Below are 288,358 nucleotides of genomic sequence, written 5' to 3'. Positions count from 1 at the left end.
CTTCTCAGGGCAATAAAAGCTGAAAATCTTACTGAATAAAAAGTACGAATCTCCAAGAGCTTGAAGAGAAATCCAGATCAAAATTCTGAAAAGCCACTCTGGAGTTTGGGTGCCTAATTTGCACTGCTGTAGAGGCATGAACCGATGGTTTTGCATTTTAAAAATCCACACTTATTAGATAGAGACCTTAGTTATGCCCATTTAAAAATGTTTTTTACAAAGTAATGGGAATTCCTAATTATCCCAATCCTGTAGTGTGCATTGCTAGTACATAAAACTTAATGGGGAGGGAAGAGATGTATTTCTGGTGTATTTTATTTACTCCACTAGGTGAGATTTGCTATCCGTCTTACTTACAACTACTTTTGCCTTTGATTTTTCACTTAGATGCTGGTTTTCCTAATCCTTTTAATCATCTATTCTAAGACATGACTTTTTTTGCTAAGATCATTAATATATCATAAAAAGCAAAGGTATTTCCCCAGCCAAATTCATCCTGTTTTTCTAAGATGCATTCCAAAAATTACATATTTGCTCCTGGAAATATACATGTTAATTCAGCAACAATCTATTGTTATTAAACATCTATCAAAAAAATAATTGAATTACTTGTGCTTTCCTTTTTCCTTCAGTGAATATCTTAGAAAAAGCTGAAAGTTTTGTGTTTTTGACCCAAATATTCAAGTGAAATAAGTTTTCCAAGAGAAGAAATTGATAACAAAAATCAAAATTATTATTTTTTTTTTACAGAAAATACATCCATTTTCCACAATGAAACCAAATACCAAAATTGCAAGACCTTTTCTTGGCTTACAGATTCAGGTGTCTTTAAGCAACTCCTTGCCAAAACATTTTCTTCCCCATTTTTTTCCAAGAAACACTACCAGAGGTTTCTCTCTGTCCCTCTTGTACTTAGGTGCCTCTATGACACATGCACAGTTGACTTCACATCAACTCATCGACTGTATTTTTAACAAAATCTTTGAAGGAAAGAATTCAGCTGAATTCTTTGTGTCATAGTCCAAATTTCTGTATGGGTAATGCTTCTCCGTTGTTTATAATTAATGGCATTTCATTTTTTTTTTATCTATTCTGAGTGAAAGGTGGTTATCAAGACATAGTACAAGACATACACACTTTCTCTTCTATCCCAATATTAAATGTGCCCTTTGCCTTCATATGAAAAAGAACGGCAATTTCCCCCATGGTGTGACTGCAAAAGGAAGTCATGGTTTCCAGATGATACAAATTAAACATCAGTATAACTGCATGATGGCTCTAATTGGTTTTACAACTGTCCAAGTATGCCTCACCGCTTCCCACCCAATTTACTTTCCACCTCCCAGGATGGGAGTCTTTGACTAAGCCCCCAAGGAACGTTTCTTGTTGCTGTAAAATGTGCTGAGTGAGACAGGTCTTCCTCATTTTATTCTAATGGAAAATTCATCTCTGTCACAGGAATATCCTGCCATCAGTCTGCATCAAGAGCTCATGTTGAAATCAATGGGAGCTCCATATGCATTGTGCAGGTAGGATATCATCACCATCATTTATTAAACACTAATGCAGTCCAGGACTCAGACCATTAAGAGTCAGTCTATACGCAGTCAGTATAAAAACAGTGACTCTGGGAGTGGTGGTACTTTTTAAAATTCTCTATTTCTTTGCTTTGTTTCCACTATAATTAGCATGAGAATTGGCTGGATTTTTCCTTCAACACCAGTAAAATATTGAAACTATTTGGGCAGCCCAACTTAAAAACTGTAGCATAATAAGATGACTTCTAGAAGATGACCTGCATTAAAGACAGAGTCAAGTTAGTCCTGTGTTGATGTCTTTAACATGACAAATAGTGTGATAGGGATGAAAATTTTGTAATTTGTCTTGTATTTCTCATGAAGATCTTCCAGGACAATTAGAATAAATGAGAACCAAGGTTTATTTTATTACTCATAAAATGAATCCATCTCTCCATCTTGTACAAATTGCGATATTTTTTCTTTTGTTTCCTCCCAATTAAAAACAGTCTGTGAAGCTCCTGATTTGTTCTCAGCTTTCTGTGCTTGTCTTTGTCTGCCTTGGTGATCATAGAACTTGACTAGGGTGGATGGCAGCTCATGATGTGGAATCATTTCAAAGACTGTTTAGTCCAGAAATTAGCCTCCTAAAGCACCGAGATGATGTAGATTCTCAGTGCATTGCTTTTGATCCAGCTAAGTCTATGTATTCTTGTCCTTTTATTAATGAGGAAAAACAGACCTGAAGCCTTATTTTGTGCTATTGATCATATTTTGAACCACAAATCACTCCTTGTGCACAATCTTTCAGCTGCCTACTGTGAGGAATTCAGCAAGTACAGAGTGAATTTCTAATCAGCTGCGACTGTTCAGTGCTGCGGCTGGTAATTATGCTACCAGAGCCTGTATCTGCAAGTGTTATACATTTGTATTTGCTTCTTGCTGAGATCACACAGTTGGGAAAGCAATCATGCTCCATTACTCCTACTTTTGACTCTTGGCCCATATGGCTGCTTGCGGACAGTCTTTCAGTGCTTCATTTATAGCTAACATGGTTAATGACTCTTTGCTTTCTGCAAGTCTTCTGATCTGCTGAAATTTGCAGCTGTTCTTTGTTAGCAGAAGTGGTAAAAGCTTCTCCTATCTTACATAGCAGGATTCTGTTCTACCTAGTGATAACTGAACTAGCACTCTTTTCTGGGATGTAAGGAAGGGAAAGACTGGAGCAAGTGGTTGCCCTTTTACTACTAGCAATTTTGTCAGGGAATGGATTATATGAGAAGTTTCAGTTTGGCTTCAGGGAGTACCAGAGTCCTGGGATTGCTTTACTTAAGGTCACAAATGATTTATCACCAGCTGCTGATTCAAGTTAAATTACAGTACTCCTGCTGATGGATCTTTCTGCTGCTTTCGATACAGTAGATCTTGGAGCTCTTCTGAATCATTTGAAATAATTGCTCAGATCATGAAGCACTGTCCTGGATCAGTATCATGCAGAATTGATAGCGTATTATCAGGTTGTAACTTGGCAATTGTGGATCAAGTTCTGCCTCACTAGTCACACTGCTCCTCAGTATAATGTCCCATAGTTCTCTCTCTTTTTCATTTGTTACAGAAGTGGACAGAATTCTCTAGCTGTGTAATATTAATTTTCACCACGACACAAACACTACATAGATGTATTTGTCTTTTACAGTTCAGTTTCTTGCTGCAGTTTGGGCCATATCTGTTTGTTTTACCAAAGTATGATCTTGGATCCCCACAAATGGTTTGAAACTGAACTGAGATAAAATATAATTGATTATGCCATATCCTCTTTGTCTACTAGGTTGTTCTTTCTAGGCAATCAAAACTATCTATGCATATCTAACGTATGCATCTGGAGCTGGTCAGATCATTTCCATAACATTAAATCTCATCAAAATATGCTGCCTTTTCCAGAGCTGAAATTCTATTGTATGGAAAAACACATCTGTTTAGAAGAAGTTTTAATTAGTGACGGATTGAAGGCTCAAGACTATCAGTCTTATGGGAGAGACAGCCCAGTTTGAAAACCCAAGATTTTTGATCATAAACAAAAATCATTTCAGAATAGCACTTAAAAGGTTCTGGTTCTGTTCCCATGCCAACCAAAACCAATGATGACACCACAAGAGCTGCCACGAGGAGAATTACTGTCCTCTGAAAACAATGCTTGAAGAGTTGTACCTGCACCATCATATCAAGATCAGTGTGAGCTTCCTCAGCAGAGCATAGTATCCATGCCACCTGGGGCTCATGTGCTAAGGGCTGGAATAATGAGGAGCACTGTCATGATTATTGCCAGTTCACCACTGCTCCTTCACTGCCTAGGAAATGTAATTGACAGGAGCATGTGATCAGAGGTTCAAAAAAAAAAAAAAAAAAAAAAAAAAACAAAACAAAAACAAAAAACAAAACAAAAACACTTTCCAATCCTGAAAAAATTAGTAATTCCTAGCCATAGAAAAGATAAATATTCATTATCTAATATTTCTGAGAAGTTAGGGCCTGGAGGAAAACTGTATGATCAATCAGCATTTAGCAGTACTTACATATCTTAAATATGTTTTTGATATTCCAGGGAGATGAACTTGTTAATTAAGATTTCAAAACTTTCTGTAGCCCTTCTTTCAAATAAGACCTTACATTATTAAAATTCCATAAATACATACATAAATCAATAAGAAAATGAATCAAAATCTTCCCTAAGAAAACTTCCGGGTGAACAAGTGAGCATATAAGAATGCTCAGTTTCTATAAATGTCTACTGGTTGATTCAATTAAATCTCTACTGGTCTTTTACTCTTTGCCACCACAAAACTCTAGTACTTATTCTTAGAGGATTCTCTGTTTCCTAAAGGCAAGGACATACCTGGCAAAATTAACACATATTTCCTCTTCTGTCGCTCTTTCAGTGAACTTGGCTTGGTGAGCAAACTTTCATCCCTGTGGACCTAAGCACGGACCCTGTGAATCTGTGTGCTGGGACTGGGTAACACAGGATGCCAGGACTGTGTAGCAGTGCATTGCTTCAGGAGCTGTGTCTCTGTCTCTGAAAAATCAGCACCATCTGTTTGAAGAGGCCACTGAGATCTTCAGGTCAGGTTCTCACCTTCAAAAAGAAGAGCAATTCTGCTTCCCAGGGCTCTCGGTAAATTTATCTCGTTTGGAAATGGCAGAGAGAGCTTTTAGCAAGGCCACTTAAAGATCACCCATTGAACAACAAACCTACGTAGCATACAGGACTGGATGCAATTACAGTCTGAAGGGCAGAGCTGACCATTCCTCAGACCAGCTCATGCTGTTCAGGCACAAGAGGATACAAAGGTTCTTTTATCTCTCTGCTCTGGGTCACTTTCCTGTGGAAAACAAGGGCATAATGGGAGAAAGACTGGAAAACCCCACAATCACCACACTGTTCCTTCCCTAAACTGGTAGAAACCTGCAAGTTTTTGCTTTGTTGTAACAAATTGTAACATTGCTCAGTAACAGAATATCTGTTTATTGGACTAAATCACCTACATAATTGCTGTTTGGAGTGCGTCACACAATGTGCAGTAACAGGCTGCTTGGGCAAACAGCTGTCTGAATAATTTGGTAAGACTATAGAGGAATGGAAAAATATTTTATCTTTACGTATGCTGGGTACAATGCCACCCCCACAATGATGCTGACAGCTACAAAATATGCAGTCCTGTTCTTCATTACCCATGGTCTACCGGGTCAACTGGCACTGGAAAAATATTGCAGATGTCTCATAACTCAGTGCATTAATACCAGCAGCCAGCCACTAATCCCCAATTATCCTCATTGCTCAGCACCTGATCTTGAAAGGATTAGGAGTATGAAAAACAAACCAAAACAAATTGCACTAAAGTATTTAAATAAAACGATCAAGAAAATCATAAGACCATTAAAATATAGTAGGAAATAGCTCTAATGCATTTTTAAGAATTCTTGTGGTGATTTTATTCTTTATCTCAACTGTTGAATAGCCCAGAAAATCCTCATATTCTTCTTCCTGACAGTATACAAGATGCTGCAAAGTGAGTGCTTAGTTTTAGGTTGCTTAATAGCAATAACTCCCTTCTTGCAGATCTAGAAAACACTACCCACAGCTACTACGTTAAGAACCATAACAACTGTCAATAGTAGTAATGCACAAGCCTTACTTAATTAGCATTTGTATTTTGTTTTATAATAGCCTAAGTAAGCATAGCTTCAACAAACACAAATTGAATGGAGGAACAGCTGAATTAGGTTTATTCAGAATACTGGAATATTATAATAGCTATAATAATAGTCCAGAGCATTTTGAAAACTTTAATGTCTCTTACTTTTCTTATTCTGTTATTCTATATCAAGTTGAACATGCACACATGCATTTTCTGAAAGAAAAAAAAAAACCAAAACATTTTCATTCTGTGATGCTAATCAACCTGACATGAGAGGAATCTTGAAGAAATCTTTTTTATTGGTGGCAATTCCTCACTTACCAAGTAAAAATTGTGTATAGTCATTATATTTCCCCTTATACAAACAAGTACTTTTATTACATGATGGGGATTATGCATTTAATATCAAGATGCATGGGATTTGTTATCCCAAAAACTGCAAATACATCTGTATGATTGGAACTACTGAAGTGGAAGATTGCACAGATCTGTTGTTACTAAATGCTATCCTGAAGCTCATGTGTTGTGGCCTACAATACTACCTCAACTTCTAAACTGGTTCAGGTTAGTGAGCCTTTGTTTTTTCAGACTGAATAGATTTGAATGGCTGTTTTGACTGCAGACCACCTGAGTCACCTGTTGGCAGCAGAGAGACATAAGCATTTACTAACAAACGCGTGTAGCAGTGAATCGGTTGTAGATCTCGGGAACTTTCTAGCCAGCTGCCAAAGACAACATATCATGTAGTGACAGCCTCACATTTCAACAGGACGGGTGAAAACCTTAAAAAATTTCACCTCAGTTAACCACTGGCAGAAATATTATTTCACACCTTTAATATTTTCTTCCCTTATATTTTCTTCCCACATTCTAATCCATAGTTTTGCCCTTTGGTCTCTGAGATGATATCCTTGCTCACTGTCTGAGTTTGACTTGATAATACAGTTCAACTCTGCTATCGCAAGTACCGACTTAACTGCTATAGCTGAAGAATGCATTTTATTTTTACATCAAGTGGTCCTTTCTGACCTGTGCTTCACTGTTTGTTTCATTGCTTATTTATACAATCTACTGTTCTATTTTTATTATTACATTGCCTAAAACTACTGCAGATAGAGCAGACTTCTCTGTCATAACACCTGATCTTTGCATAATTTCCTACTGAAATATGTAGGTGGGATTTTCAGAAGCGTTTGACGGTGACAGTATTATAATTTGACAGGCATTGCAATTTGAAAAAATAATCTTCATATTGTAAATCTTAGCTATGTACATATAGTCAGGACTGATCAAATCTGTATTTTGTCTTTTATCTCACACTTCGATCCTTCAGTGAAGCACTCTGCTGATAATGACTTACTTATAAAAATGACTTTTTATACATTGCTCAAACACGTTTATAAAGGTTTCAAACATTATCATACACTTTGCACATGGGGAAAGGAGCTAGTGGCCATTGACTTAGTTGCGTGCTGCCAATGTAGGAGACTCTGGCTGTCGCCAGACTAGTACTTAAACAACTGTTGGCCTTCATTTGTTAAAATCCTTCACAGGATTTGGGTATGTAAAAAAAAAAAAAAAAAAAGGAATCATTGTGACTTACTCCAGTTTGAGCAAACACAACCACTGTACCTGTGGGGGCTTGGTGAGGGGAGTTATTTTCTGGAAGAAAAAATAATTGCAACACACAGGATGTCCACATAGGATGTATGAAATGATAAAACAAAACACATATAGATATTGACTTACATCATACCCACATGTGTTTCTCTGAGCAAAATAACCCTCCAACATGAGAGTTAACAAATCTCTGAGAAAAATTCTGGAAACAAACTAATCAAATTCACAGACTACTACTATGCAAGACTCACACTGAATCTTCCTTGTATGCACTCTTTGAACCTAATTGTTTTATAGTCTTGATACATATTCATTGTTTTGGGCATTTGGGATTGGAGTTCTGTTTTTCTTCTGGGTTTCTGATGTGTTTTGTTTTTTCTTGCTCTTTGGACAACAGCAGATTCCCACTGCAATTTCCTCTGTATCTGCTGATACAGAACTCACCCAACTATTCTTCCACAATTTGTTATTTTCTACAAAGTCACTTGCTGTGTAAAATGTCTGCCAGCATTTAAGCTCCACATCATTGTGTCAGTTTGCCTGACAATTGGATGTTTCAGTACCTCAGCTGACTCTTTTAACCCAACTTCCCCCATGACATTTTAGTTTCAATATTTTGGACTCCGATTGATCTAACACCAGAAATAACAGTACACTGATGATGTAGCTGGAGAAGGGGAAAATGTGCACGTCCTTCCACAGGAATGGGAAGAGGCTATTAGAAATGAAGTTGCTTAGAGATAAGTCCTTTTCAACCCAGCCATTCTACGATTCTATGATAAGTTGGGACACAGTGTTGGTGTCCATAAAGCCTCCAGTTTGTCCCCAGAATGCCCCTGTGGCACTCTGAAGGAAGCAGGATTTACCACTCTCAAAGCCCAACTGCATTGAGGGGAAATTATATCTTATGCCTCAACTCACACAGGTTTGTGGCAGCAATCTGCCCCCTGAGCAAAACAGCCAGGGTGAATTCATGGAGTGCAGCCAGGAAAACAGCACTGGCACTGGCAGAGATAGTACAGTGTCAACTGCTTCCCTCTCAGAGATTAGGGCCAGGGAAGATCACTTGATCTGAACTCCTGGGACCTCCTGCCTGTAATTAGCCTGATTTGCTGCTTTAACCTTTCTCCTTGCATATTCCCAACTAGAGAAGCTAATTAAGATCCTGAACATGTAAGTTTCAGATTGGCCTGCAATGCCTACAGCAGGTTCCCTGCACTCATCCAGCTCTGCAGACGCAGAGTAAGACACATGTGGAAAGACCCTCGTCCCAGCTTGGCAGGCCAGAGGCAGGGTCTCCTCTCTCCAGCCTCTTTAAACACCACAGAAGGAAGGTAAAGTAGCTGTGACTGGAGTGGACTGTTTAATTACACTGTGCTTGGCATCCTCCACTTACTCAAAATACGACATTTCTTTCAGGTATGTACATGGTCACATGAACCAAAGAGACAGAACTTATTGTTCCCTCCCCCCCCGCCTCTGTGGGTCCATATGGCTTGCTGAGATGAGAAATGTTAAGCATCACTGTCCTATACAGAGGGCATAGGAAAAATCCATCTGACATGGTTTTCCATCTTCTCCATGCTGCTTTAAAAAAATAATTACGAGGAAAGCATAAGATTTGAAACTAAGCAGCACTTTGCTCTATTCTCCTGGATAATTTTCCCCTTTGGGATCTTGACTTAAAGACCAAAGAACCACAGGGCTGGCACTGCTTTATGGTGATCCCAGTATCATAATAGTGCTAAAGGCTCAGAAATGAATAGCATATGCCTGGCTGGATCAGGCTGGCCGAATAGCTTTGAACATCAAACCACCTGACCCTTGACATGAGACAGGTTGATTTATTATACTGTTAGCCCTCTTGACAACATGCATTGTGGGCTTGGCACTGTCTGGTCATTTTTCAAGCTCTTTGCACATTACTGGCACCTATATCCTCTAACACATTACATCAGGCAGCTCAGCTACAGAATGCTAAAAGCTCCTCTCTTCCTCTTTCCCTCTCCCCCTACATTCCTTCCTCCTCCCTCTGTTTTCTCAAATAGTGAATGAATATGTGAACCTTAGGCAAGATAAGAGGTTAATGTTTTTATCACAGGAAAGAATAAATATACATGATGTAGATGAGGTCAAAAGGATGGAGTAGAGGGTGTTACACTATTAATGCATTTGCAATGATGCCTATTAAATGATGTCCAATTATTCAGAAAAGATATTCCTGATTCAGGGAACTTACAGCCCTATAAGAAGTCATATTTTTTATCTACCACAGAATAACCCAAGCCAGGGGACAATCCAAGAGCAGATCTATCAGTAAAGGAGTCACAGTATCCTCTAAATATCAAAGGGCTAAAAATTGCTACTGGTCTGTAGGGATAAAAAACTGCATTTCATCCATAGCCACTGCCACAAGTGTGGATCCCAAGGACAAAAAGGCTTACCTCTAAAGCCAGGAGGAATTGTTTATGGCTCTGGGACTACATGCAGCTTGTACATGTATCTTCAGTATTCATCATATGCATCACATCCATGTGCTACATCATAGTCATGACTAGCAAAGGAACTACTGAAGAATATCAGCTCACAGTTACGGCAGGAAATAAACTGTTGTGGCTGTTTGGACAACCATCATCTTCCAACTTATTTTCACATGACCAGACTGACTGCACACCACAACAGAGCTGTGCCCTGGGCAACCTCTGTTTAGATGAGGAACCAGTTCAGATGCCTTTGGCTTTTCTCACTATTGGAAGCAGACTGTTGGCACCAGCAAAAAGATTGAACACTGACACTGATAAAAATTCTGGCCAAGACTCCCTACAAAAAAGACAATAATCTCGGTGTAGTCTTGGTTGAGCATGAACTCTGTTCACAGAGTTTTTGTCAAAGAAGTGTTCTATAATAATAAGGCAATCTTCAGGCTCCCAGTAAGAGCAAAAAAGGAAACTTTTTGCTTCCAGCCTCAGTTCTTCCAGCACTGAGGCTGGAAATAGGGAATTGTATAGAAATAGATAAGCCCATTAAAACTCAATATAAAAGTGGCATCTGAAGGATAAAGTGCTCGTAAACAGCAATGGAAACTGTTACAAGACATCACAGTGAAAGAACAATACTCAGCAAAAAAATTTTAGAAGTCTTCTTACCCCACCTCTACACATGGATACGCAAAGAATGGTTTTAAAGGAAGCGTCCCACAGAAAATAGAAATTAAAATTATGGTGTTGGGGGGGAGGGGGAACTCATCTCTTTCCCAGCACAGAACTAGAAGGCCAGCTAGTAGTAACCAGTGATGACCACAATGTTAAGAAAAAAATTTAAAAAGACAGTAACAAACCAGTTAAATGATTGGTGTGTGTTATTGTCGATTATACATAAGATTTCCATTTTGCAGTGTTTCTTTGCAGAGTGGAATTTGTTTAAGAACAACTTCAAGGCTGAGTCAGCAGAGTATGCCTGAACAGACCAGCCCGGACTGAACTCATCCACATGTCCATAAAAATCTATGCTCTGCAAGCTGTAGCTTTGGCACCAAAAATGGTGTCAACTTTTGGAAAGATCTCAGAGAAACTGGAAACTGCAGATGACAATTTTCATGCTAGATAAAGCAGTTGCATCTAGAAGAAGGCATAGAATAAGATACAAATCTAATACAACAAGTAGGTGTAGATTTTAATTTTGTACTAAGAGTCATATCTCACAGATTGAAGTTCTTTGAAAGAGCAAAAATAGGTGGAGCAGATTGATAAAAAAGGATCTGAATTTATTCCTAAAGAACCAAATCTGCTACACATAAGAAGAGAAAGTCCTTGCATACATAAACTATTTTTGAAATGACAGGGTAAATGACCAAGAATAAAAGGCCAGTTACATACTGGAGGAATTTTACTAAGGTAGTCACCCAGGGAGCTATGATGGAGACTTCCAAAAGGTCTCCAGTCTTGAGCAAGTGGATCAGCTGAACTGCAATGTTGATAAATGCACAACCATAAGCATGGGAAAAACAAAAGTAATATACTGACGGCCTATATATTAACTATTGCTGCTCAAGAACATAACATAAGAACGGCCTTTGTGAGTAAGGCCTCATTACTCTGCCCAACTGAGGCCAATAGCGTAAGTTTAGAGAGAAGTATAAAAAAGGCAGTAAAAGCTCCTCAGTGAAGTCGTACATTTTACGAACACTTCATAAGGACAGTTCTCTGAAAAAAGATAGCTCAGTGGCCAGCAGTTGTCAGATGAAGAAACTATTATTAGGGAAGGGAATTAACTGAAAAGGTGTAGCAAACAAACGAGGAAACATCATTATACCATTGTGTTAATGCATGGTGTGCGGACATTTTGATCACTACACCCAGTACTTGTCATCTCCAAAAAGGCGGAACCTGTAACGGAAAGCTTACCAATAGGAATTCTTTCATCTGAGGACATTTTAAGTAAGATATGTCAGCTCGTAAGAGAGATGAGGAAGGAAAGATATAATAGAAATACATCAAAACAGATTTTCAAGCAGAACTGGGTTAAATAGAGGATGCATCTTCAAGAAGTTGCCCCCAACACTTCATTTTTTACTGCAGGACTTCAGAAAAGTGAAGAAAACTCCCAGTAGTTTGATATAATAAAAGGCTCATAGTGAAACAAAACATTTCATTAACATATATTTTAATGTTTTTTAATCAACAAAATCTCCATGACTCACTAAGGGTTCTGTCTGTCTGTTTGATTTGACAGTTCTTGCCCCATACGTCAACAGTTTCTCATAGTATTTCTAGCCTAGCAATGTACACAACAGTTTTTTTTTTTCATTATGGTTTGTTTTTTTTCCTTCCACAAAAGACAAGCGAAGTGCACTAACTAGAAAAAAAATATATTACCTGTTTTGCTTGAAACTTGGGCACTGTTCTTGGATTTGGAGATTCCTAGCGTGAATCAAGCCAGGTGAACCACAGGACATCAGCTAAGGCATGGCAAGGGAGCCAATAAGTCCATCATTTATGCAACATAAGAATCACTATATGCCTAAAAGAGCTGAAGTGAAATTACTTGCTGAATTCCATATGAAGTATCCACTTTCAGTGTTTAGAAATCAAGAACTGACTCTGTACATGAACTTTTAAACAAACTTAATTCTGCATTTTCAATTCCGCTGTTTCATAAAGAAAATAAACTATTTGTCTAATCTACAATTCTGAGGATAAAGTGCATTTGCACTTGATGGAAGAAATAATAGCATCAAAAGTTATACAGAAATAATAAAATACAGAAAACAAGGTGAACAGACAAGATAAAAATCATAGATGTGTTTTCATAAATGAATAAATGCTCAAACCTTTATCATTTAGGGCTAAATTTACAGAGGAAGAGATTCAGTCTTGGGAGAAGGCGGTTGTTCGGAAGGAATATGTAAGTGTCTTAACCCCTTTCCATAAAGAAAAAGCTTTTGATTAATGGCATTACCTGCAATTTAGAAAGCAAAGAAAGTTCAATTTTGTCTGGATTGAGCACTGTCAAAATGCTGTAATACTTTGCAAAACCTATGATTTAGCCATCATAAATATATTCTAGTCCATTGGCCCCATCCTTCTGAAAGAGCTCTTTACATCAAACCATTGATTTCCACTATTTCATCCCTTCTCACATATTGCTCTGGTCATTCTGTGTTGCTGAGTCACAGGCCACTTTTGCATTCTGTTCCCTCGTTTGCCCTTCAGCTTCTCTCTTTCACGTTTTCCCAAGGATATTTCTCACTTTCATGGATACTGCTAATTCTGACACCTAGCTGTTTTAACCTGGAGTTTTTGCTCTGTACATTTCCTTCTCTCTAGTTCCCTGTCTCTGTTAAGATTTTTGTTCTTCTTTCTTACAGGTCTGTCCAAACTATATTATTCCTTCACTTCCTAGTGAGACTCAACCCCAATCTATGAATGGTGCTTAGACCTGTTCCGCCCTTATTATTCCCGTCAGCCCAAGCAGAACATTAGTAGCTTTTCCTCATATAAATACCTACATAACTTCTTTCCGCTAAAAATCTACTTCCTAAAACTTTATTGCGATTCTTAGCCCTTGTTGATGCAATAGATCTCAGCCCACAGTACATATGCACGTGGATCTTCTGGGCAATGATGGTTTTGAAAACCTGTTATATGACTTCAGACTCCATACTACCCAGACATATACCTATGTTCTCTCAAGCTCTTGCTGACACCTTCCCTCAGAGTATGCAGATTTCTGCCACTGTGAACATAAGCAACAACTTTAGAACTACATGAAAGTATTGCTAAAATCTATGTTGTTCTCTATCGTTGTCATGAGAGTTGTTACACTTCAAAGCATAAGCACTCCGGGATAGAACTTACTAGTAGTAGTAGCAATTGTAATAGTGGTCATAGTAGCAGTAATAGCAATAGTACTACTACTACTAGTAGTAATATTATTAATAATAACAGCACAGAGAGAGAGTTTAAAAGAACTCTACTCATTTACACCATCTTATCTCTGGTAGTCCACTCTTGAAAATGTTTCCCTAATTTTGTCTGGTTTTAGCTTTGTACAGTACATGTTTAAACACACCTAGCTTACATTTTCATTTTTGTTAACTAAACTAATTTCTTCTGGATGTGATTTGTTGTGAATCCTGTATTTTCTATGTGACAGATTTTGTCTGAGTGCTTGTACAGAGCCCATTTCTTCAGCAAGATATTTTCTTTTCCGTTTTTCTAGAGGGCACCATCTTAATTTACTGAGAAGAGGGAGGATATTGGGAAAGTGAAAAAGGAAATATCTACTTGTAACTGTGCTATGAAATAAGGAGTTTCTGAAATATCTTTATAACCCAGCTGTTCTCCCCAAAAACAAATACTCAGAAAAGAATTAGCTAAAGTAAAATGTAGCATTATCGCAATGGAGCAAGAGAAAATGTTTATGTATTTTAATATTTTTTTCAATGTAAATTTAGTATTAAATATATGTATTTCTAAATCACTGACATACTGAAAGTGTAAAGTCCTGGGGGAGGAAGAGAACATATAAACAAAGAACTTTTTGTTACTTCAAAACGAGATGTGTTTAGAATCAATCCTTTTAAACAGTGTAATGTAGTCATGAAAACACATATGGAAAGGTTTGATTCATGTCTGATCACTGTGTGAGTGAAAATAAATGTAAACAACACTGTGTATCTTATTTTTGTTCCCCAAAAGCTATAGATAATATTAATACAAAGGCGCTCCTTGCTCCAAACTTATAATGCTTTTTCAAAATGATAAAGACTTGTGTTGACCAAAGAGTTTGACTTTTCATTAACAAATTGCCAACTGAAGGTAATTTCCATATTTGTAAACGTGCTCCACATGTATTTGCAGCTACAGTCTATTATTTTCTTTCACATTTCCACTGGCAGTGGCTACTTGAGGAGTGAAAACAGAAAAACACAGTAATAATCAAGTGCAGATGAGCCCAGAATGGTAGCTTTGAACACCAGCTATTATTGATTAAATTATGTATTTGTTAACATTCTAGCAAAGCTATACAGTAGGGATGGTCCCCATCTCTCTGTAGGTCTGTATAGAAACTCAGGTGTAGGAGATAGAAGATCACTGTGGTTCACCAAGGAAAGATCAACAAATCTAGAGGGATTACAGGACACAAAGGAAAGCATACCCAGGCCATCTTTTAGATAGAGACACTCTGCTCCTTGAAGCTGTTTCTTTATAACAATAATTATGAAAAAAAAATATTAGAGTCAACACTTCGGAAATCCAGAAACTCTGAAGTTCCATCAGATAATCATCTATGCCAATCATGCTTAGCATGTGAACAGCAATTGCTATAAACTGCAATAAATTGAACCAAATGTTTTAAGAACTGACCCATAAAGTATTTCCTATAGTCAATTTTCTTATTGATTTCTCACACTATATAAAATCTTTCTCTCCCCACTCTATTCAACTTTATTCTTTTTAAAGAAATCTCTACTTTTTGTAAAAACATTAGTCAAAATTGCAAATGGTCAGACTGAGTATCAAGACAATATTTCTCTAAATCACCAACAAAGGAATAGATAGGAAAGTAATGATGATCGGAATGGAACAAATTACTCTTCAAAACAATTACAATATTCTGACTTTCAAGCACAGAACAGGCACTCATCTTACCATATGGATTTCAGTATCACGTGGGAAATCGTTCTTGCAACTGGCAGATGAAAGGATTCCTGGGAACTCTGTCAAGTTGGTCAGAAACCAGTCAACAGAGATTTGACTTCATCTGCATGTTCTTGCGTGTTCATTTGTAAGGGACGTTACCAAGCTAAGGAGAGACAACTCACAGAGTTTATTAAGAGTACATTTATCTAATTTGACAGGTCCTATGTAGTATCTCCATTAGCTACTTCTGGAGGGGATAAAAGGAGGACAGTTGTCATGAAATTCACTGATTAAACAAAGACAATAATCACCATCAAAACAGAAGAGTTCAAGGTGTGAAGGATGATTGTGGAATAAAAAAAGCAGAACAAAACTTAGAAGACTAATACTTTTTGTATGTATAACTATATACTAATAATATAATATATACTTGTAGTAATACTAATAACTTTGTGGGTGTGTTGCCATTAGCCTATCAGCTGGCTGCAGTGAAAGAAGAGAACAGTGGTATGCTAACTAACCACAGAAATATAAACAATCAGACAGTGCACCTCTTTCATCCACCTCTGTAGATACGCAGTGTCTAAAGCCCAATACCCACATCCCTTCTCATCCCACACTCCTGAAAGCTGTAAAATGACTGTGGAAGCCCAGAATAAGTGCATAGAGACCCCACGCAGGTACTGCAGCGCACTGCATGGCATTCTGTGGAGACAGAAAGAGACACAGAATTTGAACACTCTCATCCAAATTAAATCTAAAATGAAAACTACCCTTCCCTGTCTAGTGCTGTAATTATAAACCTACTGCTCATAGAGGAAGCATCTGAAAAGCATCTTTGTAGGTATCTGTTCTCATGCAAGGACTGTGACCTGTGAATAGCAGCACGATCTGCAGATGTGATGGGGACAGTTTGTCCTGTGTTTTGCTGCACTCCACCTCTCACAGAATCTCAGATGTTGTATGACATGCACGTATACAAGCAGACTCTGTGTTGAACACTGCCTCAGGCAGTACATACTCCCAGCATCCACCTCAGTAGGACTGCAATACAGGTATCCAAGTAATCATCAGGAATTGTGAGCTCAGGAAGAATTATCACCTCCAATTCAATTCTATCAAAGGCAGAGGTAAGCTGGCAGCATGGAGGCGTACTCAGAGATCTCTAGATCTCTCCCTGCAATGTACTTCACACTGCGATATCCAATTCTCCAGAATAAACTCCTCATTATCAGAAACAACAGAGATTGATGCTTTCTTCTAAGGATGACAAACAAGTTTTGAACTTATTAAGATGTTGAAAAGAATGAGGATGGCAGAATTTGGGGATACTTGATGTTGGGATATTATGTGTTTCTATAACACTGGAGAGAGACTTTCCTTATAAAGTGTGGAAGAGCTCATTTACTCTGCTTACAGGACACACACGAAACCAAAATCCATCCTTTATCACATTAGATGGTATTTATTTGACTGATGAACTGATAACCAAAATCATTTTAAAAATCTATAATTTCTAGTTTGTCTGAAATGGGAAATTTAGAACTCATGAATCATTTGCTAATACAACATTCTCTTGCTGCCATTGTACAGAAATGGCATATGTTCCACGAAAAAAAAGCGAGCACCAGTGTAGCAGTGTCTGCAAAGTAGGTGCAAAAGATACAAATCAAACAAGTATAAAAGAGATTGTTCTTGTGAGGAAAACTGTTGTTCAAGGATTTCATTTCTACTCTAGAATTTGCAAGAGGATGAGATTCATCAGCAGCTAAAGAGAATTCTGGTCTTTCTTTCCAAAAATGCATATTTTGAGGCAAAGATGCAGGAAAAATGCTATTCACTGAAAATAGGAAAAAAAAAAAAAACACCAGAAGAAAATGTTCTCAAATGGAAAACATTTTTTTGATATCTCAGAAGTACTTCAGAAATGCAGTCCTTGTAGTGAAAATATTGTTCTAATTATTCGGTAGTGGGGTGCAATCATTCAAAACAACTTCTAAATGTATATTTTATTCCCATTCAGCACCAGTAATAGAGCAGATGATTAGATTAGTCTGGATTTTAAAACAGATAAATACTAAACACATTACTGATGAGATGTCTGTCTTAGATAGGGGGATTTTTACTGTTTTTAAATAGATTATATGGTTTGACAGTCTCAGCTGTCACTCAAAATTCTAGACTGGGAGTGGCAGTGGAATTTTAATTTATTTCAGATCTATGCCATCGCTATCCCTATTGGAATAAATGCAAGTCAGAAACACAATAAGAAAAACAAGAAGTGCTAGCAGACTAATTTGCAATACAGCAAGGAAGATACAGAAGAATGATATTTACTATAAACTTCGATGTAAGGATGATATTTCAATTTACAAAATCAAAGAAGATCCTAGAAACTCAGTGACGCTATTTTCCAGCTGGGTAACTCCAGCGAAAATTTTATTTGATTGCTTGCAAGAATTCATAATTCTGCATTTTGCTTCAAAAATAATGCCTCTTATCTATTTCCATGGAAACTATAACACATCCAAAGAGCACAAGAACACTACTTGATCAAGAAAATTCTCAATTACAAAACACTATTTTTCAACGCAGACACTATCATTAGCAGTGCATTTTTTCCAGTGATGAACAAAAGCCTGTATGCTACAGTTGCATACAGGCAACTGTGCCAGTGGAGGTGACCCACTATCACTGTCAACCCCGCTGACATTCACCACCCACTACCTCACTGTGCTCACATCCACTGTCTTGTCTCCATAAATGTTCAGCAAGCGTCCTAGAATCATAGAACGGCTTGGGTTGGAAAGGACCTTTATGATCATCTGGGTCCCCTAGCCCCCTGCTATTTGCAGGGGCACTTCATTCTAGACGAGGTTGCTCACAGCCCCATCCATTCTGGCCTTGAATGCTTCCAGGGAGGGGACATTCACAACCTCGCTGGGCAGCCTGTTTCAGTGTCTCATCACACTCACAGTAAAGAATTTATTCCTAATATCTAGTCTAAATCTACCCTCTTCCAGTTTAAAAGCCGTTTCCCTGTCTCATGTCACTACATATCCTTATAAAACAGCCTTCCCCATCATTCCTGTAGGCCCCCTTCAGGCACTGGAAGGCTGCTATAAGGTGCTCCCTGAAGCTCTCTCTTGTCCAGGCTGAAGAGCCCCAGCTTCCTCAGCCTGTACACATAGGGGAGGAGCTCCAGCCCTCTGGTTACTTTTGTGGTCCTCCTGTGGACCTGTTTGAACAACTCCATGTCCTTCTTTTTCTGGGAGCCCCAGAACTGGATGCAGTGCTCCAGGTGGGATCTCACAAGAGCAGAGTAGAGTGGCAGAACCACATTCCTTGACCTGCTGGTCACGCTTCTCTTGATAAAACACAGGATATGGTTGGCCTGGGCTGCAAATGCACACTGCTGGCTCATGTTGAGTCTTTCATCAACTGACACTCCCAAATCCTTCTCCTCAGGGTCAGTGAATGTCAATGGGTGTCTGCAAGCAGGAATTCAATTCCACATCTTTGTTCCGTATGCACTTCCATGTCAGATGCCATTTTGTCAGACTGCCCCTCTACTGCCATCTGTCACAGAGCAACAAAATCTAATGGAATACTGTCAGAAGGTTCAGCCTCTACTGTCATACTACCAACATCTGTCTCTGAAATTGTGGGGTAACATAATAACATAGGAGGCATTACTTTTGGAACAGCCCTCATATTCTCCTTCTGATCAAGTGTCAGTCAAACTTCTAATTTACCATTGTTTTCATTTAGAGAGAGGTCTGTTTAATTTCTTTAGGTTTTGAAGGGGAATAACTTCCACTGACACCATTTAATTTGTTTTTAAACTATAATAGAGTTTCACTGAAACCATTCTGCCATCATAACCTTACATTGTAATGACTTCTTAACGGCACCTTCAAAAGGGTCCTTCTAGACTTGCTTCGAAATAGTTTTCCCCTAACAACTTCATATCTCTGATGGCATTGTAATGATTTCTTCACGAGGTCATGAACTAGCAATGAATCCCTTTTGCCATTGAAATCTTACAGTTCCTCATTATAGCCTCTGCCACTGTGGCATTGTTATGGGGTATCCATCGGATAACAATGAAACCATTTCCTTCTAATGCATTAGGTTTAAGGAATATTCTCATCCTTACGATACAGTCAGAGGTTAGGAAAGGGTAAGCCATAATCTTGCTTATTTCAGCATTTCAGTTCAGCATGTGATTCAGTGGGCTGAAGGTGTACACTATGGCTACTGAACTACCATCACTTCTCTCATAATGTGGATGGTGATTACACAGGTTTGAACAGGGAATTATAGAAGAACAAAATTTAAATTAAAAAAAAAAAAAAAAAAAGACATGCTTTACTGTTTCTTAGTTTAGGTTTAAACCTGGATTCAAATCTCCTTCATTCTATGTGTTTTCTAAGAGTTGGGAGCCTTGTTTACAGCATTGAATTCACTTTCTGATACATCATATATCTCATCCTGTTTGCTGTAAAATATATATATATATGACAGAGATGTTGATCTCCAGGTTCAGTGAAATACTCAGACCCTATAGATACTCATTTACAGAGTGCTCTGCAACAGCCCCAGATCTCCTGTCGAATCCACAATCCTTTGCATCCCACATCTCTCCACTTCTACAGGTGATGATATACTCGCCTCATTCACCTTTCCTATGTCAGCGTACTCTTGATGCAATCTATTTAATCAAGTTGACCCAATGACAAAGACTACTCCCTCTGGCTTCTCACCTCAGGCTATGTGTTCTGCCATACTCCTAAAATCTTTGTTGTCCCATTTTCTTACGGACTTGGAGTAGTACGGTCTCAATAGACTTGCTCCACATGCTAATGAAATACCGAATTACAATCGCTCTGATTGATATGCTGCCATTAAATAAATAAACAAACAAACAAAAAACTTTATACCTTCACACCACTTGCTAATCCTGACTATTCTTGAAGTGGAGGAACACTCACCTCAATTTCCAAGTGAATACATAGGTTATTTACTCCATTTGAGAACAAGCACCCTATGGGTGTTGCTGAACGTGAAAGCACCTTGTAGAATCACAGAATGGCTTGGGTTGGAAGGGACCTCAAGGATCATCAAGCCCCAACCAAGGTCAAGGCAGCCCTAAGGTACATCATCTCCTCCTTAGCAATACCAAAATGTTTCAAGATGTCCAGATATTTTCGGATGAAGTAATTCCTTTCCTTAAATACACGAGGAAACACTCTTGGCCCTGGAACAGTTCACTGCGTTACTTTCAAGTAGGTGCACTACTTCATGGTGAGCATTCATTTATGGCAGATATGTTGAACACAGGTCAACATGCTAGCACTTTTCCAAACGTCAGGATAACTCCTGTGCACATCCTTTACTCTCTTCCTGAAAAGCTGGGCTTCTAGGGAAGAAAGGAATCAGTAAAATCTGCCTGCAGATTTCATCTATTTGAGCTCCACAATTCAGCCAGCTCCTTTTTCTTTTCAGCAGACGCCAACAGATTGTTCCTGTTCTGATGTACCTCTCAAGCAGAAGTGAGAAGGTTTTCTCTTCCTCTCAGTAAAAAGGAAATAACGCGTTCTGATCAAACAAATTACTTTGAGTTTCAAAAATGTTTCTGTACAGTTTTGATCTTTATAATGACTTTATAGCCAACAACCTTAACTTTGTCCTAATTTTCAATAATAATCAATACTGTATTATCACCACATGAAAATAGTCTTCCTGGGTCAGACAAGTACTTAAAATAAGCTCTAAACAGACCCTATTACATTTGGCTATATAAAATTCAGAGTTATATAGTTTAAATCTTTTCCACTATCACTTATACTCCATTGTACATATGTCTACACTAGAATAGCTATTAGAGAAAAAGATATCAACAATCAAAATCTTTTAAAAAAATGGATAAATGAAGCCTGAAGTGTAAAATCCTTCTGATTTAAGTGTAAAACAATTTCTCTTTTTAATTTTATGCAGTTGTATTATTTCAAGTGTCAACATCCTTTACCTTCGACATTCCTGCAGTTCATTGTAGAGTTCTAAAAAAACCCACACCTAATATAAAATAAGTTAAAATAAAGCCAAGATAGCATAAGAATTGAGCTCCAGCTGAAAAAGAGACTAGAACACAAGGCATCAAATTAATCCAAGATGCCTGAAACCTGGATCAGATAAAATGTATTAGAAAGGAAGATTGGAAATTTTGTAATATTTCCAAGTGTACAGAGAAGATCAAGTGCTACTTGAAAACAGCATCACTCAAAGAATACTGTGCATATGATCTTAGCACCCGAACTGTAGCTTAATATCAGTATTTTCTACAGAATTCATGATGCACACACACAAACTGGGGAGGTAAGGCCTGATAGCCAGACTGTGAGAACAACTAGATAAAGAATAGTTAGATAAGACAAATGTGTTGAGATAAGCTATTTGCTGCAGGGCTAGGAAATTCCAGTGCCTTCCTTGGAGTGTCTGTGGGAAGTATTACTTGTGTGAAATTTTGCTTGAATGTTTACTATCTTTGTGCAAAGAGGGCAAGACTTATGAGCATTTCCAGGTTACGAATTTCTCAACAAGCAGAAGCTGCCACTGGGAAGTGCCCTTTGCTACCGCTGAGCAATATTCTGAAAAAGCACATTCCAGAAAGAAAATATTCGAGACTATGTCGGGAGCTGACATTTCAGTCCTGGAGGAATGATATACCAAAGCTTTGCTTCAACTCAAGCTATGCTACCAGTGAATCCAATATAAAGAATCCAATATAAACAGGCATATCAAATATGCTTTAGCAGCCCAGAAGCACAAACTTCTTTGGCTTTCAGGGGGCCGTGAAGTGCTTTTAAAAATTTCAACTAAATATATACTGACTAGAGGCTTATTTTTCAGGTTAGATTTGGTTTTTTTAAGCACAGACCAAAGAAAAAAATGTTTTCTTAAATATAAAAGCAAGTATATTTCACGTTTTCCTGTCTTTTTGCCCATGTATGAATACTTCAATACAACAGGCTTGTTGCCAGAGAAAATAAAATTATTTGAGTCCAGTGACCCATAAGAGTTAGAAGATTGCTGACACTATAGCTATATAAAACTAGCCTGAAAACTGACACTACTGCTAAGATTTCAAGCTCCATATTGTATGCATGCATTGCCACCCCTTAACTCCATACTTTTTATCAAGAAAAGTATCAAAATAAAGAACAATGAAAACCAATCCTTTCATCTTACCCTTAAAAAAAGGTCATGACTTTTCTCAACAAAACTCACATCTAACGAACTCAGTTCTGGCAGGTTCTTCCACTCTATGAAGCTCAGCTCTTCTCTCTTTCTTCACCTCCCAGTCCCACACCCACTGGGAATGAGATGTAGTGGACATTAGCAGAGGTAGCAAAGGCAAAGTTTAAGGTGGATGAGATTGAATAACATTTCTTGCCTTTTCCATTACAAACAATTATCAAAGTCCTTTTAAAGGTAGTGATATCTCATGGAAGCAAATTAACACACCCATACTTTTTCCCTCATCCTAGAAAGCAAAAATGGAGAAAGGCTGAAAGAGAAGATCAGATCTCCTTACCTTTGCCATGTCTGCCACTCCAAATGCAATTGGTTGTGCTCTGCCAGAAAAGTACTCCACCTTTGTGCCTTAAGACAGAAATATTAGAAAGAACCCAACACTTCAGTTACATGGTGTGGACATTGCCTAGGAGATTTCTATGAAAGCATGATGACCTTCCGGAAGGTAACTGTTAATTACAGTATGTGGACAACAGCTAATGATTTGTTTTGGAGTTAATGTCCCATTCCAAAAGGATTACTGTTGTTTCCAAATCACAGCAAGCTATTAACAGCACCCGCAATGCTTAAAAAATTAACACTGGTAGCATAGTTGAGTGAGTATTTTGAAAAACTGGTCATTTCCTTGAGACTAATGAGCAATTTTCTGTCAAAGCGCAGAGTGCACTCTGGTAGAAAACTGACAAAAGAAGTGCCATCCTCAGAGGATTATTTTTAACAATTCATTTTGTTGTGCATATTTAAAAGGAAATTTGGTAGATATCACTGCCATTCCAGAAGTATATTCTCATTTATTTTTTCCCTTTAACCATTATAAGCCAATATGTAACAAGTTACAGTGGGCTGGATATCTAGAATCTGAAATGACTCATTACAGAGGAATAACCAATAAGGTGTAAAACACTGAAAAGACCTTTTTTTTTTTTTTTTTTTTCCCAACTGTTTTCAGTTGGTTTTGTTAGACAAATAAGTAACAGCCATGTAGGCAATTAAGTTTCACTTAAATCAGTCATAATCAATTAACGTGAATCATTTCACTATTTTTCCTTAGGTATCTCTAAGCAAATATTCTGCTAAAAATTAGGAAGTTTTAGAAGAGACCCATCTGATTAAAGAAGTGTAATTGGAACTATTGTGAACATGACTGCCACTAGAAATTTGAAGCGCGTCTTTCAATAAAGAATTATCCTACTTTAAAACTTTGATTTTTTTTAATCAAAACTTCACCGAGATTCTAGTTTGTTTCCTCGCTTACTGTGCTACTATTTGACTTGCATGTGAGCAGAGCGAGTCTGTGCCATTCAATGTAGGCTTACAGTAAAGTGTAGAATGGACCACATCAGCTCACAGGGATATTTCAAGTGAAAAAGAGTAGCTGCATCTCACAGTTTGTGGGGTTACAGCATTGGTCCAGGCCTGTGTCTCTTTTTTTTTTTTTTTTTCCTTGCCTGAGGGCTCCTTTCCTATAATCCCTCTCCTAGAGCTCACTGAGTTCATTAGCTACAGCTCTCAGTTCCACCTGTTCAGCACTGAAGACATCCTCTACAGGCCTGGAACAAACTAGCACATGTAGTCAGTTTATATGTATGAGGTTTAAAAAAAAAAATAAAAATAAAAAAAAAAAAATCAGGTTGAATCTATTGCAGATTGATTCCTCTTGCATAAAAATCTTCACAAACCAAGCTCCTCTTTCAGCTGTGGCAGAATTGTTACAGTCGTTAATGATGTCCACCTGAGAATCTCCCATTCTGCCATTGAGATCAGGTCACAGAAGAAACAGAAATGGACCAGATTTTGAAAAAAAAAAAAGACCAAGAGAGGAAAAGCAACTGCAACTTTCTAGCTTTTCCTGAGAAAGAACTCACAGGTGAAGACAGGGAAATGGGCAAGCTTAAACAAGGATTGTCAGAGCCACCTGGCTAAGTGACTTTCTTTTCCAACTTTCTGAAAACAAGTCATTTTTCCTTCTTTTGTTCAGGAATTACATAGTATGATCCCTGAAAAGTACAGCAGGGCAGGGTCCCTGACAGTGTGTTCTAAGCAGCTTCCCTCCACCCCTCACCCTGACTGCCATGACTTGCACAGTGAGGCTTGGCAGTACTCCACAGCTTTGTCCCAGTGTTCTGGCGGCTGCTCTCTGGCATATGGTCTATTCATTTTTCCCCAGCTGTTACTCAGCCAGGGAGACCACACTCTCTCCTAGCTACAGACCTTTATTCAGAAACTGGGAATCAATTTTCTCCTTATTAAAGGAGCACGAGGGGCAGAAGGGAAGTGAGCAGATATTCCCACCAACCCTCTTCACCTAGGCTAAGTGTTGATTTGGAAGCTTCCTTTCACTGAATTGTCGATCAAGTATTCAGGCAGCAATTCAGGCTCTTTGATGTTGAGCACTGTTTGGGAATATGTGGCAACTGGTCTTCCTTCCTCACTCTCCCATTCTTTAAATGGTTTTTCTGGGGTTTCTGATTATTCTTTTGGAGCTTAGATTCCTAATTCTTGGAATAAACTGCATGGTGTCTATATCAAAATGTCTGCTCATATGTACCTTTCAGTAGTAGGCAAGGTGAAATGACCAGAAATATAAAAGTGATTCACTTATACTTGAATTGTGGATATGACTAAACAGCTAAGGCAATTCTTACATAGTATCTGATAAGTTTCCATCATTGTTGCAGCATGTTTTGACCTTAAATGCTCTGAAAATAAGGACAAGCTAGTTAAGACCTACAAAAGGCAATGTGACAGATGGAAGAGGTACACTGTAAGATTCTGAGACTAGACCATATCTTGCAAAGCCAATTCAATAAAACTCCAAGGAAGAAAATACTGGGGGTGAACTGAAAGGGGCAATAAGATGACACAGTAGAGAATCAGGTAAAGCCTGAATTAAGAGTGATTTTTACAAACACCCATTAGAAAACTAGTTACCTACATGAGAAAGAAAGAGATTTCATGATTGTTGATTTGGCAGCTTGCCACCAAATGAGCAAGACTGAGTCTAGAGTCATAACTGGAAACTTTTTTCAGCCAAGAACCTTCTTTGTTTTCAGTTCCTTCTAAATAAATTAAAATAACATAGTATCAAGCATCAACAAACAAATAAAAAAAAATAAAAAGGAGAAAACATGCACACAGATTAATAGGGTACTGAATTAAGGAAGACCAATTGCAAGCAGCAGAATAAATTTCTTCCTTTTCAGCCTCATAATATTACAGTATGTAGGATTTTGGCATTGTCTTAGACAGTGTTGTAATAGTAACATCAGCAAAAAAACATAAAAGTCTGATTGAAAATAGCCTTAAGAATGATAAAATGCAAGGGAAAGTGATCATAAGCTTCACATTCAGTTCATAATTAGCTGGAGTAAGTGTTACTTCCACACGAATTTGTCACATGTAAATCTACCTGGCATGATACAGCACAGAGGATGAATGTGAGTCAAAGGAAAGGTCCCCAGCATCTTCCTTGAGCTCAATCTAAGGTAAACCAGAACATTATAGTACAACAGTTCTTCTAGCAATTATTACATTGACTACCACCTGTGAAGCACTCCCATTCTTGATATTATCTGTTCAGTAACAGGTAGAAATATATTGGCACGTGATTACTGGTCTATGCTTGACTCTGCTGCTTCTTTCCCCCACTGAGCCATCTCCACCATTTCCTTAGTATCTGGCCCAGCATAGCTTCCACCTTATCAGGTCATGCCATGTCTGATCCCTCTTCCTTTCTCTTCTTGCTGTGGGCACTAGATCTTCATCTGAAGGAGAGGGCAGCCCCAAATACTATGGATTGCAGAACATGTAACAGAAAGGACAGATTGCACAATCTCTTTGTGGACAGTCATTTGCTAGATTTGCCCATTGCTATGTTTCTCAGACTTTACAGTGAATCCATATTTATTTTGTCCTGAAATAAACTGAAACCCATTTAGCAACCACATACACATAAACAGGTGGTGTATGTTTAATGCTAGGCTTTACATCAGAAGTACAAAGGGATAAAACAAAAAGGACAGGATCAAGACAGATCTATAAGCAGCTGCAGTGAATCATGCAATAACTCCAGAGCACGCATGGAAAGGACATTCTGCCCTGGTTTCTATCACTGGAAGACAGCAGACTATGAGCAACAGTGACCAGCAGGAAGTCAGCGGGGAGAAAAGAAATGTGCATTACACAGCTCTTCTTCCAGCCTGGAGACTGAAAACTGTTTATCTTCTTATTGGAGTGTCAGATGAATTTGTGTTGCAAGAGGCATGATGAAATCAGGACTCAACAGATAAAAAGTTGCTACTAGAAAGTGTGCTGGCCTCTTTGGAGGTGCCTCGAGGAATACACACCAGCAAATTCTGTCCAAGTCTCCATATCAACAAACTAGGAATTTTGGTCTGCCTTACAGGAGTCAGTGAAGACCAGAGAGCAACTCAGAATATTTCTTTATGGAATACTTTTGGGCACCTATTGTAATGATCAATTTTTGTCTTTCCTTCAGAGGTGAGCGGAGTTTAGTACTCATTCACATGCTCTGCTTATGAGTATCACCATGTCTGACTTAACAGCACTCTAGTCAGTAATCACCAACATCAAACAGATTTCTTTTTGCTGTTTCTGAGCTGAATATAGCAGAAAAGATACGAGATAGAGCATCTGAAATAAGGATTTAAATGACAAGCATACATGGGCACATACACACAGTTTCTGGTGCATGAGGAAAGAAAAACAGGTCAGAAATTTTCAGATACAGCATAGAATTGGGGAAACAAAGTGATTTTCACTTACATGCTCACTGCAAAGTAGATAATCTTGAACACAGACTATATCCTATAGCTCCACCTGTGCAAATATGTCAATATTGAACGGGCAGGAAGGCAGACATGGATTTCAGGGGATAAGAATAGTTGGGGGAGATTTGAGGCAAACCTCAGATAAGAATGTGAATTTCACCTACTATGAAGGTATATCCACAGGAACCACTGAGAATTCTCGCCTCTGTGCCTGGTTTTGATTTCAGTAATTTTCATGTACTATTAAACTCAACCTCCCAAAGTGCACCAAGGCTGTGGAGGTCTCTCTGAAATTAGTTAGCACTCTCTCAAATCATTCCTCTAGTCTCAATGAACCTGTCTGTAAGAATAGGTGTTCATTAGAGAGAACAGATTTCATCATCTGAACTCTTCTTACAGAAAATCGATCTGCTGCCAGAATTATTAAAATCCCCATGCTGAGGATACAGCATAACACTGGACCCTAGAAAATCTGCTTCAGAAAAAAAACCAAATACATAGGCTTACAGGAGTTATGTGAGCCAACAAGGAGGGAAGTTTTTTTCACCTCTTTCACACTGAACCATAATATCCTAGATAATGGCTCAAGACTTCCAGACTTGGGTATCTACAGTTTTGAGACATATTTCCTAATTTATCCCAATAAAGTAATCAAATAAGTCCATCCTCATATCTATCTAGAAATTTTCCTGGTAAATATACAGAAATCATCTGGAATTCAGCTCAATGCTCTGAGCATTCCAACACTTCTGAAAAGCCAGCAGTTTTGCATGAGTATGAAAGTTTGGGTATGGCATTCACTCTAGTTTGCTTTCACTCTCCACTTACAACTACAGTTTACCATAGTCCATCTATTTTATAATTTTTGCTGCTGTAATTATTCTAGATGAGGTATCTCAGATTATGTGTTTGTTTTACTGTGCACCGTAATAATAAGCTTCTGAACTGGTTCCCCTCCATCAGTTCTACCACTACAACCCAGTTGCTCTGGTTGCAACACTACTCAGTGAAGACTGCCTTTCTCAGGCTTCTCTGGAACAGCTTCAGTTAAGAGATTGCTTCTTCTTTTTAACAGAATGGGTATAAATACAGACTATCTCAATCCGGCAGCCTAGCTGTTTCTTAAAATACTGAATTATCTCTGCCACTCACTGTGTCAGCAGACTGAGAGATAGTAGACCTGAGAAAATGAAGTCGATCTCAGTATAACTCTAGCTTCTATGAACTCTCAGCTACTGGTATTTTGAATTAAATTAAAACATACTGATTGATACTGGCATGCTAGAAAAATCAATATTTGACCCAAATCTCTCTGACAGTAACATGTTCAAGTGTTACAGCCATTTCCTCTGGAGAGCACAAATTAGATTTCATATTCATTCAATTCAGAAACCACAATATTAGGGGAACGTAAATGCTAAGAGTTGAATCCACAGATGACAGGTAAATAAAAAGTTGTTTTAGTCTCTATCCTTGCTTCCTATCAGGTGTTGGGGTCTGAGAGCATGCAACCACCAACCAAAAAGCATGAAGTTCAGAACAACTGAACAAGTACTATTGGGCTCAATAAATCCTCAGGGAGTGGCTGGTGAGCTGGCAAATTAAGCACATCTGCCAATTATAAAGAACCTAACAGTTTCCATGAAGTGTTTTATCACACTGTTTTTGATATCAGAAGTATCAAAGAGAATTTTTCACTGAGAATATGATGTTCTGGCATAGGCTGCCCAGAGAAGCGATATATGCCCCATCCCTGGAGGCAATCAAGGCCAGAGTGCATGGGCCCTGGGCAGCCTGACCTACTGCCTGATTTAGTGGGTGGCAACCCTGCCCATAGCAGAGGGTTGGAACTAGACGATCTTTGCACTCCCATGCATCCCAAGCCATTCTATGATACCAAACTAACTCTAGGTGATTCTTTACAGGTGGTTAGTAAACTTTTCTAACTTAGTTAACTAAAATCAAGTTCTTCAAAAAAACATAGGTGTTTTGAACTAGAGGTAGGCACAGATATCTTGTGAACTCCCATATAGCTGCTGTTTAATTGAGGACTACCCTAGAATCTAAACACTATATGTGTTTCTGAATAAATATTAACATATTTGTTACTAAACAAAGTCTGTATTACTATATATATTGTATAGTTACATATAAAGCTATATATGTACTTGTATAGTACACAAGTATACGTATTTGTAACATGTATGCCTCCTAAAACATTACATTTACCCAGGTACCTATGTTCTTTTCAAGAACCCTTCTTCACTGTCATTTCACAAACCTTCATTAGTTTGTGTCCCCTATAAAATGCACCACTGAATGCTCCTTTCTTTTATAGTATGTTTGCCACACAAGAACTATTATTCACCTGCCTTTCTTTAGAATTAAAAGCTTGGCTACGATGTGAGATTGGTCGAGTCATCTCAGCTCTCTGTGCCAGTGTAAAGTGAGGACGATGATACCTTCCTTTAGAAAGGACTTGATTCAATTCAGAAAAGCAGTCTACAATTGATGCTGAAAATCGAAAGCCATTAACACAGAAAAAAAAAAAAAAAAAAAAAAAAAAGGTGATTTTCACTTAAATTTATTTTCCCTCACAAGTGCTATTCCTCATCCTTTATGACTTTGGAGCATATTGTAGTGTAACCTCCAAAACAAATGTTTGTTTTCAAAAAGTAACTCTAAGGTTTCTCTTCCCTGCTGCTGGGGTGGTCCTGGTATTTTAACAGCTTACTCAGATTACTCTGTTTCATGGTCAACTGCAAGTCATTATCATAGAAAGCCTAGTGCACTGACATGTAAGTACACGTACAGCTCACACCATTATGCTTAAGTGCATCAATAGATCAAGGCCAAAGTATCAGCACTCTGTAGGAACAGGTTTTGAAGGCTTTGATAATGCAGGAACCATCCAAGCCCAGCATGCATTTTATAATAGGAAGAAAGAAGAAATTTCTACTGGAGTATCAGAAAAGCATTCAAATATAGTTTGGATAGGCACAAGGTTAGAGATTCCATGTAGGCACACATGTGAGTTAACTAATGCAGGAATTTAGCCACTATGAGAATTCATCCCAGAAAACAAGCAGAGTGAATGCCAAACCTATCAGGAAATTGAACTGCGAAGAGCTGTAACTTGCAGACACCCATACTTTTCTTAGTTTGTTTAAAGTTAGATGTATAGATTTTTAGTGATTTTTTTGTTTGCTTTTTCTTTTAATGTGATATGCTCAAAGTAGAATATGGAATAGGCTGAGTCAAAGGGACCCACAGGAATCATCCAGTCCAATGTCTGGTCTCATCATTTTATAATGCCAATGATTCCTGACTGAACAGTAAATAGTCTCCTCTATTCAGATCTTCTGGTCCTGTCAGTATCAGATGTGTTGCACAAAGAAGGGCAATTTCAATGTGTTATTTTACAGAATAAAGTCTCATATGCATTTATGCTTTTCACAGCCTACTTCTTAACAAAAATCACAACTGTCATATTCGAGTCTTTTTAATTGTTTTGGTGAAAATAGCAATAAAACTCTAGTTCTAGCTCTGCTGTGCCCGAAACTTCCCTCTGGGAAATGCATTACTGAGCTTTCTTGTTTTTTCAGAAGTGTTCAGCCTTTAGGTCACTGCTGTTTCTAATAGTAATGACTGATTCTACCATAAGGTTATCTGGGTGAGGAATGACCTTCGCTATCCTTGTAGCTTCAGGATTTCAAGAAATGTTCCACATTTGAAAACACAGACACTTCTCCATAGCAAATGGGCCAGTGATTTAACAGGACCACAAGCTGAAAAAGGAAGGACATCCATTCTTTGTTTTCTCAAGATCTGGAATACCTGTTATGAGTATAGCATGTGCTGCTACATCGAATGAAAGAGATCGCAAAAAACCTGCTTGTGTGTTTGAAATTTTATGGTATCAACAAAGTGTCAATCTCTGCACTTTTGATGCAATAACACTGCAAGGACTACTTGCACTGTTTTTATACGATGTCCGTCTTTCGATATTCCTCCAGTGCTGTTGTATTTGCAGTGACAGACAATACAACTGCCGCTTCAGGAGTTTTTCAGCAAAATCACACACTAATAGCACCCGTCTGGCTCAAAAGCACAAGGTCATTCAGATCCTTTGCAAATATATTCTTCACCAAGGGCAACCACTTCTAGAAGCAACCCCCTAGGTCGTTAAAACAGCAGTTCATCCCTTATGGCATGTCAGAGGCACAGACATTTCAAGGAGGGAAAAAAAGACATCCTTATTACATTTACTGGCATGAAAAACACAAGTCTTTCTTTTGTGCTTCTAACAGATATGTTTTAATTCTATCAAAGGTTTAATAACTGCATATTTTTCAGTTTTTATCATTTCTCCTAAAATAATAGAGCAGAAGACGCAATATGAATTTACATGCATTCAAATCACATCCTCAAGAAGGCTGAAGCTATGCACAGTTCACTTTGGACAGCATGAATGAACATTTGTCTACATGGAAAAGATGCAGTCTTCTCACTTACAAAAAAAAGTACTTACAACAACAACAAAGTTCATGTTCATTATCTACATAATGAGTAAACAAAGCAAAATACAAGATATTGGAGTTCTCTGCTGACCTTTTCATTTAGGAATTTATATTGAGAGTACTTAATTGCAGCAAAGTACAATTTTTTTAGTCCACTGTATTTCATAACATGGAATCATGAATATCAAGACTTAAATCTGGTATTTCAGGCACAGCTGATATGGCTAGCCAATGACACCTTGGGTTTCATTTTAATGTCAGGAGACAGTGTCAAAGGAAGGGCAAGAGCAGCCTGAAATAACCAAATTAGAAGAGTTGCAAGCATTTTCCCTTCATTAATAATTAACTGTGAAGCCCATTGTTAAGGGTGGAGCTCATCTCTTATCAGCCCCAGTCATGCGGCAATGGTCTGTTACTGCCATCTGCATGCTGGTCACTTGGTGTGGTTTAGAATCTTGTATGAGGTGCCTACTTTGGATAAAACACTTGTACATGCATTATGCTTTTTTACAGACAATAAAAAAAATCAGCAGCAAAAAAGAAAAACAAAACACATTAGATAAATAAAAGCTGTTACATTGTTACATTACAAAAAATTATGAAGAACGTCAGGAAGAAAAATTTTACACTTTTTCCCACCAGTGGTACTTCCTCCTCTTTCAATGCCAACTAACTACCAGCTCAGAGGACAAGCCAGGGCAGTGGAGAGGATTCCCACTCAAACCACTCATCACAGAAACTGAAGTGTGTGAAGAAAGTGACAAAGAAGTGCAGAAAAAGAAGTATGCATTACCTTGAAGAGTTAAGTTTTAGTCTCACACCTGCTACAGAGTTCCTGTGTTACACTGCCAGTGTTCAGTCACAGGGGTCCCTTAAATAAGACTTTTCCCAAGTGATTTTTGTTCCTTATCTTATGGTCCCTATGTGGCCTATGGGATCTGTTTAATAGATAAGGTACATGCTTAGGGTTACTCTTCAGAGTCCATGGGATTTCTGATACCCGGTCACAATCTGGAAGAATAAAAATGCTGCAAATTATGAAACAATAACAAAAATCTCAAAATACCTTGATGAAAGCATTGTTTGGAAGTCCCAGCAATAGTCATTCTTCTGCTTTGGTCTTCAGTATGTAAAGTAGGCATAATGACATGTTTTAACACAGTGACATCAATGTAACACAAGTCAAATTAATGATCAGCTAGGAAGCACCAGGACAGTAGGTAATAGTACCACAGAAAGATAATAGTAAGATCAGCATTCCTACTTTCAGGATTGGACTAATCTCAGGGACCTATCTCAAATAAAGTAAAGCACAGTAAATATCAGATTACTACTCATTTTGAGAGTACCAGCCATGTAGAGTGTTAAATTAGGAAGGACCTGTGACAACAATTATATGACATCTTGTAATTAAAGTTGCTTACTATGTTAAGGAGATTAATCTCACCTAGAGTTTACATGCAGTCATTATATACACTGAAAGCGATCATATGATGATTGCAAAGATAAGCCTACTTTTGGCATTTCCCAACATTTGTATTCTTGATTTTACAGCATTAAAATTCTCTAAATGTAATCTTTCGTAATATTATATAATTTTTTTTATTCCACCTTTATAAATGCATTCATAGTACAAGACAATCAACTTTCTTCCACTGATGAGGATTTCAGCACATCACAGGAAGACACTCTGCTTGTACTTCTCAAAATGAGTTGAGATTATTTTGATATTCATTGTCCTGGCTTTATGGTGTTTTGGTCATGGAACTGAAATAGCTTTGAATCAATGTGTAAATACATTTCATCACAACACAAGAAATGCAACTCCAGAGGAAAACTGATAAACTAGGCTTTCACATGCCACTAGATAGTTAAAATATATTAATGCCAATAGAAATATAGTAGTGCAATTTAGTAGACAATTAAACTGTACAGCCTATATCCTCAAGAGCACTTTGGTACCGTAACTACTTCTCAACAAAATCAGAGGGATTTAACATCCAAATACCTTAAAAGATCTGTGCCCTCACATATATAGATATATTTGCTAGTTTACATTTCCTTTTTGAATAAGCAATGCAGACAACTAGGCATTATGATCATATTTGAGGGAGAACATACTACTTGCCATTTGCACTGAGATCAACATGTGAACAAGTATCTTTTTTATTGGTCGCCAATTTCATTCTTTATTATCATAATCGTTTTGAAAGGGTAGAAAAAGAGAAAAGTGAGCAAAAGGAGAAGGTAAGCAGCCACTGTCAACACATGAAATTAACCTTTACATAAAACTTACAAAGAGAGGGGTGGTGATCAGTTTCTTTCCTGAACAGTGGTACTTTATAGATTGCAGAGATAAAAATGGTAAATGGTAAAATTATCTATCTTTGTTAATTTTGTTGGTTATTTTCCTGTCTATCCATCTTAACAAAATATGTACAGTACACCTCACTCAAGTTTCTTCTTCACCTATGTGTCAATGTTTGGTTACTTTATCCACGTCTCACACAGAATCATACAATGGTTCAGGTTGAAAGGGACCCTAAAAGATCAGCTGGTTCTATGGCCTCTGTCATGGGTAGGGACACAAGGGTTGCGTCTTTCAGTCTGCTATTTTTAGCATTCCAGATGATAAAACCATTTCCAAGGCCAGGCACCAATAACATAAGACTGGAGGGGACTAGAGTCACATCCAGTCATGGAAAGTTATAGACTAAAGTTAGACATTAGTCTTCTAAACAATGCATGGAAAGAGTCTGCAAACCTACTTTGGGATTTGGAGGGTCAACAATTTATTCAGGAGTCCCTTCAAGATAGCTGATGCTGATGAGGCTTGCTGAGCCCCACCTCTCTAGAAATGAAGGAACACCATTCTTTTTCTCTCTTGACCTTTTCTCGGAATAGAGCAGCCTTTTTCTCAAAATACAACTGGAAGACATTTTTACTACAGCTTCTGCCCCCCTCCATCAAATACCAGTGGATAAAGCATGCAGCTAGCCTGCGCAATATACTTTTTAGTTCCTTTCTCTAACTGTGAGCTAAGAGTGCTCCTTAATGAATTCCTTAATGATGTGGATGCAGAACATTGTTATACATAATATTTGTAGCAGTGTTGAAACTGCATTATTTTGATTAACAAAATATAGAAAGAACTAGAAAGAGTGAGTATGAATGTACACTCATCAGAGGAAGAGCTATGAGCCAGTTTCTCCTGCTCTGAATGCTTAATAGGAGACTTAAACATTAATTGAATTTAGATAATATTTACTTAAGCCATTAGTCAATATTTTCCTCATTAAGAAGAGCAGAATTTGACCCTTTCTACAATCAATCCAGCTGTACCATGTAAATAACATAGTTTTCTAATTCACATCTTTCATACAGAAGGATTCCTTACACAAATGAAATGAAATTTACAGATGCAGCACACATAATATTTAGATGTAATATTAGCTTCATCAGAAATCCTGAAAGTTAACAAAAATTGATCGATGCTCGCTGACTGGAAGTGTCTGTAATTTTTTGCATAGTACCAACATGGAATGTATTAACACCATGGACACTGGTGTCTCTTTACAACTGCTGCTGTTATTCTAACCACATTGCCAACCTCACACATTTACCTCTGGGATATTTAGCCAGAAATAATTGACTTTTGCACAAAAACCCCAACAAAACTGCTGGCAAGGTTTAATCCTTTTGGATTTGGTGTCTCACTAAAATAAATAAGTATATAAAAGAATTTTAATTAGATCAAATACATAATTAGTGGACAGGGATGAACATTTCTCAGTCATTTTAAATTTTATATTTTTTGAAATTTTAATACTTAGTGTCTGGAAGCAAACAATCTCTTAGCTTGTAAGACACTACAAATAGAGAACTCAGCATTCCAACTTGCAATTACAATATTTCTCTAACTGTTAATAACACTGGATTCCATAATGGAGGTGGAGCTTCAGGCTCATTTTTGCCCTGCTATCACACTAAACTTCAGCCAGTAAGGTGAGTATTAGACAGCACTGACTGCATATAAACTCTAGGTGAGATTAATCTTGCTTAAGTATAATAGGCAACTAAGGTCAGAGTTCAATAGCTACTTTAACCTGGTGCTACTCGAAAATAAAGCAGTTTTACACTGCTTTTGTTCACCATCCCTTATTTATATTATCATTACCTTGTGTTGATACCAACATTTGTACAAGCATGTGTCACATTATTTCAGGGAACAGGTCTCCCCAGGTTATTTTTAATTGAGATCCATTTGAAATCCAGTCTACTTCACACTGAGATGAGCACATGAAGAAGGGGGAAGACTCTGAGACTGCTTCTGCTGACAGCAGGACCAACTTAAACCAATCACTCATCTTCAGTTAAGTGGAATAAAATGTATACTGGAATTGAAATTCTTTTCTTCACTGATAATGAAGGAAGCTCAGAAAACTAGCTAGAAATTAAATGTCTAATTGCAGGCAGTTGACGTGACCCCAGTCATGGCCACAGTGGTCCCCAGTAGAATAAAAATTTGAGTCAAGTTATTATATTAAGAGGTAATGCCCCATGTCAGGTTAACTGTCTCACAAGTAGATAAATGCAATGAGTGCTAGGCTATGCTATCTAACAGATAAGAAAGTAGGAGACTTTCTGGAATAAAATCCTTGCTCTGTGAAAATGAGCAGCAACTTGTTGACACAAAGGACATTAGAATTTCATTCTAATCCTGCTTCTTTCCCTTGCTTGACTCCTAGCCAATCAATTAATATTTCTGTCCTTTCCCCAACTGCAAAGTGGTGATTATTGGGAATGCATTTGTAAAACGCTTTCTAAAAGTATGTAAGAAATAATAATTTAAGTGTTAAGTATATCATTATCTACTGACAATTCATCTCCTGTGCTAGGAAAGCAATTACAGAAAATGTTCTATATATTTACATGTAGATAAACCTAGATTTAAGTATGAAGATTGGAGAAGAATATGAATACTTTCCTTCCTTCATTTCCTTCATTTCATATAGGAAACTTTGTATAAAATCTTTTGCAAGCTGTCCTCTGACCTATGTAAACTATTCTATTCCCTACAGGAAAAAAAAAAAAAAAAAAGACACACTTAAGCCATAAAGTCATACAGATGTATGGTTAACTTTCACTGGTACAGGTAAGTACTAGTGGTAGCTATGTTCCAACTGAATATATGGAAATAAGCAGCAGATTACCCAAATAATGACGTTTCCAGACTCAAATAGATAAGAAATGATCGATTTTCTAAATATAACAATTTCCTTGCAGATACAGTATTTTTAAGCACATCTGGGGACAGAGGAATTGGATGAAGAGAGTGTACTGTAATGAGTCATGCATGACAATACTGTTCAAAAAAACAGAACTTCAGTATGGAAACATATGAAAAGTTCACAGACACTGCGGACTTTTTGTATTTCGTTTTAACACATTTAACATTTAAAATGGATGAAGATGAAAGTGAATGTTAGATTCTTTCCAGTTTTACTGTGGCTTTGCAAATTGAAGAAAAAAACTGTCTTGTTATTAGTGTATTGCATTCACAGATAACATTAGTGCAATCATGTAATAGTGGGAGAGGGAGTAAAAGCCAGTCTCACCTGAAACTGAATTTGCTTCCATTCGAGGAATTTAGATACCACTCAAAGCATGACAAGAAAGGGTCAGAAAGATTCAAATATTCAAAACTTCAAATGACTGAAACTATGATGGAGGCTGTAAGGAAGACAATAGCAAATGAACAGCATTCAGAAATAATTTGTCAAGGATGAAGTGACTTGTAAGACATCCAAAAGTCAAGCTGTAGATAAAGAGGTCCTATGAGTACAGAAATCCCTCAGAATATCATCTCTAATAAGACATACACTTTCAATATGTACTTAGAGCTGAAAGCTCAGAAAAGTACATAGTTCAGCCTGGTGTGCATGTTAGAAGAAAATTCATGTTTCTCTGGCTAATCGGAGCAAGCAGTGATGAGAATCTCAAATATCCACACTTGATGAGTGAAAATAAGACAGTGTTCTTATAAAATATATATGTACAAACACCTTAATTTTCTTCTTTATTCACAGAGTTACAGACTAGTTGAGTCTAGAAGGGACATCTGGAGGCCACCTGGTCCAGCTCCCTACTCATGAAGGGGTACCTAGAGATGATGTTCGCACAGTCTTTAGAGATCAATATAGATAAATGAGAAAATTTAAAACAACTTGAAAACATATTCCGCCCCTACAGGTACACTTCTTTATCTTTTAACAGAAAGAAAACTTCTGAAATGTCCTCTAGATCTTCATAAATCTTAAGAAAAATCTACAAAATATTAAATATTTCCACTTGGGAAAATAGAGTTGGTAAAGATCTGTCAGTTAGATTTCAGGATCTTTCTCTCATCAAGGGTGCAATAGAATTCCACAAAGATTACAAATCTGGCAAATGGAAGCTGTCAAATTCCTTATATCTATAAGGACTCTGAATGTAACTCAGTCCAAACACCAGTACAAAAATTAGACTAGGTAGATTGAAACTAGACAAGAAGGAATGAAAAAAGACATTGAGCCTGCATTGAACCAAGTTCGTCATACAACATATGTAGAGCTGATTCCACTAAAGCTACTGCATTGGAAAGGGAGACAGATTTTTCTTCATCAACATTAAATATGCCAAAAATTTCCTCATCTATTTACATTGTTGCAGACAATGAGAAATAATTCTTACTTAGATTCTTAAAAAATGTATGACTCCTATTTTGGAATCTAAAATTATTAAGAGATGGTCACCTATTTTATCATTACAGTGTTTCTATAGCAAGTTCAGAGTACATGCAATGCTGAAATCTGTTTTCTTGTAAATAGAAAGACAGCATTCTTTTTGATTTAATATTCTCAAAATTTAAAATATAGCAAGTCACTTCTTGTGTTACACACGCATTTGTGTACAAGCTGTCAATCACTGTACTACTATTCTTTAGAGAGGAAAAGGTAATATCTAAGATGTTCCCAGTTTGTGATCAGTACTGCAAGTTAGTAGGTTACTAAATTGTTACATTTTGTATGTAGACTTCTAAAGAATATCAGAAATGAATACTCATCAATGGTGAATAATGTAATGGAGTAGGACTACAAACTGTATTCAAATCCTCCCCAATAGAGTAAGCCAGGCCATGAAGTCTTCTACATCACCTTCTAGAGCAAACCTGTTTAACCTGTTAACATCAGTAACACCTAAACTGAAAACAGTGCAGCATCATCAGGACTTCATTTGTTAAGAAAATGTACTTTTTAATAAGTAAATACTTGAGGAAGTTATAGAAGTTATACTTCCCTCTCCAAACCATCACACGTGACTTAGAATATACACACTTTGATCTCACTGAGTCTATTTTCTCACATGGGCAGTAAAATATGTAGTCCATTGAGAATTATGCTGCATATGAATAAATGAACAATTGTCTGTATGGTGGTCCAATAACGGCATTATATATGTCTGTTAATGGCATTATATAAACCTACTGGTCTTAACCATCTACTTGTTAGCATGGTTTTCTATGTTAAAGTGTGCAAGAAATGCAGCTGACGTGGCAGGGCTGAGCACTTAAGAGAGCGAGAGGAAACTTGTAGTAAAAGATTGATCTGGAATTTGTGTAACGGTAAGCTTCACAAAGCAGTAGGTCTCTACTACTAACACATATTTTCTTCTGGAAATTTCTGCCACACAGTAGACCAGAAGGGTATGCATCTGAATTCTAGTTCTCCCATATGCTACCTAGAGCTTATCTACTCATGGGGTGACTTCTGACCTCCCCCTCCCTACGTCCTTTATTCCAGCTCCAGCTGCCTTGAATGGTGATCAGTAAGTTACCAGTCTGTGCTGCAATCATTGCTGCTCTTGCAAAAAGATGTTTTTCTTATTCCTTTAAATTATTTATTAACTAAATCAATACAATCAAAGTTGTGTTCCTGTCTAGCCTCCACCCGCCAGAGTCAGCCAGCATGGGGACTTGTTGGTCTCTTAGTAATGTTGATGTCAAGAGGGTGATTTTCCCCCACACTCAATTCCTCTTAATTACTTCCTCTGAGATGCTGGGGGTGGCCTCGCTTCCATCCTCCACAACTCACTGTCTGCTTGGGCATGTCTGCTTTACAAAATGACGCCTTCCAATTTTAGGCCCTTTTTTTTTCATACTCAAGTAGTGAATGCTCTGTTAATCTTCAGAAATTATTCTCCCAAGAAGGCTGTAACTTCTATTTTAAGGAAGATTTCAGTCTGGGTGGATGATTTTTATGACTACCGTTAGTACTATTTCTAATCCGCCTTTGTTATCTACAGTTTGGGAGAAGGTCACAGCAGCTTAAATTCTGGACCACCTTGTCAGAAGTAATTTTTTCTGATGAGTTTTAAACTGTCTGCACACACTGCTAAAGAACTGGCTCTGCATTACTCCAGGTGCATTCTGCATTTACAGAAACCCTCGTGTCAGTGGTGAAATTTTATGTTGATATTCTGAATACTCACTGGATTTGATATAATTTCATCTTCTCTGTACGTTTAGAAAAGCAACATTTTCACTATTTTCATTATAAGCTTCTGCCTAATAGATAGCAACAATTGAAAAGTTTACTTCTATAACATAAAAGTAGAAAGAAAAAAGTATTTCCATTGTCGTCCCAACAGTCAGTAAACAAATCATCCCAGATAAAATGAGCTTCAGCTCTGTTTAAGCACCATTAACAATTCTTCTAATAACACAAAAGCCACATTCTGCAATGAGAATTCAAATTGAATCAGGAACACAGAATCATTTTCCCTGAAAAGCAAAGAAACAAACAAACGAAAAAACCCACATTCATTTTCAATCCACACTATGGAAGGCAGAAGGGTCATTCAGAGGTCCATGAGGCTCTGGCACAGATGCATAGCTGCCCAGAGAAGCTGTGAATGCCCCATCCCTGAAGGCATTCAAAGCTACATTGGATGGTCCCTGGGCAGCCTGAGCTACTGGGTGGCAACACTGCCCATGGCAGGGGGTTGGAGCTGGATGAGCTTTAATGTTCCTTCTAACCCAAGCCATTCTATGATCCTATGAAAGTAAAATTTCAATAATCTAGGAAGCTAAAATTACACCTGTTGAAAACCATGATTCTATATCTATATATACACCAGTGTTCCTTCAAAATTCAGTCCATTTTCTCCCAATGTCAGTTTTTTCAATGAACTATAACTCCCTTCCACTACAGTACACTTAAAATAAATCAAGTTAATCTAATAAATTCATAAATATGCTTTTTAAAAAAATTGTGTTAATATTTCAAGAACATATCAAATACACCCTAGAAGATTTTGTCTGCTCTATTACCAGATTAAGTATAAAGCTATCAAAAATAAATAGCTCATTTACTACTCAGCCTTTCCTGTATCAACTTGGTGAGATTTGAATTATATTTTAAGGAACTCGCTGGAGACTCTACAAATTTAAAAAAAAAAATAGAAATTATCAATTTAAATCTATGTCTAATAAAAAACAGAGCACTACATCAAATTTAGGAGATTAAATTTACTGGACATCTGAATCTAAATCAGTATTTATGAGATTAAAATGGATACCTAGAAAAAAAAAATACTAGCAATTTATGTACATAACTTTAGGTACAAAAGTCTTAAAAGCGACCTAAAAATCTACATAAAAGGAAGTGCAGGAGAGGGGAACAGTACACATCAACCTTGGATACTTCCGATACATGACTGTGATAGAGGAAAGGCACTAGGCCAGGAGAATGTTTTGTCCCAAGCTATCTACTACCAAAGTGGAAGCCCAGATGGTAGTTCGAGGTCCAGGAAGGCTATGTCTTTCCATGTCAAGTGTCATACAGGTTTTCCCATATGCACTGATCTCAAATGAACAAGTAATCAATTCTGAAACGAAAAGAAGGAAGCAACCTCCAGAGCAGCAACAGATCATTGTTTACTGCACTTCACAGTAGGTACATGTAAACACTGTTCAAAAAATTACCGTTCCAAAATCAACTAGAATCAATCTCTAAAATTATGTCAGAGGGAAAAAAAAACCTCGTGTAGATCCAGAGAGGATTTCCTCCAATTTTTATGTAATGGAAAACAGCACTGTACCTAGCCTCATAAAGGCATATGTCACCACAGCAGAGAAAGCCATATCTAATTATTTACCAGAAAATGGCCTCTCTGACATAAACAGGAGAAATTGTTTCATAAATCAATTTTGCACTAACCTTCTAAATAAAAATGCTCTACATATTTGAGATGCAATTACTTTACCTTGTACATCACAGGATGAGGTGACTTGATATTCAAGCTAAGGAAAGGTGAGAGTTGCTCTTTGTTCTCTGCACTGAACATGACACTCTATTATCAGAGAAATTATAAACATTGAGAATAAACACACTGTCCTCAACTCTCACACATAGGCTTTTCTGCAGCCCCTCAGATTTGTATTTCTTCACTCCAGGGCTGGTGACAAGCTGGGCACCATCCTACAGCAAGAAACGCTGCTAGTGCATTGCTTATCCCCCTCCTACTGATCAGAGCATATTAATAATTTAGGCCTACTCTCTCTGTTGTGCACATGTTTAATGGAGGAAGATGATGGGTATTTGCACATCCGTCTACATCTTCCTGAACATAAACATGGAAATAAACGTCTGGCAAATCTTGTATTTGCTTAAACTTAGCTCTTAAATAGTCAACATCGAATTAGTAGCAGTTAACCTAGGCAATATTAGTGCAGGATAGGCTAAACTTACACAAATGTTTGGCTTCCTCCTGATAAATCCTACAGCAGCATACCAATAAACAATTTCTTTATTTCACTACTAATTCTGACTTTAAACCTTTAGGCCATAATTTCTTTAGTACAGTATTGTGACAAACCCAACTCTGGTTTCAAACATTTAGCCCCGTGTACAGTTATTAAATTTGTAATTTCTAATATTAATCTTTTTAACACTGAAGATAAATTAACAAGTAACATTACTGGCATGGAGGAGGTGAGTGACAAGAGTTGAAATATAATCACTTGTGGCCACTTCATCACAGATGTCAAAGTGAAAAGCACTGTGCTTTTCACCATAACGTCATCCCATTCCACTTTAGTCCTTATATATATTATGGCTGCCTTTTTTTTTTTTTTTTTTTTTTTTTTTGACACGTGATATGCATTCAATTAAGTAATAGCACTCCAGATGTAAGTGCTCTGCTCTAGTTTTACATCCCAGCACAATATGTCGTGTATTACTAAACTAGACAATGGTCTGATTTACTATGTGTTTCACACTAAATGTGAAAACACTGATGTATATATATACATCACTTAGTTTTGTGCGGCTATTACCTGACTTTAAAAACTGGAGCAATTACACAGTGAAAACAACTTGAAAGTTCATGGCATCCTGCAGGAGACAATGCATTGTAATGCACATCCTCAATTCTCTGCAGGATTCGGCAGACTGTAAATCTGTCATGGCAAAGTCTGAAGGGAAACCATACTTTTCAGCTGTCTCTGGTCATATAATCCACATTATATGATGCAATAAGACATAGAATTGTCAGATGAGCCTAGAGTTCTTCTTGTTTTACTTAAAATTATATGTGCAAAGACAAGGAGACTAAAGTAGAGCTTGTATGTTTTTGTAGCTGAAATCATATTGGCAACATGAATTATCATAAATTTTTAACCATCAGCTGTCATGGCTGATCTTATGTAGGTGCTGAACAATAAGCATTTGTGCTAAAATAACACCATGCTATGTATCAGCCTGGGTAAATGTTGGCCCACACTTCCATCTAGTCATAGTAAACCAAAATAAATAAAGATAGAATGTTGTGAACACTATGTAGATACATCTTTAAATAAACAGGGATACTCAAATATAAAACCTTAATAATACTGACTTCAGTAAATCAATAAAGAGCAACATATATCCTGGACAGATGCCATTGTTCTACAACACTTCTTCAGAAAGCACACTGACACAGGCACACACTCATTGTGACAGAATCATCAGCTCCAGCTATAACTCAGATTTTGCTCCTTTTCCCACTTCTGTCCGCAATCCCTGGCTTAAGGGTATTTTAATTAGGATCATCTCTCACCCTAGTTGGAAATCACTCTGACAAACAGTAAAACCCAGAGAGCCGTGACCATTACCTTTGGTATCAGGAGAAGAAATGAGCAGCGAGAGGGAGGCTGGAGACAATCCCTTTTAGGGCCAGTTCTGCTGCAGGCAGAATAGTGCTTCACACAAAATTTTAAACTCTGATTAGTTGGCTGACATGGGGTGGGGTTGTTGAACCTATGCAGATTAATTAAGTCAGAGGACAAGAGTTTCTATTCAAACAAACATCAGCTAACCTGTCACTCCATGCGGGGTGTCAGTTGCTCCTGCTACCCAAATAAAACGCAGTGCAGAAATATCTTATATCCTCTTTTTGGACCTATATGGGGAGCATTTGACACAGAAGAGGTACCTGACTGCTTTTAGGACTCATTAGCTTAACCAGCACACTTCTGGTTTTGATGCTCCTTCTAGAAATGCAGGGAACTCCATGCAAGCTCCTAGCCCTGAAATGTGGGAGCTTGATGATTAAACAGATCATTAGATGCAACCAGCTTGTCTATAGGTGAACAGATCTAAGGAGATACATACGTGTAACACATGCAGTATTGTAAGAGTGGGAAGGTGTTAGTGAAGTTAACATCTGCTGCTGTTTGAATAATAAGAGACAGGAAAAAAAATGAAGGTTAAAGGGGGTATTTTATTAAAATAAGAGCATGCTCTTTAAAAATGTATCTTATCTAGCGGCAAGCATGTTTCAATTCAGAGGCTTTTCAACTTCTTTTCAACACAACTGAATAACAGAGTTGCTCCTTTATGTATTTATAACCTGACAGATGTAAAACTTTTAATTTGAATGAATTCACATTCGTGGCCATTATTTGAGGGTTAGAGGTTCACAGGCCAAAAGGTGACAACCTCCATTACACCGCTATTATCCACAGTCCACGCAGAGAAAGTGGCTCCAAAAATGAGAACCTCAGGTCATACCATGCACCTGCCTTGCTGCCCCTTTCCAGTGCCACTGCACGTGACTTACAATGCAACAACACCAGAGCCTAAGAAATGTTTATGCCAAAAGAAAATCTTTAGCTCTCATGTACTCTCTCCTCTTAAATATTTAACAGTGAGTTAAGTGCTCTTCAAAATTACTGTATCTGCAGCCCTTTTGTAGCCAGGTTGGGCATCCTGACTGCAGGACATTCCCACCCTTCCATCCCACTCTATGGTCAGGTGTTAGTGTTTATCAGGCTGATCCAGGACAGGTGTTATAAACTCTCTTGCAATTTAAGAAGTAACTTCTGATTTCACAGCAGGCAAGGATTATTTGGTTATTATTGCAACATGGATCAAGGTTTCATAAGTTAAGCTACAATCATTAATTGACTGGGAGCCGTAACAGAAAAATCAAAGGATGATGAGCAAGGCCAAGTCCATGACTTCTCACTTTGATGTAGCCTCTGGGGATGGGTTTGGAGCTGTCAGAAGTGGGAAGGCAGTGCCTCAGTCCCTATTCGCTGATCCCCTTCCAGACGGCACTGTGCTGGATGTGTAGTTCTGATTCCAGCTCCCCTCAGCAGCAGTTCTGCAAGGTAAGGATTTTACAATACATAGAATTAAGAAGCATACTGTTTGTTATATTATGGTTATGTTATCTTAACAAGGCTAAATGCAATGTTTTGTGCTTGGGTCAAGGAAATGCAAGATACAAATACAGACTGGAAGAAGAATTCATTGAGAGAGACCTATAGAGGAGAACTTGGAGGTCCCGATGGACAAAAAGCTGGACATGAGCCAGCAATGTGCTCTTGCAGCCCAGAAGGCCAATGGTATCCTGGGCTGCATCAAAAGAGGAGTGGCCAGCAGGGAGTGGGAAGGGACTGTCCTTCTCTGCTCTGCCCTTGTAAGTACTCCATCTGGATTACGGTGTTCAAGCCTGTCACCCTCTGCACAAGAAAGATGTAGAGCTGTTGGAGTGAGTCCAGAAGAGGGCCACAAAGATGATGAAAAGGCTAGAGTGCATCTCCTATGAGGAAAGGTTGAGGAAGTTAGGATATTTTAGATTGGAGAATCCCAGGGAGACTGCACTGCGGCCTTGAATTTGAGTACTTGAAGGGAGCTTATAAGCAGGAGGGGAACCAACATTTTACATGGTCTGATAGTAATAGGACAAGGCAGAATGGCTTCAAACTAAAAGAGGGGAGATTTAGGTTAGATGTTAAGAAGAAATTTTTTACTCAAAGGGTGGTGAGGTACTGGAACATGCTGTCCAGAAAGGCTGTGGATGCTCCATCCCTGGAAGCATTCAAGGCAAGGATGGATGAAATCCTTTGCAACCTGAGCTAATGGTTGTCAACCTTGACCATGGAGAGAAATTGGAACTAGATGATCTTTAAGGTCCTCTTCAACCCAAAACATTCAATTTCTGGCAAGCTTATTCTTCTAACATGTAAGCATAGAGGCTCCTGTATGGATCAAGCCAAGGACTTCACATAAAAAGATTACATCCTACTTGTACAACAAGAAACGGGCCATTCTTTACTTTCCTGTGGTATTACAATTGCCAGCCCTCATTGTCTGTCACTTTTTGGGTAGGAAATTAATGCTTCTACAGCATGAGATCCACTGGCTATAGCAGCTCCCTTTTAAGCTGTCAACAGTGTACTTAGCCTAAATCATACAACAAAACGTATTCAGTGTGGTAGTGCAAAGTAACAATGACATTATTTCTACATGGCCAGAAGTTTTATAAGAAGTCATTTTCTAGAATGATCAAAAATTCAGTCATTGAAGTTGGCAGCAACAGGCAGCTCCCGTAAACAACAAAGGAAGCCTTGGCTGAACTCTTGAAAGTCTTAGCTGTTCTAAGTAACACGTATGGAGCTTCAGCAGCTATAAAAATGCATATGCTTTTCCCAGAGAATTTAACAAGGTAATCCATTCCCCAGTTAAATGAAATTTAAACTTAAGTTGTGAGAGACATCCTGGGTCAATACCTCAACAGTGTTTCAGCTGAAGCTGAAAAAATTAACTATCAGAAAACAACCAGATGCAGATCCCAGGTCTATCTTCTTGTAAGCACGAGCTGGAATGCTAGTAAAGATTTCTATCAGAAGGCCAGGAAAATTCAGAGCATTTTTTGGTAATAGCAACAGCGATAGCCATAGCACTTGTTTAAAACCAAGAAAAATCAGCTTGTAAGAAGATTGTGGTTGTTTGTGCTGTTAGGGAACACTGCAATTGAGGAAGATACTCCCAGCTCAATCACATTTTTATCTGTGCAAGCTTAAATTTGCTTACTTTGAGTCTGTGAGCAAACTGCATGAAAATTATGAGATGAAGGTCAATAGGTTTGATTCTTCTCCACTGGAAGTCATCAACAGATTTTAATGACTTGAATTCACACTTGAATGGGAGTCAGATAGACCTAAGTTACTAAATCAAACAATCATTGGGAGACTTGCAGAAGGAATTTTTTTTTTTTTTTTTTTCTTCAAGAAAGCAATTAAAATAATCACAGAAATAGGCAAAAAATTGCCAGCATCTATCCTAAATGCAACCTGTTTCTCTGTTCAAATATGGACGCTTCAATGTCTAGCAACGTTTTCTGAACAATTTAAGTGATCCAGGAACTTAAGATCATTACATGCTTTTGACAAAACTTTATCCTAAATCAGTTTGCACAAAAATCTGTGCAAGTTTAAATGGATGGACAAACAGATGGCCAAATGGTTGGGTTTTTTTTCTGTATAACTTGCCTACAGCTTTTTCCTCTGTTAGCTGCCTTTTTTACTCTCACTTTTTTTGGAATTAAAAGAAAAAAAAAAGAAAAAAAAAAGGAATACTCAGACAAGTAGCCTATTTCAGAGCTCCAGGGGGAAGCAGGGAAATACTTAGAGATCAGGTAAAATGAATTCAAGATGAGTGACAATGGTCTCTGGTTCTACTCTGCTACCTTTTACTGAAGAATCACATGAATCATCTCCATCTACACTCTAATTTGCTTCTTGCAAATATTTTTCACAGATCCCTCCCTGCTTATTTTGTCTCCTGGTGTCAGATGCAATGTTTTCCATTGGTCACTGTAGCATTAAGGGTTTTACTACCAACAAGGGTAAGAGAAAGCTAATTTAATAAATAAATGGGTACATAAACAGAGATAGATAAACGGCAATGATGATAGTAATAGAATAATAGAACCATTATGGTTTGAAAAGGACACGAAGATCATCTAGTTCAACTGACCATCTATCAACAATATTTCCCAATAAACTGTATCCCTTAGTACCACATCTACATGTTCCTTAAATGCCTCCAAGGAAAATGACTCTATCACCTCCCCAAGCAGCCCATTCCAGTGCCTGACCACTCTTTCAGAGAAGAATTTTTTCCTTATATCCAACCTGAACTTCTCTTGGTACAACTTGAGACCATTCCCTCTCATTCTATTGCTGGTTACATGGGAGAACAGGCTGACACTCACCTCCCCACAACCTCCATTCAGGTAGTTAGAGAGGGCAACGAGGTCTCCCCTGAGCCTCCTCTTCTCCAGACTAAACAATCCCAGTTCCAGCCACTCCTCATAAGATTTGTGCTCCAAACCCCCCACAGCTTCATTACTTTTTCTGGACTTGCTCCAGGGCATCAATGTCTTTCTTGTAGTGAAAAACTGGACACAGTAATCAAAGTGTGGCCTCACCACTGCTGAGTACAGAGGAATGATCACTTCCATGCTCCTGCTGACAATGGTATTTCTGATACAAGCCAGGACACCATTGGCCTTCATGAACACCTGGGCACACTTCTGGCTCATATTTAGATGAGCATCCATCCCCAGGTACATTTTTTTCCACTCTTTTCAATTTTTTCATTTTTCCAATCTTCCAGTTACTATGCCCCTGTACTTAAAAAAAGCCCATAGCATTGCCTGGGACTCTTCTGATCAAAGTGCAGGACTCAGCACCCAGTCTTGTTGAATTTCATAGTGCTGGCCTCAGCCCAACAATGCAGTCCATCCAGACCTGCAGGGTCCTCCTACAGGCAGATCGACAGTTCCTCCCATCTTGGTGTCATCTGCAAACTTACTGAGGGTGCACTCAATCCCTTCATCCAGGTCACCAATAAAGATATTAAACAGGACAGGTCCCAGTACTGACTCAAGAAAGACAACTTGAAACAGGAAGTAACAATTAGGCAAAGCATAGACTGTTCACTCAGATTGCAGAAAAAAAAAAAAAAAAAAAAAAAAAAACAAAACAAACAAACAAACAAAAAAAACAAACAAAAAAAACCACCTTTAAATCAACTACAATCTCTGCTTATGATAAAATTACACTATGATTATATTCAGGCAACTGGGCTTCCTGTCTTTGCAAGAATTCTCCTTTCCAGACAGAACAAAAAATAAAAAAGAGGAAAATGCTTTTTTTTAATGAAACCATTAATAATCAGGCCTAATTGTACATGACAATAATAGAAACTGCTGTTGAGAGAAGACAAATATCAAAATGATAAAATATCGCCTTCGTAAACTATATAAAACTTCAGCTCATTTTTCCCAGTTACCCACTGAAAAAATAAATAAAAATCATGTCTTGAATATAATAACCATGATTCCACTTAGGAAATCTAGATTACAGTTTTCCTTAGAATTTCAGAAAACTGTAAGTGTGGTCTGCATTCTTACCTTTGATTTCTTGCTTTGGGGACAGAAGCTAGTTTCTGTATTTATGATATAATAGGTGGCAAAAAATGTGAGGAGTAAATGAGAGAAATACGCATATACTGAAGTTATTTACTCTACCTGAAAAGGAGTTTTGTCATGTTCATTTATGCATAACAACTCAGATGATTCCCCATGGGATATTAAAATTATTAAATTTTAAATATTAAATTTTAACTGTAACAGTATGCCTTTACCATTTACCATAGGCATTTACCATTAACTGTTTAAGCCAGTTCCCAAGCTATCGATGTTACATTATAGAACAAAAAAAGAATCAAAATCAAACATTAAGAACCTCCTTTCTCTCTTCTGCTCTCTGTATTTAATCTAAATGCTTTCAGAAATGCCTCTGAAGTCTCTTAAACTCTGCAAAGAGAATTCAGCCAAACACAGACTGTGTGAAGGCCTGACTGAGAGCACTGAGTATAACTGAAAAAGAAAAACACGCAAAACATGCAATTATTTCAAGAATTCTGGTTTTTTGTTTTGTTTTGTTTGTTTGTTTGTTTTAATTTTGTTGGACAGTAACACTAAAATTTGGGATGATATCAGGTGCCTTTCCAACAAATATGGGACATTCTCATACTGTCGAAAACATTTATGACATGTCAAGCACGCATTCTATGAAAAGGGAGAGCGCTGGAGTATTATTAGTAAGATGGCTGTTATTTTCAGGGCTATTCAGTGCTTTTGTGACTATTCTAAGCATGTTTCCTGAAAGATATTCTCCATACGATCATCCAAGAAACAATTGCAAGAAATTTTAGAGGCATGAGACAAGTCTTGTTTCCATAGGGCTTTTATGCTTGGAATACTTAATAAGTATGAATGATCCAAGGATTTAGTTTATTCTTTCTATAAATTAGGTGAGGATCACCTTTCATTATATAATTCCAAGGGATTTTTAAAAGTAAAGTTTCACTAGAAGCCAATTGCTAAACTGCTAGATTGATCCTTGACTTGCTTTGGGCACAGGCATGACTCAAGAAGACTTAGCATCAGCTAAGACACTTCCCAAAGATATTTTTGAAGCAGCCTCTGTTTCAGATTGTGGACACAGACATTGGACATACGGTATACATCTGATACTCTCATCACCAAAGAACGTCCCAGGCATGTTCCTTTTCCTAGCAGACACACAGCCAGGGATTGCCACAACCAGACTGAGCCCTCCTGGGAAAAAGAAGCTGTGCTGGCTCTTCCAATAAGCACACAGATCCTTTCCTCTGAGGACTACAGTAACCATTGTTAAAGGCTACCACTCTGGGTTTTGCTGTGGAGATCAGATGTGAGCCTTTTGTTCAGCCATTGAGTATATTGTTCCTATTTTAGGTATTTTTCAAATAATTTCCTAACAGCAGAAAAAGCAGAAGATGGAGACTACAACACATAGCACATGTTTTTCAGTCCCCAGGACCCACTTTGCAAATGAGATCTTGTACTTTATAGAGCTTTGTTTTCCCAGTAGTAAACTATTTAAATGAATAACCACATTTATAAGTTACTTCTGGGGAAAAGCCAATTTAAGAAAAGCCATCCAGGAATTCACTGCAAATGAGATGTTGCCTCTCCAAAGACTCCATTCCTTACCATCACAATGACAGACTTGGGATTGGTTTCTAACAGAGAATATCAGAAAACTGGGAATTTGTCCATTAAAATTTAAAATTAAGATGGTGTAAGTGGCATAGACAAGAAGGGGAGTCCACTCAAAAATAAACAGACCAATAAAATGTAAGTATCTTTCATGGCAAATAAAAAAATGAAAACAGTGAAACAGTTAAAGTTATATTTTACAGAACCTTTCCTTAGAAAATGAAACTACACAATTAAGGTGCAATTCTTTAGAGCAACGAACTTTGAGGGACTCCTATGGATTCTATATTGCATATCAAGTTTCTCTCAATTTTTTTTCATTATTGTTATAACAGTAATTTTAATATATAATTGTTACGTATTTATATTGCGATAGATGTCAATGGCAAAGATGCTATTGATTCAGTACCTGGAGAACGGAATCACCTTTAAGACTTCTTTGTATCCACAGTGTCATCTATTCACAGCTAATCTACAGACATCAAAGCTTCCACTGTATAACAAAAATGAAAACTAGCATTGACAAAGAATTTCTAAAAAGCACTTAACTATTCTTTTCAGGATCTGTCCATTCAGATCTCACCCATGTGAGCTGCTACAGTGCAGGGGAAAATGCTGCTTAACAGAATTCAAAAAGTAGTTCCAAGCAGTGGCTTGACTTTTTATTTTGGGGGAACAAATGCCATGTTCCTAGTGCGCTATCTAGAATCAATCAATCTATACTGATGCACAAAAAGTCTATCTCAGTGGTCATGCACACCCATGCTTGCAAAATCCATCTTCAATGGGTTTAGCTCATAAAATGAACAGATGCATAAGGATCTTTTAGGGACCTGGGGAAAATGCTCTGTTAAGTGCCATTTTCTATCATCACCTTTGGGTCTTCTCTGCTCAGTTCAGCTTGCTCTTGCTAATCTAATGCAGTGGTGAGGTTCCTCAAATTAGCCCAATGGCTTAGCTTCTTGTTATGTTTGCTCAAAATTCAAAAGCCAGTCTCACTGAATATGCTTATTTTTGATAGATTCAGTGATCATTGCCAGTACATTCATCAAATGCTGGCATATCAAGGGCACTGAAGTGTATTAATTGCAACAGGTTAAATCAGCAGTCCTCTATAGCCTATAGAATTATTCCTTTTCATTTTCTTTCTTGAACTAGTTGGCCTTAATACCTTCAATTAAATCACTTGAATAGTATTTTACTGGTATTTTTAATTTATGCCACTATTCTGCTAGCATCCATCCATAAATGATCAGGGTGAATTTCCATCTGTGGGCATTTGAGAAAGACTCATTTATTCTTTACTGTTTGATCTTCTAAGAGTGAAGGTGTTCTATATCACTTTGCTAATGCTGGAATTTTGCCAGACTCACAAAAGTTTTCAACACATTTTACATGAAGAAGAGTTGGGTGTAGTGAATAAACATAAGCCAAACTGGCTACAGTTTGTGAAGGAGATCCACCGAGATTAAAATCTTGTAGGCCATACATAATTAATTCCAATGGTCTTTTATTTCTGCATTTTCAAGTTGTTGCTTACAGTTCCCTTATGTAACAATTTTTAACCCTGCTTGGTACAAACAGGATCCCAAAATGTGGAGCTTCTGCTTGGTGTATGTACAATGTTTTCCTTTCCTGAGCAACTATTGACCTGCTGGCCCTTTGCCAGAAAGAAATATTAATTACATTCTGGCTTACAATAGCATTAAGGTAGAGGTTAAATCTTAAGTAGTACCATAAACAGCTTTACAGAAATCAAAGCCTCCGTCTTACAGAACTTAAAAAAAGCCTGTTAAGTAATACCTTTTCAAAATCTGCTTTCTGTTTCATCACAGTGGAAGTTTGGCAATGTTGCTCTACTTGCTCTACCACTCAAATAATTTGAAAGAACATATTTTTACATATAGAGTGTTTGTCTACTGGTATACCACAATAATTCGCTAAGGATTCATCAGCAGCCTGGACACACACAAGAGCCATCTTATAATTTAAGAAACTTTTTGATGTTGCCATTTAACTGACCTTTATTGTGTTCTTAATGTCACACCAGTCAGTGAACTGAAGAGTAAAGTTCAGCTAAATTCAAAACTTTTCTAACAGCATTATACATACACTTCCTTCAACTGGGTTTTCTTGCTGTCGGCCATGACGAATTACAGAGCACTCTGAAGTTTACTGATGCAAAGCAGTCACTTAGATTCTCTTCCAAATTTAAATGAATCACATTCTTCTTTTGATCGTGACAACACTTATATGAAATTATTAAATGATTATCCTTCTGGTTTCTCTGAAATAGAGGTGAAACCAATTCAGGAGTACACTTTGGTGCACTATGTTAAAGCCACTCAGCCTCTCCTGTCAGGCAACAGGGAGAAAGTTTATTTTAAGACCTCCCATGTAATATTTATTGTAATAACAGCTTATTCTTTGTCAGATATAATAATTGAGGTTCAGCTCTGCAGACAGATACAGACTTGTAGAAGCAACCTTCATATTGCACCTTCTTGGCCAGACACAAACCAGCATGATATAGAAAGTGTCAGACTAATGATCAGTGCCACATTATGCCAGGTCTAGAAAATCTTGAGTAGAAACCTCACAGTTTTTTCAATAGTAGTTTCTTCCACAATATCATTTCTGAAATATTTTTTACTGATAATTCCTCCATTCAGACATTTTAGTAGTTCCACAACCTGAAAACTGCTTTTTGTTTTTTAATTACTTTTATTTTTCCTCCTTCAAGAGGCAGATGTAATACCAGAAGAAACACAGACACACTGGTCCACTAAGACCACTAGGCCTCTTCGATCAGAGCTGCTCCCCAGTGTAGCAAACCACAGTCTACGCTTTAACAGCAGCTCTTTACAGGTACAGAGTTCCATATTCATTCTATCTAAACTTCAAATGGTTCCTATCGAGAAGGACAATTGAGGATTTATAAAAATCAACTGGTGAATGTCAAACTGGTACCAGTAAGGTAATTTTTCCTTCTTTCTGGTTAAGTTCTTTCTAATTTTATCTGCTTTTAGAGTTTTCCTAATCAATTTAAGCTATAATATCTTAATTTTGCAAAACACAAAAATACATAGAGAATCAAGCAGATATTTTTCAAAAAGTTGTATTTAAAATAAAATCAATTCCTTATTTTGAACTTCTTACCAGCTTTTGTGGAAGTATGCTAGATTTCTTGTATAATGAGGAAAAAAACTCACAGTACACAAAGAAAAGCAATACTCAAAATAGTAGAATCATAGAGTCACAGAACATCCAAATCAGAAGGGACCCATAAGGATCACTGAGCCCAACTGTAAGCTACGAGGCCTTCCCTCAGCCTCTTCTCAGCTGAACAAACCAACCCAAGGGACCTTGGTTCCTCCTCCTATGTTTTGCCCTCCAGACTGCTCACCACGTTTGTAGCCCTGTGTCACAGCTCTTACAATGACATAATCATAAGAGTTCCATTAAGGAAAATAAATTCAGAAACTTTCCAGTTACTTCTCAATTCCTTTACAGCATTTTCAAGATGGTTGAAACGAGAAACAATAAAACCGTTGCCCAAATTTTCCATCATAAAGTCATATTTACAGTCTCATTTATACTTCTGCTTCACAATGCTTATGTGTACATACATACCAGATACTGGGACTTGAATTTGTGTTCTGTAGGACTCTGGGGAAGACAGGGAACAGGGTTGGCTCCCTCCCAAAAGCATAAGTTACAGTCAAGGAACTTATGTGCTACAGAAGTTACAATATGGTGAAATCATATGTCAGCATATTAATGTCCTGATTCTTAAGTGTAAGAATCTTATCATTTCTCCTCTGCCCTCTAAATAAAATAAAATAAAAAAAAAATCCATGAAAATATAACCATTTTAAGAGGAGTCAGTAAGATGGTGCTCAGTGATTGGGAAGTGCCCCAAGAAAAAAAAAAGAAGACCATGGCTATGTAATTAAACACTCTTATCAGGATGGATATCCACACAGGAACTGAGTTAAAATTGCACAGGCAATCTTAATTATGATTTTTCCTGACTTTGCAATCTTAATCATGTTCTTTTAATGTACTTCTGTATTAGTGATTTAATGTCATTTGGCAGCGGCACTATGAAAAACACTCACAAAGTTACAATAATGAACTTGACCTCAGCAGAAAAAAGAAACGTAAGACAACTTATTTAGGACATAGTAGGTTTTTTGTTTGTTTGTTTGTTTTAACTTTTCATAGCTGTGCATATACATAAAGCAACTCTGATCACAAAATTTAAAATAAATCCTTAATTTATAATAAATAAATAAATAAATGAAAACCAGCAGCACCTGCATAACTTTCTCAGTTGTTTCTTTTCAAAATACTTTTCCATCACTTATCTATTCCACTTTGTTTTCTTGTCTTCTACTTTCTCAGATCTGTTATCGATACAGGTTTTTGATGAGAAGCAATATAAAACTTAAAAAAGAAATTCAGCAAAACAAAAGCAGTTTAATTCCTCAAAGGTTTTATTTTCTAAACCTGAATTAAATTATTTGCCAATCATAGCTGTTCTTTTGCTGCGGTATAGTCTTAATCCTACCTACATGTTAGAATCATAGAATCATAAGGTTGGAAAGGACCTACAAGATCATCTAGTCCAACCATCAATCGATCACACTGTCATTCCTGTCCTAAGATCCTGAGTTCAATCAAGAATACCAGTGAGGGGCAATTTCCTGGATAGAACAAATCTCCCACTTTATTTCTGAGTGTGATGGGACCATGAAAACAGTCTGAAAATGGAGATCCTGATGTGTTATCTTGAGTATGGAAGGAGAAAACATGTAGATTTACAAGGGAATGTCTGAAAAGGAAGAAAAGAAAGCACATGAAGAGCACATGAAGAGCACATGAAGAGCACATGAAGAGCACATGAAGAGCACATGAAGGAGGAAACTGCTCATTTTGTTTCTTGCTCTGCTCAGGAAACTGTATTCTTTGCAATCTGGTCTGAACAGATACAGATAACTTTGTACTGTCAATGCAGCCTTTAATGGGAACTGGACAAAGCCATGGTCCTGCAGTGTGATCTCACATCTATATAAAATATCTGAATTTCTGTCTGTGAGTTATTTCCTTGTTTTGGTGTTAAGTACACACATGCTGGAGTTTGATGGATTGGGAAATCTCTGATTGGCTTCAGTGTGGAAAATAATTTTTCCAGGTAGGTCGTTAATACTGAAGGGCACATTTCTTTCCTGGTAACAGTTATCTGCTACTAGTGGGCCTATAAACAGCTCTAGAGATTGAGTGTAGGCCAAAGGTAGATACTTTTTAACAAAATTTATCACCTTGTAGCAGGGAATCCATTCTGAGGCATTATCCGAACCATACTGAAAGGTTTCCAAAAGCTTCATGAAACAAGTGTTGAGTGAGTTCCTTGGTTTTTACTACTAGTAGAAGCACAGAAAAAGTGCGGGACGTTCTTAGCGTGGTCCTCAGCTGCAAATCCAGTCAACCTCAAATTTCTCCCAAGTCCATTTCCTAGCACCATTCTGAGCATATGCAAAATGCACACGTTCCCTCTGGCTATCCCCTTATTTTGGGCATAAAGCTGCTAAGGAGAGGGATGGAAATCTATTTCACAGTAAATGAATGACTTTATAGAAGAATAAATTATTCAAATTAATTAACTTTGTATTTTGTTACTTTCCCCCCTTTGTGAGTTAACCAAGAGCAGCTTGCAATCTTCATGATTTCATATAAATCACAAACGTATTCATTATTCACTAAGCAATTTCTATAAATCAGCCCTGAGCCTATGCAGTTTTATCCTGAGATTGTTTACCTTCTCATTGGTTGCAAATATCAAGTTGCATTTTTTGCCTGTTGCCTGAATGATTAAACTTAATGGAACAGCTTTACATTTGTAAGAGATGAAAAACATGATTTCCACAAATGCTTACATGTATTTAGCATTGGGTCTTTCCATGAAAAATTCTGCCAGCAGAGCCATTCACAAAAGCATTTTCCAGAAAGGTGTCCAAAGTAGATGGGGGGGGGGAGAGAACATAAAATATTTACCACATTCAAAACTTAGAATTATTTTTATGCTATTCACATACATACATATATATACATACATATACATACATATATACACATACTCTTATTTGTAAGGGGAAGGAGTATCACTGTGTCAGTTTGGTAAGTTTTGAGACAACATAAAATCAACAACAATTAAATGATTAAAGTAATGATTTTAATAAGGGCATATATTTGTGCTGTAAAATGAATATTCTGTTTTAATCAATGTGAAAGAAAGAATGTGCATGAATCAGCAGCAGGGCCCACATCCAGTTTATGGGCTGCTTTCATTGAAAAGATGTAGAAAAAATGATTGGGAAAGTGACTAAACAACTTATATACCAAAGCCTGCGTACTTATCAGCTGTACCAGAATTAAAGGTATAAATCTGCATCTCCCCACAGCCCAGCTAAGAGCTGTCAGCACATCTTTAAGGAACCCCAAAAGCTAGCAAATCTGGACAAGTTGGGTCACATGGAGAGCACGGGATGCTGCCTTCACAGAGTTCAACAAGAAAGTCCCTCTGCTGTGCTTTTATAACTAACTATACATTAGTGAGGTGGAACATGTTTTCTGAGTCAAATTCTTTCAGACTACAGATTTAGACTCTTTTTGAGATTTTCCAAATTCCAAACAAATTCCATAGTTATAACAACTACTGGATATTATTTATGATATTGTTTTTACAAAGAATCTGTTATTTTGATATTCCTTTAAATGCGGTCATTCTCAGCATCTCCTATAACGCATTACCATATTCCTGCTGGTGATACCAAGCCTTCCTGTCTCTCTTGTGCTTTCACAGACTTTGTTTTCAGACAGCTTATTACACGGAATTATGAATCACATCGTTCTTTCCATTGCTTAACTTGATTCTGTATCAGCAAGATTAAACAGCTGTATGAACATCTCATCTTTTAAAGCTATTTATTGTCTTTATTTATTCCTACTTGATTTATGTACTGTAATTACTCCACCTGAGTACTTGGCAGCAGGCTGCCTACCTACTTTCAGTGAAACTTCAAACAGATCTTCGCCACCAGCCTGTTCCTGTGGCACACGACACTGAGGTCTACTTTAAAGACTTCCAGTTTTCAGCGGCTTTCCGTCTCACAAATTAAACATTCGCACAAACCCTCATATCACAGAGCCATACTTGCTCATTACCTAATGATCTGCATTAAACAGCATTTCTTATATGAAATAACAACATGTTATTCCGGCACTGTGGTTACTGTCTCCTAGCAACAGAACTTCTTAATAAGGCACTTGTTATTTGCTGGGGTCTGTGTCATGAATACTTTAGAAAGCCTTAATTTTCTGTATAGGTTCCCTAAATTAATCAGTCCTTTTCATTATAAGCTTGATGACCTATGAAAACGGTTTATTATTAACATAATACCACAATAACTCAATCTCCAAAGTACGATATCTTTAAATCCCTTTGTACTAATGTTTCATTTCAACATTGCATTTAAATTAAGTGGAAGAAAGTTCTTTTCTCACATAACCAGAATTTTCTGTCTAGACAGTTTTATGCCCATGAGTGCAGGTTCTCATAAGCATATTTGTAAATTACTACAGTAGATCACAAATAAATATATCACAATAAAAGAGTTTTATGTTGTATAAGTTCTTTTCTAATACATAATACATAAAACAATGAACTTTTTTTTGCTACATTCAAGACATAAAAAGTGGATTTTTAAAGAAAGCAAAAATAACGGGGAAGCCCCTATTGAAAATACTAATCAATTTGTTTTAAATTTATCAGTTTCCTTAGACTTGCCATTGTCTAAGTAATAAAATACAACATAGCTGATATCTGATAGATTATTATTATTTCTTGTAAACTTTTAAATTTCTTGTCTATCTTACAAAATTATACATTCACTGGAAATCATGCAGAAATAAGTGCATTTTTGCTTCTATAGACAAATCATTCATTTGTAAGAAATTTGTTTGGAAAAATAACACATGTATTTCCTATTTCCATGATTTTGAAACAAGTCTAATGTTCTAATGTTTGTATTGTTGGTAATAATGTATTGCAAGTGTAGTTTGCAGAAAAGTTAAGATGCATATCAAAGTAATTTTCTTCATGTACACAATTGCAATGCCAATTTGCAAGCCATCATTAATACACCAAGAATGAGGACTTAAAGTATGTCATCACAGATGGACCTAAGGAATAATGTGCTGAAAGAGGCACCTGAAGAGAAAGAATTGAACTAGAGGCCAGTTCAAAATGCAGGCATACAACTAAGTTATGAAAGCATTCATGTGGAGATCACGTTCACTGAGCATCTGTGCTGATGAGCAGGGCAGTTTTTCTATCTTCCAAAAGTAGAACCAAAAAGGTGAGAAAGAGCCATTTCTCTGGCAGTAAGCCTCAGTTGTTGGTAACTTTGATGACTTACCAACCTGCAGTTGACTAATCTGGGAAGAATTGGGGGTTATTGAAGATGAATATTTGGAAAGTCATAACATACATGCCTCTTTTCCCTCAAAAAGAAGGAATGAGCTAAATCTGTAAGGCGGGCTACATTAGTGAGCTAAAATGTTGGTATCAAGAGGTACATTTTGATATGTGAAGTAATGGGAAGTCTCTTATGATACCTCTATCACGCTTCAGTTGACCCAGTCTTTGTAAAACATTCCTTCTGTGAGAGAATAAACAGGGTCAGGTAATCAGGAAGGCTTTTCATTCAGCAGAGTAATAATGGTTCAAACATTGTTATGTAAGCTATGCTCAACATAAATACAGTCATAGCAAACCTTCAAAAGGACATGGCCAGAAGAACTGAAGTTATTCATGTAAAGAGAATAAAAATGAAGTATGGGGAATATTACTGAAGCCCAATGGAATGGATAATAATACTAGGACACTGAAACAAGTTTATCTCAGGGTCTGTACTATCTTTTCAGCAGATAAATCAGAATGTGAGAAGCCTGACTCACAAATTCAAAGATGGGATAACTGGAGGACATCCACTTGCAAAAACAGTAAGTAGGCAAAATTTTCAATTAATGGCTGTCAGCAAGGTAACAGGTTCAGAAAACTTACTTCAGTGTTTAACAACAATCTAGAAAACATTCAACATTTATAGCTTTTAAAAGCAGTATGCTGTAATTGATTAGTGAGCATGCTCAGCAACAAACAGCGAGGTACCTTAATAATGTCCTTCAAAACAAAAGAAGAATTAATCGCTTAAATGAAGAATTAAGAACTAAAATGAAGTGGATGCCTTGAAAAAGAGACACTGCATTTCATTTACTTTGTTTGAGCAATATGTGGTACAACGAACAGTATAAAATATGTCAAGAACTTTTCAAAGAGCCAGTTTCTGAAAAATTTAAGCTACTTTTCACTGTAACTGTATTTTGCAATTAAAGAAATCAGAGAAGTATTAGTGAAAACTGAGTCTTTATTAGTGAAAAATGAGTCTTGTCAAATTAACCACAAACGTTTTGAGAGTATATGATGTTTGTATGTTAAAAAAAAAAAAAAAGCTTTTGTTGATAGAAAACTTGGATTTTAAAATAAATACATCCGACTTAGTACTATGACATTTTGATTTTGTAATCTTACCGCTTAAAAATGGCAGTATATCGAAGCAGCAACACACTCTTTACCACTACTTTATTAGCACACCTGAACATGAAATAACTGAGACAACATTAATGAATTGGGCAGCTAGCTAATCAGTGAGGTACATTAAAGATAATTTTTGGTCTAAATCTCATCAATATTTTTAACTGATTATCTGGGGATAATCCCAATGAATGAGAATAGAAAATCTTTGGTGGCTAAGCGTTTCGATTGACAGATTCACAGAATATATGTAATGAGGGAGCTGGTTACTGCCACAAATAGACTGAATCACTTGGCTAAATGATCACAACATCACAAAGGTGACAAAGGTTTTTCATAGATCCTAAAATGCAAAAAATACCTCTGCAAAGAAGCAACAAAAGTTGCACTCACAAGACAGTATTTTCTCAATACTCTTACTGAGCAGAAGACAGAGACAGGATCTGGATTTACAGGTGTTTTTTGTTGTTGTCTTAAAAATGAGCAGTCCGTAGGGAATTTAGTTTTAAACAGATAAAGGTAAAACAACATTCAGTGACTTAAATCTGAAGGGAGAGGAACGTAATTTCACAATTTCTGCTTAACAGTGCAATTGCAGGAGTGTGGTGGTTTCACCCTGACAAGTAACTAAACCCTGACACACTGCTCTCTCATTCCCCCTCCTCAAAGGAACGAGAGGAGAACATACAACAACAAAGGGCTCGAGAATTATGTTAAGGACAGGAAGATTGCTCACCAACTGCTGTCATGGGCAAAACAGACAAAGCACAGGGAGATTGATGTACTTGTTTTTTGCCTGTTACTAATAGGCTAGAACCTGTGGAGGCTCTCTATGGGCTGTACCTTCTTCAGGCCTCATCCACTGCTGCACCGCAGGTTCCTCCATGGCTGCACGTGGAGATCTACTATGCATGGTGTCCTGGTGGGCTGCAGGAGAACAGCCTGCTCCTCTGTGGGCCTCTGCTGATCTGCAGGGAGCTTCTGCTCCACATATGGAGAACCTCCTGTCCTCATCTTCATGGCTGCAGAGCTGTTTTTCTCCCATATCACCTCCTTCCCAGCTGCTGTTGCACAGCAGTTTTTCCCTTCTTTAAAACTGCTCTCCTAGAGCATACCCAGCATCGCTCATGGCTCAGTTCTGGCAGCAGCAGGTCTCTTCTGGAGCACCTGGAGCTGGCTCTCATCTGACATGAGGCAGTACTGGGCTCTGCTCACCCCTTAAGGCTCCTGGTACCACAGCCTTACTATAAAAACCCAATGCAATTTTCCCATTTTCTTGAAACTGGCAACACTGGATAATATGCTTATTAGTATGCCTTTTTTTTTTTTTTTTTTTTTTTTTTCTCCCCTGGAGGAAAGGGAGGCAGGAGAAAGGGAAGGGACAGGTTCCCTCACTTGAATGCTGGGAGCTCTTCAGCTGTAAAGTCAGCTCTGCTCCAACTCCTCATCTAATGGCACATGCTTTACCTGGCCAGACTACAGTGTAACAAAAGTTCAGAGCTGTTCAGACATGACTGCAAAGGAGCTAAGCACCATTAGGAGGACGGTGCAACAAGGATGTGATGGAAAACATATGGTGGCCAAACACAAAAGCTCACCACAAGGGTAAAAGCTCTCAGCGTATTCAACCCAGACGCATATGGTAACAAGTGTTTTGGAAACTGCGTGCTTAAAATATCACATTTGCTATATTTTCTACAGAACTGCAAGGATGCAAAATAATCATCTCATGTATGCCAGCATCAGCACTGTTACAGAACCACAGAATGGTCAGGGTTGGAAGGAACCTCAAGAATCATGAGTCTCCAAACCCACTGCCACATGCAGGTCCACCAACTTCCCCATTCAATACTAGACCAGGCTGCCCAGGGCCCCATCCAATCTGGTCCTGAACACCACCAGGGACAGGTTATCCACAACCTCTCTGGGCAGCCTGTTCCAGCACCTCACCACTGTCTCTGTAAAGAACTTCCCCCTAACATCCAACCTAAATCTTCCTTTCCTAAATTACAATTATATTTGAAAACCAGAAAAGAAACCCAAATGTGATAAGAGACTGAGGAAACTAGCCTCTTTTGTATTTGTGACAGATCCACATTTCATTCTGTGTCATAGGATCACAGAAAGACTTAGGTTGGAAGTGACCTCAAGGACCACCAGAAGTACCAACCCCTCTGCTACAGGCAGGGTTGCCAGCCCCTAGATTAAGTACTAGGTCAGGTTGCCCAGGGTCCCATCCAACCTGGTCTTAAACACCTCCAAGTCAAGTCTAATTATCTCCCCAAACTTTTCCAAGAAAAGTAACATAAAATCCAACAACAATAATAATATTTACCAACTTCTGAAAGCTGACAACAGCTCTGAGATGTTCAAATGAGAGAAATAGAAGCCATATAGCATAACTACAAAACTCACCAGTAAAATTATTGGGAGGTATGATTACAGTTTGCATGGATCATACTGGATGACCATTTGAGCAACTAGCTAACCATACTCATCTATCTGCTCTGTGCAGCACAGTATCACACAGGTAAACCAACACAAGGCCAGAAATGTCAGCCTGTACTTCACTAGAGCTAATAAATCTATAGCAAGATCACACATCTATGTGCAGAACTTACTTCACTTCCATTTCTGGTAATAATCCAGATGTTGTTAGAGTAGGCATCTCTGTACTGTGTGAGATTTATTGGTTTGATCAAGACGTGCTATACCATAGAGCATTCTGCTGTGAAGCAGAAGATGTGGTTCTGGTCCTCAACTTAAAACTCAAGTCTGCTTCCCTCTACTTTTGACACATTGGGAAAAAAAAAAAAAGAAGAAAAAAAAAAAAAGGAGATCTGTGTTACAACTAACACAAGTAACTGGGCAACAGCATGTACACACAGATGGAAGCAATCATTGTTAACTTAGCCTGATACATTCTCTTCTTAAATTTATGCTAACATTTGATTTCATTCCCACATTTAAATATTTCTTCATCTGCTTCAAAAAAACATAAGACGTCTCAAATTGAGATGGACCCCAAGGATCACAGAATCCAACTCCTGGCTCCACACAGCACCACCAAAAATCCAGCTCTGTGTCTAAGCACTGTCCAAACATTCCTTAGACTCCAGCACCTGGGGACATGCATACTGCCCTGTGCAGCCCGTTCCATGTCCATTGCCCTCTGGTACAGAACCATTCCCTGACACCCAGCTGTCCCTCCCCTGGTGCAGCTCCATGATGTTCCCTCAGGTCCTGTCACAGAGCAGAGATCAGCTCTGTCCCTCCGCTCCCTCTGAGGACCTGCAGCCACCAAGAGCGCTCCCCTCAGCTCCTCTGTTCTGGGCTGAACAAACTAAGGGAACAAGCAGTTCCTTATATGTCTTGCCCCCTAAGTCCCTACCCATCTTCGCAGCCCCCCTTTGGATACTCTCTAACAGCTTTATTCCTTGTGCTGTGGCACCCAAACCTGCCCCCAGTGCAGAAGGTGAGGTTGCACAGCACAGAGCAGAGCAGGACAACCCCTCCCCTCAGCCAGTGGCAGTGCTGGGCTCAGTGCACCCCAAGGTACAGCTGGCCCTTTGGCCTGTCAGAGTAAACTGCTGGCTCATGTTTAACTTGTTGTCAGCCAGAATCCCCAGATCCCTTTCCGTGGAGCTGCTCTCCAGCCTTTCATCCCATACCTTGTCGTATATATAGGGTTGCCCTTTCTCAGGTCCAGAATCAGGTAATCAAATCACTCTTGATAAATTTCATAAGATGAGTGACAGACCAAACCTCTCATTTGTCAAAATCTCTCTGCCAAAACAAAATAAAAAAATCATCACAGATATAACAACTTAGCAGAAACCTGGATATTCTAATAATTAGTTCACTAAAAATAAGCAAAATTGTCTAACAGGTACATCATACTACATATTTTTCTACACTGGATGAGAATCAGTAGAGAAATATTCATGCCATTGAAGCCAGTGGAAATGTTTTCATTGACAATAGTGAGACCAAGGTTTAACTCCAAATGTCTGTTTCTCACATGGAGAAACAGTAAGAGACAGTAAGGTCTACCACATCATTAATTTCTTGCTTTTTAAGACTTTGAGATTACTTGCTGAGGAAGAGATTCAAGTTAGGGAAGACTGTTACTCAGCAACCTTAATTGTTTTAAAACAAAGCTTTAGCTTGACTTTTTTTTTTTTTTTTTTTTTTTTTTTTTTTTTTTTTTTCTCTCTCCTCGTGAGGAAATAATAGATCTCTGGCCCTAAGTGTTTCTAACCAAATTAACAGAGTGAACATCTAGACTGAACATCAATGAAAGGCCATAAGCAAGCTGTCTGTCGAAGCAGCATCCTTTCATAGCTCAACCCTTCCCTGGTTTTTGCATTCATGTCAAAGAAAACCTCAGCTTTTAAAGAAAAAACAAATTCCTCCAGACACACTAGCTGCTGGCTGATGTAGAGAAGCCAATTCCACACGCATGAAAAAATGATGCTTTTGTAAACAAACAGAAATAAACACCTGCTGGGTTTCATTCTCTGCAATAAAAATGCTCAAGAAAAATGCAGAAATTTGATGGAGTTCATCCTCAAAATCAAATAACAGATCAGAATTAGTTTCTTACTATGCCACCTAAGAATCCAGATTGCACAGGCCCCACAACGCTTCCAATTACACTGTAGCTAAGCTGTCCCCAGTCACATACTTGAAAAGATTTTGGTGCTCCTAATCATTGTATGTAACATGCTGAGCTACCCAAAGGTTTCAAGAAAAAGGCAAGGCAACAACATATGGCCTAAGCAGACTGTTCATGTCTTTCCCTAAACAAGAGACAGTTTCACCTTAGACTGACCTTGCAATTACAGACTACTGGGAGCAGTTATGCACTTGAAAACAGCACAACAAATGACAGGGACAGGAAAAGCCTCAGAAAATATTGAAGGCAGAAGGCCCTCAATAAGCAAGCTATGTATTCTGGCCACACTGTGCCAATTCTCCTCTGATCAGACAGGCTGCTACCTGAATCTTAAAATCGAAACATGCAAGTAAAAGAATCCTTTGTAATATCACTTCCTACACATCTGAAACAATGATAAAAGCTTCTCCAGAGGTGCACTTATAGCAATTTGTGGCCAAAGTCCTGAAAAAAAAACAGAAAAATCTCCAAAATAATAAATTTTAGCAACTGCAAAGTAAGCAAAGTGGATTAATGTGCCTGCTTCCTCCAGCAGCAAGAATAGAATCTGAATAGTTTTTCCTGGGCAGGTATTAAGCAGCTAGGGAAAATTTGCATTGCCACTTGAAATAATTCATGCCCATAGGACTCAATTCAGTAACGTTAATAAAATTTAAGCCCAGACTCTGTACTCTTTACAGTTTAGGAAACAAGAAATTTCAGCAGTAACCCACCAAATTCTCCATAACTAATCTGTACCTACTCTTATATATGTGGGGCAACAATAATTTTCCATTTTGTTGACAAATGCACAGATCTTAGAAACCTGCCAACCTTAGATTAGAAGATATTTTGTTGTGTTTCTTTTTAATTACCCAGAAATACAAAAGCTTAAGAATGTCTTTGCATCACTCTTATGCCACACGCTGCAGTTGATGTATCATTTCTTTTAAACAGCTGTACATTTAAATGCATGCACTTGGTTTGCACAAAAGATGAACATAATAAATATTTTCAAATAGTCCAAAATCCAGAATTGCTTTGTAATTTACTAGAGGATTTTTATATGCACTGACTAGACCATAGGATTACAACTAGTGACAAGCATTATAGATAATTGGCATTTCTTGTCAGGGAAACCTTTTTCTAATACTTCCCTTTTTTTTTTTTTTTTTTTTTTTTTTTTTTTTTCTCTTTAAATTAATACTAGCTTTACATCAAGCATAGATCTCAACTTGATGATATCCTTTTAGGAGGGATGTGGTAGATCAACAGATGACAACATTAAAATTAACAGACATCAGGTTTATTCATTAAAAGAAAAAACACTCCAGAGATTAGGAGAGCTAAAATATGTTTTCCTCTGTATTATTCTTGTGTTTGATTATTAAAGGGCTTTTCTCCTAGTAGCACAGTAACAGTCGCTGCCTCTTCCTCCTCCACAACTTCATGTGACACTTTTCTTACTGGAGCTCTTAGCAAGCTACTCTCAATGCCTTGCTGCTCTGAGAAAGTATTTTTAGACAAGTTGAGTGCTGTATACCTAAAAATTAGACTTGGAGAGGGGAAAAAAATCCCTTTAATTCAACAGGTTGCATGAAACACCTCTATGCCAGAAGACACCAAAGCGATGGCTGGATTTCCAGGGAAAGGAGGGTGTTTATATACTGCATTTTTAAAGGTATAATATGTGCTAGACAGTGTACTCGTGAGGAGACAACTGATTTAAAAAACGCCACTCAGTTGCCACCTCCATCAGATCAGGTCAAGAATCCAGGAGATTTTATCTCAATAAGAGAGGAAAGAGGTCACTCCATGGGGGGAAGCAAGCCCTGGAGAAAGACTGTTACACAACTGCTGCTGCTGCTAGCAGTCAGGGCCATTAGCCAGGATGTGCTTGCATCTGTAAGGCTGAAAAACAAGGAGATAAAATTCCATCACTGACACAGCACCCTGATTTTACTTTCATGAGTTGCTCAATTTAAAAACAGCAAGTGTTTGGATTCTTACATCCTAAAATTAAAATTACATCAATTCAACTTTGAGGACTCAGAGCTGTCGCAGCCAAAGAAGAGAAAGGAGCCCCCAGGAGGACTCCCAATGGTTACTTGTTCATTCCAAATGCGAATGCTAAATCATATTGATCTTCTGATCACTACAAATTATTGGTAAGCTCTGCATTAAAACAGACTGCTGTAAATTGGAGTTGACAGTATTATCACTGAAAGAAATGCATGAGCTCTGTGTTTGCCAAAGTGTGACCTGCTGGTCTAATGGTGCAGCACAGTGGTACAGCAAGGATTGCTATTTCTCATCCAACTGCTCTTCTCAAGCAAATTATTTCATTCACATAGAATTAACTTTTCTTAAAAGCATTTCTTCAAAGTAGGCATACATTACCACTTAATAAGAAAAAAGAACAAACCAAATGATATTAGAACACCACTCCCATTTTGCTTGCTTCCCATCTCCAGGTGCAATCACACAAGACTACTGCATCAGGACATTAACGCCTTTCCAGACAGCCTCATTGAGTTAAACCAATCTTAACATACACGTTGACTACTAGTCAACTACTAGTGCATGTGCAGGCAGGTCCCAGGAATCAAACTTAGGTAGTAGGACACTGGAAGAACCCTACCATGCTAACTTTGTTGACTGGAACAAAGACCTTTTGTTGTTTTTCTCATATTTATTTCCATGGAAACTATAACACATATAACACTTTGATTCAGCAAATTCTCAGCTACTAAACATTATTTTTCAACATAGTAACCACCATAAACTATGCTTTTTTGACAGCCAACCTGCCCGCCATAGTTGTAAAAATATGCTCCAGTGGAGGTGACCTACTGTTGACACTACTGAAATGCACTACTCACCGCCTCACAGTGCTCACATTCACTGTTTGGTCTCCACTAACATTCAGCAAACACTGATGAATGTCAACAGGTGCAACTTTTTCCACATGGAGGAATTCAATTCCACACCTTTGCTTAAGATGCATTTCCATGTCAGATATTATTGTCAGACAGCCCCTTTGCTGCAATCTGTCACACAGCAATGAAACATAACAGAATATTGATGGGAAGGTTCGGTCCCTACTGCGATACCACCAACATCCACCTCTGACACTGTGGGCCAACACCATAAAATAGGAGGTATTACTTTTGGAGATGCCAAGAAGTATATTAAAACAGCTTGCTTAAGGGAATTTCCTCTTGCTTTTCAAATTTAACAAATAACCTGAACAGAGACGTAGGGCTGAACTGGAAAATGTTTCCATTGGATTGCAATTAAGGGATAGATCTTCAGAATCTAACAATCGGCAGTGAAACTCCTAGTTACTTTAGGTACCTGTACCACAAAATGGAGATGAAGATCTTGATCTGGGCACACTTCCCTTCTTCCTGAAGGACAACAAAAGCACAGCCTGTGGACAGATGTTCCAAAAGGCACTCAGTGGCAGCTCTACCACTGTGTAGAAAAATTGCTTAACTCTATGGGCTACAAACAGAGCAGAGAGCAAATGGAGCACAACTCTCAGATACAAAGCAAGAGCCTGTTGCTTTGGTTTAGAACATGTGTTTTAGCACATCTGGTTTAATAATCTATTTCTTGTTAGGCCCAATAGGCTACAATTAAAGGAAAAGATGAGAAATGGGACAAGAATAAAAATTACCTCTCCTGGATGTACACTGTTGGTTGCCCAAGTTAGGAGGGAAAAGGATTTCTGATGGTTGTGAGCCCATTATTTTTGGCTCTCAGATCATTTTATGGCATCAAGTTCCACAATTTCATCAGTACATGGCAATATATATATATTTTCATTTGGTTGCCTCTCAGCTCTCCCATGGCGAGTAGTGAGAATAATCATTTTCTTCCAAGTTTTCATAGGACCCACTCAAGTACAGCAGCAGCTCCTTAACTTCTGATCACCTTTATTACTCTGCTCTCCATTGAGTAACATCTTGTTTTGAAGAAGGGAGACAGAAACTGCATACAGCATTCCAGATACAATGTGCCACAGGTTTATACACTGGATTAAGAAGGTTTTCATTTCTTAATACTTCATTTATCTTTTTAACCCATCCTGAGCAGCTATCTGAAGTTTTCAGAGGAAAAAAAAAAAGTAGATATAAAGCCTGAAATTCCCTTTTGTTTTACTGTTTTCTTTTCCACAGACATCTTTAATTCCAGAAAGCAGTGCTTTAAAAAAAAAAAAAAAAAAAAAAAAAAAAAAAAAAAAAAGAACAAAAAAACCCCAATTATTCTCTTCATCCTGAAGTTCAGAAATTCATTATTTAAATAATTAGCCCCATAGGTTGGAATAATTATCAACAAATACCAAATCATTCTGATAATTTCATCAATGTAAGGAACAATTTATGGTGAAAAGACAACACATATTGATACAGCACTATTCAATAGTAAAGCAAGAATTCAACACTCAACTTCCTGAGGAAAAAACATGGGGCAAGTAGCCCAGCCTGCCGTTCATGACAGAGAAAGACTCAGAGGCCAGCCACAGGTTATGCCTGGTTTCCAACAACACCAGACCAAAAAAACTTCAGGAGATATCACTTTGGATTCTTCCAAATAATTTAAAAAAAAAGTCCTCCTTTTCAATTAAATCCAACACATCAACCTTGGGCTTTATTTGCAGAAAATTTGGCAGCTTTTCCAGTCTCTCTACAGCATTGCTGTGAAAAGGCAAGTCCTGGCGAGATTAGGCTGGCACCTGGAGCCACTTGGAGAATAACAACTTTATTGAGTCCGTGCATTTGTGGACAATGCTTCATATATATTCTCTCTTTACATGTCAGTAGATGGCACTCTATATTTACTATGTATATATTTGCCACATTTACCAGAAAAAAGTGCTTCTTTTTAGTAGTAGATCCCATGTCCTTAAATAGCACCCCTTAGAGGGGAGCTATGTGCTTTGCCTACTGCTTAGTGCAGATTTGTTTTCCATGGGCAAACAAGCTGACCAAATATGCTGTTCAGAGCAAATTAAACTATGGAAATATGAACCATACATACAGCCTGTACTTAATGCAATTGGTGGATAATCCATTCTCCTATTCACAGTATAATAAGCCTAACAATGTCCTTTTCTATAATGGGCTGTAAAGTTCTCAGCACTGACAAAATGTATGCACACCGTATCAAAGAAAGTTCTACTCGCTTACCTGGTCAGTTCACTTACTATTCACTTACAATCATACTAGCTTAATTTAGTTGCCTGTCCTTTACCTTTCTATAGCCAACACAGTCATCAAAGGCGGAGTCAACTCCTTTTCTATAAATAAAATTCTCATTATATTTATCCACCCCTATCAAGTGTGTGAGAAGTGCTTGAAATACTTGTGGAAATATTGTAGTGAGACAGGTGTTTATTTTCTTATGGCTTAAGTTTGCCAACACTTGAATGTTTTCAACATACAGAGCCCTCTAACCTTATGCTTTGTGTGTATCTCATACACAAAGTTCCTTTATTATTAACGTTTATTTGCAAGAAGAACAATAACTAGTTTGAGGTAAAAACAAACAGCTCCACATGGCACACTGCCGTAAAATAGTTTAGAATATAAAATACATCTAGGGCTGTTTGCTGAGGAAGGCAGACAAACTGAAACTCTTATGAATTCTTCCTAGACCACCAGCCTGCTGCAAGGTGTGTTATTCCGATTACAGGTTTCACAGCTTTCAAAGAGTCTCACACAGGGGGACTTGGTAGCTGTCAGACCTTGTTTTGTAAAGCAAGCTAAGAGTTACGCATGCCGAACAAGTCTGAATCCTTGTTTATCCTCGCAGATCAGATGAGATCGGAAATGGAAATGAGGAGGAAATAAATGTTTCTTCTTTATCCTATTCTAACTGCCACCCTGGTCAGCCCAATAGTATCAACACCTACCACTAGTATTATTCGTTACAGCTTCCTTTCTGAATACCTTTCTAAACTATAAAAATATATTTAATTTGATAAATACAATTACTACAAACATTTAATTGATTCTTGATTACAACCAATTATGTTTCTGAAACAATCAAGCATACCATAATTAAAAACAATTGATTCATTAGCATACCCTTACTAGACAATTACAAAAATGCATTATTTATGTAATTACACACATTTACAGTTCATTATTCCAATTTTTATTCTATTGTTGCAAAGCTGCAAAAGTACAGCCTTACTTTCTAATCTTCCTTTGCCTTCTATTGACATAAAGATCATATTTATTTTATTTTTCAAAATTAAAATTAGAAACCAAAGCCTGAAAAGAGACTCAATTCCTACAAAAACAGTAATTAAAGCTCTTTTATTTGTCGTATGGCTGATAAGTAAGAGTGAGAGAAAATATTTTCCACAAGAAATCTGCTTATTGCCTTAAAAGAAAGCATGTGAAAGCAACAGATTTTTGGATGTTTCAAAAGCATAAATTAAAATATCCACATGTCAGGCTCTAGCTTAAACTGGAAATTAAAGAAGAGCATGAAAGAGAAGCCAGCTAAAAGTTACTGTGATCAGAACTACTTCCAAGGCCAAAAGTAACTAAAGCCATGTATTTGTCATCCCATTGTGGCATCAAAACCAGCTCAGAAATCTTGACACAATTCTGACTCTTTAATAACGATCTGATATTTAAATTTCTTCCACATGTATTCCCTACCTCGCTTAAAGCTCTGACTGTTTAAATCTGCTACAAAAAACTAAAAACAATTCTGTTATCTAACTACTGAGTTGCAGTGCCCTATGTTAACCTAACTCTATTCTTAATACAACTGAGAAAGAATATTTTGAATTCCTGTTTAAGGATGCTCCTCAACATTAGATCAGTAAGTTTCTTGTTGATGAATTTTCCATTAATACTTTCATCAGTTCCAGATGACATTGCAATAGCTTATAAATGACTGGGGCTAACAAGGATGTCTTGCACTGCTCTGAATGGTGCATCCCACCAGAGAACTGAGAATATCTGGTGGTGAGCCTCTTGTCTTGCTGCTGCTACACTACATGCGCTACTTACTTGCAGTCCAAACACCCACTTTTTTCTTTGCTCTGTTTCTCGTCCACTTCCTTCCATACTATTCAAAAGTGCTTTTTTATTATTTAAGAATAGCCAAATCAAGGACAGATGTGTAAGAATTGGAAGTGGCACCTCTGAGCTGAGATAGAGAACAGTAGACAGAGGCATGCTAAAAGATCACAGAACAAGGTATTAAAACTGCCTGCTAATTGATGAGTGCTGCAATTTAAGAGAGAAACAGATAAAAAGAAATGCAAAGGCATTTTCCCATTATCAAGCTCCCTTGTGATTTCTCAGATGTTATCATAAATGCTTCTTTCCAATCCTCAAAATGCTCTGCTGAGGATGAATCTTCTCACTAAATCACTCCTGTAAACCTTGCCTATACTTTAGGCATCCTTTGCATTTCTCATTTTCTGACATGAGCCAGTCAGCCACAGTCAGAAGCAGACACTCAATGAAGAAAGCAGCCAGAACACCAGGTGGGAAAGACTAAACTGTGATAATAATTGCTCTCATGGCTTCTCCAGCAGCCTTGATGCTGAAAGGATATGCCCCTATTCAATTTGACAACTGGAAATGAAAAGCATCATGCCAAAGAGAACCCCACCAGCTGCATTTTGCACAACAACACAAGATGTTGCCTCAGATCCTGAAAAATAAACACGTATCACAGCTACTTGAAAAATATAAGGTACATACAGCTGAATCTGTCTGCATGTTAAATTCAGGCACTGCGATTCTAAAGTAGTAGAGTCTGGATAGGCAATCAAGAAAATCATCAGGCAAAACAGAGGATTTCTTGGAGGTTCAACTAACTACATTATAAGTCAATCACTGACAAACAAAACAAAAAACAAATTAGAAATATCTCAAATGAAAATGCATTCAGCCCTCAGTTTTCTGGATTGAACTCAACAGAAACGGATAGAAGTTCTATTGGGTTCATGTTTGTGTATTTCCAGCTTTTTGGATTGATTTCTTTCCTCAGTTTTCCCAAGTTGAAAGCTTCTCTACTTTTTTAGGCCTATGCTTATTAAAAGACCATAAAGCAAAGAATATCTAGCTGACTGTTCTTTAAATCTGCTTTATTTCTCACATTTAAACTGAATGGGAATTGTCAAGGTCAACTGAGGTTCAGAGTTACATAGTTCTGGAGAACGTAAAATGCACTGGTCTATCATACAGCTTAGTGTTATTCCCCATTGCGTTTGTGAATCATTTAGAAAACACTTTTAACAATCTGCAAAAAGGCAAGGGTGCCTTCAAAGTAATTGCCTCTTAAAAATCAGAGAAAAGTTCTTCTAAGTGTGGATTCTTAATCCAAAATATTAGCACGCTGACAGCTGTTGAGCTGCTTCATTTAGCTGTCACAACAGACCATAAAGCAACACAGTCAAATGGACACTTCTGTGTATGACATCTGTCACTCTTCTATTAACTGCTGCTCCACAGCAAACATTTTACTAAATAATTAATTTGGCTAGGTGTATGCAACAGAGTGTATATTTAATGCTTTAAAACATCTGGCTTTTTGCACTGCAAGGTCCTGCCTAGCATAATGAAGTCCAAATAGAAGATTTAAAACTACCATTTTTTTGGCTATGACATGAGAAGGATTCCCACAGAGAGATAACAGTATCATCTACTCAGAAAAGCATACTTTCTGTAGCATAAGATGACAAGTCTCACTAAAAATATTAACATTTAGTTTTAATAAAAACTCTTACAAAAGCTTCATCTCTACCCCTGAATCCAAACTATCTGCATCTCAGTGGGAACACTAGTTATATGAAAGAAATTTATAACGCGCAGCAGTGCAGGCAGAAGAGGGTACTTTGAAATCAAGGAGAAAAAAAAAACAGAGCAGACAACTTTGTAAATTTGATCCTGCGAAATGCAGAGCAAGACCCTCAGACAAGTCTATAAGAATGCCTATGAAGAAGCAGTTCTCAAATACAGGTTGAATCCTCCTACAAAAAAAAAAAAAAAAAAAAAAAAAAAGTTGGGTTTGTCATTTGAGCTTTATTTGGTTCCAGAGTCTCCATGAAATGAATCAAACTGCTGAAATTCAAAGCTAAATCACAGAACACCACCAACACTGATGGTACTACCTGTGAACCTTAAGACTGCATTTGACCCACAAAGTCAGAGATGGATTTTGGTGGTACGGCAGTAGAGGCTGAACCTACCCACAATATTCCATCACATTCTGTTGCTGTGTGACAGATGACAGCAGTGGGGCACGCTGGCAAAATCGTGTTTGACATGGAACTGCCAGTGAAACAAATATGTGCCACTGAATTCCTGCAATGCATAAGAAAATCGCATCCGTGGACATTTATTGACACTTGCTGAATGCTTATGGAAACCAGAGACTGGATGTGAGCACAAAGGGGATGATGGGTGGTGCATTTCAGCAGTGGCAACAGTGAGATACCCGTGCATTTGGATTGCTGATTTCAGTATAGCACATAGCAACTTTTCTGGGTTATTATGGCGTTATTTGGAACTAACCTGGGTCTAAGCAATTTCATATAACTTTGAAATCTCTTGTGCTCTGGGCAGGAGATCAGGCTGGATGATCTCTGACCTCCCTTCTGGAGAGCATATCAAAACATGTACCAAGTGTGGAGGTCTCTAAATAGGAGTTATTCTACCTACAATAAAATCTAAAAACTTATTGAAGAGCTGATTTAAATCTGGAACTGCACATCCTTTTGAATAAAGATAGAAGAAATATGTATAGAAATACCTCAATCAGTGCACTCCTGTACATTAACAGGCATGAGTAATTTCTGGATTCCTAACAGCTTCTCATTATAAGATTTTTTCGTTCATTTTTAATAAAAAATTCTATTTCCAATAGATAGTTGCATAAGTTTCCTATAGTATCACTGGAGAGAGAGACAAGCACTTTCACCAGACAATTAACATCCTGAGATAGATGTGATGACATTTTCCAGCTGTTCCTGGCAATCTGATGTACAATTGGAAATTTATTAGAAATCTGGTTTTAAACAGACTAAATCTGATGACAAAAATTCCACTTATTGACCAGGAAGGAACCAATAGCTTCTCGCTGGAATTCGATTCTTTATCTAACCCATCTGTACAGCTCTGAAGCAGTGAAACATAAAACCCACCCAGGGCCACACATAGCTTCATTGTTGCTCAGAGTTAGAAGGAAGAATCACAGCTGTGGTGAGTGTAATTCCTAAAGCATTTAGAACGTGTACATTATAAGGTCAATTTTTTCGTAATTATAATATGTACATCTTCTTTGAATGCCCTGAAAATATTTTTCAGGGTCAAATTCAACAATGACATAAGTAGCAGCAACCCCAAGTACATGCTTAAAACCTCGTAAGACTACAAGTCTTCATTCTTCATTAAGTCTTCCTCAGTGGAACTGGAGCAGGGATATGTTTGGTGTGTTACGCTTATGAACTACATAACTACTAAAATTTATTTTAATGATTTAATGGAAAACTGAATTACAGTGACTTAGAATGGACTTTGAAAATGCTCCTACAGCAATTTACAGGCTGAAGTTCCAATACAAAAACACACCACTTTTTACTTCAACCTGTTTCTTAATATACTTCGGTGCTTTTGAAAAATGGCAAAAGCAGTTTGGGTGTTGCACAAACATCTGCATCTTCCATTAGAAGTGAAAGAGCTGCTTATTTTGGCGTAGCTGTAACCTCTGCTTAACTTCTGTTTTGCTGTACTAGTTACTGTCACTCAGGAACAGATACAGTCCCAATCTACAGGGAGCATGCCAGGCAGCCTGATGCTAATTGGACAGCTTAGCCTTCTTACTCATCCCCTATCCCATAAATCCACATCTGTTTTGATGAACAAAAACACTGCTTCATTTGCACTGATGAAAACTGTTCAACAATCACCACTGAAGTAATTCTGGATTTATATTGGCACACATTAGAACAAAATCTGTTCTCCTATTTTTCAAAGAAGATCGACAGAGTGGAAGCTCTGCATTCATGCATTTTCAAGGCTCTTGCTTGAGTGGGAGTTTTCAGCAGCTGCACAGAACTGTAACTTGGTATAAACTCCTGCTACGCTGCCACAGGCTAAATTCAAAATCCTAGTTTAACACTGATGGCAAGCTACAATTAGTACAATTCCTACACTAAAGAAAGTAATCCATGAAATCCATCATTTTCATAACCATGTGAAAATTTAATATGAAAATGTTCAGCTCTTTGGACTCATGCTCACTCCTGCTAATTTCTTTCTTCAGATTTTATATGAACAGCTATCTTTCATAAACGGCAAAAAAAAAGTCAGAAAACCAAAATTTGTTCAAAACTCTAGGCTGAGACAAAACATGTAATTTTCAATTCCTCAGTGCATTTGTGGAAATACCAAACATACATCAAATTATGCAAACTGCAATCCCAATGTCAACCAAGGTTCATCTAAGCATTCCATCTTGAAGATCAGTTGGTATCAGATATTTTGAGGAGAAGAAACCTATAGATGTACAGACACTTTGTCTTAAATTCAGTCAACTGTTGTGCCCTGATACAAGGAATGCACGCAGTGTGAACACTCCCATTATTCCCAGTGTGATGCCCTCCTGATCTCTGCTTCTATGCCTTCCTGCAATGAGCTCCATCAGTATAATACACTATAAAATATATTCCTTCAGAAGCAGTAGATATTCTATCTTATTTTTCAAAAGTTGCCTATTCAAACCCTTGGTAATGTATCAAACAGTCATGCATTTCATCACGCAGTGAACCAAACTGCTTTTAACACAAAAAGTTTGCATAGTAAAGAACTTTTGGTTGTTGAGTCTCTTGAAACAGATAGTTGAGCTAAAGTTCCAAATTAGATTATCAAATTCTGGATCTGAATATGTTCTTCTGTGCTTGGCAGCTCTCTTTCAAAATTATAGGTAGAGATTAAGAATTTAATTACAGATTTTACATAGGTGTCTTCTCTTCTACATCCTTTACCAATACAGTTGGTCTTATCTACTAATCCAGATTCTTCCTTCTTGAGAATACAAACAGGTAGGAGCTGGTATGAAATAAAAATGTGGTCAGACTACTCAGAGGGAGAATGTGGGAAATTCAACAACTTGCAATGCTGACATTACTACTTTCCATATCCAGGTTCATTCGAGCAACAAATAAAAGAAAATCCCAAGCGGAAGAACAGTCAGTAAAGGTTACAATAACAGAAAACCAATGAAGACATTCAGTACAACCATAACCATCTGTTCTATGTCTTCCTGCAGCTGTGAGTCATGTCCAGGTTGGATTCTTAATACCTTGGCCATAGCAATGAACTGTACTTGAAAAAGAGAGAGCTACATCTGTCTCCCAAGAGATGTCTGATTCAATAGTGGCTGCTGGAATAGTCTTTTAGGAAGCCAGAAGGAGAGCTAAAGGATAAGATCAGAGATATATCTGTGATCATGGGGATTACCAAGGATACAAAGGCCACTATAACAAACAAATTGGTGAGCTACACAGACCAGCAGTAAAGAATCACCTGGCAATTGCACAGGATGGAAGCTGGTTTCTAGTATCATCTGAAGGGTAGATAAAGTTACAACCAGAAGTCATGAGACCAAGAGCAAGGGCCACTGGAAGATATCTGGACTGAACCCTATGGAAGGATCTAGCACTAATGCTGTTCCCAATGTACGAACAACAAGATAACATAGCAGGGAAGCAAGACTGAGGACAAACCCTACTGGTCTCATTGTAAAAGGACAGAAATGTTTTGACAGGCTATCCTTGCTAAATAATGGATTACTCATTTACCTCAAACACAGGACAGAAGCCTACCAACTAGGTCAGATCACTAAAGAACAGCATAAATGAATGGCACAAGCAGAAAGCAAAAAGAAACACAAAACAAGACCACAAAAAACAAAGGAATTCTACAACCACTGCTGAGCAAGAGATGAGGCCAGGCACGTTTCTGAAGCAAAACTGCCCACAGCTTGCCTTTAAAACAAACACTTGAGAACACCAAGGTGCCTGTAATCTCTTAACATGAAATAAAGCTATGTGAATTTTAAGTAGCAAAGTCTCAGGTTGGTCAAAAAAGAAAGAAGTAAAAAGCTTTCGAAATAAAGCTCCTTTCTTCCTACCATGTCAGTACAGAGTAGGTATTCCCTCTTCAGTCTTGTTCTAATCCAGCAGCCATTACAGCCTTTCTAGTGCATGAATAATGCAGCCACCTCCTGGCACTGGTACAGTGTGAGGCCTTGCTGTCTTGTCTGTTCCCTTCTTGTAACTCTCTCACAATCTCCTCATTAGCTCTATTCTAAACCTTGCTGCCAACATCTACCTTCCAGAAATGTCTTGCTTATTATGCTCTTAGGAAAGGAGATGTGGTGAGTACCCACCCTATCCCCAGAGTCATTCACATCAGGCTGGACTAGGCTCTGAGCACCAGATCTGGCTGTAGATGTTTCTGTTCATCCCAAGGGATTTTGACTAGATGATCTTTAAAGGTCCTTTGCAATTCAAACAATACTATGATACTAAGAAGTGGCTACATTTCCATGCATGTGGATGCAAGATTTGATTGCACTGAAAACATGCTTGACTTACCTGAAACTTGCAGTTTCACTCCTCGCTGAGCAGATTTAGTAGCTTGTGGTACTGACAGGAATGGGAGGGTGGTTGGACTAGATGATCTTGCAGGTTGTTTCCAACCTTGCAATTCTGTGATTCTGTGATTTGGCTCATATTTCTGAATAACGAAGAATTAACTTGTCTTATTTTCCAAAAACATCATGACACTTTTCTCAAAAGAAACTGAAGAGTGTTTTCAGTTTGCTAATCAGGTACAGAATGATTAGCTTGCAATTTTTACGTGTTCATGGACATCTAAGTGCATTTTCTAGATGTTAGTTATTTACACATTCATCATCCTCCTGAAACAGTCACTCCTTATCTGCATGATTGGTGAAAGAAGTCAAGTAGTTTAAACCAACACCGTATCACAAGAACGCTGATACTCCTGTCTAAAATCTCACATTTAGAAATGTGATTAGATCTGACACTATGTTTATATTTATTATATTTATATATATTATATTCATTTATTATAGTTATTATTTTTTTAGAACTTAGATAAACTTTTTTCCCTTTGTAAGTTTAACATATTTGAATGAACTTACCAATATACTCTGCTGCTCAGTAGTCCTCGTTTTTTTAGCTTAGAAAATGATCAATCTCACTGATGCCTCAAAGTGAGTATAAGAGAGACCTAAGTATAGAAATGTCCACCTTTACCATTTTGTTCATTTTCTGTTGTACAAAATTGGTCATATTCCAGTAAAGATCTGCTTGAGACTTGGAGAAATCTTTGACGCATTGATTTGTTTTACCTAAGCTTGTCGTTATAAACACCGCAATTTAATTTCCTAAGCAAAGAAGCCTATTCAGTTTTGACAAAAGACAATAATACCTTTATTTTTAATAGCACTTACATCTTGCCACATGTTATCTATTTGAAAGAACTGTATTCCAACAGGCACTTTCTCAGAGACAAATTTTCATGTATTTACATAAACAGGAAGCCAGCAATAACAGATAATCCTTTAGGAAGGGATAAAACTACTTTGCACATTATCTTATGAATCTCTAAGAGGAGAAGCATCACTTACATGAAGATAAGTAGTAACTTAAATACAAGTTAATTCTGAGCATAAGAACCTAAACTTTCCTGTTCTATAAAGAGGAATCTACTAAATTCTTTTCTGATAGCCAAAAGCATTTCCAGAGGCTGATATAACATTTCAGTTCCATTAAGCAGAAAACATAATTTGAGACATTTAACACTGCTACCCACCTTCAAAGTACACTCTTTTCATGTTGCTTCTTGAGAATCTTACAGATTTCTGTAAGGCATCAGCATTCATAGGATTGTCTTACAGCTAGAGTCAGGCAACTGAATTTGACCTGTGATTAATGCTATTGACCATTAGCACAAAATGCTGAGCACAAAACTCTATTTTAACCCATCTCTCCTGGTTAGGAATTTAAGAAATAAAAACTTCTCTATTTAATGTTTTCCGATGAACACAGCAGGTATGCACTTTCCTATTAAAAACTGTAATATGTAACAGGTATTAATCTAGATAGATTAACAAAGAATTGCTTATACTAATCAGTACTCTCCCTTCCCATCTAAAACTGGTGGCTTTAATTCCTTTCAGTATAAAGGCAGATCTTATGGTGTTATAAGAAATACTCTGATAACTACAAGACAATTGGCTGAGACACAACAGGCAGCTTTCACATACAACGGCTGCACTGCAAGTAATGCCTCATATTTTATTATGTTGATCCATAATGTCAGAGGCAGATATTGGTGGTAAGGGTTGAACCTTCCTGCCATCACATTCCATTATGTTTTGTTGCCTATGACAGATGGCAGCAGAAGTGCACTGACACAGAAGTGCATATGAAGGTAAGGTATGAAACTGAATTCCTTCATGTGGGAAGAATTGCATCCATTAATGCTTACTGAACATTTATGGAGACCAAATAGTTGATGTGAGCACAGTGAGGTGGTAGATGGTGCATTTCAGTAGTAGTGATAGCAATGTGAAAGACAAGCCATGTTCTGGAATGTTGTGCAGTTTTCTATGTGTGACATGCAAACTCTTTTCACTGCTGGCAGAAATGCATAGCTAATTGCAGTGACTATACTGAAAAACAGTTTTTTGTAGCTGAGAATCTGCTGTATCAAACCAAGTTATTGTGCTCTTTGTATCTGCTGTAGCTACCATGCAAATAAACAGGAGGCATTACTTTTGGAGCAATCTAATACTGCAGCAAGGTAAAAAACATTACACTATGGTGCTGTACAAATACACTATAAAGCAGAATCAAACATACAATTGCTTTCACTGTAACTTCTGGTGGCCAAGGGAGTAGAGGTTAGAAAAAAAGGGGAAAAGTCTCAAAGAAAGAAATGTTTCCTCTGACTCACTTTGCCAGGTGCTGTACATCAATATACTATACTATACATTCATTAAAAAAATAAATGAAGCCAGAGCAATTGCTTAGATCACTCTGAATTCCTACACTTATAAATGTGGTATCCATCTATTTACTGCAATGACACACAGTAAACATGTAAAGAACCAGAACTAAAGAGTGAGTGATGCCTAACAGGCAGGGAGCTCTGTATCTCAGCACAGTATGCCCCAACTTTCAGTCTCAGGAAGTAGCTGCACTTCTATCACTGCAGGAACCACAGAGACAAGACCACTCTGCAAATTTCTAAGAAAGCAGCAGCTCCCACTTCACACCTCCGTATCACACAAACACATATATGGGAGTGGTGCAGGGCATCTAGGAGTTACCAAATATCTTGCTTTTATGTCAGAGAGAGCACCACCTATGTGACACATTTATTCCTTTTCCACATTTCAGGTACTAGCTTTTACATTATAATGGCTTTTGCAGAAGCAAAACCAAGATACGGAACAGAATAGTTAAGTTCTTATTCTGATTTCAGTGAATTTTTGTTACAAACTATCTCACAAACTCCTATACCTCTGGAGCAGTAGCTATTCTCCAGATTCTTCTCAGAACTCCTTCTCTACTCCTTGCCATCTCCTCTCACAACTGGATTGTTCACGATCCAGTCAAGATCTTTGAAAGGTTCACACCGTGTGAAAGCAGATCAAAAACATGGCTCCAGATTCACAAAGGAAGCTGTAATAAAGGCATCTGTATAACACCTAGGATTATTTGTCAACGATGAGAGAAGCTGAATGAAATATGATGCAGATATTAAGTACTGACGGTTACCATCTTTACAGATGATTCCATACCTCAGTATATCATTAAAAATAGAAGCTCTTGCACTTAAGATGTAATAACAGCAGGAAAAACATTCATCTTGATAGAATCTAAACTATTCCTAAGAGATCTTACTTGTCCGCAATTGTATGTTAAATACTTTTTAGAACACGGTGGTCTCATTTGCTGGTGATAACAATTTAACTGGAGTTTAATTTCCAATGTATGGCCAACTAAATCTAAATTCTAAAAGACAGTTTCAGCTGGTTTGCTAGGTGTTAGAACCAAAGTTTACTGACATCACTGAAATTTCAGGCATGCCTTTTTTCTTTTTTCTTTTTCTTTTTTTCAAAATGGTGAGACATCTGCTTGTTTCACGTTACCATGCCTAACTCAATGACCTTTACAGTCAGGTAGGGAAATGGTGTTCCGAGCTGTAGGTTGGCTCTGCATCTCACAGCAACATCCTCAGGGCTACAGGAGGTTGGGCTAGGGTGCTACAGTTTTCCAGTAAGTATAAGATTCTGACTGGGTAACAGTGAGACCAAGCTGATAGTGCATATGCAGGGCAATAAGTACATGGTCAGAGTAAATTTGTCAAGCTCAGCAGAATAGAAAGAAGTGCATTTTATCCCCCAAGTCTAAGGTACTGGTTACCGACTATTGCTGCTCTGAAGAGGGAAGGGGAAAAAAAAAAAGAGCTAATTAAAAAGAGGATGGAAAGCCCTAAAGTGTTGATCTTGTTACTCTGGACATGGGAAGGAAGAGAGGGGTGCAGGCAACCACCCCAGTTCTGGTACCATTTGCCTCTGTCCTCTTAGTGAAAATGGCCATGTCTCAACTCAGCTTTTCCTACCAAGGGGAGAAGTAGGAAGCCCGCTGTCACGGTCCTGGGCTACACAACACCACCAGTAGCCCCAGATTTCAGTAATCCCAGGCTCTAATAGCAAATGAAATGTTTGCATCTGAGTACAGCCTACTACAGCCTCCACTAACTTTTAAGCCTAGAAGAGGGCATCCAATACAAACCTGTGCAAATCCTTCTTCTCAGGGTATAATTATATCATTCATTTTGACAGTGTGACACAGAGGGGGCAATAAAATATCCATTTCTCACTGAGACTAGTATGACACGGCTACTATGGATGGTTAGACTACTTAATTAATGTTTCAGAACTCATTTGAATTCATTAAGCATTTCCTACTACATTCAGCCTTGCTATAGGTAGCTACCTATAAAGGTTATAAGAAATAAACACTTTAGGCATGGACAATTTAGTTTTTCCTTAAACTTGCCTACCTTTTGTGAAACTACAGCAATGAATACAAAAACTAATTTCTAGAAAGCACGAAAGCTGAAGGCTTCAAACTGCTGTGGTATGGTAAAGTGTTGCAAATACTCCAGTAGAAAAATGAAAACAAACAAACAAACAGCAAATGTTTAAGATACTGAAGGTGTTCTTAACAGTGAAGATTAATGTTGTAAGCTGTTTATGGATTTTTGAAGAATGCTTTCAAGAAAGCCACTTACCACACACAGCGATTTTTGCATTTGAAAAATAATTAGTTCTGGGGTGGGATTTTTGAAAAAAGACAACAAGACAAGCATTACCTTCCTTCTTGGTAAGAATTCAGGAAAATACATAAAGACTTGTGGAATTAAATTGAATCCCTCACCTCTCAGTGCACTGTTTGCTGTCCTTTAAAAACAGGCTAACCCAGTGTGCAGTTCATTAGTATTCTAATTGTCAAGTAGTGCTCAGTGGTTGTCTCAGGCTGTCTGATTAAAAATTGAACAAAATTAAATTTTTTTCCATATCCAGATGCGCTGACGTCTTTTTTTTTTTTTTTTTTTTAATTAAACTCCCTTCCTAACACTTAAGATCACATGTCATCACAGCAGAGCAGTAACTGACCATACACTGCAGGAATAGAGCATGTAAGACTATCAAATTCCAAACCACAGCGCAGAGGTTTTATACTCACAATTCACAGCTCTTCCATTCATTTCACCTGCTCTTTTAGTCCCTAAAGGTGAAAGAAAACCTGATGGGACTGTGACTAGAGCATGGAAGTAAGTCATCACCACAACCTACAACAAGGTATGGAACACATGAGCCAGTTTCAGTGCTTGCTTCCACTTCTGCTTTTTCCTGCACTGATCTCCATTACCTTGAACTGTGTGCACTGGGTGGGATCTTCTTGTGAATGTGACTTTGGTTGCCAAACTGCCTCAAGCACTTAAAAGCAACATCAGGGCATCAACCATTTAATTATCTTCTTTCAGTTACAAATGTATCTAACATAGAACTACATCAACAGGTGCCTCCTTGAATCAGGATGCTACTATTAAGTACCAACAAAACGTAACACCTCTGTAAAACTAAAAAAAGATGACCTAGTAACTGAGTTTCTGGACAGAATCCTCAGACACCAAGGGTAAATTTTCAGGCACATCACATCTAACATCTGATTTACCTGAGTAAATGATTTAAGCTACCTTGTTATTTATTTTATTTATGTTATTTATTTTTCTTTGTTATAGTTGGGTACTACACAAATAAAATTAATCATATTATATGTACAGACACTGCAGCTTTAGAGGACAAAACAAATTCTATATGCAGAACACAAAGATTAGCAGGCCCCAGGGCATTCCCAAGTCAGAAGGAAAACAAAAACAACCAGGTGTCATTTTAAGCTTCAGCCAACCACAATAACATGTCAATCACTTTGATCAAGGACAAGAGAAGAATCATGTTAGACTCAGGGTATGCTGAAGATCAGACCGTGCTCCCCTGTTCCATTCATGTTCAGTATGCACTCAGAGATGCTAACTATGGCATTTGTGAAATCTGTCTAAAAGAAAGCAGCAAAAGTAATGGATATGTTACAAAGCTATAGGGAACATGCTAGGATTATAATTTAAATGGGGAAAAAAAAGAAAAAAAACCTTCAGAAGAAATACTGAAGAATGCATGCCAGTCTCTACCAGTAACAGTTTTACGTAAAAAACTAAGTTCAGATTCTTTCTTCACCACCAGCTCCTCAAGTCAAAGGAGCTGAATACTCACAAAGATCATCTTTCAGTGCATAGGATGTTTAAAAATAATTTTATAAAGTCTGATAAGACAATGTTAGGAATTTTGTTATGAAACACAGAGAAGTCTCTTCTCCTTATTATATTTGGTTAGGTATTCTTTTTCATTTAAACTGCTAATCAAAACAAGTACTCTCTAAAGATTAGACCCAAGCCTATAGCCAATGTTTCATCACCCTCTGTGAGCTCTGTATCAAGCTCACCTTGATCGAGTTTTACTTGCATAGCGCTGGTAGCTTTCATGCATGCTCCAGATACAGCTATGCAGTTTGGTGAACCACACACACATCTATTAAGTTGCTCAGAAACCACTCAAAATGTTGAGAAGGGCATAGCTTTAAATAAGGAGATGGTTATTCATGGAGGTCAGACTGCAATCCTAGGGAAGACAGAATCGCCCTAATAAATCATATTAAAAGTGTATCTAATCTGTACTTTAACTCCAAGATAGATCAGTAGAAATGCTTTAAGAGTATGCAAGACCACAAGCAGTTTAGCGGTGTGTGATTGTTCACTTACTTGCTGAATTCCCAGCAATCCAAACTAAAGACTTCCTGAGGCAAAAACACTCTCAGACATATGTCTGATTTTTGGGTGGTGCTTTGTGGGGCTGGGAGTTGGACTCAATGACCCCTATGGGTATTCTCTAACTCAGGATATTCTTTGATTCTATGATTTAATTTCCTTACTCCTTTAGTTTTCATTCCACCATGTGATGAGTTCTACCACAAAAATTATGTACTATAAGAAAAAGTATTTTTTGTTTGTTTTAAACTTGCTAACCTGTAGATTTTGTACTGTGAGAAATGGGAAAGAATTCTTGCTGTTCATTCTATTCCTCAGTATTTATTTCTCTTAAAGTAATTCAGTTTTATGAGCTGAATCTTATAGTTGCAGAGGTAGGTAATATGCATCTAGGGATATTGCTAAGGTTGAGAACCAGTTTTCTATATGTGCGCAGAGAGAATTAAAGTTTGTTTTAGCTGTTCTTCGATTTATTCGACATTCTCCTAAACTTTTCAAATCAAATTCTTTGAAAACATTAAAGTACTTTGGAAGCAGGAATTTAAAAAGAAAACCAAACTGCAACAATTTTCAGCAATTAAAAAAATCTTGAGTGCTTTGCCTTGTGTTGAAATGCGGATGCCATAGGTGAAGACACTCCACACAGTAATAAAAGAGCAGCTTGTAGACTGTGGAGATGATTCAGTGACCATGGGCATTTGCGGATCAGATAATTATGAAGCCTCTATCTATCACTGTTGAAGACTGGCACTCGAGATCTTTTAGTAGTTACAGAGGCGATATCAGGCTCACACTCAGTTCAGTACTGAAAGGTAACAAAGATTTGATAATAGAACTATTAACAACAATTAACATGTGGCATTTTGTTATACTTTTTTTTTTTTTTTTTTACTATACTTGTACAAAAACTCCTTGGTTATGTATAGTTGTGCATGTGTCCTAGCAGTTCAAGTTAAACATTGGTTCTATGAGCTTTCCAGTCTAAATCTAAGCATCTTCAATGACCACAATATTGTAGATTTTAAAGGAAAAGCATTCTTTTTCTGCAATTAAATAGTCTCACTGCCTTAAAAACTTACGCAATGTAACCTACTATATTTAAATACAGTGTAACCAACAACTGAGTAATGCAAAATACAGAATCCAAGCATGCTGAAACTTAAGCTTCATTCAACTGTGACTTCATCTACCAGGCTGTGACTTTGCAAATCCTTTTTCTTAAGTTGAACTAAAGCAAGCAGCAGTGCTGGATTTGTAGTAAAGGGCACCTCTCCAGCATTACCATTTTTCACCAGAAACACCTACAGCTTCCCATTCCACTTCTAAAGGAAACTGCCTACAGTGCGGAGGAAGAACCAAGAAATATTGCCCTGCCCTGATGTTAAATCATTATGGCTATGACAGGCATTCCTACACATGATGCATGTGTAGCTGCGAATAAGGTCACTGCATCGTTCTCCTTGGCAGTTAACATTATGCGCTGAACTCCTCAGCTTCCATTTTAAATTTACACTGGCTTTACTCCCTCAAAAATCAGATGAAAAATCTGTTAAGTAATTATATTTCTATGTCTAATTAGCAAATACTTAATTCATTGCTGGTATATTTCACCTTTCTGAGAGCTACTTCAGACATGAATTTAATGTATCCAGAGCTCCCCATACCACTGAGCTCCAAGCCAATTTACTATTTTGCATATTATTATGTGTTGCGGCAGTAAATAATACAATTATAATAGCTAAATTGAGAGGTATGTTAGATACAGGCTTCCCTTATATCACTTTTGGATAAAAATGAGTGCTGGTGGACTAACATCACAGTTATAATATATGCACAAACCAGGTCAGCACTCTGTAGGCAGTCCATCCCACGTTTCTAGCAGCACACCACTTGCATCAGCAGCCTGGAACAGGTAACACCCTAGTGCTTTCCAGCCATTATAATTACTGTGAAAGCACAAAACACCTGGCAGTATATACACACATTTCTGTCATCAGTTACAGTAAATTAGTATGGCAATAATAAAAGTAAACTGCAATGATTTTATTTAGAAGAGACAGCAACCTGGTCTCAGAGAACCTACATTTGCTAATAACAAAAATTCATCTGAGCAATGCAGCACTGCACTTCAAAAAATGCTGCTAGTACTAGCTTAGTATTAGCTTGCCTAAATTTGGAAAATTAGGACTCACTTACTGCAGTATTAGGAGAAAAAAAAAGACAGGATTCAACAAAGAACTACTGTTGAAGACAGTTTAGTGACAATGTGCTTGGAAACAAAAAAAGATTTCTTAAAAATCTCATTACAAGACAGCATCTCTCATCATGGATGCTGGCCAAGTGCTTCCAGTATTTTGTGAGTTAGCACAGCCAGAGGCAAAAACAAACCTAGTAGTCACCAAGAGGCTTTGTGGGGTTTCCCCTGGTAGCTTCCCATCCAAGTACTATGCATACTTTGCGAGATCTGATACTACATGTGGCAGAGCTGCTGCTAAGAGGATCACCACGGGATTATTTTAATGTTCACCGAAATTGAAGCAATTTATTACGTATCGCGGTAGCTTCACTTTCATTCAAATTATAAGAGGTTGCAAGTAGCCTTTTAAATCTGCTTTGCCTTTCCCTCTGGTATCAGCTTACCTTCAAGCTCTTGGAAAGATGATGCTGTGTGAAACAGGCGTCAGAGGTTATACTAAGAACAGAGCATTCAGTAAGCACCGTGTTGACCTCCCAAAGCATGCATGGTTAGTAACATCCATCTGCATGCTTAAATTGGGTTTTCCCAATGGCCTAAGAATGGGATGCATCTGTGAAACAAGTTTTGCACTTACTTGAATATTATCATAAAACATTTACATGATTTAATTAGATTATGTAAATGCTTTACTCCAATTTGAAGCTTTGAAAATCATAATGTCATGCTCTAAATTATGCAAGTATTGAAAATGCTTTTCACAGCAGTAGAGCAAAAACACCAGTGAGCCAGTCCTGCCACATTCCCTTCTGCTGTTCTCTGTGCAAACAGAAAAGACCACACAGAATGCATTAATTTTGACTTTTTCTATTAAAATTTTCTGCATATAGCACAGTTATTTTGTGCTGTAATTTCATGCTAAGTCCCAAACCCAAATTTGATTCGGTTTATATCCATATCCCAACTAAGTAGCACATTTTTCACTATGCCTTCCCCACCATTCTGAGGCAGTGTGTATTTCATGGTGAGTAGACCTCAGTAAGGAGATTCCAAAAAAGTTATTCATGGAAAAATCTTCCTACTTGCAGAGCAATTAAAAAGGGACATGATGTCTTAAAAATATATATTTTGAAGTTAGTACTCATATTTGAACTTACGTGGTACTACATTGTGGTGCTGCCACAATACTGAACACATCACTAAGAGGTCTTATACTCCATAGTACAAAAAAGGGTTTTGTACAATATACAGTAATATGCTACAGCAAGTGGGACCATAAGAAGTCACAGGGCTTATTTTGTCTCTAAATAAGTGATGAAATGAACTGTTATGAGTTAATTCAAGGAATTAACACTGTACTTAAGGAAAAGTTACAGGAAGTGAGTAGATGAATTTTAGTTTGTCATTCTGAGTATCGCTGTTTTTTTAACCTATGCAAACTTAGTGCACCAGCTTCTTCTTCAATATAGCTGCTCAATGTCTCCAAAAACCATACATTTTGATCTTACTATACAGATTGTCATAATGGACTCTGAAAAACATGGTACCAGTTTACACTTCGTTCTCAAATCTTTATATGTAGTCTAACTACTTCATCCCCAAATCCTACCAGTTCCTTCAATTCTGAAGCCTCCATCCTCCTTCTATAAAACTGAATGAGTAGATGAAATTAAAATAAACATTAAGTATTGAAAAATGATCTAAAATACTGAATTTCAAGGCAAGCACACTGAGAGAATAAGAGCTTGGAGAAATACTTACTTATTCCTCTTCAAGCACATGGCAATTCTTCACCACACAGTAAAAGGAGCTACCCCAAGCTCTCGAGCCATGGGTGACCAGATAATAAGGTCATATGCAGGCCAGGTTATGTTTCATGAGCATGAGTATATTCATACTTACATAAACCACCTTGGGAAAGGCATATCTCTAGCATCAGCCTACATCCCTGACTCATTACAGAATAAATTCATCCTTTTATTTTATTTATTTATTTATCTTTTTTTTTTTACAAGTCTGGAACTCCTGAGAAATCTGCTCTCACTCTGCCACCCTGACATTTATGGCATGCTACACAGCTTTTGTTCTGAATTCCAAAAAAGGTGATGAGTTGAGGCAAAAGGACGTATGAAAGTCTGTAGAAAAGCCACGAAGATTAACAGAAGATTACAGATGGAAGGCTGTTGTGGTGGGAAACAGTTGTTCAAGCATTCCGTAGTAAAAAAAAAAAAAAAAAAAAAAAAAAAAAAAAAAAGGAATATATGAGGTGTAAAACCCAAAAGGGAAAAACAGAGCTAGAATGTGGCAACTCTGACAGAGAATCAGGTAACAAAGTATAAGCCTTCCCCAATCTGCTGACACATTCCTAGCCAGTAAAATTCACTCCAAGAATCTTAGTGAAAATGGGGAATAAAATAGCGTTAGACCTGGTAGCTTATTAAACATGAACTGACATCCTGCTTGCCAAATTTCTCTCCACATTCAAGATACCCAAAAAGAAGCCATTGCCTTCCCCCATAAACCTCCCCTGATAGCAGCTCTCTTTGATGACAATAAAAATACTGTTTATGATAAGAGGAAGATGTTTATCTGCAACACTTGCTTGGCTTTCCATTCCCTATTGACTTCCACTCAATCATCACACAAAGCTTTCTCCTGTTCTCTTTTACATTTGGTAGTAAATGCAAATGCATTTTATGTTCAGTACTTTTTCTAGAACAATCCACCCAGAATTTAATTTTTTGGGGGGTATGTGGGAAGACAAACGATAAACTCAGACACATTTATCAAAACTCTAATATCCTCAGGGATACAATGGAGCTCCCTTCACTGTAGAGAGAACTGTTACTGATCACTACTCCAGAAAAATTCACAAAATCCAAAAGAGAAATATTAATAAAACTTCTCACTAGGAAGTAATTTACAACAGACAGATAGAAACAATCTCCCTTGCCCCCAGTGAACAGTAAAATGGTTAGCAAACTCTAGGTAGTAAAACTCATTAGCTTTTCCAGCAGACATTATTCCACAATGCACAAACCAGAACTGCCTCAGACTCAGTCATGGACAATACTGGAAGAGCCCAGAATACTTACTCTCCAATTCTGATGGGTCTTAAATCAGCTCATAAGGCTGTCAAACAGGCCTGATGGCAAAATTAAGTCGCTCTTTTCTAGGTTCCACAAGTCTTTCCTGTGATAGGAATCCTTGAGATGAAGCTCCCAATGCAGAACTGCACCCTCCTGCGGTTACTGAAGAAAATAAATTGAGCACAGATGACTGAAATTATTCTGATCCAATTATTTCACAAACACTTCAACTAACCATATTTATCAGCCTCCTAAACTCATAAATCACAGCAATCTCTGTTGGGAAATTCAAAATTGATGTGGCCCCACCTGAATCAGAGAAGGCAGTAGGCATCTGACAGCCTTGAGGAGCAGCCTTGTGTGAGCTGATTGGAATTTCTAGCAGTATTAATCTTAATAACCTCAGGTAGCTTCCTCCCTGCAGCCTATGTATTTTGCACAAGCAGTGAAGGAGGGAACAATCTAACAATTACTCTACTCATTCCTTCCTGCTGACTGTTTTCTGATGAATATGAACATGTCAGTCATACTCAAGCTTCATCCATAGTTCTTCTTAGTTTTCAGCAATGACCAGTCCAAAACCAGTGGAATTTAAATTGTAGCTTAAGCCCTGAGGTGCAGACAAGAGAAAGGAAACCTGAATACCTCCTGATAGAGCAGCATGAATGCATAAAAATAAAAGCAGCTTTGCCCTCTATTTAAAAAAAAAAAAAAAAAGTCTGTGAATTGCAGCAGAAAATTGTACAGGATTTCTGCAAGTTACTCCAACAACAGACTGAAAATATTCAAGCAGTATTAACAGTGAAAACAGATGATTAAAACATAGATCAGAAATATGCATCCATCTACGAAGCAGAATCCAAGCAACTGTCACTCACAACTGACAGGGTGGTCAGAACAGTTGTTGAAGCTCTCTGATATTTGCTTTGCAAAGGATTAAACTGATCCCATTGTGATGAAGCTCTCATTTGTGCTTTTGCTAACAGATTTTCCTATAATAATATATCTACCAGATTTTTCCTGTTTTACCCAGATAAAATGAGATACAAAACAAAACAAAAGCAATGGCATCAAAGTATCTATGGCTCCATCTACCTACCAGTTCCTATCAGCAGCCACATATGCACCCAACACTCTTCGATATTTCAAACTGACGTGTTATATAGCCAACCTCCTAATGATAAAGAGGCATTTTTAATTTTAAGAAGATACTGTCCTGTTTATGCTGTTATGTCCTTATTCTGAGGAGCATAATCCTTTTTCAGAAGCAGTTTCAGAGAGGAAACTTCTGCTCAATATAATTCAGGTGTACACCTGAACACAGCTGAATTTACTCAAGTGAGTATTTTATCCCACCAACTGCATATTGGAAAACAGACCTCCTTGTTCACAATCTCTGCAAAGCCAAATTCCAGGTATTCTTTACTCATACTCCTTTCTGTGCAAAAAAAATCAAGGGATGGGGTTTTTTTGTTTGTTTTAAAGCCAAAGCTCTTTTCCATGGTCAGTAATTAGGAAAATCGGGTTTTGTGTTGTCGGGTTTTTTTTGTTTGTTTGTTTTCCTCTTCACCTGTGTTCTAAGTTCATGTACCATCATATACTAAATTTAACCCATTCTGTTTAGAAAAGAAAGTGATCAGGAAAACTATACAAATACTCATGTCTGCATTGTGACACGCCGAACAGCTAATCTATAACTTCCCTACATAGATGCAGCAACTTCATTTCTGATTATTTGTTACTATTTTCAAGTAGTGCTTATTAGAAAAGCTGAAATGAAAACAAATCAAACTCTCACATTTTTGCTAAGAATTTCTTCATTCATACTTATTTTCCTCTTTCAACTCTCTGCACTACTAATCCAAACACTAATACCATTTCTGTAGTTTTTCAAGTCTCTCCCTTGCCTTAGTTGTCTGCAAATTTTTAGAAACTGGAAGAGGTTCAGAGAAAATGACTGCCAAGTCTATTATCATCCCAGGGTTCAGCTCATATAGACTTGCTTATGTGAATATTAGTATGCAGCATCTCTGAATTTTCCAATGTTTCCCATGTTCTCCTAAATCCATTCTCTGCTTAAAAGCTTTTCCACAGCTCCTCTTGCCAAAATCCTGAACTCTATGTAGAATCAAAATAAATGGACAATTTGCTGAAAAGGTACATCAGAGGTCCTCCCTGCTCAGCCCAGCTGCTTGGCAGCTGTTGCTGTGGCTCCAGGGCAACAGCAACTCACAAATTTGCCATGCATCTCCACATGGGGAGCTCGGCTCCTGGATTCAGGAAGACTCATTCGTCTCTTTCTCCCCAAAGTTATCTTCTGTGCTGGAGCACTAAAACCCTTTATGAAGTCGTGGCTGCTGTAGCACTAAAACAGAAGGGCTCAGTATTTTCTCTAAAGCAGCTCAAAGCTCTTCTGCAGCAAGGTCAGTAAGGAAAGGAGGATATGCCTCAGATATTTTATTAATCACATCTAATTATCTTGAGTTGTTCTCACTAGGACTCTCCCTGTAAGTCGTAAACAAGATACATTTTGCAGATATAGCTAGTGTGACTCAAGAGACAGCCTGCTTGAAATCCTTGTTGGTGACTGATGACAGGGTGTGTGGAAATGGCACAAAATTGCATTGGGGTGGTTCAGATTAAAGAATATATATGTGTGTGTATATATTATATTTTACCTTGAGAGTGGACAAACACTTCCCAGAGGTTCCCCAGACTTCCCGTGGTTGATGACCCATGCCTGTCAGCACTCAAGAGTCATTTGGATAATGCCCTCAATAATATCCTTTAACTTTACATTAGCCATGACATGGTCAGACAGTTGCACCAGATATCTTTGTGCATCCCCCATTCCAACTAACCTAATCTATTCCAGACTCTAAGAGTGCTGTTTTCCCAGGCTGATTACCCCCGTTTGATAACTGAATTGTAATGAAACACAACTGTTCACACACACACACACAGTTACATCCTGAAAAGAATCAGCTGAAAAATCCTACCCCTTTAAAACCAAACAATAAGGATTAATCACTTATGGGTCACTTTGTTTCTTCATATTCAAACTTGTCAGCAACTACCCTCTATGAACCATCTCCAATGACAGAGCTAAAAAACCTTAAATATAAGCCAGCAGTTCTCTAGCACTTAAATCATTTAAGGCAGAAAGACTAATACAGAAGATTTTAAGGAGCTTTTATAACATAGCTAGAACAAACAAACAAAACTTCTTTCCCCTTTCTCCCATAACTTTCCCTTCGTTTATTGCCAATTTCATCTGTCCTTTCTATTTCTGTTTGCCAAAATGATCTTTCATTGAACTTGTCCTTTTTCAATTCACTTTTCATCCTGTATTTGTCACTCCTCCTCTTACCTTTTCTTCTCCTTTGTTTATTTTCCTCCAAATCACTTCATGTCATTTTCTTTTCACTTCACTAGTTCCTCACTGACCAAAGTGGCAAGTGGAACGTGCAGGAGCAACGTACAAGTAATTCTGGAGAGTATGCACAGCTTCACACTCAGCAGTTTCCTTTATAGGAAGGCTAGGCCTCCCTAAACCGGATTTGCACTCTTCCTTGCTATTCCAGAAAGCAAGGACTTCAGAACAGCTTTCATATCACAGGTTTCATTGTAGTATTAAGTGCCTTCTTTGTATCTTCCCCACAAAAAACAAACAAGCAAACAACCTTCAACATATTCTGTGAAAGCAAATAGCCACACTGCAGCATTAGAAACTTGTATCCAATACTGACATTTACAATTATCATTACTCTCTTTTTACTGCATCATTAATATCCCAGACACAACTACCACAGTCAGACTATGGCCTTTAATAGCATAGCCCTGCCTACCTTAAACTGCAAGAATTTCAGTCTCAAATACTGCAAGAGGTTCCAGACCATAAGATTTGGAATTTCCAAAAAGAGACAGATACAGAGTCAATACTTTCTGCTGTCAGATGGAAAATGCAAGGGCCAGCCAGCTTACTTCTTTCCAACTGTTCTCAGCTAATTTTAGTGTTGAGCATAATACAGGGGATACTTTCACTCACCTTTGAGGAATGAAAAGGTAAGAGATAAGAAGAATTGGCCTAGAACAAATGTCAAGTCTATCCATGCCATTCAATACATATTTATCATTAATTTTAAAATTGACAAGCAGCTCATTAATTTCCTGGGCTTCAGTACAGGTCAGGGTAATTTTAGCACTGACACCACAAGCAAAGATCCAGGTCAGCACTGAAGGGTATTGCTTTGCATTTATTTATTTATTTTTTTTCCCCAATTTGAAATTAGTATCTTTTTTAGCTAAAGAGAACCAGATTGTTATTTCAAGATTTTTATTAAACGGTCAAGATTTCTATTGACTCCATTTAGATCATGCTCAAAACCCCCATAAGAATACTACTAATTCTTTCTCCTTTAAGAATTCACATTAAAAACAACTTCGAAAACATTTTTGTAATTCTATACCAGACTCACATACTGAACTGCTGACGAAGAAAAGATTCTCAGCACCAAATCTGAAATACAACAAATTTTTAGGTGGCAACATTGACAATCTGACATTTTTAAGGAATACCACAATACAATTTTTCAAAAATAAAACATATATATTCTGCAAAACAAAACAAAAGTCATTTAAGAGGTGACTGAAAATGTAACTATGTGCTTACCATTCTCTCTTGAACACTGAAACAAGCCAGTGCTGGGGGGTCAGTCAGACCACAGTTCGCATCTCAGAAGAAACAATGGACAACCCTGTACAGAAATCAGTTTGCCCCCACAGTCTCCTTGCCAAGGAGCATTTCGCAACGTAGACATTTTTCAGAATACTGATTCACTTGAGATGTGAAGGCTTCCTAATACTTCCCAAAACAGAGCTTGCATCCAAAGTAAAGCATTTTGAGAGAATCATGGAGTTCTATCAAAACCAGAGACACAACCTTATAGAATATATTACTATTTTCTTTAAACTTTTTTTTTTTTTTTCCCCTTTACTAGCAAATAGCACACCTAGGAAAGCAAATAAGGACCAGGCAAGCACAAAGGGATTACTTGCGAGTATTCTTGGTGGTGTCCAGCAATTCATAGTTCAAAAGGATTTTCTGAGCTTTTACTTTTATAACAAACTTTAATGGATTCACCTTTCAAGTACTGGTCTGCTTACTTCCAAGCGATGTAAACTTTAAGGAGATTTGGTTGTCTGTTTGGAGGTTTTATTTTTTGCAGAGGAGTGAGGATGGGGTGCAGCGGTAATGGAATGCTGGAGCTCAGCTGCATGCCCTGTGAAGACGAACCTCATTTTGCGTACTTGCAGCCACTCCATTTAATAATCTGTAGTTCTGCCATCAGGAAAAAAAATTAAAAAAAAAAAAAAAAAAAAATCACAGCACAATCACTGTACAATCACTCCCCACTCATCCTCTCCTTCCATGACTTCTGACTTCAAGGAATTTTATCACTCCCTCTTAACCACCTGCCTCTCAGACTTTTTAGTTATCCCTATACATGCCACTCATCATTCCTGTCACCCTTCTCTAAAAACTTTTCCACTGATACAGTTGCACTGTCAATTCTAAGACAGAAGATAACACAATTAGATGTATTAAGACGCATATACTCTATGGATTTATAAATATACATAATGTACACAGTACTTTATTTTCTTCTTTGCTTGCTTTCTAACAATTCCCCTTTAGTTACTATTTTAATCTACTTTAAGCTGATGGTTTTAAAGATCTTCTATAACCCTAAAATCTTACTTCCATAACAACAGTAACTTGAGACCACCAGTGCATATCAATAAAATCAAAGTTTCCTTCACATTTTCTGCATAGAATTCCATCTATCATTTCATCATCCAGTCTCTCCATGATATTAAGATCCCCCATAGTTCTCCAGTCAGTCCTCTTTACTACTCTGAATATCATTTAATGTAACTCCCATGCAATGTACATGGACATTGACAGCAAGATCTAGTTGCTCAGAGCCTGGTACAGATGAAATGAAAATGAAAACGATTAAAACTTGATCCTTACTGCTCTCCTGATTCTACTGTAACTCATTTCATTCAAATTTTACCTGCTACTCCTTCCCTTCACAGTGTTTCCTGTCCCTCTTACTCCCTATTGTGTGATATTATGCACATTTGACAGAACTAAAACAAGAGAAATAATTTTTTGTTATTATTTGTTTGCAGGTACAGCTGTCACATATAAGCTCTCGATATTAAAGAAAATGCAACTACATCAAAATTAGTCTGAAATCTGTCCCAGATTTTATTACACATTATAATCAAACCAAATCCCACATATGGCTATATGACTTCCTGTCACCTCCCCACTACAAGCCATATACATTAGCAGACAATAAAATTTCATTAGACCTTTATTCCTAATGTTGATGAGATTTTGAAGAGCTGTGCTGTACACTAAAGAAAAACTACAGGGCTTCTTATGTGGAAGAAAAAAGCAACAGGGTTTTGTGTCTGAAGACTGAAAGCTCCACAAAAGCTGCAGCTCCTCCAAGGATTTTGATATTCAAACAACTGAAGCTCTACTGAGTTGGAAAAGTAATTTTTCTTATAACATACAAACGCATAGCTCATGCCTTATTACAGATTGAGACAATTTCAAACAGCACAAATTTAAAACCTTAGCACAGAAATGTAGACCATCAGAATTTCCAATGAAGCATTCACTCTGGAGCAGACAGACATCGCAGTAACACATAAACAAACAATAATACAGATATAATTAAATTAACTCCCTCATGAATTCTTCCTAACAAGTTTTTCAAAAAGCTAGAAACAGAATTCAACTTTGGACACTTTGGTTTGTAGCAGCCAGCAATACTCTCAGAGTGTGTTCCCACAGCAGCAGCTGAGTGCACACAATTGGCAACGTTTCAATCCAGGCAGTGGGTAAGGAACAAGCAGAGATTAGGAGCAGGCCCCCCCTCAACCATCTCCAGCAGTTACTACAGCAACTCTGTTAGGAAGCACTGGCAGAGTCTGGAATTGGTCTGTCCATTGGCCTATGCCAGTGGCCTTGGCATTTCTTATTCAGAGTAGCCTTAAAGAATGCCACCACAACCAACATCACCACACACACCCAAGATCTGAAGACAACAGGAAGGAACAGTGATGTAAAGACAACAAGGGATAACTGCTGCTATGTTCAGTCTAAGTATACAAAGAATAGGCAGCAGAATTTTCATCAAGTTGAGTGGGTAGGGATGTATCAATATGTGCAGGAATATGTTACCACTCTTCCATCTACATTTCAAGTTCTCTGAGCATCCTCCTGCAGGGCAACATCTGTTCTCAGCATTTGCAGCAAGGTAGTCACTGATACCTAGGTCATACATTGCAAAAAGTATGATATAGCAAAGGACGTTCTGTGCTTAGTTGAAAGTCTGCTACTTCATACTGCAGAACGGCACAGAGTCAAAAGGATAAGAATGAGATTACTTACAAACATCAAAAGGTTTTTCATGTTAACGATATAGCTCCAGAGTCCCTCAACACATACTACAAAACAACTAAGTTCTGCAAACACTGTATATTACATTACATGACAACATAAGAGTTTTTGGTAAAGATAGATGTTTCTAACAATACACAGCACAAAAGTGCATTTAATCTGCAAATTACAGGGTGAGATTTTGATACTATTGTAAAGCTTAAATGAAAACTCAGCTTTGATGGTTTCATCCTCACGATTAACACTCCTTCTTAAGACAGACAAAATGAGAAAAACTATTTACAATACTGGACTGAGTTACGACAACCTTTCAGAACATTCCCAACTGCATTTACGGTAGTTGAAGAGTGAACCAGAACAGTCAGCAGAACATGACCCTATCTAAGAACAGAAGGCTGCTTATATAAGGAAGATAGATAAAATATTATTCTTGTAAATGACTAGATGACTTCCTCCACATGCACCTTGTTCCAGTTTTATCTCAGTGTTAACTCCTCTCTAATCCACTGTATCTGCATAACGCTGAAGTAATAAATCAGTAGTATGGAGAGCACCCAGCACCTCCAGAAATTTTGTAATTCCTACACTCAGTGGCTACAAAAAAAAAAAAAAAAAAAAAAAAAAAAGAGAAAAACAACAACTAGTATGGCCTTTTCTAAAATAGGCATTATACTTTCCAAGGTAAATACAAAAGACAAATTGAAAGCATCCATATAAGTACAAATTTTCTTAACAAAAATGTATTTATGTTTAATAAAACTGAAAGTAGATCCTGAAAAAAAAAACGTTAAACAATACCTACCAATTGTGTACATCAAGACAACAATTCCATCATAATCCAAACAAATTATAATAGTATGTGATATTTAAGAGCTCTTGGAACCCTGTTAATAACAAGTCTCCCATCATAGCTTAAAGAGGCAAATAGCCATGGGTCTGCTGAGGACCATTCAACTGCATATACACTATCTTCATGTTCTTCATAGGTAGCTATTACACTGTCCTGAAGGGGCTCTTTAATCCTAAAATTAAAAAAGAAAAAGAAAAGAAAAAAGAAGAAAGTAAGCATCCATCAACACTCTTGATTTAAAATGCAATGTTAAGTGTCACTAACATCTAGAGCACAAGTTTCTATTTAACAGTGCAGTAGTGTCAGTTCAAGGAAGGGATGCACCTTCTACACCTAATATCTGCACATACATACATTTCAGATAACACAGTCATGTGAAGCATAAAGAACTCATTTGTAGGGAAAACACATGCCATTCTCAACTTCAGTGCAGGTCTCAGTACCCACTTGAAGCATTTCAATCTCTTCCACCCTTCCTGTCATACTTCAGGCATTAAAAGACAAGTGTTATTTTTTCCCTTAATCAACAGCTTTTCTCTCATCACGGTCCACCTTCCTTGTTGCCAACTGAATTATTCAAAGCATATCATCTATTACATGAGAGCAGGTAGATAAGAAGTTTTGGTCCTTGACATTGTGCTCTCTCCTATGCTGCAATCCTGGACCAACTCAGAGTAACACAAAGGATATAAAGGCACCCCTCCAAATGTGATAATTTTTTTCTTCCTGTTCCTAGAGTTGTAACACCAGATGCACTAAAAATGCAAATTCTCACTTATTACCATATACTTCACCTCTCACTATCCAAGTTCCTAGTCATCTACATCATCATGAGAGAAAGACTTACTCTCTTTTGCAGTGAAAATATTTGAAAACTGATTCAGGCTAGTCTTTAAATTTCAAACCAGTCAAGAGTGAATGGCTATGCCCTGCTAGTTGAAAGCAGTTCTTCTCTTCCCCAGACACAAAGCCACTCTATTCTTTAAGGGCACCACAGTACATTTGTTTTGTAGCTGCAGGGCAGGTGAGTTTGCAGGAAGACCTTACAGCTCCCTTCCCCCATAGAGAATCACTCCTGCCTGGCGGCCATCAGCATCCACCTGCCTCCCTGAAACAGAGTCGTATTACAACCACAGTCCTCCCAACAGAAAGAAAAGGCAGAGGGCCTTGCAAACAGCAATCATTTAAACAGATAGTGCTGCTGCAGAAATGAAGTGCTGATCACTCTCTGCCCTTTATCACTTCCCTCTGAAAATATGCATCCTTACAATCACAAAGCACACACAGCATTATGTTTGAATTGCTTGCAGGATATCACTGGTCCACCTAGCCAGCTGTGAATCTAACATCACAATTAAAATTCAATTGAATTTAAATGAACAAACCAAATACAGTCTGATACTACAGAATAGCTTCAGATATTTAGTTCCAAGGTCCATTATCATTTACTTATGCTATGTTTAAGGTCAACTAACAATAAGGGTGCTGGCACAAACAACATACAGCCTCTGGCTAATTAAAAAGAGAAGATCTGTTCTGCAATTCTCCTGAATGTATACTTTACTACAAACCATCTAACAGCAGAGAGCTAATAAACACACATACGCAGACACTTCATCTCCCACAATGCTTTTTCTAACTTCCTGTTAACTGACATGCCTGGTTAACCGAAAGTTGGTCACGTCCCTAGACAGCAATGTGCCTCATGCAGTGCTCACCCACTTACCCAGAACTCCATTATTCTGAAGGTTTCAAATGTCTCTCTGGAAAAGCAAGGGAATAATGCATGCTGAATACTGCCGTCAGGGGACACGACCAACTTTCAGTTAACCAGGAGTCTCAGTTAACCAAAGGTTGGGTAAACAAAGGACAAATATGCCTCTAACTTGCACTAATTTCTGTATGTTCCCCAGTTGTTAATAGCGTTTCATTTAAACAATACAGTTCACCTAATTTAATTCACAGAATTCATAGTGGAATGAGTGTTTAAGAAAGAAACATACAGTTTGGTATTGCCATTTATAACTACAAAGATTAACTGATCTATATTACTGTCTATAACATTTACTTTCATACTCAAGAAGACCATTTCTTGTCTTCCCTTCAAAGAAAGTACACTATCACGTGTGGTTCCTTCAGGTCATATGTGATCATTTTTCTTTTATTGATGTTTAAGCAGGTAAGACCTATTTTTTTTTTTTTTTAGTCTTCTTATGCATATGACTGGCAGCTTTTCAAGTTGTCAAGAATCTGAAAAAATCCTTATGAAAGTGACCCGTTGATGTGAAGGAGCTAGATACTATTGAAGATAATCAGATGGAAGAAAATATCTTAATAACACATATCTCAGGAACAATGCAGAAGATCTGAAAGAACCTGTCCGGAGGCATTCTTTACAAACACTATGAGAGAAAACAGACATGTCATTCAATTTTGTAACGGGCAATACATCCAAAAGGTTTCTGCAAAGGGGAATAAAGAACAGAATTTATTCTGGGCCCCTGAAAGATTGCTCAAAATAATTAAAAAAAAAAAAAAAAAAACAGAAAGGAAGAGGTAGTTTGTGTTTGGTTTTCTTTTTCTCATCTCCTCAAGATGGATCACATTATCCCGTGCTGAGTCTTTCAAGAAAACCAGACCTCAGATTCCAAACACCTCAGATTCATTTGCATTTTAGCAATGCAAGCACATTTCTGGTAATCCAAGACTAGGCTGAGGATACAGATTTTGATTCTACATAAATCTAGGATACTTAAAAGTTATTCTGTTTCCAAGTCCCAGGGCTAAAACTATTTACTCTTGATGAATTTTTGTACAGCTTTTGCATATTTTTTAAATCTGTTAACGAATGAACTCAGACTCCTAATCCCTCAGATACTAAACAATTTGGTTAATGCAAGAAGGCATGCACTTAACAGCTATGACACTGACATTTATTTAGCCAAGGAAACAAACACTTAAGAAGAAGAACAAAAGTGTATGCATAAAAAGATTGTACAGAAAAAGATGGTGGTGACAGCAAATACGAGGGGAACACAAAAAATAGCTTAGATTTTATTGTTGCACACCATTTTCCTACATAGATAATTCAATTATTTATGTGGGCTTTGTTTGGCTTTTTTTTTTAACCAGCTGCTAAAATTTTATTCATAGAATCATAGAATCATTTGAGTTGGAAGATACCCGTAAGAGTTACCTAGTTCAACTCCTCCACAACAAACAGGGAGACCTATAGGTAGATCACGCTGCTCAGAGCCCTGTTAAGCCTGACCTTGAATGTCTCCAAGGATGGGGCATCCAACACCTCCCTGGGCAACCTGTTCCAATGTTTCTCATAAAAAACTTCCTTATATCTACCTAATCTAGATCTCCCTTCTTTCACTTTGAAACCATTTCCCCTTGTCCTGTCAAAACACACCTTGCAACAGAGTCCGTCTCCTCATTTCTCATAGCTCCTTTAGATACTGACAGACTGCTCAGGTCTCTCCAGAGCCTTCTCTTCCTCCAGATTGAACATCCCCAGCTCTCTCAGCCTGTCCTCCCGGGAGAAACACTCATCCCTTGGATCACTCCCATGGCCCTCCTCTGGACATGCTCCAACAGGTCTGTGTTTCTCCTGCACTGAGGACTCCAGGTGTAACCTCACCAGCATAGAGCAGAGAGACAAGATCACCTCCCTCACTCCTGCCCTGCTGGCCACACTTCTTGTGGCACAGCCCAGGATACAGCTGGATTTTGGGGCTAAAAAGGCACTCTACAGACTCATGCCCACCAGAATCCCAGGTCCGTTTGGCAAAGCTGTGCTCAATGCTTTCATCCCCCAGCTTGTATTAATAATGGGAGCCTCCAAGAGCCAAGCGCAACACCTTGCACTTGGATTTGTTAAACTTCATGAGGTTCTCCTGGGCCCACAGCTGGAGCCTCTTTAACATTCAGCACTTACAGAGACTAACATCACAGATCTAATGAATGTATTTTTTAATACTCTATACATAACATAATTAAAAATATTATTATTACACAGTTTTATCTGAGAAATCATCCATTCCATAAATAAAAGCTCTCAATGAGGTAAAGGTACAGATTGCTCTGACTACTGATTCCTAGATAGAGAAGTCTGACAAATTTTATTTGATGAGCACCCTTTCTAATCACTTGTTAAGCCTGGCAAGCTTGATGAACTATTTTCTTCCTTACTCTAAAATCTTTCCAGTCCTTGAAAAGCTCCATAAGTTTCTTGTACTATTTCAAAGATTTAAGTACCTTTTTCTCTTCTTGTATTTGTTCTTGCTTGCAACAACCAACAAGGCATCAAGCTTTTATGTCATCAAGCACTTATATTAAGCAATGTGTAATCTATACCTACATCCTGCATAAATTTATGACCTGTGCCAGGCAGCGCTGAAACCAGACTGATTTCTCTTTATAGCCTTATTCACATAACACCAACCCTACCATCCTCATCTACAAAAGGAGAAGAGTTTTCATTTCAGTATATAACACAGAGGTTAATTGCACTACTGACTTGAGAGAGAAGCCTGTTAAGCCTTGGATAATTGTTTTCATGTAGAGAGCTGTTATTTCCAATTACTGCTCATGCTAACAACCACTTACGTTTGCAGAGGTAGAGATTCTGTTTTGTCATCATAATGTTTAATAAAGTGTTTTTCAGAGTCACCAAAAACTGTTAATTCCTTATCACAGTCAAAGTTAAATCCTCCTTGACACAAAAGTTACTTGAAACAGATGCGATGCAACAGAGCAGCAAACAGCAGTGTCCAAAACGCATCCAGAAGAGTAAATGCATTGGACACTGAAACAAGTCCAGTAGATACTCTTTCCCTTTAGCTGGAGGGCACAACTTTACAGCTGTAAGAGTTTGCTTCAGATAAGCTCAGATGGCACACTATTTCCTTTTTCACTCTGTTCACTAATTCAGAATTCAGAGATTTTTCTACTAGAACACAATTTCTATGTATATTAGCTTGCCATTCATTTTATTATAAACATTGTTTCCTTACATGAAAAACAGCCTTCTGAACTGCTTCTACACAAAAATTTCATCTTTAAAAGAAGGAAATGCTTCTTTTTTTTTTTAAATATCAAATTTCATATTTGTCCCACAACACAAAATGAATTTATCAGCAGATATACTCTAGTTAAAGAAATAACAGGGGAAAACTATACCTGGAAATTGCACTGCACCAGATTTGGCCCAGCTTCTTTACACATCCTACCAAGTGGAGTGTCTTAACACCTGGTATTCCCCAGTACCTATCAGAGTACCTATTTTTGACAGAATGCTGAAGGTTTTCCTTATTCAGCACAAAGACACAACATAGTTGGCATACTCATCCTAGATGCATTTCACAAAGGCAGCGTATGCACTGCATGTTTTGGAACAATCAAAAGCACAGCCAGTGAGAAGAGAAACTCATGAATATGGCTACTGGTAAAAGAAAACTCCAGTGAGAAAAATCAGAAGACTCCAAAGATGATTCAGAAAGCGGAAACAGTCCCTTAAGCTGCTAACATTCCAGGACTGAAAGCATACCCAGGGGAAATATCATGTTTTCCTGTTTTTATAACATTTCCTCTTGGCCGCTATGATACAGGCTAGTGAGACCTTAGATATGATGCAGGAAGGCTGTTCTTCCATTTGTATGATTGATGAGAGTAACACCAGTAGCAGTGAAAAAAGCAATAAAGGGACAGCAAACTAGTCTCTCTGATCTGTATCAGCAGTCATGAAGGTCACTTAGTTGTGACAGGAGAAAAAAAATCCTCATGTAAGGTCCTAGTTACACTGCTTGTGAAAGTGTGTTCTGGTCTCCAAGATGAGACACAAGATGGATATATAAACTCTCAAGGTGTTTGCATGTATGTGGACAAGTACACAGAAGAGAAATTTCAAAGAGAAATTTCTTATTAGGAATAGAAGACAGCAACTTTTGTGTGCTGTCTATTCATTACTGAACAAACATTTTCTTAAAAAGCAGGTATTTACTGCAGAAAAGCTATCAAGAATAAATGAGTAGACTCGTAATTCTAGGCCATTGCACAATGCAAGGTTAAACTAACATGTTACTCCCTTTTGCCTTCAGAAGAGAAATACATTAAAACAAAGTTTACCCAAAATACTTTAATATATTAAAAAATAACTTGAGTCTTAAGAATCCCAAACATCTCAGTTGTTTAGAATATTATTATGAGTCAGTAGTTTTAAATATATAGACTTTTGCTAGGTAAAGAAAAAGCCCTTTTAAGTGTGAACTGGTATACACTCTTCATTTTTATATTTAACCCAAGGAGTTAAATATTTTCTTACACAAATTATTACAAGTTGTTTCAGTCATAAATAAAAAAAATATATAGATAGCTTATAAGGAAATAGCTTTCTTCTCCTTTCTCTTGAAAGAAGATTGAAATATCAAGTACAGATTAGGTTGCTCAGTCTGAAGGTGACTGTCTGGAGATACCAGCTTTACAGACACTTCCTCTTCCTAGTATATTTCAAGATACACTTAAAAAGTGAATTTGTTTTTCAAGATTTCTGTGTTACTTAATGAACCACATGTCCTCTTAACAAGGTAAAACAAACCCTGTAGGGATACAGCAACTTCCTGAAAATCTAGAAAGTATCCAACCCAAAAGAAGACTCATTCTAAAGACATTTTGTATGTTTAAAATTAACCACTCCTATACATGAGATAGCTCCCTTATTTAATCAAAAGAGGAAGAAAATAAAAGCAAAAAGAGAGTTCCAAAACCTTCATGTGACACCAAAGTGTCGAAGCTAGTTGGAGCAAAACTACATCGTATTAAGAAATGGGCCAGAGCAATCTTGGAAGTGCAACTACAGAAGTAATCTGAAGATTATTTAAAAGTTTAAGTGAAAATCCTGAAGAACATGAGTAAAAGAGCGATCATCTTATTTCCTTATTTTTCAACTAATCTCATCATTCTTTATGAAAAAATAAACTTCATGAGGTAATGCACCAATACCACTGCAGACAGTTCTACATATTAAAATAAATTAATCAGAACGATTGCTCAATGCATTCATGAAATACATACATTTTCACAGTTGCAAAGAACAGAAAAATATAGACTAGCCTGTTGGCTTCAAAATATTTTACATGAGTTTCCATATTATTATCCTAATTTTGCAAAGAAATTATCTGCTGAAGATCACCATTGTAAACTAATTGCAAAATCTGAAAACCTTTAGCCATGCTAGCTCTACAGAGCTATGTATATTCATACAGAAGAAAAATATCGTATTTCACAAATGAAATAAGCATTTGTTGCATTGCCTCCTACAACATTCTCTCCAAAACACATGTGTACAATACACAACACACATACAATTGCATGCCTTATTCTCTACCAAGATAACTGAAAGCAAACTTCTGTTTTGCTTGGAACAGTTCTCTCTCACACTCTCATACTCTCTCTTCCAAAACAAACAAGCAAACAACAACAAAACACCCTCTTTTAACCCAGATTATTGTGTGTGCATGACTTGATCCAGAGCTCCATTAAAGTGATCTTTTCACTCATCCAGCTGACTTTAGGACTGGTCCTCAGCATCACCATCCCCTTTTTCTACCAGTGCAAACACAGTAATAGTGCTGATATGATAAAAAGAATAGATTCCACCCATGACTGTGAGTTAAGAAGTATTAATTAGAACTACTTACCTGAAAGGTCTGTATACAAAAATCCTAGTCAGCAAAAAATAGAACGTTAAGCATTTTAACAAAAAGACAAACTATAAGCATATGCATAAAACCTAGGAAACTTCATACTTCTCTTCTTGATGTTGTTCCTCTTGGTCACTCAGTTCGTCATCATCTACCATATGTCCAAATGGTTCAGAAGAAATTGATACCATATTAGAAAGAATAACTCTGCTATCACTGCTTCCTGTAAGGATCAGCTGATCATGAGAATGATTGTATCTGACATTCCAGACCCTAAGAAAATAAATCAGAAAGAACAAGAAGCCACGTTTGGCAGGTTGTGAGTGCATCAATGTTGTTTAAAAAGATTTCCATTTTTAAAATAGGATTAAAAATTCATTTTTGATTTGAATGTGCTAAGTACACACAAGTGAAATGTCTTATTCCAAAGACTAGTTTTTTCTTTTTTCATTTGGCTTTTAAGCTTCTATATAATTTGCTCTCTTTGGAGTATCTTCAAAATTCAAAAATCCCAAAAAACAAAAAAATACCATTCAGTGAGTTCCCTGAGGTTATATGCAAGGCTACTGTTTAATACATCAGAAAAATATTTAGGTTCTAAAAATATAAAATCAAGCAAAATACAGATTAGAAATTACCCATTAGACAAAAAGCTCAAACATTTTCACAATAAATTTTGAAATAGACTTTAAAATAAAATAAGGATTATATTCATCTTCAATTTTGATACTTCATATAATAAATTAATACTAAATGTTTTTATAGTTTTTGTTTCGTTATTTTCCTTTCAATCTTCCAGGAAAAAAATAGCACATATAAGAATTCCTCCTGTTAATTCTCATCTTCATTCCCCTCAAAGTAGCTTCAGAGTTCAGATCTATTTGGCAAGTTACTATAGCTCATATTTCATAGATACGAACTGTTCATCTACTCTTACGAGTCTGCAAATTTCAGACAAGATGCTCTCTTGACTCCAATCACAGGCCAAAGGGTATACAGAATATATATAATATACATAATATGTAATTTGAGAAAAAAATGACTGACTTGCTCTGGCTTACAGGATGCCAAGAGTGTGAAAACAGTGAGGCTGACATATCTACTACTCCACACTGGAAGGACAGATGGCAGCTGCTGCAACCAAAACAGCTCAGGTGCTTTTCCGCATGTCAGGTGCAGCAGATCATGCTGAGGTTGGGCAGGTACAGCTGCATTTCATCTGGATCCCACAAGCCAACCTCTGTGATGTGCTTCTCAAAAAGCGTATCCAATCTCCCCAGCATTAACAACAGCTTCTTCTCAATTAGACAATAAGATTGCCTAAACTTCTTATTTACAATCACACAAGTAACATTTATGAGTTAAAACCTTTCCTCCGTGCAGAAAAATGTTATCCACAGTAGCAAAAACATAGCTTGCATTGTTCCTAAACAGTAAAATAAATAGCTGAATAAATTATCTAAGCTATCCACCCACAACACAGCATGTAGATAATTTGTTCTACCAGTGGGAATGCTCCTCTAGCGTCTTCACTGGTTCAGTGACATTTCTTGTGTCCCAGAATTTCACCTTGCAGTCATCTCCACAGCTAGCCAGGTAGTACTGTTTATTGGGATTAAAGTCAAGGTCTCGTACCAGCTGTCCATGTGCATTTTCTATGGAATATATTTGCCTGTAAAACACATAAAAGAAAATTAAATGGTCTATAAAAAGCTAGCTGCATTCCACTGACAAGAATCTGTTTCCCTGGAAACTTGCATAATGCCCTTAACACCCGCAGACCTCAAGTTCTCACTGCTAGTGCACAGTCTGGGGAAACCCCAGCTGTTAACTGCAGAGACTTGTGTAGATTTCTCAGCATGCTTTGAATTTTCCCTTTTTACTTATCTATACTGAGATCTTCTGGAGCTAAAAATAAATATTAGATCCAGATGATTCTAGCACAGCACTGTAGCAACAATAAGAAATATCTGTTACTAACCCACAGTATGTTCATATTACACCTTCTCCATCCCTAAGTTGTTATACCATTTCTATATTTATTATGTCTAGCTCTTAGAATCACACAATCATCTAGGCTAGAAAAGACCTTCAAGATCATCAAGTCCTATCACTAAACCAACTTCCCCTAGTGCCACATCCATGTGCCCTTTAAATACCTCCAGGAGTGGGGACTCGGCCACTTCCCTGGGCAGCTCACTGCAATGCTTCACCACTCTTTCTGCAAAGAAATTCTTCCTAACATTCAATACAAACTTCAGCTGCTGTAAGAGACGGTTTTCTCAAATCTCATCGCTTACTCCTTGAGAAAAGAGATAATACCCTTTCCATTGCAGTGTCCTCTAAAGCAGATGCAGAGAGCAATGAGATCTCCCCTCAGCCTCCACTTCTCCAAGACAAAACCACCTCAACTCCCTAAGTCACTCCTCATAGGTCTTGTTTTCTAGACCCTTCACCAGCCTTAGTGCTCTTTTCTGCGCATGCTTTGAGCAACTCAATATCCTTCCTGTGATGACGAGCCCAAAACTGAACACACTACTTGAAACGTAGTCTCATCAGTGCTGCATATAAGGGGCAGTCCGTTCCTGATTTCTGATGCAGGCCAGGATGCCACTGGCCTTTTTGGCCACCTGGGTACATCGCTGGCTCACATTCAGCCAGCTGTCAACGAGTATCCCCAGGTCATTTTCTGCTGGGCAAATTTCTGTTTCTCTTCCACGAGTCTGTACCACTGCATGGAGTTGCTATGAATCAAATGAACTTGGCATCCAGTTGAATGTCATGCAACTGGACTTGGCTCATCAATCCAGCCTATCCAGATCCTTCTGCAAAGCTTTCCCACCCTCAAGAAGATCCACAAGAAGCAACTCAAAGTATATCACACATAATAATCCTTCTCCCAATAGCTATTGCAGTCACCTGGGATAAATGATATCATTCAGATAACCAACTTCAAAACTCTGCCCAAATTTTGAGAGATCAATGATATTGCTCAGGTATGCCTTTCTATCAGCTACTCTGGCATTAGAATTTTACACTTCCTCTTCATTTCCTAAAACATCTTTATGAGTTTTTTTTTGTTTTGGTTTGGGTTTTTTTTGTTTGTTTTTCAAATATAAAACACTTTCCCCTTCATTGTTAACTTTCTTTTTTTTATTTTGTTCTTGACTGCACTGCTCATGGCAATGTGTGAAGTTTTAAAAAGAAATTCCATTCTCTGCCTACCCTGCATTCAGTTGTGCTTACCATGAAAGCCTATATGCTAACTGAACTGTTAGTTTGACCACTTGATCAATCTCTTTCCTTTCCAAATCCAAGTATTCTTTTTCACTCTATCATCTTACCCACAGCAATACAGCACACATTCAATTTCCTAGTTACACCATAGATTAGTAGGATTACACCAGGCCACACAAACCTTTTCTCCAACTAGTTATACTCTCTTCTCATATTCTAACACTTTTTTTTTTAGAATTAATTTATGGACTCTGAATTTCCCTGATATAATTCTCTCTACAAATTCGTTCAGCCTAGTTGTTATTCCCCTCTGCTTCGTGATGTTTTGCCTGGTTAAGTTTCCCAATGATCAACTGCTTTGTAGTCTTCTTGCCAACGTTTTTGCTTTTTCCTTTCCTTCTTTGCTACCTTCAATACTATCTACTCTCTCTTACAGTTATCTTAACTGTACTCTCACAGAAGTAGCTATTCAAGATGCTTTAGAAGCTCCTTTCCCGTCTTTGCTGGTACAGCAGTTTTCTGACCTTGATTTTTTTGTGTGTGTTTTATACTGCCATGGTTTATATATCTCTGGCTTTAAACTCCAACTTCTAGCCAAGCTAGTCTTCATCAAATATTCACATAATTCTAGTCATATTACAGTGTGATTGGAGATGAGACAATCCTGCACGCTTCTTTCAAGTACATTGCAAATAGCTTTTTGACATAGCCTAGTTCTCTTGAATTTGTTCAAAAGCAGTGAAATATGACCTTCAGATAGAGCAACTAGAATTCCAGGGTCTGCTTTTGTTAACCAAATACCCTTTCTTTGCAGATCTTGGTAATGTCTGGACTATCTTTGTTACAAAGTCACTCAGAGAAGTTGTTTAAAACAAGATAGAGATGTTATTCTCTAATAAGACAGAACATGAAGCAGACTTCACAACATCTAACACTACCTAATTAGAAATACAGGGTTTAGTCTTAGGGTCCTGCATGCTCTATGTTACAAACAAATGAACAACCTCACCTTTCTCCTTAGATCTTATCTCTTCATAAAAGAGAACACACACATACGTATCAAGTTATACCTTTATATATCTTTTTACAGGATGAAGAACAGAACTTTCAAATACAAAAACAGGCATTCAAAAATTTAATCATTATATTTGTATTTTTAACTTTTGTTAATTAAATTAAACAAATCTATAAAGCAGAAACATACAAAGCTGGCAAGTATAGGGATTTATTGCAACACCTCTGAGCTAGCATGAACCACAGAACTAAACTTGAAGTCATCCCACTCTAAGGCAACAAAAGTTATTAGAAGACATTAGTCTTCTCAGTTTAATGATAAATTACTACATGTTAAGGGACAAAGTGTATCCTAAAAAAAACCTTGCAGAGGCTTTAGTTGTCATGACAACAGATGTGCACAAAATCACTCCTTTAGTTATCAAAACCACAACCAAATAGGAAAGAAAACACCTTATCAGGTAGATTCAAAGCATTAATTGATAGTGATATGATTTTGATGGATTCTGTAGTTTCATGCGACTGATGTGCTTCAATACAGAATACCGTATATACATTCTTCAATACAGTATAGTATATTATTGTTAAAATCAGAAAAATGAAGAGTGAAATCACTCTCAACTACCTTCAGAGATTAAAGTTAGCTTTACGTAGTATGCTATGAAGACAACTCATAGCATACTCAGGACTGATGCTGCATCCTGGTTTTCAGGTTGATATATAGTACATCTTCATTTCAGGTAATGCCTATGCACTGAACAATCTCCAGACCAGTACACAGTTGAGTAAAATGCAATATCCAAGTCAGAATTGGAGCTGAGGGAAAAAACTGAAAACCCCTTACTGAACTGTGAATACACAGCTGTGCAATCCCAAACATTCCATCTACAACTGATAGCTTTTTTATAAAAAAGTTAGGAGCAACAAAAAATCCACCTCCTGATGAAAATTTTTTGTCGTATTGCTCTTTACCTCATGCTTCGTGTATCCCATCCCCGAACAGTGGTATCATTGGCTGTTGCAATCTGTGTACAATTGTGGTGTGGACTCCATCGTCCTGAAGTAAATCTTAATTGTCCTTTCCCTTCTAAGGCTGCAGAACTAGAGAGCTAACGCAAAAACAGAAATTAGCATGTGTCTAAATGTAAAAAAAAAAAAAAAAAGTGAAATTAGTTCCACTAAGGACAGAACACTGCACAACAGTCTAACATTTCAGGCATAATAGAATTTCAAAATCCTAGTATAAAACTGGAGAAAACTAGGAATATAGAATCGGTTTTGTATCCTAAAGTAATTTTTACAAAGGCTTACACAGTACAATGTTTTAAGAAGTACTATACTTCTTAATAACCTAAACTAAGCAGTTTTAAATCTGTACATGTTGAAACTTCATACAGACAATATGGACATACTGCAGTCATTTGTAGCTGTCTTAAACTGGCAAACAAGTATATGCCTTCAATTTCATAATCAGCTATAAAAGACTCATTAAATACATGTTTTTCCATGTCAAGATGCCACATTTTATCTGCAGGAAAAGAATTAGCATCAAAAGCTCTTGAATAAATGCAGCAGCATTAAAACAAAAATCAAGGCGCATGTGCTCATGTCATCACATAAATGCCTATTAAAATAATAGAAGCCATTAGATACAAATCTACAATCTATAAGAGTTAAAAGGTTTCAGCTGCAAAACAAGGCTCGCATACCATGAACAGATATCTGTACATCTCCATACAGTTAATAAAAGCAGGTATAAAATAATCAACTTCGTCTTGAAGTTGTAAAGAAAATTGTCATCCTTCTAACTTTGTGCGAACATGGGGAAAACCCAATATGCAGTCACTGCAAATTAACTGCATTTCTAGTAATGTATAGAAGCTGAGGGGAGGGTAAGAAAAGCAAAGTAACTACATTTTAATCTGATTTAAACTTACACATTTAAAGTGCCTGAGCACTTTATTATATGACATATTTGGTCATATTGCATGTAATATTCATAGTTATAAGCATTTCACTGAGAGGCATTCCATACAGGCAGATTAAAGCACTGGATTCTTGTTGGATCTCCACCCGGATACTAACATATATATATTTTTTTTTTATGTGAGGGCAACAAAAAACATGGAGAGCTAAGGACAGTGAAGAAATGAAAGAGAACTTTCATACATAAATGATCTTTGTGTAACAGAAGGAAGCCAGCAAGAATCCTTCTGTAAAATTCCCAAGTGAGCATGAACACAATCCATCCCACTTCTTTAAAAGCAGAAAAGTTGACCATGTGACTATCCAAAGTAAAGGAAAACGTGACAAAGGCATATTTTAGGTACCACCAATCTCAAATGATTTATTCTGCCTCGTATAAGACAGCATAACAATTCATTGCAGTATTTTAAAAACACAGAAAAGTAATTTATGGTAGGTAATGAGAAAGTGAATAAAACTGCTGTCCATTTTCAGACAACAGAATTAGCTCTTTCAATACATAAAATTTTGGAAAAAACTCTGGAGCAAAAAAATCTAGAAGAATGTAAAATAGTCATTAGTATATAGTTGGATTTAACAACATTCTTAAGTGCTTAAGTGCGTAAATGAGTAAAGGCACTAATGGCTGTAAAAAGGAAGTATGATAAAATATTAGCATTACAGAAGAACAATGATTTGAAATAAAAAAAAAATGGGTTCTAAAAAAAACAAAAACAAAAACAAAACAAAACAAAAAAAAACAGTTAAGCAATGCCATATGATCAGAACAGAACTGCATATTTTTACCCTCAGTGAATGAAATATTTTTTACAAAAGAAATAAATCTGAAAAAAGCCTGTCCTAGCCTTGAAGAAATGATTTCAGTGAACTCTAATGAAACCACCAGTTACAGTACTTCATTGAAACATCAGTAAGGACTAAGACACCATCTTCTACTTTGAATTTGGATCTCGTAAGGACTGATCTGGACACAGAAAAGAATATTTCGTTTAAAAATAAAAATCATTAACCTCTAGGCCAGTATAGAAATTATCCAGAAAAAATAATTAAGAGCATGGGTGCAAGAAACTAACTGCTCATTCACTCTTCCAGAACAAGAGGCATCAAATGAGACAAATCCATACCAACCTTACTAGTTACATATCTGAATATTAGACAAAACAGTTTTTAAAAAAGTTTTTTTAAAAAAATGAGTGAATCAATTTGAATAGACTTGTTTAGCACCAAGAACTCAAAGCAGTGCAAAGTAAGTGTGGGAATTTAAGTGACATCTACATCCAAGGGTTTTAAGTTAAATATGAAATGCAGGACTGTGAGATATTAACTAACATTGGTTAATCTATTATCATATGAATTAGAAAACCCTTGAATTTATTATCATCAGTATTCCCTGACACGTTTATCAGATCAGCACTGCTTTACTTCAGAAGCAGTATGAAAAGGCAATTCTAGTAAAAAGAAAATAATTAACCATTAGCAACAAATAAAAATACTCAGTTACCTCTCCTCTTAAAAACTGCCAAGTCAATTGACACTACATTCATTTCACCCAGCACCCACTAAAGATACTTCTGAAGTCATCAGGGAACAAGTAGTTAAAAGATGAGAAAATTTGGGGTTGGTGAGTACTGTTCATGCTACATTCAAGTATATTATTGTTTCTTAAAAAATAAGATTCTTACCACAGCTTTGGCTGAACTTTCCTGCAAGTCCCACAGTAATATGTTGTTATCAGCCAGAGAAATGATCTTTTTACCATCTCCCATTGGTTCCCACATAACACTGTAAAACAAAATAATAAAAAAGTAATACAATTAAAAACAAACAAAAAAAATGAACCATTAGAACCAATTAGAATCTGAACTGGAAAAACATCTTAATTTTGTGGATCTGATCAGTTTCAACACCTAAATGACTTTAACAACTGTTTTCCTTCAGCTGAAACTGGCTCATATTTTAACTGCAAAACCTGCAACTTCTACACATCATAGATTGCAGTGCCATTTATTTAAACTGCATGATAGAAAGTAAGGCTTGATTATGGAATTTTTGTCCACTCTAGCATATGCATCCTTCCCTTTTTCTCTTAAGAGATCTTTGATCAAAATTTGTCTGGAAAAGGAATGCCATCCAGCTTCCTTGGATGCTAGCCTACCTGTTCCAAAAATCCATATTTCATTTGCTATCTGTCCCATATACTGATTTATGAAAAATGATTTTGTCATTGTAACACACAGAGAACAAAACAGAGAGTGTGACATGCACTTAATACAAATAATTAAGCTCAAAACCATGAAGTGCACCAAAGATCCTAAACTATAGAGCTCTGATGCAAACCTCTTCCACTTTGAGGCTGTCATCACAGTTCTATCACACCTGTGATTCTCCATCTTTGTGCTACACATGAAGGAACAGAAGAAATCATTAGTCCTCTATTTCAAGCTATGAGAAGCAGCACACTCTACCAGTGGATACAGGAAGTACAGTTAAGCACATACACAAACACTCAAACATTTTGGTGGAGATAACGGAAAGGTTAAAAGGATAATACTTGTCATTTGATGAGAACAGGCTTCTGTACTCCATAATTCTAAAAATTGAGCAAGAGATAGAGATCGCAACTGATATCAGTAGGGAATATCATGCAGACAGGACAAGGGGAAACGGCCGGAAACTGCAGTATAGGAAGTTCCGCCCAAATGTGCGCAAGAACTTCTTTACAGTGAGGTGACGGAGCACTGGAACAGGCTGCCCAGGGAGGTGGTGGAGTCTCCTTCTCTGGAGATGTTCAAGACCTGCCTGGATGCCTACCTGTGCGACCTGCTGTAGGGAACCTGCTTTGGCAGGGGGGTTGGACTCCATGATCTCTGGAGGTCCCTTCCAACACCTACAATTCTGTATTCTGTGAGAAACTTCCTCCAGTCTCTGAATAGCTTTGGTCTAACTTTGTTTGACATGCTGTTCTCATCTTCAGGGCACACATGAAGAAAAACTCCTGATAAGTTTCAAGAGATGATTAGAATATCACTAGACATAAATTTTCTTGTCTAACTTCTTCCATGAATCAGGTCAGTCTTTGGATTGAAAAGATGGAACAGGGTTGCATGAATAGATGCACCCCTGGATAAGCAAGCCAGAGATGAGGCAGCCACTGGATAGATTCCTACCTTGGCACTTAATACAGGAGCATTCATAGTATAATCTCCAAATCTGTATCACTTCTACCTTCCTAAGACCTGGAAGGCCCCAGATCCAACCCATGGGACTCCATCCAAGCTTAAAATACAAAATAATAGCAAAGAAAATAGCAAGGAACAAGAAACAGAAAGAAGTGATACACAACCTCAGTCACAACCTTGGCTATGATTTTCCACTCAAAATATTCTCTGTTTCTTCCACAAACAGTTTCATTACTTCTAATGCAGTATTTTTAGTGATACAAGTATTTGGATTTACAGACAGATGAATGAAACAATAAAGAGAAGCCAGACTGAGGAGACAGAACCATGGGAGAAAAAAAAAAAAAAAAAAAAAAAAAGACAGTTTTGGTATTATCAATTTTAAAAGATGTCAGAATCATCATCTTGAATGAATAGCTAAGAAATCTTCAAGATTCTAATAATTATTATTTTTAGTTACAGCTGCCCCCCTGCTCCCCCCCATTTCTCTTGTATATTGCTGGAAGTATTACACTAGTTTTTGGTGTCATTATATGTAGATATTCTTTCAATTAAACACAATAAAATTAGATTTCACCAATTAACTCTTTAAGAGTTCTTCTAGCCAGAGATCAATATTCTTGATGCCTGTTGACATATTCGCTTCTTTCCTACGCTGACCACTCAGTCTTCAGTTATAAAAGCAGGTTCTTTGATGTTTTCAAAGGTGGGAAGAAATTTCACGTCTCTGAGTGTCAATGAGCTTCAAGGTAAAGAATTTTTATAGTTGAATAGTGTGCTAATTAGAGCCAATTATAATCCAGCTGACATTCCTTAGAATGAAAAGGTCTCTGGCACAAACACTGTCCTTGTGAGATCCCCATTCCACTCCTATTTAATTTATCAGTTATGAAAGTTCATTGTTTTAAGACTGTGGTTGCAATGATCATTCACATTCTATAATTTAAGTGATTATTCAAATGACTCTTCATAACATGTTCAGATGTACAGTATTAATGACTGCATGTTAAACACAAGAAACAACAAGGAAAAGGGGAAAAAAAATACTGTGAGTGAAAAAGCCAACTTACTTTCGAAACAACATATACATTCTAGATTTTTTTTGTTAATTATTTTTGACAAAGCAGAAGTGGTGATAATCTTTAAAAAAGGAGAGAGAAACTGGGCAATATCATTTTCCTGAATGCGATAACAGCTGCTGATGCTTAGTTTTCAGAAATGGACAAGATACTTGTAAAAATCATAGCTGCCACTCAGAAATTGAGTGCCAACTTCACCACTACTCTTTAGAGACTCTATAAGCAGCAGACAAGGAATTGTGTGTGTTTTCTTTTACCTTGTTTCGTTATCATCTAACACCTGATGATTCAGATTAGCTTTTAGCTAGTAGTTTTTGGCTTAAATAAATTTAAAAATTAAAATTAAATTCTGTGGAGAACGCTTTCCTAATGAACAAGAGAATTTAAAATATTCACTCAAATGTACAAGTAAAACAGACAATACAGTCCTCTTACGCTAAAAAGATAGAGAACATCTTTTATTAACTCAATGAGCTTCTACAAATGAAGAACTCAAAGTTATCCACTATAGCCTAATGAAAAATAAAGCAACGTGTGTACACTTTTGTCAGTGTGAGCTGAAGTCAGCCATAATATCTTGGATAAAGAAAGCTTTAACTATTACTTAAATGTAGTTACAAAAGTGATGGCTATTTGTTTTTATAAGTAGAAAAATTCTGTTCAACTGAAAATTCTCATGCACTGCAAAGCAGAATATATACGCAAACATCCTTCTATACAGCAGAATATCCTGCAGCCTCCATGCAGCCTCCAGAAAAATTAATGTATTACGCATCCAAATATCCTTCCTTTTTCACAATAATTCAAATTTAAAGGTGGTATCTGCTGATGACTAGGATATTTTTCTAAGAATAAGGGTCAGAGAGCACAGCCTGGGGTCCACTACTCTTATGCCTTACTCGAGTGCTCTATAGAATGGCCACATTTTAAAAATTAAAATAGTTCTGGCCATTTTTTGGTCCTGTTGACATCCATGCTGTTAGAAGGAATTGTTCAGTATATAAAAGCTATGCTTTGTCTCAAAATTCTCATCCAGCAAGGTATATGTTGGTGTTCAAGTGCTCAAAACAAAGTAAAATAAAAAACACCACTACCCAAAAAACCTGAAAGTTAAGATGGAGGAATTTAGGTACCTTTTCTGGTCAAGACACTGATAAGAAGAACGAAAAAGTTAAAGGTTAATTTAGATTAGACCTCAAGACACCTACCTTGTACTTCACTCTGGTTCCAGACATTACTTTTACATTTAGAAAAACATAATTGTTGCACAAATGAACACAAGTGTTCTAATGACACAGAAAAAGTACATACTCTAAACCGTTAGCTTTCCCCTTAAGTCATCGAAATGTTGGTGACCCTGGAAGACTTTTTAAAAAGGAAAGGCTGAGTGACACCAAGCTGAGTGGTTGACACGGTGGCAGGAAAAGATGCTCAGAGGGACCTCAATAGGCTTGAAAGATGGGCCTGGGTGAACCTGATGAGGTTCAAGACAACAAAGTGCAGAGTTTTGCACTTTGGCCGGAGGAATCCCAGGCATCCATACAGACTGGAAGGAGCGGTCCTTGAGTGCAGCCCTGTGGAGAAGGACCTGGGGGTCTTGATGGAATGAAAAACGTAACATGAGCCAGCAGTGTGCCCTTGCGGCTTGGAGAGCAAATGGTATTCTGGGCTCCATCACAAGAGGGGTGGCCAGCAGGGACAGGGAGGTGATTGTCCCCCTCTACTCTGCTCTTGTGAGACCCCATCTGGAGTATTGTGTCCAGGTCTGCAGCTCCTAGTATAAGAAAGACAGGGAGCTGACAGGAAGAGGATCCAGAGGAGAGCCATGAAGATGATCAGGGGACTGGAGCACCTCCCCTACGAAGGCAGGCTGAGGGAGCTGGACTTGTTCAACCTGGAGAAAAGAAGGCTGCAGGGTGACTTCATTGCATTCTTCCAGTACCTAAAGGGATAGCACTGAAGTTGCTGTCATGAAAGAAATTTAAGATTAGCTAAATTGAGATTTTAGCATAAAGTAGCCTTAAAAACAACGTACACTTGAATACACTGTGACCAATCTTTTCTAAAGAAGAACCTAAAAAATATTACCATCTATTTACCTCTTTTTTTGATGTTGAAATTTCAGTTCCAATCTATAAACAGAGTTGTAGAACTCAGAGCAAAATGTACATCATGATTAAAAATCAACTGATTTAGCTATCATTTATAAATTCTACATCTTTTTTTCTTACTGGCTAGTTAATGAAATTTTCACATAACCAGATTTTGAAAAGGAACTGAGACTGATTTTAACTATCCTTCCCTTTTGATCCAATTTAAAATTACTCTTACATGTATGTGTCTAAGTATAATAAGATTATATGATGATTATATAAGATGGATATACCTCACACATCAGGTGTCCGAATTCAAACACAAGAAGCACCTTCCACTCCTTTAAGACACAGCAGTCCCAACAATGGTGCTGCCTTATCCTTGCCTAATTTTAGATCAAAAGTGTAATTAAAATGCAACAAGAATCTACTATCTTATTCCAGTCTGCTTAAAGTTCTCTTAAAATTGTGAAAGGGACTGTGCAACTCACACAATCAACTACTGTACTCTATCAACAGATGGACAGGAATTCCTGAGACCACTATAGACCATGTTCTTGTAATTTTAACTTTTCTTGCCAGTGGAAGATGGCTTTGTAGTCCAACAAACATGTAAAAAAATACTGCAGTTGATAAAATATGAACCAAATGCGTTTGTGTGTTTGTTCAGGAAGCAGCTGGAACACATCACATACCTACACAGCAAAGGACTTGCTAATATCCACTGGATGTTTCAAAGAACAGAAAGGGAAACAAACCTCTGTAATTCTCTCTTCACTACTGCAGCTCTCCTTGTCTTTTCTTAGGCCACAGAAAAAAGTAGCTAAACAAGAATCAAATAATACAACAAATTCTTATCCCTTTTAACTGACTTACAGTTATGCCAAATCAGTCTTTGTTTTACAGTACTTACTCAACTGACACAATCTCAAATTTATATTCCACAAAGACAATGAAGTGCTAAGCATTATACCTCTGCACTTCGTTTTAGATGTGGACAAGTGGGAAGAAACACATTAAAACTGTACAGGATGATACTCCATATGTGATTGCAGGACTACAATGAATGTTTTTTTTCTGTCTATAGGACAAAAATCCAATTTATACTTATTCTTTAAAGACTATGATTTTAAAACGTATAGCATAGCTTCTACAAAATACATCTGCACAAAACTAACAGCACAGGTCTTTCCTGTAGGCTTTTTCTAGGACTATAAAATATGCAGAATCCTACCAGGCCATATTGCCATGGGCTGTGTTGTCAAGGTGACAGAGTAGCTCCAGGGTTTGAGTGTTGCTTGATGAATCATCAGGGGATTCATGACTGCCTGATTCCAATTCCTTCGGCATCCTCCAAACAGCAGCACATGTCACGACTTTACTGTCTGAAGCTAAGCAATAGAGAATAATGTCAACAGATCATCGTATGGGAGACATATTTTGTATACGGTGTATTGACATTTACACAAATCTATAAGCAATGCACACCTGCTGTTCAAAAAATTTAAAAAGATTCTAAGTTGAATGGAAAGTACACAAAATATGGGTACAGTCAGACCTCAAGCTAGTAGTCAAGTTACTGCAAAACTCATAACTACCATGCATGCAATCCAGCTTTCCCTGTTTGAAAGGTAAAAGTCAGTGCTCATGAAAAAATAAATGTTTTTAAAGGCAATTTTTCCAAGTTTCAATCCCCATAATGATTTTAATGAAAAAGACCCACAATTTATGTTACTTGCACCCTTAACAATAACAATTGAGACAGTTTTACTATTTTCTTTTCAAGGGCAATCCACAGTTTAACCTATTGCATTATGTCATACCCTTTGCTACTAATAAGTTTACTACAAAACTGCAGTATCCCACCCAAGCACGCTCCTCTAACTCTAGTGAACAAAAGCAGCTTCCAGAAGTTAAACAGAACTCAGATGTGTATAGCAAAATATCACAACATATGAGAAAAAAGCTAACTGTAATCAAGGGGAACAAATACCATATGGTCTATGCACATACACTACTGCCCACCACCCAAAAATAATCAGAATTTGCGTCAGTGCAGTGTGAGGAGACCAGAGCAGCACTGAACACGTCCACAGAGTAACAGCTTCTGGTCCAGGGTTCAAAGCAGAAGAATGTGTCTGCTGCAGCAGGAACAAAGAAACCAGCTACAGTGATACTGGGGAGTGAAAGCTTTGGGTGTCACTGCCTACTGGAAGATGTGTTCAAAACAAAGTCCCGAGGATGAGAAGTGATCAGGTAATATCACAAGCCCCTCTCTTAATGTTCTATCTTAAAGTGCTGATTTTAGTCTAGAGTATCTGATTAAGGACCCATGAACAGATGTGACCAACTTAGAGGCATGTTTCCATTTCGGAACAACTGAAATGAGAGCGTTTTCAAGACGAAGGGCGGTAAATCAGAGAAAGGTTTTCTCAGGCTCGGTGTCATCCCAACAGAAATGTCTCTACTACCAAGGTGACCAGTTTTTGGATATTATATACACAAAACAGCCACTCTCACAACAAACAACAGAATGAAAAACAATGTCCATTTCTGATAGAGAAAAACAAGAGTAAGAAAAGAACTTAAAGGCACAGAATTCAGAATGCACGAGCACTGGGTATTTGACAAAAAGCACTAAACATGAAATACAATTGTGTAACTGTTTTACTATAATTGGAAGTTGTATACAAATTGAATATAGTATCAAGAGGCCATACCGTTATCTAAAGATAAACAAGGAATAATCCCTTATTTATTAGCACACAATTGAGCTTTTAATAATTGTAGTGCATGCTAAACAGCTATTTCCAAACCATTTGAGGGAAATCCTTCACTTTAAATCAATGTGCCACTGAAAGATGAGGAACCAACAGCAGATGGCTACCTTTCCTAGCAAAGGGCAAGTCAATGCACAGCATGCCTTCTACTCCATACAAATAATAAATAACCTGAACAGAATGCACAAAGTAGTTTGAGAAATTAAGATTTATTGAATGCTTTGCCTAGATAAGTCAATATATGACAGAATGTTAAAGAACACAGTAAAGAAGTTTCTGGTGGATTAGAATTACCGAAAGGTCTGTATCATGGATATAAAGCTTTAGCTTTTCTGTTATCACCATGACCGACGCAAAGAACCACAACACCAATCGTGAAAAGTTAACAGAACATTTCAGAAGCCATCTTTCCTCTCAGATAGCATAATGAGTTTAAGGAAGCCTTGAAATGTCATTTTAACTTTCCAAAACATAAACATTTTGGCATTGTGGTGGTACATTCTGATGAGAAAGGATAACAATAGTATTATTAATAATAATAATAAAGGTGTAGATTGTCACACACAATCAGATTCCCATGTTAGAAACCTAAAAACAAGTAAACAAGCAGCATTTTGAAGACTGGTTGAAGCTTAAGAAAATATAGTGAAGTCTCCCCGAATTCTGATGTAACTTGGCCTCTTTTAACACTGATGCTTTGAAAATTTGTTAAAATCCACCAGCGAAATGGATCTGCTTGAATTTTTCGCGTATGTAGTAATTACATATATTATTTTAATTTTTTAATTTTTTTTTTCCCCAAATGGCACAGACCTACAGATGCTTTTAAGAAGCAAATGGAAGTGTACTTTGATATTTTCGGCAGAAGATATTTCCTTGAGCAGTAGAAAAAAGTTATCAGGCTTCCATATCTTACAGGACATACCATTCCTTGGTTTTCAGGAAATACTGTGCTTTCTGGGAAACTGCTCTGATGCTATCATGTACATGAGATGCCATTTGCCCTTCCAAAATGGAAGAAAATACTCTACTTTTGAAATACAATTTAATCATGCTAGATTTATTAATGGTCACGACTTTGTAAGACTTACAGAAATTTTCTTTCATAATTCAATTTTTATCATAAAAAAATTCCTTAAGAACTACATTAGCACACATCTTTTAAATACAGTTTTACCTATTAGACTTCCGTCGGGTCTCAACAGCATAGCTGTCATTTATTCTTCCTCACAATTGTTATCCTTTTCTGCCCATATTTAGAGAAGTAGAAACAAAAAAACCATATATTTTTAAATTATTATCAAGAAAGATCAATGCTGTAATCATCAATTATTTTCTCTAAGGACAGAGAGAAAATTAACATCAGAAACCCCAAATTTTTCCCTACGTTATATCACCCTATTAAAACTTATTTCTTATCTATAACCTCTCATGCTATTTCCCTAAAAATAGTAAGAGACCCATATGAATGAATGGAATATTTAAATAACAGTGATAGTTACCTGTCAAAAAATAAAAATAAAAAGATATTTTGTTTTTTGATCAAGTCATACATATGTACCTTAAAGCTATTCATACAGTTGGAAACTACTTTTCCAATGTTACCTCATGCTTAAACCAGAATTTTTATTACACAGTACCAATGCAAAAAAGAATTGACAAGCTAGTGTATTAAGCAAGTTGTTAGTGGGTTTAACTAAGCATTAAGCAACCATTATGTTATACCTTCATAAAGCGTAAGTTAAAGTTTTGCAGAAGAGAGTCCTGTAGTACTCCTAAAAAACTGTTCAAAACAATAATCCAAGATTAAGACAATGAATTCTTAGACTGCTGTCACTTTCATTCCTTATAATTCAAGAGAAGTCCCTTGCCTAATTCACTGTGCGTCTTCAGCATATCTCTCAGTAGTTATGGCTGGAGTTCGACACACTTTTCCCAACAGTAACAACTCCCTGTTAAGCATTGCTTCCTCACACTCATTAACACGACCTCCTGGGCTGAGGCCGCCATACTCACAGATCTGCCAGAGTGACTATATGCAGTTCCTTCTACCTAGCTCTGTTGAAATGATCCAAGCTTTACAAGAAAGCAAGCAAGAAGTCAGGAATAAGCAGATAGTCCCATATTTTGACAGAACTGAGATAGAAAGAAACTGTGCACATAGTTGATCTGACAGCTCTGAGGGTGCAGGAACAAACTGCAGGAAATAAACTTCAGCAAGTTTGTCCAAAGCCTGAGAGTCACAGAGCTCACAGCCTTCTTCAGATGCCTACTTTGCAAGTTAAGCAAGTGAGAAAACCCTCTGCATACAAAGTGTGCAATTTGAAAAGGTCACAACTTGGTCAAATCAATACCAATTTTCACTACAGCACTTGAAAGAGCTTCACAATGAGGGCTACTTCCATGACAATTTTCAGATTTCCACTACTAGCAGTTTCAACACTGAAAAAGAGACGTTGTAGGTAGATAAGCAGGATGTTTTACCTGTCTATCTCCAAACAGTGCTCCCCTTAGAGAGTTGTTCTTGCTTAATCACCTCTGACAGAGCAAATAAGCCCCTCAAAAAAAAAAAAAAAAAAAAAAAAATCTATCAGGTAAAGTTATCAGGAAGCTACTAATGGCAATACAAAAAGAAGCACATGTTTAATCTAAATTACAAGTACTTGTTACTCCCTTATAGAATTATGTCACATACAGCAGATCAGTTCACTGAATCACGGCTAGCTGGAATGCAGTAACCGTCTGATATTCCTCAGCAACTATGCAATCATTTCAAGACGAGAAGATAAAAGAACACAAATGTAAGAACACAGACTGCTGACTCCAGATGTTAAGCATTTGCTTACGACACTAGAAGTCAGTCCCACCCTTGCAAAAATTTCAACTTCTGCATATATTCAGATTTTTAAGCCAGAAGGAATTGCCTGAGCTCTTTAAACAACCCTCGACTTTGATTCAGCAATTTCTAGAGACTGCCATAATCAAAGAAGTGAGCCATATCAGGTCTCCAGATTCAAAAGTCATTCCAAATTTTTTTACAAATATTTATTCAGGAAATTCAATAGCCTGGGAAACCACAAAAACCCAACTGAACATCAGGTGCAATCACAAAAGTCCATTTACAGAGACTTCTTCAAAATTTTAATTTATTCTATTTAATAAATAGCCACTTTAGAGAAGACAATTTGCAACCCCAGTAAAAGCGCTAAGAAATCATTTGATATCCAGATTACTGACACAGTAAATAAGAATAAATGCAGAAGGAAGAGATGTAGTCTCTATAACCACCATAGACAGTAAACAGTCTCAATTAGACCTCTATTTGTTTTTGTATGACTGAGTACAAAAAGCCATACTTTTACACAGAATCACTAGGAGGTGCAAGGGACCTTTAAAGGCCATCTAGTCAAACTCCCCTGCAATGAAGAGGGACACCTACAGCTAGATCAGGTTGCTCAGAGCCCTTTCCAGGTGGACTCTGAATGTCTCCACAGACAGAGCATCCATCACACCTCCAGGGAGCCTGCTTCAATGTTTACTGTAAAAACGTATTTCCTAGTATCTAATCTAAATCTCCCATTTCCTTGTCTTATCAAAACAGACTGATACAGAGTTTGTCTCCTCCTCTCTTACAGCCCCTCTTTAGATACTGAAAGGCTGCACTCAGGTCTCTCCAGAGCCTTCTCTTCTCCAGGTTGAACAGCCCCAGCCTTCTCAGCCTATCCTCACGGAGGAAGTGCTCCACCCCTTGAATCGTTTTGGTGGTCCTTCTCTGGATGCACTCCAACAGGTCTGTGTCTCTCTTGTACTGAGGACACCACATCTGATGCAGTACCCCCAGGTGAGGCCTCACCAGAGCAGACACCAGAGCAGAGTAGAATGAAATGTAGATGAGAGATACCAGGGATGTAAATGATTTTGCAGTCAGAAGCAATCCAACAACATTACTGTTTTCTCAAACTTTATTCCTTCACTCAAACTCTCCCTCACCACGTTGATTTCCAATAGGGACAAAAAAAAAAATCCACTTAGGAGTTTTTAATGCTTTAAAGGTCTAAGGTTTAACAGGAAAAAAAAAAAAAAAAAAAAACAACTAAAAATCCACATGAAACTACTATGTCTATGGAAACACTTTCATTAGTCAAATATTACTAAAACAAAGACAAAGCAGAAGAACAAAAAGAACACAAGCAATTTATAAAAAAAGACAAATCATCTTTATAAGTATGGATGCTAATCAATACTCAGCAGTTTCAGCAGAAAAGAGGTTTGAACACTTGTAGAGATCCACCAATCCTGCTTTTCCTTACTCAATCAAGTGTGAATTGAAGACACCCTAAGCTCAATAAAAGTCAACCTATACTATCATTTGTCCATGTTCTGCCTGCCTCCAGTTCACCCACCGCAATTACCTTTCCAGAATTGAAGTTATTATCTTTCAGAGGCAATAGAGATATTGAAAAAAAATAAACATATTTCAAGGAGAGCGATAAAACAAAATTTCAATCTTCACCATTTTATAACATTCCTGTTTAATACAGGATTTTAAGATGTGAAACTTCCTAAAACTCTTAAGCAAAGTGATGCTTACAGGCAATGGTATAACATAAAGGTCAAAGGCTAAGACAGTTAAATGGGCATTCAGGAAGCATTGTCACCCACAACCCATCCTGTAAGTGGATTCTGATCCCAATTATACAGGAACACGCCAGCCAATATTACAACACACAGATGTTCAATCATTCACCTTTCATTCTTCTGGCACCACCTGCAGAATAACCGCCCCCATGTCACTTAAGTATGCTCTGACATATGTAACAACCACAGTCTCACTTGTCACGGGCTTGCAGCAGTCACCTAAAGCACAAGTCCAACTCTGCACAGCCCTCCCTAATTATATCATTTTACTAAGCACCCCAATCTTTACGTTCAACCATTCTTTACCATTTTCCTTACGTATGTGCCAAATCACTCCGATTAATGTATCCTCTTGGAAGAAGGAAAACAAAGACAGTCATTGCTAGCCTCCTGCTTTCTTTTAAAATCATTCTGAAACACATTTTGTATGTACACTAGTAATGAAGTATTTTTACATTGATTTTTTAGAATCAATAACTACGTACATGAGATGGTAGCACCTATAGGAACAATGTTTATATTTTATTCTGCTGTCATTCTGCTTCATTCCCCTGTGTTTAACCTTGAAATCCAAATGACAATGCTCCCTACATCATTGCCTGCAGACATTCCCACTGAAGCTGGAGGAGCTGAAGTATCAGTGCCTGACAGGGTTTGCTCTTTGATCAGCTCAGGTGGTGCAGAGCCAGCTGGCTGCAGTTATTCTGTTGCCCAGGGAACAACAACTCAAGTGTATACTTCCTAAATCCGCACAGGCGGCCCTTCTGCAGCTCTGCCACAGCAGCTCTTGCTGTGCGAGGCTGAAGTGGTGAAGCTGCTATAGCTGCAGCCCAGCTGGTGCCCATTAGTGCTCTCAGTATGACAGGAACAAGCAGCGAGTGTGCAGAAGCCTCCTTCTCACCGCTGACAAACAGAGTTATCACTCTTCCTTATTAATGAATGTAAACATCCTTCTCCTAATAAAAAGAAAAAAAAACAAAACCAACATGATTTAAGTACACTGTTTCCTAAAGAATAACCTTTCTAAAGAATAACCTTTTCAGTTGATTAATAAAAAGATAAACCATATTCTCTTTAATCAACTTGTCTTTTACAGGCAAAAGAAGATGAGGAAGAAAAAAACCCACAAAAACACAGAATGTGTCTGGGTTAACAATTCCAATCGCAGTGCTCCAAGCCCACATAGCCTTTCATTTTACATGGGCTGAGGTAATTGTAGGCTGCTTAATTTTTCTTTTAATCATTGAAATGCATTTTTAAGCCATCAACATACAGCTTCTCATTTTGTAAATGCGTACACAGAAACAAGGCAGAAATGTAGCAGCTCACTATTTATCCTAATAGAAGTATGTTCCCAAGAGGAGCTGAGGAAAGAATTAATTAACAGAAACACGCTCCAGTCAGGTCCAGCCCAGACATATATTCACACAGAGGACATTTTCCACGGCTACCTGATGTCTCACGATTCTAACGTGTAAAGCACTGCACAAAGCTCTACTATTAGCATGCAGACCACAGGTGACCATGAAATTACACCTACCGCACAACAATACAACACCAATATGACTTAGGCGCTAGACACCAGGCTCTCATGTTTGCACTGTATTTACAAACGTATAAGGAAACTTTAAAACCCTTGCATCCTGGAGAGAACACAGAGAACAATCTAAATGTGTGCAAAGCAGTGGGTACGCTTTGAAGAAACGGGTAAACCAATAATAATAATACGGGTCTGTGAGACAGAACCTGCAGAAAGCACACAGTCAGCAGGTTGAAAAACTGGAAAAGGCATAAACTGAATTCTCTTATAGTCTGCTGTTTCTCATGCTATCCAGAAGTGATTCGAGACAATATTTCAGCACATACTTTTTTTCTCTGGGATGTATAGGTGTTTATATATCTATTTGAGGGAGCTCAAAATTTACTGACTGCACCTCTGGAATTCTGCCATTGGTGGACAGCCTAAGAGACGAACTGTAACCCTCACTATATTCATGAGCCAAACTCTACTCTTCAGCCAAAATTAGGCTACAGCACTGTAAAAGCTGCTTAGCAGCACTAACAGGCATGCTTGCTTTCTGAAACTTCAGAGAACCAGATCTCGTAAGTCACAACTGTGACTTATGGCATCTTTGATCATTGAGTTTCCTCTCTAGGAAGCAGAAAACAAAGAAACTGGCTCTAACAACTTGCTTTTGTTTGTTTGTGATGATCTTCCTGGTATTGTTACCACCAGCACATCGTAACTGCAGCATCAGGAGACATACATGAAGCAAGGTATCAGCTGGCCATACAAAAAGCACTGTTTGAGTTTACCCTGGGCTGAGGAGATCTGCACAACACACCAATAAAAGCCAATGAAGCATACACACTAGCTTCCATCATCACTAAGGCTAGTGAAGCAGAACACTATTATCAACATTGCTCTTTCTCGCATGCAGAAGTACCAAAGAGAAAGCTGCAATCTCAGAGGCACTCACTTGCATCACCACCAAAGCCACAGCAGCTGTCAGTTAAGTAGGACTAGATGATAGCAATGCATTAACATTCCCACTCGATGTTTTGTGAGATACTAAAACTCTACACTCCTTAACAATTTAATGGCAACTGAGAACCACTTATCCCCTCCACTGAATCAGGCCATCACCAGACAGTTGCACATTCAGTGCTCTATTTAAGTAGTCTTTAGCCTACAGTTTTACTGCATGCAAGCTCCAAAGACAAATAAAGATGACTTGACAGTTCACGGACATCTAATTCAAATGGGACAGATGTCACTACATCCAAAATTAGTTGTTTATGTGGCTATCTCAAATTTGCAGGATCAAGTTCTAACTAATACCTTGATTTGAAAAGATTGGTTTACTACATCTTACATAAGACTTCTGCAGTTTCCACTTTGTACTTAATCTCAGTAGAGATTTAGAAGTATAGCCACTCTATCAACATACACAAACTTTCTTCCAGCAATGGCTTGTGACTGAAATTATAGACCTTGGAGTCATAATTTGCTAAGTCTTCACATTACCTGGCTGATTGGGCAGATAACTTCCAGATGTGCTCCCACACTGAGCAAAACTAGTCAATGGAAGAAAAAAATTATAATAAGCTGATTACAAAATATAACCACATAATTGTTATTGAGAAGCTAGTAGGTCACTGTGCTTCAACTCTGGTAGCAGCTAGGCATCACACAGGCACTCACTTGCTGCCCCCACAGAGAGATAAGGGAGAGAATCATAAACACACAAAAACTCATGGGTCAAGATAAACACAGTTTACTAGGCAAAGCAAAAGCTGAGCACGCAAGTAAAGCAGCCTAAGGAATTAATTCACTACTTCCCATCAGCATTCAGTCACTCCTAGGAATGCAAGGTTCATCACACAATGGTTTCTTGGGAGCACAAATGCCACTACTTGTCCCATTTTCTCCTTCTTTCCCCCAGCTTTTGTGTTCAGCATGATATCACCCTGGTATGAAACATTCATTTGGCCACTTTTAATCAGCTGTTTCTGTCCTCTCCCTCTCCTTACGCACCCCCAGCTCCTCACTGGCAGGGCAGCACAAGAAGCTGAAACGTCCTCGGTGTAACACTGCTCAGAAACAACTAAAACATCTGTGTGCTATCATCTCTGTTTTCATCAAAAATCTGAAATGCAGCACCATACCAGCTACTACAAAGAACATTAACCCTACCCAAGCCAAAACTAGGACACGGCAAGATGCAATAGCATATCATTTTCTGACATGAAGTACGAATACAAGGTTAAGAAAATTGATTTTGCTAATACAAGAAACTTAAATTAGTAAAGCTTTTATTACTTGAATTCCATTTACCTATGCCTCAAGATATTAACAGTTAGTGCATCCAGGAAGTCCAGAAAGGCCAAAGAATAAATCTGCCCCACACTAGTTAGCCACTTTTAATGGAGCAGGCTACTCAGTTCTCATTTGTTTACGACTCAGAAGTGCTCATAGGAGAGAAATCCCAACTTAACTTTTTAATAAAAATGGAGTGGAGAGTTACACAACTCTTCCTTAAGTAGCTTAAAATCTAAAAGAAAAGTCATCAGAATATAACAAATTAAAAACAAACCTGTAAAAGCCACTCCATGGTCAAATCTTCAGTGTAGAGATAAGGTAATGTCTTTGCTGTTACTGACCAAATACACTTTATGCTTATGGCATATCTACAGTCTCACTAGGATTGCAAACTCACAAACACAGGCTCTGCAGGAAGTACAGATCAGAAAGGCTTAGATGGAAAACTGTCCTTTATAAAGAACAGCAGATACAATGGAGATCTATCTATGGATGGATCAGAGCCAGCTGAGTGTTTACAGTTTAGGAATAGAGCAAACCAAAGTACCAACATTGTGGCAGGTGTCACCTTTCCTGAAGAAAAGGCAATCTTCAGATAACAAGAAGGAGCTTCCTATTTATGTGAAACTTCAACCACCTCCGTGCCTGCTGGTGGGAAAACAGCAGGATACAAGCAATTCAGGACAATAGTATCTAACGTTGATATGATCAGTGAGACAACATGGGGGAGGTGTTCTGTTGGACCTCACAATGACATAGCCACAAAAACATCACGTTCAGAGACATGAAGGTTTCACAGAACCATCATAGACCTGAAGAGATTGGAAGAGACATCTGAAGACCATCAGACCCAACACCACTGCTACGACAAGTTACTTAGAACAGCTTGCACAGGAAAGCGCCCAAGGAGTCTTTGAGTATATCCAAAGAAATTAGTCTCCATAACCTGTGTGGGCAGCTTGTTCCAGTGCTCTGTAAACCTCAAATTAAAGAAGCTTTTTCTCATGTTCATATGCGGTACTCAAATATTCTCCAAATAGCTTTAAAATTTCTCTAGCTGATAATGCCAGCCCTTGAGGACTCTTATGCTATGCTTTGCACAAACCATCTCATGTACAAGGCAGACAACAGCTAATGTATAGTGGTATAACAAAGGAAAAAATGACAGCTGTTTTTCATCATAATAACAGATGGCAATTTCAGTGCAACATTATGCTTATGTTCAATTTTGGCAGGTATAGCAGCAAAGGAGAGAGTCAAACAGAAGGAATTTGAAGAATAAAATACCTTTGAGGTGAATCCTATCATATGCAGTACAAACATGAGGGGGGTGGAGTAGTTCTTTTTTACCCTAAGAACATGAAGTAACATGGATTAGATATTATGAATAAATGGTAGGAGAGGGTTAAGCAGTTGTAAAAGTTTAATCAAGTACATGGATGAGAAGCAGGCTGACTTAGTCAAAGTCAGAGACTAGGAAAACCACCTCCATGATACTTCTCTGAACAAACATGGTTATAACAAGACTGAATTGCTTAAGATTGAAGAAAAAAAGATGTATCGGACTGCAACAGGCAGACATACACTTTATAATCTGTAAGGAATTAAACTGCAAAACATTAGCATAGACCCAGGTACCCACAAGAACCATAAAGCTCACTTTGTGACACTGACAGTCAGAAAGATGAAGACACACTCAGTGATCAGGACAAGAAACAAGGGCAAGTCTGAGGAAACAAGCCTAGTAAAATTGAAGTAAAACACACATGACCTCAAGAGACAGACAGATCAACTAAAGCAAGATAGAAAACATTCCATTCATTGACAATGGACATTAGCATTTAAAGAAAAAATCTTTTAGACTTCTATTTGATTAGAACTCAGTAAGAGAAAACAGAAGGACTAGTGTAGAATCAGGGAGTCCAGGCCAACAAGGAGCAAGCTGAAACAAGACAAGTCCTGACTGGATACAAGCAAACAATTTTTCCCCCATCATTAAGACAGCCAAGCAGTGGAGTTGCAGTTAATCAGTGAGTTTGTGCAAATTCCATTCCTGAAGATTTCCCAGAACCAGCCATGTAGGAACCTGAAAAACCTGGTCTGATCTCACTGTGAACTCTGCTTCAAGAAGAATGTTGAACTAGAAGCCTTCTGGCATCCTTGATAAATCACTGTGCAATTCTTAAAGTATGGAAAAGTGCTTTTTGTCTGCTAGATGGACATGCACATACACAGTAGACATCATAAACTACGCTGAGCTGCAAGAGTCTTCACAATGCCAGAAAAGGCAGACAGATGTTAACCTCAAGTTCTGTTATTCCCTGTAGCTGTCCGCTATTTCAGTAGCAGAAATATCTGTAATGGTTCTTCACTTTCATGTCAATTAGTCAGAAACACTTAAAGTTGTAAGATGCAACCTAAGAACTAGGAAAAAACAAAAAAACAAAAAAACAAAACAGAATTACAGTCACTTTCTAAGTATTTTAACTAGTTTTCATGAAAGTGCCATAGGAAATAGAAGATTATATAGAAACAATTTTCATTTTAAAATATAAGCTGAAACTTATGTATCAGTATAATTTAATGTGATTAGGTGGTTAAATCTGAAACTAGAGTTGTTACGAGATGCTCAGGACATGAATTGTGACATTTATTAGGTCAGCAGGAGAAGGAGAAGAAAAAAAGTACGTTGTGTTCTTTTAAGAGTTCACCAAGCAAGAGAATCTCTTCAGCAAAAGCAGGCTACATTTTCATTGTAGAAAAAGGACCACAGAATGAAATGCGACAAAAAAATGAAGTTATAAAATCTCTTAACGTTTAATTGATGGAACTTGCACAGAATACTTGGTTTCACCTGCATAATTCAGGAATAACTCTGAAGTCCAATACACACCAAAGGAAAATCCAGCTTATAGATTTCACTTACTGACAAGATAGAGAGACAAGACTTCTTAAATGCATGTTATACACCAAATGTTACTCACCACAGCAATGTACTGACTAGATATGCAGAAAGAACATGCCTTTTTTTCAGTTACTACACTGAATCAGTTCAATATTTGAAAACTGAGCTAAAAAAATACTTGGAGATTAGATCCAGAGAACAGTTTCTCTTGGTCTGCTTTCAAAATAAAAAAGAAAATGAATACAATAACAACTTCTAATGCCAAAGGATAACTCAGATTATCTCTCAGTGCAAGTTCTAGCTCAGCAGCAGTTTATTCACTTTCTATATTTTAGAAACATTCTTTTCAATATTGTGACCATCCTGTAATACTCTAGTATTTCCATACTGGTTTTCCATCATGTGCATCACATAGTCAACTATTTCACTTAACACCTCAAAGGAAGTACGTAGATGTGAATGCTGCAAGTATCATATAACTAGAATTCCTAGAAAAATAATAGGTACAACCTAAAAAGAGCACAGAGAGTGACAATAACAACAAAAACAAAAACCACAAGCAGATCCATTACTTCCCCCAAACTACAAGCAGCTTTTTTCTATACCATTCTCCAGTAGTGCTATGGAGAGCACCAGGCAATATTTTGAGAGATTCATTCAATTTCACTAGATCCCAGCCCACCTCTGCATTGCAACTCTAACTTCATCACAGTGCTGTTCAAAAATTTCCCTACACAGAATATTTTCATTACAGAAGAGGGCAGTGAAACCGGAGAGATCCATGTCAGCTGCTTTCTTCACTATTAAGCAGTTGAGAACATCACTAAGAGCATTTTTCCAACCACCCTTACTAGTGAGGTTTCTCTGCTGGAAATCTAACACAGTTTTACGGTGTGAGAAGTGTGATATGTTAACTCAAAACAGATTTGATGTTTGAAAATAATGGATTTTAAGTTTTATTTTCCTTTTTAAAATCAAAATTAAACAGCAGTTTTGTATGCATGAAGGCTCTGAACCTACAAAAACACACTATTTATACAGGATCTCCATAATTGCTGCACAGTGGCATCTATCTTGTTTGCAGAACAAAAACAATAAAGAGAATGTTTGCTCATGTGCATGCCCGCATGTGCAAAAACTCAGATAACAGCCTTCTCCATATGCTCTTTCTTTTGCCCTCTGGTGGCTTTGTGTGTTCCTACATGTAATCGAGTTCATACGAGTCAAAAAACACATTTGCACTGGGAAAACAGTTTTCCAAATATGTATCAATACATTTGATTAAGAAACTGAATTCTTAAGGCTAACAGAAGCGAGCATAAACATGATGATACAAAATTACTTTTCGAGTATTTAATTTCAAAATGATCTGAAAGTTTTAGCCAACTTTATGAGTATTGCTTTCTTTTGTCATTCACGTTACACAAAGAATACTTCTCTGGCAGTGGTAACAAACCAATTTAAAAAAAAAAAAATCTCTGAATTGTTATATTGAGAAAGATTTTGTTGTTTCTTGTTTTAATTCATGAAACTTTATCCCAATGGGTTTATAACAAAGTTCTGAAAAGCTAAAGCCTGAAACAAAACAGGCATTTCATTATAAGCTTCCTTAAGAGAATTACTACCATGGAAACGTAAACATGTAGTCTACCATCAATATCATTTCAGGCTGTTCCATGCCATGCAAAAGGAAGAATTCCTGAAAACCTGGTAGTCAATAAAGTGACAGATGAACTTCACCGTTAATGGTTTTCTTCACAAGTACTGACATCAAAATAATTATGATTGAAGAAAAAATCTTAAATCATCTTGACACGATGTTATACTCAGACTGGTAGACACAATTCTGAACAATGTTTTCAGTGTCTCTACTGACACTTCACTGAAGGTAATGCGCAAGAGGAACCACATAAGCCGGTAAAACATTGACCAACTTATTAAAAGGCAGAAAGAATAAAACAAAGAGTTATTTTACAAAAGTTTTGTAAAAACTGTAAAAAATTTACAAGAGTTATTTTACAAAAGTTACTCCACGAAGTTTTGGTATGCCCCTATGTCAAGTAGAGAATGCAATTCTGATGTTTTTATCTAAAGTAGGGTGCAGCAGAACTGGTAGGGGCAAGATAAATAAAGAGGATGGAAATGCTCAACAGGGTGAAACTACCTCATCAGGAAGGAAAATGTCCTGGAAATAAGTAAGTTTACAGAAAACAGTGGCAAAGTTTATTTAATAATCCATTACAGTTCAAGTACTGCAACATTTTGCTTAAGTCCGCTCATCAAAATAGCACAAAACAGGATAAGCCACAAACGGGAGGGATCTTGGGCTATGAGAAGTAGACTGAAGTTAATTGATGAAGATGGTCTAATCCCTTCACAAAGGGATTAGACAGCTGTTCACGCTCTTCCTATGCAGAATCTGCTCTTGCTGCTGTAGAAGTCACACTATTTGTACAGATGAACCAATCTTTGGTTCGATTGACAGGCTGAGACTACTCAATTTGGAAGGAAAAAAAAAACAAAACATCTAACATCCTTAAAGTTAACTTCCGCAGAACAGCAGATCGAAGGTAAAACAGTAGTGTACCTCATCAATCCACTATCAGCTTTCACTAACAGACAAAACATGATAGTGTTATTGCTTTTTTCCACCCTGCAGGTTTCCTGCCAGAACTAAGTTATGCTCAAACACATTCAAGCACGTTTAATTCTACACATGCAAAGATGATCTTGATAACCAATTCTGAAGTCTACCTTCTTAAAACCACATTAGGTTCCCATTTCTCCTGATCTATTTTGGAGGTAAGTAGGAATCATCTCTAAGCAGCTCTTTGTCTGCTCCCCCTAGCTCCCAAAGCAGAAACGGATACGAAGTACCATGATGCTTTGTGATAAAGTCTTTAAACAATCTACATTTCAAAACATAAGGAGAACACAAACAGAGAACTGAACACGTGCACTGATTAATTTACATTCTTACTTTTCTTGAAGTTCACAATCTTTCTACAACGTTCAAGTGAACTGCAAATATGGAGGAGCATGAAATTGAGAGTATAGCTTGTGCATAGTGAACTATGGATATTTTCATCCTATGGAAAAAAGTGCAGCATTCAAAAAAAAAAATATCAGAAGACAACTCCAATTTTTTTTAGTCATTATGGCTAAATAGGTGTTCAGCAAAATGAAAAGTCAGAATGATCAACAGCACGCATCCTGGGTTGCTAGTTTCCTTGGTTATCCAGTCATCAAGACAAGAAGATTAAATTTGTTTAAAAACATAACAAAAAAAATGAAGCAAAAGTAAACTAACACTTGGTTTGCTTGCCATTAGGGAGATAATGGAAGGAGAAGGGAAAAAAAATAGCTTTCCTTTCAGTGAAAATAGTTTTTGCAGAATGAATTTCAAGTTTCCTGCATTTAAAAGGCACAAAGGAGATCTTCAGCAATAGCTGTTTTAAACAGCTCCTCAACTGATATGCAGCAGTTACGTTTCCCCTCCTTTGAAAGAGGTTCTGACTGCTACTCCTGGATAAAACTAGAGATCTCTTTCGAAGGATCTCTAGTTTCATCCTGAGTAGCAGTCAGAACACACACAATGGCATACATCAACATCAACAGCGTAATAGATATTTATTCACGTTCACATCTGCCTGAGAATCTACAAGAGAGTGTAATAAATTTTCATTTCTGTAAGCACGCATGTACACCTCTCAAAGTACAAATTGATTGAAAGAACAATCATATGACTTGCCTATCTGATAAGTGCTAATTTGAAAGAACGCTTCTCTGCAGTCTTGAATTTTTCAAAAAACCCAGGTCCATAAGCTTCAGGATTTATACCTTCTTGAAGAACCATTCTCTTGGTTTTAAGCAATTTTATTCACATTTTATTTTATTACTGCAGTGCAGGTTCTATTAACTTGGCAGTGTACTGAGGTTGCCCTGTTATGATCCAGTTGCAACACTACAGCCCTGTACAAGTAACTGGAATACACACAAAACCTTAAAGTCTTAGCCTGATGTCCTGAAAGTATTCCTTTTATACTATAAGTTACAAATTCCATCAAAAATGACTGTTGTCAGAAATACTGATGTAACCAGAAGAAACAAGAACTGCCTGTCTGTCAAAAACTGTTTATTCCATGTTAAGATCGTTATGGCCAGTAGTTTTTTGCTCCTCAGAAACTAGCAGCTAACCACTGTTTTGTTCTTAAATAGTTTTCAGTGTTGACACACACTCCGTAATGACAGTGTCAGAACCTGACAGAACAGCACGGAGCTGCATCGGGGGAGGGTCAAGCTGAGCGTTAGGAAAAGGTTCTTCATCAGAGGGCAGTGGGTATGGAACTGGCTCCCCAAAGCAGTGATCACAGTCCCAAGCAGACGGAGCTCAAGGAGCGTTTGGACAACACTCTGACATCAGGTTTGAATTTGGGGTGATCCTGTGCAGAGCCAGGAGCTGGACAATGGTCCTTGTGGGACTGGCAACCTGGGATATACTATGATAGCTCCCTCTGCACCACCAAACTGCTAAATATTTCACACATCCCACAACAGTGTATTATGGACTGTACTGATAATGAGCGCATCATTCAGCCTCATCTTAACGCAGAGATCCCACTTTCCTCATCCAGCTCTAATTGGGGCTATCACTGTCCACTTACATACAAAAAATAGATTAGATGCACAGAAGCTTCCTCTGCCTCAGAACACTACTGCAAGACACCTGGATGCATTCTTGTGTCACCTAATCTAGGTGGCCCTGCTTAGGCAGGAAAATTGGACTGGATGATCTTTTGAGGTCCCTTCCAATCCCTGACACTCTGCATGATTCTATAGTCCACTTAAATGCTTTCCTGCCTCCCTTCGTGTTTTCTTTATCTCCAGCAATAAAGGGACTGTAAACTGAATTTCAACTGGGTGTAGGCTTTGTCTGCTTTTCATCGTTCAGATTTACAAGCTAGTCTCCTCTACCTATAACCTTTCTGTCATTTTAGCTCATCACAGTGAAAAAGTTACCCTATATAATGCTCTTTCAAATACTGAAAAAAACTTCTTTCTAATTTCATGTAATATTTTACACACAAAATTATTTTCCCTTAAAAGATGAATAGAGCTCTCAGATAGCTATCAATCTCTTGCAAATCTGAAGATTAATTTATCTTCATTTTTATCTTCATTTTATATTGTGTATCACTATAATTATTGGTTTATACCATTATTTGGAGAGTACAATCCTTACCCTCATCCCACCCAGCTATTATTCTTTTCTAATATTTAAAAGTCTATTTCTATCTCTTTAATTACTTTGTACCTTTCTCATCTATGCTTTTAAAAGTGTCATTACTGCAGTACTTTAGAGAAAGTTAGAAATTTACAGGCAACTAATTGGAACTCATCATAACAACAAAAAGAACGAAATGTAAAAATTCTAGAATTGTTCTGACAGATTTTTTGTTAAATTCTACAATTCTCCTTTTCATTACTAGGCCACAGCAAACAAAGCAATGCAACTCCTACATTACGAGTAAGGTAACTTTAAGAAACAAACTTTACATACAAATAAGCACATGTAAATTTTCTAAGCAACGTTAGCCAGTCAAAATGCAAATGCAACATGCCAGCTTTTTGCCACCTTTATCTCAAAACCCTACGCACGCTGTATCTTGCTCAGACAACAAACCATCTTTTCTTAAGAAAACTTAATTTGTATCACATTGAAATTCAACAAACTTTTAAAGTTAGAAGACTACTAAAATCGTTTCTCCTCTTAATGTTCACCTACTTTAAAGCTGTCAATAAAAATCTAAATCCTGTTCAAGAAAAGAGCCCATTACTTGTTTTTTTTTTTATTTTTAATTCAGTTGACTTGCCACAATAGAGTGAAGAGATGATGCATCAACATGTCACAAAACTGATTACCAGTGCATATCTTATCTAGATGAGTATTAATATATAAGCATTAATTTTACAGTGTCTTCTCCCCCCATCCTTAAAATATTCAGCCACGTCCTATCATAGCTTTTCCTCCTAAACCTAGCTTCTTTCACATACTCGCACACCTTTCTTCATCCAGTTTGGCAATCTGGGATAAAATACAGCTTCCATAGTTCATAGTGCTCACAGACCCAAACAGCCACCAAACTCATTGTCAATAAAAACAAACACCAAAACGTAACATCACATGTGCCTATCATATAAATTAATTTTCTGAGTTTCAACAGGAGTCAAGATTTGCGTGATGTACGGCGCTCAGACAACAAGAGGTGGTCACAATATCTCTGACTGGATGTCATTTCCCAGTACTTCAGTAAGGAAAAACAGCATCTCCTTAAAACAGCAGAACAAGTGCAGTACATAAAAACAAATACACAGAAGAGCTTTAAACGTTTTGAATGCCTAATTTGGTTGCATTACTACTTGAATTAAGTTGCCTGCTAAACCCAGTGTTCATTATTATTAGAACCCCTATGCTGCGTGCTTTCTGTTATGTATTTTGCTATTTAGATTCATCAATAATCATTTGAGAATCAGATCTTGTTTTCTACAGAATGCTAATGGATGATGGTTCTAAATGAAGATGCGTGAAGTACAAATGATAAAGCTTAACTTTTCTTAATGAGATAAAGAAAACCAAATCTAGAACACAAAGAATCTAGAATAGAAAGCACACGTATGAATTAATAGGTCCAATAATGGAGATTAGAAATATCACAGAAATGTGAAGCGTTGTGCTTCGCAGACATATTTGCTCACTAAGCTCTCTTTCAAAGAGGTTTTAACAATTAAAATGCATACTGCTGTAAGAAATGTCCCTTGTAGCATGTTAGAGTAACGAGTCTTAAATATATTCCTTTCTTAAAAAGCAATATGAAGTTATATATGGTCATCATACCAGCTAAAATAATATTTGACTTCAAAAATAGATACAAATTGAATAAGTTAAAAGTAGTTAATATTACTGGGGGAACTTTGTGGGTCTCTTTCAACTCAGAATATTCCATTAAAAGGACATTACATAAATAAAGTACTAGACTTGATAATCTCTCATCAATTTGTTGCTCAGTTATACAGAGGGAAAAGAGAGGTGCAGAAACTCTGTCAGGTGTTTCACAATATTCTATAAAGCACAGTATTCTTAGGAGACAAAAGAAAACAAACCACACTCCTTCCTCATCTCCCCTATCCCATCACACCCCCAACGAAACAGTTCAGGAAGGCTAGAGAAACAATGTATAAACTTCATTTGGTTTTCTGAGAAGGAAACTTCAGGATATTCTTTGCCATGGCAGTGATCAATGGAGAAGTTACGTCCCGGAAGTCAGCAAGTTAAAACAAATGGACACATATATATAATTAAAAACAAAAATTTGTTTTAAATTAAAACAAAACACACACCACATCAATGCCATTTCAGTGACCCCTCAGCCAGAATGCCAACTAAAGCCCTCCATTACTTTTATAATCGTTTTTAAAGATTCACAACTGACTCACAAAAGAAATTCATGCCATAGGACTTCTACTTCATCTGGACTGAAATAAAAGAACCAAGTAGCCCCGGAACAATTTTTTTTTTTTTTTTTTTTTCCTTTTAAACCAAAAGGTTGAATAATAGGAATTTACAGCTCTACAGCTGACAGATGCATTAAGTCTGAAACACACAGTTTACTCTTGTACACTTAAGCTGTATTTTCATGAAAGAATACACTAGAACACACAAGACTAAATAATATTTATTCAAATTGACAGCACAGATTTCTCACTTGTCAGAGAGAAAAACAACCCCCCTCCTCAAATGATGCAAGATTTTCCAAGCTTTAGAACAGAAAGTCTTCACATCTGCCTTACCTAGGAAAGGCACAAAGATTCTTAATCTAAACAGCTGTGCACTTAGTGTTAAGGGTACACAAGGAGCACTCCTACTGGTTTTGATGAGATATTTAGACAATTTATAGTTCTCTGTGGGCATATCTGCATTAAACATATGACAAATAACACTATATGCAGAACTTAATCTGCAATTTTAAAGGATTGCAAAGCTTGATGCTGGCAAGAAATTTTGAAAGACATTTTTTCTCACTTTAAAAATCAAACATACAAAACAATAAAAAGAATTAAGCCTAAAATAACAGGAATAATTTATTTGACCTGCTTGGCATTAATCAGGTAAGCAACACTTTGGTTTTGCTGGTTTCTTTGATGTGAATGCAAACAGACTTCTAATCAAGATGATCTGAGGATAGAAGGATGAGGTATAATTAATGGTACAACAGACCTTTGAAAAAATACCTGTGTTGATAACTCCTATTTTTAAGCTCTTACACATAAGCCAGATGTTCAATCCTTGTGTTTTCAAAAATATCAAAGCACTTAAACTTTAAAATTGTTGTAAAGGACTTACTTTTATTGTAGCAAGTTGCTAGTACACCTTTATCTGCAGGACTGGCACTAATGTGCCAGATCTCACCCACTTGATGAAGAAGCACATTTTTGTTTATGATGTTATTTTCATCATCAAAATCTATGATGTGAATCTGCAAATACAATAAAAGAGAACATTAGGTTTTCAAATGTTTTCCTGTGGGTCTTAATTATACACAATGACTGCACAGAACAATTTAATGAGAATTTTATAACTGATATCTACTTTAATTAATTGTTATACTAACAATTTACTATATCATTGATTTCATCAAGATAGACTTTTCTAGAAAAATAAGCCATCTCTTTGTTTTGATGAAATACAGCATTTATTCTTCTCAGTTCTGCAGCTTAAAGCTTGAAGGTGATTTTTCATATTATAGTTAACAGTAATAAGCCACTAGTACTGCATTTGAACACTTCTTCCAGCAATAAACAGAAATAATAACATCACAATTTTCAGTCAAGATGTCTGCATTAACTCTGTATACAAGCCATCAAATTTAAATATCTTTTGAAGAAAGAATGGGAGAGAGAGCAAGGACTTTGTTTTGAAACAGAAATAATTGAAACTTCTAGAGTTCTCCTCAAGTAAGCAATCCTATATATGTATCCATACATAAAACTATCTATTACTAAAACACTTAGAAATATAACACATTTTAAACTACAAGCATACATAAAATACTGAACTGAAAAGTTCTTTCAAGAAACACTAATCATATTTTAATAAATCTATATCTTACTCCTGTTCTTCTTCTAAGTAATCTCATTTAAGATTCATTAGTAAAATTGCGTCAACAACGAAGAGAGAAACAAAGTAATCCACTAAACCACTGCAGAAGTCTTACATACAAGATATTATAGAAATGTTTCATAAAATAGAGAAACAACTAGATAGGTGTCAACTCAGGCTATATCGGCAATACTGTACCTTACTTTACGAAATGGCTGATGTGTTACCTTTTTTTTTTTTTTTTTTTTTTTTTTTTTTAACCTCTCCTTCAAACACTCAATTGCTGAGTGCAGTCATCAGCAACTTCTTCAAATATAATGCAGGACCTCATCACCTGTAGTGTTCTTAACTCAGTCATCCAGGGCACATAAGCAGTCCTGCAGTTGATGAGCATGCTGTCCTTTCAAACTTGACTTCATTTGTTGCCCTGAACTTACAAATCTACCCAGGCATCAGGACAACATCCATCTCCTGCAGCAATTGCACAGCCATCTTCCTGTCCAACTTAAGGAAGTCACCTTCCTGCCTTTCATAACTCTCCATAGTCACACCCCTTGGACTTATCTACAGCTGCCCTTTATTTTGGTGCTCTGTATATCCCCTCTTGACCTACTCCCTGTGTCCTAAATCAGGCACTCTGAAGAGAACTTGTCCTTATTCAGTGGTTTAAATCATTGACTGACTTTATCAGACACCATATACTCAGCCCCCTGCACTGCTCTCCTCAGACATATTTTGATGTTCTCAATCAACTCACAACTGAAATTGTTCATAAAAACAACAGCTTGGAGATAAACTGCAACATATTTACAACCCTAAAGTAAAACTTTCCAACAGGCTCAAGAACAATAATTCCTACTACTATTTTTACACATCAAAATAATGATAATTAGCTTTTGGATCTGCAACTAAAAGCAGATCCCTCAAAATTACGGAATTAGAGGTTTAACAGATAAATAATGTGAAATATGTGAAAATATTTTAAAATAAGAGCTTATTTTCTCTGTGAAAGGCACAAACAGATCTGCTTTATTTGCTTGTTCTCAGCAATCTCAGAAGAAAAAAAAAAAAAAGAAAAAAAAGGAGAAGGAAGGAAACCTTCCACTGGAGTCGCTGAAGTCTCATTTGGCAGCTTCTCTGAAGTCTCTAGAGGTGAACCACAAATGAAAACAGTATCCCAATTCCACATATGCTGTGCCTGCGCTGGCCAGGTTAAGAGGGTCATTCAACACAAACGGTTGGAAAGCTCTCTACTCCATCTGAAGCCTTTTGAAAGCACAGATGACCAATTCCTCCTCTACTGTCATGTCTTTGTTCAGCTGACATCATAGATACCTGGAAACCTCTGCTGTAACTATGCTAAATACCAAAGACAAAACAACTCTCACAGAAAATAAAGAAGTACCAAATACAGTACCAGCATGATGCCATGAAGAGAAATACTAGCAGAAAAGCATTCAGCTACAACAACTGTCCTAATGCAAGCCTCAGCTACAAAGTTTGCTATTTTCATCTGTTCAATTACTATCTTTCTAACTTTTTCAAGTGGAGTAGGGAAATGAGTTTCAACTTGGATAAATAAGTGCAGTATATAGATGCTACAGAAGAGGATGACAGCAATAGTAAGCATAGGCTCACTCAGAGAAACTTCTCAACATGAATGCACTGTCCATAGTAATGGTATGTGTTACCACAGTTCATGTGGAAAACAGCCTTTGTGGAAAATAACTCTTATTTTCAGTAGCAACATTAAGGAGTAATTATGCTGAAGAGTCCCTGAAGATTGAACACATACAAGTCCAAACAGAGAGGGAAAGCAAGTAGAGATCTGAAGGCAAACAATTATTTGACTTTACTAAAAAACATCTGGAGAAATCACTAATTGCTATGGAAGTGACTAAGGCAGGGAGACAACTAAACACATTCAGAACAAAATTACTCTTTTTTCTCCATTACAAAAACTCTGTAATTTGCTTCCTTACATTAGAGACTAACAGGGTACAGAGTGGGAGATGTGGTAAGTGTTTTACTTTGAGTGCCCACTGCCATGCTCTGTGCGTATGTAACACCATCCATGAAAAACTATGTTGGATTCTAATACAAGACTGAAGTTAACTCAGTTCTCAGAGAAATCAAAAAAGATTAGGTGAAGTACGCTTATTGTGTATGCTTTCAAAAACACGCAGTAAATGCATTAAACTAACAGCAGCAGAAACACAAAAGCTTCCAAAAGGCCAAGTTTTTAAGGACCGCATAAAATACTGTCAGAGAACAAATATACAACTGCATGAACAATTTGTCAGAAGTCACATTGAACATAGTTTAAAAAAAACCAAAAACTACATTCAAAGATATGAAACATTTGCTTTGGTTTAGAGAATTCCTTTAGAAAAGAAAGCACCCAAACCCCCAGCTCAGCAGCAGCGGATGCTTACATCAGGTGACGGATACCTGGACAGAAGGTATAGACTTTCAGAGATCATCACCTTGGAAGCACTAAACAATAAGATTAAAAGACAGACCAGCAGCCTAGACCGTTCTCTTTAATTATCACCTTCCCTCAAGTGGTATTTCACTGGAAAGTTTTCTTTGTCTTTCCCATTTGGCAACACACTTCTCGTTGCCAGTTTTACTCTCCACTTCCACAACACTACATCAAGAACATGCTGTTCTCCTTCCTTCTTTCTCCTATACTTTTATTTTTATACAAGATCTCCAAACCTCATAAAAGAGAGTAAACCACCACATTTGTTATCTTCATTAGCTGCATGTATTCAGGTTTCCTAATTTCATTCACATCCCGAAAGTATGTTGCAAAGTTGTTCTACAGGAGCAGATGACAGACTTCCAGTCAAAAAGGAACTACTTTCACGAAGTTACGTAGATCAAAAACCAAGTACTTGACACTGTTAATATCGCAAGTACTGTCAGAACACAACATTTAAAAATACTTCCCCTGGCCTCATAAAGAAAGCATTAACAGCAAAATATTTTCACCAGATCTCCTATGAATTACTTGTATTGAAATAAATCTCACTAAAGAAGAAATTACCTTGCCAGCTGCATGACTGCTGTTCGCTTACCTACAACACACCTGGCTTGGGACTGGAAGGTAAGAAACATTCTGTACATAATGGAGCTGCATACACAATCTCACCACACAGCACTCGGTCAAGCATTAAAGGCTGCAAGCCAGTTCGTAACTTAGGTCAGGTAACCAAAAAAGTTTTTAAGCAAATCTAGAGAACATAATGACTTGAGGCCTAAGGCATTTCTTAGGGATTAGCAACTAGCTGATGGAGCTGATGGCCTGAGGCACAGCTAAAGGCCAATAACCCCCAAAGATTCGTTAATACCCTAGGAAGTGGCTTGCACATCTATTATTAATGCTATTCACTGGAAAAAAAAGATTACGTTCAATGAGGCTGAAACACGTATATGGAGATATGTCCAAAATAGGTAGTCTATGCCAAAAAGTTTACCTAAATCAGAACGTTTAAATTATTGAAGATCTGCTGGACACCAATCAGTGAGCAAGGATCACCCTCTAACTTGGAGCTCAATTTTGGACTTGAATTTAATCAGTTAAACCAAGAAGTAAAAGACAGATTCAACTTTTAACCTGATAAAGCTATTTATTCAGTAGAAAAGCTTAAACCTTAAAACCAAATGTCTGTAGGGCATCCAGGACAAATGTACACATTGATTTTTTTTTTATCATCTTATTTTTAACTAAGTTTGTTATGCCAAATCTTTTGTCACTGGTCTCACAAGTATTACCCGAAAAGTAAAGAAACTGAATACACCATACTCCTCGTACCTTTGAATACTTTTCTCTCCTTGAGTCTTAACCAGCATTAACATTTAACAAACTCGTGTACAATTACAATGTTCATTGGAAGGGAAATTGTATTTTTACTGGCAGTAAATAAATTTAGTGACTAATTTGGATTGCGAGAAATCAGAAAGACAAACCTTAAAATCTTTCTCTCTCCCCATTCTCTGAATTACTGAATTAACTCCTTCAATCTGGAGGCTTTACGCGGCACATGAGGGCATGGGGCACTGAGGTTACACTCAGTACATAGGGTCTTCTTTGCCACTCTCCAACTCTCTTTTTTTTTTTTTTTTTTCCTGCTACAGCAAGTGCTCTCCATGGACCATAGTTCCTTCACAAATATCCATATGCAGGAACAGGTTCTCCACAGGGAGCTAGGATATCTGCTCTACCACAGAACACTGCCTGTTCCTCCTTTGACCTTGCCATTCTCCCTATGGAATATTCTATTTCTTTCTCTCTTTTGTTCCTTTCTCTCTCCCATGCAGTATTTTTTCCCATTCCAAAAGTTTTCACAGGGTTTCCATCATTCTGTTAGTCTCAACTGTGCCCTCCATGCACAGGCAGATGCAAACTGCACTGAGCAGTACTGGCATCTTCCAACAGAGAACCTCTGCAGCACTTCTGCTACACCCACCTGAAGCCTATACCCAATGCAGCTTTCTAATTGTTCTGCCCTCAAGATCTTCTTTCACTGTGAACATACATACAGAAGTTTAATCATAAAATCACTGTAAAATTATAAGAGCTGTACTCTTAACCACACAGGAAACAGTCCAACAGAAATTAAGCTGATACTCCCTGAAATTTTTAACTTGCTCTATTTGTGATCAGTGAAGACATAATTGATTACCAACAATTACAGTTGAAAAAATCCATTTCATGTAGCTTCAGATAGACAGCTAGGCATAAGTCAGGAGTCATACTAACGACAATCAAGGACTAAAGAATTTTGTTTTATTTCATATATCTTCCAAGGTTTAAAGACAGCTCCAGAAAATCTAGAGATTTAAATTAATGAAAAAATGGCAACTGCTTCACTAAGCCAAACTGGTTTAGTAACACAGTTCAGAACAGTTTAATTTTCCAGAAATACACACTCTCACTTATGTTGATAAGAAATATATCTGCAAACAATTAGTGTAAATCTACAACTTAACTATCTCTTAAACTTCAAACAGAGGGGCAAGAAGAAGAAAGATATTTGAACAGTGTTAAAACGAACAAAAAACAAACAAAAAGCCCCAAAAAACTGACATTTGACCAAATAAGTTACCTGATTATCATATCTAAGAGACTGTGTTCCAACCAAAAATCTTATAGCATCTGTTTCTGCTGTCTGAGGTGTTAACGCTCGTGCCTAGGGAAAGAGAAAGCCATTAGAAAAGTCCAATTAGTACAGCCCATTAATTTCAGCAAAAATCTTTAAGCTCATGTATCAATCATTTTTAAGCATCATACTTTACAACTGTAATAATTTTTTGTCATTTATGTCTATTTTGCTTAATACATTCTTCTACAATTTCTCACATTTGTAAAATACATGGAAGACAGAAGTCCTAAATACTTAACTGGTCATTGCAAGAGCAATTACCCCAAATTAATTCTCCTTCATGAATTGCAGAAAGACAAAAACAGAAAAAACAAACAGTGGAACAATGAACTTGACTGTTAAGTGTATTGGATATAATATTAAAAAAAAAAAAAAAAAAAAAAAAGCTGTTCATGTTGGAAGCCTCCCACCCATCACTACTCTCTTCAAACAATTCAGACTGAAGATGCTTGCATAAAAATGAAGGAATTCTTTTCCTCACCATCAAACATCAAGCTTAACAAAATTAGAAAGCAAAAATCTTTTCTATTTCAACTCCAGATCACAATGTATAAATTTAAAATACCAATACAGTGCTAGAATAGCAACTCAAAGATTTTCCTTACATAAGGCAAAACAGTCTAAACCCTTGTCTAACAGCAACAGTAAGAGCAAAATCATTTTTCATAAAAGTACTCCTGACTCCATAAACAGCATATACAATTCATACGTGATATGTGAGACATAAAAACAAAAAAAGAGTTAGACAACATTTTGCTCCAGATTGAGCAGAAGAGGTTAAAAAAAACATAATGAGCTTAAAAAGCGTAAGCTAGTAGACCAACATTTACATGAGCGGAAAAAAGCAATAGGGAACACAATTCAGCGTTCAGACTGTGTTCAAATTATACTCAAATGTAGATCTGAGATCAGTACGAACCTCTACTGGTTTGTTTGTGCTCTCCTACTTACGTGGCATTCACCTCCAACAAGCCTAGACAGTGTTTCCAATTGACAGAAACAAGAAGAGTTCACCAAAAAGATTGCAGAAAAGCTTTTGCCTTAAACAGAATTTATGTTCGCAGATCCCTAGCAAAGAGCTGCTTTTCATTTCAGACCTCCTTTCAATTATTTTGAATATAACACTAGAAGTAAGTCAATGGCTATGTATCTCTTTCAAGCAAACAAGTTTACTTTTGTTTCAGCAAGTTGACCAGAAGAGGCCTCCAAATAACTTGAATAAAAATAAATAAAAAAAAACAAAGAAGCTTCTCACCCCTTTTAAAGCTGTTCAAGTAGATCTAATCTTTTTGCTTTCAGGAATGAATCAGGATAGATACAATGTGCCCAAAATAAAATTTCAGACTACCATTTATTGTCTGTCATAAAGAACTACAGCTACCACAGAATACAGAGTTCAAGTTCATCAGTTGTTGACAAGTAAGGAAAACCTGAATCTTGAAAAAATTGCATTATGATGGACTGTCACGTACTTCCTGGAAAAATATATGTTCAAGTTTGTCTACTCTGAGTTACATTTAGAAAAACAAAATGTTTTTTCAACAGTGGAAATCTTGTCATAAATAAAGTCTTTGCATTTGGACTGCTAAGCAGAGTCTAGAAGAGCACCTAATATCTTACACAAAAGCATCCTTCCTCACGATTGCAGCTATTAGAAAATAAAAAGCAGAATAGAATGAGTATCCATTACTCTAAACCAATAAAAACATTTTATACAAAGCTAGTTATCCACAGAACACTAAGTTGCATATAGAACTGAAAGTAGTCTACTACTGAAAATACTAAAATTTTATTTACCAAGGAAATTGACATGCTGCATGGTGTTACATGAAGTAATTAGCTTCATTTTTGAAGAACATCTAAGACTAGGAAAAAAAAATAAATCAAGAAAAGAGAAAAATATTGTGATCTATGGAGAGCCTTCTGGTTACAAATTCAAACTTCACATTCATTGTAAATTTCACTCTCTGAAATCTCTGTGAAGAAACCTGCAAGGCTTAAACCAAGTAGAGTTTTAAAAATTTGGAGCAATACTGCAGCAACCCAACTGTGATGAACTTTCCCAAATACTTTAACAGCCTAAAGGAAGTTCATAAACATCAAAACCTGCAGCAGTGGAGGTGACCTACTGTTGCTGTCACCACTGCTGAAACATCATCCACCACCTCACTGTGCTCACACCCATTGTTTGGTCTCCATAAACATTCAGCAAGCACAGATGAATGTTAGTGGATGCCATTTTTTCTGCATGGAGGTATTCAATTGAACACACCACATTTCCATGTCAGCCACCATTTTGTCAGACTGCCCCTCTGCTACCATCTGTCACACAGTAACAAAATGTAATGGAATACAGGTGAGATGGTTCAACCTATACTGCCATACAACCATCACCTGCCTCTGATGTCATGGGCCAGCATAATAAAATAGGCAGCATTACTTTCAGAGCAGCCCTCACATACATTACTACGTAATATAGTTAATAAGTACCCAAACTGTTTCTAATTTAATATTTTCATTAAAGCAGTAAAAAAAGAGCAATAAAAACATAAAACTAGTGGGATATTTGACCTTGGTTTTATGAAACTAATACATATATCAGGCTGCTCTGATGGAAGTGTTCGCAACTCTCACAGTGCTCAGAGACTTATGAAACTTCTCCTGTGCTTCATCCTTGACAACAGTTGCTCAAAAATTTCTTTATTGACAAAAATCAATGACATAAATAAGGTACGACTGTGGATTGAGGGATATTTTTCTCTTACAAAAGTCTGGTACTGAGACATAGTCAGATTTTGGAGTTGAATATCTGATTGCAACCCTATAAATACATTTTAAAATAGAATGCATGTCAAATGAAAATGTAGTTGCAAATATACCAAAAATTGGTGTTTTTTGTTTGTTCGTTTTGCAATCTTGAAACCTATTCGTAAATTCCTCTACAAGAAGGAAAGGCTGCATATTTTTCACTGTTCACAGAACTGTGCTTAGCCAATGTATCGATATGCATAAAATTATTTGCCACAACTAGAGCTGGCACTGCCCTGGTTGGAGCTCAGACAGCATTAATATTGCACTGATGGTTTTGCTGTTGCTGAGCAATGGGTGCATGCCCAAAGCTGAGCCACCACCATGATGGTATGGAATGGGCACAGCATAGACTGTGCCAGGCTGCAGGTTGGATATGCATGGTCTGAAACATAAAGAAGGCTATTTTGGAACCATAATGCAACCAATCTGCACTTCGTATATAACTTCTCTCAAAACTTTCTTAGTTTCTCTTTCTCCGTTAACCAAATCCACAAAGTCACTTCCTGAATTAGACTGTTACTATTTAGTGTGTTAATGTGCCAAGAAAAAAGTGGCTTGAGGAATCTCAATACTACTCCGGCACATACTTCTAGTTGATGTGCTGCACTGGTCTGATAGCAGCAAACAAAAATACAGCCCTGAATATTTGAATATCTGCATTAAATGAGCTACAAAAATTCTCTTGGTTGTATCACAGGTGCCATTTGAAAACAATATAGTCAGTCTGTGCTATTGAGCAGTGAAATTACAATAAAAGATGTACATCACATTGGGCTTGCAGTCCCCAAATTTGAAGGCAGCCATTTGACCACCTGCTTATGCTCAAAACCAAGAAATATATAGCTCCTTGCAAGGGCAGGAGAGAAAAAGGTTGGCTTTGCTGATGTCCCAGTCTGGAAGAAAAAAATCAAGATGTTTTTTTCCTCCTTCCTCAAGAAAGCCCCAGGATAATAACATAAATATTATGCCTGCCTTCTGGCCTATTCTCCATTTTCAAGTAGGTACACTTTGATCTTTACCTGGATAGGACAGCCTTGTTCCTCCCTTCCCAGCAGGAGACTCTCCAACCATCAGCTGCAAAAAGCTGCAGCAAATCCATCAGTGAAGAGGTTGGCAGCACGCATGCCCAGGTGACCCTCAGTGCTCTGACAGCTGCCTTCTCAAACTCGTTCATAGCATAACAATTCCCACCACAAACACATTTAGTGCACTGACCCTATTGCACAGGCTGACAGGTTCTGCAAACCTTCCCAGCTACAAAAATAACCTTTGCACAAAACCTTGCATCACACAATCATCCTTAGAAATCCCACTTTCACACTGTCACTGTATACTTGTAACAAAGCTTAAAGGTAAATATCTTTAAGAGCTCTTCAAACTCACATAACTATAGCTTCATAGTGTCATTAGGCTGTACCATACCTAATAATACTTCAATCCTGCTAATTGCTTAAGAGTCTTAAAAGAAGTAGTATCCATTTAGTCCAATTCAAGCGTTAAGATCTTTGGAAGATTACTTAAGAGAGCTTTGTCATATACCTTTTTTTTTTTTCTTCCTCTCAATTGAGTCTTTGAATCCAATACTATATTTGGCTGGAGTTGTATATGATGTCCTCTCAGGTGAAATGCTGCCATCAAGAAGAGACATGAAGGGGGTGGCAGATACAAAAACTCATGAGAGAACATCCTTCCAGCCTGGACTACAATATACAGGACTGGCACTCATAAGGCAAATAACATAGGGAAAGAAAAAAGATTGAGGAAAACAGTAGGAATTTTACTAAGCCATAATCATTCAGTTTCTTGAATCAATATAATTTTCAAACTAAATTCTGTAAAGATATCACTAATGCTATACTCAGATTATTATCTCAGTTCTGTTTAGGCAACTTTCTTCTATCCCACAAGGGATCAAAAAGGCTCTCCCGAGAAGAAAACCTCTCTGCAAACACAAGCCATAACCTCTGCACTTCCCATAATGGCAGCATCACTGAACCTGAAAGTATGCAGAGGTTCCCTGGATTCTGCACAAGTGGCATGCAACTCCCTGGAAAGTCCTTTCCCTTCCTTCTTCTTCTTTTTCTGTGAATCTATACCTGCTTTCTACTAAATCATTACAGCTATTCTCAGTACATACTAATTTTAAACACACACACACACACACTGTGCAAGACCTGTGGCCAACTCCATGCCAGTTAGTATCTTGTACTGCTTTAAGATCTATTGTAAAGTCTCACTTCACTTCATGGAAGTTAAGAGCCACCTTACTCCATCAAACAGGCAAAAGCCCTAAACCAATGGTCTGTGTACTCTAGGTTAGAAAGCAAACATAAGTCAACTCCAGCCTGGAAATATATGAAGCAAATTACTTCAGTAACAAAAAAATAGCAAGGTCACAAAACAGCTGAGGTGGGAAGGGAGCCTTGAAGCTCACCTGGTCCAGTCCTGCTCCAGCAGGGACATTCAGAGCACAGAACCCAGCATCACGTGCAGGTGGCTTTTGAACATCTCCAAGGAAATACTGCAACGCCTCTGGGCAACTTGTGCCAGTGATCTGTCACTGGAACAGCACAGAAGCATTTCCTGGTGGGACCCATTTACCACACTATCATAATTTAGGTTATTAGTGAAACTTGGTAAGATTCAGTACAGAAGGGTTGTGCTTCTAAAAGGAAACGTTCTGCAGCTACTGTTGTTGCCTCATATTCATCATAAAGATCCACAGTCACACCACTAAGTCCTCAATTCATGTGGCTTCTCACCCATCATCTATTTCTCTGCATTTATTTTCATTTTGACTACAATTGGAGCATAGTACAACTATGGTCTTTGTCAGAGAAAAAAAATCATGAAAGAATTACACATCCTAAAATTGATGTATACTTTTCATGTTTATGCAGTGTTCACATAGCTACAGCAAAGAAAAAACAGACTACATTTTGAGGGCAATATGAACAGTATAAATAGCACAAGAAAGATCTGCAGCCATCTGATAAAAGAAGGGAAATTAAATAGGTTGAAAATTAAACTAATCCTGCACAAAATGGAATTCAACAATTTACTTGATCAAGTTCTTCAAAGTAGTTTCAAACAGCAAGTGCTTATATGCTAGTACAACGGCTCAGGATTTGTATATTTCATTTACATTTTCATGTGTCTGAAATGTGAGTGATATAGCTCTGCCAACTAAGATATTCTTATTCCATTAGGTCATATTTTCATGAAAACCAAATAAAAAAGATAGTATTTGCATGTTATTCTAATCTACCTTTCTTATACTGATACCTAAACACACACACACAAAAAAAACCTTCAAAACTGACCAGAAATTATGCAGAAATATTTTTATTGCAAGTGAGTTAGCATATCTGCTAACTCTGATGGATAGAAGGAATTAGCTTCACATTCATAAACTTAAAAACCATGCTACACTGAAGACCAAACACATACTTACAACAACCACATTTCCTCAGGCAGTAGCCCAAATCAGACTGTTATTGACTCCCGGAGCCAAACACAGGTTAGACTAATCTCTAGTGCAGCTTCTAGATGCCCTGGGTTTGTGACATAGAATTATTTACAATAGAAGTAGAAAGATTCTTTCCTCTCTATAAACGCTTTACCATTTCAAATCTCAGCTTTGAGTAAGCTTGTCATAGAGTTAAAGGAAAGATTATTGGTAACTGAAAGTAAAAAAAATAAAAAGCCAGACTTAAGCAACAAAAGAAAAATTCTTTAAACATGCTTTAACAGAAAAGTTATTCTGAAGTCACAGGGTTTCTGATACGTACACTGGAAAGAAGCAGTCATAAACCATCTTTCTTATTCCCCATCCCCTCTCTAAATGCTCTGAATTAAATGTAATTCTTTTTGATTACCACCACCTTAGTGCTTTTGCTTCCCAATCCCATCAGAGCTGTTACACAGACTGCAGAAGGGAAGAGGTCCACAAGAGATGTGTGATGTGAAAGGCTGAATAGTGCAGGCCCATAAGCAGGCAGCAGACAGGCTAGATTTCCTATATTTCTGAGAAATTTGTCATTATAAGACCTCCTAGAAAGAAGCTATGAACTTTACTAGAGGGCATATTTAAGAGGAAAGATTTAAGTTTTGTTAATCTTTAAGTACAATCTACACACAAAACAGTGCCGTATTACCAGACTTCAGTAGATTTAACTTGTGGTGTAGGTCAGTGCTACACATCAGCTCTTATATGAGAGGAAAACCACACAGATTTTCTTCTAAGACAGACCTATTTGTGTAGTCAGCATTACAGAGCATGCACTTCAGTAGATAGAGCACCAAACTTCATAAACAGAACCTTCATACGCTTCCAGAACACTTTCCATAAGCATTCTAGTAACGAAAAAAATGCATGTAATCATATATTCATGGTTACTTTATATTACTGAATAGATGTAGAATGAAGACTTTGCTCTGTAAGCTGCAGAAGAAATACAGGCTCTCCTATTAGTGCTGTAACAGCAATAGGAGTAGGGCAGTTGTTGCTAGAGAGAGCAGCTGAGTAAAACCTTATTGTGGGAAGGAATAATGGGACAGCATTGCTCTCATCAACCTGCTTACCTTACTGGGTGTTTCCCTTACAACTTGTAGGAACTGCACTATGAGACTGTATTCTTCCATTACAATCAATTGGTTCATAAAGTAGAGTAGGGCAGTCCAGGAAGAAGCTCCATCCTTATAGCCAAAATCACAGAACTGCAGCAGTTAGAAGGGTCCCCTAGAGACCACCTAGCCCAACCCCCTGCTGAAAGCTGGTTCCTACAGCAGATCACACAAGGAGACATCCAGGCAGGTCCTGAATATCTCCAGAGAAAGAAACTCCACCACCTTTCTGCGTTGCCTGTTCCAGCACTCTGCCACCATCGCTCTTCCTCATGACGGTATGGAACTTCCTCTGGTGCAGTTTTTGCCTTGTCGTGTGGCTTCCCACCCTTGGAATCAGCTCTAAGGATATGGGTTAATCTGTCATGGAGGACAGGCACAGAGAGAGGGAAACAGCAAGAGACACCTACATACACCATATTGCTTTGCAGTTAGATATAACCACGTACAATTCACAACTTCTTATGAAGTTCGATGCTCTACCCTCAGAAGGCCATTTGGAAAGAAAAAAAAAATAATAATAAATTCTGAAATGGGAAAAACAGCTAGAACCTACAGGAGACTGCTGGCATCTTATCGGCCCAGCACAAAAAAAAAAAAAAAAAAAAAAAAAGAAAAAGGCTGCTAGAGAAGCAGACAAGAAGCTGACAAGGAAGCAGGAGACCCGGCAGCCCGGTTGAGCACATCTGCCCAGGGCACGCCGGGGACACCGCCACGCAGCGCGGAGGAGGCGCAGCCTCCAGCCCGCCGGCGGCCTAGGGAGCGGCACGGCGACTCCCACAGCTGCCGACAGCGAACCGACCCTCCGCCGCCCGCACCCACCTGGAACTCCAGCCCGTAGATCACCGGCGCGTCGTCCTCCATGCCGGCACGCAACGCCCGCCTCTCCCCGCCGCTTCTTTCTGGCCCTCGGCGCTGCCCGTCGGCCGCTTCCCGGAGCGGACCCGGCGCAGCCGCACTGCCGCCCAGCGCAGGCGCAGTGGGGAAAGGCAGCGGAGGCGGCGGCGGGCTAAGGGACCCGGGCTGGACGGTGAGACGGCCGTGGGGTGCGGGCCTGCAGGAGGAGGGTATGTGCCGGTACGTGCCGGTACGTGCGGGTACGTGTCCGCGGCGCTGCGTTGCGCCGATGAAGGCGGCGGGGTGGCCGCGCCCACTTTGCTGCGCCGGGGGGACCCCGCGGAGGCCCCGAACCGGGAGGAGAGGAAGCAGCGCTCCGCGGTAGCGGTGGTGATGGCCGGGCTGAGCCGCTCGCTCCCCGCCTGCGCCGGATTAGTTCTTGCGGCTGTCCTGCTGCGTGTGCTTAGGTGGAGGCATCTGCCAGCGAATCCCAGCGGTTGGGGCTTGCTCAGAACGCCGCGGGCTGAAGAGAGCCTTTTTGTGATTTTTGTTCCGTGGGCAGATCTTGAAGGAAGAATGTCAGATGGTGAAATGACTGTGCTTTTAAAGCGAGAATTACAGTGTTCGTTTGATACGTAGTTATTTGGAGTGACGAAACTAATTCCTGCATGTGGTTTCTCCCTTCAGCTGCCATGGAGAATAGTGCTTGCAGTGCTAAGGATGCTCGGAGCGCCTTGGATGAAGAGGACAGAGGAAATACAACTCAGCAGAAAACTCAGGAAGAAATCCTCTTTCACGAGGAAACCATTGATCTTGGTGGTGATGAGTCTGAAGGGAATGAAACGGTATCAGAAGATTCAAATAACTTTATAGATAAGCTTAATGAACAAATGATGGAGAGTGTCATTATTTCAGACTCTCCAAATAACAGTGAAGATGACACAGGTGAACTTGGTTGTCTGCAGGAGATTGTAGAGCAAATGGAAGCGAAGGATAACCAAAATACTCAAGCAGAAGTGGGTAAAGAAGAGCTTTTAAGTAATGAGAGTGAAACTGAACATGAAGAGACGCCCAAAGATATCTCTGAGATTGGAACTGACGATCAGGCATCTTTAAAGGAAGAGTCAATTCAGGAAACAGAGAAGGATGAACCAAAGTTGGGAAACAGCATTCCCGTTGAAGCAAAGCCAAATGGTATTGATGAAAGCAAACCAGATGACCAGATATCATCACCCAGTACTAGCAGCAGACCATCTGCTGAGGCTGAGCCTATCCCTGTGTGTACTATTTTCAGCCAAGCAAACAATGCTAATGCTCAACCACAGTTGTTTCTGCCTGATGGCTTCGAGCCTCAGATGGTGAAATCTCCTAGTTTCAGTAGTATCATTGAGACTCCAGTGAAGTCTAATCCACAGGTGGTTCAGCCCAGTCCTAGTCTAAGCAAGTTCTTTGGTGATACTGTTAACACTAATACTTTAGCTTCAGATTTTTTTGACTCGTTTACTACATCCAATTTTATTTCTGTCAGTAATCCCAACGCGAGCTCTTCAGTTCCAGAACAGGTGTCCTCTCTGTCAAATGGTGGAGAAAGTTCCTGTGCTCAGACCAACCCTACTTTCTCTGTAGGAAATGGGAGACCTGAAGGAAGTGGTCCTCAAGCATCCCTAGAAACAACGCAGTCCCCTAAACCATTCTCACAAATCCAGGCTGTATTTTCTGGGAGTGATGACCCATTTGCCACAGCCTTAAATATGAGTGAACTAGACAGAAGAAATGATGCATGGCTTCCCAGTGAGGAAACCAGAAATGTTCTCATCTCAGTTGCCACACAACAATACAGTACTGTATTCATAGACAAAGAGAATCTCACCATGCCTGGATTAAAATTTGATAATATCCAGGTAAGAGTCTGTGGTTGTACGTTGGTTGTTCATTGTATTTTAGAAATACTGAATAAGAGCTCTCCAAGAATGTGTTCAGTGCAGTGCTTTGTTGCCAGCTGCCCTCTTGTTCTACTCCCATCCTCACTAGAAAATTTAATTTATTGCCTACTAGTGCCTGTAAGGGCTAAAACGTAAGCTGAGTTTTTGTTTGAGATATTGGATACCAGTATTGACAGCATACATAAAATCCAAAGCTGGATGCAGGTATAAATCTACGTGTACAAAAGCACCTAAGTGGAAAGAAGGCATTACAGTATGTCAGTGTAGCATATTTCTGTGATAAGACCTGATGCAAAATCAGCAAGGGGATCAAAGGGGCTCCCTCCTGCTTTCTTTGTTATTATTTATAAGCAAACATGTCAGCGTAGTCCAGCTTTGAGGTTCTCTATGACTACATGAATTGCATCACATCCAGTTACTGGTTTTCAGTGGCCTAACTGTTCTCTTTCACAGGCCAGACATCCCTTGGTTTGCTGTCATTGTTCTGTATTATTGTCAGGCTTTGAATTAATTGCATATTTAATTGAAACTATAATTATGAAGTACTCAAGATGCCAGCTAAAGCATTTTGGAGGCATGTTTTTAATGTTAAATCAGTTTCCAACAACATGCGTTAAAGTCTTGGTATGAGTATGCATTTGTAAACAGGAGGGATTCCAACTTTTAAAAGGGGCAGAAAGAGACAGGACAAAGAGGAATGGTTTTAAACTAATAGACAGATTTATATTAGATGTTAGGAGGAAAGGTTTCATTCCATGGGTGGTCAGGCACTGGTACAGCTGCCTAGAAAGGCTGTGGGTGCCCCAACCCTGGAGGCCTTCAAGGACAGGTTGGATGGGGCCCTGGGCATCCTGAGTTGGTGGGTGGCAACCCTGCCCATGGCAGGGGGTTTTTAACTGGGTGGTCTTTAAGTTCCCTTCTAACCCAAGCCATTCTATGAATTAAATGTATTTGAGTTTCATGATTAGCTTCTGAAATCTCCAAAAGTAGTACACAGAACTGCAGTGGTCTTGGGCTGCAGTTAGGGAGATGCTGAGAAATAGATAGCTGAGCAGAACTAGAATGTGAAATTGAGACACAAGAGTACCACATACAGAATTACTCAGTTTATTGCTAGCAAAGCTGGAAGTAGACCCTGTATTTGGACTTGTCTTCCTCCTAGCTGCTCCATTGTGCAAAATGTAGAATTAATGTTTCTGACTTCGGAAGTCTGTATGTTAAATGTCTGTCTCAGCTAGTCTCATTTCTTCAAATTACTGATCTGCTTCAATAGCCTAATTTCTCTAATTCCAACAGTTATATATTGTTATTGTCTGGTTCTTTTGGAATTAAAAATACTTGTTTAATTGGTTCTGTGATTATTTTTTTTTTTCTTCTACTTTTTTTTTTTTTTTTTCCTGGTGGATATTTAAAGTCAGTTGTTTGTGTGCCACTTTATCTGTTATAAATATCAGGTAAAACTTTGCTTTGTAATATTTCTGAAAGGCATTTTGTAAGTTATGTGAAAGGTATACTGTGCATGTGTATATATAGAGAGAGTTATGCACCAACCCTTTGTTGCCAGCACTGAAGGGCATGTGTATGATAGTTAATATAGTGATTTGAAGGATCTGAAGGAAACGAATAAGCTTGGGTATTTTCGTGCTAATTGGAACCTAAACATTAGAAGAAAGAATCTAACCAAGAACGCATAGTAAATCTAGGAATTTTCATTCAAGTACTGCAAATATCTATACATTTATGTTCATTTCACGCAGAAAGTACTGGAAGGTGAGTGTTTCTCAAGTGACAAAGATATGTTGCTTGCCTTCATTTCGATATATTGTTTTACCAAAATAATGTTGAAAAGCATCTCATTGTGTTTCTTCTTTTTTTCTGCCATGAACACAAAGGGAGATGCAGTAAAAGACTTAATGCTCCGCTTCCTAGGGGAGCAAGCTGCAGTGAAGAGACAAGTTCTAAATGCCAACTCTGTTGAACAGTCATTTGTAGGCTTGAAACAGCTAATTGTAAGTACAAATGTTCATAATTTAATATATATTAAATGTCATGCTTCCCTCAACATTACTGATAGCTAATGAGTGTGAGAAGGAAATTAAAAAGTGTATATTAATCTGTTTGTGGTCCTGCAGAAGTACTAACCAAAGTACAGTAATCTTTTTAATGGGAATGAAACTGGTATTTAAATACTGGTATTAATGGATGTAGTAATTTTTTTTTTTTGTATGCGAAAGTTAGAAACAAGGCAATTTTAAGATACTGTGAATTTTGTCAGCTGTTAATGTTTACAAAGTGTTTCAAACGGTTTCAAAATAGATTTTAATAGCTTTTTTGTTCATTTCCATGTGCATTCTTGATGTTTTCACAGTAGTGTTTTGCAGAAGGTTAAGATGTACCATTAGCATGGTAAGCAAAGCTGAAGTGGTAGTTTCAACTGCTTTTATTTTTTATTTTAAAGCAGGAAAACTACACTAAAATGCTTCCAAATGAAGGTTTATTTTTCTGTAGAGAAAGCTTCTTTCAGACCTTTAAGTAGCTGCATCCAGCAGCCTCGTGAGCTTTGCCTTGTTCTTTCAACTACTGGGTTCCATGTGAAACTCATCACTATTAAATGGCTGAGCTGAACTTAATCTCTTGAGATGTCAAAATGTTTCAGGCTTATTTTATTTCTGAAAAAAATGAATGAAAAATTACTGAGGAAAAGCACTTAAGAATCGTGTTATAACAATTTGTATTTAGCATTTAACATTTCGTGGTTTAGTTGCATTACATTACATGTAAAAGCTTTAAAGGAGACTTTTTGTCACGTTTAGAAGATTCTAGGTAGTCTCTTCAAATGAATTCAGAGTTAATTCTTGAAACTAAACCTGGAAAAACATACTGTGGTCTCCATCATAGAGATGATTTTTCTGTCTCTCTCCATGTTCTGCTTAACTGGAGAGTTTAGAGAAAAAAAAAATGTCATTAAGAAATCTTGTCTCCATCTGTGCCAGAGAAGGAAAGGGCTTTTTTCCCCACATTTGCTCTTTTGTTAGAGTCAGTTTGCTATACAGGGAGAAACAAATCTTTCTCTATTTGGCCCAGTAGCTTTGTCCACGCAAATTGTTTTGTGCTGCAAACTATCTTATACCTTAAGTACAGTGCTGCCGTGGCTATCATTTTAGCTTTGAGTGTGCACTTAAGCTTCATAACAACATTATTATGACTTTGGAATTAAAGCAGAGTGTACAGGAAGCATTGTGCTGCTGTCACATCTTTTACTACCTGCAGCAGATCTCTTTTAAAATTTATCTCATTTGACAGTGTTTTGTTTTTGTTTTGTAAAATTGAAACCAGCCATTCTGCCAGAAGTTGGTGTTCTTCAGTTTTCTGGGCTTCCAACTGTTAGCTGATGGCTGAGTGTGGAATACAATGAATTCTCAGTTTTGTTTGTAGAACTTTGTTTTTTTATTATAAGAATTAATTTGTTTTATTTGTTCCTTGCTAATATGACTGTGTTGTTTTCTTTTTTTGTTTTTGTTTTCTGAAATTCTTAATGTAGGAAACTTATTTTTGTTTGGCAGCAGTCTGAACAGTAATAAGTATTTTGAACTTTCTTAGAACCATTAAAATTCTGTAATAGATTATATTACCTAGAAAGCTGAATGCCAGGCCAAAATAAGTATAAGAAGTGCTTCTTTAGCAACCACCAATTTTATTGTCTTTGAGCGAATTCCTGACAAAACGTATTCAGGGAATGTTATGTTTTCATGTAAAGGGCCACTTACAGGGAATATTCTAATTAACATCTGGATAAAATCTGGAGCTTGAGTTCAGTCTGTTGCAATTTGGAATACTGCTACGCAGTTCCCACAAAAACAGGATTCTTCCTTACCTGTTTAGTATCCACATGAATTACACATCAACGTAGAAATTAATGAGATCACCTCTGTCGTATAATTTAATTCCTTTCTGCAATGGACAACCATGCAATAAGGTCTGTTTCAGAGGGGTCCACACACAGAAAGGAGAAAAATAGACTTATGTGTGAGTATTGAGCTAAATTCTATCCTATTATTTAAATGTGTTCATGTGAGCTAGTGTCTCAACTCTGAAGTCAAAAGAGATCAAATCAATACAGTTACTGGAAACACCTAAACTTAGATGTGTAAATGTGGAGTCCCATGTAACACACCCAAGAACTGTAGGAAGATGCTGTAAAAAGGCACCAGTAGCCACTGGAACTAAAAGTAAATGCTGAGTCCTTTTAGGTTTGCTAGGTTAAAATGCCCCAGTGACGGCATTCACTCAGAGTTGTAACGATTGTGACTTCTGTTTCATGTTGCTTTTTAAATTATTTTGTTGATGTTTCCTTCCTCTCTACTGTTACTTTGTATGGAGAGACAGCAGTGACATTTCTGTTTCTCAGATTTTTTGTATCTTATTTTTAAAGGCAAAATTTTCTGATTTCTGCCAGTTATCCTGTAATAGGTACACTGGCTCAACCATCCTACAGCTCTTGGTATCTCTTTCTATTGAATCCAGCTCTGTCTCACTGTGACTGTCTAGAACTCAGAGCAGTATACTGTACATGTTCACATACATGTTTTTTACATGTTAATAACTATGTTTTACCTCTTCTATTATTCTGATACCATAAACTATGTGATCCTTGAGTAGTGATATCCTTCTTTATATTGACAATACTTTCTGTATTATATCTGCAAATAGAGATACCAGCTCCATTCAGCAGGATCACAAGAGAGTACCTCAGATTGATTCCAGTATACATCGTGTAATGTATACATAATTTCTTAACCTTCCATATGAAAGTTCTAATAAAAAAATTCTACAAGTTAAAAGATAAATTTGTGGAAACAATGAAATTAGTGTTTGCAGCAAAGAATGTTGATGACTGAGATTGTTTTGGGTGGATCATAATATAAACTGCGAAAGTTGCTTTAAGGACAGCTAGTTGTCAGATGATGAATGCAACCTGGAAGATAGTTGGCTGAATTGCCAAAGGTGCACCAACAACAGCAGTGTTGTTTCTGAGGCAGATAGCTGTTCACCACCAACTGAGCTCCATTTGTAAAATCGGACTAGCAAAAGTATTTGTTTGGTATGAATCTGGTTTCTGGTTGTTTGGGTGAGATTTGTACCCACTGCTGTATAGCTGCTTTGTTGAACAATTGCACTTTGACAATTTAACAGGTAATTGAAAACGTGCTCCTAGTAGAGTTATGGTAGAGATGATGTGCACTTGAAGCAGTTTTGCAACTCTGAGGCTTTAAAGGGCTGCAGGTGAAAAAAGAAAATATGAGTTTTTGATTCCTGAAATGTTTTATTAATTTGGTATAGGAAAAGGCATTTACCTCTGACAGAAGTACATGTAGTAGCCTGTCTTCACTGCCTTGCTTTGTTTTGCACCAACAAATAAAAATTATGCATACGAAAGCAAGTTGTGATTATGCCAGTTCTTATTCCATATTTTACAGTAAGTTTTCTACCCTCATTTGAACAAGTAGCATGGTGTTTCTTACTAGAGACCTTTCTGATATTTTGAGCTGTAAGGTGTTTGCACTAAACAAACCTAAAATAAAACCTGTGCATTTTGCTGCAATAAATATGCAATGATTGCTCTAAGTATGCAATAATTTCTTCAAGTTGCTAGACCAGGAAAGGGTTACTAACTACATTTTCTTAACTGATGTGAAAGTGTTCTACCAATGTAATTTACAGGGGAGAAGAATGTCATAGCTAGTGGAGGAGGACATTTTAATCACTTTAATGGTGTTACACGTAGAGTTAATGACTCCCTTTGAGTCTATTTTCAAAGGAAAAAAAACATATAGAGTTACTTTTGCATGTGATTAATGTTGTGTTCTTGCATATATTTTCAATTATAACAAACTTAGATGCAGTAGTATGGCATACATATTTAATAAGTTAGAAATTCTCCTTAAAAATAAAGGGCTTTTGTATTCCTCTACTTCTAAATCAGTCAGTAATTTACAACGTTTTTGTAGCTGATTGAAGAAAAGATCAGAGTCTCCACAAACAGTGCAAACAGTAGTTGGGGGCTTGAGAGGATTAAGGAGGGAAGTTGAATATCTACCACTAAAAAATATCTATTTGTTGGATAAAATTTCAGTAGCTTACCTCTGACCCGCAGTTGTTTTCCTTATAGCCTGGATAATGTTATAAATTCTCTTTCTGTGTCAGGTGAGTTCACCTGTAATTGAACACATGTTCTGCAAATAACCTGTTTATATCTTCTTTCATAGTTTTACCATTTGTTCTCTCTCTTTTACATGACTTTCTTTGCTTGACAGTAGAATTCCACGTGGGTATTAGTCCTTGTTGTTGCATCACCTCAGCTTCACTGCTTTCATTCAGGAAAACAACGTACAGTATTGTATACAAAGAATAAATTAGAGTACTTCTGCAGTCATGTGCTTTCTTTGTTCAACTGGAGTTCAGAACATCAAGCAAAATTGGCCTGGAGGAGAAGGTTTCTAGGGAGCAGTTACCTGTGAGAGGGTGGTAGCTATTTGGCAGGTTTGGGGTTGTTTTTTTTTTTTCATTTTTTTTAATATGAATATATGAATATATTCACAAGAGAATGAAAACACAGTCTTTCACATATAGTGAAAATTCTGATAATTAAAGTTCTTTGGACATTTAACTGAAGAGGAAAATGATAAAAAATATTTTCCTTTTTTGGCTTGGATTGGGTCATTTTACTCAATTGGAAGGTTTGTTTTCTTTTTTTTTTTTCCATTTCTCGTTCTAAAAAATATAATGCCTAAGTATTATTCTCGTATTTGAACTATTGTAGCATTCTAGGTAAGCTTCCATGGGAGAGCTGCACTTTGTGACCAGCAGACAACTCTAATTTTGGAATCATAAGGAATTCTGTTTCATTTTCTACCAAAGAGTTCTTTTACAGTGGTCATCTGACTTTTCCTGTCTGTCTCCTACTATACAGAAAAACTGGTTTTTGTTTGTGTCCAGAATAGGATTTTTAAAATTGTAGTGTTCTAATTGCTCAGCAGTGTTCCACTATTACTTCTAGATACTACCTCTCATTTGGGAAGAAAAGTTAAGCAGTTTGAGAGTCTAAGTCTGCTTCTGCTCTGAGGACAATAAGAAAATGATTTGTCTCTGCAGAAGAGAAGTAGGTGATGAACATTTCTGTTTAAGACTGTTAGAAACGTGCATTGATTTTTGCTTTTGTGTAGACATTTCAGAAGCTGCTGTGCTGCTTCATGATCATGTTGTCAACCAACTTCTGCATTTCCAGTGGAACTCCGTTTTTTGTCTAGGATATGACAGTGCAGGGAAAAGATGGTATTCAGTGCACTGTGATAGCTCAGCTGCACTTTGAATGAATGTGGCTGTGAAACAGGTCAGAGTATGAAACCTCATCATACCTTTTACTTGGTGTTTTTCCATCCAGCTGATTGTTCTGTTGGCACATTCTCCAAACCCATGAAGCCTTAGTCTTTTTTAAACATATTTTCATTGTATTAGATATTTACACAGCTGCACTTGCACATACTAGGCAGAAGCCGTAGTAGGATGATGGTGTGACAGTGCAGTGAGACTTGTATAGCTGGGCAGGATTTTGTTTAATGAAAGAAAAAATATACTTAAGAATGTCTTCTTCTGGTTTAGTCATCTGATAATACTACTTTCTCTCATACTTTGCTTCACTTTTTCCCTAATTACATCTGGAGCTTTGACAAAGGACACTGTGCTTCTTAACACCAGCTCTCCTGACCGTGTCTTTTTCCTGATGGGAAAATGTAGTTCCTTCAGACAAAATAAACAGTAGTGCATTTTAGGGGGTTTTGCTTATGTGTTCTTGCTAGTTACTCTTTTCTTCTTCCCAGAGCAGTAAAAATTGGAGGGCAGCAGTTGATTTATGTGGACGTCTGTTAACTGCTCATGGTCAAGGCTATAAAAAAAGTGGACTACCTACAAACCATACAACAGATTCCTTGCAGGTAAGCTCAAAGATACTCAGCATAAGGCAAAACATACTCAGCATAAAGAGATTAATGTAATTTATTGTCTGTTGATAACAGACAAGAGCAGTGAGTACTAAAAGCAAACTAAAAACACCTTCCTACCATCCACCTGCTTCTACTTCCCTGAGTGGCCCAGGGGAATGAGAAATGAGGGCTGCAGTCAGTCTATAATGCTTTATCTCTGCCTCTTCTCTGTGGTCACTCTCTGCCCCAGCTCCACATGAAGTCCATCCTGCAGAATGCTGTCCTTCCCCAGCTGATCACATATGGGTTTCACACAGGCTGCTTGTCTCCCAGCACTGCCCTAGTGCAGCTCCATACCATAGAGCCCATCCTACAGGAACAATTCCAGCACTGTCCTCTCAGCCCTCCTGCCCTACCATGGGCCACTCTCCTCGGGCTGCAGTCTGCCCATGCTGCTGCTGCGGGGGGGTGTCTGTGGGCTGTGGATTCCTTCAGGCCACTTCCACTGCTGCACTGTGGGCACCTCCATGGCTGCACATGAAGATCTGCTCCACATAGTGCCTGGGGGCTGAAGGAGGACAGCTTGCTCCTCCGTGGGCCCCTCTTGGGCTGCAGGAAACTTTTGCTTCATGTCTGGAGCATCTGCAGGATGTGACCACTTGACAGGTCAGATCCTGACTCTAGGAACTATCAAATTAATGGAGTTTTACCAAAATCATATTAGATCTTAAAATTAACACAAATTTGGAAAAGTAGAAGTTGGAATGATGTAAATTATATGCTAAATCAATTAAAGGGAGGTGTTTTAATTTTGAAACAGCCTACTTATTACAATCATCTTCAGTATTTCAGTACCCTATGTAAGTAAAGCATCAGTCTCTGGATTTTGTTTTGATGTTCTGAGGAAACTATTCCATGAAAAATCATGTAAATCCCAATTCTTATCCGCAAGTAACACAGAAACTCTTAATTTTATCAGAAAAACTTGAAAGTTGAAGTTTTATTTGGATGTGGCTTGTGATTGAAGCTAATAACAAACTTTATCTTTTACTTTTTATGTGTACTCATTTGTAGCTGTGGTTTGTGAGACTAGCACTGCTCGTAAAACTGAATCTCTTCCAAAATGCAGAAATGGAATTTGAACCATTTGGAAACTTAGACCAGCCTGATCTTTATTATGAGTATTACCCTCATGTATACCCTGGACGAAAAGGTAAAATACTCAATTTATGAAAAATCTATTGTAACCATGAGTTCTTGCTCTATTTTTATTATTATTATTATGATTCTGGGTTTTTTTGCTTTCAAAATCTAAAACACTGTTTAACTGTAGATTATTGCTTTTTTTTTTTTTTTTTTTTTTTTCTCCCCAAGGAGAGTGTGATTAACTACAAAGTTAAATGATAATTTGTGTTACAGAGTTGCTGGTAAGAAGTAAAAAGTTAAGTTGCTCCATCACAGTATGGTCACAATGTTGTCAGTGTGTTTTGTGCTGCTGTTACAACATTGATTTGAGAGAGGAATATTTTTAACAAGTAAATGTAATAGTGTTGTGGTTCAAACTTATTAATTTTCTTGAATTTTAATAGTTAATTCTAGCCAGAAACTGCTGTTAAAAATGACAGTTTATACACATAGAATCTATAGGCTTTTCTCTTCTATGCGTTTTCTGTATCATATTTCATAAAGATTTGAACTGTTTATAAATTTCCTGATAGTGAAAAAGGGAAAGAAAGCAGAATCTTTCTCTTCCGTCCAGCAGCTGTTTGATGCTTTTTTTTTTTTTTTTTTTACCAGCCACAAAACTGTAGATTACTAGTAATTCTTGAACCTTAGGTATCATTGGCCCATAGATTCCAAAGTTATGAATAGACAGTGGGTGCTCACATGGCAGTGTACATTGATAATCCAGGCCTTATTTTCTTAGGTTCCTGATTTCAAGGCTAAAAAGAACTTGGAGAATGATATTGAATATGATAAATTTTTTTTGATAAAATTAAAACTTAAATGTAAAAATTGCAAAATAATTTAAACAAAACAGAAGAATGAGAATTTATTGTGTAGCTTGTTGATGAATAGACACAAATGTACCACCAGCCTCAGTAGTTTTTTATCTTGAATTACAAAAGACCAAATAGTCAGCATCTTTCAAACAAATGCAGGCAAAAATTTCTTGGTTTCCCTGGCTGTTTGAATAGCAATAGCAGTCTTTGCTTTCTTCCACAAGTAGACTGAGGGATCTCTGACACACTGTTCCTTCTATTCCATCTGTTGCCTTGGAGTGAATTTTTTATCCTTTCCTCTATACTTTAATTTTTTTTCCCAACTATTTAATATTTTCACACTTTAAAAGATCATAAGAAAGCAGAAGAGTTTGTATCTTTTTCAGAATTAAAAATAAGAATAAGTTAAGATCTATACCTGAGTAAATAAGGACTGAAATGTTGATTACACTGAAATATGAAACTACAGTGGACAACAATAATTTCAGAAAGGTAGTGCAGACTTATAAAATATGCTAAACCAATAGTTGAGTGGTGTCTAGTCGCACTACATTCCAAGGGAATAAATAAGTATAAAAATAAATCTTTCACTATTCTATCTGTCATAGAGTCATAGAATTGTGTGAGTTGGAAGGGACCTTTAAAGGTCATCTAACCCAACTGCCCTGCAGTGAACAGGGACATCTATATCCAGATTAGGTTGATTACTTGACCTTGAATGTCATCAGGAATGGGGCTTCCACCACCTCTCTGGGCCACCTGTTTCAGTGCCTCACCAACCTTATAGTAAAAAAACTTCTTCCTTATGTCCAATCTAAATCTCCCCTCCTTTAGTTTGTAAACATTTCCCCTTGACCTATCACAGCAGACCCTGCTAAAGCATCTTTTTTATAGCCTCCCTTTAGATATTGAAAGGCCACTATCAAGTCACCCTGCAGGCTTCTTTATTCCAGGTTGAACATACCCAGCTCTCTCAGGTTGTCCCTGTAGTGGAGGTATTCTGTTCCTTGGATCATTTTTGTGGCCTTTCTTTGGCCATACTCTAACAGATCCATGTCTCTCCGGTTCTGAAGACTTCACATCTGGACCCCTCAAGGACACCACTGAGCCATTGATCACTGCTCTGTTTCTTGCATGCAGTTTCTCATCCATTGAGCAATCCACCCATAAAAACTATATCTTCCAAATTTGGAGAGAAGGATGTTAGGGGGGACCATGTCAAAGGCCTTACTGAAGTCCAGGTAGATGACATCAGTGGCTTTTCCCTTGCCCATTGATGCAGTTATGCCATTATAAAAAGTGACACAGTTGGTTAAGCAGAACCTGCCTTTGGTGAAACCATGCTTGTTACCCTGTATCACCTCCCTCTCTTTGATGTCCTTGTTATGGCTTCCAAGAGGATCTGCTCCATGATCTTCTCTGGCACTGAGGTGAGGCTAAAAGTTCGGTAGATCATTGGGTCATCCTTTCCACTCTTCTTAAAAATGGATGTGATATTGCCTTCTTTCCAGTCATCTGGGAATTCACTTGACTGCTATGACTTAAAAGGGTCACTGAGTGGCTTGGTGACTGTGTCAGCAAATTCCATCAAGATTCTGGGATGTATCTCTGGATTGATAATTCTGGGATGTCAGCCTGTTGCAGCACACACTGGTGAATCCCCATGGTCATGTATTAAAAAAAAATGTGCTAGGATCACTAACACAGGAAGATAAAAAGTATGAAGGCAGTTTTTAGAGCCCATACAACTAAGTGTTGAACAATACATTAGTAGTTCAGGCATTTTCCACCAGAAAACAGAAGACTGATTGTATGTTAGTGGAGTAAATAAGATACTGTATCATCAATCACAATCAGAAAGAAAATGGGAAAGGAGGAAAAAGAAAACAAAACAAAACAATAAACCTTATACATACGGAGTTCTGATAAGGGGGATAAAAGCCATGTCTTTACTTGCACACATTTTTATTTTTTTTTTAGTTCTTAGGTTATTCTCAACTATTGTAGCTTATAGAACACTCATTTTGGTAGCGTTAACTTTCCTGTAACTCACTGGTCTATTAACCAGAAACAAGTCCAAATTATCTCATAAAAAATGAAATGCCATTTTAATGTTTCCTTTTAATCCTTGGCTCTTTCAGAGACACACAGCATTATCAGTGGAATGGGCATGTTAGATTAGCTGGTAGGGCATAAGAGAGAGTTTATAAAGCATCATAAGGAGCGCAGAAGCAAAAGATGAATAAAAAGTCACATTTTAAAAGAAGTAAAATCAGATTCTTCTCTCTGCAAAAAAAATCTGGAATAAGGATGCATGTACATTACAAACTGAATTTAAGCTTGCTGCACAAAAAACCACTACAGCAGTGACTCCCGTCCCCCGCCCCCCCCAGATGCTTACTGTTGAGAAAATGGCTACTGTGCTCACTCCAGACAGGTATTTTTGATATTTTCTGATACAAAATACTGATACAAAATACTATCATCAATAATTCTTGCATCAGGTACAGAATTGGGTAATCACATGGGCCAAACTGCAGTGTCCTTTTTTCCTGTTTGGAATTCCTACCTAGAAAAACTTGTAAATGCAAGACTTGCTAGCAAGAATTCTCCCTGTTAAAACTAGGGCTGATCCTTCCTTACAGATGTTGATGGGTGATGGCTGCCTTTACTATAAAATGTACACTCTCATTCAAGCAGAAAAAGTTAAATATAGGGAACAGAGAAAATGGAATTTGAATGATTTAAATCCATAATGAAGCAATTGTAGATTTCAGTAGGAAGTAAGACTGGTTTAATCTCTAGATCAAGCAGGAAAGATTGAGGAGTGAATTAACTAAGTTTGCTGGATAATACCAGGATCACAGTAGGTTGTTCCCCTGCCCTCCTGGAATGTTGTGCACCTACAGGTGACAGAGATGACAAAAGGAAGAGATTGTAGAAATCAGGAAAGGAAGATTTTTTTGAAAAAATATTTGATGTTAGAATCATGATAAAGAAAACAGAAGTGGAATTTCTGCACGGTATGACTGCAAATGCCATATAAAATGTCAGGACAATAAGAGAGGCTGGCAGCGTTGCCAAAAGGAAAAGAAAGGAGTCCTGGGAGAGCTTCAGAGGAAAATTAAACCAACCCTGCTCACCATTTTAAGTTGAATTGATACAAGAACATTTTCCACACCTCCTGCTCTTACTTGGAGTTTAAATTCTTTTAGGTATGCTCCTCTGTGATGAACGAATAAGGGACTGTTGTCACTGCTATCAGAAGCACAGTTATAAGCTTTCCTTACTTCACACAGAAAACACAGAAAAAAAAATATGATTTATTACATCCCATATTATGGATATTTTGAATATAAAGAAATTATGCAAAATAGTATATGTATTACAATTAATGTGTACATTGTTTCTACCTATAGTCTCATTTCTGAAATTGTTTCTTTAGTGCTTGTTCCATTTATATACCGTGATTCAAAATTAAAATGCTGAATCTCTTCCTTTTATGCTTGTTACGCCACAAAATGATACGTAGTCTTACCAAACATCAGTGGATTCTGTGTTCATACAAATAAGTTCCAACCAAAATATACGAATGATTTATGTCTATTTTGTTATTTAAATTAGCTAGTTAACGATACATTTATAGTAATTTTTTTTTTCTTTTTCCAACCTTGGTGATTTTGTGATCTGTAATCCAGTACTGCATAGTTTACTGTTAGCCAGAACAGAATTGCTTTCTCTCTCTTACATCCTTGGGAGCAACATCTCCCTCTCCCTCTCCCCCTCAAAGCTGTATGAGGAAGATTTGATAGCTGTTCCACATCTTAAAGACACTGTATTTATCTAAGATACGTACAACCAGCAGGCTGATTCCAAGCAACTTTGACCTTATTTTCCTCACAGGTGATCAGATAATTTTCCAGGTTGGTATGTTCATCTTAAATATGAACTGAGACAGAGGTTGTATTTTTTTCCAGCTTAATGGTTTAATATTTGTGGTATGTAATGATGATGCAGAATAGTTTCCTTGTACATCTCCTCAGTTTCTTTAAAAGCAATCTGTTCTGTTTTACATTTTGAATGCTCATAATCACAGAATCATAGAATTGCAAGGTTGGAAACGACCTGCAAGGTCATCTATTCCCAACCATCGTCCCACTACCCTTGCTACCACAAGCACTAAACCATATCTAGCAGCTCCTCATCCGGACGCCTTTTGAACACTGCCAGGGATGGTGACTCCACCACCTCTTTGGGAAGCCATTCCAGTGCCTGACCACTCTCTGAGATGTCTAACCTAGACCTCACCTGGTACGACTTGTGGGCATTTCCTCGGGTCCTGTTTGTTGCCTGGGAGAAGAGGTCAAACCCCTCCTCATCACCAGCCTCCCTTCAGGAAGTTGTAGAGTACAGAAAGATCTCCTTTGAGCCTCCTCCAGACTAAACGATCCCAGCTCCCTCAGCCTCTCCTCATAAGACTTGTGTTCCAGGATAATATATACTCTCGTATGTATGAATGAGAGTAATTCATACCAAAGTGAAAATCAGATGTCATATTCTTTGGGGGAAAAAAAATGAGTCACTGTAGTTGGAATGGATAGCTAAAAAAAAGAATTGTCTTAAAATGACACTATTTTTCCGTTATTAATTATAATGGATAAAATTACCATGAATTCCTAAGCGTGGTCAACAGAGGTCAAATGTAAAACATCAAGATAAAAATGCATTAAACTTTAAAGGTGAAATTTCAGTACACAATAGTAATTAGAGAGCAGTGCCTTTGTTGAAATCGCCTAAACTCAGTCAATGTGGTTTTGCTATATAAGAAGGCGTTACTTCTTTGAGAGATCTGAGGCATAAAAAAGAGCAAAAATCCATTCTCCAGTAGTTGCAAGTAAACATTTTAATTGCAGGATATTCTGCTTGTTTAAAATATTTCCTTGAGGTAGAATACATAAAAGCTATATTGCCTTGTTTAATTTAGTATTGAGTAAAGTGGAGTAGAAGTTCCAATTTAAAATAGCTTTGCAAATGTCATCCCATGCTAAAATCCTCTTAACCCCAGTGGGCTATTACATGTATTACATGTACACTTACATTCTTTTTGGAAAGAAATTTGTGTTACACTGTGCCATAATTATGTAGCCTACCAGAAACCAAGCAGGTGAAAAACTTTCAGATAGTATAACATTTTTTTCCCCTCAAATTACTTACTCTGGTAAGCACATTTATTTCTGTAATAGCTTGGTGTTAATGTACTCAATCTTTCTTTCTTGTTTTGTTTGTTCCCAGTGTGACTGTGTCTACTGAAGCAAGTATAGTTTTGGTTTTTTTTTTCCCTGATGTTAATCTGCTTTTTAATTAAATTTTGTACTGAATTATGCAACATTCCCTTTTGACCTTCATAACACTATTGTTATTGATCTACTAGGGTCATCAACAAATGGCACACCTTTTCCCAACTGTTCTCTTGTTAACTAGATGATGTAAAGTGAAAATTACAGTGTTCTGTAGACTCTCAGACATGGTTTACGGTCTGCTCCTTCCATCTGGAATGCATCCATTCCCATCAGAAGCAGTTTCTTTGATATGCATATTATTGTTTCATCTGTTAACTTTTTCTTCCTTTTCTGTCTTAGTTGCAGTGAAATATTTATGTTCTACTTGAGCAATTAGAGAGGAGCTGGTATTTGGGCCTTTGAATTTCTTCTCATCACTAAGTAAGCTGAGCAAATTCTCTTTCTCAGGATCAGAAAAGGAGCTGGGAGAAAAAAGAAATACTGCTATCTTCTTGCAGTCTTAGAAGTATGTCCTTAGTTCTTCATTATTTTGTAGAAAGCTTTGTCTCTTACGTTTTTATACTTCATGGTACAATCTTAGAACAGTCTTGATAGTAACATGGAGTGATAGTATTTACGTCTTTTTTTTTTTTTTTTTTTTTTTTTAGCCAAATATCAGCACAAATTTGCTTCCAGGGTACTTTGATTATTAATTATAATGAGATTTCAATTATAGCAATGAAGGGGTTGGAAAACAGTTTCTATTCTAAACTTTTTTCAACTACTCACTTTTTTACAATTTTGTTCTAAAATTTTTGGTGTTTTCCTGTTTACCATTTCATTAATGTGTTTTGAAACTTTTTAGGTTTAGGCAAATAAATTATTGGGCTCAGCACGCATATAGCTAGCTGAAGTATTTAAGTGTTTGTAACACAGTAGTAAAAAGATTAGATGGAATAAAATGCTTTTAATCCAGTGCTTCAACTAAACGAATCCCTCAGCTTAAATGGCTAGAATTGTTGGATCAGGTCTTGAAGAGGATTGTGTTGCACATGAACGTGTGCATGCTTCTCTCCTGGTAATTTGCTGATTTCCTAGTGTAAGTATTCAGATTTTCTAGTTTGATAGGTGGCAGTACCATAGCAACATAAATTGCTATCTGAAAGACAATGAGTTAATGCTCGTAGTTTTGTCAGCACTGTCTTCCAGCCTTAAAGGTGGCATTGTCTGATAGGTTCTGGCAGAGATCATTGGTGATGTAGTCAGTATGAAATTCCTTCGGATTTCGGTATACAAGATGAGACTTAAAAGCTCTTATCTTGACAAAATTTGCCACTAGATTGGTCAAATAGGAATGAGTGAAGCCGTGCTTATTATCCTGTATCACCTCACTGTCTGACATGTGCTTTAGCGTAGCTTCCAGGAGGATTTGCTCTATAATCTTTCCCAGCACAGAGGTGAGACTGACAGGTCAGTAGTTCACAGGATCATCCTTTTTACCCTTCTTAAAAATGAGTGTGATGTTGCCTTTTATTCCAGTCACCAGAGACTTCACCTGATTGCCATGACTTTTCAAATATCACTTAGAGTGGCTTGGAGACTACACTAGCCAGTTCCCTCAGGACTCTGGAATGCATCTCATTGGGATCCATAGACTTGTGGATGATCAGGTTCCTCAAGTGGTCATGAACCTGATCTTCAATCACAGCAGGAGGGACTTTGCTTTCTTAACCACCTCCTTCTGAACTTTTTGTTTGCAGGCTGTGTGATGAGCAGTTACTAGGGAAGACCAAGGCAAAAAAAGTTGTTGAGTATCTCAGCCTTCTCTTTGTTGTTACCAGCTTGCCCCTGTCACTCACTAGGATTGGACTTTTGTTTTCTGGTTGAGGTAACTGTAGAAGCCCTTCTTGTTCTTCTTGGTACCCCTTGCCAAGTTTAGTTCAAGATGGGCCTTAGCTTTCTTGACCCCATCCCTACACAGCCTAGCAGCTTCCTAATATTCTTCCCACAATACCTGTCTCTGTTTCCACAGCCTGCACATTTTCTTCTTGCTTTCCAAGAGCAAAATATCTGTCCAAAATATCAAATGCTTTTCAACAGGCTTCAGATTTTACCATTCTAGATGTCATTCAGCAAAATATGTTTGCTGTGTGTCTAGGTTTTTTTAGCAGTGTCTCCATGTAGCACTTAACATTTTGTCATTGTTATATGAAAAACATGTAGGAAGAATAATGTGTTAGAAAACTACGTACCTATGTACTGAACAAATGAAATTATTGTTTGGTCACCTTTAAAAACATATGCAAGTTTCATTTAAATGGTATTTTTCTTTTGTTTCGCTTAAATGGTGAGTGTTTTTCTTTTGTAATTCTGTTTCTTACATTGTGTCTTGAATATGTATAGTTGTGCTTTTTTAAGCAGAATTTGTGACAGTTACCTTTATAAGTTTCAACTCTATTTCATCTGTCACCTTACTCAGTTGAGAAATATTGGAAATACTGTGGGGTTTTTTAAATCAGAAGGATTGACTTCTGTGTCTTGCAAGACAGAGTGCAAGCTGTGTTTTGGTAGATTGGGGTGCTGTTTCTTTTTTCTCTCTCCTTACTATATGTTTTTAACAAGAGGAGTGGGCTTCCTCAGTTGTCTCTTAAGCAGAAAAGAGGCCAAAAGATGTGCCTTTGACATGGCAGCTTGCCACATGGCATAATGGCATTATAGACAACAAATTGAAGTGTTGTTAATTCTTATGAGATCTGTTAAATTCTTAAATGGAAGTGTTGAAGTCAGCACTCTTCTTTGATTGCTCTGTCCATTTTATCGCTGAACTGAAGAGGCACTGGTGAAGATTCACAAGAGGCCTATTACGGTTTACCTTTGCCTTTTTCATTTCCCATTCACCCCATGAAACTGCTGAGCTTTTTTTTCAAACCCGTTGTGCTCTGTCTTCTCTTCCACCATGGTGCACACACAGGTCACCTTGCTGAGTCTTTTGATAGCAGAGGTTCATAATCATCCACCTTCTGAAAAGGCTTTTGGTAGCTGGCTGATCCTTCTCTGAATACAGTAATCGAGTACAATAACAGATATAAGCAATGTAGTGATAGAATACATGAGTACACAGTATTTTCTGTGTTTGTTTTTTTTTTCCTAGTTTTTACAAAGCTGTAACCAGAAGTAACAGAGCTATTTTGATGAATGAATCTCTTCACATTTGTTTTGTATTAATGCTGTATAGTTTTTCCCAAGAGGTCTCTGAAGTGTTATTGACACTTTAAATAAGTACTACTTATTCAAAGCTTTGTCAAATCTAAAGTAAATTTAGGATCATTCTTTTTAACTAGTGATTTGCCCTACTAATGTAGAAACTAAATGAGATGTATAATCCATACCTTAGATAATTTTGCTAAAACAGAGCTTACTTGGAGATGGGAACAGTGGTAAATGGTAGTTTTATTTCTTTTTTCTTTTCTTCCATTACCACACTTTTGTGAGAATGTGCAGAACAGTTTTGTGTGTTCTCTGATAAAATATTCTGCTATTCAGAAGGATTATAAGGAAACTAGGGAAGAGGACAGAAATGGAGTTAAATATAATTTCAGTAGCCTCTCTAATCAGGCAGTAAGCAACAGAAATTGAGTGGTTGGATATGGTGGATGCTTACACACTAAATGACTTGCAGGGTACCAGTCATGTCACGGGTATCAAAAAGAACCAGAAGAAACGGATTCTACAGCTTTAATTCCTTCTGCATGAAGCAGTCATAAATTCTAGTTTGAGAAATCATTACACTGCCTACCCTTTACAGCATGGGTCAGCTTCTTTGTGGTTTTGTTTGGTGAGACCTCTCATCACACTCAACGTACATACTAAGGGGCACACTGGAATACTTTTTAGTCCCATACTTTAAAGGGAAATATTCAGTGGTTCAGAAATAAACGATGATACAGTTCTGAATTCTTACTGCGGCTGAGGTCTTAGTTGCAATAGGGAATAAATCAGATTCCTGTGATGTCTGGTTGGTCTGGAGTTCCATTTATTATTCTCATATCCTCTGGCACCAATTTGGGTGATGTAGGTTGATAATGGGTTATTCCTTCCCATTGCCTGGGTCATAATCACGTGGCTTCATTCAGCGATATATAAGATCAGTACTTCACAAAATATGCAGTCCCAAAAAGTGTTTTACAAAAAAAATGTGCAAGTTTTATTAAAATGGATAAAGTGAGACATTTCATCTGCACTCCATTAAATATTCATCTATCTGTATGTTGAGCTGTTCTGTTACCAATTCACATTTTCTGTATGAGTGTTTATTGAGCTGACCTTTTGCCACATTTTACAAGAGAATGGAACATTACAGCCTTTTTCAGAGTTGAGAGTGCTGGAACACAGTCATTAATAAAAAATGTTGCTGAGACTTAAGATTCTTTACATTCTGTACATCACATTGTCCAAAGCTTTACTACTTGAACAAAACTTTTTTTTTTAATCTTTTACTTAGAAATCCTGCAAAGCATAGCAATATATGCATATTCACATGTTACTGGTAAATTAAATCTACTTTTGTCCAGAAGAACAGTACCAAAATAGCTGGATCTGGGTACTTGTTTATTATCAGGATTATTGTTTGGTGGTGGAATTAGAACTTGGTCAACAATAAGTGTGGCAATGAAGGTAACGTGCCTGGGGTCAAGTTTGCTTCCGTAGATTTACCATGCTGATTCACAGCTTATGTCTGCCAAGCAATTTTGCCAAGGTTTTCTGGCTCAGAATTTAATCTTACTTTTACCATACTTTCCTTTGTTTCCCCACAACAAACATACACACACCCACTGACTGTCCCTTGTTGTTGAGATAGATATGTAAAACAGTTCACATTCTTTGCTACTTCTTCAATAACCTTTTTAATGTCTCTAGAAAGAAAGGCAGTTTTGTTTTCTTAATCTCTGTTGCACATATGATGATGCATGCAACTTGTGTGTACTTCCTTAAGGGAACACAGCAGGCATGGAAGCCACTGGGAATAGTTAGCTGTGGAAAAAGAGAATTTATGTAGATGTAATTGGTGTACTCTGAAGGTCATAATTAGTGAAAGAGGTTTGTGATGAAAATTTTGTCAACCTTTCAAAAAATGTCTAGAGGCAGTTACTCACTGTACATAGCATTTAGCTCTTTGACATATAAGCCCGTTAAGAACAGGTGCAAAAATCTTTTTAAAAAGCTCCTGAGTCCTATTTGTGAGAAAAGATGAGGCAAGGGGTGAGTTGAGAAGGAAATCCCCTTAGAATATGTCTAAAGTAAGCAAATGTATTACATTAAAATATTACAATGGTAACATGCAGTTTTGCAAGGCTTCTTTCCCCAATTATACTTGCTCCTATTTTGTTGTTATTGTTGTTAATTTTTTTTGTTTTTGTTAGTAGCAGTTTATGATCATGTTCAGTGTTATTCTCTGTGTAAAGGAGTTATGCGGTTATCTGAAAAACAAGGTGCTGGGTTCTCTTAAGTTCCTAAAACTGAAGTTAGCCAGGATGCTTGTACCCTCCACGATGTTTGTGTTTGGTAAAAAGAAAAATTAATATTAAAGCAAGCTAATATTAAAACAAAAACATATCTATTATGACAAGTGTATGAGGCTTTTACATGCCTGCATATTGTGACTTTTTAGCCTAACTCTTTTAAGACCAACGACTCCACCTTCGTTCTTTTGCATTAACTGTAAGGTATGCATAATAATTGATGTTTGCAGCAATAGTAGTTGTAGTTTCAGTTGTAGCTGAAACTTAAGTTCCATTTTTTCAATCCTTTATTTTACTTGATTTATTAAATTATTTAATAAACATTTTACTTCCATGTATATCTTGTTCTTGAAAATTCGAATGAGGTACACTCTTTTCTTGCCTTCTTACTAAGGTTATATATGTATTTACACTCTTAAAACATGTATCCTTTTAAATGTATTTAAATAAAAATGAATATGTAACTATATACATTTATATAATATTTAAACATAACATTGCATGTTAAAGCTAGGAAAAAGGTTGTTATTTTCTCTTCTTTCGTCAGGAACAGAAAACAATATGAAGGTAAAATAGACTTTGTGTCATGTATACTTGTGAGAAATACCTTTGTGATTTAGGCAAATTGTGCACTGCTCATTATAGCAAACACATTTAGTGAAGTTAATTATGATTCTAGGTTCCATGGTTCCTTTCTCGATGCGGATTTTACATGCTGAACTTCCTCAGTACCTTGGTAATCCTCAGGAATCACTTGATAGACTGCACAGTATGAAGATAATCTGCACCAAGGTAACAGATTCTCTATGCCCAGGCCTTTCTTGATATTTAGAAAATGTATTTTCTTGTCCTTGCAAAGAACATTGTTTCAACTCTGACATTTTTTATTCCATCTTGATACAAATAAGGAACTCATTAATAGAAGTAATTAAGTCTCTTCTATTTTATGAAACAGCATCTTTCTCTCCTTTGTTTGATAGAACAATGGAAAGTGGAGTTCTCTTGCTTTCTTTCTTTTGCCAGACAAGACACAGAGGGCAGCATGCAGACATGTTCAAGGACAAGTAGGAGAGTTTATTCCCTCACTTACCAGCATCTAGCTAGCTCAAAACAGTTGTTAATCGTAAAATCATGAGATGTTTTGGGTTGGAAAGGACTTAAAGATCATCTAGTTCCAGACCCCTGCTGTGGGAAAGGTTGGCAACCACCAGATTGGGCTGCCTAGGACCCCATCCAACCTGGCCTTCATGGATGGGGCATCCACAGCTTCTCTGGGCAACTAGTTCCAGTGCCTCACCACACTTCACAGTAAAGAATTTCTTCCTTATGTCTAAGGCTACTTTTTTTTTTGTTTGAAAGTGTTACTCCTTGTCCTGTTACTACACTCTTGTGTGTCACTACACATAAAGAGTCCTCCTAGTTTTCATGTAAACATCTGTATGGCCGCTATAAGGTCTCCTTGGAGCCTTCTCCTCTTCAGACTGAACAAGCCCATCTCCCTAAGCCTTTCTTCGTAGGAGAAGTGCACGAGCACTCGGATGATATTTACAGCCCTCCTCTGGATCTGCTCCAGCAGCTCCATGTCTTTTTTGTTCTAGGCATCCTAGATAGTACTCCAGGTAGGGGCTCACAGGAATGAAGTGCAGGAATGATCAAAATCTCAGCTCCATCCTTCAGAAATAAACTGGATAGCTGGTTTTGGAGATGGCAGTCATTTGTGAGCATAAATCAAACTTCTGAGCTTGGTTTTGGGATTGTGGTTTTTTTTTTTTGTTTTAAAAGACTACTATAGAAATAAGAGTGTGAAAAAGGACAGTTTGTAAATAAAAATATATTTTTATAAGATAACTGGTGATGATTTAACCATTTCAAATCGTGTAGGGTTATCTGGAAAACCCACTGTTTAAATATATGCTTTGTTTTGGTTTTTTATAAAATGCTATTTGTCTACTAAACGAGATCTCACCAGGAATGTTCAAGAATAAAGCACAAGCATAAAGCTTACGAAAAGCCATGACATAATCAAGAAAATAATATAAAGAATGTACACATTAATCTTAATATTTAAATATGATGCTTGGGAACCATTTGGGTTGTAACAGAATTAATTGGGGAGCTTTCAACCAAAAACCTCTAGTGTTTTACTTCCCTACTTTAAAAAGTGGAAAAATAATCTTCGGTCATCCTTATTTACAGAAGGGCATAGGAATAGTCATTATGTAAATGAGATGATCTTGGAGTCATAAAAATTGAGAGAGAGAAAAGACCTATTAGCTCACCTAGTCTGTCTCTGTGCAATGCAAGGTTGTTTTCCAGTTTTTAATGAGCCAGCCTGTGGAGCTGAGGCCACTTCCCCTGGGAGGCTATTCCAGGCTAATGCTAATGCATTCTTATCGTAAGAAAATTTGTCTTCCTATTTTGTTTCTCTTCCTTAACATGATTATGTTATTCCTACATGATACCTCTTTTTAACCTCCTAAATTCCCTCCTGCTTTTTGTTGTACACGTGCTGCAGATGCTTGATTAGCTATTCAGCTTTAAGATCTAACCATATTTCCTTTGTCACTATTTTGGTAACTCAGTCTCTTCAGCCCCCATCCTACTTATATATTTCTGAACCAAACTGGAGGCTGAAATGAAAAGCATAATTTTTGTTTTCCCTTTAAAGGCAATAATATTTTTATTTTTTCCAGTATCCCTGCAAGTCTGTGATCACGATCTGATCTGATCTTTTACATCTCTTGCTTATAGGTTCGACATTTAAAAGTGAAAAAATCTGTAATGCAGAAGGCCTAATACATTTTAGGGGAGGAATTAAGTGAAATAGTTTTTTCCTGTGTTGTTGCTGGTCCCCCTGATGTGGATTGCCACAGTGAGTTGTTGACCTTACAAGTATGCCTTGAAGTAAATGGACTCCAAACAGTCCAGACAGTGAGAGCAACAATAGTAATTCAGGTCACAGGAAATTTTGTTATTTTCCAGTGTTTTAAAACATAGATAAAATTATTTAAATGCTAATTCTGCTAAGGACATGCTAATAAATGCTTACCCAGAGACCAAAATGTGAAAAGAACAACAGTCATGCTTGAACTAAACTCTTCTCTTGTTTGTGCCTGTCTTCCTGGCTGAATGAGGGAGAGCTCCATAAATTACATGCATCCCACAGGGTGACATATTTTGATTTTAACCCTAATCCTTGAAGTGACAGGGCTGTACTGCGCTCTCTACCAACTGGGTGGAGTAGTGGCAGGTGGGTTAACAGTCTTGCTTCCTGAAAAAGCCTCTGCAACTGTTATCCTTGCAAAACTTTCCACAATCCAAAATGCCACTCAGCCATCTGCCACTCCCTCTGCAGTTCCACTGCTCTTCTTTATGAGGAGTTGTGTCCCTCCCTGCACATACTCCACATATCTCCCACCCTTTGTTTTAATATAGGTTGATGAATTTTCAGTTTTTAAGTACAGATTGCTTTTCCTCTTTATTTTCATTCAGCTTCCAGTTCTGGTTCAGTTACTTTGAACACATAAGTATTCTGTGTCTCACTTATAATTTCAGTCTGGGGAGTGTTTCTCAATCCCTTGTTTGATGAGTTTGTAGAAATAATGAGGCTGAATACCCAAAACACAATTCCAGAAGCACCCTAAAAAAGATTATTTTGAGTAAGAAGCAAATGCTGATGAAAAGTTGTGGAAGAAGGAAGAAATTATTGAAAGGAGATACGTAGGTCGGGAAGGTAGGAATGCAGTGTGTGTAGATTCGTGGTTGCAGCATACAGTCTATTGATAGGGGGTGGAACAGAAGTCTCGGTGAAACAGTCCTGGCCAGTGAAACTAATGAGTTTGTGTTTATAAATATTTTGAACATAAAACCATAGGTCATGTATACATCTTGTTTAAAATTAATAGTAGAACTGTTCAAAGCTATGTCTTTACATTTGAAACAAGGATGTTTGGAGACAGACTGTATGATACAGCTAGAGTAAACAGCTCTCCATCTGTGGAAAAGCAGGATGAGGCTATCCGTTAAAATTAAAGATTTCATGTCATCTAACCCGGACAACTTACAGTAAGAAACTACCAGAATCATTAATGTTGTTATTAAACAACTCATGGAAAATTGAGGAAATGCCCTAACACTGAAAGACTGCAGATGATTTCCTACACGTAAGGAAAGGCAAAAGGAGAAAGACCTAGGGAATAAGCCAATTAGCCTCAAATCAGCCCCGAGTTCTGTTTTAATTACGTTGAGCTTGAGGTGACAGCCAGATATCCCCAGGTAATATCACTGAATGTTTAATGTGGTATTCTAATTGTATGTTAATATCTAATTATTTCTTTTCTGATGATATTAGTTAGGGCATTTTCAGATAAAGGCTTTCTCAAACAAACCTATTGTCTTTTTAAACAAGAAAATATGTTTCATTGTTGGAGGCACCGTTATATTAAGACCATCTCAAGAGTAAGAACACTGAGTCTGGTTGAGAAGGAGACCCGATCACTAGGTGTTTTCCAGGGGAAGAGGCAGAGGATGTTTTTGGGGGGAAAATAGACAGTAGGATGTTTGTGGCCTGTAGAAGACAAGGTTGTCTTCTTTACACACTTGGTTTCAATTTTAAGTGTTGTCCAAGTTTCTACACTGTTGCACAGATTGGGTCTGGGATTCAGTCTTAGAGGTATGCTATTATGATCTCATAATTTGCCACCTATCAACTGCACAGTGATGTCTGTGCAATTGTTTGCTTGTAGGCTCTCAAAATTTGTATCTGATTTTATAGCACCTAACTAGGCTTTCACTGTGGTCTCTGAAAAGAGGTTGCTATCAGAGCAATTCTTTTCCACCTTAAGATGGCATCAACTCACTTCCTGGAGGTCCAGATTGCTCTCCATTCACTACAGAAAGTACGAATACACTGTCTGAGGCCAGATTAATTCTGCCTCTTTTTGCTTTTGAGTGTTTCCTATGGTTTTTTTAAGTGTTTGTTTACAAACCACTGAGCATAACTGGAGTGTTTTGCTGGTGAGGAAAACAACAATTTTTCTTATCCTGATGGAACCTCTGTTTCTGAAAGTGTGCTCGGCCCCAGACAAGGATATGTCTTATATTTCACTAATTGCCTATCCACGGTGGCTGATTAAATAGCAATGGCTTTAATGGGTTTTTGAAGGAAATCTCAAGCAGAGTTCTACAACCAAAGTTATAAATCTCTAGAAGGACAAATGGAGTGGTTTGTGGGAAATGAGAGAACAGATTTGGAGAAACTGTAATGGAATTACAAAATGGAAAGTTGACCTGCATTTCAAATGGAACTTTATGTATGTGTTTTTTAAGTGTGTAAGACACAGTCTTCATTAAGTGCACACTCTCTTTCTCCCAGTAATGTAACAAGTTTCAATCACTCAACAATTTGGATGATTTAAAATCTGTAGTAAATAAAGGGAAGCAATAAAACCCAAGTTTTGAGAGGAGAATTAGAAAACTTCATTAAGGACGAAAGGAACAAGCTGTTTCTGAGACCATAGCCCACAATTAGGGTGGGAGAGTTAAGAGAAGATGGCTTTGTTAGAAAAATCAACTTGATGTTCTTTCTGGTCTTTAACATTCATACTCTGGTGAAACATATTTTGTGTTTTGTTTAACAAAATGTGTTTGTTCCTTGAGCGTGCTGACATTTAATGTTCTGCGAGTATCATAAACCTGAACTCTAACATCCTTCTACCATACAATGGCTTTCTTTGTGCAATTTGTCTAGCTATGGTAATAATCAGTAATTTTGAACTGCATCTAGGTGAAACATTTCTGCTTGAATTGGTTTTCACGTCGACTATCATTTGTAGATAATTTGCATTTAATACATAGCACTGCTAAAACTCATGTTAGTTACTTTAAAAAATTTACTGCAGATATTAGAAAATTTGGAACAAGGCTTAGCTGAAGATGGAAGTATGACTAACATTACACAGGAGAACAGACAAGGTATGTATTCTTTAAACATTTTTTCACAGGCAGTATGGTTTTATCACTTGCCTAAGCATGCTGAAAGTTTTCACAAGACTGCCCCAGAGTTGTTAAAACAGCATTTTTGTTACCTCATGGTGTACTCAGCATCTAAAATGATACACTTCTACTTTTATTTGCTGGAATTAATTTCACACTTTTACCCATGACGAAACTGATGCACTAAATCAGTTTCTTTTTTCCCACTTAAGAGAAACAAAGAAGATGGCTGCCATTCTTTAGTAATGCTTATAGAAGCGAATTACTGTCACAGTTAGATCAGTGTTTCATATTCATTGTTGCCTCATTGGCTCCTCTCAATCCTCATATCTAAAAGTTAGGGAATTTCTCTACGTTTCCTGCTATCATGCATTAGCTGTGCTTGCCTGGGATGTTGCTGTAGAGGTGTCTAATCTCAGTGCAACTGTGTGGTGCTTGGTGAGTCAAGTCTGTCACTTATTAAAATGAATTTCAGATCTACGTTATTTTCAGATCTATATCTACAGTTTCAGGTCTACATTTATATTATTTTCATCATTTTTTTATGAAATAATGTGTTTGGTTTTTTTCCTTCTATCTGAGCTGTTTAACTTCAATAGTGGAGGATGCATTACTGCATAAAGGTCATCTGGATAAATTGGTTGTCCAAGCATCTTTTTCTCTTTTTTTAATGGAATTTATACTAATGAGGTAATTTGTGTGTGCCTAAGAATTGAAGGCAAGATGACATTTTAGGCATAGTTAATGGATTAGATGAACTGCTCACGGTGCCTAGCAATATGGACATTGAAAATACCATACTGTTCAGCTTCTGCTAACAGTCTGAAGAAATCTTACCAACTTCTTTCTGTGATAACATGAGACATGGAAATAACATGAAGAATACGAGAAGTTAAGCTTTGCCTCTGAGGTGGGAAGTGGCCAGATATAGCTGTTAGCAGAGTAATCATTTATTATGAACAAAGCCCTAAAACTGTGTCTGTGTGGAGTGGTGCAGTCTGTCTTCAAGTTCTGGCCTTCAAGTGTGGCTGGACATAAAGCCTTTTCAGTGTGTCATTGTACTCCACTAAAACACCATCTAGTTATGCCCTAAGAAAGTTACTGCATGTGTGAGCAGTGTATGTCACAAAGGCTTCTGCTCTTCTCAAAAATAGTTAGGAAAAAGCAGAGAGAATCTGATATCAGTCTATTTTTCTCTCCCTGTATCTGCTAATCTTCTTGCCTCTGTGTACTTACCTCATTTTCCTATTACCTTTCTACTCCACTTTTGTCCCTTATATCCTCGTATTTTTTTCTTTTTTTTTTTTCCCTGTGCCTTTAAAATCAAGAGTCAGATCCCCTTTTAGGGCACAGGGACTTTTTTCTTAGCTGTGTCATAATCCTGTGTCCTGCAGGCATGTGAGTTTCTAGCTCCTCAGTGCTGCTGCTTCAAAGCTGAGAAGAGCTCAAAAGGAGGGATGGGGTGAAAGGCAGCAGCTGGTGGCCAGGGGACAAGGCTGCTGAAGCTGTCCTGTTTGTGGGGACTGCTGACTGCTGTTGTCAGTGAAAGCCATGTCTGCTCCCTGTCTGCTCCTTTACTGCATTTGAAGCTACAGGAGGCTGATAATATTTTGGGGGGTTTTTTTTGGTACTTTTTTTCCATGCAAGGCCAAGCTGAAGCAAAACTTAGGAAATTTGTTTGAAGGCAGCCATACTTCTTTATGGGGATTATGCTTAGTGACTAGTTTCCTTACTGCTGGTGTAGGAAGGTGCCACACCAGTCAGTTCATCATATACATCTCCTCTGGTCTGAAACAAAGCACCTCATCTGGCAGTTTTACAACAGGAGGAGAGATAGAGCATTGCATCGCCTGCCTGATAATGCATTATATAAGATGCCAGTTTTACAAGTTAGCACACAGAAATCCTGTTGAAATGGATGGCAGTATGAAGTACAGAGCCCTCCATAAATAACAAAAATAAACGTTTGGACTGTAAGTGTGCCTGAAAGGACCTGCAGAGCAGTTTTCAGGCATTTTTCAGGCATTGCACAATGAACTGGTGTTGGGTTTTCAATTTTGTTTACTGCTTGACAGGTTTTCCTTATCCCCTTTCTGCCTGCCAGTCATAAAGGAGTTTTTAGGATTGGAAGCAAAGAGGAGTGGACATGCCACCAGATTCTCTTCTTATTTGTAATGGCACTTACGTGTGTTAAAAAAATTTATCTGTGCAAGCTGGCTAGGCTACAGTATGGATGCAGACGAGTGGTCTCTGTTATCCCACTCTCATAGAAAATGCCCTTTCGCCCTTTCCCTCCTCAAATCATTACAGTGACCTTGACAGCTGATTGACTGAGACCCATTTATTTTTCAAATGCACTGAACGATTACTCCTGATGTTTATTTGGAGGATTAGAGGAATATTTCTAGCATTGATCTAGTGAAATAGACCAAGAAAAATAGGGATCTTTATGAACTGCTCTCTTAAAACATCAGGAGTCTGCCTGCAAAGCAAGAGAGAAGAACCTGCTGCTGCAGCTTTTAATGCCTGCAAGCTCCAGGAGCGTGGGGAAAGCAGACAGGCTTGGCAGATTTCTTCCTGCATAGCTCTAAGCCAGAGGCAAGCACAAATAGTCCCAGACCCAGACAGTTCTCACCCTGCAAGCTTTGGCTCTAAAATGCCATTAGCTTTGTTTGATTTTTGAGTTTATCACATTTGGTCCTGTAGATGATGTGTTTTTAAATGGATGCTCATTATCAATTTAATCTTTTTATGCACCTTTTGTTCTTGAATTAGAAAATACGTGGCTTCTTGCAGTGCTTAATGCTTGGCTTGAGCTCAAGGCTGAGCGGCTGTCTGTTGCTCTGCATTGTGCCATCGTGTACGGTCCCCAGCACCGTGTGAGTAATTCCCTCAGAGAGATGCAGCATTTCTGTCTGATGATGCAGCATAGCTGAGAATTATAAATTCTAGGCTAAAACCCAGTGATGTTAACAAGGGGGATCTTTCAGAATCGTAATTCATAGGACCGATAATTGATTGCAGAGAAGAACCTCTAATTTATTTGTGCAAATTCACAAGCTGCTCTTATTTTGCAGCCTCTGTTCAGCTGTGGAGGTCACGTCTGGGCCGGGTGATGTACTCCATGGCAAACTGTCTGCTAATGATGAAGGTACGTGGGTGGCAGCAGCTGCAGAGGTACCGTATATTCCAGAATAGAACGCTGCAGAAAGTGCCGGAGAATTACTGGTGTGTAGATAAGGGAAGACTACCTGACTGTACTTGGAGGCTTTGCATAGTGAGGAATTAATTAGACTTAATAATGCCTTATTTAATAGATAGCTATTTGCAGTAATGCTCTTTGGGAACATATCTACTTATTTCTCCCAAAATCATCCTGGAGAGTGTGCAATAACAGTGGAAAATTTGCATTTTTAAATTGAATTTTTCAAACACTTAGCTAAATGCTGTAATTAAAAGCAATTATGTGCTCTTTTTCAAAGTGTGCACTAATAACATTGCTCTGTTTGTGTGCATTATTAATACTATAGACATTGTATATGATGAGATCCAGAACATCTAAATACATCTTTCCTATCTCAGCTGTAAGATATCTTCTTTCAAGTTTAAATTCTTACTAATAGGTGGAAGGAAAAAGAAGGGAATAAAAGGAAAAGTAACTGGCTAGCACTGTTTTGTTTTGTTTCTCTCTTGACTCCCCCTTACTCTTTAAGACCCTTCTGGTGCATTTGGTGGAGCACAAGCTTCTCGTGTTCAGCATGCAGAAGAAATAAAACCATTTCTGCCATTCACCTCATGCTCAGGGAAATAGGTTTATCACCATCCTAGGCTTGCAACAAACTGCTGTTATGCAGAGCTTAACTGTGCTTCACAAATTAATTAACAGCACAGACTCAGAGCAGTACTGTCAGCACTATAATCTTCACAGACCACAATTTGCACTCCCTGCCTCCTGTTGTTTGATTGCCCAAGGTCATGCCAAATCTGACGTTCACTAAGCTGCTTTCCAAACTAGGCTTCCTTGATGCTCCATTCATAATATGAATGTAGTAACTTAGAAAGCACACATTTTTCAGGTAAGATACAGTTGCCAAATACTCCCTTGCATGAATTGCAATATGCTTTTTATGTGAATTAGAAAAAAGGAAATTTCTATTTGTAGTTACATTGTAATCAAATGATTTCTGTCTTGAATAGATGCAATTTGTCCATTAAACCTTGAAGTGTTTTAACAAATCAATAAGCATTTGTTTTGAAGGAGGCACTTGACATAGGTTCAGTTCTTAAGGAACATGCTTTTTCACTAGGCAAGTGGAGAAAAGCACAAGTTGCCATCTCAAACAAAGCAGAGTGCAGAAATAAGAAAATGTTGGTAGTAAGTTGTTTCAATTTCACTTTACTTTTGGCTTTAATTTCTTTCTAACGTTTTCACTGCTATTCTTCTCGTGTACACACCAATCCAAGTGCATGCACTGTTCTCATCTTCCTTCTGATTTGATCCTTTTAGTGCTGTTTTCTGCTAGCAATATAAATACATTTGTGAATACCAGTTATCACCTTTTCGGAAATGGTATTTCAGAAATACTGCAGCTCAGACACTTCCCGAAGTCGGTTTTATTTAGGGCCTCACAGATGTCAATTTAGAAAATGACATTTCAGCTGTAACCTCCAGATTACCTACAACTGCATGTCTAGGTGTAAGTACTCCCCTCTGAAATTTGCATCTCACCACTGGCTGTGGAGCAATTGTGAGTATCACAGTTTTTAGACGTATCTGTGTATGGGCAGGTAGAGAGTCTTACAGATCTTTGTACACAGCCGTGTTGCATTTAAAATCACAGCAGGTCATCAACTTAATTTATTCTGCCTGTGTGACAGATCTTCAGTGAAATAATTGTATTGCCTAATTATGAACTTACTAATTTTAAGACCATTCTAACAACCAGCAATACTGCAATCATCTTCTCCACCTTCCGGAGTGTTCAGAGTGTTCGCTTTAAAACAGTTTCTTCAAATAATCTTTTAACACAATTCTTTTAATTCTCCCATGAACAATTATATTAATTGAAGGGCATTCCACCTCACCATTTATTTTTGCTGTTGTGTAAGACACTTTAAAAACTGAGCCTTTTATTCAAGCGTATGTAATAATTTGAAAAAAATGGTATTCGTTCTCCAAGTCAGTGCCATCTATTGCCATCTAGTGAACGTTTATGAAACTGCAGGGTGGTCATATTTTATCTCCAAGTACTGTTGGGTAGCTTGTGCTATTAGATTAAAAAGAATCGTTATTTAAAGGTAAAACAATTAGAACAGCGGTATAGAAAGAATCTGATTGTTTTCATTGACCTTTTTTCTTTGTCCAACAAACTTCAGTAGTATTAAGTAGGGAACAGTCTTGTCAGAACTGACTCTTCAAAATTAAACAGAGCAAACAAATATAAGATCAGATGTTGGACCTATGGCTCTTTAAATCTGTCCCACTTCTCCTCAAAGCCAATTAGGTGTATTTCATGTCTTCTGTCTTTTGTGTTACTTATCTGAGTCAAGGAATTCTGTTTATGTAGCACAGTAATTTTTACCCATTAAAATATGTTATTTGCCCTCTTTAGCTTCATAGCTAAACATCTCATTTAATTGTTGAGATGGTACGTTGTTTTGAAAGTTGTGTATGAGGTGCAAATCCAATTTAACCAGGCTTGCCCACAAACCAACAAATTGCAAGTTTCCTTTCTAATCACAAGCCTCCTTTGCCCTGAGGCCATATCTTCTAGGCACTGAATTCTACCTGTGTAGCCCTCTACCTGTGTGAAAGACACTGCTGTTTCAGTAGCAGTTTAAGGCAGTCTCACTGCATGCAAGACTGTATGTCGATTTGCTGTTCACTGCCTTTCCTTTGAACGTTTCTTAGACATATTCTAGCATCCTTCTGTACACAACTTAGTGTGGTGACTTAACTAAGTGACAGGTTACAGAAATGGTGGATGTCAGTCATAGCAACTAAATCAGCTTTTACATGCTCATGTACGGGGGAAAATTAAGAGGTGGAAATACAGCAGGAAGGCAAGGAGAGACAAGTTAACGTGCATCACTGTAGACTTTCATTTACAAGAACTGTGGGCTTAAGTCGCTATGGAACTGTTCCCTGAATATAGCAACGTGAGAGAACATTCATTTAAAATGCAGCTGATGATGTGCATTGCTTCATTTCAACAATGTAATTGCAAAATGTCTGTCATTTTAGTAAATCACCATGGAAGTGTTTTAAGAACTTTTTAAAGTTCTTTTCATCTGAGCTAAAATTGCTTTTGACATTATCTTATCAGACTTCTACCTCCCAGAGGAATAAATACTTAAGTACTTTCCATATATATTATAAATGCACTCTAATTAAAGGCATGTTTTGCATTTTGTAGGATTTTTTTTCAGTGTTATCTTAGCTTTTGTAAAAAACCTTGGAATCATTTTTAATTTGGGTGTAAATGCAATTAAAACTTTACAAAGGAGGCTACAGCACCTTGTACTGATGATGCAAAGGACTGATGCATGAGGACTTTGTTTTCTTTATGATATAAAGTAAGAGGACTGCAGGAATTGTGCATTTTGCCTGACTGCTGCAGTATGACTCTGGGTTCATAACGCTGTGAGTCTCTGCTTTCATAACTCTTCCCCAGGTGCACCAGGTAGAGAGGAAGGATAAGTTATCCCTGCCCTCTTTTCCCAAAATACACTTTACAAACTGCAGAGTTTGTACAACTAAAGCTGATTTTACTCTATGGTTTCTGAACCTAATTCCAGCGTTCTGCACATCATGATCATTTATGCTTATTTTTAAATATCTTACAATTAATAATTTAAGCGCTTGAAGGGAGGTTGGAAAAACACAAAAATGTAAGATGTGGCGACCATTGAAGGAAATGGAGTTACACTACAGTGCATCAGAGGAGAACCAGCCCCGCGTGCCGTTTTTGTGTAAGTGGATCCAGCGCCTTGATGGAACTTTCTCTGGATGAGAGAAAGTAACTGCGTAACTTTTCTTCTTTTGAGATTTCTATGAAAGGTGTGGAAAATCTGAAAGGTTGCTGTTTGTAGAGGGTAAAGGACAGGACAGCGATAATCTATCAACTCCACCTTTATGTTTTAAGATCAACACTGCATCGCTGGGTTTTTTAGTGCTGGTACTGAATACTACTACTGAATACTGAAACATGTATTAAGCAAGGCTCCATTTCCTGGGAGGGCCTCTCATTTATCATTCTCACAGGTAGCTGTTCTTTTACCATGTCTTATTAGCAAAGCTGGGAATTAAAACCTGGCCTCTAGTACATAGCACAACATCTCATCTGCTTTACAAATGCTCCTTCAGAAGGGATTGTCAGATAGGGTGTTTTTACAACGTACCACAAATAGGATAGTTCTGGCAGTGTATGGGGTACTCTCTAGATCCTTCTGCTGCCTCCACAGCAGTGGGAGTATGGGGAAGTACAAGCATATAGAACTTACTGTAGGTGGTAAGTTTTGCATGCGTGTACTGAAGCAGCTACAAAATGAGATTGTAGTTGGGAGTGAGTCTGGATGCTGTGACTGTGCGTTGTTGCTGTTTCATGCTGGGCCAGCCTTGCCTGTGCTCAGGAGTGGCCGTAAGCACACATGGCTTAACCTCTTGACATCTTCTGGAAGAAATAGGTCCTGTTCTTTGACAGGTGCTGCAAGGCAGGGGGGTAAATAAGCACAGGTGCTATGTGCTGTGCCATCATACAGAAACAGGATGTGATTTGTTTCCTGATCCATAAATGCAGGGCGTAGACTCTTAATGCCTCACTTCTCAGTTTTTAGGAGGTGTGAATCTTATCTAGTTAAAATACATACAGAATGCAAATAAGACAGTGTTTGATAGGGAATGAAAAAGGGGAAGGCGGTTTGTTTGGCCTACTAGGCCAAGGCCATGCAGCCCCTGAGGCAGGGGCCTCTAGGATGTTGTTTGCCTGCTTGTTCCTGCCTGGGCTGGTGCCTACCTGCGCTGTGGGTCTGGCTTTGAGCTGGGCAGGCAGGGCCCCCTGGGGCAGATGCTGCAGCCAAGGCTTCCTTTAGGCTGGTCAAACTGAGCTGGCTGCAGCACCTCTCTGTCAGCTTAACTGTGCAGTCGCCAGGGAGTTGTTTCTACATCAGTTTGGGGGATGTAACGACAACACCCCTATGCCTCACAGCTGTGCTGCACATCACTGTTGTGGGGACTGACGTAAAGCATGCACAGGGCAAGGGATGGGTTTAGACTGCGGAATGGGAGAGCCAAAGTCTAGAATTTGCTATAATAAAATTATTTCTTCATTAAGCACCTTTTTTTCTCAAAGAGGTAAAATTCAGAGTCACAGATAATCTTTCAGTTTGTATAAATCCCACTCCTGTGGGGATTAATAGCTAATGCAAGAATGGCTGGGGATGCTCTAAGGAATCAGTTTGGAAAATCAGAATGTTATGCAGAACCCAACACAGGGGCACTCCACAGTCAAGAAAGTCCTGTAGTGAAAGCTGATGTGGAGAAAAAATGAGCTTTTCTTAAGTTATAAACTTACGAGAAATATGGTAGTATAAATTCCATCATGCTTGAGTGCTTGAGTTGTGAATGCTGAATGAATCAGAATTTAAACATATATTTTTACATATGTGGCCTGTTTCCTTTGCTCTGAACTTTTATCATTGCCAATGAGAAGGTTGTGAATGCCCTCTCCCAAGAAGCATCCAAGGCCAGGCTGGATGGGGCTGTGAGTAGCCTGGTCTGGTGGGAGGTATCGCTGCCTATAGCAGCATTGGAACTGGTGATCTTAAAGGTCCCTTCCAACCCAAACCATTCTGTGATTCAATGAATAAGCATGGTTTTGCACACTAGAATTGGAATAAACTCTAACTGTTAATTGTTGTATGTTCAAGTTTAATAGTTTAATACATGCAGTGTGTTCTGTTCACAGTTATCTGCAAAATAATGTCCTACAAAGTGCCTCCAGTGTTGTTTAAGTCCATCTCTGCTGTCGTGGGCTGAGCAATTTGTCTCATATGCAGATGAGACTCCAAAAACTCTTTTTTGTGTGTGTGTGTGTGAAAGAAGTCATTATGTTCCAAATGATGACCCAGTGTATGGGTCAAATGGGGCTCAGTCAGTTAAAGTACGATCTTAGGAAAAAAAATACATTGTACCTGGGGCATATGGCCTGCTCAGACTGAGGAGGAGGTGAAGAATAAGTACCTCAAGCGGTAGCTGTGATCACATTAGGGAGAAGTTTAATGAGCACTGTAATTTGACCAAAAAATCGTATGGTACTGAGTATGCCAAGATGTCTGTGCAGTTTTGAAAGATTATTCTGTCAATACTTCTGAATGCCCACCAGAAAATTCTTGTAGGAAGTTGAAGGGCAGAACTGTTAGTAAGCACCAGGTTAGTACAGCATTGTCTTCTGTTTCTGCTCTTGCTTCGTTTTTATAAGCAAATACAGGCTCTGTGCCTCTGATCTGAATTGATGAAAAGAACTAGAGCTGAGGCTGGTGCAGCCCTTACCCTGGGAATGTGCCTGCTGCATGTCTTCCTGTCTTCCCTTAGAGCACATGCCAAATTTCTCGTGCATATCTGCTAGAGGCCATATAGACAGGCTCTCATTTACTGCCCAGGTAGATAGTTCATGAAATTTTACCATGAATAAGCTGGAACACAATAACTGATAACATGTGCATTTCTTTCGTGTGAGCAATGGAAACACAACTGTATCTAACCCCCACCACTGGTGACGATGCAGAGGGTGCAGGAGCAGTGATCTGCAGCAGGTCTCAGAGCCACTGCGTGCCAGCCTGCCTACATTCATGCGTGTCTGTGCGAGAGAAAAACAGCCCACCTCTCATTCTGTCTTAACCCAGAATAATTTCTGTTTGGCTTAAGTGCTCATTTTGTTTTTACATGGTTGGGGAGAAGGCAACAAGGGCTTGGGTGGAAGGATGGGAAATGTCTTGCTTGCCTGAGATCACCTGAAAACATGGAGGAAATTGCAGCTTCTGTCACATTATGGTGTGTTTTTCACAAGGCAAAAGCATGTGCACAAGTTCCCAAAGCTTCTCAGTAGAGTTTATTAAACTATAAAATTATACTTATGTCTGAGCCCTGAGATACTTACATATACTTCACAAGTATACTTTCCACACAAAGCTTTTGACTTTCATCCTAAATAATCTAAGCTAGAGAGTAAAGATAGAGAGTAAATGTTCATCCTGGCATTTAACTACAGAATATGATCCAGTTCAAAAAAAAATAAAAAGAATCCAGCCAGCCTGCAGTGATAAGCAGGAATTTTGTCCCGTTCCCAAGTTGCTATTATTTTGCTCCTGTTTACCAGTATCTTTGAAAAGAAGGCTACATAAAGACTAAAGAATGCTGAGCTTAAATATTTGGTTGTGTGCTTTTCACCCCTTAGGACTACGTGCTTGCTGTCGATGCTTATCACACTGTCATCAAATATTACCCACAGCAAGAGCCTCAGATGTTGAGTGGAATTGGAAGGATTTTCCTTCAGGTATGCACTTTGTTCTAAATCTGCTAGGTAATATTGCTGTTGACAGCTATGTAGTGAATAATTGTTGCATTTAAAAGTGTAGCTAAAACTATCATATTGTAGAGGCAGTGGACAAAAACAGAAAAGATCACTATGTGGCATTAGGTAATGCTAGGAAATACGAAGCACCTGTAGTTTTAAAATTACACGTGCATACATTGGCGAACAAAAAAGATGGTGTACAAAATTATGCTAATGATTTAATCAAAAAGCAACATTCCACACTTAAAACTGATGTTAAGAGGCCTTGATCTGACAGCCATGAGCAGTTGCCTTCATACAAGTGGGAAAGGGGGTTAAGAGAAGTGGAGAATTCAGGAGAAGACAGAGGCTACCACACAGAAGTTGTAAGAAGCACCATAATTCTGTCAAGAGTTACCTGACCTGTTAAGCAGGAATTGACATGTAATGAAGAAACAGTGAGTGCATTTTAGTCTCCAGTATTTATTGTATGTTTTTAATAGACTGCTTGCTGGCTCACCTATCCAAAATTGCCATTTAAGTAAGGGCATTAAAGAATTTCAAAAGTGGAAAGCTGTCTGACCTTACCCTCTACAATGTTGCCACAAATACAGAGTTAAAAGCAGCAAATAAATCCTAGGAGTACTTCAGAAAAATAATCCTGGTTTCCAGACAGACTGTAGACTTAAGCACACAGTGGTTGCAGGCTCCTGTTAAAAGAGTTGTGCTGTTCTCCCTGACCACTGTGAACAGAACAAAAGGTGGCATAAGAGTGCAGCAGGGCAGAGTGTCATTTCTAATACTAAGAGTATTTAAGAGTTCTGGAATGCCAACTTGCAGATCCTTCTTTCCTTCAGCCTGCATTAACCACTAGCCAGTATTTTTCAGTCTGCAGACAGACTGCCTCCCCTCAGTGACCCACTGCACTGGGTCTGTTTTCTGACATGTTTTGGTCTGATACACTAAAGTGGTCACGACCCAAAAGTGGTGTGTTGACTGAGCACAGGTCCTGTGCCAGCTACCAAGCTACTGCATTAAAATTTTAATGCTTATTGACAGCTTCTGGTTGTGAGCAGTGAGCATCTGCCATCATTTCCCGTGGCCTAACATCAAGTCTCACTGGAAGTAATTCTGACCTCTGCTCAATTTCAGCTAATTTTACAAAAATGAGGAGGTGGGGCATCACTGCTCTATGGTACAGGAATGCTCCTCAAATACTGCTGAGAATCATTGCCTTGGTAAAACTGTATTTGATTTGGATGTTCTTTTTCATAATCTTTGTTTTGGTTCTTCAAACATCTTGTTTTATAACACGTTAACCAGTCAGCGTGGTACCAAACAATTAGATAATGGCCTTTGACAGGATTTCATGTTCTTATCCTTTGTAAGACAAGTCATCAGTTTGGATCTCTTCTAATCTCTTCTCTTTATTCTTTAGATTGGAGACATAAAAACTGCAGAAAAGTATTTTCAGGATGTTGAGAAAGTGACTCACAAATTGGATGGACTACAGAGCCAAATTATGGTTTTAATGAACAGGTAGATAACTTCATGGCTAAACGAAGCTTGAAAATACAGTTTTGCAAAGTATACATTATGAGTATTAAGCTGCCTTTGAGACAATTCTGTTCTCTTTTTTATGTAACTACATGTGTCTTAACTCAGAATTAATGGAATATAGACCCACAAGGTCTGTGTCGCATGGTTCAGTAACAACACTTAGGAAAGGAGAAAGCTTATTCTGAAATCAAATCTGCTAGTAAAGCTATTGCTTGTTAGTTTCAAGGAGTGATGGAAGACAAAGCAGTAATTGAGCTGTACAATGGGCGGCTCCATTTGGAACACTTAGCATGTTGGCCTAATATATTTAGAAAATATAATTCAAAAGTGCCCTGAAAATGATATCGCGTAGCTAATTTCATAAAGAGGAATAATTCCAGGAAGAGAGTATCTTCGTTGGAATTAATGAAAACACTGTGAAGGCTCTTGCTTTGGTAGGCAGAATACATAATAAGCAAATGATCCGAGTTGTCATTCCATTTGTCTGTAAATCAGTGTCTCCTTGCCGGTTTAAGATTACACCGTGAAGAACAAATGTCAGAAACTCTCACATCTATAATAGGAAAAATAAAAAATGATGTCCATTCTTTTTAAAATATATTATCACCTTGGGTTTTTCAGGAGAACTCATTCATGTGTCACTTACTTTCTAGAGCATTTCTCCACCTCGGTCAGAATAATTTTGCAGAAGCTCATCGATTTTTCACAGAAATTTTAAGGATCGACTCATCAAATGCTGTGGTAAATCTCCAAATTGCTACATTTATTATGAACACCTTTATTACTGGTGTAATACCTTCATACATGTATTTAATAAGTACCAGAGTACTTATTAAGAGTGTTCAGAGTTTGACAGAAAAATTAAGCGTAGCCTTTGTGCCAGAGTTTTTAGTGTACAAAAGGATAAGGTGCAGACAAGGATGGGAAATAAAGAACTGGTTTATACTTAGTCATGCATATAGGCATTCCAAAACATGATGTTTTATGGGATCTTTGCAAAAATGCTGGTTTTATTTTTTTTCTTGCACTCACTGTTTTTAGCATAGACCTGCACGTTGGAAAAAGAAATGGCAGCTGCCAGTGTACATAAGATTAACTTGATTTCATATAGCATTGAAGGGATATTGTCATTTTAAACCTGACGTTTTAACATTTTGCACATCACAGCCTCGGGTTCCATCACAAAAGGAGATTAAAGAAGAGCAGGTTATTTACATTTTTTATTTACATGTGGCAACTTCTTGTGAGTGGTTCCTAAGAACTCACACAGGTTACCCTACAGCTTCATCCAAGGCCACAAAAGGACCGAGAGGACTGAGTTTAAGCAGCTCATGAATTGCTTCATTTTGCAGGTGTAAAACAGTATGTATGATAAACTGTGAGAAATCTACTAGTAAGTGTTCCTGAGGAGAGTGAAAAAGAATATTTGAAAGGGTGTATTATTCCGTTATCTACAGCTGTGAAGTATGAACGTTTCTGCTGCTAAACAAATTATGTGACTGTGTGGTGGAATCTTTTGGTAACTCATAAAACCTGATGTTAGGAAAAGAAACTATGGAGCCTGATATTATCATTTAAGATATATTAGATTGCCTTGTTTGCTGAACTTACCAGAAGTCGGTTGTAGGTATTTTTGTGATGGGATCATTTCTTCCTGTTGCTTGTGTGGAACTTCTATACATAAGCCAGAGAGAAAACGTGTTGAAAGATACAGTGAAAATGTTAAAAAAGCTATGAAAATGGCAGTATGCAGGGGCCTGTGTAGTTTCTGAAATCTAATACAACTGATTCAACAAATTAACTATCTAATGTCCTGTATTACAAAGGCCGCTCTGAAAGAAATACCTCCTATTTAATGTGTAGGCACAGAATGTCACAGTCTGATGTGGAAGTGCGAATGAAGCAAAGGTGTGGCTTTGAATTCCTCCATGTAGAATAAATTTCACCCATTGACAGTCGTTAGCACTTGCTGAACGTTTATGGAGACCAAACAGTGGATGTGAGCACAGTGAGGCAGAGGGTGCTGCATTTCAGCAGTGGGTCACCTCCACTGGTGCACATGTTTATGAGTGCAGCATGCAGGTTCTCGTTCATCTCTGGGGAAAAGGTACAGCTAATGGCGGTGACTGCTGAAAAAGGGTTTTGTAGCTGAGAATTCACTCTGTAGAAGAGCATTATTGTGCTTTTTTTTTTTTTAACCTGTTGTAGTTTCCATGGAAAAAAAAAGGGGGGCATTACTTTCAGAGCAACCTACGTAGTTATATTTTAGGCTGTTATATTTTGGAGTGTGAGCTCACAGAAGTCAGCATGTCCTACTGGCACAGGATAAACCTTGTGAACAGACGAAAAGGGTACAATTGCATGAGTGACAATCTATTCACGTTGCTTGAGCACGCACAGAAAATAGTTCCTAGCAGATGGTAAATTTGTTGTTACTCTAGACTTCTTTTTTCCATTCTCATTCATCATTTAGGAATACATACAAACATATGTATATATATATGTATATATACAGATACTTATTTACAATTTGTTTTTCTTTAGGCTAATAACAATGCTGCTGTTTGTCTTCTTTATCTGGGAAAACTGAAGGATTCCCTTCGCCAGTTGGAAGGAATGGTTCAGCAGGACCCTAAACATTACCTACATGAGAGCGTTCTCTTCAACTTAACAACCATGTACGAGTTGGAGTCATCTCGCAGTATGCAGAAGAAGCAGGCTCTATTAGAGGCTGTGGCTGTTAAAGAGGGTGACAGCTTTAATACCCAGTGTCTCAAGTTAGGTTAGATCATTTCCAACTAAGTATTTCCCTGCAGGGCTGATTTTAAAAGTTGTATATACTCTTGCTACTGTGTAAATGTGAAATAAAATCTATTCAGTTATAAATACACAATGGCATTATTGTCTCTTAATAATCATGTCATTGTGAAGATTTTGTGCTGACCTACAGCTAGCTTCATCCCTACTTAGTTATTCCTTGTTACAGTGCATATATACATACACTCAATTACTCAGACTCTTATTTTTATATGAAAAAAAAATGCATTTGACCTTATTTGTTTTGATGACTGTTTTTCAGCAATGAATGAGTAAATGATCTAAGCTAATTTAATCAGCTAAAAGTTACTGACAGTGTATATTATGGAAAAGGCAATTTTGAAAGCACATTTATTCAGTTGCTTTAATAGCATGTGTCATTTCCCTCAATCCAAATATTGACTACTGTACCTCTGTGTGCCTATTGCTCTCCAGTGAGGTTGTTAGATAACCATTGTACACAATCACAAAGTGGTTGTTGTTGGAAGGGACCTCTGGAGATGCCTGTCTGGCAACAGATTGTTCATTGTAAGTAATTTTACTGTTCTGTTATCTCCTGCATAGGTCACTTTTTCATCTGGGGGGATTTCTTAGAGATAGGAAGAAATCCCAGTATGTAACAGCCTTCATTGTATCCAGAGACTCAAACTGAACAAGTCCAGTTAAACAGTTTTATAATGGCATTTAATTTAATAACATAGAGATCCCTATGCATTCTGCTTAAGGTCAGGTATCTTACTACTTTGTTTTGTGATCTTCTCACCTCTGCAACTCCTATGACACTTTGGTAAACTCGATTAGCCTTTTCCAGTTGTAAGTGAAAGTAGCCTCAGTCACTACCCCCAGCAGGCAGAAGTCACTTTGCTTCTTTACAACCAAGGGATAAAAACACTTCCTTTGAAACTGCATTCAGTAGTGTCTTAAGCTCGCTGTGTGTGCAAATAACAGTCTGCATTCAGATCGCAAAGAATAAAAATTTATGATCCCAGTCAGAGTCAAATTAAAAAAAAAAACAAAACCAACACCCTGAAAACATAATCCCCAAGTTTCTCTAAATTCTAATACATATGTATTACTACATAGGGCTCATTTTGGTATGTTTGCTGTGTTCTTATTAGTAGAGGCTTTTACACAGATAAAAGCATGGTAGAGGAGATTTGGACCAGGTGACCTCCAAGCTCAGCAGGCCATTAAACAAGTGACATCCTGGTAGACTTGCAGAATAATTAAAATTTAAATGCAAAAGCATATTACCACTGCTGGGTGTATGCAAATTGTTAACTGTTTGTAAAATGCAAGAAACTGTGTCGATGTGGCTGTATGGTTTGGGTGTAACATATGTAGAAGTGCTTGAATTTCCTATATTCAGGCAGTTATGTATCTAGATGCTGTGTATGCATTTGCTAAGGACAAAATTTGTCTTCAAAACATTAATTACACCAGGCAATCCTGTTAAATTCAATGAATTCCACTGAATGTAATGAGGGTTCCTGGTGTAAATGAGGGCAGAGCTCGGTTCTAACACACAGCATGCAGGTGTCATCTGTCTAAGTGAGAAGAGCTAAGTGGGAAAAGCATAGCCTGAGTGAGCTGATTGTTGTATGCGAGCCTTAAAGCTTAATGTGCCTTACCAGAAGTTTTGCATTTAAATTTCTTCCTTTATTAAAAGAGCAAATAAGCTGTACTTCAGACATTCAGATAATTACATTATGCACAGAGACCTTGATCCTCCAAAGCGCATAAGCAGCTCTCTGCCATTTCTAGTACCCAGCTGCAGCTCAGGTGATAGCAGCATCCTCCGACCAGCTGCTCACTGAGATGTTCCTCATGCCTCAGCTTTCACACTGGACACACGATATGTTTCCAAAAGGAACATGCAGACATGCCTGTGCCCTCAGCCTGCAGTGGACTGCTGAACACCGGGCAGGGTGACCGCTCCTCTTCCTGCCCCATCCTTCATGTCAGTACAAACACTCATGCAGCTGCACGCAAGCTGAGCTCGTGACTCTGCAGAAACGCTGAGCTGGCAGCCAAAGCCTTCCTCAGTCTGATGTGCATCCGGAGGGTTACAGAACAAGGATGTACCAGGACTGACCACCCACCCGGGGGACTGGCAGGTTTTCTGCCGGATAGTGGTGTGAGACACACTATGCTTTTCTGAAGCCTTTGCTGCAGGTGTCTTCCACGTCAAAACAAGGGAATAAATAAAGTGTGCACAGTAAGTTACGTCCATCTCACCTGTGTGCCACCTAATGCACTTCATCAATCAAATGCATTGCAGCCACCCAGCAGAATTCTGCAAGATACTCAGTGCTCCATCTCCAGACATATTTACTGTAGTGAGAAACACGCTTCCACTGCTTCAGCATGCAATCAGTCTAAAAGTAGCATGCTGAAAGCAGGACCAAATCATCACACTCAGATTTAAATACATTACAGATAGGTAGAAGCACAGCAGCCAGAACCAATCTCTCAAGTTGCTCAATGTCACGAAGGCCAATGAAACTCTAAAGATGTTAGAACATGGTCGTTCTAAACATGAGTTCTTCCATACAAAATGACCTCTAAGGAAGGCGCCACTTTCCTCCTTTCTTTCTACCTGCTTGATAGAACACTGGAAAATATGTATTTTAACAGAGAGACACTTCACTCTGTAGGAGCTTGCATGGACTTTTTAGCACCTGAACAGTGGTTCTGTGGTACTGAATGCAAACCAGCACCAGCACTGGCTTGATGGCAATGATTGTGGAAAGCTGCTATTCTGCAAGTCAGCTTGGGAACTACAAATTTAGGTTCTCATCTACAATGAGTGCGTAAAATGGTGGGCAGGGGGATGCAACTATTGCCTTATCCTGGCTGTTCTGGATTGACACCATCTCATCCTATCCTAGCTTTGGGCACACTTGCAGACAATCCTCTGTTATATATACACAAGAGTGCTCAGCATTATAAAAAAAAGAAAAAAAAAAAAAAAGAAAAAGCCGAAAGCCAGCAACAACAGCTCGCAATTTACCCACAAAGGGAGGGAGAGAATGGGCTGTTATTTAGGTTCAAGGTGCCAGGGCCATATAGCCACCACCAGACTCAGTCCAACATTCCACCAGTAGATGAGGCTCATTGATAGTCACAACATACATAGTGGTACCCTGACAAGCAGCATAGAAGGTAATTAAATGGCAGGGAACTTCTCAAAATTAGTGGGAGTATCCCACAGAGAGCAACAGCAGGAGAAGCCACCATTAAAAGATGTCCTCATCCCTTTAACTGCTGAATCTTTGCCCAAGCTTTTTAATTTTCCACATTTTCTTTCTTTGTCTTGTCTGGGTATTAACACAGTTAGCAAAATGAGAGCTTGCGACTTGCATAGAATCACAGGTTTTTCAAGTTGCAAGTATATCTGAGTACATTTTTGCAAATGCAAAATGTTTGGGGAATCAAATTGTAAAGTCACAGTGAGTGCAGCAATTCAGATCAAATACAGATCTCCGAGCAAGGAATATTTAAATGGTAACACTGCCTCATTCCCCAATGTGTTGGTGTGCTTATTTGGCTTCAGGAAACAAGACAACTGACAGTGACCTTGTTTTGGGGAGAGAGGGGAATTTGAGAATTTCTATCATTTTCAGAGGACAAAATCCTAAACAGATGATGTAATTTCTGAACACAGAACAGAGCAGGTTCCCAGTGTCTGTCTGACCTAAATATAAATCCGCTGTTTGGCAACAAGGGACATTCTCCAGTGTGGTGCTCAGCTGCCACCTCAGCCGTTAGGTGCATCTCTCTCTTCCAGCCAATATTAAATGATCACCTTTGTCGTGACACTGTCCCTTCCAATAGATTTTTATCTCAAGCTAAATCTGGAGTCAGAAACTAGGCAGAAGAGTGCCTGCTCTGCCGGCAGAGCTCACTACTCTGAATACATGAAGATTTTTTCTCTTCAAGCTCAGCCGCCGACAGCCATGCGCAAGCTCTGCAATCACAGAAAGCAGTACAGCCCCTGCACCCTGCAGCGCAGGCTGGGACAGCCCTTCCATCAGCACTTCCTTCAGCTAACTGGCTGAAGATCTCATCTGTACGTACCTACAGGCAGCACGCACAGGACCAAGTGCCTGGTGTGGATGCTGTTAGTGAACTGCAGGCTGGCTGTGACATGTCCCAGCACTAAGGCTTCCAGCTATGCCAAGTGAATCACAGAATCGTTGGAGTTGGAAGGGACCTTTAAAGGCCATCCAGGCCAACTTCCCTGCAATGAACAGGGACACCTACAGTTAGATCAGGTTGCTCAGAGCCTCCTCGAGTGTGACATGGGGCAGTCACCACCTCACTTGGCATTCTTTTCCAGTGCCTCACTACCCTTATCATAAGAAAAAACCTTTTCCTTATATCCAATCTATTCACTTTTCTCTTAGTTAAAAAACATTTCCCCTTGTTCTATCTCAATAGATTCTGATAAGAAGTGCCCCCTTTTTCCTTCCAGCTCCCCTGTAGGTACTGAAAGGCCGCTCTCAGGTCTCCTCAGTGCCTTCTCCAGAATGAAAAGCCCCAGCTCTCAGCCTGTCCTTGCAGGAGAGGTGTTCCATTTCTTGGATCATTTTGGCGACCCTCCTGTGGACAAGCTCCAACAGACCCGTGTCTCTCTTATCTCAGCCAAAGACACTTACCTGGGGATATATAACAGAGGAGGCCAAAGTCATGGATTCTGTGGCCACCTGTTTGCCCATCTAATTTAGTAAATGGCCCATTGATCAGCTTTCCTTGAGTTCATGGCAAAAACAAGGCTAAGCTCTCACAAGCTGGTCATGATAAAGTTATGTACACGCACTTACAAACAAGTCTGCATTAATGTGAAAAATAATACACGGATACCCTACAAGCTATCTTCCAACCCCTCAATGCAGTACCATTTATCCTACTTTTTTTCTTTAATCCTGAAGCAGATGAAATATTCCCCTCATCTGTGTTACTGCTGCCAACATGACGTTGCTGGAAACACATAAATTTTAATACTACTTCAATGCATTGAGATTTTCCACTAGCTGCAGTAAACAGACTCATGTTTTTGGACCAGAAAGTATTGATTCCACTTCTCACTTTTAGATATGTAGTATGTGGGGGAAAAAAAAAAAGCTATAAAAATAAACAGCATTTCTCATCTAAAGGAACTGCATGTTCTCCCTCCGCTCCCTGGAGTGTTTTCTATTAATATTAACATTTTTCCCCCCAGTGTAATCTCCCATGCAAGCTCTTCACAGAATCCTTTTACTGGCCCCAAATTGCTTTCTTCCTGGCTGACAAAAATACTTCTGGATAGCAAAGCTTTCAGCCTTTCAAGAACACCTACAGCACTAAAGGGCATGTGTTTAAAAGTGCTCACAGTGAGACTCTCACAGTCACAGCCACCCCTCAGTGACAGAATGCATTGTGCTATGAAAATGATGAATGGTGTTTGGCGGTGTTATCGTGTGTTATCCCTGACAGCTCGGAGATGGGAGCTGTACTGGGTGTTTATATTCCTCCAGAGAGGCAACAAAACAAGGTGGTTCAGCCCTGTTTCCGAGGTCACACTCTATATCAGCGGGATGTTGAAAGCAATTGCAGTGGGCAGCTCCTTTCCTGTACCTATCCCTTCATCCCTACGCTGTAAGCCTCTCACAAGCAGAGGGCATTGCCTGGTCTCCTTCTGGTGGCTCCTGGTCTGCCATGGGGTAATGGTGCTGTATGTGGAGGAGAAACAAACAGTCTTGTGCCAACTTCTGTTTAAGGGGAAGAGAGAAGCTAGACTGAATACCATGGACTAAGAGCAGCATCGGGAGAAAGGAGTCATTTTTACACTGTATTCAGAAATATGACTTCCTGTGGCATATGAGACAAAGAAATCAAATCCGTTGCCGGCAATAATTGTTGTTTAATCCTGTAGCTGTATCTGGAAAAATCCCGTACGTTTATTCCAGGACCAGGGTGCCTCAGTGCATTTAGTGCTGTACAAGAGGCACTCCAGCGCTGCTACCATGGCCGTGGCACACAGAGCCCTGAACCACATGGCATAGCACAACACAGCAACCATACAAGCTTAGCCAATGGACTTGACTCTAATTAAACTTTGTTTTTGATGGTAACTCAGTTTTCAGCCAGGCTTAGGAAACCCTGCACAGAAGCTATGCAGGCTGATCTAAGTTCTGCGCAGGCTTTCACTTTGTAAGTGTGGGTTGTGCACGCACCCTACTGCACAAACTGAGCCCAGCTCTGCCAACACAAACACATGGTGCACCTGCCTCTTTTGCTACCTTGCAGTCCAAAACCCAAAGGCAGAACTACACATGCTGTTTTTACTAAATGTTTTCAACTTTTAAAATAAAAGCTTTTACCGTTTTCCTTCAAAAATGGGTGAGCACTCATCCCAAAACCATTCTGTGCCTGTTGCTGAGGAGCAGCACATCCTGCATAACTGTGAGGCGTTTACTGAAAGATGGACCTACAGGTTTAAGTCCACTCCATTTCACAGCTGAAGAAACTGAGGCACACAATCAATTACTCATCCAGTGCTACAGAGAAGCATGACCAAGGAAAATAAATGCTGAATAACAGCTGCAGTAACAGTGCTGCTCATGTGTCCTTAATATCAGCATAAGACAAAAAAAAAAAAAAAGAAAGAAAACCACATACCCCAAAGTCAAATTAATTTTATTAATAAATCACAGGAGAAAACTGCTACATTTTGCTGAGAGAAAACCAAAGCTTTATGTACTAGGTCAGAATGAGGGAGGCTGCATGCTAAAATGCTGATTATGTAGATTTATCTTATGAACATTTTTAGACAAGAATGAAGTAGGGCTTATTCTCTTTAATTAAGAACAGAATCCTATGTAGTTCATTAGCACTGATTCAGAGCAGAATGAATATTAACGGAGCCCAGCTCTCCCAAGTCTACCTGCCAAAAACATCAAGAGAAAAAGGTCAGAAAATGGATTCCTGAGCAACTGTAAATGTATATGGCTAATGGCACTGCAAGGCACCTCTGAAAGGTCCTAGAGATCACGGAGATCATCTTGGCCAGAAAAAGGCAACTGTTACTGCCATCTTCAAAAAGGAGAGTAATAGGATGTGGGGGAAAAGAGGCTGACCTGCCTTACTTCAGTCCCCAGGCAAACTGGAATAGTCTGGAGGAGGCTCAAAGGAAACCTTCTCAATCTCTACAAGTGCCTGAAAGGAGGTTGTAGCGAGGTGGGAATTGGCCTCTTCCCCCAGGTAAGCGGTGATAGGATGACAGATAACTGCCTCAAAGGCCAGGAGAGGTTCAGGTTGGATGTTAGGAAACATTTCTTCTCAGAGTGGTGAGGCATTGGAACAGGCTGTCCAGGGAGGTGGTGGAATCACCAACCCCAGAGATGTTCAAGAAAAGAGTAGACATGGCACAGAGGGGCACGGCGGTGACGGCTGAAAGGTAGACTTGATGATCTCAGTGGCCTTTTCCACCATTAACGATCCTATGATTCTATAACAAGCCATTACAGAAGCCATTCTAGGCACACGAAATAGGAGATTGAAAACATAAGGTCAGCACCAATTTACCAGAGGCACATTCTGTCTGACCGTTCTGCAGGCCCTCTCAGAGAAAATAACTGGCTCTGCAGCAGAGGAAAACAGTGGATTGCAGTAAGGCTTTCAGCTGTTCCCCACTGTAGCACTGTAGTCAGGCTGAGGATATCAACTACACAGTGGGTGAAAAAATTCTGGGCCACTGGACTCGTTGAAGTTTAACTGTCAGCTAGTTACAAGTGACATTCCTCAGTAGTCAAAAACAGGGAAAATCATGTTTACCTTCATAAACAATTTGGATTGCCAAAGTCCAGTTTAGGACACTTGTTTGTCTAGCCTGAAGATGAAGAAGGCTGAGAGGAGACATAACCAGAGTTACCCACTAGAGAGGGGACTGCAAAGAAGTCAGAGCCAGATTCTTTCCAAGGCAAAAGAAAACAATTATAAGCTGTGCCAGGGGATTTGGCCATAAAAAAGAAAACTTCCTGACTGTGGGACTGGCTGAGCACTGGAAGAGGTGCCTGGACAGACTGTGGAGTCTCCTGCACCAGAGATTTTCAAAACCCAAGAGGCTGTATATCTAATTTTGAAGTTGGCCCCATGCTTCAGAGTGGACTAGATGGCCTCCAAATGACCTTTCAACCTACATTTTTCTGTGATTCTGTGATTCTAAGTGTATATGCAACTAGTAGTGTAATCAGTTGAAAGAACACCAATCACATTTATTCTACTTGGCTTTAGGCTATTCCACCTGTCAGGTCTCAGACATCATTACTGTGCTTCTTCGGCCAAAAACTTCATATACTGTTTCCGAGCAGGAAAATCATCAGCTGGTCTGTTATATGCTGTCCAGACTGGTTCTCCAACAAAAAGCCTCATTGCTTTCACGTAGTTCTGTCAAAGAACAAAAAGTCACAAGCAATTTCAGATTTATTTTCTGTGGCAAATCCTGAAATTAATGTTTTAATTTGCATTTATGCAGCAATTCCTGAAAGCATTTCAAGATGGACTGAAAACTTCATGTGTCCCAGAACACTGCAGCATGATGCTGCTGTTGCCAGTTCCTGCAGCGAGATTTTGCACCTATGCAGGGATATATGTTGTGTCACAATCAGTGCCTCCAGAGTGGGCAGACAGTACTTCCACCTGATCAATGAAACCAAATAAATCCTGTTTTATGCAAATCATTTTGCACTGGATCCACAGCACCAAGCAGAGCAGCATCTAATTCCTACTTGCTCAGTTAAACAACAAAAATCAGAAGACCCAAGATCTTTACAAAATGCCTGAGGAATATCAAAAGCTTCAAAGCGAGGGCCTCAAAAAGCTCAATGCATAAACTACCCAAAAAACAACAGTGCAGAAAGCAAAACTCTCCAGATTTCCAAAGCAGGAGGCCAGCAGTCAGCCAGAAGCATGTTGGGTAGGAACGTGAAGCTGTGGTAGCAGAATGGAGGATTACATCCCACAGAAATGCTCCAACCACTGAGTTATGGGGAACTCATCTCTCCTCTACTGCCAGCTACCCTACAGGTTCAGGCCCTACCTATATTGTAAACATTGCTAAGTGCTTATCTTGCATTTGTATACTCAGCAATGTCAAGAATAAAATTAGGCACCTAAAAAATTGAGCGTCAAAACCCAAGGGTTTAGAAGTACCTAAAGAATGTATGGGAGATTTTGAGAGTAACATTTCTAGACTAAAGTTCCCAAAGTGAACGTAAACATTCTTAATGTCTTGTAGATTCACTGCATAATCCCTCATATTTTGTGTATGTAAAGTAAAAGCCTTAAACTAGCCATTGTAGCAGATTCGCCACAGACCTCAAAATGTCAACAGGAAATCTCTGGTGTATCACCAAAACAGCATTTTTTAAAAATCTTTATTATTATAATTGTTATTATTTACATAAACAACAAACATTATCTAGACATCTGATTTGAAATCATACCACACTCGGGACTATCCTAGAAAGGGAGTTCTGCCACACACGAGACAACAGCACACATTTCCCTATCTACCAGGGCTAATGCTAGGATTAAAAATGTATTTGTAAGAGTCCACAAGGGCAGGCACACAGATCAGGACTACGTGTGCAATCTCACAATCCATCTGCCAAAACACTCTCCAAAAGCAGGTCACCTCCTGTGAAGTCAGCATTCAATCTAGCATACGCTAGCAGCATGCAGTGGCTCTGCAGCCTTAAATCATTCTTTCCCTGAAGGTGAATTTAGCACTTATGAAGAATGCCACTGCCGTACAAAGATATGCTCCGTCTGGCCCTACAAAGACACGCAACACAGAGGGATTCATCTCCACTCTGCAGCTGACAGTGGGGGCAACTGTGCGAGGGACAGCTGCAGGGTTTGGCTCTCATGCCACCGTCACACAAGGTATGCTATGGATACCACGTGGCAATGACTTGCAGTTACAGCTGATGAGATTAAGCTGAATTTGTGACCCGGAGATGATAGGTTCAAATGCTATGAATTATTTAGTATTTTTCATATTCCTACTTCATATTTAATATGCTTTGCTAATGAACCGCAAGTCTCAGGGCATGCAGTTACCAATAAGATACATACTCACATCCATTTGTCATCAAAATTTAGGGTAATTTATGATAACATACATTCTCATCCAGTGTAAATCGGTGATATATGCCAGCAGGGAGGGTTATCATGTCTCCTTTCTCCATGGAAATCCGGATCCATTTGTCATCTTTGTCTCGAACATCAAAATAGCCAGATCCATCTAAGATGTAACGAATTTCATCGTCTAGATGTAAATGCTCTTCATAAAATGTTTTTATCTGGGGATAGGAGGTATCTATTAATACCAAATACAGAAAAACTGCAAAGGAATCTAGCTGAAACATTTGGCAAAGCAGACAAAGGCTTTCAGCGATGCAGTGATTTAACTAACAGACGAAACCAGCAGGATTAAAATGGCCAATCCAGTCAGCCAGACCCAGGGGTCTGGGTACTTTTTATCCATGCTAGCACAGGCGTGCCTGAAACACTTCTCAGCCTTTACTGATTCAGCATGGCAGCCCTCTATCTTTGCATAATGCTGAACTCATCCAGGGCACTTAAATTACTATGTAGTTCAGCTTCTGAAAAACTTGAAATCAGTGTAATAATGGGCCTAAAACAAACTGGTAAGAGGACAGATTTAATGGAAATGTTGAAATACCACCAGGCTGCCGTATTCAGATCAGAACAGCAGTCTAATGCCCTGAGGCAGGGAAAAATACACTCCTTCTAGAAGACTCAAGGCCTGGCATTGCTTGTGTTCACCTGCTTCCAAATAGCCAAGCTGTTTACTTCCCAAGTTAACAAATCATCTTGTAAGGGAAACATATCCCTCAAATTCCAAGATGTTAACATTCATTTTGAGAAGATATATTTTGCAACAGCCAGCAGGATGTCTCAGCCTTCAAAGCCCATACACAGCTGGGAACAGCCTGCCTTCATCCTGGTTAGGATCTCTGACTATCTGCAGGGCTCCGAGTTTCAAAATGGCACAGTGATGGAAAGTAGCCTAAAAACTTTGCAGGCAACCTACAGAAGCAAAAGGCCTATCCCTTCCTTGTTCTAGAAACAGCATCAACATTTATTTTGTACTAAAGTTAAGGACTTTAGTACAAGATGTATTTTAAACATGAATTTAATCCCTCAGAGCGTATGTAATAAGCATACGTTAAAAAGCTGACTCCGCACTCCAGCAGCAGAATTCAGAGTGCAAATCCTCATTCAAAGTGATGGCCTGCATACCTTTTCTTCGTAATTTGGCAACTTGTCTTTATGTATAGTTATTATATCCATCCAAGAATAATTTTCTGCTTCCCGAATCTCTTTCAGATGTGGGTCAGTCTCATAGTTATCAGCATCCAACTAAAAACAGGCAGAAAAAAAAATGCATTCAGACACAATCACTTAAAACACAACTGAAAATACTAATGTGGAAAAACAAAGTTGTTGTCTATGGGCAGGCAGATAACCTGAGTGGCTACGCTAGCTCCTTATAGGTACACAAGGCACATACCATTGCCTTTCAAGACAGAAAGGTGAACACACAAAAGCACAACTACTGCACGCTCAGTAATGTACCAGATACTAATAAGTCTAGAAGTTACTATTTAGTTAACATGGGAAGACCAAAAATGATAAAAACCTGAGTTTTCAAAACCAGCACGGACATCCCATGTCAGCTCGTCATCGAAAACCACGCTTGCCTTCCCATACTGCTTCAACAACTTGATTCTCATTCAGGAGCCAGATTCATTGCATTTGCCTATATCAGCCCCACTGAAGCCATCTGGGGAGCCTTCCTGCTGCTGCTGCAGCCATTTCTGAGGCTCAGAAGTGCTGGCAGACACATATGGATTGGTACCAGTTCTTTAAGCATGGCTTCCTCATCCAGCATGACTCGAGTGCCAAGCACACAAGCTTATTGTCACACACACAACAGCAGCAGCAGCACAGCAGCAACAAATAAGATTAAATTAGAGAGTAATGGGTTTGAGCTCTTTGCTGATTGTGTCAGAAATTAATAAACTGCTCTGGATACACTTCACTTTTTCTGCTCTCATGCCAAATTTATGAAACTGGGAGAGATGCTAAAAACAGACAAGCAGAAGGTTACCTGGGGTTTCAGAATGGCAAGATCTGCTATGGTTTATTAACTCTTGCAGCATGTCCTTACCTTGCACAGCCTGCAAAGAACTTCAAAGGCTGGAGCCTCAACCGCCAACACACATCCCCATCCCCACAAGGCACTGCCACTCTGCAGCACTGCTTGTGCTGCACTCCTCAAGCCCAGGAGGTATGATTATTGGGAAGAGAAATCCTGAGCTCTTAATGAATACGTTTTACAGCTGAGGCATGGCTGATTTATGGTTTGTACCAGAAGTTATCCATCACGTAGCTCTTCTGTTTGAACCACCCCAAGAAGGATACTTTGAAATGTCTCTTACAAATCAGTGAATCACAAGGGTTGGAAAGGACCAGTGGGGACCATCAAGTCCAAACCGTCTGCTAAAACAGGTTCCCTACAACAGGTCACACAGGTAAACATTCAAGCAGATCTTGAATATAGCCAGAGAAGATTCCAGAACTTGTATGGGCAGACTGTTCCAGTGCTCCATCACTTTCACAGTAAAAATCTTTCACATGCTTATATGGAATTGTGTTGGATTTGTGCCCTTTGCCCCTTATCCTGTTGCAGCACACTGAAACAAGACTGGCCTCATCCACTTGACTCCTGCACTTCAGAAACTTACAAACATTGATGTGATCACCTCTCACTCTTTTCCAGGCTGAACAGCCCCAGGCCTCTCAACCTTCATTCATAAAGCAGATGCTCCAGGCCCCAACCATCTTTGCGTCCCTCCCCTGGACTCCTAGAAGATCCCTGTCTTTCTTGGACTGGGGAGCTCAGAACTGGTTGCAGTGTTCCAGATGTGGCCTCACCAGAGCAGAGGAGAATCCTTAAACCTGCTAGCTGCACTCTTTTTAATGCAACCCAAGATACCTGCAGGGAAGGACGTGGGGGTCCTGATGGATGAAAAGCTTAACATGAGCCAGCAGTGTGCATTTGCAGCTCAGAGAGCAAATGGTATCCTGGGCTCCATCAGACAAGCGGTGGCCAGCAGGGACAGGAAGGTGATTGTCCCCCTCTACTCTGCTCTTGTGAGGCCCCATCTGGAATACTGCGTCCAGGTCTGGAGCCCCCAGTAACAAGGAAGACAGGGAGCTGTTAGAGAGGGTCCACAGGAGAGCAACAAAGATGATCAGGGGACTGGAGCACCTCTCCTACAAAGACAGGCTGAGGGAGCTGGGCTTGTTCAGCCTGGAGAAAAGAAGGCTGCAGTTTGACCTCACTGCAGCCTTTCAGTTCCTAAAGGGGGCCTACAAACAGAAGGGGAGTCAATTCATTGAAAGGGTTGATAACTGCAGAACAAGGGGAAATGGTTTTAAGTTGAAGGAGGTAAGATTGAGGTTGGATGTCGGGGGAAATTCTTTACAGAGAGAGTGGTGAGGTGCTGGAACAGGCTGCCCAGAGAGGCTGTGGATGCCCCATCCCTGGAGGTGTTCAAGGTCAGACTGGATGGATGGGACCCTGGGCAGCCTGGTTTAGTATTACATGGGGAGGCTGGTGGCCCTGCATGTGGCAAGGGGGTTGGAACTTCATGATCCTTGAGGTCCCTTCCAATCCCAGCCTTTCTGTGATACCACTGGCCATGTCCACAATGGCACACTAGAGGACCCCCCTAAGTCCTGCTATACAGAGCTCCTCTCCAAGGGCTCAGCTGCTGACCTGTACTGGTATATGATGCCCAACCCAAACCATCCCACCATTCGGAGATGCCTGGTACAAACACACAGCTCACCCTGGTGGGCATCGTGCCTCAGGATTCAGCCCCAACCCGCAGGTTTGTAGCAGCACCGCCGCCATCTCGGGTGGGAATCAAGCGGGGTGAAGGCTGCACAGCGACCAGGGGCGATACGCGGACGGGTTTACCAAATAAACACGTAAAAACTTATGTCTCGATTTTACAACGCGGCTGTAAAGGGATATCACATGAAACCCTTGTTTCAGAGACACGGCAAAGGCAGCCCTGAGGACCGCAGGCAGACAACGTGAGAAGAGCCCCAGGGCAAGCCCGCCCCGCAGCCGCCTCCCGGCCTCAGGGGCACGGCGCGATGACGCGCACCGCCGGCGCCCGCCCGCCCGCCTCCCGGGGGCAGCGCAGCGCGGCCCCGTGCCGCGCGGCGTCCCTCAGCCACGTCCTGGGGCTCGCACCCCTGGGCAGCGCCGCCCGCCCCCGCCGCTTACTCTGCGGTAGGCGACGCCGAGGCGGCGCAGCTGCTCCAGGCTGACGGCGCGGTTGGGCTCCAGCCTGTGGGGAGCCCGCTGGTCCTCCTGGGACTCATCCATATACCAGGCCTCCACCATGGCGCCGCCGGCAGCTTCCGCGGAGCTGGGCGGCAGCGGCCCGCCCCGCAGCTGAGGCCCGGCCTATGGGGAGAGCGCCAACATCTCGGGCAGCTCCTGGAGGCCTCCAATTACTTTCTTCTTCAAAAACAACCTCTGAAGTTTCAGTTCCCCATGAAGAATGAATTCCCCATGAACAGCCAACGTTCTCGACCTCAAGCGTCTCCTAAGCCTGCTTTAGAAATATTATTCACTTCCTATCCTTCAATCTGTTCATAGTCCTATGGGCATTCTTCTTTCATTTCCAGAATGAGAAATAAACGTTAGTAACAACTAGAACAAAACTGTTTCCTATTAGAATTATAGAATCACAAGGTTGGAAACGACCTGCAAGATCATCTAGTCCAACCACCCTCCCATTCCCAGTAGCACAAGCTATTAAACCATCTCTCATAGCTCCTCATCCAGATGCCTCTTGAACACTGCCAGGGACGGCGACCCCACCACCTCCCTGGGCAGCCATTCCAGTGCCTGACCACTCTCTTGAGGGAAAAAGGTTCTCCTAATGTCCAACCTAAACCTCCTCTGGTACAACTTCTGGCCGTTTCCTCGGGTCCTACACTATTTGCCTGGGAGAAGAGGCCAGACCCTTTTTCATCACAACCTCCCTTCAGGAAGTTGTAAAGTGCAATGAGGCCTCCCCTGAGCCTCCTCCAGACTGAACAATCCCAGCTTCCTCACCCGCTCCTCGTAAGACTTGTGCTCCAGACAATTAAATTTCTTGTTTCCACTTTGCAGAAATCCTTCAGGCAGTAAAGTAACTTAAATAGTGTGATGCTGCTGCTACCACTTACCCACTATTATCTTCACAGTTTCCTCAAAATTGCTGCTCCAAATAACAGATTTCCATGCAGTAAGTAGGATCTGCACATTTAACACAAGAGGTATGATCTGGAGATTATGACACTTCTTCAGCACGTCTGTCATGCTGTTTAACTGTTTCAGCTAGAGATCTGATCAGGATCACTACATACTTTCCTCCAAGTCGAACTTCTAAAGTAAGAAAAGACAGTTGTGTATGTGTATACATAGGTTGCTCTGAAAGTAACACCTCCCATATATTTTCACTGAAACTACAACAAAGAGCAAAATAAGACTACTTGATAGAGCAAATTCTCAGCTACAAAATGCTATTTTTCAATATAGTTGCCACCATTAGCTCTGCATTTTTGACAGCCTCCATACTACACTCAAAGTTATCTGAATGTGGTTTCTCTTTTACATCACTGTCACCACTGCTGAAATGCACCACCCACCACCTCACTGTGCTCACATCCACTGTTTGGTCTCCATGAATGTTCAGCAAGTGTCGATGAATGTTAATAGGTGCAACTTTTTCCACATGGAGAAATTCAATTCCACACCTGTTTCATTCTCACTTCCACATCAGACATCATTTTGTCAGACTGCCCCTCTGCTGCCATCAGTCACACAGCAACAAAACGTAACAATACTGTCGGGAAGGTTTAGCTTTTACTGCCATAACACCAACGTCCATCTCTGACACTGTGGGCCAACACAATAGAAGGTATCACCTCCAGAGCAACCCTAGCAAATGCATGTATATACACACACGTACATATGCAGAGATGTACACATGCATATATACGTACATATACAAGACCCAGAGAACAAAATTTTGTCAGTGTACTACCTCATCCCGTCAGGTGCAACTACCATGCAATTTTGGATGACACAAAACAAAATCTCTCCCATCTATTAGTAAATAGACTAACTAATTTCCTAGCTCCATCACAATTCACGTGACACTAAATACCTAAAAGCATGCAATTTTCCACGAATAAGGATATTAAAAGGAATGAGAACCATTAAGAAATCAAGCTTCAGCAGCTCCAGTGATCTATGCAGCCATTAACAAATTAAAAAAAAAACCCTGTGACTTCTAACTTAAGCACTACTGTCAGTAATATTCAGATGCCTTACAAAATAGTTAAGACAATATAGCACGTTTCCCTTTCCTTCATAGATACATAAAAAATAACACTTGTTGAGTAGCAGTATTTACTCTCTAATTCAAGCGCACATCAGTCATTCCACTCATCTCAACATTGACTAGAAAAAATGAAGTCAAATGCTTGACAACCTGGAACTTCTCCAGATCTCCCAGTTCCACCTCAGATAAAATGGCCAATTATCTTCTTTGGGACATCTGAGAGGAGGATACTACTGTCAGAATGCTAAGGCTTATTAATAAACATCTTCATGTTACATCATTGATCTCTTATCAAATCATCCAACCAACTTCACCTCCTCAACAATTTTGCACCATTAATATATACTTCTGTACAAAAACAAACAAACAATAATTTATTTCATAAGAAGGAAATAAAAGAACACAAAGGATAAAAATTTAGTATCATTTCTTCTGAAGTCTGTCTTTATGGTGAATTCAGAAACCTATGAGACCGCTCGAAAACAATGACAGCAGCACTTGAGTAAGATGAAGGAAAAAAGCAGTTTATCATCAATTAAATATTGATCTGATTGTAAAACAAACAGCATAGATGAAATAGATGCATTTTTTTTTCTCCCCTGAAGTTGGTTATACATTTAGTACTTTGAGCTAGAAATAAGCACAGTTCAAAGTTCAACTCTGAAGCAATAGCAGTTCAAACTGTCACTGCTACATTAGTCCTTTTCCTCCAACTGCAACAGTCTTCAGTCCCAGTATGTCACAACTTTTGTTTACTAGCGCCTTCCCTTGCTAGTCTGTCAGCTTCCTCATTTCCTTGGAAACCAGCATGACCAGGAATATGCATCTGTTAGGACAAAAGTAAGGAGTGTTAGGCATGAAAGAAATCCAAAAAAAGAGCACATACATGAAACTTGAGCACATAATGCCCTTCTATTCATAGCATAGTAGCAGCTTCTTAGAAGAACTCATATTAAGTCCTTACGTGTTCTTCCCAGTAATGATTGTAAACTCTCATTAAAGATCAAGAACTGGATTGCCAGATTGCAAAAACCATCTTTATAAGAAGTGGTGAGCTAAGGAGCACCTAATCTAGCCTTTAAAAAAAAGGCAGAAAACAGCACTAACACTTAGTTACTAACACAGAAGTCCTACCTTCAGATGAAAGAGAAAACCTCTCTGACATTCAGTCAACTTTTCCCAGAAAGCTACACCATCAAAACCAATAGCTGTGTAACACCTCACTTAAGTATCTGTTTTTTTCAATTTTTTACATTAAAGACCCTCATGTGCTCAGTTTTCTTGGAAAAAAATACTAAGGTACTGAAAACCAGAGTTAAGTTGATTTGGGGTTACAATCTTAGTTTTCCTGGTTTAAAGGCAGACGTACGATTAAGTTACACAGAAGAGCCAGTATCTTAAAAGCTTTGATAAGCAACTCTAGCAGTTACAACTCAAGAAGACACTATTATGTTCCAAGCTTACATTTTCAGAAATTGAAATAATTATTAGGCAGTTTCTAAGTAGTAACAAGAAACAATAAAAAACAAACATGCATTTTAACAAACAAATAGTGGTTACAAGAGACTTGCTTACACTGAAGTGATAATTTCACTTGCTTTAAATAAAACAAGCAGATTCACTGTATTTATAGATGTATAGCTTTATATCCTATACAATTCATTGCTATGGTCCTAGTTAGTAAGAATTTACACGAGTATTTAGGATGTCATAAGGAAGAAGAAATGAGGTGCTCACCCACTGAATTTCTATGCCTTTTGATAGACTATCAAGTTTTTGAAAATCTTCTTTATTTATCACGCTTCCTCCTGAACTTGTTCTCCAGCCATTCGTTTTCCAGTTCTCAACCCAGCTCGTAATACCTATGCAAAGGGAGTATTATCATAAAAGTTTCACAAGTCTTTCAACGCATTCCATACAAAGTCTCAGGCAAAAACATCATAGAAAATATTCTTATTTGGTCTTCAGGATTATGTTTTCTCATTATTACTTGAAATACCAACAGTGTTTTCCTGGACAGGTATTTAAAGATTACAGCTTTACATACACATTCCACGCATAATTTTGACATGAACTTCAACAAACTGAAGCTAAAGATTTCCTTGATTGTACAATAAACTAGAACAAATTTGTTTTGTCTGAAGACGTAAACACACAGAGGAGAAACACATGACCACATATTTTAAGATTTCTGTTGGCTAAACAGAACACTTCAGAGAAGGAACACATAAGCAGATTTCTAGAGAACAAAATGTAACATTCTGGCCATCCATATGTGGAAAGGAGGGAAACCTCAAATATAGCTCACATTTGTGTACATATAGTTTCTCCAACCCAAGAAGTCAAAACAAACCAAAATGAAACTGCAAAGTCACTACACACCAACTTCTGAGTACTATCTTGAAGACTTCCTTAACAGAAGGCCCACAAACAACATTTTTTTCTAGACTGTATGTGCCATACTGGGTACATTAAGACAAAAATCATTTACTTCTGCCATTCTTCACTGTTACAAGCAATGGTCTCTAACTGTATCGCATGCAGACAGAAGGTAATCCTTACAGTATTCTGCAAGTTTTTCACCAAGCAGTCTTGAGAATTGAATTTTGTTATATGTTCTCTTCTTTATGTAAGAAGTCTCCACAAACCCCAGTATGTTATATGTGCTTTATGTAATCAGGAACTCTAAAATAATCAACTTACCATTAATAGTGAACTTGCTGTCAGTGTAGATAATTAGTTTCTTGATATTTTGACTCTTTGCTTGCTCAATTGCTTTGCAGGCTGCCTTAAGAACATTTCAACAGAATCACAGTTCAGTACAGTATTTTGAACATGTAACTAAAATACCAGCAAAGTACCTGATGCTAATACAGAAGAACTACAAAGAATATTAATGTAATCTCTCCATCAGTAAGTACAAAGATGTTTTAGAACAGAGATGAATCATAAAGACAGAGAGCAACTTAAGTTTCCCACATGTTAAATAAAGTAAAATCTGTTGTTCAGTTCTCCAGTGCAGGAGCAGCACTCTGCCCAGTTGCTCAGCTCTCCAAGGCTCTTAACAGCACATCAGCTTCCAGCCATCTTCTCCATAATTTTGGAGAGCAAAGATTCATATCATCTCCAAATGCTTGGAACTGTTTCCAATCATTCTGTAGTGGTGCCACAAAACAGAATAATTAGAGACAAGTGGCATAGTCTCAAATTTGTGCTGAAAAGCTCTCCAGCAGCAAGTCTGACTTATGACATACCACCATCGCTTCTGCTTGGTTCTGAACTGGTACTGAAAGGGATTTCTTGCTATTTTTTAAGCAGGTCAGCTTCTCACCTAATTTTACCTCCAAAGACACAGTGCAGGGAAGCTGCAGTACCAGAATTGAGATTAGATGAGAAGGAAAACTAAATCTGCTGTTAAGACTTATTTCTAAAGTAACAAAAATTACTCCTGGAATTATTTATTATGTATAATCAAAGAAAGATGATATTCTGACCCTATCACAGTAAGAAGGCAATCATCCTCTTGATCTTTCCCTGAAGTCTAAGACATAGACATTAAAAATACAAAGTTTTGAGAATGGAGCTTTCCTAATGCAAGGCAATTTTAAATATCTGTGCTTGACCTCATGACATTCGGGAATTCTCGAGATATTGCCTATTTGAGAGCAACAAAGAACAATAAAACCTAAAGAAAACAATTTGTCTGAAGTCACAACTGGTATTTTGTGTACTTCTCTCACAGCTCCATACTTGGCTTCTGAAGTCCAGAGCTGAAATATTCGAGTATAATAATGCTTTCTACATGTGGAAGCATTTTAGGACATTTGCTACTTACGTGTATTTCAGCTCTTTGATTCGTTTGCCGTCCAGGAAGTCTTTCACTGATATTTCTACATCCAAAGAACAAACAGTAGTTACTCAAAATTATCACTACACGATACATTATGATTTAGAATCACAAATAAAACAGAGATCATCTTCTTTTTATAAAGAAGGATGAATGGAGACTCAAGGTCTAACTTCCACCCACACAGCACCCTGCATATCTGGACCCGCCATTAACATGCAGCTACTTTTACTGCCTTTTGTACACACATACAACTATTTTAACTTCCCGCACTCCTTGAATCCGCTTCAGCAACTTAAAATTATTATTTTCAATCGTTTCTTTCCCACATCCTTACCTTCTAGAAAATTTTATTTCTATTTTTCCTTAGTAAGTCATTACTCTAATAGCACTGTCATTAACATGAGTTTCAACAGCATGGCTTCACATTCAAAAAGAGGCCGCATGGTGAAGCACACCCAAAACAAACATCAGCATATCTATCTAAGAAAAGAACCCAGTGAATTACTTACAAGGGGTGGCCTGGTCCCCAGTAAACACCAATTCCAGCGCGTGCCCTGTTACGTCCATTACCTGAACAACAACCATCTGTATAAACAACTGCAAATTCACCTACAAAAGAATTAGCAAAAGCAGAAATTCAAGGATTCCTTCACAAACATAGGCTCTTCAAATAGAATGAAACACCTGCTAATAGATTAATGTCTGAACTTCCTTCCCTGGGCAGTCCTTCAAAACGCCATCATCTAGAGATATCACTGATTTAATTAGTAATGCATAATACCAGAAGCCCCACTGCAATACCACCCTCCCACTGCTTCCAAACCAGTAAGGCTCACAAAGTATCTGTGTGCTAAGTTTCATAATCTCACTATAAGTTTTGCCCTCCTCAGTCAGTGTTAAAACTTGCCAGCTAAATCTGCACTTAAATCAAGTTTGTAATCTAGATACATGTAAAACCACAAATACAGTGAACAAATCAAGCCATATCTTGATAGCAGTTAAAGTCAATTAATGTCACACAGAAAGATAATATGAAAAACACACATCATGGCTCAGATTTCAATTTTAAAAAGATAGGTTGCACTTGGCCTGGTGTTGTCATACACAAACCTCCCTAAAAGCTTTCTAATAATTACACTGTTTTATACAAAGAGAAAGAACTCAAAAGAATTAATGGAGTAACTGAAGAACTTACCCATATATGAAAACTTATCTTCACCAACTATTGGTGTCGAGTGCCCTTCATCGTGTTTTGCACGCTTTACAGTATGTTCTTCATTTGTAGACTGTTCATATGGCCTTTTGCATGCATTGCAGCACAAGACATCTGCCTCCAGCTCCTCCCTCTGGCTAGCATTTTCCTGCGTTACAGTTGAAGCACCATGTGTCTCTTCTAAAAACACAAAATAAGAAAGTTCACCTACGCACAAAAGGTCAAGTTTTATTCAAAATAAATCCTAGAAGTAACATGTAGATGGTGAAAGCTTTTGAAGGTAAGAGAAACAACCACTGGACTTGATGGTCCTTACGGGTCCCTTCCAACTGGGGATTTCTATGATGCTCTGTGGCACCTGAGGACGTGGTGCACTGAGCGCAGTGGGGATGAGCAGACAGTTGGACTAAGTGATCTCAGAGATCTCTTCCAACCTCAGTCGTTCTGTGATAAAGACAAGAGTTTTGCTTTCGTTGATTAGTAACGCTTGTCCATTAAGCTAACCCTGAAAAATAATTATGGGGGGAAAAAAAAAAACAAGTACACCAGTTACCTTAGCTCAAAGCACAAACACACACAACAGCCCTTAAATACAGACAAGACACAAGCAAATCCACACACTTATGGAAATGCTTCTTTCTTGCATAGACCCCTGGTGGTGTTGGGATTCCTGCACCAGCAGCCGAGGGGAAGCGGCACCTCGCATGTGGCCCTGCGAGCCTCCTTCCCTGCCTCCGAGAACACTCTACCTGCGGGCACGGACTGCTGCCCACCCGGAGGTCCGGCGCCCACGAAGGCCCAAGCTTCCTTCTCGGTGGCGAACTTCTTGAAGCTGGCGGAAGGGAACCTGTTCACCTGCTGCTGGCATTCCGCCCTGCAACACAGCGGGCGGGGAGTGAGGCCGGCCCGGTGCGCTTCCCGGAGCATCTCCGGCAGCGAAACCGCGCTCGAACCTTACCAGGTGCGGTAGACACCCGTCTGCCGGCCCTTGCGCACCGCGTAGAACATACCGCCGCCCTTGGAGACAAAACAGGAGTGGCTGAGGAGCGCGACGAGCCACCGCAACATAGCGCAGCCCCGCCGCCATCCGCACCCCCTCCCCGCCCCACGGCCCCTGCCCCGGGCGGGCTGCACACCCGCCGCCGTTGGGCACTGCGCAGGCGTCACAGCCGGCCTCACATGCGCCGTAGCGGTTGCACCCGCGCCCCCATTCTGCGCATGCGAGAAGGGAGAGAGAGGGAGCGCCTTGCTACGGACCGCGAGTGGGGTCAAAATTATTGGGAAGTGGGGCGTGGAATATTGCGGGGGAGGAGACTGTGCAGAAAGCGAAAGGGGATCTCACAATGTCCATAAATATCTGAGGGAGGGTGCAAAGGGGACAGAGCTAGACTCGTTTCACAGGTGCCCAGAGTCAGGACAAGAGGCAGTGAATGCAGATTGGAGCACAGGAGGTCTCGTCTGAACACCGGGAGCACTTCTGTGTTGTGCTGATGGCAGAGCAGCAGCGCGGTCTGCCAAGAGGCTGCGGGGTCTCCTTGCAGATCTTCAGAAGCTGCCTGGACCTGATGGTGGGTGCCCTGCTGTGTGTCCCTCCTGGAGCAGGGGTTAGGTCCGATTGTCCCAGAGGGCCCTGCCAACCTCTGCTGATTCTGTGGTGTGTGGTCTGTGATTCTGTGGTGACACAAGTGTCTGCTTGGAAAGTGGTGTTTGCAGCACTGGAGATATTTTTGCCTATGCAGCTTGAGAGAATCACACCATCTTTCTGCTTGATTAAATCATTGCATTGGACCCTTCCTCCAAAAGTAAGAGCTTGGTAGCATGCTCTGATTGTAAGTAAAACTCCATGCAGTTGTGTGAAGGTTCAGAGCCCCAGCTAGAAAACAAACAAACAAACAAAAACAATAAAAGCTCACTGGTGCTTCCTTGCCTACCTAAATGGTGATCTTGGTTCTGTGAGGAGCTCCAGTAGACTCTTCATATTTAACAAGCCATTAAACTTAATAGAGGACCACCCAGGAATGAACATACCCTCAAACTTGTTGCAAAATCCCCATTTACCCTTCTTATCTTGAAAAGAATTACTAAAAGATGATGCCAACTTCTATATATATAGGTCACTCCAAAAATAATGCCTCCTACTTACTTCCATGAAAACTACAACAGATACAAATAGAACAATAACTCTATTTGATAAATTCTCATCTACAAAACACTCATTTTCAACATAGTCATCACCACTGACTATGCATTTTCACCAGCAATGAACAAAACCTGCATGCTACGCTTGTAAAAATCTGCGTGGCCAGAACATATGGCCTGTTTTTCAGATCACTATCATCATTGCTGAAATGCACCACCCTCTGCCTCACTGTGCTCATATGCAGCATTTGATTTCCATAAATGTTCAGCAAGCATCAGCAAGTGTCTGTGGTTACAACTTTTACTACGTGGAGGAATGGAGGAATTCCACACTTTTGCTTCATACACACTTCCACATCAGGTACCGTTTGGTCAGACTGCCCCTCTACTGCCATCTGTTGCACGGCAACAAAATGGGCAGAATGTTGTCAGGCAGGTTCAACCTTTACTATCATACCACCAACATCTGCTTCTGCCTCATAATAAAACACGAGGCATTACTTTCAGAGCAGCCCTGTTATTTGATACTTATAAGAGCTGAAGATCGTTAAACTGGTTCACTCAGCACATCCTTCTATTAAATCAAGGGCCCACATTCCATCTGAACTGTATACAGAGATAGCCTCTGCAATAATGAGAACCGCCTTGTCCAATTAGAAAGCTGGCACACTGAGCATCAGTTGCATCCCTTGACGGCACAATATATTGGACTCAACTGCTTTGACAAATCCACTGTATGTCAGCAGGGAAGAGATGTCCCATCCTCTCTCCAGCTCCATGACCTTTTGTGCTGGCCAGCTTGACTTGAAATGTGACGGCTCACTGCACAGAGGGAATATGGTGTCAGAAAAGAACTTGCAGCTGTGCATGTCCCCCTCATTGAGGCTTCTAGAGAAGCAGAGCTGCCTGCAGCTGCCCAGAGCCCTGTACCACACAGTGCTCAGCCACAACCTGCTGTCTCGTGTCTTCATGTCAAGCAGCGTCATGTACTGTGAGAAGATCTGATGCATCATTTGACAGATGTTGTAGGAATATGAAAACAATTTAGTCAGAGTATCAAAATACACTTACAGCATTTTTCTTTCTTCTTCCAACAAAAATACAAAAATACATGAGACTATGAGACTTTATTTTATTCTTACTTACAGAATGCTTACTTATGATTTTCTAAGATCAAGATTATTTCCATGAATTATTTCTGAAAGATTTCCACTGAGACTTCCAGGTTTTTTTGCTACCTCTTGTTTGTGATATTTTTATTTTATTGCTCTTGGATAGCTTTTTTTTTTTTTTTTTAAATGATGTATTTTTATACCAGATGTATTTCTTATTCCTTACAAGTTTACACATTCATGTAGCTTGTAGTCTTCTTTGGGCAGGACATAATGAAAGAGCAGCCAGCAGTAAATGACAGGGAAAGAAAAGACCTTCTATGACACTCATCTGTTTGGCTGAACAGATAGATTCATGCATCCAGTTTGCAGTCAAGGACTGAACAGTAGCTCTTCTGCTGTCATGGCTAACAACCGGAGTTGAGATTCAAACAAAAATAAATAACTCTGAAGTCCTCTTAGGACCATACAAATTACCTTCATTGCTTTTTCTCCCATTTGGTATAATCAGCTAGTTCTACCGTTAGCTCTGCTGCATTGTGGCAGTAGGACAGCTGGACCTCTTTCCTCATGTGGCAGCTGGCATTTTAACAGTGCTGCCTATTGCTAGATAAGTCAACCAAAATTTGTTTGATTAATTCATTTATTAGCATATTTTCTTGGCAGCCACTTCTGTATTTATAACAGAGTCTGTAGGAAAAAAAAAAAGAACAAATACATGTATACAAAAATACACACACCGCTAAGTAGGAGTGTGTCTGTATGACATTTTTTACTGAAACTTACTGTAAATGACAGTTAGCTTGTCCCACCTTAATGAATAAATTGTATATATTAATTAAACATTTTAATGTTATTTGATAAATATTTTAGCTTGAAACATACTTACATACTTAAATTCAAAAAAATATTTCACTACAGAAGCTTTTAAAGCAAATTTGATGTGATCTGAATCAAGGAAGCATCTTCTATTTTAAACTAAGCTCTTAGGTAGGTAGGTGACTGAGTAATCAATTCATCTAGTACACTTTACAAGAGTAAGTTATATGCCATATCATTACATTCATTAAAAAATAAAAAAGAAATTGAGGTATTGTTTTTATTACTGTTTCTGAACTGAGAGCTTGCAGAAAAAGAAACTGCCCATGCTTTCATGTAAAACTACATCAATGCAGCTGAGAAGCAGTAATCTCCCAGCATCACAACTCCAGGGATCCCTACAGAAACAAGCTACCAATGAGCATTGAAAATTTGGCATGGTTACACAAGCCTCTTTCAGTAAAGTGAACTATATTCAGTTTTGTTTCTGATTTTAGAGTTTGCTATGACCTTGAGCAATCTTGCCTCCTATCTCTACTTCTTGTTTAATATATTCAGTCATTTTTTGCATAGCATAGTAAAACCCTGTCCTCTTGCTTTTTGAATCCTTTTGTAATACACCTAATTCATTCTTTCCACTTCTTCTCCCTGCCCATTCTGAGTCTGCATGACATGGAAACCACATTAATTAGTGGGTGACAGAAAGGAAACAACTCTTTGCCTCTTGTTCTCTCATTTCTCATGTGTAGCATCCTGGTCTGTTTAGTAGCACTAACATGATGGAAACATGAATATGTAGAAAGTCACACTGCTCCTTTATTTCTTCATTAGCACTTTGAATAGTCCAGTTTTGATCCACCTGCATACTATCTACTCTTGTAAAGGATTTCTCAGTATAATCTGAATGCTGAGACTATCACTTGCTATCTTTCTTTTTCTACTCTTCAGTCAGATCCTTGTCACTGCTGTTTAGAGAATTTCATATCTCTACAAATACTAATCCTGAACGTGAGTATGAGTTGGGCAGTTTTTCCCATTCTGTGAATTCACGCAAGGAATAAAGAGTGCAAGGAAAAATAGTAGCTGAGCAATCTGATTTTCTGACTATTGTAAGTTTAGTAAAAAAGCTTACTAATGTTAGAAAATATGATAGGCTGTCTTCTGCAGATGCTTTGGATGATCAGAGCGGGGGGATTCTTGGTAATGTTTTGTTTACAACAGGAGCTCATCACTCCACTACCAGAATTTACATAATAGATAATATAGTGATATTGAATGTGATATTATAAGTTAAAATTGTCTGTTGTTAGGATTACTCATGGAATCTGAGCATTGAACCAGTGCTCTGACCCACACTCCTGTGAGTCACACACCTACCTCAGTGTGGGACTTTTCTTTAGTAGTGAACCTGTCTAAATTTGCCAACAGGAACTGTTGTGAGTGGGATCATACCTGGGCTACTCAGGTCCCATAATGCAAGCTCTCAACTTCATTTTACGTGCACAGCAGGCACTTTCTCATGAATCAACATGCAAGTCAAGAGCGGACTGCAGTTTGTGTGAGACAGACCCTTCTCAAGCAGATGTTGCAGAACTGTGCTAAGAGATAACTCTAGATCAGATGTCCTGTCCTTTTAGGTGACTTGCCAGACATTAACTGGGAATATCACACAGCTCAGACAACCAGGTCCAGGAGATTCCTAAAATTTCCTGATACAGGTAAAAAGGCAGCCAACTAGGAAGGGCGTACTCCTAGATTTGTTGCTTGTAAGCATCGAATGTCTTGTGGATGAAGTGGTGACCGATGGCTTTATTTCATGGCCATCTTGACCATGAAATAGTCCAGCCTAAAATGTATGGTGATGAGTGGAAGACTGTCACCACAACTTCAACCCTGCTTTTGGGGAAAGCAGACTTCAGGCTGCTCAGGGAACTAGTTAGCAAGGTCCCTAGGGAAACTGTTTTTAAAGGCATTGGGATTCAGGAGTGATGGTCATTTTTTAAGTAATACCTGTTAAAAGCATAATAGCAGGCAATTTCAAAAAATCAGAACTCGTGCAGGTGGTCCAAAAGGCTGGCTTGGCTGAGGAGGAATCTTGTTCTGGAGCTTAGGTAGGAAAAGAATGTGTATGCCCACAGGAAGCAAAGTCAGGTGACATGGGAAGACCACAGAGATGCTGTTTGCTGTTGTGGGGAGAAAAGCCAGCTGATACCACGGGAAGGTCAAGCTGGGTGTTAGGAAAGGGTTCATCACCAGAGAGGATGATGTACATGGAATAGGCTCCTGGGGGCAGTGGGCACAGCCCCGAGCCTGTTTAAAGAGCATTTAGGCACCGCTTTCAGACACAGGGTTAGAATTTTTGGTGGTCCTCTGTGGAGACAGGAGGTGGACTCAGTGATGCTTGTCTCAGGGTATTCTGCTGTTCTGTTTTTAACAACCTGCAACTGAAACGTAATAGTGCTGCCTTTGTGTTAATATGATATATAAAAGTGCTTTCAGAGATGAGAGAATATATAGCCCAGGACTCATATCCTGAGATAGCACTTCAGAACACAGCAGACAACTCACACGTTATTCCTATTCTTGGGAGAGACCCAGCAAGGATATCCTCTCTCGGCTGAAGGCTGAGCATCACTTAGGTTGTGGATGCCCCATCCCTGGAGGTGTTCAAGGCCAGACTGGATGGGGCCCTGGGCCGCCTGGTCTAGTATTAAATGTGGAGGTTGGTGGCCCTGCATGTGGCACAGGGGTTGGAGATTCATGATTCATGATCCTTCCAACCCGTGCCATTCTATGATTCTGTTATCACGGGTGAAGGGGGAAAGACAAAGCAGAAGAGGCTTTCCTTCCTTTTCTTCCGAGCTTTCAACATGGAGAAACCCTATGAGACAAGCGGGAAAGACCTGCCTCGTATGCTGCTACCGCAGGGCGCAGGTCGCCCAACCGCCTCCACCGCCGCGCACGCGCAGTACCAACGCTCCTTCACCTCCTCTCTGTCCAGCAGCTGGTGATGAGCACATCCGTGGGCGCCATGCCAGTACTTGGAGAGCCCTCTGCGGCGTCATGGAGCCGGAAACCACCCAGGCTCCGCAAAGAGCGAAACGATCCGCTCTGCCCTACTTCCTGCTTCGGCTTCAGCCTGAGGTGGGCGGGGCGAACGCTTTCCCGGGCCGCGATCTGAGGCGCTCTCGCGAGAGCTCTCCCTCTTCCTAGGCCGGCGCTGAGCGAGGTAGGTGCTCGGGCCTCTCTCGGGCCTGGGTGCCGGCGGTTCTTTTTACCTTTCTGCTGCGGCAATACTGCGCCGGCTGCCGAGTGGCGCGTCTAGAGGCTCCGTCGGAAGAGGATGTTTCCGATTGCCGCCTGCTTGAGGCCCGATGATCGCGGGGCTCCCGGATCTGGGGGAAGGGAATTGGCGGGGTTCTCCGCCTCCCTTGCCCTGGTCGCGCCCTGAAGGAGGCCGCGGCGGTGGAGCGGCAGGCCGCAGGGCTGGAGCGGGGGGCTGGGCCGAGGTGCGGATTCTCGGTGCCGGGAAGGACGCCTTGCTCGGCGGCACGTGGACTCCGTAAGCGGCCGGCCCGCTGCTGGGACCTTGCTGGAGCGTAGAGCACGCGCGAGGTGCCGTGATGGGCCAGTCCCTTCTTACCTGTCCGGTTTTGGCCTTACGGCGGTCAGCTTACCCTGGAGTGTTGTGCGGGATTTGCGTGGTCTCTGAGGTTGTTCTTGGTTTCATTTTAAAGCGTGTGACTGAAATCCAGTACGTTACTGTACTTGTAGCAGAGGATACGTTCCCAGTGGCAATTGAGACGTTCTTTTGCATTGCAGAAAGGCCATGTTCAGCTCAAGTGCAAAGATTGTGAAGCCTAATGGTGAAAAGCCGGATGAGTTCGAGTCTGGTATATCCCAGGTATGTGCATTTTCCTTCTGTTGTTCAGTAACCTAGTGCAGATGGTTGAGTTGGTGCTTTGACAGCTTTCTAAAACTTCAGCTTGAATGCTGATGCTGTCTAAATGCATTTCTTCTCTTACTACCCTGACTGGTAGTCTGCCTTGTGTTCCTTAAACCATGGGATACTGTAGAATGGCTTAGGTTGAAGGGGACTTTAAAGCCCACCCAGTTCCACCCCCCTGCCATTGGCAGGGTTGCCATCACTAGATAATGTTTCCCACCAGTTGATGTTTTTTGCATCTGTCAGCATGGCCTGTAGTGAAAGAATGTTTGATTTAGAAAATATATACAGTTCCTCTGTGTCACTGTGGACACACTTTATTCTCAAGGATTATTTATGAACTGAACTGATTGGATTTTTCTGCAACTTTGTTTTTTCTAGGCTCTCCTGGAGTTGGAGATGAACTCTGACTTAAAGGCTCAGCTGCGAGAGTTGAACATCACAGCAGCTAAGGTAGGCCAGATGTTCTTGGCAGAGAATCTTGGCTTGCTGTCTGTGTTAATTTTTACTGATGTTATCGTGCTTGTTGAATGGTGCTTTTTATTGTATGTGGCCTATAGTGGTTGTACTGTGTGCTGTTGTAGTGTATTTCACATATTTGCTATTTACACAGAGGATCTATTATAAATAGCTTCTTGTTGAGGAGTTTGTTTGAGAAGTCACTAGAACATGAATGACAGTTTGATGTTTTAAGTAAGCGTGTTTAGACTAAGTAATTTTATGTTGTATCTCTGCAACCTGGACTTGAGATCTAAACTGGCTTTTTTGTGTGGATATCTGCTTAGTAGGTATGTTTGACATATCTTATGTTGGTCGGGAGCATAAACAGTAACAGTTCTGGTAAATGCTGCTTTAGACAACAAACAGTAAATCAGAGGTGGATCAGTGTAGTAGACTGACTTAATGATGTGGGTAGGTTTTAAGGTTTAGTTTGTAGAGCCAACTGAATCCTAAGAGTAGGAAGAAAATCTATAGAATTTGTCAGGCAAGGAGACTGGATGGGACTTCTGAAGCTGATTGCTATATTGCTGTAGTTAGGCAGTCTGCCCACTGACATATGTAGGTACAAAGGCAGAAAGATCATAGTTGAGAGGGTGAGAATGCAGGGGTCAGCTTGGTATATGAGTTCACTTCCTTGAAGGGGCCATCAGAAGAGCTGTTCTGCTGCTGAAGTACAGTGGTTCGTACTGTCTGTAGTGAGTTTTTGAACAATGTTTTAATTTACCAAGCTTATTCTAGCTACATGGTCTTACTTATGGAGACAATTTGTGGGATCTGAATTAGCTTATGTGGGAGCATAGCTGGTGAAACACAACTCAGCTTTCTACTCTGTTGGAGAATGAGCGTGTGTGTGTCCTGTGGTTAGGCTCATGCCTTGTAAACTTCTACAATTTCCTTACCTTTTGGACAACTGCTGAAGAAAATAACAAGAATAATAATCTGTGTAGATATGATGCAAGCCTGTTTATTGGAGGTGAAGAGGAAGTGTTTTGAGTAGTGAGTTGAATAGTGCCAAGTGCAAGCCTTGGCAAATAGTGGATAGAAGGTGTCTGCCATGAAGTAGTTACTCAAAAGCCAACAGTTATTGCTGTAATCTTTGCCTGCTTTAGAAGCAAATCTTGAAACTTGGTATCAGCATGTGAGTAGCATTTCAGATGTGATGGTAAGCATTCAGTATGGTTAAGATTCTCACTTATGAGTCTCATCTTGTTTTGCTGTAATGCGTATTCTTTCAAGTGTTCTGACAGAGGTTTTCTCTGTTTAATTCTTACTCTTTAATGTATTAAAATAGGTACCTCCTGGTGCTCTTTTCTTAGAAAATTATAAGCAAGATTATCAAATGTCTGCATTCAGGGTATTCATGATCAAAGTGAATGTTTCTTCTCAATCCCTAGGTGATGTTTAGTTTCTGCTTCTGTTTCAGGAAATTGAAGTAGGTGGTGGCAGGAAAGCCATCATTATCTTCGTACCAGTTCCTCAGCTGAAATCTTTCCAGAAGATTCAAGTGCGGCTAGTTCGAGAGCTGGAGAAGAAATTCAGTGGAAAGCACGTGGTGTTCATTGCTCAGGTAAAAACACTTGGAGGGCACGGGAGTGTCTTGGAGGGGTCCCTAGAGGTGATGTAGTTCAGTCTCCTGCACGAAGCAGGACTGTTACCAGTGTTAGGTCACGTCAGCCCTGGTTTTGTCTAGTGGAGTCTTGAAAACATTCAGAAACTGAGATTCCAGAGTGTCTCTGTATAATCTCTTGTAATGTTCCACTACCCTGCTTGTTTTGTCCATTCAAGATAACAGCAATACAGTGTGTATTTTTTTGTACCAGCAGGAAATGTAGTGTAGTTCCTCTGTGAATGTAAACTGAAATGATTACTGCTAACAGCCAGGCCATGTAAACTTTTTTTGTGAAATGCAAAGTTTTCTTTCAAATCAATGGTTTTGAACATGACACAACAGTAGGGATGATAGTATCACCCCATAAATACAGTCATGAAGAAGCTGTACTGTGTTGGTGGAAAATACTGCAAGTGTTTTCAAGTGCATCTGAAACCTCAGGGTTTAAAATACCTACTCTTGATATTTTGAAGATAGTAAAAGTTATTTTCTACTTCCCTAACCTAAGCTGTTATAAATATCTGTAGGTTCTGCTCTTAGATCAGAATACTTTTAAATCAGAGGACTATATAATATATCTCATAATTCATACTGGTGCTTCTGTCTAAGGTGTCTTCTATGTTTATGTGGGATTTAGGTAGCATTTAGTTGGAAGCAGGAGGAGTAACCTCAGTCTAGGAGAAACCTCAGTTTCTATTCCCTGGGTAAAAAATAGAATCACAGAATCATAGGCGTTGGAAGGAATTTCTAGAAATCATCCAGTCCAATCCCCCAGCTGAGGCAGGTGCCTTAGTGTAGGGTGCAGCATGTTTCGATTACTAGTGTTTTGTAGTAAGCTACCCTTGCTGTATTCGTGGAAGGTGGGGATAATGAAATATGAATCTTTTATTTCAGAGCACTAAAATAATTTCTCACTTTTTGATGAGAAATAATGTAATACCAGTATTTCAGCAAGCAATTTCTAAGTGTAGCCTTGGGCATACCTAAGTGTCCTTTTTTTTTTGGTGATTTGTGCATCTGTTTCTTGTATTAAAAAACAAACAAACAAAATACAGCATGGTAGTGTGAATGCTACATACTATGAAGTTGCATCCTTTTTTATTATTATTATTTTTTTTATGTATTTTTTTTAAACAGAGAAGGATTCTGCCCAAGCCAACGAGAAAAAGCCGCACAAAAAACAAGCAAAAACGTCCCAGGAGGTAAGTAAATTAGATGAATGCAGAATGTCAGCCTTTAATCAGAGCTTGGTAGCTCATTCAATTAACGTCCAATTGAATTTATTTATTTATTTATTTTTTGAGAAATGACTTCAATGATTGGGTGGTCTCATCCTTTTTCTTACTGCTTAATAGTGCTGAAGTAGTATTTGCCACTTCACTACTAAAGGGTACAATGAATAGGCAGTCTTTGGGAAGTGTATTGAGGTTTTTTTCTAAGAAATGCATGTGTATTTCTCAGTAAAACTCTAGCCAGTTTGTAGCTAGCAGAAGTGGCTTCAGAAAGTGACTTAAGTGACCTGTCCAGCTGCTTCTGTTAGCACAGCACGCTGACAAGAATTTTTATGATTTTTTTAAAATTGTATGAAGAGTTGCATTGCATGATAGACTGTACAAAAGGCAGGGCTGTCATGCTGAAGAGATGCAGTGAGTGGCGGAGTGGCTGGAGCGGGGTGCAAGTAATTCTCCCTGGATGTGAGTTCAACAGCAGTAGTATAGTGACGTGTTAAAGGGCGTCTCTGCTTGTTTGGTCTCCCTGAGGTACTGCTAGATACACAATGCTAGTGTGTCAGTGTCTTGTCTGTGCTGTTTTGAATCTTACTTTGCCAGCATGTAGCCTGGGTAGCATGATCCTGTAACTTCTTTCAGTCTTCTTTCAGTTTCAGGTGTTATGCTTGTGTCCTGCCTAAATAGTGTTTTGAGATTTTCAAAGATTTTAAAGTTGCCATTTCATATTAACTTACCTACCTGCAGTCCCATCCTTGCAAGACTTTGCCTCTGTTACAACTTGAGTTGCACCACTGCTAGAGAAGTTCTGTCTGTGTACCCAGTCAGCATACTGCTGTACTTAGCAAGAGGGAAAGAGAGTGTGCAGATGCTGTCCTTTTGTAGCCTGATGCTAGGTCAGACTAATAGGGTAGTAAAACTATATGATACGAGTATTACAAATTACAGAAACTTGATGGATGTATGTCTTCTCATATCTATGCTAATTTTTGGAAGCTTGAAATGCAGTTGCAGATATAGTCTTTGCTGTTAGCAATATTACCTTGAAACCACAGATAGGAAAGCTTGTAATTTTATTAGTTGTCTACTCATAACCAAAATGACCTGGATTTATTTTTCTAGTTTTGCCTCACTTTCAGACAGTTCAAGGGCAAGAACGCAAGTGTAGTCCATATTTTGTGAGCAAAGGCTAAGCTTGCCAACTAGACTTTTCCCGTAATATGCTGTAGACCATTTTGCATTAGAAAGATGGAGAAAGCAGTGCTTTCGAAACTGTCTCTCTTATGAATGTATTCTGTGTAGTTTATATGCTTGCACACTTAAACTCTTCTGGTGATTGTCTGGCAAAATTGCAGATGGGACAACTTAGTTCCGAAGTACAGAAAATATTCCTTAAATGTGTAGAGTTAGATGGCTTCAGTGTTGTTTGACAGAGCAATATATGATCTCATAGGTCAAAAACCTGTCTACTTACTTTTTTCCTCATGCTGTTGTTAAGATCTACACAGCCTGCAGAAGTTTAGCTTTTATTTTTTCCTATGACCTGTGAAGAGGTGGAATTGTCACCATTGCAGTATTTACCAAACAAACAAAAAAGCACTTCACTGTTTCAGGGGAGGCATAGTAGGGGAGGTTGAAGCCTTGTCTGACTAGAAAATGTAGCAGATGAGGTAATTTGGCCAGAGGACATATTTTAATGATACAAATGTGGCATTTCAGCCGTACGCTTACTGCAGTGCACGACGCCATTCTTGAAGATCTGGTCTTCCCAAGTGAAATTGTGGGCAAGAGAATCCGTGTAAAACTGGATGGCAGCAGACTCATAAAAGTCCATTTGGACAAAGCACAACAGAATAATGTTGAACACAAGGTAAACAAATTTACATTGCTGTCAGATGGGGTGGCATTCTGATTTGGCTAACTTAAAGTAAAAGGCTGCTATAGGGATAGTGGCAATGGAGAGTTTGTGTTTGGCACTAGAATAAGATGCTACAGATTTGGCAAGATGGTTTTCAACTGATGGTCTAGCTCAGCTTGCCAAAACCTGATTGCAAAGTAGCTGTATTGGTTTCCTCATGAGGGGATTTGTTTCAGTGGAGAATCCAGTTTTGATCTTAGATTTGTTTTGTACAACCTGAAGCTCCCAGTCACTTTGCTTTTTTATTTTTATTTTTTTGTTTTTCTGTGGGAACACATTTAGGGTAACTTAACTGTATGGATCTCCATTGCTTCCAAATCAAGGAGATTATAAATATTTATAGAGAATTTTGTCTTCTGTGCAAATGCTCAATAACTTTCATCTGAAAATAGAAATAGAGAGAAAATAATCAGCCTGTGAATTCACTTCACTGTGATGGTACAGTGGGGAAAAAATGTATCTAAACTGTTAACATTGATTTTTATCTTTCTATACAGTGTATATAAACAAGATTGTCTGTCTTCACAGGTGGAAACATTTTCTGGTGTCTACAAGAAGCTCACAGGCAAAGATGTGGTGTTTGAGTTTCCAGAATTCCAGCTGTAAAGTACAAAAGATGGCTGAATAAACAACTATTCATATAACGGAGTAATCTCATTTGAAGTTCCAGTTCCATGAACCTAGGTGGGAATTAACTGGTTCATGGGACTTCACTACTTTCTGCATGAGTGGAATTGTGTACCAAAGTACTAAGTTGCCAGTGTTTTCCCATGGCCTTCTTAGGTTATTGACACTGTCAAAGCACTGCTGTGGAGGAGAGAGTCTAGTCTGCACAGAGAATCAGTTTAGAAAAACATAATGAAAAATGTCAGTTATTGCTTTTTTGGAGAGAATGTGAAGACTTACCTTAGAGAAGTTGTACTCTTGAATTGTCCACATAAGACTGTCAGTTGGAGACTCATGTTCCTGATGTTAGTAGTGTTCTACAAAGCAGGTGTTGACCTTTGAAACATGAAGCAATTATATACCTGAAAAATGGGTCTGATATTTTGGGAAATGCTTGGGAAGGCAGAGATTGAATTCGAAGTAACCTCCATGCTTATTAAGTGACAGAACTATCATACTGGCTCTTATCTAAAAACAATTCTTGAGGCTTCCTGTTCCCAAAAGAATAAAATGGGAAGACATTTTCATTACTGAGGGATTAGCCATCTTTCTGGATGCACATTACAGTTGTATAGTAGTTGATCTTGCTCTAAGAAGTCATGAATTTTTGTTTCCATGTATTAGAAAGTATGTGTATTAGTACTGGAGTAACTTAGGTAGCCAGGCCATCTCTAATAACTTAAAGCAGGGATAGATGGGCCATGGTGAAGAAATGACTTCTGGAATGGTATCTCTTCATGGCATTCTACCATAATTCCAGATATCCTTGGCCATATGGGAAGGAGAAGTGGGGGAGGACTAGCTGTATGATAGCAGCTGTGACATGCTCCAAAAGCCATGCATAGTTGACATCTGTACCTGTGTCTGGAAACACCTGCAGCACCATTATTTCCAGCTCATGGCAGAACAGCTCTTTGGACTTGTGTGTAAATGTTCTAAGCAATTTATATTAATTTAGTGCTTAACCCTGCTGAACTGACTATTCTGCTACTTAGGAGGAAGTGGATAATATAATAAAAGGCACCTCATTACAGAGATGGCCTAATAGATGGAGAGATAAATAGGTAACGGACCATATACCAGAAGCTCGTAATAGCTTGCATCTATCCCTAGAGAGTAAATTGAAGCAAGTGCCACTTACTGAGAGTATTTGTACCTTTACATCCTTTTCTCGTTTACTGTAGTTTTGTTGGCTTCCTACCTTACAGCTCTTTTCAAGAATGAAGCTATTTGAGTTGTGCTTAGTAGTTAGTTTAGAACTTAGCGAGTTCTGTTTAGTAGCATAGGCAGATAGTAGTAGGTGGCTGTTTTTGATGCAGACAATACAAAGAGGATGAAGCACATATGTATTCCCTGTTGTAATCAGTAGCTAGTTTAGAGCTACTTACTGAGAAGGCTTGATTTTGCACAAAAACAAGCTGTAATTTTAAGAAATTTACTTATTTTAAGGCCTTTTTCTCTCTCCTTCTGTCTCTGGCGTATATTCTTGAATTCTGTCTGTTTGGGTAGATTAATTCAGAAGATTGTATGGCAAAAGGTATGATAGAATTCAGATTTTCATCAGTAAAATGGGCATTAGTTAGGTTGATGACATGGGGTTTGGGGAAGAAATCTATTCTCAAGTGAGACGTGTTACTAAAATTTCTTCTGCAGCAGTCAGAGGTGATATCCTGTGCAAATAGTTACTTGCTAGCATGGGTTGGAAGAAGCAGTTAAGGGACTATGGAGACTTAGCAGATGTTAGCTGCGTTTAGGTAGACATTGCTGAGCCTACTGAGGCTGTGTAACATCTGCAAGTAGAGGTAGTTATCAGACTGCAATCTTCAGTAGGCAGTATTTCTTTTTTCCATGGTGAAATAGGTTTGCTCTCTTAGTAATGAAAATGTCAGTAGCAGTTCTAGTTTTGATGCTCTGGGGGGCTTGTTGTGGAAATCAAGTAAACTGAACACAAAGATTGCAAATGTTTGCAGGCATTGCCAGCAGGCAGTGGAATTTTTTTCTTGGCTGTCATAGTAAGCCCTTTGAACTACATGAAATGCAGAGGCCCATGATGGTCCTATAAGCAAATTGTTTGAAATGGTAACACATAAAACAATGTTTTTTATATAAACTAAGCTACAAGTAAAGATGAGTGTTTGTAGCATAAAAATACCAGGCTGCATGCTCAGCAAAAGACTTTTGTCCTAGTTTACCTTCATTCATGGACTCCCTTGTGTCTTAGTGTCAGTGATACAGTCAGACAACTCCCTTTCTCCCTTGACAAGTGCATCAAATGAATGCCTGCAATCTGGAAAGTCAGTAGATGCCATCTGGTCAGGTGCTAATGAGGCTGATGGAATACTGATGTCAAATGTTACCTTAACCTAAAGGAGCCTCCAAATGAGATGATGCTAGACTTTCCCTGTACCTTTCATGTGCTGTCACATTTGAACTCTGAAAGCATGATTCCTCAGGAGTTAATTATTGGTTCTTGTGAAAAAGTGATGAGGCATTCTGTATGAAGGCCTGTGCAGCAATTGTATGTAGACAGTGTCAATGTGGAGAGACAGATTGCATACTAATAAGTATAGAAAAACAGATTCTTGCCTGGAGTAGCCCAATCAAGCAAAATGAGAAACAAAGATGTTGTGCTATTAGGTGTTCTTAACTCTTGAACCTGATAAGACTTTCCATTTGAATTTTGCTGATGTCCTCAAATATTTTTATCTGTAAGGAAAGTTTCTCCTGGTTGATATCCATTGGAATAGGTGTATAGATGTGTTACTGGTCTAGTGTGGACTGTGCTTGAAGTGCTTGACTTGTCTTATTGATGTGTTACTTTAATGCATGATAGCACATCTTATAAGCCCCTCTTGAATGTAAGTAGGGGTATCTGGCAAGTGGGACACCTACAGCTCAGTCAGGTGCTCAGATCCCCATTCAGCCTGACCTTAGGTGTCTCCAGTTGTGCGGCATCCACCATTGCTCTGGGCAACCTGTGCCAGTGTATTGCAAACAGTACCGCCCACACAGTGCCTCACTGCCCTTGTAAAACAAACAAACAAAAAAAACCCCTTCTTCCTTATATCCAGTCTAAATCTCCCTCCTTCAGTTTGAAAGCATTTCCCCTTGTCCTGCCTCAGCAGACCCTGATAAAGAGTCCATCCCCTTCTTTCTTACAGTCCTCCTTTAGGTACTGAAAGGCCACTCTCAGATCACCTCAAAGCCTTCTCTTCTCCAGACTGAACAACCCCAGCTCTCTCAGCCTTCAAACAGTGTTAAAAGAAATATGAAAATGTTGCTCTTGTGTTATGAACTTCAAGAATCTTTTTCCTGTGCTTGCACATTTCCTAAAACTTCTAAGCAGGAAGCTTTAGCCTAATTTTGAGTTGCATCTAAAAGCCAGAGCAATACCAAAAAAAAACTTCCCTAGACTGTCTTTGATCTTCTGTGGTATGGGCTTTCTAGTTTCTATAGCTGTATCAAATGATAGGAAAAAAAACTTTTGATAATGGAAAGTCATACAGTCACAGAAAAGGAAGTATTATGGCTAGACTAGAGGAGTGTGAGTCTCTTTCCACTATACAAGCCTGACTGCAGCATCGATCAGTGCAAATCATTGATCTTTTTGTAAGTGGTTTTGCTATGCTTCTTATTGCTGGCCTTGAGTGTGTGTGCAAAAAGTTATTCCCTACAGAAAATTGCATGTACTTGATCTTATGTGTTGTGATCAAGAGGAAAAAGTCTTTGGCTTTGTTTCCGAATGCAGATGCAGATACTGCATCTTCCAGCCATCAATTTCTTCTGTTCCTTCTTTCTGTTTTTCAGGAAAATCATTCTTAAGCTTACCACAGTGTTGCTGCTGTGAGGTGTTGTTAAATAGTTAATAGCTAATGGGCCACGTAATGTTACCAGCTTGGATTTCTGTGTTGACGTAGAATCATAGAATTGTTCGAGTTGAAAGTGACCTTTAAAGTCCATCTAATCCAACCCCCTGCAATGAACAGGGATACTAAGGCTAGATCCAGTTGCTCAGAGCCATGTCCAGCCTGACTTTGAATGTCTCTGGGATTGGGACATCCACCACCTCTCAGAGAACCTGTTCCAGTGCTTCACTACGCTTACTTTAAAAAACAAAAAAACAAAAAAACACAGCCCATGAGATGTTTCATGTCTTGGATCATTTTTGTGCCCTTCCTCTGGAGGCTGTCTAGCAGGTCCACGTTTCTCCTGTACTGATGATTCCATATCTGGACGTAGTACTCCAGGTGAGGTCTCACCAGCACAGAGAGGTAGGATCACATTCCTCAACCTGCTGATCACACTTCTTTTGATGCAGCCCAGGAAACGATTGGCTTTCTGGTCTATGAGGTCATATTGCTGGCTCGTATCCAGCTTGCCACCCACCAGTACCCCCAGGTCCTTTTTGGGCTGTGCTCAATCCTTTTGTTTGCAGCTTTTACTGATGGTAGAGTTGTCATGACCCAGATGCAAGAGCTTTCCGCGTGGATTTGTTGAACTTCATGAGGTTCTGGGCCTGCTCCTGAAGCCTGTTTAGGTCTCTGGATAGTATCCTATCTCTCAGGCATGTTGACCACGCCATATAGCTCGTATCGTCTGCAGACTTACTGAGAATGATCTCAATATTGATGTAGCTGATGAAGATATTAAAGAACATCTGTGCAAGTACTGATCCCTGATGGATACCACTTGTCCCTTATCTCCATCTGGACATTGAGCTATTGACCATCACCCTGAGTGCAGTGTTGCAGCCAGTTCTTCATCAAACAGTCCACTCATCACATCCATGTATTTCCAATTTGGAGACAGGGATGCTGTGGGGGACCATGTTAAAGGCCTTATAGAAGTTTGGGTAGATGACATCAGTGGCTCTTCCCCTGTCCACGGATGCTGTTATGCCATTGTAGAAGGTCACTAACTTGATCAGGGATAACTTGCCCTTGGAGACATGGTTGTTGTCTTTGATCAGCTTCAAGTTTTGTCTCTAAGCATAACTTCCAGGAGAATCTGTTCAGTCATCTTCCCAGACACCAAGCTGAGGCTGACAGGTAGTTCCCTGGGTCGTACTTTCTACCATTCTTAAAATTGGGTGCAGTATTGCATATTTCTTGTCACCAGGGACTTTACCTGACTGCCATAACCTTTCAAATATCATCAAGAGTGGCTTGGCAGCTACATCAGCCTGTTCCCTCAGGGCTGTAAGATGCATCTCACTGGGACCAGCAGATGTATGGATGTTCAGATTCCTCTGGTGATCATGAACTTGGTCTTTGCTTACATTTTCGGTTTGGATGTGATCTCTTCCTGGACAGACAAAAATAAAAGTAGAGCCAGGCATTGGAGAGATTCTTTCAAATTAAGAGACAGGGAATAACAAAATGCAGTCATATTGTAACTTCTGGAGTGAATGCTGCTTAGAAAGCTAGATCTTACACTGCTGTATGAAAAAAAAAAAAAAAAAAATGTCCTGCATTGCTGCTTTTGTGGTGAACTTTCCCACCTACATTTCTGATATGCTATCAGAAAAGACATTAAGGATCATGGTTCCTCTTCTTTCCTGTTCATCAGACTAAAGTGGTTGTGTCTGCCCTTTCTGGCTCCGTTAATGGAATGAGGTACGTATGGATATCTTCATAGAGGCAGGATCACAGACTTTTTTTCCCCCATTTTTACATGTAAGAAAATTATTTCTTATTTTCTTAGCTGAATGATTATTAAGTGAAGCCAAAGGAAAAGGGAAGCATCACTTTGTAGTAAGGAACAAAAAAGGGAGTCCACACAGCACTCTGATGTGCAGATCTGTACCATGGAAAGTGGATCTGCTGCATTTTCTTGCCTGTTTTTGGAGTTTGCCTTGGGAGGCTTACCAAGGACTGGTTAGTGAGGCTGCTCTTATTTTCAAGAAGTGGAACAGTATTTGTGACACAACTTGTGATGCTCTTTAAATCCAGCAATTGAATTTGAATTTTTGTCTTTTTATTAAAGAGTTTGAGTATTGGCAATTTTCATCCTTTAAAAATCTGAACTAGAATGTCACTTGTCTTGTTTGAGCAGGAGCTGAACAAGAGCACCTCTAGAGATCCGCTCCATTCTCGGCTGTTCTGTGATTCTTTGAAGCTCTTGGATGTTTTAGCAAACTGAGGAGAGAATTCTAGGCCTTTGTCTTTCCAAAACAATATTTTCAATTGGATACTGTGTTTTTCAATGAATATTATATTTAATCCTCTTATAGATAGGGATAATGCAATTTCTCTGTGGAGAGAGCAGAAGAATCTGCCTGAAGGCTCAGAGAATGTATAAATGCATTTTTCCCTGTTGTTTCAAGAAAAAAAAAAAAAAAAAGCTTTTGTTTTTTGTTTGTTTGTTTGAACTATTTCAATCCAAATATTCTCATATTTGGATTCTCATATTCTTTGTCAGCATGGTGTATAACCTGATTTTGAAAGCTGAGTGAATGTCTGTTGTGGACTGAGCTGAGATAGCTGATCTAGGTTGCATGCATTTCTTATATATACAAGCCTCAGGGTTGTCCCTCCACCAGCAAGGGTGGCTGAAAAACTTGTGAACGAGCTCTTGAACTGCCGTAGTTTGCAGGCTGGCCTATTTATGTTTGCTCAGTTGCCAACAGCTACTAAGACTTAATGAGTCCTAATAGCCGTTGTTGGTTTGGCTAAGCTATGGAAAGGGACAGAGCTAGATGGAGAAGATGGAAGGTGAGCACTTAAGCTGCTTTGGCATAGCCTGGGAAGCAGCACCCTAATCTGCCCATAGCAGTCCAGCTCAGGTGAGGTCCTAGCATGGCTGTGCAGCCTCCAGTCACATCTCTGTGGCTGAGGGATGCTATTGTCCAGCAGTAAGAGGAACACACCTCTTTTATTTTCCTAGTTAAAACAATACACTTATTTTCTCATTTTTTTTTAACAAATACACTTCTATTACATCTGCAGTGTTTGGCCTTCAGTTTTGAACTCTGGGCATTTACGTTTGTTTTTCAGTTCTCTTTGCTTAGTGTTCAATTCTACCTTTTCTAACCTTCCCTGAAACGGCACTGTCTCCCTTGAACTCTGTTTCTGGCCTCAGTTATTTGCCTGTTTATATAGGGAGAGTAGATATGTATGTTGCTTTGCCATCGTAATATGATCTTCAAAGGCTTGGACTGCAGTCACTTGGCTGCATTCTTTACATCAAACGTTTCTCTTAGCAAGCTGCTACCAACAGAGTGCTGCAAGGGCCCAGTCCTGGTTATTGCCGTCTGATCCTACTCATCTAACAGTGCTTGTACACATGAAACTGCTTTCAAGTTAGAGTTGTGCAGTGCTTATGCAGTTATGTTCGTTCCATGATTTTCTCATTTTTATTGATGTCATCTGGAAGTGAGCATCAGCTCTTAACACCTTGTGACTGGTGTTGTTAAAATCCAGAAGCTGATAGTGATGAAGGAAAGTTAGCCAGGTTCCAGCCCCAACTGACAACAGAGTGGTGTAGGAAAGGCTCTGCCCTTACTATGGCAATTCCTGAATGGGCAGCAGTGCTACCTCTGCACTGCTGTGACAGCAGTGACAGCTGCAGCACTGCTGTCTTGTTTGTACCCTTGCTGTCTGTTAATCTACAGGCTTCGTGGAGGTGGGGATTTGCTGGTTGAACAAATTTTCTTCTCCAGAAGAGCAAGGGATTGCTCTGCCAGTAGAACTCTTCCCTCATCAACAAAGTTGCTCGGCTGTGAGGTGGTGGAGCTTGAAATGGGAGCCCTGGTGGGAAGGAAGCTGCATACTCAGGGCTAGGAGAGGAGTGCTGGGAGGGGTATTCTATGGGAGAGGGGGAGAAGTATATCAACTGGGGTTGCAAAGTGCACCACAACCACCTGTAGCAAAATCTACAATGGAGAGGACCTGTAACTCCTTGAGAACAAATCAGGAGGCCAACAAACACACATAATGCTACCACAGCTTTCTCCGGTTCCACATTTCAAAATCTTTCTGATGTTATGATTTCTATTTTGGGGAATGTATGAGATGGTTCAGCTGATTAAGAGGAAAAAGTTGTACAAATGTTTAGAAGCTATAATGAAGGATTTCTGGGTTTTTTTCCTCCTTTTTGCGCTAATACCAAGTGGTATCAAAAGGTATTCTTAAAAAAAACAATGTGGGTAACAATGTTAATGTTGTGGAGTGTTGAGTGGGCTCTGGAAGTTTCGTGTTTTTTACTCAACAAGTCAAGGATGCTACATCCAATTGCAAAAATAGGGAGAGTGTCAGTAAGGAAAATATGTTAATTATCCATGTAACATGATCATATTCAGTGCTGCACACTGTGTGTTTTTACTATCAGTTGTTAGGAATTAAGCAAAGGAGGGAAAGTACTGTAAAAGCGCAGTGTGCATGCATAACTTAGAGCTGAATAGATCTAAATGGTTAAAAAGGGGTTCTCTGCTAGAGAGGAGGAGGGGAGAGTAAGAGTGCATTCCCAAAAAAGTACATTCCCAAAATAAAAAGCTTACATCATGGACCTCTTCAGCTTTCCCACACTTCTTTCCTAATTATTGTCCTGCAGGACAGCTGATCTATTTCAAACAGGAAGCTGTTTACAGATAACACTTGCAACTGTGTTGTCTGATTTGTTGAACTGTCGAAAAGCAAAAGACAACCTCTTTCAAATTAAAAACTGTCAGACTTCTGTAAACAGCAGCAATGAGGTTCATCTGTGCAGTGTCCCTGCAGGCACAGAGTGTTCTGCAGTTTTCTCAGCAACCGTAAGGTAAGTGACTTTTATACTTTCATTCTTTAGAAGAACATAAAGGAAAAAAAGGGTGTTTGTTGGCTGGCTGTCTTGTAAGCAGCAAAACATGACTGGCAATGGCCACACAACAGGGGAAGGTAAGAGAAATATTTGCTAGAACAGAGCAAGCTGTTAATGTTGGACCTTTCTGTTCAGAAGTACCCATGTGGGTTAGAGCACAGAATTCCTAATCAGTGTTTCTATTGAAAATGTAAAAATGCCATTGCAAGAGTTAATTCCTTTCTTTGAGTAACAAAGGACGAAGCAGTATATTTTAATTTTTCATGTGACTGAAACTTATTGCAGTTTATTAAGGGGCTGTTATCATTTTCTATAACAGATAATTGATATCTCAGTTTAACTTTTGGAAATACTCAGTGCTTTTCTCCTTCCTTGTAGCTGTACTTCCCAGCAGCTGGTTATTTTCCACTTTAAAAAGTAAATTTTTAATACATCTGCGAGGCAGGGAATAAAGACTGACATTGCTGAAATGAAGCAGATGACAGTGGATTCAGTAAGGACTACACCACTGTAATCAAGAGTTAATACAGTTAAAAACAGATCAAGTTGGTGGCAGTAGTGTAAGAGAATCCTAAATGAAAATTAGAATCTGCGAAGGTATAGAATTTTGGTCTAAACAAGCTTGACCGTGAGAGTAAGCTGTAGTTTAGTAAACAGAGGGCCATATTCATGCTTTTCAGTCATGTGCAAATTGGCATAAGGAGACAGAATATGTAACTGAAAGTCATAGTTAAAATGGCATTTTAAATATGGCGTAGCCCTGCAGCCAGCAGGGAATTGCACAGTGTAGTTTACAGATTGTACGTCATTTTGAGAGCTGTTTTTCTGATTACTTTTGAGTGATTTTACTCTATTTCAAAAGCTCCATTTAGTCAGCTTAAGGGCTGCCCAAAACTTGAGCTAGAATCATTTTGAAGTGGAAAGGCTTTTGATGAAGCAGTTTTTTGAAGAGGAGTGTCAATTTTTCAGAGTAGTTTAGTCCTTTTGTCAAAGTATTTTGGCTGAAAACCAGAAGAGTTTAGCCAGAAATATACTCACAGTGTCTCCTGGGAGCTGTAGTGCTTTGCATTGCTTTTCACTACTGGCTGGCCTTTATGGTTGAACCACACTTCCCTTAGGCCCTGTGCACAAGGACTTGCTGCTGTGATGTGCCTTGGTGCAAGGAGCACTGTGCTGCATTTTGTCAGATGCACTGTTGTGGAAGGGACACGGGCTGGGCTCATAGGGAATTAAAAGCAGGAGAAGCCGCCCCATATACTAGTAGGTAATGGCTAGCTTAAAATTTGAATGCTTGATTGTAGCCGTGTGTGAGCTTCATAGCACCCTATTTGCTGTGGACCTTGCAAGTGTGACCCTTTAAGAGGGTTAGATGTGTCAGTAAAAGGCTTAAAAATCTTCTGTTGTTTTTAGCCATGCAAAAACCCATACAAGGGAGAGAACATTTCCAAGACTTTGCCAATTTTTGCACTAAAAATATTGCACTTTACATACTTGGAGCTGAACGCTGCAATTATAGGGTATGACTGGATTTTGTAAGGTAGGTAAACTGTTTAAAAAAAAAAAAAAAAAAAAAAAAAAAGGAAAACAATGGGAACCTTATGCATTAGAAATTATTGGTCTTGTCTCTTCCATCTAGATGCGATTTCTAGCAATTCGTGGTCTTGGTGATTTGCCTTTAGGAGCATTATATGTCTGTGGGCCTGCAGCTGCTTGAGTTCTTCGTTGCTGGCCCAGTCTCTTGTTTGGAGAAGGTTAGAGAGGATTTGCTTCATTAGTAGCATTGCCAGTGTTGACTTGATCAGGTCTCATCTGGGAATTTTGGGGTGAAGAAGGGGAAAAACAGATGAAGAGTAGAAAGAACATCTGCTTCAACTCTGCCTGGTTTTGGGTGGGGACCATTAGGAATGAAGTTGTGTCCATGGTTGTGTTTAGCTTCCAGGTGCCCATCTTTCTTTGCCTGCTTTTAAGGATGGAAGTGAGCAAGTGTCAGGTTGCTTCAGGAGAGCTTTAAGTTGGACCTTAGAAAGAGTTTTTTTCCATAAAAAGTGTGATCAAGCACTGCAAGGGGCTGTCCAGGGCAGTGGTGGAGTCCCCATCCTTGGAGACATGTGAGTTGTGTAGATGTGGCACTAAGGGATGTAGCTGAGGGACAGGACTTGGGTAGGTTGGACTGATGGTTGAACTTGGTGATTTTGAAGGCTTTTCCAAGGAAGATGATTCTACGATTCTGTGACTCGGTGTTGTTTGTACGATACAGTAATTGTGGAATGAGCACAAATAATAAGAAATCATCCAGATAGCTCTCTCAGATTTTCAGGTTGATTTTTTTCAGTGATTTTTCAGGCTTAGTTGTGGATTCCTTCAAATTCTCCTGTGATGGGACTGGGGTATTTAGCAGATGCTGAAACTTGCTCATAAAAGTTGTGCATATAAGTGTCCTTGGCAGACCCCTTAGAGGTCTAAGAGACCTCAATTCACAAGTTGATTTCATCTCCATCTAATGTGAATGCTGAGAACATTTTGATAGCATCCAAATGGCAAAGGCTGATCAACAAAGCATGTCTGAAGTAGTACTTGTCTCTCTACATGATGCTTTCTTTTACAAGACAAGAGTTCATAAATCATTCATTTCTAAGGACATTTTAATATATGTAAGACTTTGTCATCAGAGAAGGATTTCTATGATATCACCTCTTGCTTGGGATTCAAAACAAGGGTCTTCATTATATATACGTAAAATTATGTTAAATAATGTATGTATGAAATAACTGGCAATATTGGATGGCATGGTAGTTAGGACTAGTCAAAATAAATCGTGGGACAAGAATGCAATAAAGGCCTAGCATAGGAAGCAAAAAAAAGTCTGATTGCATAGAAGAAGAATGTCTCTCACTGAGGTGTGTCATCAGAAGGATATTAACAAGAAAGTGGATTCCCTGATAGCTGACTGGTTAGTGGAATTTTGGGCAAAAAGTGTTATGGAAACATACTGGGAGCAAGAGAGATGCTGAACAAGAGAAGAGCTGTGCATCTGTGCTCTCAGCAGTATCCACAGATGCATTTGCAACATTTCTGTGGAGTTGTGCAATGAACTCAATTCAAAACCAATTGAGAGAAAGTGAGATGGCACATTTAAAATTATTGCTGTTTTTATTATCAAGGGCAATCTTCAAAAGGACAAGGCAGATATCTTCACAGAGTATTCCCAGATATCTTTTTTATTGATATATAGTGGAGAGGAACCTGATTTAAGTAAGTCTTTGTGATGTTCTTAGGTAGAATGTGCTGATTTTCACCAGCTTCCAAACATCTTTGAGTCATGAGTATGTGTCTCCAGAATCATTCAGATTGGACTATTTACATTTAAAATGTGAGAGACAAATGTGGAGATAACCATATTATCTTCACAAGCTTTGGAAAGATAAATAAATCAGTTATGTTCCTGAAGTGCTCTGAATAAAATTGATTTTCATGCGTGATTTCAAGCAGACAGTGTCCACTGCTACTTCTGCAGTGCGATGAGTGCAATGGGATCTTAGACAACACTCAACAGTGTACTATAAACGTTAGGGAGGTTTTACTGTTCATTTGAAAACCTTTCACCTGAAAAGAGAACAGTCGGGCATTCCATTCTTTGCAAATCCTGAGTATAGTTTCTGGATGTCATGTGTCAAGCTTGTGCAAGGATCATCATGATGCAGTGAGTATGAATGTTACTATCTCAGCTCTAAAGGCACATGTCCATGCTGGCCTGTCAAGTGAATCTGTTGGCACTTGATTCTAGGGTCAGAAGCTTTCTTATTGAGTCTGGTAATAATTTTCTTTACTCTGTCTTCTAAGCAACCCTCTTTAAATGCATTTGTCCATCTAGACTGAGTTTACTTGCATCAAGTTGTTCCTTGATTTTAGGGATGATGATGATAAATGTCATCATTGCAGCACTATATACATGGATATAACATGTTCAGAGTTGATCCTTTGGCAGCACTGAATAATTTTGTGGCAAGTCTTTTTTTGTTGCTCTTGTTTTTCATCCTTCTGTTGCTTGTGTCAGCTGGCAGATGTTGGGATTTCAGCCAGGACAAGGTTAGCACTGCCTTTAATACCTCCTCTGAAGTCTTTTCTTTTGCTGGTAGCTGCATAATCAGAGCTCTGGCATTAGCTTCTGCTGTTGTAAATGTTCTATAAATGCTGAACACTTACACAAAAGAGGTATCTGCAGGTCCAAGTGATCATAGCTGATGTGCACTTTTCTAATGTGTGCACGAATGGCCTCTGGTCATGTTCTGGCTGTGTGAGATGCATCTATGGCTATTGTTAGAGAATTTGCTGAGCTCAAAAGCAGGTAGAAATGCCAGTAGTTATCACTTACTTAAAATGAGTTGTTATATTCCTCCCTAGAAACATACTTATTAATAGAGAGGAATCTCTCAGGGTGGTTGGTTAGATGAAAGGAATTTAATAAAAAATTCCCAAAGGGAGTTGTCATTCTAAGGAATCTCTTGGCAGAAGAAGCATCCTGGCATGTGGGTAAGGGAAGTAACACCTTCAGTTTAAATGGCTTTGTTTGCAATTTTATATACACATTCTATCTATATCTTTCTGAATTCACATTTCTTTTTCAGAATGAGACCAAATTGTCAAAAGCACCTCTGGCCTGAATGCAATCACTTGTATTTTCATTCTTTAAATCTTTGTGTTTGACAGAGGACTCGAAGTGCAATTGCTGTGGTATAATCGCTGCACTGGGAATTGTTTACCACTGAATATCTTCTTTCAGCTGGCTTCCATTTGACATGTCTTCTAAGCAGGATCATATCTGTTGGCAAAGATGTAGACTGATTGGCCAAAGTCTACTGTAGCATCCTAGTGTAAGAATACTTCTATCTTCTGAGGATTTCATTAATGTGTAGTCATCTGCAGGGACAGCATTATTTAGCATATGCTTTTATGAGGACACATCAGATTTGCACATTTTTTTTCCCCATATTTTTTGCTTCTGCAATTATTTCTATATACAAATCACTTATTTTTCTTTATCTGGGGAGCTGTTTTTGTAGGGTTTCCTTTCCTTTGTTTTCTTTCCTGCATCTGCACTTAGAAAAGTGTTTCAGAAGTCTTAAGAGTGAAAATCTATTCAACAACACTATTGTTATTAAGTTTATCCTTTTCTGCTTACTTATCTAGTGAAGACATTTGGCTGTATTCCCTGTGAGGCTTGCTTTTTCCCCACGATGCTTTTACTCCGATGTAGAGACTTGGCCATTTTACTGAAGGTGTTTTTAGTCCTTGTATCACCAGTATAATTTATTTCCCACCTTTGCCAGGCATCAGGGATTATGAAATCCCAGCTGATAATGAAAGTATCAGCATAGGTTCACATGTCAAATGTTATTTGATTCCCGCAGGTTCTCAGTTTGAGAATAAAAACAATATTTTGTTGAAATTGCATTGATGCTGCTGCCTCAGTCCAAATGCAAGATTTTGTACTATGGTGATTTGTTACATTGAGGATATCATTCCAAGAAGCATGTCCTTGTCATTTGAGGATAATATTCTTGGATCGTTTCCATGACTCTGGCTTGAATGCTACTGCAAAATGTCTCATCTTGCTGTATCTCAAATGCTCCGTATCTTTTGCTGGATATTATTTTCCACTGCAGCCTGGTATTTTGCCATATCTTAAATCCCAATCTTTAATTATGCACCCACTCTTTTTTTCCCCTCACATTTTTGTGAATTTAGTCCCATTATTTCTTTCACTTATGTGTCTTTTTGTTTTCTGTATGCCTCTGGCATGTGAGGGGACAGTTTTATAACACACTGGAGGCTATCTTGGCTTCTGCAGAGGGCTGGCAGCATTTTTTTGCAGGAATGGATGGCCATTTTTTCCTCTCCAGGAGCCAAGCAACTAAATCAACTGAAAAATAACACTGCAAAAAGACGAATGGTTTTCTGCTGGCTTAGCTACCCATGCTAGCTCAGTATGGGATCAGTTTGCGATTGGTGACAGCATGAAGAAGGAGAGGGTGATGTGTACCTGCAGCAGGGGAGTCAGGCTGCTGTTAGCCCTCATATAGATAGACTTAGCCAGTAGTGATGTGGGGGCTTCCCTCACCCAGCTTCACATACCTACAATGCTGGGAGATGAATGCATGCCTCTAGAGAGCCAATTATCCAATCTGTTTTAGGGTGAAATTAATTGTCACAGAAAGGTGCTTTTCCCCGACTTGATTATACGGGGAGCTCAGGATGATTTTTCTCAGACTCAGAAACTCAGCCAGAATGACTGAATCTCACCCAAGGGCCTGCCTGTAACTTCTGCTAGGTTGAGGTCTGGTAGCAAAATGATCCTGATAAATAGGCATCCCTTAATGCCAGCTGAGTTCTGTCTCCTCGCTCACTTTTCTGAGGTGCTGTACATGCTGCGTTCAGAAAGATTGAGCAGCAGTCAAGTAGCTTTCTTTTGTTCCTAGAACCTCATCTAAATTCAGCTGATGCAATATCAAATACATGAGAAAATGGAGGCAAAAGCTATTTTCCCCTGCTGTGTTCTTTCTTGTCAATGAGGAGTGAGGGGTAGGATGCTGGAGCAACTGAAAGGAAGCCTTTCTCATGTTCACGTGTGCTCTAGGGTGGTGCCTTCTGTTTTATCCTGAGTTAACAGAAGTCAATTTTGATAAGTAAGCACTCATTTTTCTTTTTCTTGTTCTCTTCCCCCCCCCCCCGTAAAATATTGCTAGGCTTGATTTGGCTTCTTCACCATGCTTCTTCCCTTGCTTCTCATCTTTTAATCTGTTGTGCCTGAGTTTATGCTACTTTCATATATAGCATCCATCTCCTGGGGGCAGTTCTTCTCCTGAGGAACTGTGGGCTCCCATCTTTTTCACTTAAGACTGTTCCAGAACTGGTATTTCTCATTTTTGGATCAATACGTGAGTGGTATTTCTGTTGTGGAGAAAGCACTCACTAGTGTGGATGTGTTGGGATGATGGAGGTGTTTATCTGCCTGATCTCTGCACCTCAGAGTTTGTCTGGGGAACTGGGACCATGCTCCCCAGATTAAGTTTGCCTTGCACATCTCTTCAGTGCTCTCAAGAAGACAACTGTCAGGCCCTCCTGGAAAACTTTTAGGTGTCTGGAGGCCAAGAACATGTTGGAAAGCATAAGTTGATTGAATAGGCACTAAATGCTCAGATACTGCACAAATATGCCAACTTGTTCAGCCAGTCCTAAGCTTATGCTGATGCGGAGAGTTAAAAAGTAGTGCCCTCAAGCTTCAGAAATAAGATGAAAAATGCATATGTCAACAATATGTATTCATTTATGTACAGAAATGTTTCCCACAGCGTTCTCCAGATATTCACTGATTCTTGGTGACTCTGGTGTTTGACAGAAATGTGGGGGGCATAGCATCAAGACCGAGTTGAGACAGTTTAGATATGAATTTTGCAAGTACTGACAACTGTATTTCAGAGAATTGCAGAATCAAAGGTGTTGAAAGGGACCTCTGAAGATCATTGGGTCCAGCCCGCTGCTAAAGAAGATTCGCTATAGCAGGTTGCACAGGAAAATGTCCAGATGTGTCTTGAATATCTCCAGGGAAGGAGACTCCACCACCTGAGTAGTCTGTTCCAGTGCTCTGTAACCGTCAGATAAGTTTTTCCTCATGTGAACTTCATATTTTGGGTTTGGGGGCTGTTAGATCAAATTTTCAGTGTTTCTGATGTTTTTTAAATATGGCACCAAAAATCACAAACTATTTCTGCAAATTACAGCTGCAAACAAGGCTATGGCAGAGAGACTGTCATTTAACAGAGGCTTTTATTTCTCTTTTTTTTTTTTTTTTTTTTTTTTTTGACAAATACAAAGCTAAGATTCTCCCTGAATGTTGTTCTGCCATCTAAAAACACCACATGGAGACATTGTGAGACATCTGGAACTCAGTGCAAGCAATCATGAGGGTCCCGTCTCCCTCTGGCTGTACATTAAGATGGAGTACTTGCCTCTTTCTATACTCAGTCTTTCTCACACCGTTGCTGAAGCCTTGATTTTATATGTTCAGCACAGATGACGGTACGTTAATTCTGACTTAAACTCACTTCTGCAGAACTGCATCAGGAAGAAATTTGTCTCACAATTTTTAAAAACATTATTCTCAATGAAAAGTGAAGCAACTATTCCTACCTGCGACAAGGGCACCTACATGGTACAGCCAGAGCTAATAGTCCCTCATACCTCACAAACATGGGCTGAGGAAATTGCTCTATTGAGCCAGAATTAAATGCACTTTGGGGAGTAACCAATGACTTCCCATCAGCTAGGCTTTTAGTTAACGTTAGCTTCTCATCAGCTCAGACTCGCTCTTTTGTCCTCTGCGGCAAACCTCACTGTTCTTCAGCATCATCAGGACCTGAAATGCATTATGTTGCTGCTTTATGCCTCTCCACGAGCCATAGATTTCACAGAGACTTTGTAACCACAGCAGTTACAACCCCTGTTTTTAGAATTCCAACAGCATTAACATTTGGGTATTCTTTTTTTCTCTTTCAAGCTTGTTGCTTTAACCTTAAAATCAACATTTCTGCAACATTGCAGTGCTTTAAAATGAAATGCTAACATGATCACCTAATGTTTCAACAGCCTTATCATTGATTCTGATTTTATATTTTGCCTAAGTTGAGAGCTCTTGATTACCCAAGGTAATGCATGGGAGAGCTAGGAGGACAAATGAGAGAACTCTTAGAGAAGGTAAAAATAGAGCAACACAAGGCGTAGGTTAGGATTATCAGCAGTGCTGTAATGGGGAAAGGGAAGGTCAGTGGCACAGGTTTCATCTCCATCCATAGCCTCTGGGCACTGCTTATCCCAGAAATTTATCCCTAGGCTGTGCTGGCCCCTGGTACCATCCTTCTAACTGTATTCTGGCTTTTATCTCTTCAGTGTTTGAAACAGTGTGAGGTCTGTGTTGCAGCCTGGCATTTCAATGACATCACTGTGGGTACAAATTGCATCCATTGGGATGTGGCTTGGAGCCTGTTCGGGCATTTGAGGATACACAAGCTGCCAGATAACACTTTCCAGGACTGGGATGCAGGTAATGAGGGCTTGAGAAGTCAGGGAAGTGAAAACTGTGTGGAGGTACTGATGTGTCTGTAGAGCTGACTCAAACCTGCTTGGAGAAATCATCCCCCAAATGTGCTGTACTGCTTCCAGCTGTGGGATGCCTCTGCAGATCTGTCACCCATCTTGTTGCTTTTAGGTCCAAAAGAACCACTAAGCCTTCGGCCCTTGTAGAGCAGCTGCTAGCACTTGCAGGGGCCCTGTATTTGAACTATTAGCTGGCTGGAAGTGAGCTCCATGCTTTCCACCCGCAGCAGGGTAGTTCAAGAGTGCCTGGTGCCAGCTGGCCTGGCTGTCCCAAGCTGTTCCCAGCCAGCCTGGGGCATGTTCTGCCCCTGGACTTCCCAGTGACTTCACTGGGGGTTGTCACTTGAAATCTGGGTTCACAAACCTCATCTCTCAGCTGCCCAGGCAGACTCCCTTAGAGCCAACAGAGCTCATCAGTTGTTTTGAAATTATTATGCTTAGAGATGTTTTTCTTTTTCTTTTCTTTTTTTTTAAGGGAAAACCATGCAGATTTTTTCTCTTCCTTCTCCTTTCATTTATTTCAAAGCTTTCAACCTGCTGTGGTGTACTGGCCATCGTAGGTTTGTTTCATAGAGAGCACAGAAGCACTTCTGCAAGTGATAGTGATCTGAAAGTGATATCCACAGTGTTTCTGGTCTGGTTTCTGTGATTCATTTATCTGCAGCCTCTTCAGAGATTTCCTCTGTTCTGGCTCTTCTCAGACTGAGGTGATTTCCCAAGCATTCACAAGAGGCCTGGGTATTGTGACCTGCCTGAAACCGAGGAGTTCTGCTCTCCGCTGTGATTCCCCTAAGGTTGTGGTGTGACAGCCCAATTTCTGTGCCAGGCGAGCTGTCAAGAGCAGAGCCAACAAGCAGCCCTGACAGAGCCTTTCCTATGCCTGAGCTGCGTGGGAGTTTGTAAAGGTAGATGAATATTTAACATATCCCCAGACTTTGATCTTCCAGTTGTAGTCTAGATATGTCAAAAGCCCCATAAAATGAAACTGGCAGAGGTAGTGCTGCCTTTATATTCACTAATGCAGAGACTGCAGCACCTTCCTCATTTCAATTCCTTCTGTCTCAAGCTTTTCAATTCATCACTGAGAGTCTTTATCACCAGGGTGCTGGATGCTCATGCTGAAACTGCCTGGATCTGCAGGCTTTGCACTGAGTATCTGAACCACTTGGTTTACAGGCCTTTCTCTGATCTTCTGGATGCATTGGGGGTGCATGAAAAAGATCATGGCCAGCAGTTGGAGGGAGGCGGTCCTCCCGTTTTATTCTGCCCTGATGAGGCCATGTTTAGAATACTTTGTCCAGTTCTGGGGTCCCCATTTCAAAATACTCCTAGAAGGAGTCTAGCGGAGGGCCACAATAAATAAAGGGCCTGGAGCATCTCCCATATGAGAAAGGCTGAGTAACCTGGGTCAGTTCAGCTTCGGGAAAAGAAGACTTAAGAGGGGATCTGATAAATGTTGATAAATATCTAAGGGGAGGTGGGAGTCAGTTGGATCACCATCTTCTTGGTGATGTGTTGTGATAGGACAAGGAGCAATGACCTAAGACTTAAACATAGGAAGTTCCATACTAACGTGTGGAAGAACTTCTTTGCAGTGATGCAGCACTGAAACAGGTTGGCCGGAGAGGTTGTAAAAGTCTTCTTCTATGGGGATATTGAAGACCCATATGGATGCCTACCTGTGTGACCTATTGTAGGGAAATTGCTTTAAGAGGGGGGTGTGGGTTCAGGCAGGATCCATTTTTTCTCTTTCTGCAGTTACCACCCACGATGGTCCATCACCTCTCACTGATGCTGTTGCTGATAGTTAAAACACCTATGTTTAGGTGCTGGAAGGAGATTTCCAGGCACAAGCCTCTGCCATATCCTTCTGCCCCATGCCTGTCAGTGTTGAAGAGGTGTTTGGACAATGCCCTCAACAATATGCTTTAACTTTTAATTAGTCCTGGTGTGGTCAGGCAATTGAAATCAGTAATCTCTGAAGATTATTTCCAACTGAATTGCCTTGCCTCACCTCACTATGTTTTATTGCTCCCTATTTCACTTGCTGTCTGTTGTGACTTGGACCATAGACTTGTCATAAAAAGCAAGGCCATCCACTGTGGATAGTAAGAGCTCCTCTGGGATGCCAAGTTCATCAGGATGTAGTGCCTTCTACCCCGTGGCTAAAAATTTCCTCTAGGGAAATGTGGTTGGATTTCAGCTTTATGTATGTGAAACAATTTAGGCAGCTGGGAGAAGGTTGCTATCATAGCGCTCTGATGTGCTATAAGCCAGGTCTGATCTGGCTTCTGACAGCCAGGAGTGGCTGTGTGTGTGCATGGGCAAAGCAGGTGATGGTCTGAGACAGCTGAGAACAACAGCACAGCAAATGTTTTCCTCCTGATTTTATCAGTCAAAGACCTGCTGGTACTCTGCCTGTTGTATTTGAGCAGCCCCTGCTGAGATTTGTACTTCAGTGGGTTTGTGTGCTCCCAGCAATACCTGAGGTAGGTATTTTAATGCTGATCCAGACATGCATGTATGAGCTGCAGTCATCCTTGTTATGGCAGCATAAGCAAAATTCTGTATGCTGAAAGCTCTTGAAAGGAAAAACATACTGTAAACATCTGCGTGTGTGAGTATTGTCCCTCCAGAATCAGCACCTGAAGTTATGAGAGGAGACTTCTGTAGATGACATTAGTACTTGGCATTCTGAGCAGAATGTTGTGAGGTTACAACATGTCTCTCTAGAAAGATTGCTTGTACTGCAATCTGCTAGATTATAGCTAATATAAAATTGAGATTTTTAAAATAAAACTGTTACATTACAACTTAGTGGATTTTTTTTTTTGGGGGGGGGTGTGGGGGGGCACCTTCTCCTGAATCTCTTGATCCATGTGAAAATGTCAACATTAACATCTTTTTTTCTTTTTTTTTTCTTTTTTTTTTTTTTTTAATAAAAATATAGCATTAGTTAATCCTGTATAGTATTTTAAGCTTTTCATTACGAGGAAAATAAGGTTCTGCTGTGTGGCAATCTTATTGTGAATGTGAGTTTAATGCTAGGGAAGCAGTACTTCATTGCTAACTGTAACTATATCTGTGACTGTTCAGATGAGGGAAGGGTTGGTACCTCTTTTCTTGCCAGTTTAGGCTGAAATATTGGAAATAAGGAATTTTTACTTTCTTCTCAGAAAGAGTGGTAATGTATTGGAACAGGCTGCTCTGGGAGGTGGTGAAGTCACTGTCTCCCTGGGGGTGTTGAAGAATTGTGAAGACATGGCACTGAGACCCATGGCTCAGAGGGTAATATAGGCCAGTCTTCCTGTTCTAGATGTAAAACTCACGCAGCTGTGTCAGGGCTATAAAAAGTGATATATGAATGCTTTCTCTTGAAACCCTGATAGGACTTTCAGCTTGTTTGTGTAGTAGAAAGCCTTGGTGAAAGAAGGACTGGAAAAACATGCCAGAAGTACATAAATAACACTTTTGTCTAAGAGTATTTGTATAGACCTCTTAAATATCAACTTTTGAGGGTTTTTTCACACAAATTCCATTTCTATGCTTTGTTTTCAAAAGATTTCTTCACAGCCAGGAAAACCATTTGACATGTAAGCTTGGGTGAGGGTATGTTTCAGATGTGAATCTTCTTAGGATTTATGGAAGGCTCTGATGTAACTTCACTGCATGATACAGTGAAATACATCTCCATCCCACTCTCACTGAGTTATGTGAAGGCTATTGTGTCAGACAATTTACTGGGCACAATTTCAGTGCTCGGACAGATGGGATGTGAAATTTCAGGCCTGCAGGTTGGTCTCATCGCCTACTGAATTGCCTCTTAAGAGCACTATGCACTCCTAAGCAGCAGCTAAGTGCTGACATTTTTCAGTGCAAGCCCATATACTAGATTTTTCTCCTTTGACCTTTCCCTGCCTACAGTGAGAAATAGTGAATGCAGAGTTGCCTGTCATTGACTTTACTTAATTTCTTTCTTGACTAAATTCATCCTGAGCTTTATCTTACCCACTGTAGCACCAGAACAAACTGCTGAATGTGACGCTACATATTTCACATATGCCTGTGTTACATGCAACCTGACACATCCTTCTCATGCTGTGTGGGTTATAGCATGCAAAAATATATTGTGTTCATAGAAAGATGTTGCATACGTTCAAAAACTGTTGAAAGTCTGTGGAATTCTTATAATTGTTTATTCATTCTTTTGTTTAGGAGTCAGTGACCTGTAAGTGCTCATTATGAAGACAGATCTGGTTTTCTTGGTGACTCTAATTAGCCTTGCCTTCCTGTCACTGCTAAGGTCTGGATATCCTCAACATATTGCAGAGGAGTCCTGCTCTGTTCAGATTCTTGTCCCAGGCCTCAAAGGTAATGTGGAAGTCTACTTCATCATTCAAATGCTAATCCTTTCTTTCTAACAGGCTCATTTGCACCATTGGTGGTTTCTAAACAAGACAAAAAAAAGTATGTTTTCTGTTTGTCCAGTCTGTAGCCTCCTTATACATGAAGTTTCAATGTCCTTAAGAATAATTAGTCTGTTAAAATTAACATGGCATAAAGAATGCATGCCAAAGTTTCCCAAACTTACTCCTGATCATTAATGCCTGCTTTTCTGATATACATGGCCTAGTTTTTTTTCTCTCTGTTTATACTCATGACTGACACAAAGAGACTGTAAAGTCAGGCCCTGTGTTATACCTTGAGAGATTTTCATTGCCATTTTGCAGTGTCCTAATAGGAAGTATTTTGTATGTTATGCTCTTATATTTGCCTTCCTTTGGGCTAAATTTCCATTGGTTTTAAATGCCTGATTACCTTTTAGAGGAAGTCAAAAATTAAAGTTAGGTTTTAGCACTTTTACATTTTCTGTCAAGTGAAGCAGCATTTTTCAAAAATATTCCCCCAAACTATTGTGCAACAAAGATGGTATAAACTGTTGATCCTTCTGCAATTAAACATGTACTGAAGTACCTTAGGTAGGAAATCAACATTTGGGAGGAACTAGCATTTTAAAGCAACGACATCCACCATGGTGTGAAATCCCAGCCCCGTTATTAGGTAAATCAGTAAGAGAGTTGTCCATCATGGAGGCTGTGGTATTTCTACTGGAGCGTAATGTTCCAGTTGAGAAGAACAGCACTGGTCTGTTACATCTAAGTCTTCTGAGGTATGGCTACGCCTTGAATAAATTTGTTTCACTGAGACATTTGCTGCGGAATAAGCATAAAATAATAAAATCTTTATGTAATACAAAGAACAATACAACCAAGGTAAATATATGTTGTCCAGACTTATACAATGGTGACCATACCAATGGGAACCAGAGCTTTGAAATGGCTTTTCAGGTCAGAGAAATTGTGAGCCTCTGACAAATTTTGTGACTACTTTGCCTTAGTTTCCCTACTTGTGTAATCTGTCAAAATTAACACCTTTAACTATGATTTTTATGAAAGGGCCATTATTGCTGTTATATGCAGCTTAGTCTTTTTTTTTCTTAGAACATTTAAGCAGTACAATAATAATCTTGGCCCTTTGCCAAAAGGAAACAGCGCAGAAGGCTGAAAACCATCACGTGCCAATGGTTTCACTCTGCTTCATGCATTGAAGGCATTGCAGAAGTGAGAGAGATTGATGTACAAATTTAGTGAAGCACAAAATGGCTTGATGCAGCCCCAGTTGATGTGAAGTCTCTAAAAAGCTATCAGTGCCCCAGCTACACTGTCAGGGGGCCTGGCACTGAGCATTGGTATTGAAATACTGCTGTACCCTGCTGGCACAACTCCAACTCATTTCAGTGGCCAAGCCTTACTTTCAACTGAGCGCTGATGTGGCTGTGTGCCCAAATTTCAGCTCCCCCACAACAGGGTTTTCTCACTGCAGCTGTTAGATTTCCCCCTGCTCCTTCTTGGCTGAGCAAGATCTGCAGAGATGGAGCAACAGAACCCTGCTCCACTGCTAGGCATGAGCTAGATGGGACTTGGGAAAAAGGAGGTACTGGGAACCTGTGGGAGAATTTATGGAGACCGTGGATTGCGTGAAAAGTAAAAAGAGAAAGTGGAGGTGATGCAGAGAATGGAGCCCAACTGGCTCCTGAGGGAGAAAGACACCAGGAAAAAGCATCCAAAGTAGGGGAGTGAAATGAAGAAATTTTAGAAGAACGGGAAGAGATAAAGGGAAGGAGAGAAGAAGGGCACAGAGAATGAGAGTGAGCAGAGAGGCTGGAAACTGGAGAAAAAAAAAGACATAATAAAATAACACAAAGCCAATTAGGACCCTACAGAACAAAGGATGTCGGAAGGGGAATGAGATGAGAATGGAGGTGGAAATGGAAAATGAAGAAAGCCAGTGAAGAAACCCAGAATAGAAAAAAGGCACAAATGAGATTAAGGTCAGCAGCTTAGGTCTGGGACTGATATATTTTTTTGCCCCCTAAAACTTCAGCTGTATAAAGGAGAAAGATGAAATGAAGGAGGGAAAAGCACTATGGCTCTGAGAATCCAGACAACAGAATGATCTGTTTTTTAAAAAACCAATAGTATTAATAATGGGAAAGTGCATTTTGTGTGAAGAAGAAATGGATAGCAGTGTCCTGATGTATTGCTTACTACATTGTAAAGAAAAAACATTACACGGAAAAATCCTTTAAACCCCCTTTTTTTTTTTTTTTTTTTTTTTTTTTGGTCATCTTCTTTTGTCTCCTTTCCATAATCTAAAGCAGGAATTATCTCTAAATTGAAGAATTGAAGAAATATGAGTTTGAAGGCTGGACTGTTTGGTGGATAAAGAGTTGGTTGGACGGCGGTCATAGCCAGAGGGTTTCTGTCAAGGTTCTCTGTTCAGATGGAGGTTGGTCAAAAAGTGGCATCCCCCATGGATCCATGTTGGGACTGCTGGGCTTGTTTAGTTTGGAGAAGAGAAGACTCTGAGGAAACCTCATGTGGCCTTCCCGAACAGAACTTAGAAACAGGAGGGGGATCAAATTTTTGTGCTTGCTGATAGTGATAGGACAAGGGAGAATGGTTTTAAAATAAAAGAGTGGAAATTTAGTTTAGATGTTAGAAAGAAATTTTTCACTCAAAGAATGGTGTGGCCCTAGCACAGGCTGCCTAGAGAAGCTGTGGATGCCTCATCCTCGAAGGCATTCAAGGCCAGGCTGGACGGGGCCCTGAGCAGCCTGATTTGGTGGGTGGCAACTGGCCCACAGCAGGGGGATGGGGACTAGATGGTCCTTAACCTAAGCCTAAGCCATTCTGTAATAATTATCCAACCTAAGCCATTCTGTAATAATTATCTTACTCAATGACATACAATTCACAAAAAGTTAATGCTACATAAATAAAAAACAATATTCTTTTTTACACCCTTACTTGATGATACTACTCACACAGAAGTAATGGAAGGCAGTTAGCATCAGCCAAGGAATGCTTAACAGCTCATGTAGTTAATATTTGGTGTGCTATTTTTATTACAGTAGACTGTGTCACTTGAAGTAGGAAGAATGCAAACAGAATCAGAGACAAACCCTGTCCCAATGAATGCACAAAAGCAAAATGACAGCAATAGTAAGATTTACTGTATGAACTATCAGAGATCACTCTCAGTGATGACAGTACGGCACAGTATCAGACTTGCATCTGCTTGCTAGGTCCTGCTACCTCTCAGTTCAGCACTAGGGCTTGATTTCTTCTGGGATTGTGGGGCATCACAGTACCATGGAGCACTGCTGGGCATCTTGTCCTGTCACTGCAAAGCACTAGAAGATGCGCTGTGTGCATGTGTAGCGGGGCTGGGGCACAGGAGGCAGGGGCAAGGAGGATGCTGAGCAGGAGGAATGGCTGCAGCTGGAGAAGGAAGCCATAATGCAGCTACTGAGTGGGAAGTACAATTGCATGACCCCAGCCTCTTGCACTGAAGAGACAGTGACTGTCCAGAAACCAGAAAGGGGACTGGAAAGACTATGCATCTTTCTCAAATTTTAATTACTTGTTTATTTACTTACATAAGTCAGTATTCAAAAGTGAGAAGTTGATGTTAATTGCTGATAAATAATTTCTTTTCTAAAATTACTTAGTGAAACCCCCCCCTTTTTTTTTTTTTTTGCCCATGACACCTGCACAATGGTCAGTGCACATACAGCAAAAACAAGGGCGTAGCACTGCAAAGCTAAACTGGCCACTGCTCAGTTCCTAATAGCAAAGGTCTTGCTGCTTGAAACAGCTGATAACAAAAACTTGCTAAGTAGTCTGTAGCAGGACCTGTAATGGGGTAATCTCTTCACAGGCAAAGTTTCTTAAACACTCTCACTAAGGAATGTGGTGTCATCTTATTATAGGAATAAATGCAGGCAAGTGTAATGGCCTGAAGCAAGAGTGATCTATTTTATTGATCCCTAATGTGCAGCTTTCACTCTGAAGAACGTGTAAAGCAATAGGCTGTAATAGCCTGCTCTGAGCCTCCGGAGAGCAGGGAAAAGTCATTGTCAGGATTTATCTTTGGGAAGCAAAGAACTCATAACCAGCCCTGAGGAGGGAAAGACAATCATACAGAACCTATTGGTTACTTGGTAATAAAGAAGTGGTGCTCCCAAATGTGCCAAATAATAGCCTGTTTCCTACTAACAGTATTATTCGCTGGGGATTATGTGGAGTTTGTCCTCATTAAGGTCAGCGAGTGGCCTATTTTTGCATGTCTGAAGACAGGAGAGTTGGTCTGGAGCTTGCTGGCAGCCTGAAGAAGGAAACAGATGGAGGGCTGAGCCACCTATGTGTACAATAAGGAGTGAGTGCCGGAGGCTGCGAATCAGAAATGTGCAATTTCAGCTTGTTTTTATGTGTCATTTTTATAGTCCTTCTCTAAAATGTACCTTCCAGCTATGTCACAGAGCTTGAGGGGAACAAGATAACCACTGACCTTCTTGTTATGGTGCTTGCTTTGGCTTCCTCAAGGGCAGCTGATGCTCACTCTCCTCTCCTGTGCTACAGAGCTGTTGTGCTAGCTCCAGATTTTTGATCTTAATGATTTCTTTTCTGTGGAAGCTGTAGAAGTTTCTGTTCTTTTACATACTCTATTTAATAAAGATAGTTATTTAAATTGTTGTCTTAATTTCAGCTGGGACAGAACTGTTTCCTTCAGGGTGCCTGGTGTGATGCTATGTTCTGGTTTTAGGAGAAAAAAAAATGTTGATAACACACTGATGGTTATAGTTGCTGCTTTGCGATGTTGTACAGAGCAAAGGCTGTGCTCAGCAAGGGGTCCACGTTGCTGGTGGGGAACAGAATTAGCTTAGCTGTTTTCAACTGGCCAGTGGGATATCCCATACACATATCCCATGTGACATCACATAGAAAGAGTTTTGAAAGGAGTGGGAGTTCATCTTTTTCTCTTCTGCTGCTTGGGTGGGTAGCTGAGGATCAGTTGTGTGATGATGAGCAATTGCTTGTGTATCACTTGTTGTATACGTTTGTATAAACATGTATATAAATAGTCATAATATTATCCTTTTCTCTATCTTAGTAAGTAGATTTATCTCAACACATAAGTTCTTTGTTTTTTTTCCCCATTCTCTCCCCTTTTCCACTGGGAAGGAGTGAGTGAGCGAACAACTGTGTGGTGATGAGCCACCTGCCAGGTTAAACCACAGCAATCATTCTTTAAATTTCTATTTGCCTAAGAGTTTTTTAAATTTATATAAGTGGAAACCAACAATAGTAGGGGACAAAACAATTTATGCGACTCCAATGAAAGATACCAGGTAGGCACACTGTATGGGAACTGTTGAGTCATGGCCTGAACCACTGATTGATCACCTGGGAAAAGGACCCAGTCAGCCCTGGGACACAGGTGAAGGCAATTCAGCTGTGTGACTGGAAGGAGTGGAGCCTGGCTGCAGCTCTCTTAGACCCCATTTTAGGGCTGACAGCTAGCTGGGAAAGGTTCTCTGGTTGGAGATCCTTCCTTGGTGAAGCTTTCCCCTGTGAACCTAGAGTCTTCTGATACACGTGAGCAATCTTCTTCCTTTATAGCACCTTTCTATCATGCTGATCCTTCCATCATCATGCTTTTGTTGCAATGCCTTTCCCATTGTATTGATCTGTCCAATTGCTACATACATATTTTTATGTTTAAATATGCTCAATGCATATAATGTGACACGAGTCTTGTGCATATAGTTAATGATTACTTTGTGGTGATTCAAACCGTGACAATCAGAAGGCGTGATATATATATGTAAGTGAGAATGCAGATTAAATAGACAGTTTTCCATGCTTAGAAATGATCCAGTAAATGATGGATGTAGCAGTGCTATCCTATAGATTTGTTCTCACTCAGTACTTGATGTAAACTTTTTTTTTGGTAATTTTAAGTTATGGCTATGCCATTTTCACTTGGGACTTAAACGTGTCCTCTGGTATTCTTTGCTATAAAGAGGCAATATTTGGTGTGTACTGAAGATGTGCTTGGTGAATGTGGAAACAGGAGGTTATGTGTTGAGTTGAGGCCTGATTCTGAGGCTTTTTCTTAACTAAACTGTAGTGTTGTCATTGTAGTGTTGACTGAAGCCTTGAGGGTTCAGTAACTTATTGATTTTGGTTTTGTCAGTGTCTCCATTCCTTGCAGGAAAGTCTATTCCCTGTGCTTCAGAGCTCTCCAGATATGTTTCACTTGTTCTTATTTTTTCTCTCTTTAGTAGGTTTGTATTTTCAGCACGGAAAATGACGTTCTTGTCACTAATCCCAATAGAAAATAGTTTTTTTTTTTTTTTTTTTTTTTTTTAATATGATTCTTCTTTTTATTTCTTTTTATATTAATAGGGGAGGCCGGAGAAAAGGGGGAGAAAGGTGCTCCAGGTCGTCCAGGTAGAGTTGGCCCTCCAGGAGAAAAAGGTAACATTGTTAAAGAAGATATTTTGAAAGTAATTCCTTACCAAATGCTGCCTTTTCTTGTAAGGCAATGATGATGGGCACCCTCTGCTGGATGATTAAGCCATTCTTAGATGTTCCCATGTACCTTATAAGCTTATTTGTAAACTAAATTTTGCTTTCAGGTGCAGAAAGTTTTGGAAAAAATGTTTTTTCTTTCTTTCTTAAGTTTCATAATGCCCACTGTAAATGCAATCCTCAAGTTAAGGCAGAGGGAAGAAATCACGCTTTCCTTGTTTCCTTCTGTTTGTACATATGAATATTCTAAGCGCCTTAATTAAAACCATTGTGGGAAGACATTAAGCCATAATGGGCAGGGATGGCCATCATTGATTTCACATTTCTTAGACCATGGTTCAGTGATATTTATGGGAAGATGGTATTAAAACTGTTCATATTGTAGTTCAAAAAATATTTTGAGCTCTTGAGAGGAATGGAGTTCAACAATATTAAGTTATAGAGCTAGGAGAAAGAGCATTTCTGTCCTACAAGAAATTCTGTCTTTTCACATTTGTTCTCCTCCTGAAAAAGGGAAAGTTGACCTTCAAGTGTTCTCCAGGAGATGCATATACTAAAAAAAAAACACATCAGGAGTGGTCAAAACCTTTTATTTAAATACTAAAATGAAGCATTTGACATTCCTATCATTAGAATGTCGGAGTTCTTACCAAACTGAATTTGCAAGCCTCTTTTCAAAGCCATCACAGTGGTAATTCATTCTTCCTTTCAATGATGTGTATTCTGTTACAAAGTACTTTTGGGCAGATACGGAAATCTTATTTCTGCAGTCTCCCTTGAGACCAAGAACCATGGGTAGAGCTCATCCCCTAAAATTCATTGAGAAACTTACAACTCCCTGAGGGGTGTGTGCACGCGTGTGTGTGTGTGTGTGTGTGTGTGTGTGTGTGTTAAGTCTGTGTACTTATTATGTTATGGAGATGTAGCCTTCAAGGACAACTGTCATAAAAAATTTTGGAAACTAAAATTTTAACTCCTGCAGGGTAATGCAGCATGAAGAGAAGTAAAAGTACTACAGAATAACTTTGGTTAAAAGGTCATATAGAGGTCTCTAGTCCAATCTTCTGCTTAAAGCAGGGCAGGCTTCAAATTTAGATGAGACTGCTCAAGATTTTTGTCTGGCTGACTTCTGAAAATCTCGAAGGATGGAGATTCCACAATCTTTTTGATTGGCTTGCTCTCCAGTCTTGTTGTGAAATATGTGCTCCTTAAGGTCAGTCAAAATTTTCTTGCTTGCAATGTGTGATCATTGTCTCTCGTCCTTTTGCTATGTATCTCTCAGAAGAGAAAGGTGCGTCTTCTCTGCAAACTTCCTGTAGTGGAAGAATGAAATTAGGTTTCCCCCCTTACCTTTGTCTTCTTTAGGCTAAATAAAAGGATTTTCTTCAGCTGGACTCCAGTTTTTTTCTCTCTCTTATTTGAAGGTGCAAAAATCTCTGGGTCCTTTTCCGCATGGCAATTTTCTAGGCAGCCATTGGCCAAAGTGTATCTATGCATCCCAGGTGTGGAGTGTTTCAGGGTCTGACTGAATTTCCTGTCAACAAATTCTTGCAGTTTGTCAAGGTCATCTGACTGGCATCGCTACTCTCCAGCACACTAACCACTCCTGGGATTGCCAGCAGAATCACAGAGGCTGCCTTCCACTCCTTCCTTTTGCTGATGAAGATTTTAAACACTGTTGGTCCCAGGACCAACTTCCTGAAGAGTGGCACCCATAATCAGCTACTGATTAGATTTTGTCGGCCTTGCAGCAGCTCAGCTGAATTTTTTAGCACCCTTGGATGCCTTCTCACCAGTGCTATGGGCGTGTGTCCAACTTAAGTATACTCAATTGTCGGCTAACATGGGTAGCATCTCCCCACTTTCTGTCACCAGATGTGAGATCCAGTAGAACACTTTGCCAGTAAAAACAAAAGCAGAGAAGGTACCAAGTATCTCAGCATTGTCCATCTGTTTTATCATTGTTTCCTTCCAATCAGAGTGCCTGTGCTATCCTCAGTCTGATTTTTACTGCTGCTTTACGTGTACTGTTTCAAGCTATTTTCATATACCTAGCCAAGATCAACTCCAGCTGAACTTTTTCCTTTCTCACTTCATCCCTAAATACCTAAGGAATACTTCCATATTGTTTTTTATTAGCCTCTCTCTGTGCCCAGCCTAACCTGTGTGCTTCCATTGTGCTTGTTGTCCCGTCATATCTGAGTGGCTGATGTCATTAAGTAGACTCCCAGTTTCTCCTGTTTGTTTCCCAAGTTATGACCGTTTTTCACTGGTATTTCAGATGGGCAAGTGGTCATATCACCTTTTTCATGGGGACTTGGAGAATCTCTCCCATTGCACGGTCTTAAATATTTCTTTGAGCTTTGCATTTTGTTGAATCAATTCCACAATGTAACATTTCATTTACATAATTTTATATGCAATATTGCATTTACTTAGAAAATCATTCTAAGGAAAGCTCAATTCTAATAATTAGAATAATTAGATAAATAATTAGAAATTTCCAGTTTTCATATGTCAGTATGTCCCTAATATTGATGTGAATGGATGAAGAAACATTGAAGTGAACATTCACTGCAAAAGAAATGTACATGAAACAGAAAAGAGATGAAACAAAATTGAATATTAATGCATTCTATATCACATTTTTCCAGGGAGCGCTTTCAGTACAATAATCCTTACTGTTTCTGTAGCTGCATTTTTTCTGCTTTTCTCTTGCTCATCCAAATTTGACTTGACATGTGTATAGACTTGTAATATTTAGTAAATGCTTCATTTTAGTATAGTAAGAAATTTCACCATAGTTTTATCAGGAATAACCACTTCAGCATCTGTTCCTGAGCAGATTATCAAATATCCGTTTGTGATCTGCTATTGGCTTTGCCTTTTAGCACTGTTTTTGTCCTCTTGGGCATATAACACTAATGCCCTTGATAGTCTTGGCTAACTATTTTAAACTCACAGTTGGTATAAAGCTTAGTCTCATGATCCAGATACTTAACACATAGCTTAGTCAATAATGAAAGATGAATAATACTATTGTCTCACATTCCATTTGTCCCATTCTGTGAGCACACTTGGATGATCACAGAAGCTCTGTTTCTGTTCAGTATGCTGTTAAACTTCAGTCTTGATGTTAATGCATATGGCCTCCTGTAGTTTTTAAGCATATTTTTATTGAAGCTTGATAATTGATGTGTTATTGGGGTAATATTCATCTCCTTCTATGGATAGAAACTGCTACATTTCATTGTATGTCACTTCTATTTGAATAAATGCTGGCTTACATGAGGGAAAGATTATAATTCTTCTGTTTTGGTGTTAATTTGCAATATCAGAATCACAGCTTTTTTTTTTTTCACTTTCTTTTCTCAGTTTTGTTTCTTAGGCAAGTTCATTGTAAGGAAACTTGCTTAGTTTCTTGAATTTAGAAGTACAATAGTCAGTGAATAAATAAAATACATAAGAAAGGTTTTGTTTTTTTTTTTTTTTTGTACATTTGACCTGCAATGAACACTTCAGAATTAGAAAGTGCTGCAAATGTTTCCATCGTATTCTTTCTTCGTAATATTGTCATATTTTAGTAATTCAGATCCTCATAAACATTAAATCTTTCTGATGCTTTCTTGAAATAAATCTGTTTCTGCGTGTCCTGATGTTTCAGGGTGACATCAGATATCCCAATGTCTTTGGGACTGATTAAGGTTAAATTCACTTATTTTGCCGTTGCTTTTAATTAATTGTATGGGTCAATTATGATGCATAGTGTGTCAGCAGAATATAAAACTGTGTTGTCCTTATGAAAAGTGTAGAGCACTGGATCAAGTAAAATGTTAAGCACAGTCATATGATATTCTTGGGATGGGACCCAACAGCCTCTACCTCTGCAGTGTTAACACAGCCTCTGGTGTGACTTCACAGAATTGCAGAGGTTGGAAAGGACCTCAAGAGATCATCAAGTCCAGCCCCCTTTCTAAAGCAGATTCCCCGCAATAGGTTGCACAGGTAGGCATCCAGACAGGTCCTGAATATCTCCATAGCAAGAGACTCCACCACCTCTCTGAGCGTCCTGTTCCAGTGCTCCATCACCTTTACTGTAAAAAAAGTTCTTCCACATGTTGGTATGGAACTTCCTATGTTCAGGTTTGAGGCCATTGCTCCATGTCCTATTGCCACATGCCACCAAGAGCCTGGCCTCATCCGTTTACCTCCCACCTCCCTTTAGATATTTATAAACATTTATCAGATCCCACTTCAGTTGTTTTTTTTTCTCAGGCTGAACAGACCCAGGCTACTCAGCCCTTCCTCTTATGGAAGATGCTCCAGGCTCTTTTTCAGCTTGTCAGCTAATGTTTTCCCAGACAATTCTCAGACATGTTCTGGGAACTAACACAATGAACAGCTTGCAACTCATTACCTTAGTTTGAAGAGAAAGATGATTTAGGATTATGGAGTGCACCATTCTCAGCCAGCTGGTTCCCAGTGCTGGGGAGCAGTCCCAGGCATTTAGTTTACTAGTACAGAAGTACAGACATAGCCTCTAAGTATGAGAGGGGAGTCATTAATTTAACTGGATTGGATCCAGAGTGCTCAGTCATTTGTATAATCAAGTTCTAAGGAGAGGTAATAATGTCTTAATTTATATTGTAATATTACTGATTGCTCATTAATACATAATCAATCAATCCCTTACATTCTGGAGTCAACCTTTACATGAATTTATTGCTCGCTAAGGAGAGCTGCAGGCAGAATTCCATATAAAAGTCCTGACATTGGCAGCTGTGGATTCACAAAGTGGATATCTAATTCAAAACTATCTTCCAAATCCAACTGAAATCAGTAGGATTTTGAGAAAACTAAACTACTAAATGGGGTGGACAAAACAGGCTTCAACATAGGCTTCAGTGTAAGTAAATATATAGAATAGGGACCTTAGGGATACACTGTTTAATGTATATTTACGAGTCAAAATATGTCTAAATATATAAGATATGTCTAAAATATAGAATATATATTTTATTTATTCTTTTTATTCTGTATTCTTTTTGTAAGTATCTTCTGCTGACTGCTGTCAAAGATGGCACTAGAGCTGACAGAGTTTTGGTCTGGCTTGGGACTCTTATGCTGCAGAGTAGATCTTTGTGATATCCACTATGTCAAATCATAAAGAATTTGTCCCTCATGTTTGGGAAGTAAACTACTATTCTCTTTTTCTCTTTGACACGACTCAATTCAATTTAGCTGTGAAATGGTGAATTTGAGTTTCTACTAGATTTCTCTTTCTGGCACCTTCTTTTTTAAAAGTAGTTTTATGCCCTATTTTCTGTTCCAATTAGTTCTGTCTGAAGAAATTGACCATACTGTATGAACACCCCTTTTATAATGTTGCACTGAGCCAAAGCCCTCATCTTTTTACCGGTTGTGCAGCCCACCATTCATCTCTGGTTATTATTTCTTCTCTTGTTTGTGAAACTGACAAGGCCAACAAGAAGATCAATTAGAATTCCTTTCTCTTCAGTTCCCCCTAAAATCCTTTAAGTCTTCTATAATTGGTTCCAATGTATATCACCTTCATCTGAGAGATGACAGATGACTTGCTTCGTATTCTCCATTCAAACTCTCAGTGAAGTTTCCTACTTTTGGTCTATGGAGACTTAATTTCTTTCATTGTCCTCATTTCTTTCCAGCTCTCACTTCCTGATTTCATTAAGACTCTTTAGGCTGCATTTTTGGCAATCATAGGGCCACTGAAAAGGACTTTTTAAAAGGTTTTAAAACTTTTGAAACCCTCAAGGCAGATGGGTCTCTCTTGAAGCTATCTGATTTATTCTGCAGGAGAAGCAGAATAAGCAAGCCCCTGGAGTAGAAGCTGGGGTTACTCACTGTAAGAGAAAAGCTAATCCAAACACCTCATTAATGAGCACAAGGGACTTAATGTATGTCTTTGTTGTTTGAGGTAGCACACTTTTTACTTCTGAGCAGATCATGTAGTTCTTATTGGCAATTGCTCTGTAAGTTGTTCATCTTCTGGGCAGTATTTATGAGAAACAATGTGATGTCCTTTTATATATTATATTTCATTTATGTATTATAGACATATGTTTATTTCATTTCAAATATAGCGTCTGACATTACTACTGTAATCCCAATTTGGAAGTTTGGAATATTTTTGAGGTTTTTCAAGGAAATACTTTCTGGCTATGCTATCTCTATTGGATAAATATCCACTAGTTGCAGTCAGTATTTTTATACTCTGCACAATTCCTTGGAAATATGTCTTTGAAGCAAACCATGAATCTATTCTGAGACTGAAGCAATATCCAGAAAGTAAATCAGCAGCTGAGTGGGTTATTTCCATTCTTTCAGTAAGAATATAATGAATAAGAGAACAGTTTTGTGGTCTTGAAGATAAAAATTCAAGTAGAGGCTGAATCTGATCCTTTTTGAAAACAAAGGAAAACTGATTGTATGACTTGCCAGGTGGATTAGACCAACAAGCCATAGAATGGCTTGGGTTGTAAGAGACCTCAAGGATCATCCAGTTCCAACCGGCTCGCCACACGCTGGGGCACCAACCTCTGGATCTGGTGCTAGACCAGGTTTCCTAGGGCCCAATCCAACCTGATCTTGAACATCTCCAGGGCTGGGGCATCTACAGACTCCTCCGGGCAGCCTGTTCCAGCACCTTACCACTCTCATACTAAAGAACTTCCCCCTGACATCCGAGCTAAACCTTCCCCCCTTCAGCTTAAAACCATTCCTCTTTGTCCTGTCACTGTCTACCCCTGTAAAAAGGTGATTCCCCTCCATTTATAATCCCATTTTAAATATTGGAAGGCTGCAAGGACACCTCATTGCAGCCTTCTCCAGGCTGAACAAGCTCAGCTCCCTCAGCCTGTCTTCATAGGAGTGGTGCTCCAGTCCTCTGATCATCTTAGTGGCCCTCCTCTAGACCCTCTCCAACAACTCTACACCTTTTCTGTACTGGGGGCCCCATGCCTGGACACAGTACTCCAGATGGGGCCTCATGAGAGCAGAGTAAAGAGGGACACTCCCTGTCCCTGCTGGCCACCCCTTGTGTGATGGAGCCCAGGATACCATTGGCTTTCTGAACTGCAGGAGCACACTGCTGGTTCCTGTTCATTTTTTCCACCACGTCCTTTTGACCTTTCTCATTTGACCTCTTTCTGAGTCATATGCCTTCGGCTGATGGCTGCTTAAGAATTTTTGTAGTAATGAGGAAGACATCTCCGGTGGTAATCAATTTATATTCTGAAACATGTCATTAAGTTAAAAGTAATGATGAAGTCAGTCATAAAATTATCCAGTTTTAAAAGTATAAAAATTAAGCAGTTGTCTGTCCTGGTGCATTGAATCCCACATCCTGACAACAGATCTTCAGTTGTAGTTCCAGAACTGAGGCTGAGCAATGACAGTTTATAGAGTTTCAGTTAATGGATCCTTGTGGTAGATTTTCCTCTGAACACATCTGATTTTCTCCTTGGTCTTTTATAGCAGGATAGTGCATAACAGGCATTGCTTTGAGCAAAAGAAAAAAAAAAAAAAAACACCAGAAAAACAGTCTTAACTGAAACAACTGCCTCCATATTTCCTAAAGCAGTCTCAGCCTTGTATTTCTTCACATGGGATCTTCAGGAGGCATTTGTCTTCTCTTTGTAGTCCCTCTATCTCTTCTCTCTGTAGTCCCTCCATCCCTTCTCTCTGTTAATGTTGTGTGGTACAGTAGGGAATCTACCTCATATGATGTAGTTGTACAGCTCTGCAGCCTCCAAGCCATGTTTCTTCTTGACATTATGATACAAAGAGGCTTAAATCTGAATGGCAGAGCATTGTTTCACTCAGGAAAGAGTATCACCAACATACATGGAGATATAGTATTGTTTCCTGAGTCTCCTTAAGGCTATAGTAGCAGCAGAATTAGGCAAACTGACAAATTTGCTAAATAGTCACTGTAACAGACTGCCAGTTCTCATTCTGTAGGTCTCAGAAAGTCTACATAAAGCAAGGAAAAAAGGATAGAATGAGGCTTTGCTATTATAGGCTAAGTTCTCTCAGATTTACGTCATTAACATAATTATTTTTCATAATGTTTGAGAAATGCCATACAGAAAAGCTGCATGATGTAACAGGCAGGTTTCATCTGTTTTATCATTTGAGCTCTGGAGGAGCTCAGCTCTATTACATCAATGTTTGGACTGTGGCACACACTTTATTAGTAGCAATGCTTCTACTTGGTCTGTAAAGACAGTAATGGGAAAGAAACTGTCTGTTCCACTGCAAATTCTCCTGAAGCCATTCTAATATTTGCTTCATATTGCAAAGGAAGGTACAATTCATAGAAAAGAGGCTGAAGTCAGGCGTAGTAAGTGAATCAGGCTGTCTTACATTTGATTTCTGGCTATACGTCAGGGATGTATACAGATAGGTGGCTGCGGCTGGTTCAAGCAGATTTGCAGACAATTTCAATTCACATTGAGAGGGGGGTGATTGGTTTTAATTTGTGAAAACACAGCTAAGAAAAATGACTTTTGAATAGCTTTTTTTGCTACAGGTGCTGTTTGAAATATTCTACTGAAGCATGTTTAAAATTAGTAACATCTAACATTTCTGTTTTGTATCAGACTTCACATTTGTACAAGCATGTGCATGTGCTCAAATATGACTTCCATTCATTTTCATTTTTCTTTAATATAGTCTTTGAATGTAAGAAAGAATGAAGATGCGACTGCTACAGAAAAATTAAGCAACAAAGCCCAAATTCAACCTTACTATAACTCAGCTGCAGTGGAGTTACTTCACAACTATTTGTTGTGCTCAGACCCCTTAGGTCTTTTCAACTCCGTAATACATTGATCCGTATGTTTTTGATGGGATCCTCCCTTACTGTCAACATTATTTTGGCATGATCATCTGACAGAAGTTTGTAAAATGTTTTTCCAGTGGATCTCAGCCAAGATCTGTTTTCATTTGCACCTGCTTACTGCTTTAATGTCACCTGGAGTGAATTGAACTTCTGAAGTTCAATGAATGTTGGGTTTATAGCGTATATTTCTTCACTGAAAAATCTAGTATTGCAAATATGCTGGAATCTGAATTAATCAGAATAGACTGTTAATGTGTTTTGTCTTTTGGTACATGTAGGAGAAATGGGAGACAAAGGACAGAAAGGCAGCATGGGACGGCATGGAAAAATTGGTCCTATTGGTTCAAAAGGTATGCTCCGTGCAATTGCCTCTCCATTTGTGTTTTAGATGAAAAAATGTTATCATTTGTGTTTGGTTAGCTACTCTTAGACTTCATCATAGTTGGCTGACTGCAGTATGAGATAGTACTTATTGACTGAGATCTGTTGAGCAGTTACTTTTTGTTCTATAGAAGCATTAAGATTTGAGCATCCTGGTTTATGGTTAAATTAAGAGCTTCACATCCTAACAGATAAGTGTGGACAGTTAAGAGGAGTAGATAGGAAGACACTGTATTTTGGTATCCTTCTAGGAACAGCAGTACTTGAATTCTAATTTTTCATACGCCACAGGGTTGGTCATTTGGACCAACCATGTTTACCTAAGCATCTGGCTTATGAATCTAGATTTAGATTGCAATATAGTGTATACGGCCCTTTTCGTCTACAAGATCTGAATTTATTGCTTCTGTGAAGTTCACAAATAAGAAAGTGATATCAGTACATATTCTTTTCATTCATAGGTTTGGTTTGCCTTTTTTGTGGATTGACTGGGACAGAAACATTTTTATTCTTCCTTGGGCATTTTTCTACTTTTCACACTTGCCTGTTACTAGAGGGAGAAAAAAAAAGTGTTTAACTATTAGTGAAAAAGCCTCCTCAAATTTATATTCTTTTTCATATTTTAGGTGAAAAGGGAGATAATGGTGACATAGGACCACCAGGTCCTAATGGTGACCCAGGTAATCTATAACATACTTTGTCTACGATGTGAAGGATTTAAGAACATGCAGGCATCATCACAAAAAATGTGTCTTTTAAAATACTGAGAAAAATCATGATAAATAAATATTTAGATAGCTACTCCTCACAGTGATATTTTCAAATTACTTAAAAAAAAAAAAAATAATATCGAAGTTGCTGGACATGTAGTGTATTTTTTCAAACAGTGTCTCAGAGCTACTCAGAGGTTTGGTGAATACAGTGGGAGTGAAGTGCAACTCTCAGTATCATTCACCACTAATGGAAGGGGAAATCTCTGTATAGTCTGCTCAAGATTCCAGCCAACACAAAGGAGCAGGTCAGAAGATCATACCCCTCCACTGGGTATCATTGCAGGAGCTTAGCAGGAATAAAGGTCCTCCAGAAGAAAAGGTGGAAGTCTGGCAAAAAAAATGTAAGCCTTAGAAAAGTGGCTCCTGATTTTGCCCATTTTTGTTCCTTCCTAGCAGAGTACACTAAAGGTGCATCAGTTAGTTTTCTTATGAGAACATAATTTGTCACTCAATTCTTGAGCCAGGTATTGTCTTGAAGGGCAGTCTTATAGTTCAACTACATGGCACTTAGACTTAGGTATCTACATGGAGTAATTGCGCAGTTAAATGCAGATTTGAATAATTGCATATAGAACTGGAAACTGTAATTTATTCTCTTTTTGAGATCTGAACTCATAGAATTAACAATTATCCTTTTAGTATTCTCGTTCAGATTATCTTTGTCAAATCAATATCAATTTGGCATAATAGATGTCTTTCTATTCTTTGACTGGAAGAGGTACAGTAACTTCTGTATTTGAAAAGTACAGAATTGCATTTTACAGCTAATTATGTGCATTACATGGTTAGAACATTAGCCTTTTTGATCTACTGTTTTAGATTCCTTATGAGGAACAGGTGAACAAGAAACTGTAGATTTTTGCTCTGCATAAAGTGCTTTTTGAAAAAGACCGAAGATGATAATTTCACCCAAATATGATGTTTTGACAAACATTTTTAGTGTTTTGTTTTTTGACATGGGATATCTCTCTGTGTTCAGATTAGCCCAAGTTACACAGAACTGAAGCTTTAGAGGAAAGAGATGTCACGATTAGATTCAGACAACTGTGAGAATCATGATGGCACGTATTAGCAAAGGCTACAGGTTTCGGACCATTACTTGTGAAGCAGACGTCTCCTAGGGCTGCCAGCTGGGCCTTTTCATGAAGTTATTTAGATAATTACTGAATTTAGACACCTTTTTGACTTCAGCACGTCTGTTTCATTTCATAGGCATCCCCTGTGAGTGTAGCCAGCTAAGGAAGGCTATTGGTGAAATGGATATCCAAGTGGCCCAGCTGACGACAGAACTAAAATTCATTAAAAATGGTAGGCTAACTTTATATATTTTCCTTTCTCATTGCTACATTTTAATGGTGAATTGCTCGTAGAGAGTATCGCCATGCATTGGATTTGTGAAGTTATTTTGGGGTGTACAGTAAGTTGGTTTATAGAAATGCGAGTGCTCACTTTTCAGCACTGCCCTCCCCCGCAGCTGTTGCTGGTGTGCGTGAGACAGATAATAAGATTTATCTGCTGGTGAAGGAAGAAAAAAGATACAAGGAAGCCCAGCTCTACTGCCATGGAAGAGGAGGGACGCTCAGCATGCCCAAGGATGAGAATGCCAACAATCTGATTGCCTCGTACATCAACCAAGCTGGGCTCACCAGAGTTTTCATTGGGATTAACGACCTAGAGAAAGAGGGAAATTTTGTCTATTCTGACCGGTCACCCATGCAGACCTTCAACAAGTGGCGCAGTGGGGAGCCCAACAATGCCTACGATGAGGAGGACTGTGTGGAGATGGTGGCATCTGGAGGGTGGAATGACGTTGCATGTCATATTACCATGTATTTTGTGTGTGAATTCGATAAAGAAAACGTGTAAGCTTGCTGGCTCTTTATTTTCAGAAAAGTTTTTAAGCAGGTTGTATAAGTTAGCCCATGTTAATAGCGTACAAGTAATATTTTACACATATGTGACATCAGTGTTGTACAGCTGTAAATACAATTTAGGTATTTCAAATATCGGTATTTACCCTTCAGAAGGGAAGAGCACTGATGAGTAAGATATAGATTGTTTTTTTTTCTGTAGGAGAGCGTATGTATTTAGAGAAAACTGTAGTTTGGGGCTAAATTCTGCCCTCAAAGCATTTAACGCGTGTGATGGTGTGAATTTGGCCTCTAGTTTTCAGAGTGATCATTTCTGAAGAAATAGATTCTTAATATTCTTTTACCTTAGCAAATTTAATAGTTATAGATGTTAATTGCTTGTAGCACTACAGGGATACTCCAGCAAGAAGACAAATAATTTGCATACTCCAGTTAATTAGCACAAATATTACTATTTTTTTGGGATGTAAAGGTGTTACAACTCTTTTTTTTTTTTTTTTTTTAAGTAGCCAAGCCTAGTCAACAAATTAAGAGTCCTGCCAATTTTGTACAGTTTCTTTATTAAAATATTCACAGATATATCATGAAAAGGCCCTTCAGTAAGCAGTTTTAGTGCTGGTGGAGGATTAACTTCATGTAATTCAGTACAGAAAGAGGGATCCATGCCAGATGAGTGCTTTGGGATTGGGTAAAGGTAAAAGATTTTGGTTTTCTGCTATCTTTAGTTGAAAATGATTCAGTGAATGAACTGTTTAAGGCCTCAAACAATTATTTTTTTAAAGTGTTTCTCATTTGTTAAAGATGATCCTGGTACATCATGTTACAAAACAAAATACTGACCCTTCACTGTTTAAGGCAAATTTCATTAGTGGACAACAAATCTCATAGAAGTGGTTTAGCTAATTGTTTTGGCAGGAAAAAAGCCTAAATAGTGACTCAGATTGAGAGAGTGACCTCCTGAAAAGCAGCAAAATTGTCCAAAATTCTCCTGTTAATGTATATAGCAATAATGTGATTTTGCACAAATAATTTATGTACTCAATTGCATATGATGGAAAATGTGATGTATATTTTAAGAAGTCAGCAACATAATTTCACAAAGGAAATGAATTACTTTGGATCTTCCTAGGAGCCAGTTGCATGACATCTTATTCTCACTGTTAGGCATAGAAAGATTACAAAATCTCAGACCGTTTTTTTTTTTTTTCCAGGAATACCCTACACAATGTTTTATGCTGTTTTTTAAGGAGATACGTTCCTTTGTATAACATAGCAATCAGTATATTTATCTGATAATTATGGGAGATTGGTCTACAAAGTATCCAAATTGGATCTGGCTTGTGGTTCTACAGCAAGACATGACCAACTGAAATCAATGCTAAAGTGCCATGATACATAACCAGCAGTCAGACAATTCTGTTCATATCCACAGTCTAACAATATTTGGTGTGATGCTATTATTAAATACCTAATAAACTATTTTGTTTGATATATTTACTCTGTGAATTTGAATCCATTATACACGTTTGATACTAGTGTTCCTATGGTATACCAGATTCCTATGGTATTTGAGTATCTCAGCCCCAGAGCAACCATTCTAAGAAACAAATGGTTTTTGACTGCTTCCCTTCTTTCTTATGAAGCTAGGCATGACTCCTATACGTTAGGCTTTCTTTAGACTGTGTATTGAAATCTAGTAATGTGAATATGTTTCACCAATACTCAAGACTCTTTACAGAATTTACAGTTGACTTTTGAATATCATGGTTATATCCTGCCCACTATAGAAATCCTGAGGAATCCTTCAAATCTCAAGCATACTTCTGTCAAATAAGTGCATCTATATTAAGAAGACTAAACCTGAGTTACAGATACCTGGAGTTCCCTCATTATGCACTTACTGAAGATGCTAGTTGTTTTTCGCTCAGGTTTTGCAAGTCTCTGCTGTAACATTTGCTTTCCTCAGAAACATCAAAAGAGACCTTTTGAGGAGGTGGGAAGATTTTTCAGATGCCAAATACTTCTGTTTTACTTCTGGAAGCCACACCAAATTTGTAATGATTGACTTGACGTGTAGAACACTCCAAATTTCAATTAAAATATGAAAAATAAAGGAAAGGTAAATAACATTTATTTCACCCAGTTTTCACGTTCACCAGGATACGTTTTTGCAAATCTTGAAACATGAGATGGAAAGGAAATGAATTGTTAGAGCCTTGTATATTCTTTTATTCTCTTGGCTGCCACGGTTCTGGTTTCACTGGATGAGGGGAGCAAGCTGTAAGATCTCTAGCTATCCTGCAAGAAGCAAAGATGACACATCTGATATTTACCCCTGTGTGGAACTGGGCAAGAAAGAAAGAGAGCTTGGAAGTGATGGAGTCCTTGATCATCTCTTTCACCTTCCAGTTGCTGACCCACATATACAGGCCGTTGCTGGAGGCAGAAATCAACGATTAGTGCGGCTCTCAGTCTACGCAAATCCTGCTGAAGTGCATGGTGCTCTCAGTAGAATTTGGAGCTACTGTTACCAGAAAAAATCACATGGCAAATTAGTTTAGTTTGGAGCATTTTCTATTTGCATTAAAATCTGCTTTGTTAGATTGTTACTCATTCTGCGTGGCTCTGCAGAAGCTTTTTGAATTTGTCTGTATGGCAAACATGCACTGACAGGTTTCCCAAACTGCTCTTACATTTCTTACTCTTACTCTAAAAGTTTGCCTTTGAAAGAAACAATAAAAGCTTTTTAAAATATATATATAATCACCCATTCAGGGTCTTGAATGACTTTTTCACATAAAATACATTCCTCACCTATTGCCCACATTGTTAAATGCTAAGGTTGTATTGTTGTTCTCTGATGTCAGAGCCAGGCGTGCATTCATCTTCTAAGAGCCAACTTGGTGAACCATATATCTGGCTGGGATCTGTCACTGTCATCTTCCCAGCAGATCACCAGATAATGCCTCACCCTGATCATAGAATCATTGAGTGGTTTGGGTTGGAAAGGACCTTTAAGACAAGCTGGTTTCAAACCCTCTGCTATAGGAAGGGACACCTCCCTCTACACCAGGTTGCTCACAGCTCCATCCAGCCTGGCCTTGAATGCTTCCAGGGAGGGGACATCCACAGCCTTTCTGGGCAGCCTGTTCCAGTGTCTCACCACCGGCACAGTAAAGAATTTCTTCTTAATATCTAATGTAAGTTTACCCACTTCCAGTTTAAAGCCATTTCCCCTCATCTAGTCACTACTCTTGTAAAAAGCCCCATCCCAGTTTTCTACGAGGGCTCCTTCAGATACTGGAAGGCCACTCTAAAGTCTTTTCAAATCATACTCCTCTCCCAGCTCTCTCAGCCTGTCTGTATTGGAAGTGCTCCAGCCCTCTGATAATCTTTGTGGCCCTCATCTGGACCCACTCCTACAGCTCCATGTCCTTCTTGCCTTGTGGGCCTCAAAACTGAACGTGGTACTCCAGATGGAGTCTCATGAGAGCAAAGTAGAGAGACAGAATTACCTCCCTTGACCTGCTGGTCATGCTTTTCAAGATGCAAGACAGGACACAGTGAGCCATCTGGGCTGCAAGTGCACTTTGATGGCTCGTGTTGAGTCTTTCATCAACCAACACCTCCCAGATCCTTCTCCTCAAGGCTGCTCTCAGCCATTCTCTGCCCGGTTTTTATTTGTGCTTGGTCAGGACCTTGCATTTGGTCCCAGCATCGAAGCCTGAGGAACACCACTAGTCACTGGTCTCCACTTGACACTGAGCTGTTTGTTGCAACTCTGTGACTATCCAGCCAGTTCCTCACCCTGTGAGTGGAACCTCCCCTGGTACAACTTGAGACCATTCATTATCTTCCTTAGCACGCTCAGCTCCCAATCTGTCATCCCCTGTGGACCAGCTAGCCCTCACTGCATGCTGACAGCTTATGTGACTCTCTGAAAACACTGTTTCATGACAGGTTGCAGGTTAGCTACAGAACTCCTGCCTGGCTGTGGATTTTACACTGTCTTCAGTCACAGAGCAGAGCTGCAAAATTTAGTATTTATACATGAGATATAGACCATCCTTATTGCTACAAGGAAAATGGCCTGCGTCATTTTACAGAAGCTCTGGATATGCCAGCTCAAATATAAATTATAAAGTAGCAGATGTTTATATTTTCATTATTAAAAAGCAATTTTTTAAAAAATGGAAAGTGAGATTAAATATGTTTTTAATGTAAAATAAGATGAAATTTCAGCATGGACAAAGAAATTTCAAAGCAGACATTTTTAAAGACATTTTCTTTAGGAATTCCAATTCTGATTTCTGAAGCTTCACTTTGACCTGTAAAGGGATTTCACTTTTATACCATTATTAAAGTGTTTTACACCATGTCAGTTAAAATATTCAGTGTAATGGCCGAAATATTTTACTTTATTCTTTATGTCTTAGTTTCCAATTGGAACAAGTTATGTTTCAAAGTTCTCGTTAGTTCAAATATTGTGTTTGATGCTTGAATCAGTTTCTCCTGGAACTGATATGGCACGGTAAACACTCTACAGAGCAATAGTCTGTTCAATCAGCATGAAGTAGATGTTCTTAGTAATAATGAAAATGGCTCATTTCAGTGTTACACATGTAACTAGCAGGTTATGTGCTATATTCCAGATGTCCATTCATTAAATTAATGTAGAACTCATAGAAGTATTTTAAATATGAAAATCTTACAAATTTACCTTCATCTTGAATTAAAACAAAATGATGTAAAAGTAACCAAATATGCAGCAAAATGGAAATTCCAGGTTTTCCTTAGATCTATACCCAGCTCCAATTTTTATGAAAAAGCCAGTGACTTGTGCTATTGCTGACTGAGTTAAACCTTTGAGTAGACACATTAGCCTACAGCCTGATGATTCGATACTACTCTACTCCTCATACTTTTTGGGCAGCTTCCCCTTAGCTTTTGTTTTCAGATATTTTGCTCACTTACCTCTCTGTATAAACGTTTGCATGAGTACATCCCAAGAGTCAGTCTGTTTTCACCGTGGGTTCTGCCTTTCTATTTTCATTTGTCTTGTGGTGCCAATAGACTCATGTCACTCAACCTGTCTGCTACAGGTTACAGAACGGGAGACTTTTCCTTTGTCTACTGTGGCATCTGGAAATGTGACCTGAAAATTAATATGCAGGTCTGGAGCCAGCCACTCAGCCAATCCCTGGGGTGCATATTCTGGGCTGGGAAGATGCATACTAGATTACTGAAAGGAGAACAGACCTTGTTATTGTGGAGTCTTAAGATTTACTTAGGGGAAAAAATGCACCATTGGAGGGTTTTGACTATTACAGTGAAAGAGTGAACAGTTTGTTTTTATTTTTTTTTTATTTTTTGCATTAGGAGACAACAAAGCATGTGAACTAAGAGAGAGAAAGGTTCTGTGGAGAGGAAGATATCTGTGTGCTCAAGGTGTTGTTCTGGCTGCATGTCTCCTAGCCTGGAGCTTCTCAGCTGGAGGAGGAGCGGAATCCTCTTGAGGGGGGGAGAAATAGAAAAGGTGGGAGAAGCAGAAAACAGATGTGCAGAACCAGCAGTGAGCAAGCTGCCCATGACAGGAATGTAAATGTTACCTCCAGCCATTCTTGTGCTTCCTGGGAGGGAAATGTAATTATCCTGCCCTTTTCTATCAGCGTCTCACCATAGCTCTGGATGAGTATCTACAAAAATAGAGGGAGATAAAAAATTCAGCATCATGTCTGTTCCTAAATAAAGCCCAGTTTGAGTCTGTAGCTAATAATATCTACTACTCTTTGGGTATACTAATGTATAAAGTCAATGGGGATTAAATTAACCACTGCTATTGAAAGGCTATCTGTGTAGTATTGATGCTTTCTGTATATTCCTCACATATAGAAGTATGAATACAATCAAGAATTCAGCAAATGAAGACCTGTCATGCTGCTGAGATGTCTGTGTGTTACCATACTATCATCTAGTGGCCGTAAAAGGCAAATAAATACGAAATGATTGAGCTGAACTGCAGCTTGCTTCTGCTTGCATCAGTTTCTGTGACACTGAATGCAACCACTAACGTGGTATTGAACAACTGATTTCCCAGCTTTGAAGTTTTTGGTTGGATTTGTTCTTTGTGAAATGATTACTTTGATTTTTATCAGATGTGCACTGGTTTTAAGTCCAGTCTAAATGCTGAGGTGCATTTTTGACTAAGAAGTGAAAATTGTGCCCAAAGGAGTTCAATGATCACGCCTTGGAGTTAAGAAAAAGAAAACAAGTCAAGCTGTGCTCTGCAGGCCAGCATCTAAATGCAGGAGCAGATCTTCACCTGACATCAATCAACCTCGGTGAAGCCAGATTGATTTATACCTGCCGAAGGTTCGGCACAGCATCCTCATAAATTCTAGACATACACTTATTTCAGAAAGAAAGGGAAGTATTTTGAGCTGTATAAATTATTTTGATCACTGTCATTGAAAGTCTGATCTCGTGTAAGGCATACATATCTCACAGAAATTTCTCGACTGCGGTCAGCTGTGACACAAATATTGAACTTAACAGTTGAAGTGGATGCACATTGTAAAACCTTACCCTTGAGAGTACAGCAAGAGTTTGACACAGAAGACAAAGAAACAGTAAAAACATTCAAAATAAAGAGTAAATCCTCTATCATTTCATATTCCGTGAAAAGGAAACTTTTGTGGTTCTTTTTGCCATGCACAATGTTGATTCATAGGAGTAGATGGGTGCCATCTAGTGAAGAAAAGATTTGTTACATATTTAAAGAGCCACAAATCCAGTTTTGTTCTTTAGTATTGCTTCATTCTTTAGTATGATTGGAATGATAAAGACAGACAAGCCTTGGTGCTTCTGTCAGAGAAGCACCTAATCAGCTTTAGACTAGTTTTCAAAGAACAAGGCTAATGTGATCACATGCTGCTTTTCCTTCTAACAACTTTTGAATCCTTTAGCCACTTTCAACCAAATATATAAGTAGGTCTCAGCAATAGGAAGTTTCTAAATATTTTGCATAAAGATGTAAATGGATAACAAGTGGCTCCAAGTCTGCTGGAGTACAAGAAGCATTTGGATTGTGCTCTCAGAAATAGGGCTTGAGTTTTGTGTGGTCTTGTGTGGAGCTTGGAGTTGGACTCAATTGATCCTTGTGGATCCCCTCCAATTTGGGATATCTATTATTCTATGATTTCCCTTCCATTCTTACTGAAGAAATGTCTGTCTTCAAGAGTAGATGCGGCACTGAGGGACATAATTTGGTGGGCATGATGGGGATAAGCTAATGGCTAGACCAAATGACTTTAGTGGTCTTTTCCAACCTTAATAACTCTATGATTCTATGATCTTGGAGGCAGTCTATATGCAGTCTTAACTGCAGGAAGAGCCTGCATGACCTCACAAGCATCAGTGTGTCCCTCTATTAATTATCACTGCTTTGACATGAGGTCTTTTCTGGCTCTGAAAGTTTACATTTCATGTACATAGGCCAGCATCTGAACAGAGACTTTTACACGGCAGTGTTCAGATCCCTGAGGTCCCTGAGCTCCTTCTGGTTTGCCAGAACCTTTGGCTTGGGTTCTGTGGGTGGATTTTCTTCCTCTAATTTTAAACAGCGGCACTGTAGATATCACACTGGATCTAGTCACACCAGCTCCCTTTATAGTCTGTGGGGAGAAATAAGTGCATTCAGGGTATGATTCATCTGTCCTATTTTAGATGTCTAAATTCGGATGGGAACATTCCTTGTTCTGCCTGCTTATTTCTTTCCGTTGCCCTAAGGTGAGACCAAGGTGACAAGCTAAAATACAGACATCTGCCTGATCATATGAATCCCACTCACCAAATCTCAAGAGCTTCCACCCCACACTTCCCATTATATGGAGCTGCCACTCAGACGTTCCCCTTGCTGACGAGCTGTGTTTGTTGAGTAAGGTTATGAAGAAAGGCTATCTGAGGCTGCCAAGGAGGTGTGACCTCTGCTAGAAGTGCATGACTTGACACAGGTGGTTTTTTGTCACATGGCAGATCCAGATGCCTTCTGTCGTGCAACCCAATGTTGTACTGACTCATGAGTCACACCCAGGAGAAAATCAGTGCTCTGCCTGCAGAAAATAGCTCTCCATTTTTTCCCTTTCCTGGCTGGCAGTTATGATCACGATGTTAGAGACAAGTGAAATTTCTTCTTACTGCTCTTTCTTGCCTGAGAGAATAACAGTTCCCTTGCTTCTTCCCTGCCACTAAGGATATGTAGGAATTCACTGGTCCTTTTCCTGCCTGTAATGCAAAGCAATAAGCAGCAGCTTAGGAGATATGATGAGCAGCAGAAAAAAAAAGCTGCAAATAGCCACGGCAGAGACAATTTCAGAGACTCCCATGCACAGAGTGTCTTGCTTGACTAGTTGCAGTAGCAAAAGCTTGGCAGGGAAGCACTGTGGGTGTGCTCCAGACACACAAATGGGAACACACCACACTGAATGTATTAAAAACTGGCGATGTGCTGGGTTTTTACAAGCAGGTCCTCAACTCCTCATCTAGATGTGAGCTAGATAGGAGCCAAAAATAGAAGTATTCCTTTTGCATGGACAGGACAAGACAAGGAACTCAGACGAGCACTGGAGAGATGGGAAAATCTGAGAGTAATCCTGAAGCTCTTAGGACCAGAGAAAGTAAGAATACTACCAAAAAAGTCTTTGGAAGAGCTGTGAGGTGTTCATGGCAGAAAGTCTTGCAAGAGTAATGCTGTTTGTTTTGAACAGGAAGACCCAAGGAGAACCTTCCATGCAACTTCTTTCATGAAAGCAGAAGGTATCTGTGGAGCACAAACATATTTTCATAACGCAAACAACATTTTAACGCAAAACAAACTTCTTTTTTTTTAAAAAAAAAAAAGAAAAAAGAAAAATCGGAGTTTGGTGGCCTTACTAAGAGAGTTTAGGCTGTCTGAAGAAGCACATGCTGCTGTATGTGTGATATCTCTGCCCTTTTGTGTGTCTGCCAGGAAGAAATGCCATTGTGGAGGGACATGGAGGCACAGCATGGTCCTGGCCCAGCAGCCAGGTCTAATCAATAGAAAAAGGGGTCAGACCTGCACATCAGCATCATCAGAAAGAACAACTGAATCCGTACTACCCAGAGAACAAATGGCTGGTGATGCATTATGAAAATGTTCTACTGAAGCACTGGTAGTCTATAGGCAACGTATTTCTTTTTAATTTGATGGAAAAAGCTTTTGTCTGTTGCGATGAAATAGGAAAGGCTGAAAGATTTACTGTCTCAAGGTTAATTGCAATCGGATCTCTGCTGCAATTAATTTTAACAAGGGAAGAGAATTACAGGCCAGAGTAGAGAAATAGCGGGTTAAAGAATATTAAGCTGAATTAGAAAAGTTCTAGTCAGCAGGGTCAAGTGAAATTTGATGCAGAATACGTAAGAAAGTTGCTGAAGCAATTGCTGAACTATTAGTGATTATGTTCAGGTGCTTATGGAAAATCAAGATGTCACAGGGGTATAGAGAAACTTTCACATTGCACCTGTATTTAAAAAACAGGGGAAAAAAGTGACATATTGTGCAGCTTAACCAAGGTACCAAAGAACGGTTAAACAATTAAGTTAAGCCATCAAGTAAATAATATCGTGATGTAGACAGTCACTGTGGACTTGTCAAGAACAAGAACAACCTTTCTATTTTTTGACAATTTTTTTTTAAAATTATGCATTGTTTCTTGATGAAATCCAAGGCAATGTGCTCATGAGCCAGATAGGCAGTAGCTTTGATTAAGAACATGGGTGCACTGCTTGTAAAACTCCTGTCTGAGAGATATTATCAGTGCTTTTGGGTTACTGTGAGAGGGCATATCAGGTCAGAGCGCTGTGGTATTTGTCCTAGGCACCATCCTACTCAGTATCTTCACTGATGTTTTGAATGATAAAATGGAAAAAAAACCCATTATTTTTAAAAATTTTACTAGGAAAAGCTTCTTCTCCAAAAGAATGGTCAGGGACTGGAACAGGCTGCCCAAGGAGGTGATGTCCATGGAGGTGTTCAAGAAATGTGTAGATGTAGTACACTGTATAGTGATCAACATTGGTGGTAAGTAGACAGTTGGACTAGATGATCTTAGAGGTCTTTTCAACCGTATTTGATTCTGTGATTTACTCAGAAGAAAAATGGAATAGAATAACAAATGGAATAGAATAACAGAAAGGTAAAAGTATAGTACATAGGAAGAAGTGAGGAAATGGCCAAATACATATGAAAGGTGGAAAAGTTTGGGAGATTTTATGTTTAGGCTCATTCGCAAACTGCAAAAGACTTGAAGATTTGATGGTTTTTCAAGACATTTAATTGAGATATGTGGGATATACTGGAATATACTCCTATATAAATACATGGAAGGGAGTTATTTTCCCTTGTGGAGATGGAACACTAGGTTCAGTTCTGAGCAGAGGATGTGGACAAAGTGTTGGGAATCCAAAAGAGAAGCAACAAAAATGTGCAACATTTGGAAACCATGATCTGTAAAGAATTCTATGATTCTGTGACTAAGAGCTAAATTTCATTGACAAGAGTTAAGTAAGGAAGTGATCGATGCAAGTTCTTCATAAAAGATGAAAACAGATCATTTCCAGTGCCCAGTAGTGCTATGGGATGAAAAAAAAACCAGGCTAAATGTGAAGCCAGCAAGGTTGGATACCAGAAAAATTCAACAGAAGAGACAGCTGAGCTCTAAATCTGGCTTCCTATTAAAGCAATGATATTTTTTTTCTTTAGAAGTACTTCCATGTTCACTGGAACATCAGTTCCAGTTCCAGGAACATCAGTTTCACAAACTTCTGTTGGGCTTGCTTTAAAAACAAGGTAAACTGTGTTTTCCTCCCATGTGCAGAGGGATGGACTAATGATTCCTGACAGCACTAGTGATTCCTGACAGAACTAAAGCTAAACCACCCTTTGGCTCTTTGCCTCCTTCCTCCCATGTCTGACTCCTGCTGCTACACTGCCTGTCTCCCAGGAGCTGCTCTTGTCCTGTCCTCCAAAAGCCAGTCTATGTTGCTGCTATCTTCTGCTTGCCATGTAATTGCCAATTCCAGTAGTGGTGGCTGGAAACATGAAAGCCCTGTATGAGATTGCCACGATGGTCACACATTGCCACTTGAATGCTACTGGGCAAGGTAGCTTCTCCTGGTTCCTTCCAGGTTTGCTTTTCTGTGCTGCCATGCTATGACTGCTTTTCCTGCGAGAGTGTATGGAGGAAAAAATCAAAGAGAGTTAGCTGGCAGCTGGCTGAACATGAGCCAGCAGTGTATCCAGGGGGCCAAGAAGTACCCAGGGGGCCAAGAAGGCCAACAGCATCCTGGCTCGTATCAGGAATAGTACAGCCAGCAAGGTTAGGGAAGTGATTGTCCCCCTGTACTAGCTCTGGTGAGACCTCACCTCAAGTACTGTCT

General features: G+C 38.7%; 6 protein-coding genes across 14 annotated transcripts; 3 read left to right on the top strand and 3 right to left on the bottom strand.

The window, feature by feature from the left end:
• Positions 1-87,206: 87,206 nt before the first annotated feature.
• Positions 87,207-157,106, bottom strand: EIPR1 (EARP complex and GARP complex interacting protein 1). 5 transcript variants are annotated; one of them, XR_008210531.1, is made up of 11 exons: positions 156,956-157,106; positions 148,640-148,723; positions 142,770-142,902; positions 121,457-121,613; positions 115,554-115,653; positions 112,858-112,994; positions 109,139-109,306; positions 107,740-107,907; positions 107,632-107,655; positions 94,966-100,100; positions 87,207-91,757 (listed from the first exon to the last, which is right to left on the bottom strand). XR_008210531.1 is itself a non-coding variant. In XM_052701017.1 (11 exons), exons 1-10 carry the CDS (start codon positions 156,995-156,997, stop codon positions 99,926-99,928), a joined length of 1,188 nt encoding a protein of 395 aa, XP_052556977.1. In that variant the 5' UTR covers positions 156,998-157,106; the 3' UTR covers positions 87,207-98,949; positions 99,881-99,925. The 5 variants fall into 5 exon arrangements, 3 of the variants coding, with proteins under 3 accessions (XP_052556977.1, XP_052556959.1, XP_052556985.1); XR_008210532.1 differs by having other exon boundaries at positions 87,207-97,584; positions 97,676-100,100; XM_052701017.1 differs by having other exon boundaries at positions 87,207-98,949; positions 99,881-100,100.
• TRAPPC12 (trafficking protein particle complex subunit 12) lies at positions 156,996-200,693 on the top strand. Of its 3 annotated transcripts, none has more exons than XM_052700986.1 (12): positions 156,996-157,200; positions 157,658-158,871; positions 160,806-160,922; positions 166,791-166,904; positions 167,967-168,105; positions 180,373-180,485; positions 185,594-185,666; positions 188,765-188,838; positions 196,142-196,240; positions 197,679-197,779; positions 198,454-198,541; positions 200,345-200,693. In XM_052700986.1, exons 1-12 carry the CDS (start codon positions 156,996-156,998, stop codon positions 200,585-200,587), a joined length of 2,580 nt encoding a protein of 859 aa, XP_052556946.1. In that variant the 3' UTR covers positions 200,588-200,693. The 3 variants fall into 3 exon arrangements, with proteins under 3 accessions (XP_052556946.1, XP_052556925.1, XP_052556935.1); XM_052700965.1 differs by having other exon boundaries at positions 157,198-157,210; XM_052700975.1 differs by lacking the exons at positions 185,594-185,666; positions 188,765-188,838 and having other exon boundaries at positions 157,198-157,210.
• A 6,584-nt stretch (positions 200,694-207,277) lies between these two features.
• On the bottom strand, positions 207,278-215,152 carry ADI1 (acireductone dioxygenase 1). The gene is made up of 4 exons (XM_052684434.1): positions 214,995-215,152; positions 211,931-212,050; positions 210,787-210,966; positions 207,278-209,047 (listed from the first exon to the last, which is right to left on the bottom strand). The coding sequence occupies exons 1-4, from the start codon at positions 215,112-215,114 to the stop codon at positions 208,925-208,927; spliced, it is 543 nt and encodes a 180-aa protein (XP_052540394.1). The 5' UTR covers positions 215,115-215,152; the 3' UTR covers positions 207,278-208,924.
• Positions 215,153-217,517: 2,365 nt separating this feature from the next.
• Positions 217,518-223,272, bottom strand: RNASEH1 (ribonuclease H1). The gene is made up of 8 exons (XM_052672462.1): positions 223,129-223,272; positions 222,920-223,044; positions 222,153-222,350; positions 221,467-221,566; positions 220,943-220,997; positions 219,811-219,895; positions 218,845-218,969; positions 217,518-217,933 (listed from the first exon to the last, which is right to left on the bottom strand). Exons 1-8 carry the CDS (start codon positions 223,236-223,238, stop codon positions 217,847-217,849), a joined length of 885 nt encoding a protein of 294 aa, XP_052528422.1. The 5' UTR covers positions 223,239-223,272; the 3' UTR covers positions 217,518-217,846.
• A 6,140-nt stretch (positions 223,273-229,412) lies between these two features.
• RPS7 (ribosomal protein S7) lies at positions 229,413-236,084 on the top strand. Its single transcript, XM_052672506.1, has 7 exons — positions 229,413-229,469; positions 230,063-230,144; positions 230,568-230,639; positions 232,111-232,254; positions 233,434-233,498; positions 235,242-235,392; positions 235,969-236,084. The coding sequence occupies exons 2-7, from the start codon at positions 230,070-230,072 to the stop codon at positions 236,044-236,046; spliced, it is 585 nt and encodes a 194-aa protein (XP_052528466.1). The 5' UTR covers positions 229,413-229,469; positions 230,063-230,069; the 3' UTR covers positions 236,047-236,084.
• An 8,463-nt stretch (positions 236,085-244,547) lies between these two features.
• COLEC11 (collectin subfamily member 11) lies at positions 244,548-278,398 on the top strand. 3 transcript variants are annotated; one of them, XM_052672476.1, is made up of 7 exons: positions 244,548-244,860; positions 258,268-258,423; positions 264,867-264,938; positions 274,155-274,226; positions 274,884-274,937; positions 276,243-276,338; positions 276,487-278,398. In XM_052672476.1, the coding sequence occupies exons 2-7, from the start codon at positions 258,294-258,296 to the stop codon at positions 276,894-276,896; spliced, it is 834 nt and encodes a 277-aa protein (XP_052528436.1). In that variant the 5' UTR covers positions 244,548-244,860; positions 258,268-258,293; the 3' UTR covers positions 276,897-278,398. The 3 variants fall into 3 exon arrangements, with proteins under 3 accessions (XP_052528436.1, XP_052528453.1, XP_052528444.1); XM_052672493.1 differs by having other exon boundaries at positions 244,556-244,860; positions 276,505-278,398; XM_052672484.1 differs by lacking the exon at positions 244,548-244,860 and adding an exon at positions 244,919-244,979.
• Positions 278,399-288,358: the final 9,960 nt, after the last annotated feature.

The sequence above is a fragment of the Tympanuchus pallidicinctus genome, unplaced genomic scaffold, assembly GCF_026119805.1.
Source record: "Tympanuchus pallidicinctus isolate F22 unplaced genomic scaffold, pur_lepc_1.0 scaffold1, whole genome shotgun sequence".
Taxonomy (NCBI): domain Eukaryota; kingdom Metazoa; phylum Chordata; class Aves; order Galliformes; family Phasianidae; genus Tympanuchus; species Tympanuchus pallidicinctus.
The sequence above is the reverse complement of the archived record's forward strand: the minus strand, read 5'-3'. Positions and strand labels throughout refer to the sequence as shown.

Coding starts and splice junctions, on each gene's coding strand:
- TRAPPC12 (XM_052700986.1), top strand. CDS start 156,996: ATGCCGGCACGCAACGCCCGCCTCTCCCCGCCGCTTCTTTCTGGCCCT. Junction 158,872..160,805: donor TAAAATTTGATAATATCCAG/GTAAGAGTCTGT, acceptor ATGAACACAAAG/GGAGATGCAGTAAAAGACTT. Junction 180,486..185,593: donor TGAAGATAATCTGCACCAAG/GTAACAGATTCT, acceptor AATTTACTGCAG/ATATTAGAAAATTTGGAACA.
- EIPR1 (XM_052700999.1), bottom strand. CDS start 156,997: ATGGAGGACGACGCGCCGGTGATCTACGGGCTGGAGTTCCAG. Junction 148,724..156,955: donor TCTACGGGCTGGAGTTCCAG/GTGGGTGCGGGC, acceptor CTCTTTCCCTAG/GCACGAGCGTTAACACCTCA. Junction 100,101..107,631: donor TTTGTATACAGACCTTTCAG/GTAAGTAGTTCT, acceptor TTTTAATTTTAG/GATTAAAGAGCCCCTTCAGG.
- ADI1 (XM_052684434.1), bottom strand. CDS start 215,114: ATGGTGGAGGCCTGGTATATGGATGAGTCCCAGGAGGACCAGCGGGCT. Junction 210,967..211,930: donor TGCCAAATTACGAAGAAAAG/GTATGCAGGCCA, acceptor TCCTATCCCCAG/ATAAAAACATTTTATGAAGA. Junction 209,048..210,786: donor GATTTACACTGGATGAGAAT/GTATGTTATCAT, acceptor GTTCTTTGACAG/AACTACGTGAAAGCAATGAG.
- RNASEH1 (XM_052672462.1), bottom strand. CDS start 223,238: ATGTTGCGGTGGCTCGTCGCGCTCCTCAGCCACTCCTGTTTTGTCTCC. Junction 222,351..222,919: donor GCAGCAGTCCGTGCCCGCAG/GTAGAGTGTTCT, acceptor TTGTGTTTTTAG/AAGAGACACATGGTGCTTCA. Junction 217,934..218,844: donor AAGGCATAGAAATTCAGTGG/GTGAGCACCTCA, acceptor TTGTCCTAACAG/ATGCATATTCCTGGTCATGC.
- RPS7 (XM_052672506.1), top strand. CDS start 230,070: ATGTTCAGCTCAAGTGCAAAGATTGTGAAGCCTAATGGTGAAAAGCCG. Junction 230,640..232,110: donor TGAACATCACAGCAGCTAAG/GTAGGCCAGATG, acceptor CTTCTGTTTCAG/GAAATTGAAGTAGGTGGTGG. Junction 235,393..235,968: donor AGAATAATGTTGAACACAAG/GTAAACAAATTT, acceptor CTGTCTTCACAG/GTGGAAACATTTTCTGGTGT.
- COLEC11 (XM_052672476.1), top strand. CDS start 258,294: ATGAAGACAGATCTGGTTTTCTTGGTGACTCTAATTAGCCTTGCCTTC. Junction 264,939..274,154: donor TGGCCCTCCAGGAGAAAAAG/GTAACATTGTTA, acceptor TGGTACATGTAG/GAGAAATGGGAGACAAAGGA. Junction 274,938..276,242: donor AGGTCCTAATGGTGACCCAG/GTAATCTATAAC, acceptor TTCATTTCATAG/GCATCCCCTGTGAGTGTAGC.